The sequence below is a fragment of the Excalfactoria chinensis genome, chromosome 14 (genome assembly GCF_039878825.1).
Source record: "Excalfactoria chinensis isolate bCotChi1 chromosome 14, bCotChi1.hap2, whole genome shotgun sequence".
Classification (NCBI taxonomy): Eukaryota; Metazoa; Chordata; class Aves; order Galliformes; family Phasianidae; genus Excalfactoria; species Excalfactoria chinensis.
Window position 1 is genome coordinate 5,751,993 of NC_092838.1, and position 208,144 is coordinate 5,960,136.

The window sequence follows — 208,144 nt, forward strand, 5'->3', positions numbered from 1 at the left end:
CTTCCTTTCACAGAAAGATTAAAAATGTTTCTAGTGCCATTGGGTACATTCAGTGGTATCATAGACTCTGTATGAAATAAGAATTGAAACATTTCAGTGTGTTGCGTTATATTGCTGTCTGGCAAACCTCTAATTTACAGCCTTTTTTTTTTTTTTTTCCTGGGTGGTATTTGGTTTTCATTAATGTTACTTATTTGAAACAACTCAGTTCATACATAGACTGATCATAAATGGATCTATGTAATCCTGAGTTCACTGCAATGTACACTGACACTCATTGCTCTTTTGTTTGCATTGGTTTAGTCTGGAAATATGCTCATAACTCTCTTTCTCTTGAGCATGCTCCCAGGTTCAGACTGTAGACTTAAATGTATGTAGGAACTCAGGTATGTTCTTGCTGGTGCTGTGAGCTAAGAGTTTCTGTTCAAGAAAAAATGCAACAGAAAAGGAAGGAACAGACGTTTATATTAAAATTTGTGTAACCACAGAAGATCCTAAAAGAGTCAGATGTCGTAGTATGTAGCGACTGTATTCCATCCTTTTTCTTTTCTGAGGGTTTTCAGGCCATCCAGCCTCTTTCCATACTTCTGAGCCCATTATCTTGCAGGTTGATCTGTCTTGCAGCCTACTTAGAGCAGCTCAATCCTTGAAAATGCAATTTCTGTTTCCCACCTATTGCCTGCCTGGGTCAGCAGTGATGACCAGGTTAATCAAGTGCTCTGTTAATGATCTTTCTATGTTGATTTGTCACATATATGTCATTTGCTTTCCTGGTTTATGCTTTCTGGAATGCAATTTACTACATTCAAGAGGAGTTTTATAATTGACAAAGCTGTATACTTTCGTGCCATCTTGTTTGAAAGTCATGTATTTTCTGTGATTCGTTAAATATTCTGATTTATATGCAGTGAATTAAAGGCACACAGCTAAACCAGTTGCTACCTTGATGTACTCAACCCCCTATCAGAAGACTGCAGCAAGAATTGGTAATCTCTGTGTGAGTACAGATGTTCATATTAGTTTAGTATGGACTGGCAATTCAGGAACTCTTTGTGTTTCAGCCATACCTACCTCAGGGGAAAACAGACCTGAACATCCCCTGTGCAACTTAAGGCCATTACCTCTTATCATATCTGTCCTAATTGGGGGAAGAGGCTAACCCCACCTCACCACAGCCTCCTTTCAGGGAGCTATAGAGAATCTTGAGGTCTCTCCTCAGCCTCCTCTTTTCTAAACCAAACCATCCCAGTTTCCTCAGTCACTCCTCCTGCACTTTAGACTCTTCACAGCTCCCTTGCCCTTCTCTAGACACACTCCAGGGCTTCAGTGTCTTGTAGTAAAACTAAATACAGTACTTAAGGTGTGGCCTCACCTCCTACATCTGCTGGCTGAACTATTTCTGATACAAGCCAGGATGCCACTGTCTTTCTTGGCCACCTGGGCACACTGCTGGCTCATGTTCAGCCATCTGTTGACTAATAGCCTCAGATCTCTTTTCTCCCTGCAGCTTTCCAGCCACTCTGCCCCAAGCCTGTAGCCTGGGGTTGTTGTGACGCAAGTGCAGGACCCAGGACTTGATCTTGTTAAAGCTTATATAGTTGGCCTCAGATGAACTCTTCCTGCCAGCTTGGTGTCATTTGCAAACATACCAAGGGTGTACTCAGTCCCCTCATCCAGATCATCAATAAAGAAGTTAAGCAGGACCACCCCAATACTGACCCCTAGGGAATACCAATAGTGACTGGTTGCCACACAACTGTGAGGGATAAATTTGTTTTCAAGTATTAGCATTAAGATTTTCCTTCCAGTTTTTCATAAGAACCTTTTTCTCTGTACTCTTTGTAAACCCCAGGTGAGACATTTTAGTAATCCTAGTGCCATTTATCTACAGAACGATGTAACGATAGTATATTTGTGTTGTCTCATGTCTTAGCAATCCTTTTACAAGGTAAGAGTAAGATATTTAGAAGGATCTGATGTGGAGAACTTTTTTTTCCTGAAAAGGAATGTAAATTATGTACAAATTAAGCCCTGCCCTTTTTGGGCTCCCAGCCCAACCACCAACTACAAAGGAGCAGGAACAACAAAAGGACCTGAGCACACCTGAACATCTCTGTTTGCCTGAGCACCTTGTGATACTAATTGTTCAGCAAGACAAGTCTCGTCGTCTTACTTGGACAGGAAGCACGGGGAGAACGCTGACATCCAGGATTCTACCAAGGGTACTTACTATTTCTATAGCTATTTTTAAAAACCCAAAATGTTTGAGTCTTTTAGTGGCATATGTGACAAGCTTCACTCTTGCTGTCTTTACAGTGTACAGAAAAGTACATCTTTCAATGGACTGCGAAGTGAAGTAATTGTATATGGCTTAAAGCTACTGCAAAGCATGATTTAGAGATGTAAATTTTATTTTCCTTAACACAGGAAGCATATCTGTTTTACTTTAATAGTTCTTATTTAAATTGTGAGTTATTTTTCAAGTATCAGGATATTTCTCAAAATAAGGAGCTCAATTTTCCTGTTCATTTCAGTGAATTTAGTGAGCTGGTATTGGTGATGAAACAATACAGCAGTGTGGAGAATGCTACAAATTATTTCCCTGTGTCTGAAATCAGAAAAGCAGAGCAGGAAAAAAAAAAAAAAAAAAGAAAAGAAATAGAAAATTTAAAAAATGTAAAGAGGTGATGACAAAATAGGCTGTAACTGCAGGGTTGCAGACTGTGGGATGCACTTCCTGTGGTTTTTCTAGTATTTCTTTGTCACTCTGGAAGTGATGCAGCTGTCAGTAACCAGACATGGCCAGTTCTGTATAATCTGTGCTGAACTCTGATGTAAATGGCTCAAAGTAAAACCTATGCCCAACTGCTGTAATGTTTCTACGCATACTCTTGAGGAGTGTGTGGGGATGTTGCTTTCTGGACCCATTGCTGACTAGGGGAGAGCCGTAGTGATTTGCATGAACTGGGTCCATATTTTTAATCTAAAGTGGCAGGAACACAGCTTGCCTTCCACTTAACTGGTACTTAATTTGAATGTTTTTAGGTGCATGTACTCTGGATTTCTATCTGGGGACATGAAAACTTAGATCCAATTATGTTAATGCAAGGCCATGCAAGGAATCAAGACAATAGGGCTATTCTGATGCAGGAAAATTAACTTGTTAATTAACTCATTAAAATTAATTTCTTGTGCGTATACCATGATTCAGAATATTGGTAATTTTTATTGCTGAATATGAGCGCATATCTAAAGAGAAGCGATTCATGTAGAATAAACTCGCTTTTCATCCAGAAGAAAGTGTGCAGACTGATAACAATGGGATTGTACATCGTGGAATGACCATAAAATCATAGAATCATTATGGTTGGGAAAGATCATCTGGTCCAACCATCCACCACCACCAGTATTGTCCACCAAACCATATCTCTGAATACTACATCTGCCCTTTCCTTAAACACCTTTGGGGACGATGACTCCACTGATTTCCTGAGCAACCTGTTGCAATGCCTAACTTAGAAGAAATTCTTCCTAATATCCAACCTGAAACTCTATGATACACGAATCAGTCTTCCAAAGTACATAAAACAGCTGTATATGAATGACCTGATGGAAAGAAATCTCAACAGAAGTTGGTAAGAAGTTGGTACCTCTAAAATCCTATAATTTCTAATAGATAAGAGGAAAAGACTTCATTGGAATGTAAAAGTATCCAGATGCATTACAAATTTTACATAGAAATACTGTCACCAAAATTATGCATATACATAACTTAAGCACATTAAGATAATAAAATAGATATACATAAAAATAGTATAGTTACAAAAAGATCATTGTCACATGAAATCTACTGAAATTCTCTAAACTCCAGAGTACCATGCAAGAATTTTCAAGAGACTTTTTATCTTGCAGCCGTGATGCAAGAAGGATCTACAGAGGAGCTTCACGGGGACCTCCTATGTGAGAGCAAACTAACTGAGCACGCTGGACCACTGGTTAAAAGCAGAAGGACGGTGGTGACAGGAGGTGGAGGCTACCTGGGATACAATCTGGGATGTGCTCTTGTCAAGGCAGGAGTTGCTGTTGTTCTATTTGATGTACGAAAACCTAAATGGGAAATTCCAAATGGCGCAGACTTTTTCAAGGTATGTTGAAATTGTGTATTTAACAGCAGTGAAATAAAGTCATACTACTTCTGTGCACATCAGCAAGTTTTCCTCTTAGGAATTTTTTATAAAAGTTTTTCTGTAAATGGTTTTAAAGACAGTAAGAATGTCTTTGCATGCATAAGTAACTGATTAAAAGACAGCAAGCAGCAGGAGTCCAAGTGGTCAGTTCTCTCAGTGTCACCAGTGAAGTACTGAAGAGTTGTGTTTTGATATGTGCCATTCATACTTAACCTAGATGAAGGAGGGAGCAAGGAAGTGGTAAAGTTTATTTCTCAAGCTAGTTATTTGGAGTAGAAATGTGAGAGCAGGACAGGGAAATAATGATCACATATGTAGCATAACTTCAATACAAAGAATAATTAAAGAAACCAGGGCTTTCCAGACTGGGAAAGAGATGACTTCAGAGTGGAAGATCTTCAGAATGTGAGAGGCATGGAAAGGCATAGACACTGACTGTTCACAGTTCTTTCCAGTTCAAGAAAGAAGAGTCATTAAATAAAGTGAGCAGTCAGGTTAGTATAAACAAATAGTTTGTTTTCTCCTGCAGTGGGAAAAAAAAAATGCATATGTTAAACGCATATATTTATATGAAATCTATTCAGTTTGCCAAACAGGTAAGTTAAATTAAACTCAGGAAATCTTCTGAATAAAAATACATGGTGGTGGAATAGTGTTCTGGAGTATCACATTAGTGATCAGACAAGTGTCACGTAGGTTTGCCCTATACCTGCTCTTCCTAGAGTAACCATTTATGAGCCCTGATTATTTTTGATTCATAACAATTCAATGCATTTATTTATTTTGTCTTCAAAAGAGAGAGAGCAAGAAAGACCTAAAATATGTGATGGTCCACAACTACCTATGGAGAACAGCAAACCCCAGTACTTCCTGCTGTGAGGGGATGCTTACTCTTCACAGTTGCTTCACCCACTCAGATTTGGGAATCTGAATGTGCAGGCACGCACTAGAGCTTCATGCATGACTCCTTTCATCTTACGCAAGTCCTAGCTAGACAGGGTATCATCTAGCTGATCTGGACTGAGGGTTTAGCATCAGGTCTCTTAACACCATCACTAAAATTAGAATGTCGATGACAAAGCTGAAAGCAATCACAACATTCCTGTCTCAGTTCTGTTTCAGGGGCTATCAAGGTAGTGATGCAATTCTTCTAGCCATGTCAGCATGTGGGAAAGTGGCGAGGATGGCAGAGACATATGATGCTGCTCTGCGTGGTTGTGTAGTGGACAGAACAATGGGCCAGACAGACCCAGAATGGCTGTTCTTATGCTCAGTTTAATAAACAGCTTTTAAAAAACATGGAGCGGTGATGGATTATTGTCAACAATTTGAAAACCATAGGCTTGATTTGTTGATAATGTACATCTCCATAACTTGTTTGAAGTTGGTGCATTGATGCCAGTTTGCATCTTTTTGAAGAGGCTCAGGGGATCTGTCTGAAGCAATTTTCTGAGAAAAGTTTTAAAGAATTTAATTTAAAAAATAATTTTTCCCAAAGTATAGGTGAATTATGTACAAAATGGAACAGCAAGGTAAATAATGTATTAAGGCACAGAACTCTAAGGCAACTTGATCAACCTTGAACAAAACTGTAATTAAATTTGTGTTTCTGAGTACTTAAAATAAAGCTTAGATAGGCAAAGTGACTTTCATCCAGATGGCAAAAGCCAGATCTTAAGGTGTGATTGCTATCAGAAAATAAGTTCTCAAGTCTGGTGATTCCTGGGCAAACAGCTGAATTCTCCTTGCTGTGTTTTAGCATCATTTGGGCTTGATTCTCCTGCCCTCAAGCATATGCTGCTCCCATTCAAGTCAAACAAGTTTTGCCACCCTGCAGGACTAAGTGTGAAAATATGTGTTGTAATTGGGGCTATCAAGAGTCATGATTGTTTTGCAATACAATATTAAGAAAAGTCTTAGTCATATATTTTTCTCCATGTTTGTGATACTTAATGTTAGTTGATGACTGTGAAAATAGACCGGAATGACTTTAAATTTTTGTTGGTAGCCATATTGGATATCGATGTTATGAAGAATGCAATGAGCTCTATCAGTCAAAATCCATTTTTTTGTTTCATTTTACAGGGTGATGTGAGGGATTTTGAAGCAGTGCTCAAAGCATGTGAAGGGGCTGACTGTGTTTTTCATGTTGCTGCTTGTGGAATGTCAGGATTAGAACAAGCAAGTACAATTTTCCTAACATTTTCTCTCATTATTCTTGTAAAAGAAGAGATCTGTCTGCATACAGAAGGCAGAGAATATGGTTAAGTGGTATTTAGGTGAGAGAAGTTGATTATGAAGGTCAGGTGATCCATGCAGGGAACAACAGAGGCATTCCTTAAGGTAGTAAATGTCAAAGCATGAAAGTAATGTGCTTTCAAAGAAAAGCAAGGCAATTGAAAATGAGAACTGCTGGAAATATCTGTATGTCAGAAGGCCATTGTAGGTGTACAAAGAGCAAAGGCCATAGGTTTTCTAGATCTATCAATTGCAATGATTTTATTGTTAATGTGACTTGATAAATTAATCAGATTTTATGCAAAAATTTTTTATAGCTTCAAAAGAAAGAGCAGATTGAATCCATAAATGTTGGTGGCACTGAAGTCGTAATTGATGGTATGTACCTAGACTTACTGTCTTTGTATCTGACCCACACCAAGTGAATTTAAAATGCTTCTAATTGGATATTTTCTGTGTTGATATGGCATTTAAAAGAGGCTCTCCCTCTCTTAATCTCAGAGTATGATATAAAGCTAGGTGTGCAGAACAGGGCCCTAATATAAGATAATCTACAACAGACTTAAAATATTTCATCCTTCTAATGCAGAAAATTAACTTTTTAGATGGAATGAAACAGATTCCATTACAACAGGTGGGAGATTTGCCACTGGATTGGACTGAGGAAAGTTTTCAACCTGGACTTCACTCCATGGCAGACCAACTTAAACTCTCCACCATGTAATGGCTTATCTTTTTCCTTCACTATGTGATGAAGAATTTTATATATATATATATATATATACTCTCCATAGGAATATCATGAGAGAGATTAAACTTTGTTGTATCATAAACATTTAGGTGTCATAAATGTCCTAAGTGTACTTAGCTATTATGTTACCACTTTACTATATCAATCCTTGTTGACCCTATCTAATCTGACCCTTTTCTATTATATACTGACTTTTAACTGATATCTGCTAACGAATATCAGATTTCTTCCTGTATACTCAACTTCAGGAAAGAACATTTTGAAGTATATCATAAATTCCAAAGCTGCCTTCTCTTTGCTTTTCCATCAAAACCCAAACAACAACTACAACCATCAAAAAGCAAAATGGCAAAAAATCATTATAATATAGACCCATTTCCATTCTTCCTGGGGATTACTGTGGGTTATTACTGGAAAAAAAACAAACACCCAAAACAACAGGATAATTACAGTGAAGTGGCAGACAAGTAAAGGTCTAAATGAGCTGGAGGGAAAAGGTTGCAACATCTTACCTTCTTACCCCAACATCTGAACCCACAGAAATGTGTCCTGTCATATTCCTGTAGGCTCCAAAGAAGGCAAGAATCTGGGAGGAGTAAGAACCTTGTGGCTCCCTGTTAGTCTACATTTTAATAACACATTACTGTATTTTCTTCCAAACATTTACATCAAATAATTACTTTTATTATTTTCAGTATGAGCCAGAGAGCCAACTGGACTGACTGCTGTGTAGATTCTGAAAATTGTAACTTTGTTAATATTAATTCACTTAAACTTTAGAAGCATTGCTAAATCAAAAGGAAATGTGTGTTGCTGAAGTTTGCAATGACATATGCAGCAGAATTTAGACGTCTTACTCTCAGCTGGAATCCTTAAATAAGACTTTGTTTTGGAAGCGGTACCAATTTCATTTGTATTTAGTGTACAACTGGTTATATATTGACAGTGTATGTTTCTTGCTAACATTTGTTGGCTATTTGTCACTTATGGACAGACTGACACAGAGTTTTGTCGTACACACTGGAGAAAAAATTCCACCTGAATGAGAGATACCACTGTGTTAAAAAATTACTTTTTTCTGTAAGTGTAATTCTTGTTTTCAAAAAGTTTTCCAGCTCATTTGTTGTTTCTCACGCTTTATTTTTGTTATAAACAATGTATTTTTTATAACATTATAGTCTGCAAACAAAGAAATATCCCTAGGCTGATATATACCAGTACAGTGAACGTAGTATTTGGAGGGAATCCTATTGAAGAAGGAGATGAAGAAACTGTGCCGTATTTTCCACTGGAAAAGGTACTTTGTTCACATAATTGTATGACATTTGCTGTGCTCTGTAGATTATGTGAAGGTTGATCTAGAAGCATTGAATTAGATTAAGTTCCATGGAACTGTTTTTCATTAATAAAAATTGACCCATGCCTATGAAGAGATACTCAAATCATCATTACTTTTATAAACAGCCAGATTGAGGGTGTTAAAATACCCAATATGATTAAAGAAGATGGAATCTGACATTTCCTAGGAAGATTTTTATAAGAAGTGCTTTTGGGGTACCAGCTGCTCTCTAAATAGTGAATATCGTGGCCACTATGAGCCTTTGCACTGAAGAATATTGTTAAATATCAAATTCCCCATCTTGATGCACACTCGTTATTGCCTCTTTGAGATTTCCAAACCTTGCTTTCTTGATGCTTTCTTACATCACCTCATGGTTGCTCTGAAATAGTTGCCTTCTTTGCTACAACCTCTGAGGAATGTTTTCCAGCTGAAATCTGGAGCTCATTGCATTCTGGCCACTGTTATGCTTGTCATTTGTTCTTTCCTGCTCCCAGCACCCAGCCTGCAGCTAAAAGCTGTAATTTTAGACTGTGCATCCTGTGTTCCAAGAATCCTAAACAGCGCTGACTACTACTCTGTTGAAGCCTCCTGAAATAGTCAGTTGGAAATGTCAGTGCAAAGCCTGCACAGCACCTCAGACTTCTAATAAAGCATTTAAGGCATTTGCAATTAGTTGCATATTTCTGAGCCTTAATCATATGTTTTCTTTGATGATGACTTTGAAATAGCAAGCAGAAGAGGTAGATAGTGCAGGAAGGAAGGTGTGCAACTGTAGTGTAACTCTTAGCTATAATTTTCAGTATAAATTATAGCAATACAAAATCCAAGAGATGTATAAGACAACTTGTGTGGAAAAGTAACCACCAAACCAGCATGGGCTGCATCCAGAGTCCCAATTAATACACTTGGATGCACTTTACTAAATTAATAGCAAAAGACAAAATTGGGAGATAAGTGTTTATAGTTATATAAAATATATTTATTTAGAAATATATAAATAGTTTCAATAGGAAATGGAAACATTTTTGGAATATCTAGTATTTTTATTTCATATTTAACTTAATTATTTAAAGCTTTAGTTATATTAAAAGCAAAAACCTACAGACTGGCTAGATTTAGATGTTATCAGATATAAATATTGTCTGCCTTCACAGATACAATAATGTGATTAAAATGTTGATCATATTCTGCCTTTCTTTATAGCATTTTAATCATTACTCTAGAACGAAGGCAATTGCAGACCAAATGGTTCTTGCTGCTAATGGGACTTTGCTAAAAGGTATATCTAAAACATCTGGGTTTTTCCTACCATTAGTGGTGCTGTTCCTTTACCTGTTTACTGGCTTATCAATAAATAGTATACGTAGAATGAACTGAAATAAACCTGCCATCAGAGGATGACTAACTTTTGTATGTTCTACCAAGACAGTCAGGAAATTGTATACAAACAACAGATAGGAAAATCCAGCCTATGTTGCCTTGATTCTTCAAATAATATTAAAACATTGTAATAAAATGCTTTTATTGCCCGTTCTTTCTGTCACTTTGAACATCTCCGCACTGTCTGATAAATCATTCTCATAATCCCCAAGAGCTTGCTGTCGTCTTGCAAAAATAATTGCTGCTTCTTAAACAGATTGGCAATATCAGGGTCACATTGACTTCTAACATTCCACACACATGAAAAACTGACAGAAAATCTGTGTGTATACGGCAAGAGAGAAACTTACCCCTGCTTTTATGTTCATGCTGATCTACTCTTGCCAATTTCTTTAAACCTGCATTTAATAAATAAACATTAGATGTGGATGCAGTCTTAGAGTCTTTATCTACTGAGCAAATGCCTACCACCTGTTAAACCTTCCCACATAAAAGGTGGAATTGTGCCTGTTTCCCAACTACGTACTGATTCACGTGTAGAGCTTAAAGTATTAATTTTAGTTCAGAGTATCCTAACTAATTTGAAAGCCTCTGTTTAAGAGACCTCTTCCATTCCTTTGCGATGCCATTGAGCCTCAAGCAAGCAAAGTGTCTGAATATAGTGAATGGGATGTTTTTCTTCCTGCATTACGTGTGTCTGCAGTTATGGCATTTTAGAAACTTTTATCTGTAACAACAAAAAAGGAAAATTCATTCTAGCTGGAGACATAGCCATAGGGAAGTTCTGTGATGGGAGGGGTGTGTACCAGGCTGCTAAGGTAGGATGTTCCACTGCTATGGAATTCAGTTTTATACAGAGCTGAAAACAACCAGGAAGCAGAATCACGTAGAATGGTTAGACTGATCCTTTACTTTCAGAATGTATAATTCAAATACATGTGGTTTGCCTGTCATATGCTGATGTCCAAACTATCCGATAATCATATTTTGTTCTTTCCAAGGAGGTGCCCAGCTCCGTACTTGTGTGCTCCGTCCGCCAGGCATTTATGGGCCCGGAGAGCAGCGCCACCTGCCGCGGGTAGCTGTATGTGTCGCGTGGGCAGCCCTGCACGGCTCCGCAGGGAGCTGTAAGGGCTGAACGTTAGGGGGAAGGAAACGCCTTGACTGCGGGTCTCCCCCGTAAAAACCGTGGGGAAAGCTTGGTGACAATTCGCACGATGCATGATAACAAACAGCATGATATGAGCACTGGGAAATGGCACGGATCAAGCTGTATTTGTAGCTGGAAAAAAAAAAATAATGCACAGCAGAAACACTGTGGTAGAAGAGCTAGGTTTGCGTTCCTGATCATTTGATGAAAAAAGTGTATTTTTTAAAATACACTTTTCAGTTTCAGAAGAATACATTTGCATCCAAACACCATTATGCCACCCTATTTCACTGCTGCATATTGGGGCAGCAACCCTGAATCCACAAAACCCTACTTGTGGGCTTTTTTCCTTGTGGTGCAATCCTCGTACTGTAATTGCGCACACATACAGCAAGTTCTAAGCATTCAGGCTGAGGCAAAATGAAAATAATTACAGTGTGCAATAAACACTCTTCATGTAGTTATTTCTTCCTTTATTTTTTTTCCCTATAGCTAAATATCCAGCGGAGACTATTTAACTTCAAGTTTGGGAATCACAAAGTTCTGATGAACTGGGTTCACATAGGAAACCTGGTACAAGCTCACTTACTCGCTGCTGAGGCTCTCACCTCTGAGAAGGGTTATGTAGCTGTAAGTAAATGATATAAGCATCCCATCCCAGTAGCCTTAGCTCCCAAGTAAGTTTCACTTTTGATGCTTTGAGATCAAAGGATCTCCAAGCGTTGTGTGCTAAGTTCTCAGAACTCTCGTGTGGATCCACAAACCCACGGGCAGTGCAAATGCAAGTACAGTGAAGTCCAATTAAGGTAATTTGTTGAGCTGATGTGTGTCAGTTCATTGTATGTTTGCTGGTACGCTGTTCACCAAGTTAGCAAAGATAGGTGGGTATGTGAGGGAAAGCAAATTGTGTTTTTGTAACTGTTTTTCTCTGCTTCTTTAACAGAGTGGACAGGCATATTACATACATGATGGCGAAGACGTCGTATTTTCTGAATGGATAGTCCCATTAGTATGTATTACATACACATGTGCTCCAATGGGATGTGTGGGTCCTAATCATGTGATTAACTAAAAGATCGTACTTCTCAGTAAAGTTCAATGCACTTTGATTATTAAATTATTAAGATAAAACTTAAGTCTGTCATTTTCTCATAGCATATCTCAAAGTTGCACTGGCTTTAGAGGAGGTTTTGAATATGCATTGCTGTGGAGTTTGGCTCTTACTGTTTTATGAGAATTTAGCTACGTGCATGAAAACTATTAGTACCCAGGAGGCCTCTTAGAGCTGTTAGCTAATTCTCTGTTGTCAGCTGCAGCACAAAAAGGAAAGTTATTTAGAGTCCTATCATAAGAGTTAAAAAGAGGCAACATTATAACCAGAAGGCTGGGATGTTAGGAATATGCTAAAGTTTTGATCTCTCAATGCCTACACAGAAAAGACTGTCAGGGAAATGACTTTGGCTGAACTATGGGCCTCTTGTCTAAATACCACTTCTGGCTTGGTCACTTGCCATCCAGTTTAATTTGTAGAGTATAAGATGGACATTAAAGAGGGAGCAGTACTATGTTTTCATGTACTGATAGGAAGATCAACTGGAAAAAGTTTAGATATATTTTTTCAATATTCATTTTTCCATTTTCGTGCTTCGTTGCCATCCTGAGTTAATACAAACTCTGTTATTCTTTCCTTTTATGTCCCTTCTAGTTTGAAAAATTAGGATACAGTAAACCCTGGATACATATTCCTGCTCTCCTGGTTCATATAGCAGGTAAATATAATAAACTACAAGTTTGATTATTGTGCTGTTATTTTAATTTGTTTTGTTAATGTCTGTAAAGCTACATAATGTTTTTGTAAAATTCAGGGACTGAGCCATAGGAATTATCTAATTTTAATTAATTTAATCACTTATGTCATTTGATATTGATCATACCCAGAAATGGTTTAATGGCTGTTAATTAACTGAATTAATCTCATACTTAATACATTAAACACTGCCTTCCAGTATCTTACTGGAATCTTCCATTGTCAGTAGGAATTGTAGTATGTGCAGTGTCAATGTTATCTGTCTTATTAAGTAACTTTCTGTCTCACAGCCGCTGTGATGGAATATCTGCATCTGGCATTAAAGCCATTTTTTAGCTTCACACCTTTCTTGACAAGGAATGAGGTAAGTCTATGACATGAGAGAATATTTGTGTATTTCTGATCAGAATTCTCATGAAACGTGTGACATGCCCTCTGGATACTGATGGTGTTGGAGCTCTGGGTGCTCTAGATGTGCATTTCTGCAAAACTGGAAAGCCACACCACCACAATGCATACATACATACCATCCCATTATACATTTGTCGGTACACATGAGTCAGTTTGGGGAAAGCAGGCGGATTTGTTGTGTGGGATTTCCTTAGTTCTTACTTGGAGAGCTTAACAGTCACAAGTGAGAAATGAGTGTCGTGAGCTCCATTTCCACTCAGTCCACCAAAGATGTTGCTGCACAGCTTTGATTCTTTGTCAGCTATATGAACTCATTCTCTTAGCTCTGGACAGAATCAGAATCTGAAATATGTGTGGTTTTGAGCATCTATCTTTATTTATGTTTTTAATTCCACTGTAACATCACTGTTGACGTACATCTGTCAGTGTACTATGAAACCAGATGTTGAAGTCACTTCCGTAACTGTCCTTTTGGGTTTAGGTCTGGAACGTTACTGTAACTCACACTTTCCGAATAGACAAGGCACGAAACCAGCTTGGTTACAAACCAAAGAAATTCTCATTTGCAGATTCTGTGGATCATTATCTTCAAACAAGACCTGTTTGCCAGGAAGGTCTCACATTCCTTAAAGCGCTCTTTGTTTTTGGTCTTTTGTTAAGTTTGATCATTCTTTCCTTCTTCTAACATCAAAGAGCTGTCCACCTCTTTCCGAAAGACTAGCTTTGTTTCTGGGGATGAACGATCTGCTCATTCTACATCCCTCAGTCACTGTGAAGTTCATTGTTCTTATTCAGTATTCTGATCATTGAGAAGACTTCTCCCTGATCTTACCTCAAATAAAAAATAAGCAAAGTAAAAACACAAAGCACATCAGGAAATGTTCCCAAAGGGCAATGCAGAGCCGTAACATTGAAGGAAATGACCACCAATGGGTGCAGGAGGAGTTTCAGTGCATCCCCACTGCTGGATAACTTCATCCTGAGAATGATTTCAATGATGATCCAGAAGGGCGAGGATTTGGAAGAGGAGGAGCCATCACAGAACCGCAGTGCTGCAACGAGACCTGTGGCTCCAACGAAGAGAAGGTTGTCTCAGCAATTCCTCTGATGAAGCCACTGCTGCAACTACTGCATCACAGTGCCAGGAATTATGAAGACCTGGGAGATATTACAAAAATAAGTAAATATTTATGAATGACCAGAGCTGAGAGGACAAAAGCCATATTCATGTGAAATAGTTCTGTTGCTCAAAAGCTGTGTAAAAGGTGTAATAAAATGTATATATAAAATAATTCTTAGATGCAATAATAAATCTCAACTGAACCAAATACTGGTTTTAAGTAGTCTGTAGAAAGGGAGGGGTGGCACGTAACTGGAATTTAGCAAGGAGTTACTGCTGTCTCTCCTTGTGCATGCAGCCAGGTCATGCTGTCTGTAATGTCCTTGTGCTGGGATGCTGCTCACTCAGTGAACTGCCACCATGGTGTCAGCAGGCAGACCAAGAACTCAGCCCGGAGCCTGGGTCCAACCTCTGCCTTTTCTCAAGATTTACTGAGTTGCTTCCTGGATGGTTTGTGCTATATAAGGCCCAGGTGTTCTATGTGTATACAGTGTGTATCCCGGATGAATTTTCATGAGGTTACTCTGAATTAGGAGAGCTGCCCTTGCAGGGTGAGTCACAGAGGAGAGTGATGGAAAAGCTCTGCTGCTGGTTATCTGCACTCTGTATTTATCTTGCCTTTGCATTAGCATTTTGTAGGAGCTTTAAGACCGATAAGTTCATGGAAACTCTCTCATTGTATCTTTAAATCTGCAGGGTACGCAGGAGTGCTTACAGCATCCATACCATAAACTGTTCCTAACTTGAATAATATCCAGTGGCAGCAGAACATGAGCAACCACAAGTTACCACTGCAGTGCATGTAAGCAAAGATTTGTTTTGCTTTTTTCTGAAACAAATACACAAACAAATTGTTCTCTGTGCAGTGAAGGCAGAAAGTCTGACCTCTGAGCGACTGACATTGTACAAACAGAACGGTGGCAGAGGCACTCATCAGCCCTCTAAGGATATGGAAAGGAACTCAGTATATACGAGACCTTTAATCAAACATGATAAAGTGGATAAGTCCAGTTACGTATGAAGCGATGCAACTGGCTGACAGGTACTGCATAAACCTTGCTTCCTTTGAAATGCAGAGTAAAACCCACATGTATAAAGTTACTTCACAGCGAGAGCATTTTAACTACATGCAAACATATTTAATTTGCCTTTAAACTAGTTCTTTATGAATCTTGCATATATCACTTTTATTAGACTGATGGCTCAGGACTGCATCCCAGGTGACACTGGCACTTTGCAGAACAGAGCTCAGCCAGCTGGCTGAAGCCCAGTGAGAGGAGCATCCATGGGCTCCTGGTTTTGGGTGTTCCTCAGCAAGGAGTAACCACGGAACTCGCTGGCTGTGTGGCTGCAGTGCGTGGGGAGCCCCGCTGTTCTGCTCCTGGAATGCCAAACCTCTGAGCTGTTACTCCAGGTAAGATGCTTTTTATGTCTGTACTGTAATAGTGCTGATTATTGCTAACTGGTTTCATTTATTTCCTGTTATTACAAATCCAGTGTTTGAATCTTAAGACAGCTTTTTGTATCGCTATGGAACAGCTGTCACACTTCTGTCGGTCTTTACCGAGCCTGTTTATGCTGGCTGTTAGAGTTACTGGTGCCCTACCATAACTGCAGGTGTGTCTTAAAAGGATTAAAATTTAATACGAACATTCAGCCATGGCACAGCTGTGATGGAAAAGGTAAGAGTGCTCCAAGTTCAATTTTTTTTTGCCCGGAGTGGATAACTGTACCGTCCTGCAGCTCCCGACCCCCCGACACTCTGCCCACGGGGCCAGCGCGCACTGCTGGGCAGGGCAGGGACCCCGCAGCCCGCTTCTGGGCGACTGTTCCCTCTTTGGGGTTTGCCGCTGTTCCGCAGGTGCCTCCGATGCCGTGTGCCCCTCCGAGCCATGTCCCAGCAATGACTCTCCGGACAGTGACCGAGAGATGCCGTTTTGTTCCTGAGCAGCCCGTCCCGCAGGTAGCTCGGGGCGGACGGAGCCCGGCCACCGGCAGCGCCTTCCCCCAGCGGGTCGGAGATGTGCGCAGGTGAGAGCCACCGGCAGCTGCTGCCGCGGGGTCTCGGGGATGCTGCGGGGTTCAGGGAATACTGCTGGAGGCCACGGGACGAGGGCCGCGAGCTCCCAAAGCCGCTGCGAGACGAGCGTGACCTCGGGGCGCTGCGGGACCACCGGGGCCGCCGCAGCGAGTGTGTCCGCTGGGAGCCGGGCGTTACGCGCGGGGCCGTCCCGTGCCTCGAGGGGACGTTCCGCTGCGCAGCGGCCCCAGCGGGCGCCCCAGAGGTGGCCCCGGCCGCCGGGCCATGGCCGGGCTCCGGCTCCCGGCCCCGGAGGTCGCCCGGGGGAGCAGCAGTTTCCGTGGCGGCGATGCCGCGCTCCGCTGCCGGCGTGCGAATTTGCAAGTGAGATGCAGAGAATAGCGACGGCAGCTCGGGTGGCCTTTAATCTTTTATGGAGGCGCGGGGAGGGGATGCGGTAACGCTGCCGTCAGTAACTGCGGCCTCTGACACGATGTGTCCGGGCAGCGGCAACCCTTGGCTGTTGCTTTATGAATGGAAAAGGCTCTTCTTGTTTAAAAACCAACTGTTTCCCTCCTACTTTCTGCTTAACGCACCCGCTGTCCGGGTTTTTCCTTTTCTGTCACTTTGCGTTTGTTGTGCTTTAGTTCCGTTGAGAAGTGCGGGGTCAGACAGGCTGTGCTCTGATCCACCTTGTAGGGACATCAGATAAGTACCAAGCATTTCTTTCTGTCTGAAGTGCTCGGCTCAACCGCTGCCAATAATAAAAGCACATTCAGCTGATACTTAGAATGGCGTTGAAAACATCAGTGTGCTTTGCAATGAACAGAGACAGGTAAACAAAGCACTAAATTCATTTGCACCGGGGGCAGTTTTGTTCCACTGTTCCAGTGGGCCTTGATTGCTTGGTTTTAAAGTATAGAGACTTCAATGCAATGTGTTTTCCTGACAGTTCAGGATTTAGGTATGGCCCTGTATCATGTATGACCCCTAAAGGCTATCACCGATCTTTTATAACATGAGACAAGCAAATGTAGCTTGGTCTTCTAAAGAGCAATCTTTGGACATTTGGAACCAAGTGTTTTGCTTTGTCTTTAAGGCTGCACTGAAGTAAAACCTTGCTGCTGCAAGTAGAGCCGGTTACCATGAAGCTTGCCGGAATTGTCTGCATCGGGGAACACTATGGAGCAATTTTCAACATGGAGAAGAAACTGTTGTGTGCATCTGGTCACAGAGGACATTATTTCACCGACAGAAAACTTCCAGTGAGTGAGGCAGCAAATCCCTGGCACCAGCTCCCGAGTTCTGGAGTGAGGGGGAATGCTGGAGCACTGAAGGATAAAGCCATGAGAGCAGTGGTGACGGGAGGTGGAGGCTACTTCGGATACAAGCTTGGATGTGCTCTTGCCAGCTCAGGAGCTTCAGTTGTTCTGTATGACATACACAAGCCTATCTGGGAAATTCCTAATGGAGTAGTGTGCATCCAGGTATGACAAAATACATGCTCACAACAGCCAAAGTCAGTTTATTTGCCTTTTCCGTAACATTCGCACACTCCAAATACCCAACTGCAAATAATTGGAAATTTTAAGGATATTTTTAACTGTGTGAAAATCCCACACAGTTTTTTGTCAGGTAGAATTTAATATTCACATGAGATAAGAGCAATGAAAACTGTAATGTGCAGCACGGAGCTCAGGCCCATCACTCCCCACACCTGGGCCTTAGTGTATTCAGCCATGCAATGAGGAGTGCACTTCATAATTCATAGAGGTGTTAAGAAGTTCATGAACATTTTTGAAGTTCTTTGAGTTCTACAGAAGAAATGTGTGATTATCAGCAAGAATTGAAATTGATCTAACGTTCAGTCCCAGGATGTACAGTATGTGCAACTACATGGATATGTTCCCTCTGTGCTAAACCACTATATGACAAATGCTAACCTATCATTTTGATTTCAGGTCCAAATGTCTTTTCATATGTCTTGCAGGCAGATGTCAGGGATTATAATGCCATATTTGCAGCCTGCGAAGGAGCTGACTGTGTGTTTCATGTAGCTTCATATGGAATGTCAGGAAGAGAGCAAGTGAGTCCAAATTGTTTTGTATGTTACGCTGAGGATGGGAGGCCTGATTTTGTAACATTGCATGTTAGATTTCCCCATCATCAGAGGCAATAACTGCAGCCTGGGAGGGCTGTTGGGTCAGAAATGGTACTGAAACACTGCAAGAACAAAGGGACAGGGTTCACTCTAAAACCCCTTTCCCTAAACCTTTTAAATGGAACCCCTACATGTAAGGTCACTGGGAGCAGTGAAATCTGAACTAAATTGTAAGTGATTTTATGTAACTACAATCATACTGCTTTATTTCAAGCTTTAATTGTTTGCCAGTAGTAGGTAAAAAGCTGCGAGGATGTACTTGATGTGGGGTTCTGAACCACAGTTGTTATGATTGAAGTTAAAGACACACACACTCCTTACTTTGTTTAATAAAATGAACCTCAGTAATTACCTTAGCCTTATAAAAGAAGTTATTAAAAAATGCTTGCAGGTGGGCAGTGTGTACTTGAATGGTTCTGGGTAGAGCCAGCTGGTCAGCGAGTACTGCTGAAACATGGATAATTAAACACATTGCTTACAGTTTTATAATCATTGGAAATAGGAACAAACACACGATTCTCTTTGCTTCAAGCAAGCCAACGTGTAAAAAAAATATAAGAAAAATGGAGGTATAGCTTAAAAATAATAACTTGATGTCTGAAACAGCAGTCTACATATATATATGTGTGTGTATATATATATATCTATATAATTGTTTTAAATCAAAGCACTCATTGTTTTTATCTATGGACACTTACAATGTCCACCTGTGGAATTTGAACTGTATCATTACTCAAAAGGGCACCACTTCTTTACTTTTCCAGTTGCACAGAGAAGAGATTGAAACAGTAAACATCAACGGGACAAGATACATCATTGATGGTATGTATCTAACCTTGTTGGTAGGTGCTGGTATAACATCAAATTATCCTGCCATTTAGAAAAAAACCTAGTTGGTTGTCATACACTGTTGTTTTTTTTACCAAATACGTCACAGTTTTGGCAGAAGATGAGGAAACATGCCAATGGTCTTTTCATACCTGATACTACTATGGGGTGTGATATCAGAGTCGGCACTGTTCAACTACTTCAGCTTGTTATAATCATGTTTGCCATTATAGCAGAATATGCATGTGAGACGTTAACAACTTCCTTGTGGATGTTGCAGCTGTGAGCCTCACTGCTGTGTTACAGTATGTGCAAGGTAGTGGGCAGCCCTTGGAACAGGAAGTCTTCTAGCTACCCAGCAGGCTGGTAGCAGCCATCCCAAAGGCATACTGTTAGCTTACATTATCTGCATTCGGATATGTATTGTTATAAAGCACTTGGTTCTGAACTGATGTTTTCCATTTAACTGTTCTCTTCCATATACTTTGCATCTTAAATAAGCCAATAATAAAACAGAAGGGTTTGCTCTTCCAAGATTTGACAGAAAATCGAACAAGTTTCTCTGAAGAAGCGCATCTCCCATTCATACAGGTTTTTCCTCTATTTTGTTCAAGTTTCCACTAAATGACTTGACTTTATGTATTGCTGCAGCTTGCAAAAAAAGAAACATCACTAGACTGATATACACCAGTACAGTAAATGTGGTGTTTGGAGGGCTTCCTATTGAAGATGGTGATGAAGAAACTGTGCCATATTTTCCTATAGAACAGGTATTTGGGTTGTATTATTTTGTCACTTTTTGTTTACATTCTTCTTTCCCAAAAGAGCCTGGAATGTTGAATAGTGCAATATACTGAATACTGTTTTCTCTGAGGCAGTGCCACAAGAGAACAACCTCTAGAATTCAGACCAATCATGATGTCTTAAAAACTTGGCTCCTGACTTTTCCATTACCTGAAAAAGAAATCCAGATTACCAAGCAGTGATCAATTACATTCTTGGCAGCGTTCAAAGCATACATATATTTATTACTTCTCAAATGGGCTGAAATTAATTAACTGGGTTTGCGTAAACAAAAATGCTTGCCTGCCTTAGCAATATGCATATATTTTATCCTAAACCAGTAGTGCAAAACTTGTGTATTTTGAGGTGTTTGTTGCCATCTGCTATGTGAAAAGGGAGTAGAGAAGCAATGCCTCTCTGCTCTGCCATTTCAAGAACAGATACAAACCTGTTTGCTTTTTCTCTGTAGCACGTTGATCATTATTCCAGAACCAAATCAATTGCAGAACAAATGGTACTAGCAGCTAACGGAACTCCACTAGCAGGTACTTTTCTGTTGGCATGAATTCACAGTGAGATGTGCTCCTCTTCTTCCCGTGCCTCACTAACATCCTGCATCGGTCCCTCAGTAGACAAGACTGTCCAACAGTTATGAAATGAAGTTACCTCCCTTTCTCACAAACTGAAAGATTTTCTCTTAAAAATCGCTTTTAAATGTAGTTCTCACAGCGCCAACAAAAGGTCTTGGCATGGCAGCAGTGAGTTCAGTATCTTCATTGCAAAGATTAAGACAGCAATATACTAAACAGTATTAATATATTAAACAATAATAGTGTCATTGCAATATGCAGTACAAGTAGAACACAAACGCTGATGAAATCGTTCTCCCCTTCCTTCCCTTATAGTTGCATATTAAAATCTGAATAAGGCACCTGATACTACAGCCTGGAATTATTTATTAGTGCTTCCCAGAGTTTTCCATGTTGAGGAAGGCAGTTGTACACTTGAATACTTAAGCTCACCTGTGAGATACTGTAACTGCCAGCACAGAGTAAATTAATGTAAAGTGCAACACGACGCCATGCCAACAAGTGATACAGAGCTAAATTTAGCTGCAGACAACTTAGCAAAAGGGACTTTCTGCACCTGATACTTGCAGAGAGCTATAATGAGATATCAAGTCATTGACTGGCATTTCACACCAATAGAATTATTTTTGTCCAAAATGCTTTTTTTTTTTCCTTATTTTCTCTTTTCTCAGCAGCTCACCATATCAAAGGTGCTCTGATTTTGGGAGTGTTTCTGAATGAGATTAGAAGCTCACACTAATTTGCCCATGCAAAGGATCAAAGCGATTCAGTGGGGTTTCAGCCAGCCACTGATTAAAACATCCCAATTGGATCCTGTGCTATTGGCATGAATTAGTATTTAGCAGGTTTTCAAGTAATATTAAGAACAATTATCAAGAACAGCAGATGACAAACCAGCCAGCTGGTACATGTGGGAATGACTGCATTTCTACTTGCTTTCTCCACTGCGATTATCAAGAGGTTCCACAGCAGCTCCAGTGTGAGCTGGATGTGCTACTGCTGAGAGCCTTTCAGCTCTGCCTTGCACACAGTGAGGCACTGTTTCCCTGCAATAATTTGCTATGAGATCGGTTTGGTTTCATTCCACTTTCTTACTAATGACTTGCTCACTTCAGCAAATTCACCCCCACAGCTGGCACTCTCAGTGACTGCTTTGGCACAGAGATAAAGGACTGGTTAGTCAGAAATTTGGAAGTATCTAGTAATTTCTAGGCATTTAGCTATGCCAGTGCTTTGAGAACTCTTAGAATGGTTTGGGTTGGAAGGAACCTTTAAAGACCACCGAGTCCCCCCTGTCCACATGGAATATTGCTGGCAGGACTTTTCTGATCCCTGTCTTGCTCTTCTGCATACAGAATCACAGAATCACAGAATGACCCGGGTTGGAAGGGACCTCAAGGATCATGTAGTTCCAACCCCCCTGCCTAGCAGGGCCACCAAACATACGCCTTTACTAGATCAGGTTGCCCAGAGCCCCGTCCAACCTGGTCTTGAACACCTCCAAGGACGGGGCATCCACAACCTCCCTGGGCAGCCTGTTCCAGGACCTAACCACTCTCCTAGTAAAGAACTTCCCCCTAACATCCAACCTAAATCTTCCCTCTTTTAACTTAAAACCATTTCCCCTAGTCCTGCTGTTATCAGCCCTTTCGAAGAGTTTGCTCCCCTCCTGGGAGTAAGTTCCCTTCAGGTATTGAAAGGCTGCAATGAGGTCACCCCGCAACCTTCTCTTCTCCAGGCTGAACAAACCCAACTCCCTCAGCCTGTCCTCATAGGGGAGGTGCTCCAGCCCCCTGATCATCTTCGTGGCCCTTCTGCATGTTTTGATTTACCAACAATATTCATCTGCTAGTTCAGCACCTTCTGGTCTGTGGTGTTTTTAAGCCAGTGAAGCAAATTTATTTCAGAGTAAGTTATACTACAGCACTCTTTAACTCATGCAGTGATAATATAAATCATGTGAAAGTCAGGTGGTTTGAGCCCTTTTCTCAATTCTCCCAGGAGGTGGAGTGCTCTACACGTCTGTTCTTCGCCCACCAGGAATTTATGGACCAGAAGAGCAAAGACACCTGCCAAGGCTAGCAGTATGTGCTTCCATCTTTTAATCACCACAGTTTTCTGTGATGCCAAACAACATCACTTATCTGTATTACAAATTGGCTAGCCTTCTTATCAGTTTAACAGTTCAATTGTCTGCTGTATTGTAACTTTTTTGTCAGATAATGTATGGCATCTGTAAAGAATGCATAATACATTTTAAAAGCCTCCTTTTTTTTTTATACATGTAAATCCAGCTTTATAATGTAATGCTTACTATAACTATAAAATTCAGGCCATTCTATGATATTTCAAATGTCTGCTTGCATGCAACTTAAACCAAAATACTGATGTCAGGAGATAGAGCAAAATATCTTATTTCCACTCTTATTTCTTGCTTTGATTTCGTGTTTGTTTTATGTCTATAGAAGAATATTGAGAGAGGGATACTTAGCTTCAAGTTTGGGGATCCTTCTGCTAAAATGAACTGGGTGCATGTAGAGAATCTTGTGCAAGCTCAAATTCTGGCTGCTGAAGCTCTCACTCCTGAGAAGAACTACATAGCTGTAAGTAAACAATGAAAACACCACAGTTTTCACTTGGCTGTGGATCCTGCCACTGTATCCTGCACTGCAGTAACTACTGCAGTAATACTGTGCTCCTCTAGCTTGTGTTGTCTGCATTGTTTAATTGAAAATGTGCCACGAGCAGCGTGAGCTGTGGCAGCGTTGGCCGTGCAGTGTGTTGAACTGCAATATTCAGTTCTCTGAGAATAGCTGCATCTTTGTGTTGCTGTGATATTATATCTGCCAATTCTGGAAGATGAGAAAGGAATATTTGATGTCTGAAAATCAGATTAGGAAAGGAAAAGAAGATTAAGCTGCTTTTTCTAAAACTCTAGAAAAACTTTAAGAGATAATTTGCATCTTTGTTACGCAGATGGAACTGTTTGGGTTTCTGTGGGCCTTAACTAGACTGGGGCCAGAACACGTCCTACCATCTTCTAAATGTGTGTCAGCAGCAAAAGTTACCTACAGCACTACTTACAGTGCCTTTGGTAATGTCTGTTTGGTCTGTCCAGTCTTTCTGTATAGGTGAATCAGTAAGAAATAATTCATACCAAGGTATGTCAGTCATACAAACCGCTTGTCCATTTGACAGTGAATTTCATCACATAAGAAAAACTGATGGACATACGTGCAGTTTGTTGCCTTGTGTGTACCCCCATGTATATTATACATGTCTGTATAAACTTTAAGCTATTCATAAGGATAAAGAAGTCAACATATATGTTATTATAACAGTGTTATGTTATTATATTATATTATATTATATTATATTATATTATATATATATTAGTGTTAATATATGTTATTAAGTAACAGTGTTATTTTTACTAACCTTTCTCTTTTGTTTAACAGAGTGGTCAGGTGTATTTCATTCATGATGGTGAAAAATTCAACCTTTTTGAATGGTTAGCTCCACTTGTACGTACCCTATGTGCTTTATCTCTAAATATGTTAATTATTTTACTATACACAACTCTGGCTTTGCGTGCAAATGACACGTTTGGGTTCAGTGTGCATTTAATTCTTGCTTGATTAGTGCTGTAACAAAGCCTACCTAAAATATCACTTGAAACTGTTCTCACTGAGATAAAAAGGGCCTTCTGAAGCAGTCTCCTCCTTTGGATAGCCATCATCCTCACTTTGGGGCATTCACTTGTTAACAGTGGCTATCCAAGGTGGACAAAAAGTATAAATCCAAATGATGACCAAAACTCCAGAATAACCTCAGTATCCAGTATTTTCCAAAGTTCATTTTGCTGCTAATGATGTGCTCCACACCACAAGAATGTCAGCACATCAAATTTGGTATCAGCACACCTTGATGTTTAAGTCAATTATCAGAAACCCGCTTTCTAGATTTCTACAGACTGCCACTTGAAAATCCCGGTGTGACAGGCATCCCCTCAAAATGACAAACCAAGTCGCAGCAGCAGCAATGACATTTTCTGCTTTATCCACAAATATCTCCTGGACTGAAACTTTAAAACTTGTGTCAGGTTTCTGTTTTTTTACTGTTATTTTTTTTTTCTCTCTCTTCCAGTTTGAAAGATTAGGTTGCAGTAAGCCATGGATACCGATTCCTACATCCTTAGTTTATGCGTCAGGTAAAAATACTTCATCAGTGTTTCTCTGTCCTGCCTATCAACCCTTCTTACCATTGTAATGGTACAGCAACTGGCTGTTACCTCAAGTAGAAATCTTTTGTTCTGCAGCCACAGTAATGGAGCATCTTCATCTGATACTGAAACCACTGGTTGAGCTGTCACCTCTGCTGACCAGAAATGAGGTACGGGTTTGTTTGTAAGCTCCCACAGGAAGCGCACATACCATGTGAGTTCAGCTGGGACCTAACGTTTGGAGGCCCTTCAGGCACCCCAGGGATGGCTTTTACTGCATCCTTACAGAGATAAGAGCACAGAACCCTTTGTGGATGTTTTCAGGAGCAGATTGTGCTGTGCAGCCTTTACTGCTTCTTTGGACTCTCAGCACGCTCCTTTTGGGTGAACAAAAAGACTACATGACCGTAGGATTTTCATATGTGTATTTTTAAATATAACTTTACATTTTGTCTTAGTGGGCCTACACACAGCCTTTGTTCAGCTCTGCTATGCGCTCACACTTTGTATGTTGGCTCCTTTGCTGACAGGTGCAGAACATCTCCACTACGCACACCTTCCGCATTGACAAGGCCCGCAGGCAGCTGGGCTACAGCCCCGAGAAATTCACATTCGCCGATTCTGTGGAGCATTACATCAAAACCAGAGCAGAGGCCCGGAGCGAGCACGGCTTCCCCAGAGTGATGCTTTTGTTCCTTGCGATCTTCAGCCTGATTTTTCTTTCTTTAAGATTTGATGAGCTTTCGGTTTTGCACTTTTTTAAGGAAACCCAGCACTGACTCGCACAGACACGGCTGTGCCCTCTGCAGAACTGCTCCCACGGAACATCCCCAGCTCCGCAAGGCTGAGAGGCCCCAGTGCAATACACTTAGTTTAGATTAAACACAGAACAAACCTGAACACCACCAACATTGCAAACAATTACAGCCAAAGTCCGTCACCGAGACACGTTTAAGTCACGCATCTTTCCAAAGTAACCGCCCGAGTGCACGAGGAGCTGCAAAGGGAACACGGCACAGCCCGCAGTGCGTCACCGATGGAGGAAAGCAGGAGAGGGAGCAGGGCAGCAGCTCGGGGCCGGGGGAGCTGAGGGACGTGCAGAGGAAGCACGAGGACCGCTCAGGGCTGTGACTCACACCTGAGGGCTGCACAGAGTTCGGGCGGTGTGAATTTCCTTTGTGAATTGCCTGTGTCGCTGCGTATGAAGGAAAATAAAGGGAACGTGAAGCTCCGTGAGCGCGGTGCGGTGCCTCCCTGCAGCGGGGCCCGGCGCTGCCACCGCTCCCAGGCTGCGCTGCCCCCGCCGAAACATCCCCACCGCCCGGCAACCCCGGCTCGGGACGCGGGTGGGAGCAGCCGGGAGCGCGAGTGGGCGGGAGGGAGGCGGGAGCACGCAGATGGCGGTGAGGGCGGTGAGGGCGCGGGCAGGCGCGTGTCCGCCGCACTCCGCCTCCCCGCCCGCGTTCCGAAGCCAGAGGGCGGCGGTGAGTGCGAGCCGCCGTGCCGAGCGCTCCGCGGGGGGCTGCTGGGGGAGCGCCGCGCCCCGCCGGGCGGCTGCGGGCCGCGAAAAGGAGCCGCCGCGGCGGGACAAAACTTCTTGGCAGCGGTGGGATTCGAACCCACGCCATCGAAATGACTGGAGCCTAAATCCAGCGCCTTAGACCACTCGGCCACGCTACCGCCTGGTGGTTGTGCGGCCCGCGAGGCTCCTTTCAGCGGGCGGAGCCGCTCTGCTGCCTGCGGGACGCGGCTCGCACCGCCCTTCCGTGCTCGGCACCGCGCGGCTGCTCCGCTCCGCTCCGCGGGAAGCGCTGCAGGCGCGGCCTCCCCGCCCCCCGGCGCAGCTGCTTGGTGCTGCCGAGGGCGCCGCCGCGGCCCGGCCCCGCCTACCGGCAGGTGGCGCCAGCAGCCCGACCGGCCGTCAGCAGCACGAGGCGGCTGTGGTGCCGCCCGGCCCGACGCGCAGCTGGTGGGCGGGAAACCGAAGGATGTTGTGTGCGGGCCGGTACCTCAGCTTTAACCGGATACACGCTTTTCGTTAACCCAGAACGTAATTAATTCCCATCTAACCCATACAAAGAAAAGGAGTTTGGTTCAATATTTTCACAGCTCCTGCCTCGAGGAAGAGCCGAGATAAGAACGTACTTCAGGCAGGGAGCGCTGTGTGGAAGTGTTCGCATCGGAACCCCGGTACAAAATGCCGCTGTTCCTTACGGGACAGCCGCGCACTGCAGCGCCCTGTTACGCTGCGGGCCGGGCAGCCTCCGCCGCTTCCAACCCGCGCTCGGGGCTCATTTTGCTCACATACAAACAACCCGAGCGCAGCTCCTTCCCACAGCCCTCACAGCGCCGCGGGGCGGCTCAGCCAGCGCGGTGGGCGGGATCCGCGGGCAGCCCTGCCCCGCTCCGCCCCGCTCCTCTCACGGGCGGCTGCGAGCGCTGCCGGGATCGGTGCGGTGAGGCGTCGGGCTGTGCGGCTGCCGGTAGGTGCTTCGCGTCCGGCTGGGGTCGCGGCGGGGCCGTCAGGGCCGTCAGGGCGGGAGCTCTCGGAACGGCAGCGGATTCCGTGCGGAATCCTTGAACGCGGCGCGGGGCCGGAGCGGCACAGTTACTTCCTCGGTGTTGTTCAGCCCAGAACGTAGAGCCCAATGAAATAACAGTTGTTCGTGGCAGCGGAAGGGCGTTCGCGAGTCCGATGGCGAGCTCCTTTTCTGCCCGTCCCTGCGGGTGCCTTGGCTGGCGTTGCCGTGCCGCTCCCCGCAGCGCTGCCTCCTTGGGGCGGTCAGCTCGACTCGCCGAACCCGTTCTCTCGGTGTGAAGGAGGGAATGGCTGCAGGCTTCCCAGGGGCAGCTGGGCGCTGCGGAATGCAGCCTGTGCTGCGCTGCAGCCTTCACGGCGCTGGGGCTGTTCCGCGGAGCTCCGCTGCCCCGTGTCCGCGGTTGGAAATGGCGCACAGCGGCGACGCCTCGTACGGAGCGCGGCCTTTGGGGTCGCTTAGGTTCCATTTCAGAGCTCTAAGAGCCCGTTTCTGTGCCCTGCGCTGAAGGAGCACAGAGGACTGTGTCAGAGCTGGGACAGCCCTGGACACGGATCCGACCTGCTCCCTTCTGCTGTCAGGAGCCCTCAGGTCTCTTTGGGCTGTTAAAGCACGTTCATAGGCTGCTGGGGTCTCACTCAGGGACTCCTCTGTACCAGCTGTTTCATCACAACAGGTGCCCTGCAGGAGCAAGCAGTGTTTTGGCAGCGCTCTGATGTGAATTTTCCCCTCTGGTTTTGCACGTGCACCATGTTTGATCACATCCAGCGCTGTCCTTGCAGCTCACCTCCCGGTGCTGGTGGTGTGACTCTGGGTTATAATGGTGAGAGAAAGGGAAAAATAATTGAGACAATCATTGGAAAAGGCCTGAAATTAGTAGGAGTGTGATCAGATTTAATAACTGTTTGTACTTTGCGTTTTCTTCTTTAATTACGTAGCACAAGGCTGATTTTTAAAAGGAAAAGTGGGTCGGTGTGCTCTTCTTTGCTGCTTAGCCGGAAGAAAGCTCCTGCTGCGGACATCAGAGGCTGAGCAACAGGAGCACAGCAGCAGTAACAGCTGCTGCGTGGTTTGGATTTGTGCTGTAATGCAGCAGTGCAGAATGTAAGCCTCGAAATGGAGCTCAGGCTTTTTTGCAAGGCTTTCAGTCAAAATCCCTGTTAAGTTTAGAGCAGTGCTGCTGTGATTTAAGTCTGGTTAGTGAATTCTGTTTTGATGGGCACGTTACACATGGACGGAGTTTAGTGGCAATACTAAATCCAGGGGCTTTGATTATTCCTGCCCCATTTCTTCCAGCATGTAAAACATGTTACTCCTGTTAGCTGGGTGCAGGCAGGATGGCTGATATCTGCATGGTGCTGAGAACAGAGCAGGTGCCGTGTGCTGGAAGTGCAGGTTGCCATCATTTGCAGAGCTCTGGGACTTCAAGCTGCACAATGTGTGGCACAAATCAAGATGTGCTGCTTTGTGCGGTTTACTTTCACCCTCAAATTGACAGCAGACAGGCCTGAAAACCTGCAGCTCTTCCCTTCCAGCAGTGAGAGCAGGTTATTGTTCTGTGCAGGCTTCTTTGCCCTGTGCTTGGAAGCAGCTGGCATTAGTCTGGCTGTTCATGTTGTCCTCAATATCTCAATATATCCCTATGGATATGTGCTTGGTAGGATGAGTGGAAAAGAGCCGGAGTGAAGGCAAAAGGGCACTTGTACTGAGAAGGTCACCTAGAGCCTGGGGTGAAGAGAAGCAGTGCAGAGCCTGGGCATCGTACTCGCTGGGAAGCAGATTTCCTATACCAGCACATGAGCGTGGCTGCCTGCTTGGCAGCGTGTGCTGCAGGTGATGGATGGAAACGGGCCCTTCCACAGAAGGGGCTCTGCTGCAGGGCCTGCAGCCACCACATCTGTGTGCTGGAGGCTGCCTGTCTGAAGCTGTGCTGTGGGGTGGAAGGAAGATGTTACAGGTCTGCAAAGTGGCAAACTCCTCCCTCCACAGAATGGTACCCTGCAGGTTGTGGCGGCCGGCAGCTGTGAGCTGCAGGGCAGTGCTTGTGTTTGGTCCTGCTGAATCATCACCACCGCCTGGACAGGAGCTGCTGGGCACAGTGCTGTGCTGAGATGGCTGCGGTGGAACCTGGGCTCCAGGAAAAAACACACTTATGATTCACCTCGCCTTTTTTGCATGATGTTCCTGTTGCACCAGTGGAGCTGTAGATCCCAAGTGCTCTCACTGAGAGCAACGGCAGTAATTTAGAAGGGCTGTGTGGGAAGGTGCTGCAGGGCGGCTCCTCTGGTCCTGCTGTGGAACTGCCTGTGGTCTCTAACACTGCTTCATATGTCAGAAGGCCTTATCAGAATATACCAAGAATGTCACCTCCCGGACTTAGAAAAAGTAGAGCATGTTTTAGTGTGTTCTGCTGTTGTTGCAGATATGATTTAATTTTTATAGCTTTTAAATTTCCATTTTGCTTAGTTCACTTTGGCCCCAGGGTAACCAGACCTTCCCTGTTCTGTTCCCTTGCAGTCCAGGGAGCTACTAAAAAGCTGAGGTTACTGAGCTGTCTCTTTTTGTTAAGCACAAGAACTAATAATCCAGGACAGCGTTTTTTCATTTAAGCTCCATGTGATGGAAATAGCCCAGCTGTAATTCTAGCTGCTGCCTGACCTGCACAAGGCAGAGGATGAACTTTGGGACCATGGCACTGGCTGCTGCCCTGTGCCCAGCTCCAATGGCGACAGGCTCTACTCTCCCCACAGCGTTTTTAGAAGTGTGCTTCAAACCATCTTCTGCTCCACTGACTGCAGTTATCTGCGTTGTTAAAATAATGCAAATCAAACCATCTTCTGCTCCACTGACTGCAGTTATCTGCGTTGTTAAAGTAATGCAAATCATTAGAAGGGATTGACCCGAGTGGGCTATAGCCTCGTGGGGGGAGGGGTCTGATGTAGGGAGCTGTGGAAGTGTTGGGAGCACTGGGAGAGTGATTGCTTTGCTATGGCAAATTTAAATCAGTGGGAGGATGTTGTAAGCCTTCCAAATGTGTTACATTTTTTGCCATACGCCAATTGCTACTGATCATCATGTACAGATAAATCCAGCTGCTTACCTTTCAAATAAAAGGAAATGCACGGGGAAGCCTTTGCCTTCTGCAAACCCAGATCTAGCACTGAGGAGCTGGAAACCTCACGGAGGTACTCAGGGCTTGCTTCTATACAGCTGAATGCAGATCATACTTATTTATTGGCCAGTGAGCAGTTCCATGTAGGGTTTGTTCTTTGAATAATGGCTCATTCCATTTTTATTTCTTTTCCCTTCTCTCTCCCACCCAGCTTCTCCCCTCTGCCTGCATGGTGTGTTGGAACAGCAGCTGCTTCTCTCAGTGCAGGAATTAAAGTGCCCTCCCACAGACATGGCCGACGAGGACCTGATCTTCCGTCTGGAAGGGATTGATAATGCTAGATTGACTGACGTGACCTCTGGAAATTATCTGGATGCAGACAGTGATGATGAAGACAACTATTATATCTGCCCAATAACTGATGATCCAATTTCTAACAAGTCTGCCAGTAGTAAAGTTGACAATTATTATAGCAGCTTAGCCAAAACCGAGCAGTACAGCTCCAGCTCTTCTCCTAGGAACTCCTTTAACTACAAGGTAAGTACTGGCTGCAGCCTTCAGTAAGGTTTGGGTTTTGCATAGTTGGCATGAGAGAAATATTCTGTAACTGCTCTGTTTCTTTTAACTAATGCTTTTCAGTGAAATAAATAAGTCTGTTGTCTCCAGACCTGCAGTTAATTCCATGAAGCCAGTGTTCTGACACTGCCATTGAATTGCAGACTGTCCCTCTTAGGACAGGAGGGGAATCCCCAGGAAACAAAGCCTCAAAACCAGAAGTGATAAGCGCTGCATGGTTGGGTACCCATAGCGTGTGCTGCTTCTGCTCAGCTGGAGTGGCCCTCAGATTTTCTTTAGACTGAGGCTTAGAGTTTTATTAACGCATCCATTATTAAAATATGAACGTTGTTTATTTAATAGATACTCTGACATCTCACTTATGCCTAATGCATGCTTTATTTCTGCAGAGATACCAGAGGTTTTATGTAAGTTAGCTAATAAATAATCCTTCAAAAGTGAAACCACTTTGTTTGCAGTAAGATTTTTGCCAAAGCTAGTTAGTAGAAGTGTTAAAATGTACGTTTTCTAAAGAATATGAGGAGTAAAAAGCTTAGTATAGACAAGGGGACAGATCTTAATGTGTGCTGTGCTAGACAAGACTTGTGGGGAGCTTGGTCTGTCATTATTTTGGTAGTAAAAACCTGTCCCTGGGTTTGCATACGTGTGGGAGTTCTGAGTCATGCGGCCAGAGATGAAACTGATAAGGACTTAAACTGCAATAATTTCCTCTTTCCTAAGCTATCATGCTGCTTCTGTTGTAAGCTTATGTCCTGCAATAGGGACAGCAGAATGTGTGCTGTGCTTTGGGCTTTGCAAGGCCTGCTTTGGGATCTTGGCTCCTAGCACAGATAAAATGTGATCAGAAGTGGAGCAGGCAGCTCTCCAGACATTGCTGAAGCCACAGAAATGGTGGTTTCTGACACAGAGTGAAGCAGCCAGCCAGGGCTTGACAGCACCTTAACCCACCACCACCTTAGTCTGCCTGCAGACCTTAGAGCTGCTGGCAGCATAGGACATGCTAAAGAACTGCAGAGATGGAAGAGTTACTGCCAGTGCTGTGCCTTTAGACAGCGCTCAACAGTGATTAATTTGGTAGTCACTGAGCAAGACCCTTTTAACTCCCATTTGCCAATGAAAAAAATACCAACTTGAACAGGTTTGTTGACAGATGTTCTAAGAATGAACTGAAATGAGGGATTCAGTCTAAGAGTGGCTTTTAAGTGGAAAAAACTTCTTTAATTAACAGAGAGGAGACTATTTGTCAATCAGTTGACTTAACCACCTGTGTTTTCCTACTTTTATGTCTCTCATGCGTCCTATAGAATGACACACAGCATCGCTCTAAGCACGGCTCTGTGGTTGACCGTAGTCGGGTAGGTTCAAACAACACGAACACCATATCTAATAGATATATAATCCTTTTTTCCCCTTCTGTGGCTGTTTTTGTTCATGATTTATTTTTTTTCCTGAAAGAACTGCTTACCTCAGCCCATATGTGATCAGGGCAGCTGTTCAGGGAAACAATACTCACCTGCTGTTCTCCACCCTGAAATAGCACTTCCTTTAAAGCATGCCTCTGCATTTCCTACCGTGGGCAAGAAGTCTGCTTGGTCTGTGTGGCAGCCATATGCTGGAGGAAAATAGCACTGAGTACATTTACACCATGTCCAACTTTCTGTTCATCTGAAGGTTAGAACAGAGCTGTATGCAGAGCACCCTACAAGATCAAGTGCAAAACTCATTTATATAAATCATTTCTATGTATCATTGGCATGTCACCTTTCAGAGAGGCCCCCTACTTGAAAATGGTTTGGTGTAGGTAAAGGACCCCCTAATTCTCCTTGCTTCAGTCCCTGCCTATTCTTTGCATATACAGTTAAGTGTGCCCAGACCTGTGTGAAATGTGTATCATCACATGATCTGAGGCAACAGCATTTTTGTTACAAAACATGCAGAAAGAGAATGAGAAATTTTTTTTTCACATTGTATCTTTTAACCTTACTTTATTTACTGTAGTTTTGTGTTCATTTCATGGTTTTCTTGGTGGAAAAGGACATGTTTAAATTGTCAGAGTGTGCTGATTTGCTGCCAGAATATGAATAAATGCGGCCATTTAAAAACTTGGCTTCTTCGAAAACTTCTTGATGTCATTGCTGAACTAATTTTGTACTGCATCGTTTAATGTTTAGGCTGAGATTTCAATACCAAGTGGAAAAATAAAACTGCTAAAATTGTAATTGTTGCTGTTTCTGCATATTTCAGTTGGTCTCAGAGGCAGTAGCAGAGTCTTTGAGGCTGGTATTTCCTCACTCACAGAGCTGCTGTTTGACTGAGGGAGCAGCGCAGTCCTTTCTCCTGCTCACCTCATAGAAGGCATCACAGGATCGTGGCTCCAATTCTCTTGTAGTATTACAATATAAAAAGAGTGATAAAAGTGTTGAGAGAAATGCACCTGATAGAGTTTGCAGAGGAAGATGTTAAACTCCAGCAAACTCCTTTGAGCTTTTGCAGCTGACTTGTTGGGGACTGAAATAGTTACTAGTCTGGGATTGTTACAATAATCTATTTTATACAGTGTGCTAATTTCCACTTTCTAACGCTGAGTACAGTTTGCAAGCTTTGGTGATTATCAAAGTGTTTTTCCTCCTTCATATTGCTCTATTGCTAATGCTCTTTTCATGCTTATACTGCCAGCAAATTCTGTTAGTTACAGAAAGATAGAACAATAGAAGGGAATTCATGTCCTTTAGGTGTGACATTGCTGTTTGTATTGTATCCTAGGGATGTTTGCCAGTTACAGTTGTTACAAATTATATTTGGTGTGTCCTATACCAGATTCTGTTCTCAGTAACTTTCTGATGGTAGGAATTGAAATGAAACCTGATGCGTTATATTTCTGACCTACTATATTATAGTTGAAACTATAAAATATCAGGGTAATCTTCTGTACCAAATACAGAGAAAAGGAAATAAAATGATGGAGGAAGTCTGCCATGTCCTGCTCCTGCTGTCACCAGTGCTTTGGGGATGTGTGCAGCTGTACCTCCTTGTAACACTGAGATCCTAGTGTGCTCTAGAAAATACCCTTTTCATGGGCTGCTGCTGACTCTAAATAATTTACTGGTTTGCATCTCCTTCAGGAAACCTGGAAACATGCCATTGAAAAAGCTAAGCACATGCCTGATCCTTGGGCAGAATTTCATCTTGAGGACATCGAGACAGAACACGCCACTCGCTACAGGTCTGGGGGCTTTTTGCTCTTAATGCTGAAATGATACAGAATCTGATGTCTTATGCAAGGCCTGTGTTTGTGTGGTAATAGAGTGCATGTCCAAAATGAGTGCGTCTATACCAAACCTCCCAGAAGTACATAAATACTGCATACAGTCAGAAAATGAAACCTTTCAGCAAACCACTGTCTTGTTCTTTTCCCTCTACCACCTAAGCAGTTTCACTATACAGATAGGAAACAAGAATTTTCTGATTACCTTATTAATTATGAAAACTTAATCTAATAAGGAAATAAATTCCAAAAAAGAAGCAGAGTTTTTGCATAGTGTTTTATATTTATATTGCAAGTATTTAAATAGCTTAGGAAAAGGACTACACTCTGTGCCTTTCCCAAAATAACAGTTTCATTGTTGCTTATCCATGCAGTATTGCTGCATGTGGCTGGAATTTACATCCTTACAAAGCCCAGAATAGCTCAGCGTGGTGTACGTGCTGAAACCCAGTCTGGCCTGAGAGCTATTCTCAGTGCTTTTGGCCTTGCCAAAACATTTACCCTACTGACACAGGTTTCTAGGGGGAATGGGTAAGAGTTTGAGATCAGTTAATTACCCCTAAGCATCAGTGTTTGGGGAGGCCTCCCTTCCTATCACATGACACTGTCACTCTGCACTCTCCTTCCCCACAGACTGCATTGGGTTTTACTGTATTGGGAGTTATGGGGGTGAGGAGGAACTGGAGTCGTGGCTCGTATTACTGTGGGGTTGTGCAGAGACTTGCTCCCCTTGTGATGCAGTGTTGTGCCCCTCTGCTTGTCACAGCCGTAGCCTGTAGAGGTTGGTAGAGCTCTTCATGCCCCCAGTGAGCTGCCTAGGCATCACAGAGGAGATTTACTACCAAAGCAGATGAGGCCTGTTATGCATTGTTACAGTACTCAAGCTTTGGTAGCGGTCTGTTTACCGTCCATAGTATTTGCTGTCCATTTGAAGAGTGATATTTTTTTCTTTCTCACCTGGAGGACGAACCGCGTAAGGAGGGCAGGAGTGTGGTGGGAAGGCTGGAAGTTGTACCGAGTGGCAGCAGGACTTTGAAGCAATTAATTAGAGACGAGGAAGTATAGGTAGTGAAGGTGGGAGGATTTTGGTTTGTTCTGCATTATTTTTAAGCACAACTTCTGTTTTTGCAGGTACAATGCAGTTACTGGGGACTGGGTTGAAGATGAAGTTCTCATCAAGATGGCTTCACAAGTAAGATCATGCTGCCCCTCATGTTTATTAGCACTCAAATTTATCGTTTCATTGTTATTACTGACTAGCGGCAGCAGGATTTTTTTCTCACGTAAAAGCTTTGATTCTTCTTTTCTCCTTTCTTTTCTGTTCTGGCTCACCCATTATGTTTTGGTATCCTAGCACACTTTTCTTCCCACAAAAGAGTAGAACGTGGAGTCAGGCCTTCCCCATCAGCACTGTAAGAGCCATTTGATTCTTTTCCCATCTCAGATGCAAAGAGATCTCTCTCCCATCTCAGCCCTCCAGTTTCCTGCTGGCCTCATCTCTGCCTGGCAGTAGGCCTACCTATTTTCAGTATGTGGGGATAGAAGCTGCTGTCACTTGGCAGTTAAATCCTGCAATTAGCGATGAGCTGGAATCACCTTGCTCTGTGCTTCTTTTCCCTAAATTACTGTTTTTAGTGGCTGGTGGGTTTCCAGTTTTCCTTGAGGGTATAGATATGCTATAGACCCTATTTGAGAAGTACTCCAGAGTATAAGTGGGAAGGCACTGTTGTGTCTCTTACTGGTTAGAAATTAACTTTGTGGAAATGACAGTGATGCGTTTGTTTATTTCTTTTCCCCAGCCCTTTGGCCGTGGAGCAATGCGAGAATGTTTCAGAACGTAAGTGTTTGCTAGCTTTATCTTTATTGCAGTATTTTCCTCTGTGGTGACTGGAGTTTCTCACAGATGTGGCATCTATGTGACATGCAGCTCCCCATTGGCTCCCTGCTTTGTATTTCTAAAAGGCGTTACTGAGGGGTTTACTTCTGTTTATTCAACTCCAACCACAGCTCGGGGAGTGGGATTCAGAAAGCAGATCATTCTCTTAAGGAAGATGCAAGGAAGTGCGATGTAGGTGTCCAGTGAGCTTGCTTTAGAAACCCAGCCCACAGCCTCTACTGGAACCACAGCGGCATGGATAATGTGCAGTTGTGCCTGGCTCTAGCAAGTCTAATCATTCTATCAATTATCAGTTTGTAAATTCACGCTATTTTCACTGTCTCTTGGAGGCAAAATACTCATAAAAATACAGAAGCTGCAGCTTTGTTTCATTTTTATTGGGTTCTAAATGTGCCATAGTATCTTTAAATTTGGTGTGAGGCTGTGTGCACAGTCTGAAGCCCATCTTCAGGCCCATATTTGGGCACAGAAAAAAGGGGAAGAATAGTTGAGCTCATGCAATGTCAACTCAGATGGCCTTCCTTAGTAAAGAAGGCTGTCCTCACAGAGTTTCCTTTGGATCATGTGTACCAGACATCTTGTCCTGAGTAAGACAGAGCTTGAATGTTAGCAGTTATTCATTCCAGAACAGTGAAGTGTGAGGGAAGGCAAGAGGAACTATTTTGTTGCCTTCTGAATATTAGGAAATATGTCTATGGGCATCAGCATCCAGCTGTAAATGAGTCTGTGCTAGAAGAGTGCCCTGTTCTTTCAGGTTCTGGTTACGACTTTCCTGGAAAACGTACATGTGCACTTTTAGGTTTTGTCTCTTCTTTCCAGCTGCAGAATCTAAAGAGGCTGCATTTCATGTCTGGTTTCATTTCTAGGAAGAGAAGCTCCTGAATATCAAAAACAACTTGAGGAAAAAGGGGGCATAGTAACCCCTCAGTCATTCAGTTCTTCATTGTTTTGGAATGGATTCATGCTGGTGGCTCAGTGCCGTGTACATAAGAGCAGTAAAGAAGCCTAGGAAGTAACAAATCTTAATCTGCTGACACTGCTTTTAGTTTGTATTTCTGCATGACCAAGTTTCACATTAAGGGATATCTTGAGTAGTGACAGAAACAGATTTATCTTTGCAGCTTAACCTATTGTACAAAGAAAATGTAATTTATGTGTCATCTCCCTGGTCCTAAATCTTCTATAAATCTCAGTGGTGCACTGATAATTCCCATCTGGAGTTCTGTAGATTTATACAAGTCTTTCTTCATTACAGTGACAGCATTAGCTGTGCTTAGTTCAATAAACTTCAGTGAGTGTTGGCTTGAGAAGAGCACATGAAATGTTTTGTTTTATACAGTGGAGTTTGTTTCTTAAGAGACCTGGACAGATTTCAAATTCTGTCTAATTCTTAGCTCACTTGCTCCTTCCTTCCAAGCCCGGTGTCACAGTGACTGTGTAACCCTACAGGAGGGCTTTTTCTTCAATGCAGGGAACTGTGGATTAGAGATTTGCACATCAGCAGATGCTAAAATGAGAGCAAAAACTGTCATCTACAGTTTTCCTTCTTGGAGTACGAGGAATATTGAATAGTTGTCACCTTTGTGTGCTGAGAAAGCAGCACTTTGCTCTTCTCTTAGGAGAGGTTTGTCTCCTCTCGTTTCTTGCTTGAAAAGCCACTCCTTGTTCATTTCTACATAAATAATTGCTGGCTGTATAACTCCCTCCTACTCTGTTTTGTGGATTTATTTATTTATTTATGGGGGGGGAGGGGATGGTGACGGAAAAGTCAGGAAAGGTGTAAGTTCAGCCTGGAAATAAATAGCAGCAGACATGTGAAACAAGCACTTTGAAGGCTCCCAGCCATTCATAAGGATTGCTAGTTCTTCCTTTTTCCCCTGCCTGTGCTTTACCTTTCAGGTAATCTCTCTGGTACATGATGTAAGATCCACCCCAGACTGAGTATTCCTGTTCTCATGGCCTAACTTTGTTAGTGGAGACAAAGAAATGGGGAATATTAAATTAAAACGATTTATTTAAAATCCCAAAATGCTTTATTTTTCAGGAAAAAGCTATCCAACTTCTTACACACTCAGAACTGGAAAGCTGCCTATAACTATGTTGCCAAGCGGTACATAGAGAGTGTAGGCAGGGAGGTGTATTTTGAGGATGTCCGACTTCAGATGGAAGCAAAGCTGTGGGGAGAAGAGTACAACCGGCACAAACCACCCAAACAGGTACATTCAGGGGTCTTGCTATGCAATAATTCAGTCCTGCTCTTCTATTAGATAGTTTTCAACTGTATTTAAAGGGGATTAGTTGTTCATATTCTATTACATTTAATTGCTGAATGCTCTCTTGCCCTGCTCTGTCTTTTATTAAATGATGGTTGTGTTTTAATGAAATAATTGCAGAACTTGCCTTCCACTGTCCAAAATTAGGCACTTTGTGAATGTCAGACTGTTCGCAGGTGTTGACTGAACAGCAAAATCAAATGATGTTTGCTTTGCTCTTTTTGGTGTTTATCCAGCTGCTTTTCAGATAACCAGAGATGTCACAGTATTGATTTCCAGCAGCAGTTTCAGCAGGCACTTAACTGTTAGTGCTCCAGTAAGGTCGATGCTTAAGTCTTGTGCACCTACCTAGTTGGATACCTCTCTAGCATTGATAGCAGGAAGAAATGGGGTAACCTGGAGCTGTTCAAATACAAATCTCCCAGGACCCAAGGACTGGTCAGGAAATTTTCCAAATCATTTAGATGCTGTGACTGTTTCTCCTTTAGGTGTCCCAACAGTATGTAAAGGGCAAAGCATTAAGTTGAGTGCAGCTGCCAGGTAGATGGATCAAACCAGGCTCAGGATGTTGAGAGCAGCTTTTGTCCTCTTTGCAAGGGATGTGCACAAACACATAAGATTCAAAGCTGGTCTTTTGTTCCTGGACAAAAGCACCTCCAGCAGCAATCTGCTTTTTAAGAGGCAAGAATTACAATGCAAGGATGAAGGTCTGTGACTATCCTGCATTCCCAGGCAGTAGCTGCTGTTTGTTGGCTGTCTCTGCTATGCATCAATGTGCATAAACTGCTTTAATCTGCTGCTGGCAGCGAATGCCTGACTGTAACCATGGCTTCAATGATCGCAGTGAGAGTTCTGCTGGTTTCTCCTTTAGGAATGTGTCTGGTGCAGAGGGATGAGGTGGGGCAGATACATACAGAAATATCCGAATGGCATAAAGTCTTCAGTCCTTCTTGGAAGAAGCACTTCTACAAGTTGTGCAGCAGTTACTGTGTATCTTGCAGACTCTTTGCAGCACACTCCTAAAGTCTCCAAGGAAATAAAATAGCCAACATTTGCTAAGAATTTTTCAGTAGGATTTTTTTACAGAAACGAATGGTTTTGAAGTGACTGCTTTTAATTTATGAAATTCCCCCAATAGCCAAAGAAGCACATGACTTATCTTCCATCCCTCTGTTAAACAGACAGATCTTGGCAGTTATTTGGCTTCTTTTTCTGGCAGAGTGTTCACAGCTGGAGCATTCGCACGCACATTGATCTGAAGAAAGCATTCTGTTAGTCACTGTTTATTTTCCTTCCCTTTGTAGGTGGATATAGTACAGACCTGTATAATTGAAATGAAGAACAGACCCGGAAAGCCTCTCTTTCATCTGGAACATTACATCGAGGGCAAATACATCAAATACAACTCAAATTCTGGATTTGTGCGAGATGACAACATTCGTCTTACTCCGCAAGTGAGGCTTTGTGTAATGCTTTCCACAGAGCCTGTTGGGAGCAGTTTGTTGGCTCTGTTCAGAAGTGTTACTGCCAAGAAAGGAAACTGCAGGCGTTACACTACAATGCCAAATGAATTTCTCTTTCTGCAGTGTGTCCTCCCCTTACTTGGGGCCTGCTTTCTCAGAGCTGAGCAGTTCTTTTTTGCTTTTCACTGTCTGTTGATTTTTAGTGGAGTTGAACGTGGTTAAATGCTCTTTTGGGAACCACAAGCCTTTTGCCTCTAAGAAATTTGATGCCTGTAATTATTATTAAAGTCCCATTGAATTAAGGCAGGCTTAAATTTGTAATAAGTAGTCTGCTGTTGCCTCAGAGTAATACACAAAAGGAGGTGGAAGGTATCTAATTCATCCAAATAAGCATTGTCTGCATTTGTGCTTAAGAACATATTTTTATCAGCTGCAGTGTCTGAGTGGTGAATCTCAGACTGCTTATAAAAACACAGCTATGGATTTCAAGTGATTGGAGTTCTTGTTGTTCACAGAGTTTTTAAAATACTTTGCAAAGAATGCAAAGTGATCAGCACATCAAATAAGTGTTTTATGGGGAGTTGAGAGTTACGCGTTTTTCAGTTTTCCCTGTTTTTAAGGTATTTATGTGATGCTCAAGGTAAGCAGGAGTTTATGTTCTGTGCTGTGTTTTCACAGTTTGGGAACAAAGTGTTCTGTGTGATTTGCTGCAGTGAAAGTGTTTGTTTATCACTACCAGTCACCTCCCCCAGGCCTGGCAGTGCTTTTTTGGAGGCCTTCCCAGAAGATCCGAATGGCTCAGCTTTCTGCCAAAGGGCTTTTTATGCCTCATTCTTGGAACACAGCATTTAAAGCATACAATGTACATTTCACTGTCTGATATGTGAATGCAGAGCCAGATCAGCTGTTCTGGAGGGCCTCCCAGTGGGCATAGTAGGGGAAGAAGAATTCCTGGAGGCGCTGGTTCATGTTTTCCTTTTGCATAATGTGGTGGGGTTTTTCCTGGTGGCAGAAGCATTGTCTGAGAGCTGCAGAGCTTGGAGATCCACCAGCACTGCCAGAGTGTTTATGCAGAGGTGATTCTGCACTGGCTCTGCTGGCTGCTGGTTATTCCCTCTGCATAGCAGCTCTGAAGGAGAAGGCTGTATGGGAAACAGAATTTCCTGTACTCGAAGGAGGAATACAGCGTGTTCTCAAGGTGCTCTTCACCCCTACCCCTGTTAGCTTGTCTCTGAGTCAGGCCAGGCTGAAGGAGCAGTGTGAGAGAGGCAACAGACACTTCTTTGCATTCAGCAGATGTCTGAAATTTTCATCCACATTTGGACCCTGGGAAGCAATTACTTCTTCCCCAACAAATAATGCTGAATGTATTTAGCCACTGCATAGGATATTGGGTATTTTGATGCAGCCCAAGTGCCGATAATTAATAAAACAGTTTATGAGGAACTACTTCTGTATAATTGTTTCTGTTATGCCCTCCAGGTTAAGATCAGGGCAAAACACTGCTTGATTGACTTGCATGATTTCACATGAGTCAGTCAGCCAGAATTTATGCCCAAGTGTAATCTGTGCAACTCCAGGCTTATGCAGGGACAAAACTCTAATATCGTTTTATCTTCTTACTGCTTTCATCATGATGTTCCTACCAGATCTGTTTCACTAGTACAGGTATCTGTTCTCATTGGCAATTACTGAGCGATCACAGGAAGTGATGCTGGTTTTGGTAGTTCACGGGTGAGTTTTCTCAGACATCTGTGTTCTTTGCAGGCCTTCAGCCACTTCACATTTGAGCGCTCAGGACATCAACTCATCATTGTCGATATCCAGGGAGTTGGAGATCTTTACACAGACCCTCAAATCCATACAGAGAGTGGTACAGATTTTGGAGATGGCAACCTAGGTAAAACCAGTATCTTGTTTCTTGAGCTAGTGGATATGTATTTTTTTTCCTCTTGCAGTCTGCTGAGCAGCAGCTATATGGCTGAGCAAGCAGGCACTTCTCTGTGGGCCTCGGAAACAGCTGGGGAACCTCTGTTGTAAACAGTCCTTGTGCAGGACAGCTGTTGCTATCATAGGCAGATTTAAAACAGGAGCTGATTGTGGCTTATGTCTGCTGGCCTACTCTTAGGCCAAACGAGTCATGAAATGGAGTAGTTTCCTACAGCGTGAAAGCAATAATTATGGCCTTTAATTTCCTTGCCACATTGCATAAATGGGCATTGATGAATGTAGAGAGGTAAGTCTTGCATGTTGCTAAAGCTCAATACGTGAAGTTGTTCATAAAACACAGCAAGTCTTGTAAGCTGGATCAAGTTTAGATGTTGTTTTCTCTCCAGTTTTGTTTGTTTATTTATTGTATTCTGTGCATATAGTTGTTGAAGATTTTGCAGACTACTTTTACTTGTTTGTTTCTTTTCTGTCTTTTGGATTCTTAGAAAACTCTTTAGAGCTTCAAGCTTTTAATAAGTAATCCATCATGTAAACTTTGAGTAAACACGTCTTTTTTCAATGCCACAGGTGTTCGAGGTATGGCCTTGTTCTTTCATTCTCATTCTTGTAACAAGATCTGCAAAAGCATGGGCCTTGCACCGTTTGACCTTTCATCCAAAGAAAAAGATGCCTTGGACCATAGTAACAAATTGCTGGTAAGTGCTGATGGGGGGGGGGGGGGAAATGTTAATAAAACTCAAATATATAATTTATGTGGCATATAAAACCATGTTAATTACTGATGTCGCAGTTTAAAATAGAGCAGTTTAAAATTTGCTGTGTTTGGCTCTGAATTCATGCATTAACTTTAATTAGTAGAGAACATTGCAATGCAACATTTAGGGCCAAATCTTTGAATGCTAAAATTGTTAGTAGGGTGGGTTTTTTAGGTCACAAAACTAATTAGCACTGCTCACCTTTAACTGATCTCAGCTTCAGTTGATGTTTGCAAGACTGGAACTTGGGGCTACATTTTGAATGAAATTCATCCCTAACCCAAATTTCCCTGGCTGCAATAATGCCAGGACTTGATATTTTGTTGAGATCTGGAACTTTGCAAAGGGATTTATGTGTACATGCTTACTTTTCCCTCTACTTCTGTGGAGGGACCCTGTGGAGAAGCAGCCATGTTGACTTCTGTATCATATTCAGAATACAGTGAAGCATTATTCATGGGATGCTCTTGTTAATTTCCCAAGGAATCAGCTCAGACAATTCTGCGTGGCACAGAGGAGAAGTGTGGCAGCAGCCGAGTGAGAACCATGTCTGGTAGTCGGCCTCCCCTGCTGTCCCGCCTGTCTGAAAACTCTGGAGATGAAAGCATGAGCGATGTGGCATTTGACTCTCTGCCCTGCTCTCCTTCTTCTGCAACGCCCCACAGCCAAAAGATGGATGTGCTTCGTGAGTGCTCTTCACACTTAACCTCCTTGAGGGTTCTTAAATATTTGGCAGTGACTTGTGTTATTTGTTTGGTTTTAAATACACAGTAAGTTATATTTAGTCGAAGTACTTCTGTGTAGACAATTGATGTTTTCATTTCTTAAGGATGTTTTTATGAAAAAACTAATTGAAGTAAGATAACGTCTAGAATTTTCTCCTTAGGCATGTTATCCTTAGAATAAGATGCACTTTTTCTTTTGTCCTAGATTGGCCTGTGTTCAATGAAGTAGATAATTTGGTTCACAAAGACTGTGACCACCTTGATAACCAAAGGGTGAGTGTCTTTCCAATGGAAAATGAGATTGCAGTTCCTTAATGAATATCTCTTCAAAAAGAAGGCTTTGCTCAGTAAGAGCACGTGAAGGCTCTCAGCCCACTCTCAGTGCTGCAGGTCACATTACCTGCATGAATTTATTGTTTCTTATAAAGGAATAATGTTTTATTTTGAAATAGTATCTTTTTCTTCTTCAGAAATTTATTTACATGTGGCATATTTTAACAGATAATTAAAGTATGTGTTCGTTCCCCTGCCTGCATGTTGCGTGTGCCTCTGGCACTTTTGCTAGCAGCTGTGGTATGACATCTAAACAGAATCCCCATTGATTAGGTCTCTGCAAATATCCATACTGTGGGATATTAGAGAATCTTAGCTGAGGAGACTGCAGTAAGCTTCTGAAAGGAATTTTCCTACACCAGGGATGTCATACCAGGGCTGTCCATTAATTGTTTTATCTTTTAACTGCCTAAGTCTCAAAACTACATTAAATGGACTCATGGCTTGATTGAATACGCGTCCTTGATTTTTATTTATTTACTTATAATGTATCTTAGAGGAAACATGGACTCAAACTGTACCTTCTGAGTCACTAAGTCTTGCTCTGTCTGTCAGAGGTAGCAGGTAGAAGTTTTCCTCTGTGGAAGTGTGAAGCTGAGATCCTTACAAAGTGTAGTGCTAATTCTTCTCATCTTCTGTAGGACTTTGAAAATGGTGGAGACAGTGGATATCCCAGTGAGAAGAGAAGTGAGCTAGAAGATCTGGATCATAGAGACAAGGTAAGAACCTGACTGTGGGCTTAGCAGAATTAAGCCTTTTGTTCATACTTGAAGTGATTCTATACAAGAATCTCATTTTCATCCTTCCTGATCTAGACTTTGTAAACAGAGGAAACAGCTAGAAAGAAACTTGCTCATGTTGCAAAATTACTTACTCAACTTGGGAATATTCATGACACTTTTACGCTTATTTGTAACAAGGATTTTAATTTCAAACATCACAGTTGATTGTATGTTGTTGGTTTGCGGGTTGTTGTTTTTGTTTGCTGTTGTTTTGTTTTTTTTTCAAGCATAGTGTATTGCACTTGGTGAACATTCCTGAATAGCAAGTCATATTGAATCTGTGAATGTGGCCTGCTCTCAGACTTTACTTTCTCTACTTTCTATTACTTGTTCTGGCTTGAGGTATCACAGTATTTAATATTGTTCTCAGTTAATAATATGCAACAGTAGAATTCCTATGGGACAGGTGGTTACTCCCTTAAAATAAAAACTTACAAAGAAATGCTTTTTGACCTGAGCATCTTAACTAGATCATTAATTTGTAGATAGAGAATATTGCTTCAAAGGGTAGCATTCTTTTTGTTACCTTTGCAGTGGCAGGGTATTTGTCATAGAATATCCACGTACAGGATTAAAGCTTGGTGATGCTGTATTCCTTACCATTTCAGCACGTTCCTTTTTATCTTACGCTGCAGTATCACTGAGTGAATAGAATCAATTGGAAACTATTTTGAATGTTGTCCCTGTTTTCCAGGATAGGAGAAATATAAAGGAGTAACTTGCACTCATTGGTTGCTTTAATTTAAATGTTGCAAATCTTTACATTAACATAGGGCCATTCAAACAACAACCGAAGACATGAATCTGATGAAGACAGTTTGGGAAGCTCTGCAAGGGTAAACAAAGCAGAAATGTTCATAGACAATGAGTTTACCGCTCTGCCTGTCTCTCCTTGTTCCGCTCATCTACCATTTAGCTTTACACCACTAAATCAGATATCAGTTTTACTTCCTTTTCAGCTACAGAATGTCTGCTAATAATAACTTACCCCTCTGTGTTCTTTTCTTTTTGTTTTTGTCTTTATTTTTCACTTAAAGAAATACCATCATAAATTGACACTTCTGTAACTGATAGCTGGTGTAAATTAGTGATTCTGCCTGGGTTTCCAACTCAAACAGAAATCATAGTTCTGTGGATTTTTTTTCTGCCTAACCTGATATTTCATTTCTGCACTTCAATTTCAAATTGTGTCATATACATGGCTAGGTAAGATTTTTAAAGCCTGTGGTATTTTAAGTGACTGCACCACTTTGTACGTAACTGAACTAGGGGAAAACAGGCCTGTTTTTATAAAATACAGCCTGTTGTAACTAGTTTTTTAGAATAATAAGTTACTAATCAGTGGTGCTATCAATAGAGGCTCTGCTTTCTGAATGGCAATCAAAATGAATAGTATAAAAGGTTTAATTTGGTATTATATTCCATATTTCAGATAAGTGTGGAGAAGTGGAATCTCTACAATTCTTCTAGAGTCCACATCCACAGACCATCTTGTGTTGCTCAAGAAATTCAGAGGCTCAATGCACTAGAACTTGAGAAGAAAATTGGAAAGTCGATCCTTGGGAAGGTAGGATGGATTTGGTAATTCTGTTCTTTCCATGTGGAAAAAGTGATCTTGTATTTTTATTTATGTATGGGCGCCTCTCTGCGTGAGTTAATTGTGCAGGTGAAAATAAGTGGCAAGAGTGTAATGCTTTCTGTCACCTAATCATACCTCATAAGGGATGTTTAAGTTCAGGAACCCGTGTATGCCATCTGCCTTTGGACTTGCAATAGTTGGGCTCCTTTGGGAAGGATTCTGCTGTTGATTCTGCAGGAACGTACACAACTTTAAACAGTCACCTCAGTGAGGTGACTCAGTGACTCACCTCAGAAGTGCCTCAGTGAAGTATGGGCACATGGCTTCTGAAGAATCAGTTCTGTACTTATACTTGTGTATCTTTCCTGTGTTACCGTGCTCTAGGTTCATCTGGCCATGGTTCGTTACCATGAGGCTGGGCGTTTCTGTGAGAAGGACAAGGAGTGGGATCGTGAGTCAGCTCTGTTCCACCTGGAGCATGCTGCAGACTGTGGGGAGCTGGAAGCCATTGTTGGGTTAGGACTCATGTGCTCTCAGCTGCCACATCACATTCTTTCTGAGGTCACCTTAGAGGTAAGCAAGGAAAAGAAAAGGAAATTTCAAAACCCAAAGTTGTGTTCACTTGGAAAAATAATAGGAGGAAATGAAGACATAGTGATGATGTTCTGTAGTCTCTTCAGAGAAAATTCATGACTTTGTAGTTAAGGACTTGGACAAAGCACCAAACCCACTGCCTGTTGATGATATCACCAGAAATCGCTGTGTATCTTTAGGAAGTTTTTTTGAAGTAATTTTATTATTCATCTCCTCAGCAATTTGGAGCCTGTTTTTCAGACATGTTCAACACTTGCAGCCATTGGTAACCCGCAGAACAGGCGTTTAGTGTTAGAGAAAGGAAGGGGTGGTTTTACTTAAAAACATTCATCTTAGAGGTTTTCTTTATTTTACTAGGACACAAAGGAGAACAGAAAGAAAGGATTTGATTACTTGCTGAGAGCAGCAGAAGCTGGAGACCGACCTTCCATGATTCTGGTAGCAAGAGCGTACGATACAGGTGTCAATCTAGGTTCAGACAGGTACTGTGCATGACTGAGTAATCTAACTTCTAGTTAGTGTATTTGTGTATTATAATTGCTGCACATCTTCTGTTCACATGAAGAGCTATTAAGCCATAAGACCAAAAATGTATAACTGGTAATGAAAGCTCACTGAGAAGCTCATCGAGATAACCTGATAACTTCTCCATAAAGTGACCCCAGCCTCAGACTATACCAGCTGGTATAGTCACCTGGTGCTACAATGCAGAGTTAGTGAGTATCTGTGAAAACGTTTGTTTTTTTTGAAGACCATCAAGGCTCTGAAAGTCTAGTGCAAAATTGAATTCTGAATCTACAGTGCAAGGAATATTTGTTTTCTAAGGTAACAACCTTCTCAATGTTTTTTAACATCAGAGCACAGGACTGGAAGGAGGCTCTGTACTGGTACAACGCTGCCCTGAACATGACTGACTATGATGAGGGAGGTGAATATGATGGCACTCAGGATGAGCCCCGGTATCTGCTCCTGGCCAGGGAAGCAGAGATGCTAATGTTAGGAGGGTTCCATCTGGACAAGGACCCACAGAGATCAGGTGAGTCCATGTTTTTTTATATATACATTGTTCAGCTGCTATAAGGCATTCAGAGGCTCAGTAATCTTAAGTTGTAACGATAGTGAGTGATGTAAGGCTGAAAATCCTGGGGGGGAGGGAAGAGGAAATTTCCCTGCTGACAGGGATAGCGGGTGGTGCCTGCTCCTGTCTTGTGGCACACCAAGAAGCTAGCCTCCTTCACTCCCTGTGGGGCCACTGAACTGCAGGTTGCTGTTTGTATTTTAAGTTACACCCATAATTTCCAGGCGCTATGCTGCACTGTATTAGTTATTATGTAATCTGTATGTCAGGCATATAAGTCTATACAGACTTGTTGGAGGCTCCCGTGGGCTACTCCTTTTTATGGTCATTGTAAATACATTGAAGAGCCATCAGCAGCCAGACGTGAACTGAAGAGTGAAAGCCAGATTCCCAGCTGCTGTAACTCTGCTAATGGTAGTGAAATACCCAGTTGCACCCATAGATCTGGCCCTGTATTTTGAACCCAGCTTCTCTTTTTGTCCTTTATGATAAACAGAGATGCCTTTACCTTGTCAGTGTGACTGATACTGTTTCCTGCCTTAGGTGATCTCTACACAGAAGCAGCAGAAGCAGCAATGGAAGCAATGAAGGGCAGACTGGCAAATCAGTACTACCAGAAAGCAGAAGAGGCCTGGGCGATGATGGAAGAATGACATTGCAATTAAGCAGTTCTTGTATATAAACTTTTTTTAAAGACTTACTATGTTTGCAGCTAAAAAGATATATTTTTGTGGCGTTAGCGGTTTTTTGTACTTCAGTTTTCTAACTTCTTTTGAAGGTGAAAATACAACTGCAGCTAGGATGTAGGTTACTATAGCGTGTTTCTGTCAAGTGTTTTCGAGCTGTAGTACAGACACTCTTGACCTTTTATATAGATACCTATTTTAACTGTTAGAACAGATGAGGCTGATTTTCTTTTATGTTTATTTTTTACTTTTTTTGGATGAGCCCAAAGACTGCTTGGGTTTCACATGTTCTGCTTTACATGCAGAAGCTGATCAGTGTGTTTACATTTTTCTTCTCCCCCCACATACAGTTGTAATAAACTTCCCTACATTCACAGCATTTCTTCTGTTGGCGTATCTCGCCAAACGTGCATGTGAATGTAAATGTGCAATATAAGCATGTGAAGCATGCAGCTCCTCTTAATAACCAGTCCCATTCTTTCAGTGGGCACTGGTTTATTTTCAGATTAATTCTAGGTAGAATCCTTAGAGTTTGGAGAGGGGGAAGAAAAAAGGTTCAGAATGACAGTGAGGTTATTCAGAGCGGAATGTTATTGCCACCATTGCATATTTTACTATCAGAAGAACACCAGTGATCCTAAGGAGGTGAGGCATCCAGCTACTGCTCTCATTTTCACACTTTGTACAATATAACCACCTCATTGTGTAGGATTCTGCTGATCTCATGTAGTAGTATTTGCCCAGTGATTTCCAGTCTGTACTGTATGGGTAATACAGAGTTAATTTTACAGAGACATCTCAGTTCTTAGCAAAGCAAGAACATCTTGCTGAAAATGAGAATACACTCTCCAGCATTTCCAGAGGGATATTTGTAAAACTTAGGCGATGCTGATTTACCTATGGCTATGTATAGAAAATAATTTATCTGGTTTAAATGGCTTTGTGTGTTTCATCTGCTCTCTTATGGTTCACATAGTAACTTCACATGATGCTTTGATAGATTTGAGCTGACGGATGAAGGATACATGCAAATATATATGTAAATTTCCAATTTATGTTGGGTAATTTATTAAATACTACCATACGGTACAGAGCTTATTTTCATGTATTTTCCTGGTATTAGCACCAGGGAGTTTACATCTGACTTTAGCATCATCTCCTGTAGTTTACAATTGAGCTTTCTAAAAGGTTCTTCAGAAGAGACTGAGAATGGTTTAATGGTTTTAAGTGTCAGTTACAGAAAATTGCTGATTATAAGGAGGAAACATTATAATCCCCAAACACTTGAATTCCTGTATCTTGTCTGCATAGTCTTAAGCCGTACATGGTGGTGGTTGTGTTATCACGGCATGGAGATTTTTTCCTTTCCCAGATCCAGTATTTTATTCTAAAAACTGCAGTGCTGTCCAGAGAGCATTGCAGCTCTTGTGTTTCTTCATCCTCATTCTGCAGGAGATTAACACCAAAGCTTTATGTCTTGTTGGTCCTGCAGTCTCCTCAGGACATTGACTGGGATGGAGCAGGGACAGCCCTTAGGAAGTGCTGAGTGTCTGCAGTGCAAAGCCAGCCTCACTTTAGCAAAGCTGTTGAGCTTTTCTGAGTAGAGCTGAACAGGCTGCGTGTTGATGCAGCTGATTTCAGTGGAGCTCCTTGCATGAATATACAAGGATTATTTCTTGTAAAATGTAGGAACTGTTCAGGAAAGAGAAACTCATTCTTCCTTTATGAGTCTGCCTGTCACTGGGCCCCAAAGTTGTGCTCCCCGTTTACTCTTTTTGGCAAGTGTATCTTAAATTGTTGTAAAACAGTTTTGAAGCTTGATGCTAATAATAACTGCCATCGTCAGTGGATGCTTTAAGTGCCCATCCAAGTTGTGCTTTGAGTGCCTAAAGTCTCTTGGATGTGACCTTTTTGCTCTCCATATTGATGAAAGGCAAATATACCATTCACCTCTGAAGTGGTTGAACAGTGAGTGTTTTGTGCAAAACTTACAGTGTAGGCATTCTAATGAATGGAGATAAAAGGTTTTGTTTTCCCTGTAAGGTGTTGGTGCCAAGAGTTTGAGGTTTGCCTTGAGAAGGAAGCATACGTGCAACAACAACCCCACCAGCCATGTAGGAGGAGAGGAGACTGAATGTGACCCTCCCATATGTGTAAGTAAAGGACTAGAGTATAATTACTGACACTTTTTGATGTAGATTAATTTGCTACATTCTGACATAAATTGCTGACAGTTCTCCATAGATCTGTCAGTGAAAGAATACCGTGATCAGTAATTTGTTTGCCAATACTTCTTAATGCTGTAGATTACCTTCAGTTAGTTACCTGTACAGGGAGGAGGGCTGACAGCAGTTTGAAAATGGTTTACAGAAATATGCACAGTTTATTCTGCAACGTTGTTTGGAATATAAAGTGCGTTGCCGGGCTTTTGGAATGGTGCTGCTCTGTGCTGTATTTTTAATCTATTCACAATGAATAAAGAAAAATCTGTATTTTTAACAAATGTGACAATAAGTCTTGAGGCTTCGCCTGGTGACGTTTATCTGGGTGCATTGCTCCTGAATGTCAGCGGGAGCACAGCTGGGGGGAGGACAACACGATGGAATCCCTTCTTAGAACACCAGACATGTGAACACCCATTCCTGCATCACTCCCTGCCCCTTCCCATCATCTGCTTGGTAATGGTGCTGGGTAACTGGAACAGCTGGTGGAAGGTACAACAGTTAGAGCTCGTTAGAGTTCATGGAGGCAGCCAGCACACTGCAAGAATAGTCTGCTACCCTGCTGTGCTCTGTGGGACTGACATGGACCTCGCACTTCGTGCAGACCTGCATTCCCTTCTGGGAGCAGCACAATAGTCAAGACACACGCAGTGTAGGTGAGCTGAAATGGGACTTGTGTTGTAAAAGGGAGGATTTGGCTCCAGCCCTGGCTGGATTGCAGCAGTGAGTCGGGCTGCTTGCAGGGTAAGCACAGAGGTCCATCCTCGGGGACCAGCACACCGTGCGGGCAGGCCTTTAATGAATAACCTTGCCCAACTCCTGCCTCAGTATAATGCAAAGTAACGATGCAGGTAGCTCGAGTTTTCACTTTAATTTGGAAAAAGGCCCATCGCCATCACCTCACGGGGTGCCAAAGATCTCACACACACCTCCACGCCCGTGTTCTGCGCTGGGACGGACCTCGGGGCCGTGCTGAGCGACTTTCAGTCCCCACACACTGCCGCAGGGAAGCGGGCAGAAGAGCCCAGTTCTCGTGCAGTGCTTCCCGGCTCTTCAACTTAGCGGAGCTCTAGTTTTGCAACACAGAACTGAAACGCGCCTCTCGCGTTGCCTCACGCTGAGCCCCATCCCCGTCGGGCGCACACGTGGCAGCGGTCGGTTCGGTTGTAGCTGTCGGTTCGGTGCCGACGCGTAGTGAAAGAGAGCGCCGGAGAAAGGGCCGACACAACGGTAGCGTGGCCGAGCGGTCTAAGGCGCTGGATTAAGGCTCCAGTCTCTTCGGGGGCGTGGGTTCGAATCCCACCGCTGCCAGTGGTTCATTTTTTCTCTCTCTGTTACCGCAGCTCCCCCTGGCGGCCGCGCCGCGCTGCTCTGGGAGAGCATTGTGGGTAGGAGGAGGGCCGGGGCCCCACGTGCCGGCCGCGGTGACACCAACATGGCCGCCGCCTGAGAGCCGCCCGCCGCGCCGCGCACCGCCACCGGGGACCGGCGGCCCCGCCGTCCGCGCGGTCCCTCCGCCAGGTGAGCGGCCGCGGGGCTCCTCGTGCTGTGTTCGGGGCTGCTCGGGAGCGGGGCGCGGCAAGGGGCGGAGGGGGTGCGGCCTGGGCTGCGGGGCTCCGCTCGCAGCGTGGGGCGGTGGGCGCGGGGCGCTGACAGGAACCGCCGGGCGGGCCCTGAGGGAACGGACGGGAGTCCGGCCTAGGCCCGGCACCTCGGCTCCTCTCGGCGCCGGGCCGGGGCTGTCCGGAGCGGCTTTCCCGGCACGGGAGCCCCCCCACCCCGGTGCTCCCGCCGGGCGGAGTTCTCGTACAGCGCGGGGCGGCCCGGCCTGTGCCCGGCGTGATGTGACGGACCGAGCGGGGCGGCCGCGTCTGGCGCCTCAGTCCCGGCGGGAGCTCCGGCGGCGTCGCCTCACGGTGCGCGGGGACCTCCGGATGACTGTGCAAAGCTCCAGCGGGGCACGGCGCGGGGAAAGCGGTGCGGAATCGGGCCGGCAGCGCCGTCATCGTGGGCGTTTGGAAGGTGCCTGGGCTCATTTTGCAGCTCCGTGTTACGGAATGCTGCCGGGACGGCCCGGGGAGGGGTCGGGCCGGAGGGCGCTGAGGTGGGCAGCGGGCACTGCTGGTCTCCGTGCAGCGCCGCGTGCGCTTCGCCTGTGCACAGCTGTGATCCGCGAGCTGTAGCCGTGCCCAAACGCCATTCTGGGCTGAACCGGAGAGGAAGAAGGTTCGGTTACCCCATGGCAGCGTTATACGGTTATACTCTCCTGGCCAGAGCGTTTTCTCTAGCGTTTGGTTCTGCGGGCAGTGGGAGGGTGGTTATGGCAGCCCAGCCTTGGTCACGCTGAGATCTCGATCTCCTGCCCTCCTGTGCTCAGAGGCTTAGTGACTCACACTAATAACTTGCACTGGTGCTGAGATGCACAGGAAAGTCCCTCTGTAAAGGGAGCAATCTTGCCAAGAGAAAACATGAACCAAATGCTCTGGTGGCTGTGCTTGATATCTCCTTGAGCTTAACTCCACTCTGTTATTCCTGTGGGGTTCATTTCTGTATCTGCCATGCGTGCGTGCAAACTGCAGATGCAGAACTGTGTCTGCGTGTCTTCAGTGGAAGCTTCACTCTGATCAGAGGATTCTGCACATGAATGTTGTACGTTGTTCTGGGACACGCTGCTTCCTATCGCAGGTCTGTTCTGGTACTCCAGTGAAAGCACCTGCAGTCATTCTTTACCCTTAAGTGGTAAAGAAAAGCTGTAAATGTGATCTGACATTTTCTGTAAGTACTGAGCCGGATTCCCAAGGAGAAACCAGGTCCTTCAGGTTGTGTTTCTCTTTCTCATCTTGGCCCAGGAAATCTGAATTTCTGTTTGGAAAAGTGATATAATATTCTCAGGAGGGAAGGAGCAGCTGAGCACACGCCTGGCCCACGGGCTGTCAGGCAGGAGCAGGTTCCCCATCCCCACGCAGGGCCAGGACAGAGGGCTCAGACCTGCAGCTCCCACCTCCAGGGGCTGCCATGTGCACTGGGTGTGCTCCCGGTGCCGGCTCTGTTCTGAATGAAGGCTCCATTTTGTGCTGAGCACCTGGGACGTGCAGTGGGGAGCACTGAGCTGGAGCTGTCACATCTCACTGCTTGAATAGAACACGGCCATGGGTGTGCTTCTGGGAGCTGCTGAGTGCCCAGTGCCTATTGAGCATCAGTGACACATTTCTTGGATAACTGTGTATGCTAGCGTGATGGTTTGAGAAAACCGTGTGTGTGTTGAAATATACTGGGATGGGTAAGTGGTGAATTGTGTACTTGGAAAAAAATCAGCACAGTTAGGGATGTAGCATGGATGCTTCTGTCTCACGGACCTCTGAGCACAGGGCTGACACGGGCTTCTTGCTTCTCACAGCTCTTAAGCCAGAAGCTTTCACCATTTCTACTTTCAAGGAAGTTTCTCTGGGAGGGGAGGGAGGCTGGTGAGCAGTACGGCACCATCCGTAGTGACGGTGACAAGTGCTGTGGCTATTTCAGAGCTTGGGCATGCTGGCTGCAAAACCAGCTGCTGCCAGGGTGCAGTAGTCACACAGGATATAAAGGGTATGCTGCACACAAGTACTGAAGGCCTGTCCTTCCCTCTGCAGAGCTCTGGTTTAGTGCTCTCTTTTATGCAGGCTTTCATCAAAGTTTCAGGAGCTTAATTACTTTCAAGACTCTTGTTTGTTTTTGGAGTTGGTGGCAGTTGGTAGAGGTGGTGGTAGAGGTGGTGAGGTGCGAGGGGCCGTGTTGTGCCAACATGTACACTCCTTCACAACACACACAGCACATTAGCGCTGAAAAGAAAGTGGTGTGCTTGAACAAACAGTCTAGGCTCCGTGTGGTACGTGGCACAGATGTAGTGACTCATATGACATATCTGTTTTCTTTCAGATTGTGCCAAGGAATAAGCCAAGGAAAAGCTTTTTGTATCCTAGCATGGCAAATGAAGAAGATGATCCAATTATACAAGAGGTAAACATGCTTTGTGGCTGCAGTGGTTCTGTGTGTGGCTTTTTTTGTGTTATTCAACTTCTGTTCTATTGTTCTAGTTAGTTTTGATGAATTCATATCTGTTATAAATGAAGCTGAAACAGTTTTATACCTCCTGCTAAAAACAAGCAGTTGTAGTGCAATTGTGGGCTTCCTTAAGGACCTTTTCCACCCCAAACAGTACCCGATGTCCCATTCACTTTCTCTATGAACTCATGCACCAGAGATATGAGCAAGGGCAAACTTGTGACAAGTGGGGTTTGACAGAAGTGTCTCAAAAGGGACCTAAAATGGAAACGTCTGTGTGTGATCTTCATGACACATCTGTGGATTTTAGGTGTTGGTGGCAAAGTGCTTGTATTAAAATGAGATTTGGCATGTGGGTTTGTTTTGTCTAGCTTAGAAAGTTATCATGGCAAAATAGTTGTGTTGTTTTTTCTTCCCTAAGAATCCAGCTGCTGTATTACAAGTCAAGCAGAGATGAGACCTTTGTCAAGAGTCATGAGTGAGCTTTATATACAGCTCATAATTAGAAGCAGTAATTCACGGTATTTGAGCTCTAGGGATTGTACTTATGCCTGAGGCTCCATCCATCATAGCTGTTATCTGATGCAGGTTGTTTGTGTTGCCTTTCAGATTGATGTGTTCCTGGCCAGAAGTCTGCTGGAGAAGTTGTATTTATTTCAGGTATTTCATATAGTGTTTATTAGTGAAAATTTGTTTAAAATAAATTAATTGAAAGACCAATAGCTTTATTTCTTTATTTACCTCTTACAGGGAACAGGCAAAGCTGTATGGGTCTCAGTTGAAACATTTAGTATTCAATTGTTTGTAAGAGAAGAGTGATTGTTTATGGCATTGGCTTGTCATTAAATCATTGCCTATAACCACCCTGAGGGAATTATTTTAATAGATGGAGTTTATTTAGTAGTGGAGTTAGCAGGTTTTCATGGCTTTACATCCTTCTGCTGTTGGATTAATGTGTTGCACCATTTTCTTGTCTTATAGCACACAGTGATGTGTTGGAGGCAGGAAATGGAAAAGGGTGAAGTGACAGCAGCAGAGGGTGGAGGGGAAAGCTTTCTAGACAGTACTCTGAGATCTGGTGACTCACAAGATTAGAAAAGTAATTTATTGAGATCTTGTAACCATCAGGAAAGTGCCTTTACATGTCAAGGGTCAGTCAAGGTTTAATTAATTTCTGTGAAATTCTTTTGCCTTTAAATTAAGAATTTTTATGAAATTGATGTGTTTTGCAGTACCCAATTCGTCCAGCTTCCATGACATATGACGATGTTACACATTTATCAGCGAAGATAAAGCCAAAGCAGCAAAAGGTTGGTCATCATTTGAGTCCAGTCTGTGAAAGTTGTGTTATACTGTCTGGAATGTGCTTCAGGTCATTTCACTGTGCTTCTAAGATGTTGTAAGTGCAGCTTGTGGGACCAGATCTCTGTGCTTGGGGGAACGGGGTGTCTGTCACTGTAAGACTGCAGCAGAGCTTAAAAGAAGAATGGTTTATTAAGAGAGGAATTAATGTCACAATGGAAAAAATAATATAAAAACAGAATCATTCAGGAAACTCTGGCTACTGTTATTCAGTCTGTACAAGATTGATTTTAAAGGCTTTCACAATATTTAGAAGAGGGTTGAGGTTTGAAGGCATGCTTTGTCTTTTATTGTCATTGTGTGTCTTGATTCTTCTCTTGCCTGGCTATGAACCATCAGCTGTCCCGTTTGGGAATCAGTGGGGTGGTGAAAGTATAACCAAAGCCAGAACGATTTCACTTGCCTACAGAAGAATTCCAAACCTGTAGCTGTGATTTTAAAATGTCTCGTGTTAAAAAAAATGAAAAAGAACACACACAGGTGTGTGATAGCAGGAGTTTCTTCTGGGAAATAGTTGAGGAGAGTGCTTATGGGAATTTTGGAGTCAGAGTGTATGTTAAAGGATTTTTTTAATTAGAATGAGCAGATATTTACGTTTTTAGGCCCCATGCAGATGTATAAATCTACCATCACAACCAGGGACTGGTCACTACTTCAGTCTGCAAGTAACATGATGGGAAATAAAAGCGAGGTGGTGGCTGTAATGTATAAGTTTAATTGATTATACATTTGGAGTTCTGCCATCATAATTATTTGCCTTTTCTTTCACATTTTTTAGGTTGAACTGGAAATGGCCATTGATACTTTGAATCCGAACTACTGTCGCAGCAAAGGAGAACAGATTGCTCTCAATGTAGATGGCACTTGTACAGATGAAACGAGCACCTATTCCTCGTAGGTGTCCTGTTTGCTTTCATTTGTTTCTGTGGTGTGCAGATATGTGTATGTCCATTAGGTCCATGTCCATCCACACATCTCTTAAATACCTCCAGGAATGAGGGCTCCACCTCTGCAGCTTCTCTATGAAAAAGTTCTTCCCGATATCCAATCTAAACCTCCCCGGCACAACTTGAGGCTGTTTCGTTGTGTTCTGTAGCTTGTCACCTGAGAAAAGGGACCAACACCTCACTGCAGCTTCCTTTCAGGCAGTTATAGAGAACGATGAGGTCTCTCCTTAGCCTTCCTTTCTCCAGACTAAACAACTCCAGTTCCCTCAGTCATTCCTCCTAATCTTATTTTGTAGTCCCCAGCTTTATTGCTCTTCTCTGCACATGCTCAGTCAAGTCAATATCCTTCCTGTAATGAGGGCCCAACATTGAATGTCGTGCTCAAGGTGTGGCCTTAACCGGCACTGCATGCAAAGGATCAATCACTTTCCAGTCCTGCTGGTCACAATATTTCTGATGCAGACTATGGTGCCATTGGCCTTCTTGGCCACATGGGTACACTGCTGGCTCACATTAGCTGGCTGCTGACCAGCGTGGCATGCTCAGGTCTTACTCCTTTCCAGCCACTCTGCCCCAAGGCTGTACTGCTGGATGGGGTTATTCATGACCCAGCACTTACTCTTAGTTCATGTCATGTAACTGGGCTTGGCCATCAATCTTATCTAGGTCCCTCTGCAGAGCCTTCCTGACCTCAAGCAGATCAACAGTCTTGCCTTAGTGAGAGGGCACTCAATGCCCTCATGCAGATTGTCAATTAAAATGTTATACAAAATTAGCCACAGTATTTAAAGCATTTGCTGGTGAACCATTTTGAGAATTGGTGATTTCAGGCCTTTTAACACCTGTATGTCACGTTGCCTGTAGCATATAATCTTACAGCATTCATCTGTTTGCAGGAAGCTGATGGACAAACAAACTTTCTGCTCTTCGCAAGCTGCAAGTAATGTTTCCCGCTATGCAGCTGCTGTTTATAGAAAAGGTGACTTTGTTTTGTTACCCCTCACATCAGTGAAATATTTGAATTTCTGGGTTAAGTAAGAGCTGTTTGTTCTGTGTTTTTAATAGCGTAGGCTCATATTTAATTGATGCTTTTCTAAATAAAATGAAAGCTTTCCTTATGAGCATACCTGGGGTCCTTGAGGAGCTCCAGCAGAGTTTTAAATAGTATAGCTGGGTACTGTAGGTGCCTCCAGGATCTTAACAGTCCATGATGGCCTGAAACATACATTTGCAGTAAAAAATTATTTGTCTTATTTAGATTGTATTATTATCTCCATCTCGGCATGGCTGTTTTATTTGCCTGTTCAGCACTTCCTGCCCTTCTCTTGTTTCCTACTGCCACCACAGAGTTTTGATGTGAGGATCACTGTAGATTGCCTACAGTGATGTTTCTTTCACTAGCAGTCTCCTGACAGATCAGATCTGAGCCAAAACGGGGCTCTCTGTAAAATCTGGCTCCAACATTAAAAAAGAAGGTAGCGGGAGTAGGTCTTGATTTTTTCATACTCCTTTGAAGTTCTGTGCACTGGATGAATCACTTAATCCCTTTTTGCTGTATTAAATATTTGTGTTCTCTGGAAGCTGTGCTGTTGCAGAGGTAGCAAGGTGATGAAAGTACTGTCTCTGTGCACTAGAAAACAATGCCTTTAACCAATATCCATTCTCTTTTTCAGGTGAACTTCACCTGACTCCACTGCACGGAATTCTTCAGCTGAGGCCAAGTTTCACCTACTTGGATAAAGCTGATGCAAAACACCGCGAAAGAGAAGCTGCTAATGAAGGTAAATGCTATGTGAGTTGTGTTTCCTTCTGAGAGGAAGTTGATGCAAGAACAATGCAAGTTCTCTCTATAATTTTATTCAAAGGTGTTTAATATAACAATGAACTGATTATATAACCATTTCTCAGCCAGATGTTTTCCCTGATCATATTTTTAGTGTAGTTGCATCAAGATTTTTGTGGAAAGGTGTGGGGGACTGGCAAAGAGAAAGGAGACAGCAGGTGGTGTCAAAGGGCATCAGTAGGAAGTGCCACCACAGCCAGTGAAAAGCATCGGTGCCAAATTCATGGGAGCAGTTTCTCCTGTTACATGAGCAGTGTGGTACTGTCATATGCTGCATAGTTTAGCAAGTGATAGTTCCTGTTTCTGCCTTCTTCCAGAGTAGGCCTCCAAACAGTTGCAGATTGGCTCTGGTTGTTTTATTGTGGTGATGGTTTTATCCTGTTGTGTTTTTTTTTTTTGGCAGGTGGTGATTCATCCCAGGATGAAGCTGAAGATGACATTAAGCAAATTACTGTATGTCCACATTTACTTTATGTGATAGTTCAGGCAACATTTCACAAGAAAGCATGACAGTTTGCACCCAAATAGTTGGACAGGAAAGTTTGTCTGTTTCTGGTGACCCTGGGCTTGGGAGGAGAAGCAAGGAGGGATTTGGCAATTGTTGCACAACTGGCACTGGCAACAAGGATTGTTTAAATTGAGCTAGGACCCCTAGCTTCTGTCCTCATTGTGCCAAATAGGTAATGGAGATGTTTTGTTTCAAGTGTTTTGGAGCTGTATTTAATGATGCCCAAATCTTCTAGGTACGGTTTTCCCGCCCCGAGACTGAGCAAGCTCGTCAAAGACGTGTTCAGTCCTATGAATTCTTGCAGAAGAGACAAGCAGAAGAGCACTGGGTTCATCTCCATTATTATGGCTTGAAGGTAAGTGTGGGGTCTGATGGCTCAGCCAAATTAAATCTGTGTGTGTGGGAATCAGGGAATCATCAGAAGATAGTGAAGAAAAGTTGGTCTGTAGGCTTGAAGTGACCCCACAGTGCTGTGTGCCTCTGCCACCAGATAGTGCCTTGGGGTCTCCACACAAGAAAAGCTTTAAAATTGAGAGCTGGGCAAATCTAAGGCAGGGAGAGTTTAAGTCCAAGAATCAGTCAGATCTTAGCTTTGTAAAACAGTAAGGGGGAAGCCAGTCAGTTAAGTGTTTGTCACAGTGTGCATGTTAGGAGATTTTTGAGGTCACATCAGATGAAATGTTTCCACATCATATCTGCATCACTCAAGAAGGCTGATAGTTGAGCATCAGTGAGATGAAATGCTTGAGTAACGCAGGAAGGACGGAGCAGTCACAGTTCAGAATAAGGAGTCTGTCTGAAATTGTGCGTTCAGAATGTGTCAGTGATTTGTGCTTTTCTCCATATCTACAGGATAGTCGTTCAGAACACGAGCGCCAGTATTTATTCAGCCAAGGTCATGGCCTTGCTGAGAATACAGAACTCATAAAATCTCCCAGGTAAAGGTTTGATGGTTTTCTTGGCATTGTTTTTAGAGTAATAAGTGAGTATATATTTGCTAAAATCTTACCTTTGATACTGATACCCATGGTAGAAGTTGAATTGTTTGAAAAATAGAGGCAAGCTTCAACTTCAGTTGCTTTCTGTGTTTCCTTGTGCTCTGAGGTTAAAACCAGTTGCTTCCAGTTGAATTTGTAGCCTTGTGTGTGCTATCGCAACCCAGCATTATTGAGACTGCAGATATCGTAAGGGAGAAGAAAAACAAACTCCTTCTGATTAAAATAAATGAAAACTCTAAAGCCAATGACTTCCATTGTTAGAAACTCTTAGAAAACTTTATTTTGGTGATTTTTAAGAGACATGTGATGCTACTTGAAACACGTTTGGTTTTGGTTCTTGCTGACTGCAGCTGTGTATAGGAATCTTCTGTGGTGCAGACAGTGATAATGCTCCGCTGTAAATTGATAGAACCATTGCCCAAGCAATAGGAAGGTGTTGGACTGCCTCTCTCCTTAATGGTGTAGGTGTGTTTCTGTAACATTTAACACCTCAGAGGAGCAGTGCCAGATGTGATGAGAAGTTTTCTGGAGTTGATTTTTTCCTTGCAGATGCTGGCAGTCATGTTGACAGCGCTGACCTTTTGCTTATTGCAGGTCTCTCTGCAGGACTTCATGTGGCTCCACTTACTGCTGTGTCAAAGCACTGTATTTAATGCTTTCGTTCTTGCAGTTCCTCTTTTTTGATACAGGAGAGTACAGAAGAGTGAGGATTCTGACTCTCATCTATTTCATGCTTTTTCTTTGAATGGGTGAATGTCAGTAGCTTTTACTAGCACTGAATTTGTGGAGGAAAATGAGAAAGGAAAGGTGGAGGGCTCTCTTTTTGGGCTGGTGTTTGTTTTGTAGATTCTAATAAGCAGTATTGCTTTAAGCAAAAAAATAACTGTACTTAAACTTGGGAGATCTCAAGACAAACATTGTAAGGATGTGTTTTCTTTTCTTGTAGTGAATATTTAATGATGCTGATGCCTCCAAGTGTAGAGGAAGAGAAGTAAGTGTGCAGAATGTTTAACTCTGATATTGTCTGGATGCTTTCTCATGAGCTGTGACTCACAAAGCTGTTGTTTATTTGCAGTAACAAACCAGTGGCTCCAAGCAACGTGCTTTCTATGGCCCAGCTGAGAACTTTACCCCTTGCTGATCAGATTAAGATCTTGATGAAGAATGGTTTGTAATCCATTTGCACTTTACCTGTGACTTCTAATTGTCTTAGATAAAAAACTTTTCCTAATAGTACCAGTTCTGTCCCTCTTCCAGACAGTGTCTGGATCTCAGATTCTGTGAAGCAGTCAGAAGCTGAGCATTTGCTTGAGAAGGCTGAGTGCTCTTTGGGAAAGAGAAGAGCAGTAGGTGGAACTGACAGCTGTTCTATATGTTTGCAGTGCTCTCACTCTTACAGTATTTTCTGATCTGATGATAACTTTGAGTGCATTTATTTCTGCAGTTATCTCCTGGAGTGTGAAGTCTGAGTGTGACTTAAAAGTGGAAAGTTAATGCAACAGGCTGCACTTTGGCATTTTCTTCCCTTGAAAGTTTTCATTAATGTGCTTCTTGAGTGTTACAGAAGTTTTATTCTATCTCTTCAGTTACTGTCTAATGAGAGCAAATCCTGAGAACCTCAGGAGCTTCCTGTCAAGGAACAGGTGTCTCTCTTTCCAAATATTGCCAAAGGAGTAGATTTCTTTTTTTTAAACCACGTATTGATTTAGGGCCATTTAAGCTAATTAACTTTGTTGCAACATGAATGTGTGTTTTTTCAACAACTACTCACTATGGATACTAAAATTTAGGTTTTGACTTCTTTTTTTCCCCCCAGATATAACTGTGACCTGGAATTTCAACATAAGCATAAATCACCATATCCTAGAATTGAAACTCCGTTTGTATTTTGCATACTGAGAAAGCTCTTTGTCTCATGTTTCTTTTGCCTTTCAGTGAAGGTGATGCCATTTGCCAATCTGATGAGTTTGCTAGGCTCTGGGACTGACTCTACAGCAGTTCTCCGCTGCATACAGCAGGTGGCGATGCTGGTCCAGGGAAACTGGGTGGTGAAGAGGTATGCCTTGTCTTTGTTGCTGAGATGTGGTTTTTTGCTGTAAGGAGGGAATTAGAACAATGGATTTTATGTAGTCATCTTCACTGTGTATCTGTGTTCTCAATTCACAGTACTGTGATACTCATTCAACATTCTGTGCCTTGTTCTGCAATAGGATAATGAAAATTCAAACAGATGATAGCAGATGCCAGCACAGCTGTACTCAGCCCAGCTAGAATTGTGGTGGAGCTGTGATGTAATCTGTATTTGCATTTGAGCTGTCAGATATTTGTTGTCTTTAATCGTATTCTTTTGTGTGGGGACATACCTGAATCCTTTCAGAGATTAATGTCGAATATAAATAGATACGATGAAACAATCCCAACCGATAGTATTTCTTAGCTGAATTCAGTCAGAGAAAGGTCTTTGTGCAGTTGCTTTGCCGTTCGTCAGTGGATGCTGCTCTTGTCAGCTGAAAGCATTAACTGCCTTCTAGAGGTTAGCTTTACCTGTTGTAAAATGGCACTACCTGTGGGGTACGGAGTGTAGCACATGAAATGGATGCTGTCTGGTTTTCCTGTTTATTAGAACAAGGCATCTCATTGGGAGTTATGTCTGAAGAGCAGTGTGATTTTTTATTTTTTTTTCACCTGGGTGGAGCATTGCATGCAAAGAATTACAGTGTGTGGAGGAATTTTCTGCACTAAGATGTGTGGCACCAGTTACCAGCTCGTCTGTTAACAGGATGCTTCAGCTGTTGTGATACAGGCCTGTGCTGGCTGTGTGGGCCGCTTCAGTCCTTGCTGTCCCTCTAGTCATTCCAAACGGCAGCTGGGTGCAAATTGTGTTTTATCACTCAGGGTGTTTTTATGTTATATGTGTTTATTTGCTATTTGTCTGAGGAGTCTGTGTGCATCTGTAGATATAGCCTGTTTGGGATGGTTGTGCACAGAGCAGTGCCTGCACACATCAGAGCTTTAACTACATCAGGCTAAGTAGGATCAGGATCTTGAGCCTGGTTTGCCTCAAGGCTTTGGATTCTGTAGAAATGAATGTCATCTAGTTGGTCTTGCAAGCAGACCAGGACACCAGGGTGGTGTTAGTCGTGGGTCTGATTGGTTTGAGCATGAAAGCTCATAGCGTTGTTCTCTTTAATCTTTGATTGCTGAGGAGGAATTAAAAAGAAGCACAACACCAAAAACTCATTTCTAGAGATCAGCATTTGGGCTAAGTGCTACCTTCAAGGCTTACGTTAGTCTCAGCATTTCTTAGGATTGCGTTGGTCCTGTTTACACTCATGCAAGGGAGGAAAGGCTTTGCAAGAACAAAGCAGAGCATGTACCTGTGTTGCACACATCTACCAGCCACAAGGCTGGGCTTTGCTGGTATAAGCACTTCTTGTATTTGTGTAATTGAAGCGGAGTAATTACACTAATATTAGTTCCTTTAATGAAAGCGATGCTTTGGATAAAGGTGTAATTTAACTGCAGAAGAGGGAGCGCGTTTGTTATGTTAATTTTCAGCCATGCTGTATTTTGGGGAACCAAGTAGCTGACCCATCTTCCTTTTTAATTAACAGCGATGTGCTCTACCCAAAAGACTCTTCCAGTCCGCATAGTGGAGTCCCTGCAGAAGTGCTTTGTAGAGGGAGAGACTTTGTTGTAAGTACAAAAGAGTTTGTTATTTCTAAAGGAAAATATTGTTGAAGCCTGCCTGAGAGTCACAGCATTGCCAAACTTGGTTTGACATCCACTACTGCTGCAATAAGATGTTTGCTCCAGAGAAATTATTTGTGCCATAACTCTGATGGTGGTTTTAAAAATCTGGCATGGGAATGTTTGTGTGGACTGACATTGTGGCTGTCTGTTAAGTTCAGGTTGCTGGTCATTAACAGTAGGTGGTATTCATCTCTTTGTAATAGAACTTGTAGAGCTGCTATCACATAGCCTGCACAATGTGGGGCTGACAGTGAAGCCAGGGCTGGATAATGAAGTGCTTGTTTGTCCAGATACATTTCCGTGGGCTTAGAACTGCGAGGTCTCAGGAGGGCAGTGTGGCTAAGCCTTGTGCTCCCGGAGCATGCACTGTTGATCTTTAAAAAGGATTTTATTCCCCTGAGCTGCTAATCAGTGAAAGGACTTTGTTCCTAAGTACCTTCTGTGAGTGGTAGCTGCATATGCAATCTTGTACATACAGGTCTTGTATGCGTGCACCTAACCACAGTGAGGAGGAACAACTTCGTTTTGTGTTTATTTTTGCTAACCATGGAAAGAATTAAGCACCCAGACTGGGTGCTTCCTAAGTTTATATCCAGTTTATGGCTTCCACCCCATTAAAAAGAAATTAACGAGTGCAGTGCTTTCATGTTTTTCAGTTAGACCTAACTGTTCCCTTGTTTGCAAAGTCTGTTTATGAGATTTAGCTCTGAGTAGGAGCATACTGTGCAAGAGACCTTAAGGATATGGCAGCACTAGCGTAAGGTAAAACTGATGGTGATTGAAGCTGACATTTTACTGTGTCTTGATGTCTGCCCAAGTCACTGCTGTATGGAGATCTGCAATCAGGTGTGACCTGCTGACATTAGTCCTTAAGACACAGCAGATTGTGTGACACATTGTGTGTGAAGTTCTGGGAACCAGAAATTATTATGCTTGGTTAAGTAAGTGCTAATGCTTAGCAATTAAAATGTAAAGATAAAGCGTTTAGTAATGGAAGGTATTTTACCCTTATTGTAAATATTGTAAAAGACCAATGGTGGCTTTAATGTGCAGTTGTTCTATGCTGTACTTTGAGGTAAGTAATTCTTGTTTTCTGCTGTTTTTTCCCAAATTCTTACATAATAATTTCAGAGTTCTAGTTGAGAATAAAGTGCTTAATAAGAAATGACTGCCTCAGAGTTGTATGCAAGGAGAGGTGACAGATCTGTTTCCTTTAGGCAGCAGCTTCTTGTCCTTTAAAGCAGAAATGCCTTGTGCTGTGAGTGCAGTGATCTTGTGAGATTGTAGGGAGGAAGGAGCTGAGTCAGAGAGAAAGATGTATAAATGATGATGAAGCACAAGAAGAAATTGACAACAACCAGATTTTTTAATTATTTGCAACACTACTAATAAACACATATTAAGGGAGATTGTAATTGATTTAAATGGAGATGGGAAGAAATCAAAGGTCATTTTCAGACAGTGGTAGTTCTACCCAAGTCCTCATGTGCCCATTAGCCTACTCTCAGCAGCTGCCTCGCAGTATGTTAGGCCTTGGGAGCTGCTCAGCAGAGCACCTGGATTTTCCATTAACCAGAGACGAATACATGAGTGAATGGCCATCACTGCATGACTGTAAGTGACTGTGGTGATGTGCATTGAAAAAGGCAGCAGACACTTTCTAGGAGGCTGTGAGCTGCAGAAATGGAGCAGTCAGCAGCTTCTACTGGCACTGCACCCAAAGAAGTGAAAGAAGAGTTTCTTTAGGTTGGTGAACAAGTGTGCTAACACTGAGCATGAGGTGTGACTGCTGCAGCTTCAGCATCACCACAGTAGAAAGTTTTTTTTGGAAGCTAAATTTGGTTTGAGAGATTCTTCAGAGCTTTTGTAGTCAGAGGTTCACCCGGGGAAACCTTGGACTCTCAAAGCTTCTGATACTGTGTGTGGCCATTTGAGCAAGGAATAGGCCAGAAAGTGCTTTCCTGCTATTTGTGTGAGCATCACGTGTTTCCACGTTCTTGAAAGGAGCTGAGTTTCCATTTTTCTGATAACATCATTGCAAAGTGTTGTCTCTGTGACTTCAGTAAGGAAACTCCTCAATAGTTAACAAGGTTTTTTCTTTTTCTTCCTAGATGTGGAAGTTCACACAGGACCGCTGGGTTGTACGAAAGGAAGTAGCAGCAGTTACAAAAGTGAGTGACTTCTAACACAGAGGTTGGTGCTAACTGTGGGCATTGTCTGCAGGTCGGTAACAGCTGCTGCTGCAAGCCTTTTCTTTCAGGTTCACAGTGTCTGCATTACTGCTGACTTGCAGTGTTGCTTACCAAGGCATATCTTCACTTTGGAACAGGTATAGACACTCTTTACAGAACGATTTCAAGCAGCTCCCACAGTTACAGTTTCACAGGACGTGACTGTCCTTGCAGCTGAGCCACTGAAATGCATCTTTGTCCCCTCTTCTGTTTTGGTGGAAAGCTGAACATCCTTTGAATTAAGCTTGCAAAGCACCAAAGCAGATGAGAACTCGTGCAGTCCACACTGATGCTCCGCTTTTGCAGAGTGTGTTACAGAAGTACAACACTTCCAATGGCACTTGTCAAAGCTGCCAGTATTGAATAAAAGCTTTAAAACAACTGTCAGAAGGGGGAAAAAAAATAATTTGTTTAAAACAAAATAAAATGATAGAACACAAATAAGTTGATGTACGGATTGGCTACTTTTGGAATTTAAGGCCCAGTGCTGTTTAAAAGCTGTGCATGTGTAGGTGCAGCGTGTCTGATTCGGAGCTCTAAACCAAGATGAAAGTTGTAGGACATGCTTCTCTGCACAATAGTCTTTTCATCTCAGTAAACTCCCTTTTCTTTACAAAACATGTCATGAGCTATTTGACTCTCAGCTGATTAATCACTGCTCTCTGAAGTGCTCTGCCTTTAACACTGTGTGAAAGCGCTGGTGTTGCAAAGGATAAATATCTCTGACTGACTTAGGCATGTGTTTGTGGGAGTGCCCCATGTACAACAAATCAGTCCTGCTCATCCTGCCACGTGGAACTGTGCTCGTTGTTTCATGGCTGTAGGTGCCCTATGTGAATTGACATCCATATCTGTTTTCCTTTTTCTTTTAGCTTTGCCCTGAAGATGTGAAAGACTTCCTTGAGCACATGTCTGTGGCAAGAATAAACAAAGGTTGGGAGTTCATGCTCCCTTATGATGAAGACTTTGTTAAGAAGCATCCAGATATAGTTCAGAGGCAACGTATGCTGTGGATGGGCATTCAGGCCAAGTAAATGAATTGCTTTATTTTGGGGAGTCAGATAAAAATGAGGAATGATCTAGGGTGAAGTTTCTGTGGATATTGATGGATATATATTTGATCCATGTTACCTGTAAGGCTTACTCCTCTCAGGGGGTGTGGTTGGATGGGGATTGTGTTGATGCATCTTTCAAGTCACTCTTTTTCTTCGGCTTCCAGAGGACAGCTTTCTAGAAATTAAATGTTTTGGTTAAAAGTTAAAGCTGGTGTGGCTGCAGGCAACCGTAATAACAGAAACAGTACTGGTATGATTTGCTTTGTATTTCAGATTAGAAAAAGTCTATAATCTTGTAAAGGAACACTTGACACCAAAGAAACAAGAGGCACAATCAGGTAAATGGAATTATTTGGATCTCCTTGAAGCTCTGTATTTCTGGGTGATATTTTGTTGTTTCTCTCTGTTTTTGAGTGTGGCGGGGATTGATCTTGTGTCTGATGTTACCCCTTATTTGTAATTTCTTTGGCGTTATTTGAGACAGCGTGGTCTTCACTAGCATCACTGATAATGGTCGTGACACAGGCTTACTGTAGCTGAGCATGGGAGGACTCCTTGACACTGTCGACACTATTTGATAGTGTAAAATGAGCTGGATATACTAACCACTTCCTCATTTAAGACAGCTTATGTGGCATAGTGGTGTAAGCAGCTCCTGACTTGAGGACAGGGCCAGAGCATGAGTGATTCTTACCTCTTGCTTCTCAGGCTGACATGCATGAGGTTGAGTCATTCCATTTTCAGTTCCAAATAAAACAGGGTGGGATTTTTTATTTCCCCTGATTTGCTGTGGGCTCTGTGATGTGGTTGAGGGCTAAACAGTTAATGAGGAATGTATTTGCTGGAGTCTGCAAGGGGGTGTAAAGTTGTCTCTTTGCCATCCCTCTCCACCACGGATGTCAGGGAGAATATTAAAGTAGCTGTTCTATAATCCTAAAAGGTTGTGAAAACCTGAGTTTCCAGAGAGTTTTAACTGGGCATTTGGCTCACTGACAGATACTGGAGCCAACAAGGAGTATAAGCAGAACTGACAAATGTGCATATAAATCCATTTCAATACCACGTGTTTGATCTGCTTGGAAGGATTAGGTGTTGGGTTATTCAGAGAGAACTAGTGGACCTAATAGTAGAGGAGGTATCAGCATCAGTGCTCTGCTGGCTTTTGCCGTAAATGCAGCATTCCTTCCTATGGGGGATAGAGACTGAATTTCTCATTTGCCAGCATACACTTCCCTTTTGCCTTTGGGTTGAGGTGCCGGACTGCGAGGGAAAGGATTCCTTTCTGCCCCTTTCTCCCCAGCACTGTGTAATATTACTTAGAAGAGTCTCAGATTTCCATGCTGTGCACCTCATGCACAGTCCTGGCTGTTGGAGAAATGCACTGTTTTTGCTTCAGGTTCCTTGACTGGGAGACCTTTCCAGAAGCATCTGGCTTACGGTTATCAATGTGCTTATCTTCATTTTTTTTTCTTTTCTTTTTTTTTTTTTTTTAAGTTATAGTTGTGGGGAGGAAAGTAAAATCTAATCAGTAAAGCAGGCTTATGCCTTAGCTTCCACAAGTAATCTTGTTTCCTGGCTTTATTTCAATGAGCCATTCAAGCAACATTCTGCAAAACTGGAGTCTTGTTTATGGTGGGATTTTATGCTACATTTCATTTCTTATCAGGCCATCCATTGCTGGTTTCTGGGGAGCAAAGAGTCAACATGGCAAAAGCAAAAGTCAAGCAGAACTATGGGCAGCTGGACAAGGAGTTCCAGAAGCAAAAGGCAGAACTGAAATCAAATGACGCTTCGTCTAAGATAGATGTTTCCAATATCCGCATTAAAGAGGAGCCTGTGAGTGATGAGGAGCCCATGGACACCTCTGTGTATGAGGGCCTGAACAACGGCATCATCAACGGCCTTCACACGGAGGAAGACTCCACGGACACCTTAAATGGCCACTTGCCTGGAGGCTGCAGCGATCGGGTAGCCCAAGAACTGAAGGCATTTGTGTCCTCAACATTTAAGAAACAATTTGTGCTCACCTTGAGTGAGCTTAAACGGTTGTTTAACCTTCATTTAGCCAGTCTGCCTCCAGGACATATACTGTTCAGTGGCATTTCAGACAAAATGTTACAGGACATGGTGTTAGACACTGGCTGCAAACAGATTTTGGTGCCTGTAAGTATTTTTTTTTCTTTTCAGCACACTCTGGGGAGGAGTTTGGGGGACAGTTAAACACTGGAGCTGTGAAATGTTTGCACCTTGGGCTGGACTGAAGGAACAGTTGTGCTCTGAGTGCTGGGGCTGTTGGACCTGCTGAAGGCTTGTTTGCCTTCCTGCGTCTGCCTGGCTCTGTGCTCTGCTTTCTGCCCTTGTGGTGTGTTCGCAGTGGTCCTTGGGGCTCCTCTTCCACCTCTGAGCTGTTGGGCTGCAGGGACTCATTGTGCCCACTTGCCCCTGTTTCAGTGACTTGACCTGGGGCAGTCCCATCAGCTTGCTTTGTGGTGCACAGCTCCTTATAGGAATGCTGCTGGGATAAAGGTGATGGCTGCTGCCTGAAACTGGTGGAACACACCCAGCAGAGCTCTCTGGGAAGCAGCAAACGATATCTGCAGAGTTCTGTTTGTCACTCCTTTTCCTCCTGGGCTGTTCAGAGGTGCTTTCGTTTGTCTTCATGGAAATTACGTGTGTGATTGCGTGAGTCAGAGCCAGCAAATTCCTTAGGAAAGGAAAGGGAATTTGGCATCATGGAAAATAGCCCAAAAGGAAAATAATTGCACAAGACATCTGGTAGTGCTGATTGGTTTGCATCCAGCAGGAACTTGGAGTCAGGTGCTGTTAGTGAGAGACGCAGAGACATGTGAGCTGCTTGGGAGAGCCTGGAGCGCAGGAGGTAGTGACCGTTACGCCTTATTTGGGCTTCAAGGAAGCAGAAGGAACTCATTTAGTGGTGTGCAGATCGTGTCCTGTGGCACCTGGAACCAAGTGACAGATGTGAGATGCCACACAGGAGGCCACTGCTTTTGGTGCTTTCTGCTTTCTCTCCTGACAGATTCCAGGTCCCTGGGCAATGCTTGCCTAGAGCTGCTGATTAGTGCTGGAGAGACTCTCCTTGTACAAGGTATAGGAAATGCACTTGTCGTGCTGGTGGTAAACAGCTGAAGTCATCGCTGCTGTATTAATTGAGTCTGGGGTTTGTTTGCTGGAGACTGCTGTACGTTTGAGTTCTGCTGATCTAGAACTTACTGCAGAACTTGACATCTTCTGCAGTGGCCTGCATAAGCCTGTACTGCTGTCAGAAATGTAAGTCAGCCCCCAGGTTTCTGCCTCGTGCTGTGGGCTGGCTGTGCCTTTTGCATGAGTTCATACACTTTGCTCTCTCTGGTTGTTTCTCCTGGACAGTTTTGTTTGAGCCCAGTGAGGCTGCCTGAGCTCCTTGCGAGCCCAGGGGGATGTTTTGCCTGAGATTTCGTAGTTACTCATTAGTTTTCTGTAATTGAAACTGCTTTGGTGGTAAAAATCAATGATCTGAGGTAATTAAAGTGATGTTCTATGGAGGGTGAAGACACTTTTGGCTTCCATGTTGCCCTGTTACAGAAAATGTGTTGCTGAAAACAACAGTGGAAACCTTGCTGGTGGGGTGTAGGATTTATTTATAAAGCTGAACAGCTGCATCTGGGGTACCAGATAAATGGTGCTTGTGGGGCCTCAGAAGGCACTCCAGCTGCAAACAGGGGCTGCCTGCAGGGTGCTGTGATTTGCTTGTGCTTTGTAGCAGTGACAGCAGTGAGAGGGTGCTGAGCAGTTTGCAGAGTGAAGTGAACGCAGGGAGGCTCTGTGTGCTCTCCCAAATAACACCATGTCAGTTCAGAAGCAGTTCCCTCTCCGAGAGCCAGCAGTGCAGCTTCTAGCTGTGCTCAGCATCTGACTGAGGCAGCAGGTAGTGCTCAGGTCTGCCCCAAGCAACCTCGCTGGGGCTCTGCTCCTGCAGCCCTGCATTGCCTGTCCTGCAGCTTGTCAGGAGGGAGGCTGATGCCCAGGTGTTATCTGTGCTGAATGAAAGCACAGGAGAGTGTTCCTTTGTGTGCGCCGTGTCCTTATGAGAAGAGGAGCGTACTGGGTGTCGCCAGCCCAACAAACCTGAATCCCGGCTCTAAAGCAGATGCACAGCCCTGCTATTTACCAGCAGTTTGCACTAAGGTGGAGGCAGAGCTGCTGATCCCAGCAGGCAGCTCCTGCTGGACACAGCGCTTCCCTTTGCCAGGAGATCAGAGGCAGCCCCTGAAAGGAAGGGCTGAGCTCTCCCTTTGCAGTGCAGTCCTTCAGTGTAGTGCGGAAAGCTGGGAAGAAAGGTGGGGGGTGTACTGCAGTGAGGAGCTGCAGCAGTCAGACAGGCCTGTTGGCTTTGTGTGGAGGATTGATTGAGGTTGGCAGGGCGGTGGTTAGCATGGAATGAATGGTCGGTGACAGACAGGAAAGCACACATCAGGAGGGGGAAGTATCCAGCATTACTTGTTAGTCATTGCTCCAGGGGAAAGCATTAAGGCAAATGGACGTGATTGTATTTTTGTAGGAATTTGAACAGTTATATCCCTTCCTGCATGCAGAGACACAAGGCCTCTGCCTCAGAAAATACAAGTGGTGTTCCTCTAGCGTGGATCCCGGCAGGGACAAAAACCAGTTCAGTTTGGGAGCCTGAAATGCACTCATGTGTGGTTCACTCTCTGTCAGTGTTCAGTCTCCAGGAGTCCCATGGAGATTGCACAGCAGAAGCACAGTGCTGGTTGGCCATGCTGCCTTGGGTCTAGCAGAGCAAATTCTGAATATCTAAAACTTGCCACTGGAGACTTCAAAACCTCCAGAAAACCCTGCAGTGCACTACGTGCTTAATTGAATTCTGCTTTGGGAAGTCTGGAGACACAAGCTGCTGGCAGGAACAATCCCTGCGTTGTGCCATGAGATACTGTTCGCAGTCCACACCCTGAGATTATCGTAGCACTTGGTGGTTGTCCTCCCTTCCTCCAAGTTCCCGTACCATGTCACAGGATCCCCTCGTACAGCTCTGATGTGGCCATCACTGCACTGTGACCAGAAGCATCGCTGAAATGCCGTTGGGCATGCTGTGTGTGCATCAGGCTGCTGGAGCACTGGCCACGTTCCCCAGGCAGTCTTTAACCCTCACTTGGGGTCTGTGTGCTTCAGCATCACCCAGAAGAGCAGGTTTGGTGGGCTTTGTGTTTCTATTGCAGGCACAGCCGCTGCCACAGCGCAGTCACCGCCCTGAGCCTGGGGTGGGAGAGAAGCACTTCTCATTAAGTGGCCACAACATTTTGATTCAGTAATAGGTGTCAGGGGATACTGTATGATAGAATCATTAAGTAGAACTCATTAAATAGATAGTTATTTTTAACAGCTTCTTGTTCTCAGTTTCCTCCACAGACTGCTGCTTCACCAGATGAGCTAAAGGTTTATGCACTTTGGGAAGCCGGTGACATTTATGATCAGGTAAAGACAGGAATAAGTGATGGTCCCAACTACGTTGTTACCGAGGGTTTGGCATTGCTCACTTTGCATTTCTGGAAGCAGTACAGCATTTTTTCCACCATTGTCTAAGGAAGACTCCAGGTTTCAGTGCCAGCCAGCTTCAGGCTGAGAGAAAGCTCTCAAGCTGGTTATCACCATATCAGGACCAGGTGGTGGGAACAGGAACTGAGACATTGGTAACTAACTCAGTGGTGTGTAAATACTGTTAATTGTATGAAGGGAGAGGATTCTGCGATGCAGGTCTTAGTCTGGGGCTCAGTCAAATTATTTTTCTATTTTTGCTAATGGTAGTGCAGTGTTAACCAGGGGTTATATGATGATGGGACATGGTGTATCTGCTTATATTTAGAACAGGAAATGATTACAGCATATGCGAACATCTCCTGAGTTTTATTTCTATCACAGTAAGTGAAGTGGAAGGAAGGGCAGCCTAACAGAATGTGGACAGCAATGTAACTGCTGTGCCTGTGACCTAAATAAATGTTTATAGGAAAGTCTCAAGCATTGTTCTAGAGAATAAGCAGCATCCGACCTCCTGGCTGGAGCAGACCACGTGAGCTGCCTGGGAAGCGCGTGAGAGGAATATGTCATAGTCCCTTCTTTAGTATGGGTTTGTACCTGTGAGGTGCCTGGGGTCACAGGATGGGGCAGATCTGCTCACGAGGCATGGAGGGATCCCTGCAGAGCTGCAAAGTAATGGGAGGACACCTAATGAGAACGGGCTGAAATGGGACAGTTTCAGGGTCACAAAACAAAAATACTCTAATGCAGCTCAGTGAATGTTTTGTACAGTCTAATGCACAGATGGTTTGTTTTATAGGAAGTTAAAAGTAATTGTGTGTTAATAATTCTTTGTCTAAAGCATCGCCAAGTTTTGCTTGAAATTTTTTCGAAAAATTATCGAGTGCGCAGAAATGTCATTCAGAACCAGCTGAGTCAAGACCTGAACAAGCAGGAGGTGGATAGAGTGCTAAAGGTAAGTTCTGCTCACTTGGGGTTTTGATTCAGTTAACGCATGAATTTTTAACGCTTTGGTTTAACTGAAGGATCATGTATTGCCTTGAGTTGACAAGTGATCGTAGAACAGTCGCTGTGGGAATGCAGGCAGGGCTTGTTTTTCAGCCTGTTTTCTTTAAAGTAACACTCATCTCATTCTTCCTTGTTTCTCTCCAAAGAGCAGTGATTTTGACTCCCCTGTTATTTGGTGTTATTGCAGCAAATCTTTGTTCTTCCCTTTGGACCAGAAGGGAATAGAGCACAGTAAATGTCATACTTCAGAGTTATTTTTAAGTAATATGAAGTTAAGCATTAAGACAGTGGGAGTGTTCTGAGTTCACTGAGCTGCCTGCTGTTGTTTCATGCTGAAGAACACAGGTGCCAGATGTTCAGAAGGAAATGCATTATATTCTATAGTAGGACTTAAAGCAGTGTAGCGAGAAAAACCCCAACCAAAACAAGTATAGAGTCCTGCTTAGCACATCTCATAGTGCATATTTGAATCCTTTCATCTCTGCCTTTGAAGGTGAACCATTTACTTTCTAAACAAGTTTAAGGTATGAGGTATGGACCTCGCAGGCTGTGCTTGACAAAGGAGAAAGCTGACAGCTCATGTAGTACTTCAACCACTGTTGTTGGGCCTTTGCTCACCATCACCCACTTCAGTGAGACAAGTGCTTAAGTACTTTATTACTCTGGGATCTGTAAGCAGAATAATAACCTACTTGAAAAATTACACATCTCTCGCTGTGATAGTAAGCAAACTGGTCTTGCTTGAATGAACCTGGTCTTAGTATTAAAATAAGCTGAGACGTTTCTGCCTGCTATGCAGTGTTTGGTTTGGCTTGCATGTGCTGGGAGGTTCGTCAGGCTCAAATAACAGCTCTCTGGGGATGTCTCAATAATGCACTGGCATTTGTTTGCACGTTGGTGGTGGTGTTTAACAAATAAATTATTTCTGGGAAAACAGAAAAGAAGAACAGTTGTCTTTAACAAATATGAACAAACCAGGTCCTGCTTTTGTAAAATCTAAGTCTTTGCACAGTCAGCCTTGTGTTGTGTCAGTCTTTGTCTTGAATATATTTGTTACAGAAGCATGTGAAACTTTCATTGTTTCTGAAGGAAATGTTGAAAGTATGATTTAATGAAGTAGAGGGATTATCTGGCTGGGAGATTTGATTCCACTTTGAATGAAATAGCATTTGTTGACTCTTATTTCCCCATCTGCATGTGCTCCTGTCCTATACGGGAAAGAGCAGACTGACAGATCCAGAGTGAAAAATCCCTTTTGAGCCTCTGCACTTAATTTCTTTGTAGAGCATTTGGCTGCAAGTCCCAAGAATTAAGAACTGATAGTTATTGATGCTTTTTTTCACTTATAAGTTCCTCAGCATCAGTTCTGTAGCAGTACTTAAGCTCCTGCTGAATTATCTAAGTGGGAAGGATGGAGCAAAAGGAGGTATTAGCTTAGAATTCATGAGACTTGGCATTCATTTAATAGAAATAAGAAAAGGAACCAGAAGAAACCTGACTTACTGAACTCCTTTGCTGTGGAACTTGCAGTTGTGGATGTAACAGACACGGTCAGAATACCTGAGTACAGTTCTGAGGTTTGACCCTTCCTTGCCACACAACGTTGCTGAAAAGGCTCCATCTTGGGCAGCCTGCGTGCTTCCTCTGCTCCCTTCTGTCTGTTCACACCTTCAGGCTGCAGTTACCCTGCAGTTCCTCTGGCTCTCACCTCTCCTGTCCTAAGCTGCTGCACCATCCTTCCCACCTCCTCCTTCCAAAAACCTTGCTTTCCTGCTGCCATCCCATTGTGTATCCTCTCCCTGTGCTCTCAGCCTTTCCCCTCTGTTTGCTGTCTTTAGCTTCAGGGCAGAGCTAACCTGCAGCTGTGGCTCTCATTTGTGCACTGGAGGGATGTACTGATCACATTTAAGGTTGTAAATACCAGTTATGGTTCCCAGTGGGGCACACCTCGTAGTGTGTAGTCCCAGCGGTTTGGAAATGCAAGGCGGTGCTGCAGGCACTGATGGGCTCTCCCTTTCTCCCCAGGACTGCTGTGTGAGCTATGGTGGAATGTGGTATCTTAAAGGGACTGTGCAGTCTTGACGGCAGCTGTGGCAGTTTCTGTGCTTCAGATGCTCTCCAGGATGAAAGAGGAAACCTGCGGTGGGCGGCACAGACAGTAATGCTGTGGCCTCAGGAGTGTGGGGCAGGAGCTGACCTGCTTTGGGGCATGTGGCATTGCAGACAGTCACTGACATCACAGCACACTCACACATAAGTTTGCATGGCTGCCCGGGTGCAGAGAGCAACTAGGAAGACAACACGGGACCCTGTCTGCAGTTTGATTAATCTGGGATTTCTAATGTATTTTGTTTCTCCTTCTCTTTCCTTATAATAAAATAAAACCATATACTGACACGGACATGATGGAAAATCATGGTCTAATATTTTATTTTGTAAGTAAGTGATGCCAATAAATTAAATTTGTTTACAAACATCCCAGGTTTTGCTCGATACCTACATGCTCATGCATTAGTCTGAGCATTACAACAGCCCTTGCTGCCTTCCTTTCAACAAGGGTAGTGATGTTCGTGGGCACATCAGGGCAGGGAGGGGGGGATACAAAATCACTGTCTTTAAACATTGTATGACATAGCAACTGTTCTCACCTGGTGTCTGTAAAATGAACTGTCTGAAAAAGTACTTACACTTGAAATAGATGTGGAACAACTACTGGATGTCTTATTGATGTGGGTTTTGGTTGATGGAGTTTTTGCCTTACTGTGTGCAAAGGTAAGTGCACGGTGTGCAAGGCATCCAGCCGCAGTTATCGCACTTGGCAACAATGTAAAACCTCTATTTTGTGTAACTTTTTTTAAAATAAAATTTTATCTTGAAGGTCAGCCGTGGCATCCTGCTGTACTGTGCCTTGTGTTTGCCCAGGAAGAAACGGAAATGATCTTTGCCCCTTTTAGAGCCCAGAGGCTTACAGAGGAAGGAAAGGTAAAGGATATTTGCAGGAGATGTTTGAGGTAGATGGCACATTGCCTCTTGACTTGCTGTACTTTTCTACTTGCATCACGTTTTTTAGGATGGCTGTCAGGATGCAGCTTGTTGCTCAAGAAATGATAACTGAGCTGCTTCTGCTCTGGGTTTGTCATTTAGGCTTCACAGCAGTAAGGTAAGGAACACCCCACTGGTGGCTTTAGAGCAGTGACTTTACTGTTCATGGGCTTTGTTTTCTGTAATTTCCATCACATGAGAAGCTCAAGTAGATTCTATTAATTTCATCTACTTATGCTTAGAATGGGCTGTCTTTTACTAAAATAAGCAGATTAAGTTTGGCCTAGGAGCAGTGTATCATACTTAAAGCATTTTGAACTTCTGGAGAAAGTACTTATTTCTAAACTGCTCGAACCCTATCTTAACTCATACACTAAGTTTATTAATGACTGTAATCAGGCAGCGTTCAAGTTCAGGCAGCTTTTACAGCCTTTGTGCTGGGTGTCCCCATGGTTGTTGCTTACCTAGCATGACCTCGTTGCTGTAGCATTGCCTACAGCTGTGTCCATAAAGCTTATCCCTGAGAAAGCCATAGCCTGAGAGGTTATAAAACAGCAGAGCCTTGGAGGTTTTTATTACAGGTTATGTACAGTTAAGTGTTAAAGTACACTACAGTACAGCCAGAGCTTAGCAATGGCACAGGTGGTCAAAGGCAGGTTATGCTACAAAAGGAGCATATTTCTGTGGATATCTGAGAACAGTCTGGATATTTTAAAGGGTAAAAAATACATAGCAAGTACCCTGGTAACCAACAGTATTAAACCACTGAAGAGCACATAATTCAATCAGAAATTCTAAAGTTGTTGCTGTACAACTTCCGGTCCATCAAGTATGGACCCACCACTCCCCACAGTGAATTGCGTTTGTAATAGATTGCTTGTGACAACCAGAACTCTTACCTAAAGTTACTGCTTTGCAGTAGAAAGCCTTTAGATAATGACAATCCTAGTGCTAGGGAAGCAGTGACATCAGAACTAACCCTAGTGGCTGAACAGCAGCTCTCCTGCCTTCCACCCCTCCAACACCCTTTTTGGAACAACACTGACAAACACCACGAGAGAAACGAGAAACTACTTCATTACCTCTGGCTTTCTAGCACAGACAGGCCTATCCTTTTCTACTTAGTGTAACTTTTTTAGAATAAAAATTTAATGGGAACTCCATCTGAGCTATGTAGGATAGACCAGATAAAGCAGCTGCCATCTGCACAGAGTTTACTGTTTCAAGATAAGCACAGATAGCCATAATTACTAGTGACACTTGGAGCTTGACTGGCTTATTTATTTGCTTAGAAAAATATTTACAACATTTGGATTCCCATTTTTAAATAGTTCTTAATGCATTACACATTTCTGAGAAATTCCCACAATACGGAGCCTTAATACTGCAAATGAAGGACAATTATACACAAGCTTAACAGGGTAAATAAGGCAGACAGCTGTAATAGCAGCAGTTGAACTAAAGCTGAAAACTGTCAACACTCTTCCAGCTGTTTGGTATATTGCAGCAACTCAGACAGGCAATAAGGAAGTTCCCAAGAAGAGCTAACCAAATTAAGCTATGAGACCCTGTGTAAGAAGGATGTCACCTTTCCTGGTGCCTTTTTTCTCCTTAATTGCTTAGCCTTTGTTTTCCATTCTTCACACTTCAAAGCAGTTCTAAAGAATGTACCTCGGCTTGTTTTGTTTTTCAGAATTTGAATGCCTACGAGCTACTATTAGGGAGTGGAGGAGGAAGGTGTCAACAAGAACATGGCCCCACATTTTCAATAGGATGTGTTCCAGCAGTGTTGCATCCAGCCTCCCACCACCCCATAGGCAGCATGGAACACATTCGCTGAAGCTGATAGTGGAAGCAATAGGCAAACCTGTAAGATAAGGCTTTACCTGACCCATCTCCTTCAAGTACTCAGAGTTTGTGGAATGTGAGCTTAAAAGCTATCTATCTCACTGTATCCATTCTACTGCTAAAGTAAAATGACTAAATTCGTCTTGCCAAATACACACTAGCAGGTACTTTGCTGGCCTCCCACCAAAAAAAACCAGAACAGTCCCAAATAACATGGTCAATTCACAGTACTGCCTTAAAGCAAAGTCCCCTAAATAAGAAACCATACCTAAACAGCCACACAAACTTCATGTCAAATCCCTTCTCAGTACAAAGACATCTATACTTATCTGTAGAAAAGCCTAGTTCATGTGAAAACATGGCAGTAACTTCACCAAGCACGTTGCAAGCTGCTGTTCTAGCTCTCCACCTCCCTGCCAAAGCAAATTCAGCTAGATTCACTAACTTCATTCTCAAGACTCGAGGAGAGGCTGCCTGTGATACTGATCTGGGGCTTTTTGTTGTTGTTTGTTTTTACAGTTACAGGGCTAGAGGATCACATGCAAGTTAAAGAAAAGCTTTTGCTTGGTTCTTTGTGAGAAGTACTGTACAGATTTCTTAGCTCTGTTAATTTGAAGTGGTGTTAGAACTATTGTCAGTTTCTACCAGAAATCAAGTGTAGTATTAAGTAGCACTACAGTATTAAGTTGCAATGTTTTTGTTTCCTTTACAACCACTAGTTTGTGTGACAGTGCTAAACAACATTACATCTATTGCTACATAGGTACAGGGACACTGGTAGTCTAACTAGCTTTTTAACTACGTGTCTATGAGCCAATTGAAAACAGAAACATCTGTGCAAGGGGCCTTCGACATTTGTGTAAAATTCTTCCCCCCTTCTAGACAACAAATGAGTTGCCAACAACAAATCGGTCATCAGAATGTCTAAAGTCACGGCTGAGAAGAAAGGGACTTGTACTTAGATCTGTGCTCATCTATTTCTTCCTTTGTTTTTTTGATACAGCTAAAGATTTCCTTGAAGAGTGCTTTATATTCAGGAAGAGTATTTGTGGAGCTAAGTGACTCTCCTGCATTCGTAAATTCTTGGTTGTTAGCTGAAAACTCATACTGGGTATTTCCCACACTGTCCTTAGAATACTGCTTCAGTGTTTGTACAGCCTTGTGTTTCAAAGAATCTTCATCTATTTGACACTTCTTCAAAAGTTCCTCATATTTCACTTTCAGAGCATTATACTGAGCATCAACTTCATTGAGTACAGAGATTCCCCGCTGCTTCACAGCTTCAGCTCTCCTGATACACGTTTCTTCGTGGCCCCTCAGAATGTCTCCCCCTGCAGCACTGCTCAGGAAATTCTCACTGCTGCTCCGCTTCAGCGCCTTCTTGTCAAGTTCAGGGACAGACAGAAGCCCATCATCAGCTGGGCTCTGACCAAGCTCCCTTTCTAAAGATTCCTTAAATGAAATGAAAAAGGATTCTGGCACCAATTTCTCTGCATTGTGGAGTGTGTTTTCAGATTGAAGCATCTGTCTCATTTCAGCTACTTCCACTTCTAACTCCTCTGCACGAGCCCGATACAAGTCAATATCAACAAGCCTCTGTTCAAGGTCGCAGTTTTCTTTCACCACAAGACTATATTCCTCTTCCATTGTTACCCTCTTCTCTTTTTCTAGGTTGAGCTGGGCTTGCAGAACCGTAACTGCCTTCTTCAAGTTCTCATTTTCTTCTTCCAGAGGACTTAGCTGACTATCCATTGAAGTAATCTTTTCTGCAAACACGTGATCATAAACAAAATACCTGAGGAGACAGAAGCAAGGATTACTAATAGGAAATACAGCTGATCGCACCTAAAGTTTTCCTGTCATTGGTAACTAACGACAGTTTATGTTAACAAATCTGAAAGAATACATAGCAGTCATTTTGCCAACCTAACAGTTCAGTGGATAATCATGATTGGAGCCTGTAGGTACTTACGTGCCATCAAGCCTCTCAGCTCAAGCAGGATGGCAGCTCTTTAACAATCTCAAATTACAGATAAGTTTACTGAATAATGAGATCTATAAGTTTTAAAGAACTCTGCCTTCACATATTATGTGATACTCCCTGACTTCCAGATATTTACCACGTCTCTTACAACTTGTGTCACCACTGATTGTGGAAGCAAGCTTCAGAATGAACAGAGCAGTTCTGTAGAGTGGCAATTCCACAAACCTTTCACAGTTTGAAATAATCCATTTATCTTTTGAGTTATCAAGTAATTCCTTGCTTGCATAGGCTGTTAATTGCTCAGTCTTACTTGCAGTCTGCTTGAAGCCCAAATGCAAATCCTGTTCTCCCTGTCTGCAGAAGTACTTCTTCCTCTATTAGCTTCTAGCAGTGAAGACAGACTGGGACCATACCCCAGGTGACTCCTGATGGGCATACAATGCAGTTCAGCTGGGTAGAACTGCTCTAAATTAGAAAGCAGCCTAAAGCTTCAGGCACCATTTTACCAGCTTAAGCATCATTTTATCCAGCTTAAATTCAGCAAAGCTACTGCAGCAAGCTCACCTTGAGAAGTTGCCTACAGATGTCCAAGGAAAAAGTAAGTAACAGAAAATATTGCTTAGGATAATTTACTTGGTAGCTATCTGTGTTTGTGCTTTATCTAACTGAACAGAGGGAGGTTCACATTCTTGAAGGCTTTCTAGGACAGTTTCATACAGCTGGAGACTTTGGGGGAGAGCCTGTCAAGGTAGAAAGTAGAACATACTGTTCCCCTCCCACAAAGATCAATACAGTCTGCAGCCAGAGCACACCAGAAGCAATGACAACAGCTGTGCAGGTATTTTTCTAGTTGCAAACTTAAAATGCTGTTCTGCCCTGTTAAACACTTGTGCTTGTATCTAGTTTTTGAAACTTTGCTCAAAATAATTTCGATATTCTGTTTGCTATGCAAGGTAAGAGTCTTACTGGCGAAGGTCATACAGCTCCTTCAAACATGAGAAGCTGTGCATTGATCTTGGCTGGTCAGATCTCTCATGGTTCATCCGGCCTCGTCCAGACTTTTTCAGTTCTTCTACTTGCCTCTGCAGGTCATCTATGTGTGTCTGCAGATTTTCAATAGTCTCTGTCAAGCTAAAAGTGAAGGACTGATGTTAAAACACTTGACCGTTTAATCCAGGACAGATTAGTTCCCATCCCTCCCCATTCCATCTTTCTGAAGATTTGCTCTTTGGCCACAAACCACCTTTAAATTAAACTTTCAGTTTAAGAGTGTTGTAGAACAACGCTAGACAAACAACCACACCAAAAAGCTGCATGTATGCACCTGGATTACTGTTTTCTGTATTATCTGTTGAGTGGAGGGGAGAAAAGAGGATCTAGTTTAGGTTTGTTACCTTAGTATCTTTTGTTGTGACGCTCTGCTCTCTGCAACTAGTTTTTGATTAGTGTCTTCTAGTTCTCTTGCTGTCACATCCAGCTGTTCATAAACTTTTGCATGTTGATCATTCATTTGACGCAAGAGCTCCACTTGCTTTGTGAGATACTGCAAGACAGCATTGCTGTTACAAGTCTGTACTAGAAACACAGGATAGGATTACTATTCTGCAGTTTTGTTCACATTAAATACCTGCTACAATTTAGGAATGTACATGTTCCAGTGGTTGCTTTGGTTACTGCCCAGTTGAAAAGGTGCAATCAGTAGCTTAGCTACTTTTCTTGCCTTTGTCACTGAGGTCAGCAAAGGCTGATCAACCAGTCCTTTACCCACATGAGCTGGGTTGGTTTGTGCAAACTGTGTTTATCTGTTTAGCTATCCTTGCTGCAGTTAAACTATTGCCAGTTCTACCACAAACCCATCCGGACTGGGTTTGTCTGTGCTGCAGTCATCACCAACTCAGCCACAAACCTGGATTTCAACACAGTTCTTCACAGAGTCCTTCTAAAAGTTGCACTGAACTCCATCATAAATTCTGTAATAACGTTGACCCAACAATTTTCTTAGCATTTAAACTGAAGTATTGGGTAGCACTACCTTGGTTTTTTTTCTGCTTGTCTATGTTTGAATCAGCAAAACACGTTTTAGGATGTGGTCACACCTGAGATTCTGCAGACTCCTATGTGTCAGGAAGTAGAACCAAGCTATTGCATTCAGTCTTTAATTACCTACAGGGAACTATTCCAGTCATTGTAATACTGAAAAAAAATCTCCTGCACTTTTGTTTTGTTTTTTAAATACAATTCAAAGTGACCTCATTTTAATTCCCTTTACTTTCATGGTTAACAAAATAACCTGTTAAGTGTCTAGAATTATTTCAGATAGCCTGGAATTCTCCATGCACAAAGTTAACCATCACCTGAGACTCTCAGCCTTATATTGTCCCGATTAGGGCAGCACTGAGCCAGCTTCAAAAAAAGAACAAAAATTTGTACTAAACAGACTTGAGGACAAAACCCCCAACCCCTTAACTATTAAATACTTACTTGTTATGTAGAATTAATGCCATAAAATAAATTGTGTTACTACATACTAAACATATGAGCATCTATTGGACTTCCGAGCAGAACTACATCTCCGTACAGTTAGATACTGAAAACCTGTAATATTCTGCTTAACCTTTTACCTCCTTAAAAGATCGATGTGTTTATATTTTAGGCAATTTAAGAACAGATTATAAGTTAATCTGAGACTAGTAACTGCTGCATAGACTTCCTGAAGATCAGCATGATGGCAGTTGCCAGATCCTTTTGCAGCCTGTGTGCACGTGGCAGGATTTGCACAAAAATAGTACGTGGATTAGCTGCAGAATCTCAGTGTGACCCACTCCAGATTAACTTTTCCTGTTGGTCACTCTCCGAAAGAGCTAGAGAGATCTTCAGATTTTCTTCAGCAATATAAGAGTGGCTGAACACAGAAACCAAGGTTTTGGTGGCAGAATTTGATGTCACCATTTCTCCTAATGGGCTTTTGTGAATGGAAGATGTGAAATGCTATTTCCTTCATCTTAAGTCTTCAGCATCTTCTGTGCTGGTAGCAAGTTGGCCTGCTGTGACCAGAACATCAAAACAATGTATGGCTCTGGTAAGACCTTAGGAGTTTGCATCTGTTCATCCTGCACAACAGTTGAGTGCCTATCATGGAGCAGCAGTTGAGACTTCAGGCACTCTCCCACACAATGAGAGGAGAGCTCCGGTTCTCTGCACTCCAACTTGAGAAATACTAAGATGCAGACAGAGATAAAGCTGCCCTTTCAATCCAGCACTTATTACACCTGGAACAATTAGTTTGTTGAACACGTGTCAGCACAGAGGTCAGATATAATGATCCAAGGCAGTAAAACACTTAATATGTTAACTTTTAACTTATCAACTGTAATCTTAAGCATCCCAAAGCCTTTGACCCTAACTATTTTAGTGCAGACAAAGTAGTACCGTATTACAAAAGGATTCCTTAATCATTCTAAATATGGGAGTTTGCTACCTGTAAGATATGAATTTGTAGGGGAAAAAAATCATTGCTTTTTTGTACAGAAAAGGGTAGTCTAAAGTCTGGCAAAGTAGCTCCAAAAGCATTGAAAGAACGGCTATATTGCAGAGACTTTAACATTAGGAACATCAAGTGTAAATAGCCTTGCACATTTTATCCTGTGCAGCAGGGAATTCCTGGTCCCCATTGGCTAAGCCAAGCAAGTTAAGAGAATAAATAAGTCAGTCTGAACATATAAGGACATGACCCTGCTACACATCAACTACTCATCACTGCTAGAAGGATGCTTCTCACCACTTCCTTGTGCTAAAGCTCTCCCATGTAGAGAGCTTAAAAACAAGCCAAAATGAAACAAGAAGATCTTAGTCAAATAAACTGGCTAAAACCAAATGAGATACCACATCCTTAATAGCACAAGGCTATTTCTGTAACTAAATGCAACTGAGCAATCGTGTCTTTTTCCATACTTCAAGATGGCATTATAATACAGCCACTGATTAAGAAGCTCTGCTCAAGGAGCCAGGTTAGCCAACTAAACAAAAAGCTGCTTATTTATCTCAATGTGACTATTTTAGAAGACACCTATATACTTCTAAGGCTCAAGTTTAGGCTTTTTAAGTTGCCTATTGCTACAACAATGATAAAGGTTTAAGCCCTGAGCTGCTGCTGTACAAAAATACTCGGACTGTAACCACGTAAGTAAAGCTTGCACGAGTGAATTCTGATTTTGTAAGAATTTAGCATACACCAGGCACAGCCTATTCCCTGTGATTCATACTAGAGCCAAATTGAAAAACTGGACTTCATTTCCATTACACTGTCAGAGTAATGGAGAAGTACTGAATATTTAATACATTTAATTATCAGAGGCCGCACATTGCCCTCAAATAGCTTTAAAAAAATATCATTATATCAGCACATGTTAGGTCTGCAAGAATATAAGCACCATTCAAGACACTGCCAAGAATGGCTGGGCTTTCCATGGAGTAACAAAGATGTGTGTTTCCAAAAGGGCAGCTCCGATTCTCCCCCCGAAAAGGCCTAAGAAGGTATTCACATATCCTGTATTTTGGTATTGTTCTGTGGTTGTTCTTGTTGGCGTTTAGTTTTTAACTGAACTGTAGTTTCCTTTACCCCAGTAGAAGAGCACAGCCTCCAACTTTCCTTAAATCTTTATCATGCTTTTTTGTCAAGCATTTAAAGTTCGGTGCAGTAATCATTAATAATTAAAATAATATGAAGTTGTTCATTTATTCATCATATAATTTCATATCATTCTTACCAGACAAGACCAGCAAAATTTAGCTATAACATTCCTAAAATAGCTTGTCTGTAGAAAAAAATATCAGTCACGTGTCGTTATACGAGCCGAATCTAACAGGAATTTTGTGGCACAAAGACTCCATTAATGAGACAAATGGGTCTAACAATGATCAAAGCCTGTGGAGGTTCTTGAGGTAGCAGGAGCAGTTAAAGGCTGACGCTTTCAAGAGAAACACTGAGCAATCAGATGTTAAGAAATCAGATCTCTCAGCTGACGAGCTATTCTGTTGCGCATCTACATGGCTTACACCTGGATTCCTGTGATATTTACCTCTATCTCCTGCAGTTGCTCTTGATTTGTTGCATACATTTGCTGTAAAGATTCTTCTAGTTCGGTGTTGCGGTCCAGTAGCGTCTTCCCAAGCTCAGCAGCAAGGTGAAGATCTAAACACAGAAGTCACGTGCACATAAGGTACAGGCCCAAAAGCATGATCTGTTTTTCAAGTATTTTATCCAAATACTGAGTAGAATTATTATTTTTTTTAAATGACTGTGGTACCCAAAACTGAAGTTGCATGTAGATGCATTGGCCATTCAGGTACTGTCTGTAATGCAAAGACTTAAGTGTGTCCTGAAACCTAGAAGGTACTCCTACTTCATGGCCCTTCCTGGGGTGCTCCCTGGGTGCTGCAGTCTCAGGGCAGACACAGGCAGACGCCTTCTCTTTGCTCCCCTCCACCTGCCCTGTACTGCACGCACCTCTAATCACAGCATCTGTTAACTATTTCGCTGTGGTTACAACAGTCATGTTTTAGAAGAACAAGCATTAAACACCCCTTAAGTGCTCATTAGGTTCGGCTGAGGCCAAAGCTGACTGCATCCTCAGGGGGCTCAGGTCGCACAGGATCAAGAGCAAAATGAAAGTTCGAGGCACTTGATGGTGAACTAGTAATATCAAAGACACAAAGCTTAGAGAAATGCAGCTATTCTGCATTTCAGGCTCATAAACCTGGGAGACAGCAATTGTTTTATGTGCTCCAAAACACCATTTTAAGTGGAATTTGTTTGCAGGCACTTAATCTCTATTTCACTTCACCTCCAGGGTACAGTGACTGTAGTTGTTTCATATTAAGAAATAAGTCATCTGAACACCCAGGTCCTTTCTGAAGGGAAGCAGCGTGAGTATTGCTAGATGTTTCACATTATTATGTTTAAAGATGCATGCAATTGGAAATCTAACGTAACATGATGAAATCAATCCAGTGTTATTGCTAAAATAGTAATTGCACTGTGCAGGTATTACATGTTCAACAGATTTCTAACTTTACTTTTCACCTCCTTCCCATCACCTGGGTCTGACCAGGTTTCTCCTGCATGCAGGCAGCCTTGTTAGTTCTCATATGGGTAGGAACAGCATCACTAATGGGAAAGAAGCAGGAGGTGGTTCAAGAAAAACCCAGATTCTCTTTAAGACGCCTGAAATGAATACATGAGACATACTGCATCAGCCGCAGTTCTAGTTAGACAAGAAAACGTTTTCATGTGATTAAGATGCCCTTGTTTTAAGGTGTTTCTCATCTCCTTCCTGCCCTTCCCCAGTCCCCTTATCAGCTGGTTGCTGTAGCAGACAGAAGGCTGTTCCCAGTCTGCTTTGTGCTAACCTTCACTTTGGCAGCCTGTCTGAAGTGAGTACTTGGTCCAGATGCATAAACCAAAGACTGAATGCAGACCAAACAGACAAATGTTTCCGTTCACTTGTCTGTGTAAGCTGTAGATGTCCAGCTCAGGACAAACAACAGCTGTGGTAGCCATTACACGTTCTTTAAGGTAGGAAACAACGGGCTGTAGCTGTCAGATGCTTTGAACAATGTTTCTGGAATTTATTTACAACAAATCACCCTGCATACAAGTTCTTGCTAGAGCTGGGAGCCTCATGGCATCTTAACAAGTCAGTTTAGTAAACTTGCTCAGTCTCACTCTGCCATGTAACAGCTCCTTCAGAAAACCAAATAGGATTTTGGTGAGGGATCTTCCATGGTGTTAAGTCCTCACTTACAAGCAGTTCTCTGCAGCCTTTCAGCACTGTTTCTATAGTTGAGCCAAAGACAGAACATGGTACTAAACTCTTTTTTTATGCTTTCATAGCCCACCTAGCGAAGCAATTCAGATGATTTTTTTCCTAAGTCTATTCTTTTCAATAGCAGAATGCCTACTTAGTATAGGATGTCTAAGCTGAAGTGTAACTGTATAAATTAAACCCTTTGTTTTTCACTGAGCTACGTATCTCATACTCCATGTTCAGATTATTCTGCTTTGTTAAAGCAGGCAGCAGCAAGATGCAAAGAGCAGTCCTGTACAGCAGTTCTTTTCCATGCATCAGCGTGCTGCTGCAAAAGATGGACCATGCAGAAGGGAAAGCTGTTCCCACCTTACATGAATTCCACAAGCACTGTTTTCACTGACAGGTGGCCAGAGAAGTCCACCTCTTGCCAAGGCAAACCCTTTCTTTGCATACAGAGGCAGTGGGAGTTTGGCCAGCTGCTGCCCTCCCTGAGCTCCTGGGCAGGCTGTGAAGGGCTGCAGGTTCGTGGTACCGCACTGCTTGGGTGTTCAGTAATGTGTTCTCACAAACCACTCCCTGATCTCTAAGTGTGCTCTTGGTTGGGTTGTGACAAGTTTCACTAGTGCCCAGCCTTGCTGCTCCATTTACATGCACTTGTATTGCTTGGTTTTAGAATGATGAGTATTTTCCAGACTGTAAAGGTCCAATATAGCAGGATGTTTTACAGATGTTCCCTTAAGGAACTTATCTGCATTTCAGCTTGCCCATCAGTTCATTTTCCTCCTTTCCCTTCTGGCAGGCTGTCAGTGCCTTCCATTTGGGCTCGTGAGAAGCTCATCCTTAGGAAGAGACGGTCCTGGTGCAGGGAGAGCAGTCAGCGACCCCTGGAACGGAGCGCTGCCCGCCAGCTCCGGCAGGGAGCCGAGGGCGAGTGTTCACCCACGGCAGCAAAGAGCGAAGTTGAAGCAGTACGGCAGGTCTGGCAGCAGGCAGCACGATCCACCACGCAGATCTTCTACCCCACCGACACCGACGCGGTAAAAATACCAAACCCTGACTTCAAATTTCCAGCTCATCCCTTTGACAGCAAACAATGGCTTCAGGATCTCGTTTAAACGGATCTCTTTATAACCTGTGGCCGCACAGCATCCCTGCGCACTGCGGGACGCCGCACACATCACGCCGCGGAGCAGCGCCGCCGCCTCGGGACGGTTCCCGCCGCTCCGGAGCGCCGTGCGGGACTCAGCGCTGCCCTGAACGGCGGATTCCGACTTAGCGCCCGAACGAAGCGGCCGCCCGTCCCGCACGGCAGCGAGCTCCGGAGGAAACGGCACGTCCTTTCCATCGCCGCGTCCGCAGATGACTTTAACGCGGTTCCATCGCCGTACGCCCGCGGCTCCGCCGGTAACGTTTCACCCTCCCGCGGGGCCCCGCCGCCCCAGCCCGGCCGTGCCCCGTCGGGTGCAGCCCCCGGAGCCGCCCCGCTGCCGGCAGGGGCCGGGCACGGCCGCAGGACGCCGTTCCGTCAGACAAAGACGGCCGCGCCGCGCCGGTACCGGCGGTCCCACCTCCCGCCCCGCCGCCGCCTCGCGCCCCTCCGTTGTCCCCGGCTCCTCCGCCCGACCCTCCGATCCGCCCCGCCGCGGCTCCCGCCGCCCCCCGCTCCGCTCCGCCGCCCCCCGTCCCCGCCGCGCACCTTGCTGCAGGTCCTGCTGGTCGTACCACGGCTCATCCTCGCGGATCTCGAACTCCTCCACCAGGCTGTCTGCCAGCATCGCGCTCTCCCCTCGCGCTCGGGGCGCCGCGCTCACCTCGCGCCGGGCGGCGGCGGGGCAGGGCGAGCCGGCAGCCGCTCCTCGCCTTAAAAGCCGCCTCCGGCCATTGCCGAGCGTTTCCGGACTTTGCCGAACCTCTCCCCCTTCTGGTCGGGCTGCGCGGAGCCGCCGGCGACAACGTGGCACGCTACGGCCGCCCGCCCACCGTCGGCCCGCGATTCAAACACTACGGCCTCGCCTCCTCCGCCGGGAACCAATGGGCAGCCGCCCGCCGGGCGGATCGAAAGGAGCGCCGGCCAACCGGGAAGCGAGCCCGCGGCAGGCGGCCAATGAGAGAGAAGGAGGGGGCGGTCCTGGCCAGCCGGCCCCCCCCCAGCGGTCCGCTGCGCAGCCTCCGGGCGGAGGAGGTCGGTCGGTGCCCGCGTTGGGGCGGCGGTGTCGGGGCCGGGCGCGCTGGTGGTGGGAGCGGCGGCCGCGGGGCTGTTTCGGGGCGGCAGAGGCGGCACGGGCGCGGAGAAGGGCGTGGCACCCGATGGGCCGCGCTGTCCGTCCCCGCGCTGCGCCGTGAGGTGCTGCCCGGCCCCGCGCGGTCTGTCCTCACGCGGAGCCCATCGCCCTCCCGCCGCTGCCCGGTGAGGGCTCCGCGCCGGCGGAGCGGGGGGTTCCGTCCCCGCGGGTCCGTCGGCCGCTCGCTGTGCTCCCACTCGCAAGGCGGGGAGCCGCGCCCCGCAGCGCCGGGCGGCTCGAGCGGGAGGCGGAGCGGCGTGTCCGGGGCTCGCGGCCGGCACCTCAGAGCTCGGGACGGCCGCGGGTTCGGTAGCCCCGGACTGGGCAGCCGCGGCCTCCCGAGGGCGCTGCCCTCCCGCCCGGCAGCTCCGCGTTCATCTCCCCTCCTTAGGGCTCCCTTTCAGCGATGCTTCTCCTCACGGCTCTCCCCGAGGACTCTGAAGCGCCGGTTCCTCGCTGTGTCCCAGCGCCGCGCTGCAGCGAGGAGCTGCCTCCAGAGGTGGAGCAGCCGGTGCGCCCTGTGACTCACAGCCGGCAGCGCCGCGCTCGGTGCTCTGCGGGGAGACTCACGCGTGTTTCGTTGTTGTACGATTAAAGAGCTCGTCTTTGGGGAAGGGAAGTGCGGAACCTCGGCTTCTCCGCGAGCCGATTCATAAGCGAGGCGCGGGAGCCGTGTCAGATCCCGGGTGCTGCTGTGAGTCATGGCGCTGGAGGCGCGTCGGCGCATTGTTAGGAGCCTATTGTAAAAGAAACGATGCTTGTAAGTTTTCTGGAGCGACGGCAGCAATTTCTATTTTGTGCGTAGGAAGGAACTGAGTCAAATACGGCTCGAGAATGTTAATGCCGAGCGTTTGTCTCAGCGCTCCTGGAATCCGAGGGAGATGCCCGCAGATCTCCACTGGAATCCTGCTGGGTTACAGCCCCAGAGCCCTGAGGTCTCACACGGGCATCGTTCAGTGTGTTTGTGGAGATGTGGATGCACCGTTCTAACAAGAGCACGATGTTATCGGTAGTGAATCACGTTATCAGTAGTGAATCACGTTATCAGCAGTGAATCACCCTTCACGTTTCTTTTATATCCCTCTTTTTAAGCATGAACGCTTCACGTGGGCATCTTCTCGATGTTGTTCTTTGTAGGTTTCTCAGTGCAGTTAATGAAGCCGAACTCGTTAGCATGGTGCAAAGTGTAATCACCTGGAAATTCCCTGACAGATGAATTTGATGACATGCATGACGGTCCCGCTCAGTTATCTGCAAATTGAGTCATGTTCTTACCGATAAATGACCTTTGGATGGCTGTTGGAGAATTGCATGTTGGATGAAATTGTTAACGTGGTGCGGAGGAGGACGGGGTGCACTGCTGGCAGCAGGTTGTGTAGCCGCACTTAGCTTAGTGTTAAGGCTGAAATGTGAACCTGAAGTGCGACCAAAGGAGTGGCAAATAACTCCACTCAAAGAGCTGTTAAGGTGGATAAAGCCTCAGTTAAAAAGAGCGACCTGAGGGAAGTATTTTTGTTGTTGGGATTCTAGAATCAAATCTGGTCAAGAGCTGTAAAGGGAATCTTTGCTGTAGCAGGTGGGGGTTCCCTGGAGCTGGCTGTCTCTGTCTTACAGCACTCAGACCAGTTCCTCACTAGAGACATGCGGAAGAAGTCAGCAACTCAGAAAGTTGTTGGCTGAAGCTCTGTGTGATGTATCAGAGAGCTCCGTGTTAAAGAACCTGTTATTTGGACGTACTTCAGTGCTGTGCTGCTCTGCATGAGTCACTTTCTGGATGTTATTTACACGCTGTCTCCTCTGCTATGAAAATGTTTAGACTGGGAAGAAGTGTTTGGCTAGCTCTGTGGTTTCTGCTCATGTCTGATTTGTTTGTTAGGTGTGAGTATTTCTTCCCTGTTTGTTAACTATTAGCATTTAAAAATACAAACCCCAAACTTTGCTTTGAATTAATTCTCATCCAGGAGTTTGCTGCATTTGACATTCACAGCGATGGAACGTGGAGGGCTGTGGGCTGACTCACTTCATTCCTGCACGGAGCTCCGTAGCTTTACAACTACGTAGCTGGCAAGATGTGAAATGTGGGCCATTCCTTTGACCTCTGCGCCAGAATTAGTGTTTGCGATAGCTAATTTTTATGTGCACAGTGCAGAAATTATTCACTTAAAATGTTGCCCACCTGTTCTATTGGCTTTTCACTGATGAGGTTTAGAAGTGTTACTGAGTTGATACTTTGCACCTGTTAAGTGTCTTATAACGAGGATGTGAAAATTTCCCCGCTAGAATCCATTTCTGCACCTCTGACATGACCCACATCGTTTGACTTTGGAAAATTATTTACCCAACTGTTATCGTTCTTTCTTGTACCTCGAGGAAGAAGAGGCTCACGCAGTTGGGAAGATGAAGTTGGCTTTGGAGATCCACCCCAATGCTCTGGCGTACTCCATGACCACGTTAGGTGCCGGAATGATGAACAGTATCTTTAATTTTTACTATGTCAAGCTTTTCCTAAACCAATACAGAATTTCAGAAGTAGCGTTTCATCAAGCACAGGTATTGTACGCTGCGGTATGTTGGTTAGGGTTTGGTTTCGTTTGCAGTCTGTGGACAAAAATCTCCAACTAGTTTAGCTTGAAGTTTAGCTTGAAGTAATTGCTTAAACTAATCTTGCTTCTCAGTTCCAGAGATATGTTTGACTTCAGTGCTTTCCTATGGATTGTTCAAGTAGTTAAATACTGCCCCAGTTCTGCAAGTCCGTAGCTGGGTGTGCAGCTCTTGCTGTAAATTCCAGAAGGCAATGAGCTGGCTTGTCTGCATCACTTGCAGTGAGTGTGCAAGGTGCAGTCCGGTGTGGAGCTCTCAGAGGTGTGAGGCTGTAGCCGTGGGGTTCAGCTGGCATTGGGCACTGCCTACTTACACTTCCTTTCTAAAATTTATTTAATAATTTCTGCAGACCTCAAAATACTTCTGATAATTTGGTCCCAAGTCTGTTTTTGCTCTTTCATCTCTTATTCTTTAAGTAGAAAATCGGTATATTAAATATTAAATAAAAATAAATACGGTGTTTCTTACTTCTTGTTTGTATAACCTCTGCAGAAAAATCACACCAATGACCAGCTGTGTTGTGTTTGTCCCAGGTTGTGTTTATGATATGGAACGCCGTTAATGATCCACTTTTTGGCTATATCCAAGATAACTCCAAATTGCCGTGCTGCTCCAGACGCCAGTTTTCAATTCTCTACGGAGCTCCGTTATACGCATTAGCCTTTTTGCTTCCTTGGTTTCCTTGGAGACATTATGAAGAAGGTGACTGGCTGAGTGGTCTCCACCTCATAGTTGCTTTATGTGCCTTTGATGGTTTGCTGACTTTTGTGCTGCTCGCGCAGTGTGCGCTCTTTGCAGAAATCTCAACAAGGCATGAAAGCAGGCTGCAGCTTATAAAATACAACCAAGTAGCAACACTGATCGGATCGACGAGCGTTCTCTTTTGTGGCCTGATATCAGATAATATGGAAAATTTTGCTTATTTTCAGGCTTTTGCTGTTTTGATTGCAGCGTTAGCGACAGCTTGTATGTATTACACAGGCAAATACAGTACCAGTCAGTATGAGCAGAGAGGATTTCCTGCTGGGGATGCTGATCAAGGAAATAGTGACAGAGCTCTCTCCTGGTCCTCAGTAATTTCATTGACCAAACAGATTATGACAGAGAAAAACTTCTTATTTTTTGTTACTATGAACTTCTTCCAAGTTTTCCACTTGGCGTTCTGCAACAATTTCATGATGATCTTTGCGGATAACCTCATTCCTCAGGATGTCCTTTCTTCTTCTATAAGAAGCACCATGTATGGAGCAGGCTTCATTTGTCCTCAGGTAGGCAGGATCACTTCTTGAGTTTCAGAATTCAAGAATGTGGTGTTTTGTCTGTCCTTGTTACGTTAAGGTATCTTATCATTACGTTAAGGTATCTGTTTACACTGCTTGTGGGAAAAAATCCTACATGAATGATAGTCCATACTGAGGAACAAATCCAGCTCACCAGACTCTAATTAGAGTGCCCATAGGTACGGCCTACCCAGGAGGAAGGCTGACTTATGAGAAGGGGCAAGCAGGCGGGCCAGTAGCAAATTATTCTATAAGAAGGTAAAAAGTGAGCATGCGGGGAGTCCTACAGGATTCCTGGTACCTGAGTGCAAACAAAGAAAAACACGGCCAAGATAAAAAGTTTCTAAAAGCAAAATCTATAGAATTTGGAGCACTTTGCTCTCTGATCTTGATTTGCAATACATGACGAAAGAGCTATCGCTTCTTTGTTAAGTTTGTGAAACAAACTGCACAAAACACTGGAAAAGTTATTAGGCATTAACAGCACTTGAAATATGTACCTCAGTCATAGGAACAAAACAAAACTCGCTGCTTTTGGAGAATAATACATCCCCATTTATTTTGTTGTTTGCTGACTTTGTCAGCTGTGTACACTGCGTGTGGGGAAGGATGACTTAATGACTCCAGCAGGGATGGGAGTTGGAGTGAAATGTAAGAGAAAGGAGAACGCAAACCAGTAGTAATGTGTGAGCAAAAGAAAGGCAGGCACAAAACGTGTCCCACAGAGTGCAAACACTCCTGTCTGCGGTGAATAAAAGCAAACTCCTATTTCTTCCCTTCTACCATCTTGCACTGGATTTTTAAATCTTTCCTTGTGTTTACTTGCTGAGAACTGAGGAAGTCGACTTCCAACACAGGTACGGATGGTGCGGGAGCTTCTCAAAATTGATGTCCTTTGAGTGGTAATGCTTTTCTGTAGGAGGAGCTTAGAAGGAGCAATTGGAATTCACAGTTCTATTTCAGTTACTTTTTTAGCTTTTGCATGTATAGCACAGAATAACTGACGTTTTTCTCCCCAAAATCTGAAGCATGCATTTTTTCGTTCCATAAATTAAATACCATCCCAGCTGTAATCTTTGCCACAGGTTTTAGTGTGGTTTTTTTCTATAGTCCAAACAAGGACGGACTTTGGAAGTAAATCAGAAACTTCAGAAGTAGGGAAAGTTGAAAGATGCTCAACAAATAGCAGTCACCGGTGTTGGTGAAATCAGGGTGACAGTGTGAAGCAAACAGCCTTTCAGAAGATGCGCTTCTCTCTGCTCCCCAGAGACGCTTTGTCTCGAAGGTCACTGAACCATGTGTGTGCTGTGACCTCACTTCTCTCAGGTGTTGTCCCTCTGAGTTTAAGATATAATAAGAGAAGTCTCTGGTGGCGATGTCCTGTGCTTCACGTACTGGAAAAGCATCCAAACGTTGAAAATAAAGCCCCTTCTTTCAGATAGTGCTCCAGAGGTCTGTGCTGAGATCGGCTACAGCTTCTGTCATAGGTTCCTTGCAGAAGCTGGTGCAAAGAGCAAAGCTGACTTCCAGGGAGAGCTGTTGCTGAAACAAAGGGAAACAAATTTAAATGTGAAGAATTACTTAAGTTACTGATTTTCTTTGAAACATGCTGGTTTAGAAATATGCAAGTAATAAGGGAATTCTGAAGGGTGCCTCCTGAGACAGGGCTGTTTCTCAGTTACAGAGATTGTGGTTCGTGCAATAACAGACATAACATCTTAGAATGCAAAGTATAAGCACAATTCTGCAAAAACCAGAGAACAGCCTTGGGGGAGAGTATGTTTAATTTCTTACAGTCAGATCTTACTATCCCAACTGCCCGGATTTGTTTTTACCTCTCTGGTAACATGGGCATTAAATAATAGTTAGGCAATGTGGGGAGCAGTACTTTCCTGGGGATGTGCTAGTTCTTACCTAGCTAGAGTGACAGGACCATTCATAGCTGGTAAGGCTAACAGAGAATCATCCAGTAGGTAGTTCCCTTTGTTCAATTATTACGTTTTTATTTGGTCTGTACTTTTTAGGGAGTTTTTTCCTTCTCCTTTGATGTGTAGTAGTGATTTATTTGTGTCTGTTCTGTCCTTGAAAGGTCTCCTAATGCTAAAATACTGTACTGTGTCTTTGTCTCATATATTTATCTTTCTGTTCAGTGCCTTGTTCTTCTCAGCCATGCGTCGTTGAAGAAGTTTGGTTATTACAGGATCATCCTGTTTTCCTTTTACTTTGAAGGAGCAGCTGCTGCTATCATGTTTATTGTAGGACCAGGACATTATTATCTCTTGGCATTTTATCTCACAACAAACATGTAAGTAAGTACCCTTCTTTTTTCACCCTTCATTTTTCATGCATACCAGTTAAATCATTTCAACAGAGTGGACACCTGTTTCTGTAGCATGATGATTTTAACAAGTTTGGGTTTTTTTTTTCTTTCTGTTCTGTTTCATCTGTCAGAAAAATGAAACTTCTCTCAGCTTTCACTTCAGCTTTTAATTTCTTCTTAAAATCAAACCAATCAAAAGAAAAAACAAAGCAAAACAAAAAACCCAAACCCATGAAAAGTGCAGAGTAAACTGAGGTTTGCAACCAAATCCCTCCAGCCGTATCTCTGTTTTAACATGGGACAAGTTCAGATTCAGGAGAAGCAGAACCTCTTTTCAACCACAGAGACAGAGATCTCAGTAGAGAAACTCTTCAGACAGTGTTTGCTTGAGAGCCTCGGACCTCATTTGGTACTGAATGAACACTTGTGGGTTGCACTGCAGAACAAGTACCAATAAGTCAATATCCATTAGATAACCAATACAAACTCATGTTTTCAGTGGCAATGGGGAAGTATGATGCCAAAAATAGAGCTTGCCTTGAGGAAGTATCTTATTAATATATAAAAACTTAATTAAAAATGAGGACATGCTTGTATTCAGCAGTTCATTTTTCTCTCTGTTTCCCGTTTCACTGCTGCATTTCTGCATGTACTTTCCATGTACTTTCCTACCTTTTTTTTTTTTTTTTTTCCTGTCTTCATTCTCATTTTCAGTATTTCATGGGCTTCTGTAACACTGAGCTGTGTGGCCAGTGAACTGCATTTCATTACCTGCGTACTTTAAATGATGAAGATATATTTGGATTTCCCCAGGAAAATCTTATAAGGTACCTAAAGGCTGTTTAAAGTGCGAATAGTTCATAGCCTCTTGTAAGTAAAAGCTAATCACAGCCAAAATATAATGAAATGAAGAAATTCTATTATTTGAATTTATAGTTTCAGTTCAGCAGTTTACTAAGATCAGATCTGTGTATGTATGGACGTGCACGCATATAGATGTACGCAAAATGTGAACGTGCATAGGAATGCATAGAAGTTTTTTTCACTGTCCTCATTCTACTTTGCAGTTTGTCTTACATGTGGTCTTTCCAGTCCCCTCCAGTTGTTCTCAGACAAGGAAATCTGCAGTTTTTCCTTCTTCTTTAGCATTTCTTTTCCTCATATCATTTTAAATAACATTTGGTGATAACATCAAGCAAGTATTTATGTCTTCTTTCATCAGTGTCCAGGAAAAAAATTTGGGGGGGCAGGGAAACCTTTTAGGTTTGCCTATTGATTTCTAATTCACAATTAAGAACAGATCTAACGGTGCTTTCAGAGCTTGTTTCGAGACACTGCCATGTTTTAGTGTCAGCTTTGTGTGTTTGCAGGGCTGTTGGGTGTGTGTGCCTGCATGTCAGATTAGGCATCAATTACCATCTTTTATTAAGAAAATGTGTTTTTAAAAAAATCTTAAATGTTTTGTCTTCCTGCAGGGTAATTGTACAAGCTTCGTTTAGTTTGTTCAATTTGCCTTTGGCAGATATTGTTGATGCGGATTTAATCAAGCACAAGAGAAGGTATGTCAGTCTTAACTGTTTTTCTTGAAATACGCTGTCTATTTGCCATGCTGCTGTTCCATAAGTTAGATTATGGCAAAGTAAAGGCAGTGAGTGATCTGGGTGCTTGTCACAGAAGTACTTTCTGTGAGAACAGCTTAGCACAAATAAAGAACTTGAATGAAGTTTCCTGCAGTTATTTCAGCAGAATTTGAACAATTGATTACTTCATTTCTAGTTTTAATTGCACTGTACACTCCACGTTCTTTGTGTTTTTTGTGTGTGTGTTTATTCCTGTCAGCCTAAACTGAATTACTTTGTAATCCAATGCGTCCACTGTCACCTTTCTGACACAGAGAGAGTTTAGAAAGTTTAACCTGTGCTACTCACGGTGCAAATTTCAAAGTCTAAGTGGCTGCTGTTATCGCTCTGAAAAGAAATCAAAGATAAAACCTGCAGAGACCTTGCGTATGGCAACTCATAGATCTCTGGGATTGATATCAAAGTGCAAATAGCTTCCTGCTGGTTCCATCAGTGATTGTATTAGTGCTCATTCAGTCTCGGTGGAAGGGTATTAGAGGACTTCACCCTCAAAGGTGAGAACTGGTGCAACACTTCCTTTTTTGGCCTCACAAGTGTATTCTTAAACTAACTAATTTTCCATGCACTGCTCAGGTTAGTTTAGTTTCAGAGCTAACAGTTGAACCTGAGTGCAAGTCGTTTCAGAATTGGGGCCAGGCTGTTTGGACCCCGGAGGTTTTTTACCTTTTATTTCCACAGAAAATGAAATTTTGTCATGATAGCTGGTCAATGTGGGAAGGAAAGTGTATGAAATACAGCAGCAGCGTAAGACAAAGCTAGCTATCATGATAGATAGTGTTTGCATATTAACAGGATTTAAAGTATCACAAGTGTGATTGGTTCTATATACTCATAATACAGTGCTGTGTATTTATTTTTATTTTCTGAAATATTTAGATCACCACTTTCCTCTATGGTTTTTGGTACCAATGCTTTATTTACCAAGCCTGCCCAGTCTTTGGCTCCAATGCTTGTGGTTACAATACTGAATCAATTTGGTTATGAGAACTTGAATAATGAAGTTGCTCAGCCAGATCCAAGGTGAGTTCAAAAGGGATACTTTAAATCAGAGAAACTGAAGTGAAATAATCCTGTCATATGAAAAACGCATTAATCTGCTGTTAGTTTTCATCACCTGCACTTTAGAAACATGAGTGCTTCAAAAACAGCTTTCTGTGTGGTACTTTTTGTTGTTAAGTAGGAATAGGAATGTTTTCTAGTTTGTTGTTTTTGTTTGTTTGTTTTTAAGAATAAGCCTTCTATCAAGCAATACGCTTAAGGATACCTACCTAATTTTGTGGGGTTCCAAAAGGATACATTGCAATATTTAACCGTTTTCGGTTCTATGTGAAAAAGAAATGCTTGAGGTTACCAAATGCTTCTTATTAAGATAGGTGCAGTCCTGGCTGCTGTGTTTTGTTATCTCGTAAGTCTATTTCCTTACATGCATAATCTTAATAGGGTTGCAGCTAAGATTTTTTTTTTTTTTAATTTGAGAGAAAGCAGTTTAATCACTGCAGGGAGGGAACTTCCATCAAGGAGTACCATTTTGACTTCAGTACTACTTACCATTCTAATGCTAATGATTTCATTGCTTTCCCTAGAGACCTTAATGCGGAGCATAAAGCTGTGGTTGCTGGTTAACACATTATAAATGCATGGGCTTTTATAAAAACAAATTATCAGGGTTTACACTAAAAAGGTCATAGATTTTTATGACCAAGAAGAAGAAGTGACAGCATAAACAATAACTGAAGTCAGGACTAAGAGGCAAAAATCAGTCTGATTGGGATTTGCTTGGAAGAACGACATAGATATCCTAGGAGGTGTATAGCTGCTCTAAATTCCATGTAGAAAGTTTAAAAGATGCATAGAAGACAACTGTATACATAGATTTTGTGGAGGTTGGTCTTCAAGGAGAAAAGGCTGATTTTGTGTCCTTTAATGAAGAAAAGTACAGCATAAAAGGACAACAGGTGGTCTTCTGGAAAGCATCCTGACATCAAGAAGGCTTAAGACTGTGCGTGAGAAAGGTTCCTTTGATTTTAATGCATTCCGTAGATATCCAGCCAGAGAGAGGATGTGAAGAGGACATGAACCTCATTATAATGTCAAATAGGATCACTGATTTTTGCAGAAGAGCGATGTGATTGAGTGGATGTTGGATTGTGAGAGGGCTGAATATATTAATCTGGGAGGTTTAGATTTGAAGCATGAAAACTGCAGATCTGGTCCACCTTAATTAGAGGAATGACCCCTTTGTGGATAGATTCAAAATCACAGTGTTCTAATTTTTTGCCCGGTAAGTAGAGTCTGGCCTACAGGAACAATAAATGTGTTGAATACAGAGTTGAAATACTTTGAATGCTCACTCTCTGAAATCTGTATTTCCCATTGAGTGATGTTGAAATTTGATTCATTGATTGAAGTGCTAGGAGCAGGTACAAAGCTGGGATTCAGAGAACACCACAGATACACTGTCTGACTGTCCTCATACCCACCCATCCCCTCAAAAATAATTCTTAGGTATGAAGCAGTCTGCACACATTCTCTGTATATATTAATGTGTGTGTGCACATCAGCCCTCAACTCCAAACTTAACCATCCAAGTCTGATCTTACTAATTGGACGTTTCTGGCAGTGAGTTCACAAATCTCTGGGGAAGAATCAATGAAAATGATACATCAAAATGTGATTTTTCTGGGCTGGTTGTTGTATGCTTACTTATCCTCGTCCATTCTAGTCTTCCTCCATGCTGAAACCTTTCACCTGACCATCAGCATCACCTCCTTTTTGCTCACCAGTACCAGTATTCAGTCATGCCTCGATTACAGTATCTTTATCAGTAATGGCTTAGGAGAAATCCAGTCCTGTGGTTCTGAATACATTACACATTAATATATACATTATACCGCATTCTAAGGGGATGCTGTAGCTCCACATAAGTATTTTGTAGTGGAAGTTGGCTTTACAAGTATTTTTGCTGTTGTTTTTTAATGCAATATCCTTATAATTTGAGGAATAGCTTGTAGACAGAATGATTGTAGTTGCTTGTTTGTTTTTCTCTTTTACTCCATCGCTGTAACATCAAGTATTACCTGTCCCATAAGGCTTGATTTTTTACCTATTAGCGTTTTATTTTACAATTAAGTAGATACGCAGCTTACAAACGCCCTCTTCTGGAGAGCTGCCGCAACAGCAGTTAACTTCCACAAACGTGCTTTTCAGTTCGTCCTTCAGTGAAGGGCTCTTCTTTAAGGTGCTTTGAACTGTTGATGCGTTTGTGTTGAATTGCTGGACTACATCGCTTTCTGTTCAGACCGAGGGAAGCCTAGGGAAAATCTGTGTGTTTTATTCCTGCATGAGCAAAGAATGCCTGAAGATGGGAAACTTGGGATGTCACTGCTACAGTTCATTACTGTGATGAAACGTGAGCTCTGAGGTTTTAACACAACAATTGATATTATTTTCATAAACTGGTATTGTTCCACTGAAACCAATTAGGATTGCAGTAGTGAAGGTCAGTAATTTGGCCGATGTTCTTTCTCTTTTGTCCCTTGTTTTGTATAAACATGGAAGAATTTAGTGTTCAAAACTGCAGTTCTCTTTAGTGTGTAGAAGAGGCAAAGTACAAACCCCACCATGCTGTTCACTTGTCTGAGTTCTGTCTTCAGCTTCAGATGGGGAAGAAATTTGTCCAAGGCATCCCTGCTAGCGCTGCTGATACAGAAACCATTGGCAGTTGTGATGGTGGTGTGCATGATGTGGCCCTTGTTTACTTGTGCTGAAAATGCAATTGAGTACAGGCCAGGAAACAACTTCCAAGTGGTAAATTGTTGCCACTGCCAATAAACATTGGCTGTGGACCAGTGATATGCTGGTTAACAGTTTGTATTTCTTAAATGTGATTGCCCGAGTGATTAATTCATGTGAGAGCCTGTGGGCTTTTGTTTCCTTATGGAGCATCAACATGTACGTGATTTGAGATAGACTGTGAGTGGTGTGGGTGTGTGTAGCTATGTACTAAGGAATAAATGTAGGTTATGTTGGAGATTGCGAGCATTTTTCTGTTACAGTGAGACATGAGTTCATTCTTTTATGATTGAGATAAACTCTTAGATTTCATTCAAAACCCTGCTCAGTTTTGCAGGACTTTTGTCCACAGATTTCAAGGCTTTTTGCATCGTGTCCACAGCTGTTCTGAGTCTCCAGTCCTCATCCCTGAATGCTAAGAAAAGAAGTAAATAATAAAACCTGATTTTCTGAAAGATAATTTAGGTCCTGTTTCTCAGCTTGATTTGACATCCCTGATAATTAAATAACTAAAATCCAATAATGAACAGAATGTCAGTAGATGATTCTAGTTACTAGATGAATGCCAGAGTGTGCTTTGAGTGTCAGAAACCACACTGGGTATCAGAAGAAGAGTTATCCGTCTCTCATATTCTCCTTTTTGATTCATAGTTGTGGATGCTTCTATTCCTAACAAGAAGGAATTAAGAGGATTTAGATCAAGAAATACCATTCATCCAGGAGAACAGATGAAAATCTGTGTATTGTGTTAGTGGTTTCTATTATCTTGTAAACATTTGTTTCAAAACAGTGAGATGAAATTAGTCTGCCTATTTCAAGCAGCCAATTTATTGCACCACACCTGAGTTTTGTGCATTAATCATTAACTCCCACCTTCAATTCAGCAACTCTAGTAACATGCTATGTGGATAGCTGGTAGTTCAGATGTGAAATAATTTCCTATTTAACTGCCTGCTCCTACTGTTTTTCTCTCTCTTCTAAAACATGCAGCACCACTAAACCTTTTCTGATGCTCTGTTCTATAATTGAATCACATTGCTTTAAATTATTTTCTGTATTAAATAATACAGATGTGTAGTAATGTAGTTATCTCATTTCCTCCCAGCTATTATGAGAGAAGCAAACACTATGAAATATATATCTGTATGTGGAATCACAAAATATAAGGGAAGCATATTTGATATCTGAGATATTTCCTTTATTTAGAATTGATTGTTCACAGTAATGTGGATGTGAATATTTAAGATGAATACTTTAAAATAATTTGTTATGAAACGACCATAGAAATCAATTCTCCTTCAACTTAAAAGCTTTGTTTTCATGTTTTTCACCAGCCTGTTTTTAGGTCTCCAAGATGCCATGTTCTATTTGATCTGTCTGGTTCCACTTGGCGTTGCAGTCGTACAGATCCTGACGTGGACTCCCTTTTCAATCCAGAATAGTCATATGGCAGCTGCACACTGAATCTTTGACTGTTGGTAATTAAATCATCTGATGAACCATACCACAAAAGACATAGCATGTTTTAAGTGTAAAAAAGCAAGATGGCCTTAAGCAGACTGTTAGACCAAATACAGTTTGAGCCATTTCAGTAATATTGCACCCATCTCTGTAATGGAATACAACAGTTCACATTCAGCCTTAATGATGAGCCTATATAGAGAGGGTTTTGAGTTGAGTTATTTAAAAGTGTCGTGCTTTATCCATAATTACTACCAAAGTCGTTTTTGGTGTATACCGGTCAACGTTACCTGCTTTGAAGAATGGATATGGCAGATCAGGTGAGGGAATCCCAACTCAGCACTTGGAATTTGAGGGATGTATGTTCTTAACTTTACTGAAAGGAGGTGGATGAATTCGGTCATACCCGATGAAATGTCAGCTCTTTGGGGCTAGGCCATAAAAGCCCAGAAGGACGTCCCTGGGATGGCAGAGAGATGAAGAAAAAGATGTAGCTGGTGTCCAGCTGGCCAGTATCAACTCAAAACTGCCAGCTGCTACAGGAAGAACCCTGTAAAAAAATCTCTGTAAAACTAAATAAGAAAAAGATGAAAATGTTATTCAATTAAGTGTAATGGAAAAGGCTCCATACTTCCTCCTCGGCTTTCAGAATGTCTGCACTTGGTGGCAGGTAGATGTAGTTCCTGGCTTTTTGAATGGGAAAATTGTTTTGAGGCACAGTGTTGTTAGTTTATACCAAATGTCATTGTGGTAAGAAAAACGTGAGCATATGGAGATAGCAGTGGTCAGTTCGTTGGGGCAAATCTTAGTGCACACATTAAGTCCAATTCTACCTGCTTAGTAGTTTGAGATTAGCAAATCTGTTTGATGTGCTCACCATTGAATTTAATTAACTCATGATTCATCCAGTTGATGTTAATTTCTGATTTAGCCTCACCAGAATCGTTTCAGGCAAGTTTTTAAATGGATCCTGTGATTTTTCTTGAATAAAGATTTTTATACTATTTCAGAAATGTTGAATCCTATCTCTATGTTGCACACGCTGCTCTAATTCTCTTGCTATGAGGGCAGGAGAAAGCAAGCGTATTTAATCACACCCATAATCAATCTAAAAGAGAAGTGAAAAACTGGCTTCAATTGAGGTGATAGTGTGACTACAAGAGATAGTGGTAGGAAGCTGACAGTATTTCATGATTGACACAATTTGTTCTCCATTTCTCTGTCATTCATTAAACTTTGTTATCCTTTGCTAAACCAACACGATTGTTCTTGGCCACGAATCAAGTAAAGGATGATCAAATGCAAAAGTTCAATGTCTTCTAACAGCTGGTTTGCCTGCTTTCTCTGCCTATTAGCTCACAGTATCTGAGTTTGGAGTCGTACTGCTGGAAAAGTGCCACAGTTTGTTCTTGATGATTTAACAGCGTTTAAAAATAGCTTCATAGTGATAGTGGGAATGTAAGTATGTATAATATAGAAGGGGAAGTGTTTTGATAACATCAGAGAATGGGAAGTGTGATGCTTCGTCTCGTTACTTCATAGAGTTTCTTTATAAGTTCTGCAAATTTTGATCTTAATACACAACATGACACAACAGTACACAATGTTACAGTAATACATTGATAAGGCATCTATCAAATTTATAGCGATGTCGTTTAATAGCAAGAAATGTTGCTACGTGATTAGTTATGACCTGAAAGAAGAGTAAATGGCATCAAAGAGTGCTGAAGTAGGAACAGAACAGATTCATTTCTTGTGTAGCCCACAGCTGGCTCTTCTTGTTCTGTACGAAGTGGCCTTTTGAATGTCCTGCTGTGACTTTGGAATCAGTGATTCCTGAGTACGATATGGCCAGTGGGATGTTTACATTGGAGTGTGCTTGTGTATCTTAATTGGAGCTGTTGGGAAAGACAAGGAGGGAAAGGAACAGTTCAGAGAAGCCACATCTCCATGAGTAAATATGAGCTCTATCCCGTCAGCTCAGGAAGGAGGTTTTGTAAAGGAGCAGACAGCCGAGACTCAGTTGTGTCCAGTCTAAAAGGAGCCGGATGGGCCCACAGCCACCAGCAGGCGTTTGTGAACGAAGTGGATTTCCGAGGCTCCCTCACTGAACATCCTTTCTCCCAAAGGAATCGGTTTTGATCTCTTACAGCCCTCTCTCTGGTAGCCGCGTTGTGACAGTAATAGCAGACGGAGCTGTTGTATTTCTGTGCTTAGCCGGGAGAACTGCACGTACATCCCGCGTTCCTGGCTCAGCTCCCGCGCGCGCGGTTCGCTCCGCACGCAGTCCGCGCACTCGCAGGTCAGCATCTCGCTGCACGCGTGGCGGTGCGATGCCCGCAGCAAACAGCGGCTGGTAGAGCCGTGCGTTCCGCGCCTCGCGCTCCGGCAGCTGTGCGCACGCGGCTGTCATGGCGGGGCGGGGCCACGCACGTGCGCGCCCGAGGGGGCGGCGCGAGCGGCGGGGACGGAGCGGCAGCTGAGCGGGAGCGGCGCGGAGCGGACGCCGCCATTCGCCGCCGCGCTGTGAGAGCGGCGCCCCGCGATTGGCGAGAGGAAGGCGCGGAGCGGGCGCGCGCCAGGCCCCGGCGTGTCGCAGCCGAGCGGTCCGGCCGGGCCCCGCCGCCGCGCCGCCTCGTTCCGCCCCGAGCTCTGCGTGCGGGCCCTGGCGGGGCGCCGAGCTCGGCGGGCTGCGCGCCGCCGCTGCCATGGAGAGGGGAGACGGCGGCCGCGGGAGGGGGTGACTCCTTGCCCCGTCCCCCGATGAGACTGTGGCTGTGCTGGCTGGGCTGCTACACCCTGCTCCTGTGGGCGCTGAGGAGGAGGATGTGGGCCGGTCCCGCCAGGTACCTGCGGAGCCCTTTATCCAGGTCCCTCTACGCGAATATGATGGGCAGCCACGGCCCGCCCGCGCCGAGCGCCGGGGAGACCCACCAGGTACGGCCGAGTGGCCTCCGCTCGCCCTGCCCTGCCCTGCCCTGCCCTGCCCTGCCCGCCCCTCCGCTCCCCCTCCTCGCGTCCGCCGGGCCTGGGGGGGAGCGAGGCGGCGGGCGGGGGCCGGGTGGCCCGAGGTACCGGGGCGGGGGGGGCGGCCCTGTGCCGGCTGAGGGGCCCCGGGCCGGGCAGCGCCCGCCTGAGCGAGACAAAGAGCGGCGGCGGCCGCGTCCTCCCGGCGAGAAAGTTGACGTGCGCGCCCCGGGTGAGAGGCGGCGGGCGGGAGGGGAAGGGCGGCTGGGGGGAGCCGCGGCGGCGTCCCGGGGCTGTAGCGGCGCGGCGAGGAGCGTTTGGGCCGGGTGAGCCGCCGTGCTGCGCGTCCCGACGGGGAAACGCCGCCTGAGCGAAGTCTGCGCGCCGGGGATGCGGTGGGTTCGCGGTCTGACGGGCGCCGTGTCGGTGCCGGTGCGTGTGGAAGAACGTACCTGAGGCTGCGAACCGCTCGCAACAAAGCGCGCAGAGGCCTTCGAGGGGCGGCGGGTGCCAAAGCGGAGCCGAGTTTGCAGGGCGATAGAGCTGCGGTGAAAGGTCAGCGCCGTGTTTGGGCAGCGCGGGCACGGGGAGCCTGCGGGGCAGTCGGAGCCGCGCCGTGGCCGTTCGCTGGCTCCGGGGTCGGATCGACTTTCAGACGCGTTCAGGTCTGTGGGACAGTTCACTGAAAATCCGTCAGGAGTTGAGGAGGGCGGCGACTCGTGCGGAGGTGAAGGGAGGTGTTGTTTTATCTGAGTCAAATAGGTTTAGCCGAGCTAATGGAGAAGATACGATATAAGTACTTGAGGATTGCTGTACAAAGGAAGAGCGCGTACATCGTGGTTCTTCGGGCTGAGCTGTTACTGGAGGGTTTTTGTGCTCTGAGTGGGCAGCGACACCCAGAGCCCTGCTGCCAAGTGAGCCTGATACTGGGAAGGAGCTCAGCCTGCGCTTGGGTGGTTCGGTGGATGGGTTGGATGACAGAAACTGAGGCTGGGCTTACAGGAGGAACCTTCCTTCTGCTGAACAAAGAACACTTGCAAGTTCTTCCTGTTAAAAACCGTACTAGAAAGATGAGTAGATCAAGAAAACATGCTGTGAAGGCAGTGGTGTCATTCACAGGTAGGTTGTCAGCAGCTCCCTCTTCACTGGGTTTGGGTGTCAATGCAACTTAAAACTCCTCTTTGGATTTCTCTGATAGGCCGTAGTTCTTCTACAGTTGTGCTATACCAGATCGATGCGCTTACTGCTATGAAACTAGTGGTGTGAAAAGGGCTGTTTGGGAATTGGACATGGAGGAATACAAAAGCAAGTTCTGTTTTGAGGAGTTATTCCAGAATGAAGCTGTTTTTCACCACTTATTTTATTTGAATTTTGGGTGGATTTTGTCAATTTTTTCCCTATAGTCTGGTATCACTTCTAATACTCGCTAACGTTATTATAGGGTGTATGAGCTCAAGTACTGCATATGGGTGTTCATACCTCTTAGGAATCAAAGTGTGTGCTTCCCACAGCTCTGGTACTGGGATATATTTCCTTCTCCATTGAAACTGGCAATGTGAGGAGCCGCCCTGCACCTGCCTGGTGTGGCTGGGCAGCAGCCTCACAGTAACTGCTGGAGCTGACACACATCCCAGCCTGCTCCTCTATGGGACTGTCCACTCCTGCCATCAGCAGATGGATGCTGGCTGCTCTGCTTTGAGTGCTTTCTCACTATCTGCTAAGGATTCCTTCTGGGAATCACTGCTCTGTGCTGGTTCATTCAAGTACCGCTGTGCTGCAGTGAGGAAGGACCCAAGCTGGCAGTTAGCAGTCCTGAGGATCCTTGTGCCAGGCTCTGCATTACGGTGTGGGGTTTCATAAACTGTGGGTTTGAGAGGAAAAGATCACGTGTGCTTGGAAGTACTGCTGAGGGCTCGGTTTGCCAGAAGATGAGAGTCCTGTACTCTTATCGTTTCTATTACAGAAGTGACTGGAAGTTCCACTGTGCTGCTCAACACTGTAAACATGCGGTAACCGACCTCTGCCATACAACAAACATGAAGGGACCAGGTTGTGTTTCCCATAGTATGGCTGCAGACGCTGCTGTAGGTGCAGATCGCTGTGCAGTTCCCCAGCTGGCCGTGTGCTGTCCTTAGCACTGCACTTTTAGAAGGTTCTGAGGAAAACCTACACACCTTTTTAGTGTACTTGTGATTTTTTTATCTGCACCATGAACAGGCAGCCAGATTAGGGAACAGTATTGTGAGGTTTAAGGGGGAGATAAGTTTGTACAGGGCTGGCTGTTACCAGGTAACACAGGTTGAAAGTAATCTTGAACCTGCTTTTACTCAGGCTTTGTGTTCTGCAAATAAGAAGGTACAGAACTGTCTTTCAGCTGATAGTGATGATGTCTTAGATGTGAGAACCCGATTGTTTTATTAGTAGAGATAATGGTGGTGAGGTTTATTGACAAAATGGTTCTGAAAGGCTTGTGGATGTTCTTGTTTCACTGCTAAGTGAAGTGTGGGCCAGTAGTGAGAAGTGACCGATGAGCAGTTCTTTAAAGTATGGGTTGGATTCTGTCTCTAGCTGAAAGAAATATTGCAGATGTGTTTCCTGTATCTCTTCAGGGACACACAGTGACAAGCTGAGAGCAGAGTCCGAAAGCAGCATAGTCCCCCTTCATGCTGTTTGACACGTGCTGCTGTCCCATGCACTGCGATAGCTTTCTGCAACAGTTGTTGTACAAAATTCTTTAAAGTACAAAGTAGTGACTAAGATAAAATTTTAAGTGTTATTTATAGTGAGTCGTCTGTCCGCACCTGATTACAGCTCGTATCTGAGTTAATTAATCCTGAAGCCTGTTTAAAAGCCTCGAGGGAAAGCTACATTTTTGTATTTACAGAAACTGATAATAGCTCCTTGTGTTCGATTGCTTTTTAACGATTCTATTTTTATATTGCTGAACTTTTTAACGATCCTTTGTCTCTTTCTCTAGTGGTATGTCTGCAACACAGAACAGTTGTCTGAATCCCTTCAGCCTATTTTTGTCCAGAGTTACCTTGACCAAGGAACGCAGATCTTCTTAAACAACAGCATTGAAAAATCAGGCTGGCTGTTTATCCAGCTCTATCACTCTTTTGTGTCCTCAATTTTTAGCCTTTTTATGTCTAGAACATCTATCAATGGGTAAGTGAAAAGTCAATCTTAGGTAAACTACATACGTTTTGGATGTAGGTTTTTCAGGTGTTCAGCCCTGCTTCTTGACCTGTCGGCTTTTCTTCAGGTTCTACGCTTTCCCCTTTGGCAGACTAACTTCTGCAAAGCCCTACTGTGCTCTTCCCCTAAACCCTCTTAATTAAACAACACCAGTTCCAGTATAAGCAAGGCAGAGGGAATGTTAGCAATTAGTCAGGAGAGAGGCATAGGGCTCTAATTGTATTTTGTAATCATTACTTAATTTCCTCCTGATTATCCTCCTAAATAAGAGAGTATTTTCTTTGTACTAGATAATGTACTCCTCTCTGGTTTGTTTTTTTTTCTTCCTCCTTGCCCTTTATCTGCTGCCATTTCTGTAGCGTTTCCCATTGTGATTGTTCTCATTGGAGGTGGCTGTGTCCAGTTAGTTCTGCATTGCATCGAAGGCTTATGGACAAAGCTGATGCAAAATGAGGCAGATTTCGGAACGATGCAGAAGTTGCTGAGTGAAGTCTTGTAACACTTCCATGGAATGGTCCTTCCTCTTATCCATTAAAACTCAATTTCATCATGGTTTGTATATTAGCTATACCTGAACAGGTAGCTTCTGGTCTGGCACATTGGACTGATGAACCAGTGAGGTGGGAATAGAGGATTTTATAAACCATTGCTCTCCTGCTCACATCGCATCGGTCTCTCCTGTGGTTGGCTGTGGGAGAAGTTTGCTGTTCGTGGCTGCTTTCGTGTGTCACCCCAGAAAGTCAGAGTTCCTTCTCTTTTGCTCTGACGTCTGTAACAACTCGGCACTTTTGACTCTATCAAGAATGTGTTTTGTTGCATTTCCCCATTTCTCCACCATCCCCACATCTGTACATATTTCAGTACAGTCTGATTTGAGGACAGCAGCTACTAAGGCTAGGAAAATAATCTTTCTCTATTTTCTAACCAGATGTCTCTGAGCTTCCCTGTGGTGTTTTTAGTGCTTGTAGGCTTACATAAAGGTTCCTTTGGTCTCCTCATATTCCTTTCTCTTTCTTTTTTTCTTTCTTTTTTTTTTTTTCAAAGGCTCTCCAGTGCTTTGAGTACCTCCTCATAGTGCTGTTATGCTTAATAGCCAGGAGCCAGTTAGACAGTGTAGACTGACATGAGTGTGCTGCAAAGGGGCTCTACATAAATTGGTTGTATTCCATTTGTTTTTAAAATATATTTAATATCCTCCTGTAGTTTCTTCTACATACCTGTATGGCCTATCCTTATGCTGGTGGTGTTTGCTTTTAATAGTGTATCTAGAACTCTTATTTTTCAGATTTTTTATTCTTTCATCCTTTTTGCTCGTTTACCTTTTTTCCTCTTGTTCATAGGATTTCTGCTCATTTTCTTTCTGAAGTTTAACCTGCTATCCAACATGAGTTTAAATACTACATATTTTTTACTGCCTTTAGTCTGTCGTTGACCCATTCTTTCTTCCTCTGCTTGTTCTCCAAACTCTTTCATCTTCTGAATTCTGCAGTGGCAGCAGCAATCTGTCACTATGTAGCCTTCAGTCAGTTATAGGTGTGTGTGCCATTGATGTGATCCGTAAAGAATCCAAATGTCACCTCTACCCAATACCTTAATGACTTACCTATTTTCTGTTTGACAGCTCTTCGTGTTAAATGCAGGGTCTGCAGATAGCAGCAAAAGCCACTGTATCACACAATTAAGAAGTCTTTTCTTTTGCCGCTCCAGCAGTGCTATCCCCATGCTTTCTTTAAATCTCTTCCCTGCCGTCCCTCCTAGTTCCAAATCCTGTTCCTTATTCTCTGTGCGTACTTCTGTCTGCAGCCGTTCTGCTGTTTCCTTTGCTCTGTCTTCTTTCTCCTTTTTAGGTAGGTGGGAGAGATTCAAATCTGCAAACGTGACAAATAAGGCTTAGTCTTTATCTTCCCCCCCCTGCTTTTTTGTGTGTGATCATTTTCTTGCTTTGCAGCCCGCAAGCTCTTCCTTTCCTGATCAAATCCCTCCTGAAGTCTTAGCCACTAAAACTGCATGTAGCCATCCATGTGTTTGTGTGGTCTCTGACAAGCAGAAGGCAAGTTGGAGTGGATTTGTAAATTTATCTGAGTAGTGACCTTATCTATATTGTGTGACTGATTGCTGCCAAAGCACATTTGAAATTACTTTGTTGTCCTTCCTGTTCAAGCTTGTTTGAAATTGAATGTTTCTCATCTTCACCTTTCAGGCTGCTGGGAAGGGGCTCAATGTTTGTGTTTTCCCCAGAACAATTTCAAAGACTGCTTAAAATAAATCCAGAATGGAAATCCCACAGACTCCTCGATTTAGGAGCTGGAGATGGAGAGGTTACTAAAGTCATGAGTCCTCACTTTGAAGAAATCTATGCCACTGAGTTGTCTGAAACTATGATATGGCAGCTTCAGAAGAAAAAATACAGGTATTGTTCTGAATGCTCCCTACATTGTTTATATCAGATATTACAGCAAAACAATCTTTGTAATGTTTTATAAATGTCCAGTATTTTCAGTTTATTTTTCTGTTGTTTGATCTTTATGGAAAGGATTGAACTGTACAAAAACAATAAAGCAAACACATCTGATGTTCCTTGTTACCAGGGCTTTTGTTATGCAAATGTTCCCTGTTACCAGTTAAGACAAAATTGGCAACAACTGTTTTGAAGTCTGTTTTTTGTAGTTTGTGTAAATTGCTTTAAAGAAGGCAATTAGAGAGACAAAATTTGGGTGCTGATGAACGAACAGTCCAAAATTGCAAGAGGGGCTGATGGGGCTGCAGAGCAAGCAAATTGAGTCTTGGTTATAGACACAGATTATTCAGGTATCTCCACCTAATCACTCAGAAAGTTATGATTGTAGACTGCTTTGTAAAGAATCTTTTATTATGCTTAGTTCTCACTATTAAGATTAACAGTACTTTGAACAAAAACTTAATCACTTTCAGAACTTTGTTGTGCTCTAATCACAACAGCTGGAAGTTCTTGTAGGCAGCAGCTCTTGTTGAATATTGCTTAGTGTCTAGGGATACAGTACCCCAGACTTCAACACAAAGAATGAAGGAAATGTGGATTTCTTTCCTTTACCTGTCCATAAGAGGAAAATTAATAGCAACTGGGTTTGCACACTGGTAAGTCCGGGTGGTTTAAATGCTGCAAACTATTAATCATATTGCAGCTTTGTTGTTACTTTTGAGAAGTATGTTCAGTTTTAATTTAGGGCATCAGACTTTAATAATACCCTGGTGTTTATATGGCAGTATGAAGGTGTGGCTGAATATATAGCCATGCCTATTCTTGAGTAGTTTTCTTTTCCATAGGACTAGAAAGACAGTGTCTGCCTTTCCTCATTGCCTGGTTGGCTGATCTTTCTGTGCTATCAGCACATCAATTGGGAATTTTTATCCTCAGTGATTCCCTCTGAACTTGGCTCTTTATCTCTTTCTCTCTCTGTAGGGTGCTTGGTATAAATGAATGGCAGAACACAGGATTTCAGTATGATGTTATCAGCTGTTTGAATTTGCTGGATCGTTGTGATCAGCCACTGACTGTATTAAAAGATATTAGAAGTGTACTGGAGCCAACTAGAGGCAGAGTCATTCTAGCATTAGTTCTGCCATTTCACCCATACGTGGAAAATGGTAAGTACATGGATCAGTAGCTATTAAAAACTAAAAACTTTGGCAACTAAAAACTTCGTAGATGGCCTTATTCTGGATTAAACGTTTTTAAAATAATTGATATGTTCTTATTTGACTTAGTTATAACTAATTTGTAGTGTGCTTGTTGAGAAGTATGCAATGATAGGTAAATAGGACACATGAGGTAAGAGCCGTTTTCTTAATTCCCCAGCATACATTGTTGGCACCAACAAAAAGCTCAGATATTGATGTCACACATCCTGTTCTGCTGGTTGCCACATTTGAGCTGTGTGGAGCAACATGGGAAAACTGATCTCTGATTAGGGCTCCCTGCTTCTGTCACATAGGTAACCCCAGTTGTCTCTAGCAACCGTTGAAGAAATCCTTCAGACCTGTCTGTAGTATTGAGTAGAGCAGCTTAGCTCAAAGTGCTTCAAGTGTTCCAGATAAACTACACCTAAAAATTCCTAAGGAGATAATGTTTGCTGTCCAATATGAGCTCTCAAAACAAAATATAGACCATGTACTAATATGAAATACCAACCATTATTAGTAGTGTACTGATAGCTGGAATAAAAAGTAAAATTTGTGACTGATGTTCCATTATTTCCCGTAATTGCATTTTAAAGAAATGCATGAGAGTCATTTCAAATGAATCTTTCTCTGTGACTGTGCATCAGAAGAGGCTAGAAGCTTCTTTCAGGTGCCTGTGATTGTGAGGGTTCAACTTGAGGCACGCTGAAGGACGTTTCAGTTCTAGAAGGCTGGTGTTCATCAGTCATTCTTTGGATATTGGCTGTCCTTGACTAGTAAGAGTTGTCAGTAGAAGTATATGTGTTCCCAGAATGTACGGAGCTAATAATGTTAACGTTTTGGAAATCATAAATGCAGTCAAAGTGAATCTGTTTTTCTATATGCCATTATACATTGGGGAATGAGGGAGATTGAGACAGGCAAAAGGAAAAAAAAAGTCTAAAAAGAACATAATTTGAAGAGCTGCTTCAAGCATAGTATTTGAGCATGTAGTTCTAAACAGTAATGTGTCTTAAATGAGTTTGACTTATGCATCTGCATGGTATTTTCAAGCATGTTTGGTTGCAGCTGTGTTCCTCTAATGTAGGACTGTTTCACTTCCTCTCTTTAGAATCATAGAATCATAGAATTGCTCAGGTTGGAAAAGACCTTAAAGATCATCGAGTCCAACCACAGCCTAACCATACTACCCTAACAACCCTCTGCTAAATCATATCCCTGAGCAATTTAAAAGTATTTTATATTCCAAATAACAGCATTGTCTCACTAGACTTCCATGAGAATGTTAGAAGCAGAAATTGAGGAGTGATTTGTATGTTTGTGTTATTTGTGTGCCTTCAAAATGTCATTGTGTTTTGCAATCGCTGCTGCGCCCAGGGCTTACTCTTCTACATGTTGTTGGGTAACCATGCTAGACCACATGTAACTTCCTCACTCACCAGGAGGCTGGTAAATTAAAGAAGAAAAGAATATTTCAAGTGCATTTATAATCCATCATTAATTGCCTGCAGTGTACTGGGAATAGAATAGGATATTGAATTTGGAAATCCTGAAGAAGTAGAAACCTGTTCTCTGGTTGCTGATCTTAGAATGGATTTCAACAAGTAAGAACAGCTAAGACAGCCTGTAAACCGAAGTCAAACTTTGGTTTATTCTGGCAACGTGTAAATGATTTGTCTTAAGTCTGAGCCAGTGCAGTGATGATGTTTTGAGGCTGTCTGACCTGCAGTGTGTGACAGATTAACTTTAGTATGCCTTTATCAGTTCTGGCAGTTCCAGTTGGTAAATATCTACTGAAACTTCAAAATGCATTTACTGTTTACCATTGTTGTGAATATGGGCCTATATAAACTTTTCTGGACAATGCAAGTTACGAAATGCTGTTGGCATTCCACCAAAGCTTTCCCACTTAGGATTTATTCAGCTATTGTCTAAAGAAACAGTGAAGTCCCATTCTGTGTTCATCACCTATGAGAGATTTTAAATTTCACTGTTTTCATTCAGTTGTTCTACAAGATGAAGCCTTAAATGTCACACGTGCACACAGGCTTTATGATAAGAAGAAAAACTGTATGGAGCTGGGATTGCTCCTTCTATCAGCTAATTTAGAAGTTTGAACTTGCTTGGGGAGATTTCTAAAGTGGGGAACAAATGGAGCCGGGATGAGTCAGGTAGGGATCAGGTTTCAGAGTAGGAGATATGAAACATCTGGATTACTACACTTGTTTGACAGCAGTTGCAGTAAGTGTCAGTGTGAAGCTTGTTCAGAGAACAAAGCGAGGTGGAGTGGGAGGTAACATTTCTGTTTCTGGAATTACAGTGACACCTAGAGTCCAAAGTTGCTTAATCATAAATTAAGCTTTTCCCAGAAGCTTTATTTTCAACACGTAGAACCAGTAATGCACTTCCTGCTCATAAATTAATTTGTCGAGTAAGCTGTATGAATCATATGGCATCATAATAAAACATGCTCTTGTGTGACTGGTTTAACAGGGTAATTTTTCATCTATGTATCCATTATAACTATCACACTAATATGACTGAAAACTGAATGTCACTGCGTAACGAGTTTATCTTGTTGCAGTTGATTAACATACATCTTACAAAAATGCACAGTTCACATAAAAGAAATGCATTGAAATTCAGGTTAAAATACATATAATTGCATATAAGTTGAAAGGGGAAGTTTTAATGAAGCATTAGCTGTTCACTTCTAAAAGATGAAGTCTTCTTCCACTGTTCTTGTGGAATGGGCAGTAATGCGTAACAGACGTAATTGTTCCTTGAAGAACACTGCCCTGTTCAGTTTTCTTCTTGGTTTTTAAAGGAAAATAAGTCTGTGAAAAAGCTTAAATTCTTCATCAGCCCCTTCGGTTGCATCAAACATATTGAACAAACTGGAGATGCAGCACATCCTCATCTGTTCTGATAAACAGTGTCATCCTCCAAATGATCCTATGGAAAAATGTAGAAGTGTTTATTTGCTGCTACAGATATTTTTGGCTTTTTTAAAATGCAGAACTTCCTTTTCGAGGTAAATTCCACCCCTTTACTGTTCCAGCAAACTTCTTCCCTCCCCATTTATCAGTTTACCTATCTGGCTGTATGTATAGATATGTATAGAATGTACAAAGGTTTATCTGTATGCATGTGTTTATCTGCATGGGAAAGACAGACACTTACGGGCTGGTGGCAGTGCTCAGCATGCTGCTGCCTTTGAAGTTCTTGGGCTATCGCTCGAAAAATTTTTCGTCCGCTGCTGATTTTCTGTAAATGATTTCAGACATGTTAGGGTGGTGCTACAGGTCAGGTTGGAAGAAGCATCTTTTGCTACGTTTTTATAGTTGTAGTTGGTTTCTCCGTGTGTGTCTTTGGGGAAGTTATTAAATAATGCTCCAGGAACTTGTAATTTGGCAGCTCAAAGTGTTTAAATGAGATGAATACTACATCTCTTAACGTATGTACCTTGTTTAATGGATATTTAAATAGCTAGTATGGCTTTTTGTTACTCTCTAAAGTATAGATAAAGCAGACGGTGATGACGTACACAGTTCTCTGTTCTCTGCCCTTCATTCCCACTTCTATTTAGCAGCTTTGGTTTTAACTGGAAGGAGAGGGAAGAAAAAGATGATTAAAACAAGGGATGATTTAGCAACAAAGTAGCAGAATAAACTGAGTAGATTTGCTTATGTACCACTGAAAAAATGAAGGGTTTTCAAACATACACGGCCCTTTTTGTTTTCTGGTATTAAATGATGTAAACATTTTTACTCTGAGTGCAATAGAACATGCCCAAAGCACAGCCTGGCTGTCAAAAGTAAGATAGCAGGTTTTCTCTTGGTTAAGAAGGCACGAGTGATTTTTTTTCCCCCTATAGTATTCAGGTAAAGAAAATAAAACAACAACAAGCTTGCTGTCCTTGTTGAGACAAGGAGCTGTGCTGCACCACTTGCAGCTGTAAAGTCCATATTTGCATGTCCTGCTGTTATATGCACCAGTTTTACTAATGTCTGTGTTCATACAGTGGATGAACACAATTTCTTTATGCAAGTAAAGTCAGTTTAGTAAGCTTTCAGCTCACAAATATTTTGGCATTGAATTTAAATTATTTTACTTCTAACGGAAGCCAATTCAGAGAGTTAATGACTTGCTGTGGTAATTTCTAACTCTACTTTTTGAGTGTGCATTAATACAGTCTTCAACTTGCTGATTAATACACTCAGTATAATTTTAGCCTTATATTTAGAAAAAAGGAAATGTGATTGCTGTTGCAGACAGATGTGTGCAACATATGAACTTCATTCAACCAACCGCATTGCTAGAACTTAACTATAGATGTTATGGAAGCTGGGAATTCATTCTACTTATGGAGGTGGTCAGACTGCTTAAAGTTAAATAACAATCAGTTTGAGCCTACCTTGTGGCCTATAAGGATTGTGAATATGGTAATGCTGTATAGAAGCAGTAATGTTGAGACGACGATCATGGAGTTGAATTCTTCAGTGTCGTGCCTCTCTGCTTAGTTAGAAGTGAGTGTTAGAGTAACAAGCAGCTTTTATGAGCCATGTAATTTCCTTAAAACTCTGCATATCAGCCCCTTTCCTCTGCAGAATTAAAAAACTTAATACACATCAATGTAGTATTTTTAAAGTTCATCTCCAATCTCAATTTCTTAGTGAGATCACCTGCAAGGGGAATGGAGCCTTGTTATTCCTGATTATAAACACTTCCTTAGGGGATAGATTGAGAATAAAACCCAGTATTCTGCTGTGATTGAAGACATTGTAATCAAAGCATTTAGGCCTTCGTTTAGAAATAAAACTAGGCTGGAGAAGGAAGGATAGAAGGGGAAATAAAAATCCTGCTCGTTTTCTTCTATTCTAGCCATGTAAAATTGAGGTGTAATTAATGAAGTCCCATCATCTTTTAACTAGATGGCAAACACTGCAGAGGTATAGGACTGAAACTTTTGGCTGTTCTCTGTTGGATGTAATTCCAGTAAATGTCAGTTTCTCTGCTTCTCACTTGCTACATCCTTTCTAGTAGCCACCCAAGTTTTGGAGTAAGAGAACCGTGCCTCATTAGGAATGAATAATGAACTGACCTCTTTTCGTCAGTAATGTTCCATCTCCTGTTTGCTTGGAATAGGGTGAGCCTGAATTTGCAAATGCTATCCCACAGAAATAAAGAGCGTTGTCGTTTACAGTCAGATTGTTGATTTGAAGGGAATGGTTATTTTCTGATGATGCACGCACTTGGAACTTCTGCTGATTGGCGCATTCAGGAGTACACAGATCCTCGTGTCTGTCAGTAAAAAAACGAAACCATAGGACTTGAGGGTTAGCTGGGGAGCATCCGTGGGCTGAGAAAGCACACGTTAGGAGCGCAGTGTGAGCAGAGTGTTCAGCTTCCTGGAACCTGGGCTGTGTTACAGTGACATGGCAGATATCTGTAGCACCTGTTGAGAATAAACAGCGATGTGAGGGACAGTTGGAAAGCAGTGAGACTGCCTGATGGAGGCAGCAGAAATGTCAGAAACTGAGACATTTAAAACTTAGCAATTTTGTAACATTAGGAAGAATTCTTAATAATTCCTTGGCATTCTTCCACTTTGTTGCATATATTGACTCTGGGTTTCTAAGGATAACAATTTTGCTTGTTAGTTCTGACATTTAAGAATATGTGTGGAGAAAACAGGAAGATTAATCGGGGAGAATTCTAATTAAGGAAATGAAATGTTAGGCTGAATATGACTGGTCTGGCAGATTTACTTTTGTTTTAAAGTTCAATAAACACTTGAAACATTATTTAAATACTTTTGGTTTATCTCATTTTATTCTCATTGCTTAATTATTAAACAAATGGAATTGAGCTTAGGCAGTGAAAATGAAAATAGTAGTTTGCTCATCACAGATTTTTAGAAGCATTTCAGACTTTTGGAAGAAAAAACATTTCTAAAGAGTCCCTTGTTTTGTAAGCTGCATGAAGACAGAAGAACTCTACTCTTAGCAAAGCCTTTTAGTATGGTTCCAGCTATGTTGCAGATCATAACCACCAGATTTTTAACCCTGCATCTTCTGTTACGTGAGGAAGTAGAAGAAGCTTATAAAAAAGAAGTCTTACCAACACTGTACAGAATCCAGTCAAGTGCCAGCACAAGCGCTTTATGGGATTTGTTGACAGATGCCATTTCTTGTATCTTTCTGGAAAGTGTTCTGCTCAAAGGAAGAGGAACTTAGGAAATATTTGGAGTTGCAGAACTCTCTGAATCACGAGATTTAGAACTTCCTGTTTAGAGGAGGTTTTACTGCTGCTTTTAGCAAACATGTTAAACGTACATTGCACACCAGAAAATGTTTCATGTTACTTTGAAAGCAAGAGAGCTCTTCTTAACTTTGAAGTGAGAGTTGTGCCTGTAGAAGTTCAGATTTATTCATTTTATATATCAAATAACATATTTTCCAGTGTAATACATGTATTCAGTTTCTTAATTTTATGTGACCCTAAATTATCTTCGTTACATCAGCTTGTAAGTGTCCATTGCCATAATAGGTTCTGTCTCCATCCCTTATCTAACTAGTAAGATAGTCTGCCATTGAAAACTTGTCAGCAAATCATGATTTTTCAACTTGTTATCTCTGTGTGTAATTACCTGATGGTAATTTTTTGGCTAAACTGTAGGCATAAAGGGAAAAATACAGCGCTGGATAAAATCTTTGTTAAAGTGTCTGCCTGTCCATGTCTGCTGAACAGCGTCTCAGTGATGGAGGGTCCTTTTCAACTTGTTTTGGAGCTGCTTGTTAAGAATGTAGCAGAAGGTCACCTTAAAAAGGAGCTTCTTCTGGAAAAGCCTTGAATTGATCTATCAGCAGCTCTACAAATGGCTTGTAAACCTTGTATTTGAGTGGAATGGAGTACAGTCTGTGTAGTGTCATTTCTGAAAGAAAATACAGCACACAATTGAGTTTGCTTCATAATTGAAACAAAACTTGTTTTCTTTTCCCAGTAGGTGGCAAGTGGGAAAAGCCCTCAGAAGTTTTGGAAATCAAAGGGCATACTTGGGAAGAACAGGTTAATAGCCTGCCAGAAGTGTTCGGTAAAGCTGGTTTTGCCATAGAGGCTTTCACCAGACTGCCATACCTATGTGAAGGTGATATGTATAATGACTACTATGTACTAGATGATGCTGTCTTTGTCCTGAAGCCGGTGTAAGCGTACATGAAGTAAATCTCCAGAATCAAAGCCAAGAAGCAGCCTCTGAAAGAGAGATTTGATTTGCGGTTACGTGAAGGGAGGGAATTTGTGGGATTGCCATGCTAAATAAATACCGTGTAAGAATTTTAATGGCCAAAATACTAATGTATTTCTTTGTAGTGTGATTAGGAAAGTTTTGTTTTTAATTTTAAATGGACTCTTCGGATGAGAATTTCTTTTTCTATCAGCTCCTAAACCAACAATGCATTCTGCGGTCCAGCAGTAACAGGGGATATTTTTTTAATTCTTACCTGCAACAGGGATCAGACCCAAACAGAAGCAATAGTCCTAGTGAGGAATCTGATACAACGCAAATTGCTGTACAAGAAATCACTTGAAATTTTGCAATAGTTATCCATTTATTTCAAACCTTGCTGATTATAAACTGTTTAAACGGATATTCTTCCATGCTAAGTTGCTTTTTCTCTTACTGTCATTCTTCACGTTTTTATTCATTCTAATAAACTTTTTTGAGATGACTTTTTGCATTAACTTCTGCGTTCATTTTTGTAACCATAGTCATGCTTGTTCACAGCAACAGCTCTTCACGTTGAGAATTGCGCTCTCAGTGGCAACACAAGCTTGAGTATTAGAACAGTATTTTAAGTATTGCTTCGAGGGATAACAGTCCACAAAAATGTATCGCTTTCAGTTGGGTTTCTTTCATGTTCTTCTCAATGCCTCATAAGTTCTCATTGCTTTTGCATATGCCATTTTCCAGCTAAAGAGGTTATGGTACAGCTTGCCAAAACTGCTTTAATCTGATGGATTTGATAATAAACTTTCAGAGTGAATTGTTCCCATAAGCTTAAAGAATTTGCAGGCAGTTTTTTGCAGTCGTTTTCTAAGTCAAACTGCCTCTGAGCCTTCGGCCTCAGGGGACCTGATTGCAAAGGTTTAAATAGCTTGGAACTCTTCTTTTTTTTTTTCCCTCCAGGAACAGAGTATTTGTTCTAACATGTCTTATTTTAAAAGTCCTGTTAAAGTTGCTAGTTTCTGGCAGTTGGGATAAAACCTTCCTTTAAAACTACAAGCGGCATCACCAGGAAGCAGTATAGAACTGGCAGTCCTATGTCTTGTCTTGCTTGGGATGTAAGTGCTGTGAGACAGCAGAGAAACCTCAGCTTGTAGATCAGCTGGTAAGTGAAGCAAGAACTGACTTATCTTTTGCTTTTCAAGTATAAACAAGATATTTATTTAAGAGTTGGTGATCTCATGTCAGGTATGTTTCAGCTTGTCTTTTTAGATTTATCTTTGACTTCCTTTTCCTGATATCTAGTGATTTCTCTTGCAAAGTTAATAGCCTTTTATTCTCAATCTTTGTGAAAGATTAAGTGTCCTGTAGTAAGGGGTGAGAGGTTTCATTGGTAGTTTTTTTTTCCAGCAGTAATTCAGGCTCAGTGTTATCCCGATTTCAGCATCTGTTACTGAATTTCAGCACAGCGTGCAGTGAAACTTCTCTGTTGGAAAAATGAACTCTGTTTGCTTTAGAATGAACCCATTCTTTTCTTTTGCTTTATCTGGGCCATTTAGTAATGGGAAAATACGGTTCTCATATAATGAATTTGGCTTCATTTAGCAAATACGTAAATGGCACTTGAAAGTTTTGCTCTTGCAGGTTATAATCACATAAGAGATTGGAAGCAGAGGAAGCTATGTGACATCTTCCTTGCTTACTAACTGTCAGGGTATCTTGGGACACTTATCACACACACACTTGTATGGTCGTGTTATCTGCTATTAAAACAATGCATGAGATAGTGAAAGTAAATTAAAGCACCACAAATACATTGAGTGTAATCAAAACCCTGCAGTCCTGTTCTTAATGTTCTCTGATAGTTTTGCCTTGTTTTCCTTTCCATAATGTAGCTGTTAAGTACACAGTCCCCCTGCCTTCCCTGTCCTGCTGTGGGGATGGGGGTTTGTAAGTCAATTCTTAGTGGTACAATGAGCAGTACTTTGCCTTGGAGAATAACTGAACTATCTGTTCTGTCAGGGTGGCACTGGATGCGTTGTATTGCAGGAGAACAGACACAGTGCAAAAGCATGATGTAGGCAGGAGCTTTCAGCAGAAACTTGGCAGAGATTCATCTCAAGAAGCCACAGCCCCCTTGGCTGGGTGGTCCCAGGTACAGTCAGTTCCAACCCTGCTGCCAGGAGCTCAGTGTGGGGAGCTGGGAGGTACCAGGCCGTACCAGTCTGGCCCAGTTTGTTGCCCCTGTACATCCTGTTGAAAACTTTTTGTCTCAGTATGAGAAGGCAAGTCCTCTGCTGCCTGCTGTCGGAGTCTCTTGTCCTCTGAGTTCCCATAGCAGGACCTTTCCCCTCCGCTCTGACTGAAGGCTGAGTGGGCATCTGAAGCTGTAGGGCATTCCCTGCCCTGCTCTCAGGGGTCCTGGCTGCAGCTGCCAGCTCCTTGCACTGTGGAGCGTGGGAACGGTGACACACGTGGCAGAAGCAGGTAAAGCGCTTGGCTGTCCCCACTGATGCCACAAGAACTCAGCAGCTCTCTTCTCTGCCTTCCCCTTTCTTCTCTCCCTCCCTCTGCAGTCTGAACTCCCTGAGTGTTCCCACGCTGCTGCACGTTAGGGCTTTTTTGTGGAGATGCTGAGAGCCTGGCTGCAAGGGGGAGAAAAGGCACACAGCGCGTGAGGCTATCAGCAAGACTTCTGATTATGAGGTTAGTTTTCTGATTATCAGGCTTCAGATAAGGTACTGGCTGCATCGAAGAGGTGGGTGATAAAGTGTCTAGGATTTCTTGACATGTAAGAGCGTGTGTTTTGGGAGCAAGAGGAGGGGCAGTCTGCAAGCTCCTCATAACCTGAGAGTCCAGCAAGAGATGTCTCGGAGATCTGCTCATGGCATGTGCTGCCATGGTGCAAGGAAGACTCTGCAGGGAGATGCTGGGTGGAAGCTGCAGAGCTGCAGGCTGATTTAGGGCTGCCTAAAAGCTCCAGGGAACTTCTGCAGATGGACTGGTTTCAGCGACAAAGGAAATACTTAATCTCACAGATTCTTATCAAGCAGGGCTATTTCACTGCACATCCTTTATGCACCTGCTAGTTGTCCACTGCAGTTAGTCAGGACAGAAGAGAACTTCTCTTAGCATTTAATCTCCTTATATATTAATTTGTTACGCCTTAATTAAAATACTCCCTGTGATCAAAGTGAATGAGTTGGAATAAAAAAGTCAGGATTAACATTGATAGCATGATTTAAACCATGCAGAGGAATCAAACCTTACTGCAAAATTAATAGGGCAGAAGCAGAAACAAACACAAGAAAGTTCATTGTCCGGGAAACCAGATATGTCTGAATGAGAGAGCCGCAGTGCAGCACTCCCAGAGGAGTAGCTGAAAAGGACTTCAGTGTGTGCAAGGAAAGGACGGGGACCGGCTTCCTAAAGCCCAGTGTTTCAGTGTGTTGTCATCCATCAGTTTGAGTCGCTCCTGTTACAAGGCTGGAGTTATGTATTTGCATTAGGCTGAGGTATTGCTGGAGGCTGTTAACAGGTGTTCTCGTAAAAGGGTACCTTGCAAGATAGCTGAGATTAAACAGTCTGAAAAAGGTGTTTCTAATTATCAAATGTTCAAATCTGTAATTCGATCCATGGCAAAGTACAACAACAAGGGGAGGGGGGGGAGGAAAGCACAGATCCAAATTCAGCAACAAAAAGAAATGGGGAAAGTAAGCATGGTGCAGTTAAGCCCTTGAAATGAAGGGAGCGCTCCTCCCCCCTGCCTGGGGCACCCAGCACTGATGCTGAAGGCCAGGCCCAGCGCAGGGCAGGGCAGAGCTGCAGTGGTGGTACGAGCAACTCCATGAGCTAAGGGAGGCTTAAGGACTGGTTGGAGTTTCTTTTTTCAATATCTCTGTTTCTTTTCTAATTTATCTGAGTTTAAAATTTCGGTTTTTTGTTTGTCTGTGATTGCTAAATGGCGTTTAAGTCATATTTTGTTGGAATGTGGCTTAGTTAGTAAAGTGCTGCTAGAAAGGAAAAAGAGCCCCCCCATTTACTGAAAAGGGGGGAAAGCAATCCCTGGCTGCACACCTGCTCCTGGTGGACTTGTATTTGCATAAAGTGCGTCTCCAACCTGGAAAAAGATCTAAACTGAGAGCTTGGGAGCAAGCACATGCAGGTCATTCTGATCTCAGTCTGCACTCGGTAGCTTAGACTGGCTCTGGCTTACAGCAATGGAAGTTTGGGGCAAATGCTGCCTTTTGACTGCTCTTTTTATTTTCTTTTTCAACCCAAATATCTTCTGAATCTAATAAAAACTAGAAGAAATGCTCAGACTTCTGAAGATATGTTTCTTATTGATATTAATGAATCCTGCTGATGTTACTCACAGTCAGGACTCTGAAGGTAAGACTACAAATCCTGTGTTGGGAATGTATTCTGTGTGATGGACAAAGCTGTGTTTAGTAAGTAGACTCAAAGTAGATTCTGTAGTAGTACTGTTTAGTAAATAGCAGGCTGTTCTCTGCTCTCTTGGCCTCATGGGCTATACCAGCAGAGTATTTAAACAAAATTACTTATTATTTAACAGCTTTTTGTTTTCAGTGTTTTTCTGTAAATAAATTGAATCAAAGCTGTAGTAACTGTGTGACTGTAAGTTATAGGTGTGTATATAGTTGAGGTGGCTGCATGAGAAGCATTTTTGTCCAACAGTTGAATGGTAAAATGTCAAATCAACTTTGAGTAACGTGATGCTCTTTTACAGATTTGCCTCCGTTGTTACGCAAAGCCGTGGTTAGTATTTTTACTTGATCTCTCTAATAACACTAATAATATAATCCAAAAATAACTGATTGCACATATTTATCTTCTTTTTTTTTCTTAAGGAGGAACTAATGGCTGGGAAATACCTAAATGGTAATGTGCAAAATTGTTCCCGTTTATATTGCTAAATTAAAACTCAGTATCTTGCTGTAACTCTTTCTGTTCCATTTTTCACATGTAGCTCTCCTCGATGTACTTCATTTTCAGAGGTAATGTATTATTTTCACCATCTTGACTTTTGGTATCGTCGTGCACTTCACTTCTGATGTGTTTCATTTCCACAGAAGCTGAAACATTATGAAATTGGCTCATGATTACTTTGATCTTGATCTCCTGTGAGGAATGTTTTGTCCTAATGAGGAAAAAGCTGTTTTTCTCATGATAAAGCAAAAAGCAAGCATAGCATGAGGCTGAGAATCTGAATGCATTCTACGGCTTTAAAAAACTTTGATAATTAACTTAGTTCATGTATTTCAGAACAGCTTCTTACAGAAGGTAGCTGCAGGTCCAGTGTGCAGTCAGTTTCCAGTCCTGCTTTGCCCTCCATCCATCCCTCTGCCTCCGGCTCTTGGTGACTTTGTAATTATTGCCAGTTTTGCCTAAATGTGGCAGAGAGTAAAAACCTTAATTCCACCCTGATGTATTTTGAGAACATCTGGCTGGGTTAGGAAGAAACACTGACATTAATAACTCTGCTGGCGAAAAGGCAGTAAAAATTTGTGTCCGTACTTACTTAGGATAAGCGGATCAGAAGAGGTGTAATGGGGAACCACCACACAGCTCATCTCATGACTGGCAACATGTCAGAAAATTGATACTGTTAGGGAGGGGAAATGGATTTAGACCAAAAAAACCCCAACCAAAAGTAACTAATAGATTTCTAACTATTGATTGCATTCGATGTGTTGGCTGTTAATCTGGTTAGGCCAAAAATCAGAATGCTTGTGTCATTCAGTTGTTACTGATAGTGTTTGCTTCTCTGTCTTGACTAAATCAGCTAGTTTTATATGCAGTATTATTTTGCTGGCACTTTTGGTCCTGTTTTCTCTTGCAGTTCTAATGCATGGACAGCAGATATGGTTACAAAAGTCATGGCGTATTTCCATGCCCGAGAGGTTAAGTTTACTCTTCACAGCCTGCAGGTTTGTGTCCTTTAAAATGCATCAACATTTTTGTTTAAAAAGGAATTAAAATAAGCTACTCAGTCTGTAGTCAAAGTTAGGATGTTAGTAATAGAAGTAATTAATAGCTCTGCAGTGTAGCAGAGATGTAGGAAATAGGAATACCGTTTTGTTTTGGTTTTGTTCTTTCCCTTAAAGATTGTGACATTATGCGTGGATTAAATAATGAGGTGCTTTTGTATCTCTTCTAATGGCAAGCAAAAATTTGGAGTTTTCTGTTTGTTTCTGAATTGAGAATATGCATGTGCTTTTGCACCGTTAAATGGCAGATTTCTCCCAGATTTGGACTGTGGCTGTAGTTTGTGTTACTTCTGATGGAATGAGAGGCTCCAGAGCATCCTAAAATGCTAAAAAATCCATAGATGAGTTTTATTAACATTTTAAGGCTGTAATCAGCCCTGAACTCCCTGGACAACAAAGACCTGACTGTGTTAATAGGCGGTGGAGGCAATGCAAAGACAACAAAGCACAGTGTCAACTCAAATTCCTAACCAGTTCTGAAATAATTCTGGTGGGAATTAGATGGGATTTTCTCCAGTCGAGTGCTAACGAACCTGATCGTGTTTTCTGTTCCTATGCTAGAATTCCCATCGGAGTTTTAAAACAGGCATGAGGTTGTTAGCTGCTAATGCAGCTTGATATGAGAAAGGGTAGTTTTGCTTTATGACCTGGTGCAGACTTTGCCTCCTGTCTAATTGCACATTTCCTTCCTTTTTTAAGTAATAATTGTTTGCCCACAGTATCTGATGTTTGGAGCTCTTTAAAGAGTTTATTTGTGCAGCTCTGCCATGAAGCAGAAAAATGTTATTATATTTGTTTTTATGATGGGAAAACGGGTATTTTTGTTACATGTCTCACTGAAGAGAACTTGCTCGTGACACCAGGAATAGGCTTCAAAAGCTATTGTCTTCCAGCACTGCATTTAGATTATTTGTTTCCATTTTGTGTTGATTGCAGTTATTCTGATCATTGACAACATGGGCAGTGTGGAAAACTAAGCACTTATCACTCCTTATGTGGAGATTTTCAGGGAGTAAAAGATGCATCTAGTGGGATACTGTGAATTTTATGTTTATAATGCATATATTTATTATGCTTCAGACGTCCATACAGAATTACTTGAAGAACCTTTTATACCAGCCCAGGCAGCTGCTGTCTGCATTTCAACAACTTGATCAACAGCAGTTCCAGACTGCAGTGAAGTATCTCTTCAACAGCAGAAAGGAATATCTCGTAAGTCTCTGCATGAGAAATAGAGCTGTTCTCAAAGGCTTAGATAAAGGGAAAAGGACAAGACTTGGGCTCTCACTGTGCATGTTATGCTGTTACTTGGCTGGCTTGGAGCAGATTGCAGGAGCCCCTTTCTGTAGGTCAGTGTCTAAAGGTTGGGTGTCAGCCCCAAGTCTGGATTTTCTGTCTACTCACCAGAGAAAGATGCATCTCCAGAGAACAGTTTACCTTCCTGCACAGATTTTGTGGGGTGGGAAGGACCACATGTTCTCTGTGAGTTTTAATTTCTTTACATTGGTTAAAAAGAGGCAAGATGACTGAAGAATGTGAAATTAATTATCCTGCTAAAGCACCGTGCAAGCAGATAATGAGGCAATTTGGAGGGGAAGCAGCATGATGTTTTTCTTGCCTTTGTGTTGGGTTATATGGGTGACCCACCTTACCTGTCTCACTCAAATCCAGTAAGCACCACTCAGTGGGGATGGCCTCCACATGTTTGGGATGGTATCCTGCTGCATGACAGCACTTGGCATCCTCCCTGCAGGCCTCCAGCATGGGCATCACTGCAGGGGTGCAGAGTAACCTGGAACAAAAGCAGAGCATTTCCACAGCCATGTGAGGTTGCTGCTCAGAACAAACTCTGGATAACGCACTTCTCGAGGAACAGCGGTGCTTCTGCTGCTGAAGCATACCAGGGAGGAGGAGCATAGAGCATAAGCCCTGTCAATAAGCTGTGAATTTTGTATTCTCAGATGGTGCACCTAGTTCTTCTGAGATGGGTAATAATTACAGTAACAAATAACCAGGCCTGGGACTTTCAGCTCTGACCTTGCTGTCCTGGACACATTGCCATGTGAGAAGGAACAACCCAATAATCTGTCCCTGCCAGACTGACTTTTACCTGCGCTTGTTTCTTTGATGTTGCCTGGTGTCCTGAAGGGGTTGTTTGTAATAACAGCTGATGAAATACTGCATGGGAACAGATCTGTTCTAGAGTTGCCTACATACTAAATTACATATGAAATAATACTCATTCTATTCCAGTGTCTGTTCATTATTCCAAGTAACTAACTCCTTCATGAGGGTACGTGCTGTAACTTGAGCCATTTGGCTTTTTCTGTTTTTCATTTTGATTTTGTAAAGAGATTCAAGCTGGTCTGTGGCCAACACCAAACAGGAGTTGTCTGAAGGACCACAACTGGGCAGTGCTTTGCAGCTATTTTTCATGAGAATAGCACCATATTGTTTGTAGGGTACTTCCAGTGAGGCTTCAAAATGAACAGTTTATGGAATTAATCAGAAATACATTATTTTAACCCTGTGTTGTTTGCAGGAAATGGGAAATGTTGTTCTTGATTGGGAAAAGACTCGGGAGAGAATTTTCCAAGTCCCAGGAGTGAACAGAACCTTGTTTCTTATAACACTGGAGAAATGCTTTCTGGCTCTGAGGGCAATGGACTGTGTAGATATCCTAAGCCAGATTTTGCGAACATCAGCAGTGAATTATCTCCAACCTGATGTCGTTGGGAGTCTCCCGAATGATCTGCAGGAGGATGCTTTCAGAAACTTGTGAGCCGTTTATTTTCCAGATATTACAGTTAGTACTCTGTAGCACTTCTTCTGGATATGTACACTTAAAATGGTTACTATATAGTCTCACTATTTTATCAGCTTCAGCTTTCCACCTTTATCTTGCTGTTTCTAAAAACATTTGTCCATGTGTCATTTGGGTGTTTTTTTCTTTGCTTACTTATTAGTGAATTAATATGCTACTGTATCACTCAGATCATCAGTATTTAAGGACCTCTATGACAAAACCTCAGCAAATACACAGAAAGCTCTGTATGGCTGGATGAAGGAGATCCTACAAAAGCCCTATAACAGAAGTGGTATGTTGTGCACAACCTGTTCTTCTTGCTTATAATAAGAGAAAAACAGTCAACAAAAGACTTGTCTATTGTACTGAGTTGTTTCTCATGTTTAACACAGAGCTGTTAGGAGTAGCTCTCTGCAATGCCTTTGCTGTGGACTGCAATAAGCGTAGAAGATTTGTTAATCACAACAAATAGCTCTCCAAAGATGCTTACTGTTCACCTCTCTGCACAGAGATGTACTCAAAGCCTCTGTTTTCAGATTCCTTCTCTAAGATTTAAATAGGATATGTGCTGTTTACTTCTGAACTCCTACTGAGACTAGAATAGATCTGTCTGAGAGCCTATTATTTAAAGAAAAAAAAAGAAATCAATCCAACTGTATGCATTTTCTATGTCTGTTTGCCTGACTAATGAATATTAAATACCACAGCTGGGACAGTGTAGGGGATGCTCCACAAGAGGGCTGTAATGCCAACATATCAAAGCCAGCATCTGCATCTCACTGAACATGCCAGTGTATGTTCTTCCTCTTCCTCTGGAAATGAAAGGCAAAATGCCCCCTTGTTTCAGTGTAGCAAAATCTGGCTCCTGGGACTACAACTACTTCAAAATATCTGCATAATGTATAAAGTCATAGAGGGAAAGATCACCACTCTGCTGTGATGCATTCTATTGTGTGCAGGACTCACCACATGGTGCTCAGCAATCCTTTGGAGGTCCCGCAGCATCACGCCTGGAACATTAGTGAGCTCTCGGTTAATGAAAGATCATCCAGCTCAGGAGGGACTGAGAATTGCTGTGCCTCTCTTATGTCCTGGTTGCTCTTTCACAAGCAAAGCAGTGCAGGTGTGGGGAAGATACGGTGCCATGCTGAGTAGTCAGGTTAGGACACTTTGGGAAAACACTGTCTTTCAAGCTCATGTTACCCAGCTGGTCTGTGAATACTTAGAGATCAATTGTCTTCATATGAGAAAATTGGAGACATTTGCAATACTATTTCAGTTTCTTTAAAAAGCAAATGAGTTCATAAAAATGTGGTTCTAAGAGCTTGCTGATGGGGGGAGCCTGAGTGTCTGCAAAGGATTTGTCTGATTTGCAGCTCTTTTTTGATCGTTTACCAACAATAACGTAGTGGGCGTGATATTTCTGATAAACAACAACTTTCCAAACGTTGTAGCAACTGACTATTTGTTTTGAAAACAGATTTCAACGAATCAGCTTCATGGGTCAGTGCAGAAAACTTATGGATTTTGGGAAGATACGTGGTCCATCTGCCCTTGGAAGAGATTCTGAAAATCAGTCTCAGTGAAGTAAGTAAAGGAGTGTTGTTGGATGTATCGCTGTCAAATGATGTCATCTGCAAAAGGTGTAAACAAAATGCAAACTGAAACGTGGAAGAGGAGCTTTTGTATTTTAATTTCTTAAATGTGATGAGAATTTAAATCCATTGTCAACCAATTATTCCTCTCTTACGTCATTCAATGGGACTTATCAGTGATATGTAGATATTTGTCTGTATCAGGCTTCTGTGATTTGTACTGAGGACCAATGATAGAAAGCCCTCAAATTATTTGACAGTTTGACATCGTTACCTTCAAAAATACTGTATTATCCAAATCTTCTTTCTTTCTGTAGAGCATACCTTGAGTCAATTAATTTATAGTGTCAGAAGTGTTTTATTAGATGCAGTCATTCCCTAATCCTGATGAATGACTTTGTTTGCACTGATCAGATAAGACTATTCATTAGCTACGACAATGCAACAAAGCAGTTGGACACGGTGTATGATATCACACCAGAGCTTGCACAAGCCTTTCTGGAGAGAATAAACTCATCGGGATTTGACGTGAGAAACACTTCAACTGTCTACAGGCAAGACTGATGTTTGATTGGTTTTATTTTGCTGTGTATGGGGAGAATGAATAAAAATGAGAACTGAGGAGAGTCTAATCTTGGTGAGACTGTTGATGTGGCATAGCTTTTTTCTTCCAGCAGAAAAATACAGGCTGAAATCCAGCCCTGGTTAGCAACAGTGAAGAACTGCTACTTTATCAGTTTTGGAGGTGTGCCTAATTAGCTGCTTCATCTCTAGTTCTGCAGTAAGGAGTTGTCAGCAGTAAGAGGACCACAGCAGTGTGTGTGGGACCCAGCCGAAGCTCTATTGAGCTGTATAGTGCAGCAGCTGAACAAACTGGGAGAGCAGCACACAAGCCCCATTAGCTGTTTGAATTGCAGAAAAGGGAAGTGTTTCATGAAAATCACAATGCAGTTAGGACTTAAGGAGGAAATTTTAGTTCATGTCAATCAGGGCTGCAAGAGGTGTCCAACTGATAACGTCACCAGCGTGGTCATGGAGAGGTCTAAAGCCCACTCTGCTGTTTTCTCTACAGGTAGTCCTGCTCAGCAGAGATGAGTTACGGTTAGGAGCTTGTGACTTTATGTGTGCAAGCAGAAAACTGGGCTTTCAAACCAGCACTGAACTGACCTTAGCAATTAAAAAAATATACATATGCAGTGTGCCTTTATTCATAAATATGCAGTGAGCAAGAGCTACCTGCAGGAAGTACTGTGCTCTACATTTTACACTGTCGTGTAAGTGGATGTATTTAGGCCTAAGACACCACTGTCTGGAGTTACTTCTAGTTTCTTCAGGGAATACTTCAGAGTTTTAAACTAATGGAGAATGTGGCCTTGGAGCTTCTGTCATTATTGCAATGTAACTGATTGATTTCTGTGTAGTATTGTTGATTGTTGGGGATGTTAGTGACAGAATTATGCCCACACTCTAGATCTCAATGTTAAAAAATCTTAAAAATGATTTTACCACTCATGAGAGGTGCCAGATTCTTGCTAGTGAGAGAAACACCGTGCTCCATAGTCCTTAATGTATTCCATTTTCACAACATGCTCATTTTATATTGCTCATTTTAACCACACTGACTGTTTAAATGCATTTTTACTTTTAAAAAGTAGCATTATTCATTGCTGCTAATCCCAGAGGAGATGAAGAGCTCTTGGTGGTTATGGAATAATGCATCAGGAGGTAATTATTTAGTATAAAAGTGCAGTTATAGTTGTTTCTTTGATTGGTGAGTTGCTTTGATGACGTCCCAAGGATTTAGATGGGCTGTTGAAGCAGTAGGTTGTAATATCATTAAGCTAGTTGTTGCTGAGGGACTAAAGGAACTGAAAGCAGAGTTGATGTACACAGCAGATTTTTACCATCTTTGTGATAGTGCTGCATGCCACAGCCTGGCTGTGCTGGCACAGCTGGGATGGTGAACCACGATACAGTTTCTCCTAACCAGCACTGAATTCAGCCAAGGTCCCATTGTATGGATAAAGAACTGTGTTTGATGGGAAATGCAGCAGGCTTTGTTTAAGCCTGAAACTACAGATAGGCTATGTAATGCTCTTGCTGCTGCTCCACCATATTAATTGTACAAGTGAAATCCAAGCAGGGTTTGAAATAGAGTACAAAATATTTGCTAAACCTGGTTAAGAACTCAGCAAGACACTTCGCCTTCTTAATAGCCCTCTGTCCTTTTCCAGGCAGAGATAAATGCCAGTTCTGCCCAACGCAGTGGAATCTGCTGGCTGGAACATCCAGGCGTGGACAAATGGAACTGTGAAGCTTAAAATTCTTTACATTTACAGTCAATCTGGGTGGAGTTTAGATGAATGCAGAGAATAGTGTTATGTCCCTCACATCCAAATTTAAGGCCATGTGGAGTTTTAGAATTGCTGCTTTAAAGCATCAGTGACAAACAAATCACTCAAGTTTTGAACTCAACAGGGTATACCATACCATACTTCACTTTCCCGGGAGTGACAGCTGCTATCTCAGAAGCCAGCTAATGTATTTCTTCCATATAGGTTAGGTTTGTTGGTTTGCTTTTATGATGACATGGAACAGATGGATGCCGCTGTGGCCCGGGCTTTACTTCATCAAATGATTAAATGCAATCAATTAAAAGGTTTCCAGGCCAAGGTTCAGAAGGTGGGTACTGTGCTCATACTTGCTCTTACTTTCTTGTCAGGATTATGAAAGGACTTTCTTCTTGAATTCAGAAAGATAAGAGTGAAAGATTACTGGATCTAAGAAATGATGAAATAGTTCTTGAGTATACAATGCAAAATATAAAAGCTTTTTTTTTCCTCACCATACTCATTCTTTTCTTGTCCTGTTTCTTCCATATTTCTTTGACAACTGTCATCCTACTTCGGGATTGTAACTAAGTGTGTGGTCCCTAAATGCTTGCCAGTGTCTGTTCCAAAAACTCCACTTGAAGTTTTGAGTGATAATTGGAAGTTGGTTCTTGGAAGATTTGTTTCCCATCTGTTTATTTTTTGTTTGTTTGCTTTAGCTTAAATCTCAGCTCCTGAATATTGCCATGCAGAACCAGACTTTGAATGATACCCTTGGATCACTGTCAGATGCTGTGGTTGGGCTGACTTCAGGCCAGCTGGAATCTTTATCACCTGAAGCAGTGCATAACGCTATTGCAACACTAAACCAAGTCTCTGGGTGGGCAAAAAGCCAAGTTATGATTTTATCCAGTAAATACCTCTCTTACAAAAAGGTACCTCTGATATGGCCTTCTTATCTTCTGTTTTTGAAAGCGGAGTGGCTTTTTCCTCCTAGTAACTGTAAGTTTTGAAAAGCTTAGGGCTGGCGTGAGACTTGTAGAGCTGTTAGTGGTCTGAAAAATTTATGTATATCAAAGAAAAGTATTCCTGAAGTAATGTGATACTCTGCTAATTGGGAGGATACGTATTTGTAATTGGCAGTTGTATACGTTGTTTTGACTGTATCACTGCCCCACACAGCAGAATTTGCAAGATCCCAAAGTCAATGTTCTAATGTGCTGTAATGGGGTCAGGGTCCTCTCTAACGTTTCCAAGGAAAGGAACCTCAGGGAATAAATGGGAGAGTTTCCCCAGAGCAGTCTTGTCTGAATCAAAAGATGTCTGAGCAAGTGCATCCCTGGGCAAGAAAAAGTATTAAGTACTAAAAAAAAAAAAATCATTTTGGTTTAGTGATGTTTGATTTTAAACAAGTATTTTATGCACAAGCCAGAAGACTTTGTTTGCTCTGTTATCTCTGCAGGTTTTATCATTTTATAATGTTAGCCAAATGGGCGCACTGGTGACTGGTATTAGCACTGAGTCATTCTACAGAATGAACCCGAAAGAGCTTTCTCAGGTCATTCGAGGCACAACATCCCAGTACTCATCGGACTTATCTCCTGCACAGCAGCAGGGGATCCTCAGGAAGGTAATTACACACTGCAGTGCGTAGCAGATCCTCTCTGCACAAAAGCACAATAGCCAGATATGTGGAGTGTGACTTAAAACGTTACTGAGACTTGGAATAAGCTCAGTGGTTAATATTTCTAGTTGGGTGGTTTTTTTTAGTACTAAGCATGTTTGGGGGGTTCCCTCTAGCTTACCTCCAAGGCTTTTTTGATCCTGACATGTTTTTCTTTTAAGCTCTTCAGAGAAATATTACACAGAATAGAAAGACAAATCCTGTAAATCGAAGCATCGGTTCTGAAATGTCATCTGTTTGTCTCTCTCACTTTTTAGATAGCTTCATCCACAGATTTTTCTTCACTGGTCACAGATATACAAGGAGCTTTCTTTAGAGAAATCTCTCTCTCTGATTTATGGAAGGAGAATGGATATAATTCTTCAATGATGAAAGAAAAAGAGCTAAGAAGCAGCCAGGTAAACATCAAAAAATAATAACTGTATATTAAATGCTTGCATACCCAGCCAGTCTTCTGGCTCTGTCCAGAGATGGAAGGTTAGACCACGTGATCTCCAGGGCTCTCTTCAAACCTTATTATTCCATGGCCATGAGCCAGGAATGTGTTTAACATCATTCCCCTGTGCCGGTCACTGATGTGAAGAGTAGGTTCACCACTGGGTACCAAACCTTGTGGTTGACCATTTTAGACTCCAGAAAGGTCTTTAGAGTCCCTGATAGAATTAAACATGCAGAAACCTTGCAGTGCTTGTTGTATCTTTCGGCTGTATTACTGAAGTTTTACTTTTAATGTGGTGGCTTTTATTTCAGGCCTTGTATCTCTATGAGTTACTATCTAAGAAAAGTTCTTCTGTTGACCTCCTAAGGTATGGAAGATAATCTAGTTCTGTTACCAGAGCAACTTCAAGGTAAACTTCATGTGGCTATTTTGTACTAATTTATGTTAGTTTGTTTGTTTATTTACAAGTTTTGATCGCCTTTAGATTACAAGAAAGAAAAGAGATGTGGTCATAGAAATTAAACCTTTGGTTGTGGGGAGTGAGGACTGGATTCTGCTAAAAACACTGAAAAGACTGAACTTTGCTTTCCATATCAGTACAGGACAGCTTCTGAAAGGAGTGACTTGTCAGCTGATTGAAAGTATGAGCACAGACTCTTTTTTAAATCATTTCAAAGTCTTCGAAAATAATCTTCATCTGCTTTCCCCATATCAGGTAAAACTCGAAATAGACTTTGTGTGCATAAATGTATTCAATACCCAAACTGCGAGTAAACTGGAATTTGATCTTTTGTCAGATTTTTTTTCCAGAGCTTGTACACGTGAGCTTGTCTGTTAACATACTTCATTTCAATCATGTATGCATTAATTTGTTCTGTATCATACTTCATTTTGCCAATTTCATTTGGTACTTAAGAATTGCAAGAAGTTTTTACAGCCATTCCAACTTGCTAATCCATAAGTAATCTTTTCAGAAATATATATATAGCTTTTGGAAAAATACTAGCACTCTCATGCACCCAAACATAGAATGTTTTGTCTCTGATTTCTGCAGAAAGCATGCTCTAAACTTCTGAAGATGACGTGCACAGTTTCCAATATGCTGATTTACAAGCTGTATTTCCATTCTTCCTCAAAAATAACAAATGCTTAAGATCTTAATTTTTGTTGCTTTTAGATTAATTGTTTGGCTTGGAAGTTTTGGGAAGTCTCCAATGCATCCATTCCTCCCTTCTTCTTCTTGGTGCTTCCGTAAGTTGCATCTCGCCGTATCTGAAGTTAGCACACCTGTAGCAGTGAGTTTTGAGTTGTTCTTCTGAGCACTTTCTTTTTATAAGCTGCAGTTTATTATTTTTGAAGTTCAGACTCATCTCTGAGGTTTTCTGTCCCCACAGATGTTATGGGTGTAGATATTGGCATCTGATGGTCAGGTTTGCATTCTGAGAACATTCTAATTCTTTTGCAGGATTGAGTACCTGGAGTACATTCCAGGCCCTCTGTGTGTCCCTTTCATTGAAAGCCTTGGGAAGACTGAGATGGACCTCTTGAGTCCAAGCTTTCACAAAAAAGAAACTGTGCTGCAGAAAGTGCAGGAATGCTTGGTAGGTACAGTTAGGTGGGTCAGTGGTGGAGGGGGAGCTGCACACAACACAAACTCAGTGAGAGTAGCTGATCAGCTTTCTCTTTGTTTATTGTCATATGGTGCATCACAAAGTCATACTGCCTGCTCGTAGTCTCCAGGGTGCACAAAGATACTTGCGGTCTCCTGTAGATACACATCAGCTGGAGACACTGGCTCTCCTGCCCTGTATTGGTGCAGTGAAACTGTAGCTGATGGGCCTGGCAAACCAAAAGGCAGTACCACAGCATGGCAATTTCTTCATCATCACAAGCAGCAGCAATTTAAGACTGTAGCATCACTTAAAGAAATGCTGAAAATTTTCATGTTTCAACAGATGCTTTTCTTGCTTAGGATGAACTGTGCTTACTCCTTTGTACAGGGTTCCAAATTAGGTTTGCTGCCTAGAAATACTGGAAAAAAATACACATTTAATTTAAATATTTTAAAGAAAAATACAAAAATAGCTTGTTGGAAATACCAGTAGAGCTGAATCCTAGGACTCTGTTATTGTCTTTGTTTAAAGTACAGCAAACAAGGTGTGGTTTTCTGGATTGTACTTGTCTATAGGCAGGGATATGCAGTTTTACCAACTCCTAATTTATTCCTAACAGAAGCCTGGTGTCTGTAAGAGTTCAAAGATCCCTGTTATGCCAGAGTTACCCAGAGTTGCGTTTGAAACAGCTCTGCAGTGAGGATTTGTTATAGATCAACACAGAGAGTTCATGTATTTTTCATGTAGATCAAAATAATGCCTCTGTTTGTAATTTGTTTTCCTGGAGAAGAGAAGGCTCAGGTGGGATCTTACCAGTATAAGATCACAAGGGCACAAGAGATACAGGAAATCCTCAGTAAATATAAGGAAAAGGCTTTTGTTACTGAAGGGTGTTTGAACACTGGGACAAGTTGCTCAGGGGTTCCAAACCCAACCCAGTGAGACTCCAAGCAACTGGCTGTAGCTGACCTGCTTTGAGCCCAGGGGTTGGACCAGGCAATCTTTAGATTCATCCAAAATGAACCATCCTGTGGTTCTGCTTGCACTCATTGCTGCATTGCATTTCATACAGTGATGTCAGTAACCATTTGCATAAGTTTTCTGTCTCACCTGTTTGTATTCTTGTATTTTCTTCATGCACTGTTTTGATTTTGCCATCATCTGCCTAAGCAAACATTTTTCAAAGGAAAATGCCTCTGTGTGCATTACAAAGTATTCTCAGGGAATATCTCTGACTACAGTGAGGTGGTTGGGACAGCCTGACCCTGCCAACCCATTTGCAGCTCTAACTATTGCCACTCCTTCAGAGCTGCTTGTGGCACAGACAACTGTACCAGGAAGATTTTGTGATTTCTGTTCATCTTTTTAAGGAAAGCTAGTTTTGCTGCAGCTTTGAATATTCATGTCCTTGTGCACATGAACCAGCCCCTGCAATCCTTGTCTTTTGGCTAGAGAAACTCTGCAGAGTGGAGTTTTGTGGTAACAGGAGCTTGTGGCCCCATTGCTGCACAGGGCCATGGGAGGACTCTCCTGGCAGACAGAACTGCACCGATTCTGCACTTGCTGAGTGGTCACCTGGAGTCTGTGGCAGGCATTTTACATTATTTTTTATGCGTGGTTCAATATGAAATAAACAAAGAATGCACTAGAGCTCAACAAATGCTTATTAAATATCGCCAGTTGTGGTAAGAGCAAGAGGTATAATGTGGCTTCAAGAGAAACTGTAGATTAAGTTGCTGGTGCAAACTGTAGTGTCTTTGTTCCTTAAAGGGTCACAGAGCTTAAATGTGTTGTGATGCAGTTGAGTGATACAGGAAAAGAGCCAAGATGAGCTCAGTCAACAAAGTAAATGCTTCTTGTTTCAGAATGGCTCCATTGCTGATGAATATGATGTTGACCTACTTGGAAATCTAATCTGCCACTTACCTCCAGCTTTTCTACGTGGCAGAATGTCTCTGAAGGCAATGGCAACAGCCCTTCATCAATTCAAACTCTGCCGACAGCTCAGCCATGAGCAGAAAGCTGAAATTAAATACAAACTCCTTGAGTTATATGGGTAAGGTATTAGGTGTAGTACCTTGCTTCTGCTGACTGTTAAGGCATGCAGGGTATTAAGGCAGCGCTCTCTGTTCACAAGAATGACATTTCTGTTCGAGTGTGTAATGTGATAACTGTGGAACAAACTACCCCCCAAGGGACGTCCTGAATATGTTCAGTCCCAGAGGAAAAAAGAGAGATAGCAAAATGGTTGAGAAGGGGCAGGCAGTAAAAATCTCGGGTATGGCAAGAGCTGGGGGTTAATGGTGGAGTATGGCACGGGGAGCTGAAGGGTTCTCGCACTTGTTCATTGGTTTGAGAAGAAAACTGCAGGCACCTGTGGCAACTGGAGAGAGCCAGAGGAGGAAGCAGGGGGATGTATTCAACCAATTGAAACAACAGAGGAGAGAGTGTTAGATATCATTAGGAGAACCATGCTGCTGTACCAGCAATGCCAAAAACAAAGCTGCCCTCTGGCAAGAATGTAACATTTCGCACTTGCATGCTAAAAGATATCTGGCCTCTGAGGGCTGAGATTGAACACTTAGTTTCCAAGCATCCCTTTAGTCCCAAAGTCCGTCGCTGGGTGCTCCCGGTTATTTGAGTTGCTCATTCAGCTTCCTCCTAGTTGTCAGGATTTTTCTGGTAACGAGTTTTTCAGTGTCATTACCTTTGTTTCTTGTTTCTGTCCCTTCGGTTCTGAGTTACTTTCCTGAGTTGCTTAGTGAATTTGATCTCTGTAGAATGAGGGAAACTGTCCACTTTTCCTAGCTGTTCACAGGCCTGTTTTTCAGAGATGCTGAATACCCACAGCTCCATTTTCATCAGGAAAAAAGCTACAGTTGCCCAGCAGCAATGAAAAAAGTGCATGTAAATGTGCAAATGGTTCAATATTACAATATATTTTTTGTTTGCTGTTTTGATTTGGTTTAGTTTTAACTTAGAGGAGCAAGTACAAGCAAGTGTTGCCTGCCTGACTATTAGCCAAGGTGGTCTTTAGGATAAGGTATTTGGAAAAAGGATGGTTTCAGTTTTGGTTATGATGGCTCTTATTTAGGTTCCATTTAGCAAAGTACTATTGCAGTATGAATCTGATAGAAAATGGGAAATTCTAATTGCTCTGAAAAGAACTGTTTCACCTTGCTTGGGCACTGTAATGCTAAGAATGTTATGAGCATTGAGGGAGAGAGAGGGCAGAGCAATGTTTGGAGCCTTTCTCTGTATGTCCTGAGAATTCCCCTAATGCTCCATATGTCTGAGAGAGATGAGAAAATGCAGTTTGATGTCACAGAATCATAGAATGGTTTAGGTTTGAAGGGTCCTTTAAGATCATCCAGTTCCAACCTCCCTGCTATAGGCAGGGATACCTCTCACTAGACCAGGTTGCTCAGTATGCATGAATCATCACACCGGTGTAGGATCATCTGTCTTTCCTATATGATACAGTATAAGAAAAGCTCTGAAGTTTCAGCATAATTTTGATTGCAAGCATTCTTCATTAATAAAATGTTCTAAAATATTTTTTCAGCTCTCCAAAGAACTGGACAGCTGAAACAACATTAGATGTTGGACCATTCATAGCTCAGCTGTCAAAAGGAGAACTAAATGTCCTTGCTGAAAAGGTATGTTCTTATTCTAACATTTAAATTTATTAAACATTATGTTTGGATTTCTGTTTATGAAGGCTATAACGGCCTAGATTAGGTAACCTGAATGTTAAACGAGGCAGCTAATTATTTTGGCCAGTAATCATGCTTTTATCTGCTGTACATTACGAACAGAGGAGTTTGTTTCTACACAGTGAGCAATCGGGCAGTGCCCAGATGTTGCCAGAATCCGAGAGGGTATGGCAGGGGGAGAATCTCTCAGAATTTACTTTGTTTTTAGTACTTTTTTCCCTAAGCATCTGCTCCTAACCTTGCAGAAGCTTGCTAAACATCTGCAAGCAGAGGAAGGAGGCTGAGCTGTTACCAACCTCCGTTTTGCTGAGGTCTGCACAAATCTCTCTCCGAAATGATTTCTTGTAAAAGAAAAGTTTCTTTTTGTTCCTTTTGAAGTTTCCAGATATCATTTTGCGAATAGCAAAGACAGTTGGACCACTTTCTTCAGCTGAAGAGCTTTTATCAACTGTATTTGAATCTGTCTTCAATGCCACTGCCAGCACGGAACCAGATCTCACCACACCAGGTGAGCGTTTTACTTGGGGTCTGTGCATTGTCAAAGTGGCACATTTTCAGTTCAGACTGAGTTTTTGTTTTGCCTTGATTATCATACTCATTCCAAGGACAATGTAAATGAAAGCACTCAGTAACTTAATGGCCTACTCACATAAATGGTGAGTCTTTGCTCTGCTACCCGTAGTCATTTGATGCACTGATCAATTGCTGAAACACTTGATTTCAGTACCGCATTGGAAGGTTAAGTATCTCCTGGAATGCTTGTAAGATTATTTGAATTGGGGTTTTTGTTGATTTTTACCTTTTTTTGTTCTTTGTTTCTCTGCAATCTAAATGAAGCTCCTTGAATTAAAAAGCTGTGGAGGTGACAAGTTGCTGTTGTGCCAAAAGATAACGCATAGTTAATCCTTTGCCAGACATGAGCATATGTTGACTCATCTGTTCTGAAATCTGCCATTGGTTGTGGCACTGTGTTTTGCTATAATCTAACATTTATTATCGATCTACTAGAATCTCTGGTGACAAGTGGATCATTTTCTTTGTAGAAGGTGCACACTTTGACTATATTCTATTACAACAATTCTTTCCCATATCCTATATTCACCCAGGCAGAATTTTTAGGCCATTTAATCTTGTGCTGTGGAGAAAAACCTTGCTGTGGGGGAAGTTTCTGCAAGTACTGGTTAGCATTGAGCACCCAGCAGTTTCAGGGAGGCTGGTACTGGCTACCTTTGAAAACCTACCCATCAGTTCTGCCTAACGGCACAAGTCCAAGCTCTCACCAGGCCCCTGTGCCTGTGTGGAAATCCTCCCACTCATATAGAAGCAACTCTGGATAACGGCTGTGGCATTACTTACAGTGCTGTATTCAGGAGACAGCATTCCACAGAGCTGTATATTTGCATTGGCTGAACAAAACCGTGACCTCTATTGAGCAGAGGAGTCATTACAAATTATCATGCTCTAAAAAAGCAGGGTCAAGCTGATAGAGTAGCAGAGTCCGGGTATATGGATCAAATTCACTCTTCTCTGAGGTAGAAAACCATCAAACCGTTAATTATTAAAACATTTATGTCCTTACGGATGTTTGTTTAGAACTTGATCACACAACCACCAATCCCAAATACTCTAATCAAGCTGGTGTCCAGTACAGAGCTGTTGCAGAGCTGTCTCATCTGCATTGCAAGGCCAATATAAACCTGCCAGTGAAGCTAATGGTCTTTGTCAGAAGATAACAGGGTTCCAAAGCTGCTCACTCTGTGCTCAGGGTGTGATGGTACAGCTGGGAGCGGGCCCGGAAGATGGAAAATGTAGGAATTGTTTGTGCTGGTCCAACAAGAAATGTTTCTGCTCTTTAAGCATGGTGTTGAAGTTGGGTTGCCAAGCATAATCTCCACACAGTTCACTTTGTAGTTTCAGTAAGGAATGAAGTTTTATGGCTGGTTTCTAAATTACTAAAAAATGCAGTATTAGAAGAATGGCTCTAGGATAACATGGATGCTCTGCATGATGCCAACCTGCTACTTAACATCTACAGGTTGTGAGCAAATAGTAATAGCAGTAATAATTGCTAGTGATGGTTCATACATCTGTGCTTATACCAAGGGAAAAACAGAGGTGATGCTTATGGCAAATTGGAGCATATGAGGCAAAATTCAGGAACTGTGTCTGAGATGCTACCAGAAAGCAGCAGCAGTAGTGGAAAAAGAATTCAGGTTGTTTAACTGCCAGCACTGAGATGTTATAACATGTTATCTATGTAATATGTTCTTCATCAAACTAAATATAATTATTTAGCAAAAGGAAGAATGAAAAAGCATCAGATAAAGGAAGTGAAGCCAGGACTCTAATTAGTATTTCCCTCTGTAACTGTGCCAATGTATCTGGTGCGTTGCAAATAACAAAATCAGTGTTTTCCTTTTCCAAGAACAAAAAATCAGGTTTTCATGACTTGGGGAAAGCAACTGCACTGGGCAGTATTTACATAAGAAAAGCTGACCTTTTGCAGGAGGGGAAAGTGAAACCATGCAGCTTCACAGGAGGGCACCTACAGGGAGAGCAGAATGTCAGCTGGCGCAGTGCAAACTGAACAGCATTTTTGTTTGCTCAACAGATTCTGTCTTTTCAATGTTCTACCCACTACTGCAGCTTCCTTTGATGCAAATAAATCCCTCCTCTGCCTGCTTTCATAGTACAAATCTACTTTATACATCCTCACTTCAGTTTATTTATCTGGGGAGCTTAGCTCTGACACGGCGTCTGTGGAATTCTTGCATTTTACTGGTAATGGCCATATAATCTCTACACATCTTCAGGTTTGGTTTAGATCATCATTTAATAAGGTTTTCCTAAATAAGTGCCAGGAGAGAGAGAGCAGTAAACAAGCATGTTAGGACTCTAATTGCTGTTTTCCATCAAAATGAGAGGTAGATTACACCAACAAAGACCAGGATTTGTTAAAACACACAGTGGAAAATCTCTCATTTGATCATGCACAGGGCCGGAAGCTGCCCATAAATCAGATTTTTAAACACAGGTCATCTGTGCTAACAGTTCTGCTGCGAGACACTCTCATTCCTGACATTTTAACAACTTGCTTGACATGGAGGACAAGCACCGTGCTTCTGTGACACATCCAGTTGCTGTCTCCACCTTGTTTAAATGTCAGGCAAGTTTTACAAGCTGTCTATCTCTGTCAGGGTACTTCAGCATGAAGGGATTTCTTGTGTCCGATACTTTCCTGTTGAGCTGGATTTGGAAACAAACTGGTTGAAGGTAGAGGAGTTTGTTCAGCTGCAATATATAAATACGTTTCAATTTTGATTTTTGTGAGCAGCATTAGAGCTGGATGGAGTCTTCCACTGGGGCCATCTCAGAGACCTGGGTTTGATCCCTTAGGCAACTGGTCTTGAAAAAAACTTGGAAGATCTCAGTTGCTCTCAGCATTGTGTGCCTTCAGATTTTAGTTTTATTGTAGCATCCCGTATTGTAACAGTTCTGAAATACACGATACTCCTATTTTCTTTTCCATTGTGCAGTGCCTTTGAAGGACAGTGAATGTAGTTGAATCTCACAAATTAGACAAATTATAGTTTTATATCCAAGATATCAAAGATGCAGATATTTAAGGTAATTATTTCATTGCGAGATAATTAATATTACATTGGTTGTGGTTAATTCATAGTCCATAAGCATCCTAACTCTTAAATCTTCCTATTGAATTTCTTTATTTTGGTCTCTTTGAAAAATACTCCAACTATTTGACTTCTTCTTTTTCCTCAGGTTGCCTGGGAACCAGAGCCCCTTCTTCAGATGAAATTATTAAGTTAGCAGAAGCCAATGTCTACTGGTCAGCTCAGGAACTGAGGTGCATGGATGCAGGGACTTTTGACAAAAATGTAGAACTTCTTGGGACTGTCTCCGGTTTTAACAACTCCCAGCTTATGGCCTTGAAGGAAAAAGCCAAGCAGGTAACTGTCCTTTATGTAAGAGAAAATCTAATCCATAATTTATCTTTCTGCTATTGAGCTGTATTCCAAAGTAGCTGTGCTATGGTGATGTTCCTACTGCTTCAGGAATATCTGTTGCTTATTAGAAAAATAACATGAGAAGATTATTGTTTTGTTTTAGAGTTAAGAGACAAGTTACTCTTGAGCTGCTGGCTGTCATTTTGCTTTTCAATGGCTTTTCAGTTGCTTGCTTCCCACTTTTCTTTCATAAATGAAAATAACAGCAATCTGTACTGTAGGTTGTTGGTTAGCCTGCTGAGGATTCAGCTGAGAGCGTTCAGTTGCCTACATTGAGAGCCAGAGATGAAGAGGTTAGCATGCCCAGGCTGTCTTCAGCTTCAAGTCACCGGTATCTGGTGGAGGTTGTCTCCCCTCTGCCTCCATCTTCCCCTGGCTAGCGTTTCCTGAATCCCATTGTGTCAAAATGATGCAGTGTTTTAGAAGTCATTTTTAGGTTCCACTGTATTGTTATGACAGAACAAGGTTAGGAAGTGTCTACAAGTGCAGTTAGCTGCAAGTAGGACAAGTGCAGATGCTTGGAGATCTGAAGACTGTGCCAGAGTGAGCCTGGACAGCATCTTTGTACAGCGACAGTTGCAGCCAAAGCAGTGGAGCTTTGGGTAGAGAATCCAGAAGTGCAGTTTTAGTAGTGCAGTACATCTTCTAAAACTCCCAAATTACAGGTGCCTGAAGAGAAGGGGCACTAACCAGGTGTCTGACTGTGACTCTGCAGCTGTGTCTCTGCTGTGACAGGACAGCAGCCCACTGCATCAAAGACTTTTGTCTGTCTGCCTCCCTCTGTCAACACAAAGGCATGTGGGTGGGAAAAGGAAAAATAAAAACAATTCTAGAGGATGATAAAACTATGATGCTCGTCTGAGATGGTGGAAACTTAAGTATTTTACAGAGTGCTGCATAATAGCGTGATTACAGTGTTAGCTGCTCTAGAGAAATTGTCAACAAGTTGATATGCTCCTGTATTCAACTCAAAGATGCACAGATCTGTAGTGCTCTGAATTTTGTCTATTTTGTCCATGTGACTACTGGTGAGACAGACTGCTGCTAGACAAGGACAGACTATATATTAATCTGTCAGATGCAGCATGCTATTATACTCGACACCATGCATGAGAAATCAGTACTGGCGAAGGAACTACAGCTCTTTGAAATTATTTGCTGAAGATGCTGTTATATTATTAACTAAAGGGCATCTATGATTAAAGGTTTGATTAAGCCAGATTTAATTTCTCCTAAATTGATTTTTTTCCTCTAAAATAAACTGCATACTACTCGTGGCCACAAACTAATTCAAAAAAGTCTGGTTATCAGATTGTGTCTTAATGAATGTAAGCAGCTTAACTCACTTGGAAGTGGAAGGTCTCCAGGCTCTGTGATAGTAACAGATGTATGGTTTTGTAGTCTCTAGGTGAATGAGGACAAAGGAGAGGTTCAGTTTGCATACACTGTGTTATTTATACCAGTATGTCTGAGATTTCTTCAGCACGGATAATGCTATTTATGAAGCCGCTCAGATTCTGTATTTTATGACCTAGATCAGGAAACAGGCACACAAAATTTTTAACTCTATGTGTTTCGTGTATCTCTTAAGCTAGAGAATTAGTAGCATTAAAATTGAGGTAATGCTTTTTACTGCATCTTTTCTTTGGAGAAGACTGAAGTTTCCCAGACTGGGGCTATTTTCTGTTTCTTTATGACACTGTAAAACTGCCATAAAAGATCTAGTGGATACTCAGTCAGATGGTCAGGGTCTGGCAAAGGCTCCCTAAAACAAATCCTTACCCTGAGAGTCACAGTTGAGACAGAACACCTCAGCAGTCCTGGGGCATCGCCAGGGTGCACAATCAGCACACAGCCCCCAACTCTGGAGGAGAGCATCTTATTCCAGAGGTCTGTCCCTTTGTGTTCTGTGAGTTGTTCAGCAAACACCAGCTCTCTAAAAATGGAAAAAATATTGGCATGGAGTGGTCAGCTTATCCCAGGACTGTGCTTTTACATTCATTTCTCTATATGGAGTTGTTTGCACAGTCACACATGAGAAAGCTCCCCTGTACTGACTGACATGCAGAGCTGCTCAAGTATCTGAGACCTTTAGCTCTTGACGGCCATTCATTATTCCAGGCTGATCTTTTCCTGAGATTACAACTTTCCTGGGGCTGGTCTGTGACAGCTTTTGAACCTGTACTGTAACTGTACCACAAATAAAGCTAGAAGAGGAACTCATCACTATAAGTACCTGTTTTTTGATATTTTAGATAAACGAACCGTTATTACTTCAGTACCTACCTACACAATATCCCATCTCTGCCTTTTGTGTGTGAAGAAACATATATCAGGTAATGGGAATTTTAAAAGGAAGTGTTTGAGGAATGGTGTACATAGAGAATGATTCACAATGATCCAACAGATGTTACAAATTAATGACTCTGTTCTAAAGGTTTGGGGGTCGCTGCTAGGCTGGAAGAGCTACCATATTGTTTCTCTGGGGCACATTGCACTGGCACTCACTGAAAATGAAATTGAAGAGCTAGATTTACATTCAATTGACACCATTTCTGTCCTCAGTCAACAAGCAGAATGGACTGTTGCCCAGGTAAGCATGTTACTGAATTTACCACTGAATGTATATCCTTTGGGATTAAAGTCCTGGGATTGCCTAGGAAACTGATACGGCACCCCCTACCACTGCCTGCTGGTTGACTTCAGCTGAGGTCACCACAAATGAGAGCTGGTAGGCCAGCACTGATGTCTGCCTGGCTGTAGGCTTCCCCACCGAGATGGCCAAGAGGATGTCAGTCAGTATTAATTGTGGTGGTGGCCAGTATTCCTTAGAGCTTGCCCACCAAGTAATAAAAGAGGTCAGCAGCTTCTCTCACACTGCTCCCTGAAAAGATGCTGCTGGTGGAAGATTCAGGCCTTTTCTCACTAAGAGTAATCACTGAAGAGGTAGTGTACGCCCCAACCCTAGCATTCACTGCCCTGGAAACGTAAGTTGATAGCAAGTATGCCACTTGGATGCTATGTTCCTTCCATCTTCCTTTCTTTGAATAACTTCTGATTACATCCATAGATTTTCATATTAAGTTGAGAGAAAGTGTCAGTTAAATAAGGCAAGACAACCTGATATTAGAAAACCTAAATAATTCATATTAATCCTGTTTATTAACTTGCACTTCTTTCTAGCAATTTAACTGAATTTGGCAGCTCTGTTAGGCACTTCAGTGCCTGTTTCCTGCAGGGAGGTAGTCACTTGTGACCAAGAGAAGACATACTGAATTCTTCTAACTTGCATTTGGGAAGTGGCTGTGAAAATGCTCTCCTAAGTGCCTCAAAAAGGTGGTGCCAGTGCTCCTCCTGAACTCCTATTAATTACACTGGAGAGGCTCAGGATTACTTATGGTCCCTTAGTAACACTCCATAACTTCCAGTATGAGTTTGGGCTGCTGGTAGCAAAATCTTCAGTTAAATCTACTCCATTTGCACGTAATATCTTCTTATTTCTGCAGGCAAGATCTATTTTGCATAGTTTTCTAGAAGATTCTGGGCAAACAATGAGCACACTAAAGAGCTTTGATTTAGTTGGATTGGGAGCTATTCTCTGTGCTCTGAACTCCACGGAAATCATGTCCATAAGGACTGCTGAATTCAGGTACTGCATTTGAAACATAACGGAATTGTTCATATCTCTATTGATGAAATGCAAACTTGTTTTCCTTTAAGATTTACAGAGCCTGAAGGGCTCTTTTTGTTTGCATTCTAAACACTTTAGGAAAGGCCGCTACAGAATGCATACAGTGGCTGTTTAAAATACAGTCATTTTACATTTCCTCTGCCATTTGTATCCCACCATTCAAGTAATGCACTACGAGACCTTGCAACCTACTGTAGGGAACCTGCTTTAGCAGAGGGCTGGACTAGGTGAGCTCCAGAGCTCTCTTCCAGACTCTATGATTCTGTGAAACCTGGGTTTTTGCTCCATTCATTAAACATTTGCTTGCAACGTTTATACATATATTTTAACTCAGAAGTGGGTTTACGTTCTTGCTACTGCGGAATATATTCCAGGCACTTTTAGTATTGCATGTGATGGCAGCTTGTCACATTAACCTTGTCTTTTGCAGTGCGGCTGTTGCAAGAATTGGCCTCCTGCTGTGTAGCACCCCTGTTCTGAGGCAGTTTAAGAAGATAACAGAGTCTGTGTTTGGAACTGCGACCAGCTGGAATGGCTCTGTGTTACAGGAAATTGGTACTATAGCAGGTAACAAATTTCAGGCTGCAGATGGTGATAGTTGTGAGGCAATGTTATTAAGTGTTGAGTGACAGCTTCGTGTCGCGGTGTGTTTTTCTAGACTGGCAAAATGAATTTCTTCCAGAGCGGAGTCACCTGCAGGGACGGACATTCAGCAATTTCTTTGCACTTGGGAAAAGCTGTGGTAGTCTCCACGAGGTGCCTCCCGCTGCACTTTCTTTAAAGCCTTCCAGTGATTTCACTTAATGCTCCCTAGATCTTCCTGTTTTAGAAGAGGCTGTGAAGAAGCATTCTCTAAGGACGGCTGCTTCTGGCTTACGTAGATTGTTACCATATCTCCCCTCAGCTGTTTCTTTTACAAGCACAGAAGTTATTTATTGGTCCTTTGGATAGAATACGCTCCATACCAATGGCTGAGGACTTGTAATGTTTGAACACAATGTAAGAAACAACAAAATTAAGAACCAGGATTCCTCAATGAAACATATGGAAGAAATACATTTAGATATTTTGTGCAAGTGTTACCCTAAAAGTCGATCTAATAAGAAACCCATATTACCTTTGCAGGTGGTTTGAATGAGGATGAACTGAAAGCTTTTGATAAAGACCTGATGCCATATTTCCAGCCCATAGCAATAAGAAGTATACCTGCTGAAATTTTCCAAGTAAGAGCTTTGTTAGTGAAGGAGTAATTGAATTTTTATTGTTTTAACTCTGGTCTAAATAAACTGCAGCTCTGGTTTGGGGTTTCAGTAAGAATTTTTCAGTGGTTTGATAGACAGGGATCTAAAACGTTAACTTTAAACTGTTTGTCTGCACTTGTGATGAGCATAATATAGATTAAGCAAGCTTTGTGTTTTCCTCAGAATGCATTATCAGAGAAAAAGCAAAGACCTGGGGTCAGAAAGCATGGAAGGGCCTCTTTTTCTTTACACACTGTATTCAGATCTGAGTTTTCTTCTCTGTTTATTAACATTTGCAGAGATGCTATCACAACTACAGGTTTCTGTGCTGACTTAGGTAAGAGCCTTTTTATTATCCTAAAATCTGGCAACACTTCCCTGAGTTAGCTCTGAGGAACAGATTGTACAAGCAGATACAGATCAGAAAGGAATTACATCTAATTACAATCACTCTGAATGTGGACCAGAAATTAGAACGTGGATCTTGAGGTCATTGGCCCAGACTTTATTTGACTCTGTGACAAGATTAATATTCTGCCTAGTCTGGTCTCTTTCAGATGCTCAGGCAAGTGATGTATTTATGGCCAGATGAGCTAAACAGATAGTTAACTGTGTCAGGTTCCATAAATGAGAATAACTCCTTGAACAATTACTGTTTTGCACAGCACCACTGACAGTTTAGATAAGCTGGAGATGTTCTTAGCCAAACTATTTGTCTGAAAACAGGCGAAGGTGAAGGTCTATGGCATCTTACAGAATTTCTTGCAAAGAGCATACTTTTTTGTTAGTAAGAGTGGTAATAATAATACCAAAGGTGCCTAAAAAACAACAGGGAATCTTCCTGGAACATTTTGCCGTATTTGGAAGACTCAAAGCAGAATTTGTTTACATAGATTTAATGCTATTTTAGAGCTACATACATTATTCAGATTTTGATTTTTGAAAAACTGCACTGTATAATGGACCTTAATTTAGTTTAAAAGTGCCTCATTTCAACATTTCTGGATGACAGGCGTTTATGTGACTTTATGAGGTTTAAAAGAGCATATTGTTTGCTAGACAATGAAAAACTGGGAAGGGTTTGTTCCGAGGTCTGACCTACCTGGAAGGGGAAAATATAATCCCTTGTAAAGTAGAACCTGGATGCAGAACTGTTGCTACAGAGATGGCATGTTGTGCAGGAAGGCTGCAATTCTTGGGACTGCAGATTGTTAGCTGGAATCGAAGGCATCCAGCATGGCCAATACATGGCAGGTTAATTTCTGTGTAACAGATTTACTATAAGATTATAATTTCCATTAAACACAAACTTCAGTACGACCAGACTTGGAGGATTTGCAGTATAAAAGAGGAAACAATAATGAGATTAAAGGAAATTATTTTTTAACTCACTGTTTTCTCTACTGATACCTGCAATCAAGGGTTAAACATAGATTCAGGAGAGGCTGCATGGGAGCACGATAGACGAAAGCACAAGAAGATGCACAGTGTCACTGGTCTTTGTACAAGTCAGGAAAGTTACTGGAAAATGAAACTCCTTTTACATATGAAGCAGTGTCCAATATAGTGTTAGCACATAAAGCTTCTCAAACTGTTACAGCCAAGCAGCAAGTGGCCAGTGAAGTAAATTAACAAAGAGCTTTTTCTAAGCTCTATTGAGTTTTCTTACAGAAATACAGTGTTGAAGGCTATTTCTTCTCATTCCCCACCTGTGGGTGATCAGCAGCCTAAATGATTTTTTCTGGCTTTTTCACTCCCAGGCATTGTCACCAGAACAAATAGCAAACCTGGGCCCTGAAAATGCTGCTATGGTTACAGGATCACAGCGTGAGCGTCTGAGTGCATCACAGCTCCAGAGCCTTCAGCTGGCACTGGATGGAGCCAGGACCAGAACCCCAGAGGCACCCACCACAGCTTGTATACCGCTGTCAAGGCGACCCCCAGCTCCTGGTGGTGAGTACGCTTCCCACTTCTGCTTAGAGGGGAGGGTGCTGGTGCACCAGTGCATCTCAGTGCATCTCAGCACCCACAGGATCGATCACTCCTGTATTGGGAAGGTTGGCTACAGTGAATTTTGTAATCAGCTTTAACTCCCCATCCTAGGGTGGATTAGCACCTTTATCCAAACAGGACCTATGGCCCTACTTTTCCCTGCTGTCCCCATCCTGTTTGGAAAGAAAGACGAGGATTCAGTGGTTCAACTTATTACTTCTTTGTATTGCAATTTATATTGGGCAAGTTATGCTGGAAAGTATATATGCACATTTTACAGATTGTAATAGTTGACATGCAGTCAAGCCAGCACTGAGAAATTATCACTATCAGACAGCAAATATTGTTCCTTCCACTGCTACAAGCAAAAGATAAGATGCTGAAGAAAAGAGAGGAATGGTGAGGTGCTAAAAGAGGATTAAGGGGGACTAAATTGCTACCGTGCCGTTACTGAAATTAAAGCAGATCTTACTGGAAGCAACTGACCTGTGCTGTCAGTCCACGTCTCTCATGCACGTGGCACATTCTCCTTCTAGATATGCCACAGGGAGGAGTTTCCTGGGCAAAGATCACCTGAGTTCTTGAGTCTCTCATTCATTGTTCCTGTTATACGATTATTCCATACTACCCCTATGAAATGCTTCTCTGTGGAGCTGTGCATGGAAGTTGACCATTCCAAATGTTGTCATCTTTTGAGCTGCTAAATGTAAATAGGAGGACTGAAATGCTGTAATTTGCTACACCTCTTTGGGCTGGCGTAGGTAGGATAGCACTAAACTGAAGCATGTTATGACATTAAGGCAAGCATTCTGCTTTTCAGGTGCTCCCTGTCTGAGCGGCTTTGGCATCTGGTTGTGTGCTTTGTTTGCACTTGCATGTGCCTTTCTGAATCCATGACTGTTAAGCTTATGGTAAGTTATGTTTTCAGTTGGAAGGATCTTTGTAACAGAGACTTATATCACATGTAACAGTGATGGCTTAGCGGTATATTGGGAGAATGAAGGACTGAGGCCCCCTTTCTGCTTTGAAAATGGAATAACAATTTCTGAATAACTTATTTGTATTGCAGAGGTGTCTGGTAACTCTGTTAGCTTATCTCAGACTCTAATCAAGAGTAAAGCACTTTATCTTATCTTTACTTAAGGCCAGCCTTAACAAAAGTATATTTAAAATTCCATGTAAAACCAATCAGTTTGTGCACTTCTTTAGAGCGTGTTGTTGGTATTAATCTGTATTTTGCTTGTTCCAGTCCATTGATGATATTTTATTCCACAAGTGCTGTGATAACCTCCAGCTAAATGAATGTTGTCATTAACTTTTACTGAATTTTATAATTTTAATAAGATTTAACAAGAGCACTGATGGGCTTACATTAAAAATGCAAGTTAAGCAAACTAAATGCTGTAGTGTTCCACTCAGTGCTCAGGGCTGCAAATCAAGGTATGGAAAAAAAAAAAAGATATTTCTCTTTGCTTTTTGCTTCTCAGTGTTCTGGAGATCATGAAAAGGAGGTGCCGAGGATCTGCAGCTTAGCACAAGTAGCAGAATGAAGAGCTGCTCAGATGCCTGAGTGCAACCTGGTTAATTTCTTAAAAGCAACAGCTTCACCTGGGATCACGATGTGAAATATCTGCTTTCCTTTCCTTTACCATTAACAAGTAAGATGGGATCCCTCCAAATACTTCAGAACAAATTTCAAAATTGCAAATGCCTTATGTGTATCATGAGAAAGTCACTGAAAGATACGCTTATATGTTAGAGGGGAGCCTGAAGGACACAGAGTACGGGGATGTATTTTATCTCAGCCCTTTTTATTCTGGTTTATTTCATCATGCTATTTTAATCCATCTGTTGCATTTTCTTATTATAGTTTATAGCCTGAGGGCAGAGGCTCTTTCTATGTGACATATTAGAAGCCACACTAAAAGTTACTGCTGTTGCAATAAAATAATTTCATCTCTGGGACAGTAGTTTAAATCCTGCTCAGCTAAGAAGCAGTCGTGTGATCTTATGTAAGCATTCTTAATAAATATATTCCCCATGGCTGCCTGTATACAACACGGAATTGTTATCACAGAGGACAGTGCAGTACTGTTGTATTTGATGTGACAAAATGCGCCATGGAAAGCTTATTGTTTTCATCACAAGATGATCCTCCACTTTGCTCAGAGTCGAAGGATACAGCTGGAAACTGTAGGAGAAAGCTCACTGGGACTGTGTGCTACTAGGACTGTCAATCCGGCACTTTCCACAAGGTCTATAATAATTTATCGTAACTATAACCTACAAATAGTTTGTGTGTCTAATGCTTTTCATGTCAGATCTAAGTATTTTTAATTATGGAAAAAGAGATACATTAAAAATTCTCTGCATGTAAATATACACTTTTGTGTTCATCAGCATGGTTTTATGCCAGGAATTCGTGGTACCGTTTTCCATTTTGCCACTACAAAAGTCCTTATCCTGGAGTTAAAAGAAGGCACTGAATGGTCTTAAAAGTTCAACTTCTCTGTTTAGGGCATTGCTGTAGTAAATGTCTGTCAGACTTTTATCTGTATTTCTTTATGGCAAACATCAGATCTAGCTTCTTTGCACTGAAAGCAGATTTGGAAAGTCACTACAGTTGGGGAAGGGACAGGAATGGGGCTGGAAAGAAGCAGCTGTAGCATCTTGCTGGGTGAACTTTTGCTTTCTGCTGGGCCGTACCCACCACAGTCCCAGACAGTCTGTAAGTCCTGCAGCAGCAGGAGCCAGCCTGATTTTCAGGACTCTCTTATTGGCAAAGGAAGCAGTGAGAGCACGGCCATTTTTCACCCCCTCCTTTGCCCTTCAGCAATCCGCTGCTTTGGGAACTGCCTTTGCCTGTCTCTAACCCTAGAAAATGTGACACGGTGTTACAAACAATACTACATACTTCGCATTTTATAAGCATAGAACTGCTGCAAGTTGCCTTGAAACTTTTTCTCTAGTGCTAATGGTAGAATATTTGCTTTTTCCCTACTGCGTTTCCTTTTCTGCATGTAAACAGTGGATTGTGGCATTTCTTTAAATAGAAATAAATCCCAGCAAATACACGCGAGCACCCACTGAAGCAAAAAATGCTTTGATGGATCAAACACATTATACTTGTCTGTTTTCTCATCTTAAAAAGTCCTGCCTCATTGAGATGTGAAAGCAGTAAAAGGTTGTTTGGTTTCCATGAATTACTTCACTTGAATTTTGTGTACACTTCTGTGAAGATGCAGGAGAAATACTGTCATAGTCAAGAAGAGAGACAGCATTTCCAGTTCAGCTGTGAAAGTCAGACACGTGACTTAGCTATACCAAGTGCTTCAAAAGCCCATATGAGCCGAAAATAATCCTCTGTCAATGTACCTGGGAGTGATTCTGTCTGCAGTTATGTGAGTCAAGAGTTCAGCTTCTAATTGGAGCAGGAATGAGCTCTTTGTTTTGTGCCATCTGTGCTGTAATTTCTTTCAAGCACAAGTGCTTTTAAATAGCTGAAGTCCTTGATTATTTATTAATTTTATTAATAATTATGTTAATATCTTCACTGCATTTAAATTTGGTCAGAGAGTTATCTGTTTCTTATAAGAGCAGTGTAGGAAATGTAAATGCAGATCCCACTGGATGTCGAATTTGCTTCATGGTGAGAAGAGTCCTCTTTGCTTTGCGTGACCATGTGAGAGCATCTCGGATGATGAGTATTGTGGAAATGTAATTTTACTGTTGCCAACGTATGAAGGTCAAAGATGAAAAGTTTCATTCTACCAAAACTGTGCATGATGCGACTGTCTAAATTCTTGAAAGACACGGGTCTAATATCTCAAGAGAGCTGAGAACCTTCTTTTACTCCCTTGTAGTCCTTGATTAGTAAGATACTCTCTCCTGTGTCGTATGATGTAACACAACCACATGGACTGCTTTAATCCACTGCTGCTGAGGTCAGGGCTCTGTCTTCCCTCCCCAGTACAACAGGAAGGAGACTGGGGAGAAAAGATAAGTCTGCAAAGAATATACACGAACTCTTAATGAACATTAAATTTCTCTTACCCCCAGAAATCGGAAACCATTCCTTGGAAAGAATATTTTGTGTATTGTTATACAGCGTGTTTTCTAAAGTGCAGATAAAGGCCAAACTGCTGAAACAAATGAATGTACCATTCAGGTTCCTCTTTTCATATATTTTGGTAAAGTGGTCCATAATGAGACTTATCTGCTCAGTTCCTAAACAGAGGAATTAGGAGACTAGTTCAAATACTCTGCCAGTCATTGTCTCTACTGGGACCTGTAGCAGTTCTTTACCAGACAATATTTTTGTCAAAATTAACATCTTGTTTATTCTACCCAGAATATACAGTCTGGAAATGCATTATAGTTTTTTCTGCCCAGAGTACTGATCAGCCAGTGCCCATCTGTCTGTTCCTGCCCTTTGCTGTTCAGAATCGTTCTGCTTTTCTGGCCCGGATTAATAAGGATTTTCTTGCCCTCATGATACAAGAACACATGGCATGCTCAGAATTTGCAATCCAAGTGCCTATACATTGCAGTATTAATTGGAGAAATTATGATCAGTGGATTTCTTGCTTTGCTGGCAACTATGTAACATTCATTTTCTAAAATGTAGATGGTACTAATTAATAGATACTTAATAACTCTTCTAAAAGAAGAGACACCAGAGATCCTGGAGAGAAATATGACAATTACAGCATGCTGGTTTTTTCTGGTAATCTTTTCTCCAGGAAGTGTTAACCACGTATAAACACAATCTGTACAAAGAATAGGCACTGCTGTAGTCAAAATCATGCATCGGTTTAATGCAGAAGGTAAAGCTGCCCTTGGTCATCTCTAACCAGAGCCTGACGTGATTTGATATTTAATCAGATGTCAGAAAACAGTTCGGACCACAAACAAGCTCTAAATACATCCTGTATGAACTGAGAAGATAACTATTCTCATCGTGATATCACTGATGCCGCTGCTTTTGAAAGAGGTGAATCATTTATGTAATTGTTTCCATAACTTGCGTTAATCGGAGGTTTTTCTGCGCAGTAAGTACATTCCACTTGTTCAGGAGAGGCACCCTCTCTTCAACCTCTCTAAAATGATCATTAAGATGAAGCAGTTTATTTCTGTGCTGGACCCTTTTCAAGATGAGAAGGTCATTGTTTTAGAAATCTGAGTTATATTCAGGAAGGGATCCATGGAAGAATGTATCATATATTTAAGCTACAGGAGAATATACAGCAGAATGTGATGTCTGTCAATATCTGAGGCAATGTCCATTGAAAGCCATGGACAGCTTCACCAGGATTCCATTCTTGAGACCATGGAGAAAAGGCACTGACGAAGCCTTTCAGCTGGCTACGAAAAGCGCAGTCCGTCCACTCATTGCACCTGCCCAAGACAGCGTATTTATCCCAGGTAATATTTCATGCTGTACAGCCTCTCGTGAGACATTGATTTCAGGCAGTAGGAACTTCAGTACCTTGCTGTATCCTATGACAATCTTTATCCACTTCTGCAGTGTCCTTTGCATCACCTGAGTACCCTGAGCTCTGACACCAGCGTGCCTTTGAGAAGCACAGGTTTTCCAGTAGAGTATCAGATGTGCTTCTCACCTTCTGCTTCTTTCATTGACAAGGCAAGTGAAATGTCAGAAGCCTGCAGCTTCAGTGGAGGGCTGAGGGAAGGTGAGAATTGTTCCAAGAGCCGGGGAAAGCTAAGATTGCCTGGGGGTGACAAGCCTGTTCTGAGGCTGTCAGCTGCAGGGAGATACCCAGGGAGGGCACGACTTCCTTTTGCAGCTCCTCACTGAGGAGGTGCTGGAACAAGAAAGTGAAGAGGTATGCCAGGTCTGCACACACTGGGACAACAAGCCCCTTGTTTGAGGGTAGTTTCCGACCCAGAGCTGAGGCTGAAATGTGTAGGGCCTTCTCTTCACGGGGAGTAGAAAAGACCCATTAACTTTTACTTTTTCATTTCAAATGCTTGTAGCTTTGCCTTCGATTGCTCTAAAAGGAATGATATGCTCCCTTGTATGCCCTGAGCACCTGAAGAGCTTGTCAAAGGAAAGAAGGTAAAGCAAGTTAGCTTATTACTGATTGACGTTTATCATTACCCATTTGGTAATGCTGTCAGGAGAGGTTTGTAGACTTTCCAATGAAATAGAGAAAACAGACCTTTAAGAGGGGAGTGAAAACAAACTAGGAAATGAAAAATGATATCTAAGAAGGTCAAGTAGAGAAAGAAACCCCGGCAAAGACATTCGGAGAAGGATTAAAACTAAGCAAGTATTTCTCGTAATTCTTTCATGGGTCTTCCTCATGCCTGCCCTTTTCTCAGCTGACTGCAATCTCTGGTACAATGGGGCTGTCATGTTAGCCCTGCGGGCACAGCTTGTGGCCAGACCGGTCCTGCCTGCAGCCTGCCTCGCAGTGCTAACACAGGGAGCTGTGTCCTCAGCTCTGTGCTGCACAGCTGCTGCCAGCTCTGCTGGGAAGCTGCGGCCCTGGAAGTTTTGTGCAGCCTTTATACAGTGTGGTTCTGTACAAACATCTCAAGCAGGGTCTGTAGCAATGGCCCCAGCTTTCTTTGTTATTCTGATTTTAATGCAGACCGCTGTGGAGTTATCAGAGGTCTTTGGGCTGGATGCTTGATGGCAGTATCCTCCTTCAGCAGGCTGAATGTGAGCTAGCAGTGTGCCCACATGGCCATGAAGGCCAGCGGCATCCTGACTTGTGTCAGAAATAATGCAACCAGCAGCAGCAGCAGGTGATCGTCCCTCTGTACTCAGCGATGGTGAGGCTGCACCTCAAGTGCTCTGTACAGCTTTAGGTCCATCACTACAGGAAAGACACTGAGGCCATGGAGTGTGTCCAGGGAAGGACAATGGAGCTGGGAAGCATCTGGAAAACAAATCTTACAGGGAGGGAATTGGGATGGTTTGTTCTGGAGGAGGCTCAGGGGAGACCTTACGGCTCCCTACAGCTCTAAAGGGAGGCTGCGGTGAGGTGGGGGCCAACATCTGCTCCCAGGTAACAGCGATAGGACGAGAGGGAACAGCCTGAAGTTGCACCAGGGGAGGTTGAGGTTGGATATTAGGAAAAACTGCTTCTCAGAGCAGTCGGGCGCCAGCACAGGCTGTACAGGGAGCGTGTGGTGGCTGAGCCTGGCGGTGTTCAAGGAGCACGGAGCTGTGGCACTGAGGACATGGTCAGTGGTGTGGTGGGTTGGTGGTGATCTTGGAGGTCTTTTGCTACTTGAATGATGCAGGTCTGTAAAGGTGCAGTGTTGGCTTGTGCTGCAAGGAACAATTGTTTTGTTGTTTTTTCTTCTTTCTGGAGGATTTGTAAGCACTCCTGGGCTGTGCAGCATGAACCAGGCCCATCGCTGCTTCCACATAATATAACAATCGCTATCAAATACCAGCCGCAGCGTCCGAGTGCCGCATTACGTGGCCACTTCCTTCTCCCACTCGTGCTGCTGGGCCCATTCCCCGGTTAAGGAAGAATCTCGAATCTGCTCGTCTGAACGGTTCCTGCGGAGCCTGCAGCCAAACCGAGGCCCGCATCCCGCCCTGCCCCATGTGCAGGTCGCCCACCAGACCCGCTCCTTCCCCCGCCCCGGGCTCGGCGGGCGCCGCCTCAGCGCTAACGGCCGCGGGGCGGGGCCGGCGGGGCCGCTCCCTCCACTTCCCAGCGTGCACCGGGCGCGGCGGCTGTCTGGCCACGTCCCCGGGCCACGTCGCTCGGTGCCCGCTGAGCTTGCGCCATTTTCGCTCCCCGGCTCCGGGCTGCTCCGCCGCCTCCGTCGCCATGAACATCTTCCGCCTCACCGGGGACTTGTCCCACCTGGCGGCCATCATCATCCTGCTGCTCAAGATATGGAAGAGCCGCTCCTGCGCTGGTGCGTGCGGAAGGCCGCCGGGCGGGCGGGGGGAGCGCGGCGGGGCCGGGTCGGGCCGAGGGCCGCGCCTGCCTCCGCGCTGCGGGCTGGGGCCGGGAGCGGCCGGGGCTCGGCTGTGCTGCTCTGCGGGGCTGCTTCTGCCACGGGGAGGGGGCGGAGGGGCCGGGGGCGGCGCGGGGCCTGGGAGGCGGCGGGGTGCGATGGCGCCCATCTCCTGCGGCTCCAGAAGCCGCCGGGCCGCCCGCTGGCTGGGCCGAGGGAGCCGCGTTGTCCCCCCGGCAGCGGGAGCAGCCCGCCGGAGCTGCGGCTTCCTGCGTGCCCGGCGTCGGCGGCTCCAAGTGCCCGAATCCCTGAGCAGCGCTGCCTCGGCCGCCCCCCCAACCCCGCGGGGCGTCCCTTCTTTATGTCAGGGCCCGGTCGGCGCCGAATGAATGGGGAGCCGGGCAGGGGCGGCTGCTGCCGGGCCCGGGCTGCGCTCAGCAGGAGCTGGAGGCGTTGCGTCCCGTTCCCGAGGCGCGCGGCCGTGCCGGACTGTGCGCCGAGCTGAGCGGCGCTCCGCTGCCTGCGGGCTGCGAGGAGCTGACTTGCACTTCGCACATCCTGAGTTGCTCTGTTCCGTGCTCGTGCAGGGCGGGCCGGCGCGCTCCCCTTTGATTTTCTGCAGTAAGAGTGCCGAGGCTGAGTACGGGCTGAGGAGCGACGGCGTGTCCGTACGAGCGGCTGCGGCAGAGCTGGGAGGGAGAGCCCGGGCGCTGCAGCACGCCGTGCTGCCGGCCTGCTGTGACGTGGCAGCGGGAAGGAGCGGCGGGCAGCCCGCTGGGCCCGGCGCTGGCAGGGCTGCGATTGCTCCGCAGTCGGTGGGTGTTTGTGTGAGGGATCGGTTTGGGCTGCAGCCCGAGAGAGCCGAGAGTGGAGAAATGGAATCTCCTCTGGTTTGCAGGTAAGAGGGAGAGCACGGATTCTCTATTTCCAAATCGGGTCACTTATTGCTAACCACATGATGGTGTGAAAGAACAGTCATGCTAAATGAACAGCTTTGGTTTATAGTAGTGTTTTCTTTGTGTGATTTCTAACATTGTAACATACACGAAGTAAATGACTCTACCAGTTAAATAGGGTGCTGTCAGCAGGATGTCTTTTTTGACACCGAGGAGCCCAAGAGCTCTTTCCTGATGACCCTTCCTGGCCCAAGCTCAGGGCACTGGGAACACTGCCCGGATCTGACAGGAGAGGATCTAACTCCAGCTCTAACGTGGGGTTCTGTGTTCTGCCACACACGAGGAACGTTGTCAGAGTTACAACCAAACAAGGGTTAATGAGCTGAGAAGTAACGTTTTACAGTCTGAAGAAGGGAAATGAAGAGTTCTGGTGCAAGGCTACAATTTGAGTAGTACTTTAGCTGGGAGACATGGAAGTGACCTTTGGACATGAGGTAATTTTTGTAGTGTAGTACAGCATAACCCAGTCTCTTTCTCCTGTTCAGAAGGTGCTCTGACATTGTTTTTCTTGGGCCAGTTATGACTGAGGATCACTGCTGGTAGAGGTTTGTTACTAAGGAAGAGGAATCATGCTTGTCACTGGTTTTGGTACCACTTTCTCCAGCACAGAGAAGCAGATGTGCAAATACTATGTGTGGCCCTCAGCTCTCCCATCTCTGTGTCAGCCGGCATCTTCTAACACAGCCGCATGCCTGCAGTCATTCAGCTGAAGCAGTGATTCATTCACCTTCCTCAGCTGAGCACTGAAATGTGTATTTATTTGTGTGGGATTGTCGCTTGGTGTGTTTTAGTTCTGCCTGAATCCTTAGGAGTAATCCAGATCCATTTCTCATCTGTGGGATTAGCGTTGGAGGGCTGGAAGGAGAGCAGTGCCTCGGGGGAGCCTGGGTTCTGCTCTGGGGGCTGCTACCTGTGGCAGCTTCTGGTTGTCAGCTGTCGTTTCTGTGAATAAAAGCTGTGTCAATATATTTACCCAGAACATGTTTGTGAAGTCTGTGACAACAACCCCTAAAGGTTACCAGTTGATGTTCGGTACCTGCTGGGTGCCATTGCGGGGGGGCTTTATGGAATTCCGTTGTGTGGTCAGCTGAGCAATTTATAAATTAAATAAAATTACACCTCGTGGGTATTGGGGACTGAGGAGACTGAGCAGGCCGGCAGGTGCTTTAACAGTGCGCCTCCCTGGCAGTAGGAGCTTAGAAAATAAATGGAGGTTTCTAGGTGATTGTCAAAGCGGAGGCTGTGATCCATGAAGAGCTACGAGCCGCATGGTGCCTGCTCTGCATCTGTGTGAGCCCGCAGCCTTTGTTAGGCAGAGCTGGAGGCCTGTGGGAGCAGCTGGAGCCAGGCGGCCCTCACAGCACACTGCTTTCTGGGGGAGACACGGCTCCTGCTTCTTGGAGCAAGGCTGTGCCACGAAGCTCTGCATTGTCAGCGTTAGTCAAAATTCATCTCTTTATTTTTCCTAATTCGGTCAATATGCTGAACAGATAACGAGACAAAAGCAAATCAAGTTGTGATTTCACAGTTGGCAGGGCGACAGTTTTTTGCATGACTGCTTGTTTGAGCTTTTGCATTGAGGAGTGGGGGAAACGCTCACTGCTCCGAACAGCAGCTCGGAGATCATTACTGGGAGCAGTGGAGAATGCTGCAGCTAACGTGTTAGTGACTCTGGTGTTGTAATTAGGACATCCGTGAGACTTGAAGAATACTCTGCTTTCACACGTTGTCATGGTCAGACTGTATTTTCTGATCCAAGTCAAATTAGATTGTTTGTGCTGTGAATTACTGCCTGGGAACCGATTTGCTTCTCTCGGTGTTATTTGTCAAGTGTTAAAGGTGACCTGCAGCAAATTATGTGCTGAATCGTCTGGAAAAAAAAGTAGTGTAGGTAATGAATGTGTAATGCTTTTGTTGGGCGATGGGGCGGTCTCATAATTTCAGGTATCTGCTATGCACAGCACCATACGTTAAGCTGAAGGTTTTATGCAGTACTTTGCCACAGGCTGTTGCCAATTTGTGTTTTCTCAGAACATGCTGCTTTAGGTAGGTCTGGAATTTCATTTATCTTTTTGAAGGAAATTTTGCCTCTTGGTCAATAAAATTTGAGTTTAGAGTTAGGTTGGTTAGTATTTCTTGAGCAGACGCAGAGGAGTTGTGGTTCTGTGGCTGATGCAGACTTCGTGCTAAACTAACTGGCTTTTGTTCTTTAAAAAGGCTGTGAGGGCTCTGCAGCAAAAAGGTGGCCTTCCTTAGAAAAGCTTCAGTTTTCGCTTTCATGGCCATGATGTGCAGTAGCCCAGTGCCCTGCAGTGCCTCCATTGCTGCCAGCCCCACAAGAGCAAGCTGCAGTGGATGCTGCTGTGCTTTGGCCTGGCAGCTGGGGAGTCTCCAGCTGTTGCTTTTAGCCAAGCTTGGAAGCAGGAGTCAAAGAAGTTTTTTAGTGTGTGAAGATAAAACAATAAGGAAAGGTGGAAATTTGAGCCCAGAGCTTTGTGAAAAGAGGGAATGGTAATGCATGTAGTTATCTCCAGAGCGAGGTAATGTTTATGGGAATGAAAAGAGTGGGAGGAGGAGAATGACAGTGTGGTCTGTGTGCGACAACTGTGAGCCATGGGCCCAGCCAGCACTGTGCTGCTGTAGTGATACAGCCCTGTCATCAGACCCATCAGTGCCATGTTCACCGTGTCCCTCCTGCGGCTCTGCTCGTGGTGTGGATCTCAGCTCTGCTCGTGGCACAGAGCTCAGCTCCCATCCAGCCCTCCTGCACCCTGTGAGCCTTTGTTCTGAACTCTGGACCTTGCCTGCTCTGCCCTACTTACCTTGGAAATCCCTTCAGCCTTGGTTTTGTGGTGTGTTTCCAGAACTGCAGGCTATCCTCAGGATTCAGAAGTCAGTAACACTGAAAGCATTAAGAAAAACAGCAGCTTCTTGATTCTAGGGGCAGGTGAGGTTGCACTTCTTGGGAGGAATTTGTTGAATATATTTTGTTATTACATTTGTATTTAGATGACAGTACACCTTAATCCAGACATACAGCAGTGGCCAATAATAAATGTATTTAATACTCTCTGCATTGTTGTGTGTGGTTAGTAACTAAAACACCGCGTGAAATACCCTAATGTTGCACATGGTGATACAACACAGGCTGGAGGCTGTGCACACCAGGGCTGTGGGCCAGGCCTGTCCTGTCTGGAGGGCTGCTGTGAGCCGTGCTGCGGGCTGCTCTTCTGTTGGGGTTCAGAAATGTCAGATAAACTGCTGTCTTCGCTTTGGAGAAGTTTGGTGGCTGTTTTTGGCTGTTGTTCTTTTTAACCAGGGCTTTTGTGTGGTTGCTTTGCAGTCCACATGATGAGGTTTTGGGGTCTCGCTGTTTGCTGTACATTGACCTACTACAGACTTACTGCAGGTCTGTAGTATCTATAGTACTTACACCATTCCAGATAGAGAGAACTCTTGGTAACACTCTGAGGTTTGAACTGTGGTGCAGCTTTGCTGCATGGCGCCCAAGGTTAGGCAGCTCACAGGTGATGCTTCTGGAGATAACAGAAGATACTGTAAGTGACTTCTGAGTAGGGCTAGCAACTTTTCCAGTACAGTAACATGTAGGTAAGTTGCCGCTGAGCTGTTGAGAGAGGTGAATATATGGTTCTGGTTATACAGCTTTGCTCTGGAAACCCAGATTTGGTCTTAGTTTTGTGATAAACTTGCATAGAAATAAGGGATATATCCTTCCTCAGTTTTGGCTTCAAGTGTTTTAAAGAACATTGTTGCTTTTAAAATAATTAATTATTTCCTTTATTGCTTTAGGTATTTCTGGGAAAAGCCAGCTTCTGTTTGCACTGGTCTTCACTACCCGCTATCTGGACCTCTTCACTTCATTCATTTCATTGTATAACACATCTATGAAGGTAGAGTATACTGGAGATCAGAAAAGCTGGTATTGCTGCATGCAGAGTGCTTAATTTTGTGAACGGAGGCATCTTTAAATGCCCACGGTGTAGTTGGGTCGAGAGTGTGGAAAATGGACTCAAAACTCTCCTCTCTTCTATGCTCTACATGCAGTATTTTATAACTTTGTGTGGGGACTGTGACATTTACAACAAATGCCTCTTTGGTTATTGAAAATAAAAGCCCTTGGCAAAAGTAGTTTAAATTGTGTTTCTCATTTGAGGTGTTAGAAACGACTGAAGAAAAATCTCTTTCTACAAGGGAAACTTGTATCCAGAATGCATAGTCAGAATTGTCACTAACATCTTGTCAGAGGCTGATCACAAGTTTTCAGGAGTATGCTTCAAGAATGTGGCTTGCATCTGATTTATACCCCTGTGCTTGTCAACTGGATGCAAGTCAGCTCAGATTTGGTTTTGTTGGCTCCATTTGTGCAAATGCTGATGCCCAGTACAAGGAAATAAAGCAGCAGACTGGAAGAGTACAGCCTGTTTGGCACTGGTGGCACCAGAGCAGACACCTTAATCCAGTTCCTTTATTCTAGGGGTTTTTGTGATGCTTTTCAGTTTTAGATCAGAGGATAATGTAACTTTGCCAGGAGGAAAGACTGGATAGTTAATAATGTGGATAATACTGAAGAATTATGGGAACTTCCTTCAGAATTTCCTTCAGGTTTGCTTTTGTGTTTCTGTTTGCTTGCTGTTTTGTTTTGCTTTTTAAAGCAATATTAATTGAACCAGAGGTGCCAGCTTGAAATGTATTTATCTGGAAGTGGTCATCGGATATATAAAAAAATACATGTTTCTTCTGTGCTCTGGGAACATAAGCAAGTTGGTACCAACTGCCTTTCTTACCGATTTGCAGACTTTAGTTCCTGTGGTTTGTAGCTTTCTGTATCACACACTTGTTTTCTCGTAGTCCCTCTGGGTATAGGCTGCATTTCTTTTATTTTGATGTCTCTGGAAACCTTTTGAGCGCCCCAGAACATACTATTCTCGTTGAGTAACTTTCAGGGAGGAGCTGGGGTTCACTGATACTTTTTAGCACTTTCTCTGACCACACATATTACCTTTAGCCTACAGTGTGGTTGGGGTTCCTTAAATGTGATACCTTGCCATAGAATTACAGAACATCCTAAGTTGGATGGGACCCACAAGAATTATTACATCCAGATCCTCACTCCACTCAGGACCACCTAAAACCAAATCCTATGTCTGAAGTGTTGTCCAAGCACTCTTTGAACTCCAGCATCCTGAGGCTGTGATCACTGCCCTGGAGAGGCTGTGCCACCTGCAAGCAATGGTTTTACTGTTGCTTTCTGTTTGCTTGTTTAAATCCATTTCTTTTTCATTGTGAAGAACCTATGCCAACTATAATTAGTTGTTTGGAACATTTTTCTTTATGGTGAAACTGAGGCAAATGCTAAACTGCCTAATGTACTGTGTTAGAGTGTCTTCAGGACAGTGCGAGTGCAGTCCTGGTGATGGCAGAGTGCCCTTCAGTAAGTGATGTATTCTCTGTGATTCTGGTTACTAACTGTAAAATAAGGCTACTTACCCGTCCCATGGGGAATAAGTACAAAGTCTACTGTGCTATAACAATTAAAAATGGTAAGGCTCAACATCAACTGAAATTGAAACTGAGTTCCTCTTCAGTGCTCCTGGCAGTCTTTTAGCTCTTGCTTTCATGGCCTGTTGGTTTCAGAGAACACTGGCTCTGCAGATGTATGAGATGTTTAAAGCTGTAAGTCAAACAAGCTGGTTTGTTATGTGTTAAATATCTGGGTCTAGGTGGGGTTTGATTCAGTACCTTTTTAATTGCCACATGAGCCACCACAGCCATGAACTTTTTGAATGGAAAAAAAGAGACCTCTCCCTATTGTGTGTATGCACACATACATTTTTAGCTTAAGTGTTTAGCTTAACTGCTCCCTTTGCAGCAGCAGAAGCAATCTTCCAGTCAGTGCTGCAGCTGTTTCTACTCAAGGAAGGGTCTCTGACATGAAAGGAACTTCTGACAGTCACTTCATCCAGAGGCAAGGTGACACTTTAAAACATCATTGGCTCATTGGTTTCGAATTATTCCCTGCTGAGAAAAGCTGAATACTGCCACATAGCATGAAATTGAAATTGCAGAAGCATGTAAGCAAAAAATACAAACTGAAAAGACAGCTTATTCTTCTTAGTACCTAGGAATAGCTTTGTTCAGTGAGTTTAATGTAATCCTGCACCCTCTGTGGCTATTTCTTTTTCTTTCCTCACTTTTCAGCTTATCTACATTGCTTGCTCGTATGCCACCGTGTACCTGATCTACATGAAATTTAAGGCCACCTATGATGGAAACCATGATACGTTCAGGGTGGAGTTTCTGATAGTTCCTGTTGGTGGTCTCTCGTTTCTTGTCAATCATGACTTCTCTCCTCTGGAGGTGAGTTGGTTATGGGCAGGAGCTTGCAATTACTTTCTAAAACATGCAGTACATGAGGTGTGTGTGTGTGTGTGTGTTAGCAGAATGGGGAGTGTTCTGAAAGTTGTCTGTGTTCAGTAGGTTCAGGTCAATTCTGTAACGCATCTTTACAGCGTAGTCATCGCTGAGAATTTAAAGCACTTCAGGATTCTGATGTTAATTAACATTGAGCATTTTATTAAGCAGGAAGCTGTCTTCTCACAGTAATTCAAAAGAATCCCCCCTTTTGTTATGTATGTTAACAAAATAACCCAGAACGCGAGTCCTTGGTGCCACCTGGTGAAATCAGTAGAAGCTGTAATGCTTGTTAAGTTCTGTAGGAACAGGAGTGCCATAGAGTATTAGAAGGGACTGTTACATTAGGGATGCGTCTGTATGTTCTGTCAGTAAAAGAATATGTACTCAGAGCAGCAGCACTGGGAGCGGTTTTTAATGGTGTTGTATATCCTGAACTGATAGATGGGTAAACTTGTATCAGCAAGCTCCCCAGATATTGGGAGAGTGGTGTCTGAAGACTCGCTACCTTGTACTGTTCCAGGGTTGATTATGAAGCTTTTGTTTTTTACTGTATCAAGGATAGTTTGCCAAAACACTGTGCTTGTTCCCCGTAGAGTGGTTTTCATTGATAGAAACGAAAGGGCAGCTCAGGTACCTCCTGTGCTTCTGTTAACAGTATGGCAGTTTCATAATCTGTGCTGGTTTTCTCATTCCAGATATTGTGGACTTTCTCAATCTACCTTGAATCTGTCGCCATTCTCCCCCAGCTTTTTATGATCAGCAAAACTGGGGAAGCGGAGACCATCACTACTCACTATCTTTTCTTCCTGGGTCTGTACCGTGCCTTGTACTTAGTCAACTGGATTTGGCGCTACTATTTTGAGGGATTTTTTGACCTCATAGCGGTTGTTGCTGGTGTGGTCCAGACTGTTCTTTACTGTGACTTCTTCTATTTGTATGTTACAAAAGGTGAGTAGTGTGATGACTTGCAGCTTCAGGTAGTGAAATGTAGCACTTTGCAGATGTGAATCCACTTCACAGACATTACTAAGTTGAGAATTCTGTATGCAAGTTATTACTATAATCTCCTTTTTTAGATTTATCAGGGACGCGTTCTACCAGTTCAGGGTATTTGTGAGGCCTGTTTTTAATACAGATAAATGTATCAACAGTTTGAACTTTATTGACAAATTTGGAAATAAGTCTGAATACAGGTTGGAATTTTCTCTGTCAACAAGCACGACCCTCGTGCTTCTATTGACAAAGCACTTTTTGTGCAGGTGTTACACTTACAGACAACTTCCTCCAACACTTTAAATACTGTTGGAGTCCAGAGGTGGCTGCACGTGTCTGCAGATGCTAAGCATGGAAACAGTTGTTTCAGTTGGACCTATTACCAATTCTGCTGTCATTGGTATTCCAGCATCCATCATATAACCACAAAACTACGTGAATGGGGCTGTTAGTCATTACTCTAAAAACCTGCAGTCACAGGATAGTGTGTCCAGTGGTGCTGGAAAGGGAGTGCCAGGGTGTCATGAGAGGGCAGGGTTGGAATCCTGACTTCATTGTAGTTTGCTGATCTACATTGAGTAGAGAGACAAGTTTGGAAGAACTAAGGGCAGTGTACCTTTTCTACCCAAGTGACCAATAGGTTTTGATCCCTTTGAAGTTCTAGCAGTTGTGTTTCTTGGTCACATCTTTGTTTTGCTAACTTTTTAATTTCTCCTTTCCTACAGTACTCAAGGGAAAGAAGCTCAGTTTGCCAGCGTAAGTGCCAAAAACCATCACCAGCATCTGTCCTTTTGGATGCTTGGACAGAACAATCCTTATCACAAGCAAAGGTGAAGATGCTTGAGACAGAAAGTCAGAAACAGCTCTTTATAGTGCAGGTAGTCATCAGCGGCTCTGTAAGAACGGAGGAAAAACAACCAGCAGATTTCTGTTTGACGCATCTTGCCTTTATCTTTTTTATTACTATGTATAAAGATTTTTTACATAAAGAAACTTATACTGTATTAATAAATTCAGTGTATGGTTTCAATTGGAATAATTCCAAAAGTGAGATTTTTGTGAGATTGTTTATGACCAGGAAAAAGTGCAAACTTTTTGTTTTTTAATTTTCAAGAATTTCTTTGAAATTACTGATTTTTTTTTCTTTTTTTTTTTTTTTTTTTCAGTGCACAAACATGTGCATCCTTGATGGATGGTACTCATCTGTTCTTTCCCTTTGATTCAATTTTCATTCCACTATATTTATTTTTTTTTTTTCCAAAAGGTGAATATTTGTCAGCTTGAATCTAAAACCACCCATGTTTGATGTGATGTGCTGGTGCCCGATCCTTGTGCCATCTGCTGACGTGGAGTTCCTTGTTTAAAACATACGTTGGTGCCAGAAGGGGAACGCTCACATTCTGTAGTTGTCCTCCTTCTAAAACAGGCTGATGGCAAGAGGGCAATAAGGAAACCTTGCGGCCACGAGAAATTGGCCTTTCCTGTTTTGCCACGTTGTTTGGGAAGGTAATCCCAACAGTGATAGCACTTGGCTGTGCAGGTTGTGAAGAGTGAGAGGTCTGGTTATGGTGCTTAGTGGCAAATGCTTGTAACTGTATTCTTCATTCCGGAAAAGAAGGTTAAATATCTCGGATGTGCAGCCCTGCGACACCACTGCAGCTATAGAAATGGGAGACCTGTAAGTTGTTGATTCCAGTAAATCTGTAGGTGATCATTTTTAAACAGTATCTACCTTTTCTTTTCAATGAGTGCTGTATAAGCAACATCCATGTTCAGCTTCAAGTGGTTTTTGATGTCACTTTTGGACAACTAATATTTTTTTAATAGACTTTCCAAAATCAGCAGCACCAGTTTCCATTCTTTATCCTTCAGATGATTCCCTTTTTTTACTGAGCTGTTGCATGATTTATCCTGTGTTACCATCCTCAATAAACACTTTATGAAATGGTGAAGATGTTATTTTTATTATTCTCGGATTCATTTTTTTTCAGTGAAGCTGGAAGTTGTGGTAGAGATGAGCTGTTCGGTGTAGTTTGACTCGTTGGATGCTGCTGTGAACGGACTCCCCTGGATCTGTTCGCGCACCTCCCAGAGCCGCAGCATTAAGAGCGGTGCCATGCGGAGCAGAGCCATGCAGAGCAGCGCCGTGCAGAGCAGTGCCATGCAGAGCAGCGCAGTGCCGGGCAGAGCAGAGCAGTGCAGGACAGCGCCGTGCAGAGCAGCGCAGTGCTGGGCGGAGCAGCGCCGTGCAAAGCGCTTCCCCCCCTGCAGGCCGCGGGCCGCGCTGTGCGCACGCGCCTGAACCTTGGAGAGGGCGAGGCGGGATCCCAACGTCACGTGACCATCGCGCACGCGCACGGCTAGGACGCACAGCCCCGGCCGCGCGCGGAGCGGCGGGAAGGTCGGCGCCTCGCAGTGCGCGTGCGCGGCTGTGCGCTGTGAGGGAGGGCGGGATCTGAGCGGCGGGGCGGGCCCGGCCGGTGCTCGGAGCCGGCGGTGGAGCGTCCGTGTCCGCGTTCGGGGGATGCCGGGGCTGGTGGTGTTCGGGAGGCGCTGGGCCATCGGCAGCGACGACTTCGTCCTCCCGGGGGCCTTCGAGCTGTTCCTCAGGTTGCTGTGGTAAGAGCCGGGTCCCGCGGCGCCGCGCGCTCGGCCGCTTTCCTCACAGCGCTGCGGTCAATGGCCGCGGTTTATGTAAGCGGCAGCCGAGCGCTCCGGGCCGCCGCCGTGTGCTTCGCTTCTCTGATGTCTCGGAGCGGTGCGGTTTGGTTTGGTTTGGTTTAGGTTGGGTTGGGTTGAGTTGGGTTGGGTTGGGTTGGTTTGGTTTGGTTTGGTTTGGTTTCTGCACGGGTTGTTGCCGCGGTTCCTGCGTGTCCAGGCGCTTCCCCCTCCCACGTTCGTCGTCCCGCTCCCTTGCAGGTGGGTCGGCATCCTGGTGCTCTACGCCGTGCACAAGGGGCAGTTCAGCTGCCCGGGGGGAGCGCTCCTGCACAGCTACCTGCTGGTGCTGCTGGCCCTGCTGGCTGCTATCATCTGCACGCTGTCCGCCCTCGTGTACGTCAGCATGCAAGGTACGTGGTTCGGAGTGACTGCGCGCGGTGCGTCTCGTGCAGTTGGATCTGGTTATGCGTTCTGCTGTTCTGCAGTTGCCACGTGTAGAAATGCTTCGTTTTGCGCTTCAAAAATGCCAGGAAAGCGTTTATTTTTTTCCCTGTGAAGCGCCTCATAGTGACAGCAGTCTCAGATCTGCACGTGGTCTCCAGGATAACAGGAGGCTGCAGTTTCGAGTCTGTTGGTTCTCACAACACGCGGTAATTAGAACAGTATTTAAATTATTTAGGTGGAAAGAAGCATGGAGAGAAACTGACAGGGTGAGGTGTGAACGATATAGTGCTCAACTTGAATTGCTCAACTTGAATCGCACTGCTGATTCTCCTACCCTTTCCAGAGCAGTGGGAGGAAGTATTAACCCCTTTATGCTGGTTTTCAGTATCAAAGTTCAGGAGGTGCAAGAGATAAGTGTTGATAGCACAGAGAAAAGAGCCTTATTCGGTCTGAAAGTGAAATTATAGCAGTATTATGAAGCAGAGTAATCCTGAGGCTGAATTTCCAGTGAAATTAGTAGTGAAATGTTCTGGATTGTGGTTATAACACGTGGGGTTTGGTAGCAGTGGGTCTTGCACCAGCACTTGGAAGTCATTTCCAGACACTACAGTTTCTATCTCATTGTGCCCATGTAAGTGACTGTGTTGGTGTGGGACAGTGTACAAAATGGGAGTGGGAATAACCAGCTGTTGGGTCTGGGGCTCTTCTGACAGCTTTGTTACTGGAGGTGAACTGCAGCTTTGCAGCTGGAGAATAGTTTCAGAAGTCGTTTTCATTCTGCAGGGTTTTAAACTTTACAATGTAAACCTTTACATGTGCCTACACATGAATACGCACACACGCTGTGTGTGTTATCTTGCCGTCAGCAAATTGGTTTAAGGAGCTGAGCTGGCCAAAAATTAATTCTTTTCTTATTGCCTAAGGGTGCTACAAGGAAAAGGCTATTGTTAGCTAACAATACCAAATACAGCCTAAGAAATATTTGGTCTAGGAGCGGTCCTATATTTACATTCTTATTAGTGAGTGTATTTATTTTTTTGGTGGCTGAAATGAGGGAGCAGAGCCTCATTGCATGCGGCTCACCAAAGGAGCATCTCAGACTTCAGTATTCAGCCAAAAAAAAGCCTGGCACTTACGTGGTAATGTCCACGAGCCAGCACTGCTGCCTCACATTCACTGCAGAATGGTCTCTGACCAGAGGGTGATTTTTAATATTAGTGGAGTAGATGGTAAGAATCCTTGAAACCAACTCTTGTTTTTATTTTCTCAGCTTCAGTGATAGCTTTCTGGTACTTTGAAATCATTTATATTTTCAGTTGAGCTTCTTATTTTGTGTAGAGCTTATTTTGTGTAGAGCTTAGAAAGTTCATATATTTGTATGTGTAGGATTTTATGTACCTGAGATACGTTCATAAACCATTTTCATTTTAAATTCTCATTACTTCAGGAACAATTTCTAATCCAGGCCCAAGAAAATCACTTCCCAAGCTACTTTATACCCGCCTGCTTCTCTACTTGCCTGAATTTATCTGGGCTGTTGTAGGAGCTGTGTGGGTGTCAGACAGCAGCGTGCGCTGCGAGAGCACTGTGATAAATGTCATCCTTGGGACAGTTATTGCAAGGTAAGGTGCCCCACCCTCTGCCATACACACATATCTAAGCTTGATAGTGCACGTGAGACAAAACGTAATGCTTACCTTCCCTCTGCATGTGTTCCAGCTTTGATATTGCTTATAAATTATTTGGGGTTTTTTTGGAAGGGTTTTGTGTTGGCTTGATAACAAAATGTGCACCATTATGACTGTAACAGATGATGTTTTATGGTGTTTCATGCCTTACTTTGCTTTCTGTTTCTCAAGACCTGCAGTAGTGTTCTCTCACGTGTCAGAAACACCTGCTTTCAGCCTGCTTCCTTCTGTTTTGCAGCTGGGTTATCATTGTCTTTACCATCATTGGAGTCCTGATTGTCTTTGATCCACTCGGGGGGAAAAAGACATTTTACCTCACTGATGGTTTAGATCGGAACTTGGAAAGCAGCCAGTCCGGGCAGCTGCTGTACAACGTGAAGAACACTGCTACCAGAGTCTGGGAGAAAAGAATCAGGTTGATGTGCTGTTGTATTGTGCAGGACGACGACCATCGAGTGGCCTTTACAAGCATCGCAGAGCTTTTCCGCGCCTACTTTTCAGTAAGATGAAAAGCTTTTTTTGTTTTTTCCTTGACTGGCTGAGTTTCCAGATGTTGCAAAATGTGTAACTGTGTTCTGCTGGAGGTCCCTGCTTGAAACCAGGTTCTCAATATGCTAACTTGAAACTTAAAAGATGAGTCTTGTAACAAAACATTCAGCGCGTACAAGAAGTGGGGAGAAGAAGGTGGTTAGGTGCTGGTGTAGCCATCTCTGATCCCCATCGTCTCTGAGATAAATGCAATTAGATAAAATGAAAAGAATACATCACCATGTGTGTGTTCTTATGAGATAGCTCTGATGTGGAGAGTTGTGGGATAGCTTTAAGAGCTCCCTTATTTCTTTGTACAGGACACGGATCTGGTGCCAAGTGACATAGCAGCTGGTTTGATTCTGCTCCATCAAGAGCAAGATAAAATGGAAAGCTGCCCAAAAGAGCCGGAAGAAGTCCTGTGTCACTCTCCATCATCTCTTGTGGTAAGACAGGGCTGTGTTAGCATCTGGTGCAGCTACTCTAGGAGTTGGTGACAGAGCAAATTGAAATGCAGTTCTTTGTGCAGATATTTGGGTTGTGTTTGTTTTTACAGAATTAAACACTCAACACGTATTCACTGATACCAGGAGTGCTTCTGTTCCATGAAACTTATCAGTGAGGGGCATTAAGCACAAAAAGGAATAATTTTATACAGTTGGTCATTTTTGCAGAGATGTGAGAGAAAGTGAACAGGGAGAAGAATCTATTTAGTACTGTTTGTGAAGGACTGAAAAGCTGGTCTTCTAGCACTGTCTGTCTAAACTGTGTTTGGTACGTATATCCAGACAAAATAAGATGAAAAACAGTCAATTGGAGATGAGGGGTTACAGTTTGCTAATTGATTTTTGCTGTCCTAGAACACCTTTGTAAATTGTTCTTTCTTCTTTTGGCCTGTGTTACACAAAAGTGTGCAAGTCTACTTCAAATCATTTCTATCCAATTCCTTTGGAATCTGGGCAATGTGGAGCCATTCTTAAAATAGCCCTGTCAGGGATATCTGCTACAGGCTCCTTAGCCATTCCTTCAAGCTTATCAGTATGTAAGTATTGGAAGGATATAGTTTAATAAGAGATTTTCAAGATTCTTGAGCTCTGTAGCTACAGAAACACTGTTTTCCTGGAGTATGAGTTGCTGCCTTTATTTTCTTTTAGATCCTGACATTTTCTGTTTCGATAGTGCCTTAATTTTCAGTAGTTTGTGTTTGGACTTTATTCTGGGGTTGCCTAACACACTTTTCTTCCTCTCCCTCCCTCCTCTTCTTTCCCCATGTCCTTGCAGGCTGATGATTTGGATATTGAACTGGAGAATGCTGCTCACTATATGCTGTTTGCTGCAGCTGCCTATGGCTGGCCCTACTACATATACACCAACCCATTCACAGCGCTCTGTAAGCTCAATGGTGACTGGTAGGTTGAATTAAGAACTTAAAAACACACAGCTTCTTCTTAATTAACTCTTGTCTGCAGAAATGAACAGTCTTTAGTAGCACTAGTTTTGTTTCATGAAATTATATTACTCACAGTCATAGGCAAGCTTAACTTCCTTAAGTTCAGTGGAAGCAAAATGATAGCACGTCTTCACCCTCAGAAACAGGTCAGCCTTTGTTTCTTAAGCACAGTTGGTGATTGAGATTGTTGAAGGGTGCATAATGCTGTGTGCCATTACCGTGTATTTAAGTGACTTCAGAGATTTGCAGCTCTACCTACATTTTCTTAATAATTAAGGTTAAATCATTTAACCTTCTGAAATATGAATGGCTTGGAAATCCACATCATACAATGCATAAAACATTAGATAAGCCTGCTGTAGGGAATTTGTTTTAAATTTACTTTTTGCTTGTTTCTAAACTGGAGTTTGGTCTTAATTCTTTTCTTACTGACTTGTTTGCAGTGGATGATGGTTCTGTAGTCTTGCCAGTCCTGTAACTGGAAATGTGGCATTCTGCTCAGGCAAAAGCAGCTCTGTGGGCAGGGATAGCATTTTGTACAGACTAACAGTAGTACTGGAGTGAATTAGATGAGCTTTGGGTTCCCAGCAGAAATCATTTTGCAAACGTAGTCAAGTTTGATTCCTGAAAGGAAACCTACAGAATTTAAACTTGAAAGCTTTTCTGTTCTGTTTGTTAGCTGCAGAAGTAGACCAGAAGACTCTGATATAACTGGAAGTGATCGTCGTAACTTTCACTTTGGATCCATCCTAAGAATAACAGGACTGCAGTACAGAGACTTCATTCATATCAGCTTTCACAACAAGGTAAGCAGTCTGGACAGGCATTAAGCAAGAAAGCCTTCGTGATGATAGGGGAACTGTTAGGTCACAGCTTGCACTGTGATTGAGCACCTGGGGAAGGGCTGTGGCTGCCCCAGGAGCACAGGGGATTGTTTGCAGCTGTGCTCCCCAGGTGACCAGAAGGGGAGGACCCAGGGTGGACCCTTCCCTCCCTCCTCCTCTCTGTGTCAGATAAAGGCTGGTCACTGAAGGGAAGGGCATTTCTTGGACTTAGGCTGCCTCCTGGAAGGAGTGCTGCATAGCCAGAGATCTCCTTCAGGAGCTGGGTGAGTTCAGCTCCTCTTTTTTATATGGCTACCGGCCTACCTGCACGTGCTTTACCTGGTGTCACCAAGAACGTGCCAGAAGCAGTTCTGTTGCTTTGTGAGCAGAATTGTGATGGAGTCAGTGAAAGCAGAGGGTGAAGTTTGTGGTTTGTCTTCAACATTTAGAAAATGGAAAATATAAAAACAAGTGAAAACATTTTCCAGTTCTGATGATGATGATGATGATTATGATGATGATGATTATTATTATTATTATTATTATTTTTCATTCTTAAAGAACAGCCATAAAGCCATTGACAAAAATCTCAGCACTGCTATAAGGGCACTTATGAGAACTTAATAGTTCAGCTTCTGTCCACAGTACAAGAAATTCAGTAGGAGGGCTTTCAGAAGGTGAGAACAAATGCTTACGTTTCTGAGAAGCTGATGTCTTTACTGAATATATTTTTTCCTCTGCAGATCTATGAGATTCCTTTTTTTGTTGCTTTGGATCACAAAAAAGAAGCTATTGTGGTTGCAGTGAGAGGAACGTTGTCTTTTGAGGTATTGTCCATCTAATGTGTGTAATTGGCTTTATATGTATGGGTGAACTCCCAGTATCTAGAGGAAATGATGTTACACAGGTGCATTTAAAAATAACTTACTCGTGGGTATGAGTCCCTTCAAGCTCATAAGCTGTAAGCCCTCCTGTCTTTGGATGGGCATTATTCCCTTTGCTTCTGGAATAGAGGGTGGAGGGAAGATAGTGGTGATTCACAGTGATACTGTGACTGAACGTGTATTTGTAACATGTGTTTGCAGCTTGGAGATAGTTGCTGAAATTGTGATTACTATATGTGTTTGTTTAGGTGATGTCTTATGGTTGGCTGTATTTGGCTACTTACAGACTTGGTGATTGTCCCTGTGAGAATGTGAATTGTAGAATAAATAAGGTTGGAAGAGACCTCTAAGATCATTTAGTCCAACTGTCCACCTACACCAATATTGCCCACTAAGCCATGTCCCTGCGTACCACATCCACCCTTAAACACCTCCAGGGACTGAGTCCACCACTTCTCTGGACAGACTGTGCCCATGTCTGACCGCTCTTTCTGAGAATTCTTCCTTATATCCAGTATCTGATAAGTAGAGCATGAGCCTTGCAACCCCACAGAGGTCTGATTAAAGCTGTCCTGTTTGCAGGATATTCTCACTGATCTGTCAGCAGACTGTGAAGACCTGACTCTGGAAGATGTTCTAGAGAATGGCTTTGTGCATAAGGTGTGTGCAGTCTGTGGTTGTTCAGAATTCATCTCATGCAATTAGAAGACTAACTTAATTCTTGGGATCCTTTAGTTAAACTGGATGAGTATTCTGATGGTATAGATTGCACAAACTATCTCAGAGGTTTGGTTGTTGCGTCTCATGCAGCCTGGCAGTTTGTACACCTGTTGTCTGACCTCATGTCCTTACTAAATACTAGGAAAGCTTTTTAACCATTATGTACGAGACCACTTGGTTGTGGTATGCTCTCTGTCAGCATGCTAAAAGGGGAGGTTGGTTTTCAAGGAAAGGGTTGTTCTGTGTTGGTGTTGATTTTAAGTGCACGTCTGTTGCTCTTCAGATTATACAATACCTTTGTTTTCTAAATTAAATTGTTGTCTTGCAGGGAATTACTCAGGCTGCAAATTATATCTATCAAAAGCTAATAAATGATGGAATCTTAAACCAGGCTTTCACAATTGCTCCAGTAAGTCACCTTCCAAATGATTTGGTTTGTCAGAAAAGTTGTACATCCTTTTCTGTGTCTCAGTCTTCACTTTCTGTCTGTAGGAGTACAAACTTGTAATAGTTGGTCACAGTTTGGGTGGTGGAACAGCTTCTGTATTGGCGATCATGCTCAGGAACTCCTTCCCAACATTAAAATGTTATGCATTTTCTCCTCCAGGAGGACTTCTAAGGTAAGTAAGAGACTTCTGTTATTTGATTCTTTAAGTGTGGATTTTTATGAGTGCAGCGTGCAGGCTGTTGTTTGTCACTGGTGAAAAAGCACAGCTAATGGTGGTTGAACGTGTTGTAAAATCTCATTCAGTATCTGCAAGTTTGCTTTCTCAAATAGTGTTACGTGTTCTTTGTGTTTGCTGTAGTTTCCATGGAAGTAAATAGGGGATGTAGCTTTTAGAACACCCTACATGTGCTAAATAATTTTGCTTGGCCGTATTAAGTTTGCTTATACATTCTCTGGTAGAATTGGATTTGCTACACCTTGAATTACAGTTGGATTCCTTAGGGAATGTGTAAATGTTTCAGAAATGAATGGCTCACCTGAGCAGGCTGCCTGAGCTACACGCAGTGAAAAACAGTGTGGCTCTGTCCCCTGGAGGCCTTCTGCAGAACTGACTGCAAGAGCTGCAGTTGTTCCCGCTGCATACCTGTATTATTACTGAGTGGTAATGATCACAGTAAAACTGAATCGTGTGTCTAAAGTTTGTCTTTTCTTTAAGCAAAACACTTGCGGATTACTCCAAACACTTCATTATTTCGATCATTCTTGGAAAGGACCTTGTTGCAAGGTGAGATGGAAATGTTTTTAGATGGTTTTTTTTTTATTTATAAGCTAGATTTCATAAAATAAGAGGCTTTTCTGAGTTCTGTATGTGTTTGAACAGGTTAAGCATGCCCAACATGGAGGACTTAAAGAGAAGAATAGTGAGAATTGTGGCAAACTGCAACAGACCCAAGGTAACTAAGTACAGTTCGTGGTTAGAAGTCAGTGGAGTTGTTAGCTCAGTTAAGCCCTGGCTTTAAAGCATTGACATGTGGGGTATGGTTTGGCTTTGGCTACCAGTGATGGTAGTTGCATGGATTTTTGGAACATGGTGGTTTTAAAGGCATCTGTGGTAGCCTCTTTCCCTAGGAAGTTGTCTTGTTGGAAGTCAAGATACAGCAAGGCCTGGTAGAAAGTAGTGCACAATGTTGAAGACATGAACTGCTTTGTTTGCTAGCATTCCTGTTAAAGGAAACTGTTTAAATTAAAAAAAGAAAAAGAAAAGAAAATCAATAGATTTACTTTCACTAGTAACTGTTTAGTATCAAGAAGTAAATTAGTGGCTTTAATTTTTTCCCTTCAGATTTAACTTGGAAAGTAAATATTTGACCTTTACAGTGCTCGTTGCTTACCTCTTCTCCTTACTGTTGGTTATAAATGCAACTTTGAGGAGTGGTTTAAAGATTGTAAGCGGCCATCTCTTCTCACCTGCCAATAAATCTGTGGGCCCCCAAGATTTCATTGTAGTCCCTGGAATTGGAGTCATGCAGAGAGTCTGGATGGCATTGTGGATGGCAGACGACAGTTAGAAGTTGTGAGTGCAAGAAAGTTAAATCTGCACAGTATAATCCACAGGATTATTCACCTGGGTAAATTCTTAATGTTCTCCTTAGCGTTCGTATTGGATTGGGTTCAGTACTGGTGAAATAATGTTGGGGAAATTCAGTAAGGAAATATTGTCAAACAGAACTTTTGACAAGTGTGTGCATAAGGCTTTTTTAATCTCTTATTTGTAGTTTCATGTGAAGTGTGTGCAAAGCACACAACTAGAGCAAGCCACTTGAAAAGATGCTGTGCCTCAGTTTAGCTGTTTTTCTGTCTGAATTCAGTACCAGATTTTGTTACGTGGTTGTTGGTATGAAGTATTTGGAGGAGACCCAGATAACTTCCCAACTGAACTGGATGGTAGGAACGACGATGCCCTGACACAGCCCCTTCTAGCTGAGGAAAGCTTAATGGTTCATCGGTCACCTTCATACAACGCCCTTGATGGAGAATCGCACTTGAATTCACCACCGCAGTACCCTCATCTGTATCTTCCTGGAAGGATTATCCATATTGTAGAAGAATCCAGCTCTAGGAGGTAAGTAGAATAATGAATACCACTATCCCTAAAATCTACTTCAAGCTGCTTCTCACTTTCTAGTATGTTTCTAGTTCTGCTTCTCATCTCCATATCCAATGTAGTGATTGCTACAAATTGTCCAGTTTTTGTGGTGTCCTTGTTTTTTTCCTTTCCTTCTTCTGCCCCTGTCCTTTCTGCTTGTCTCTGTGTGTGCCCATGTTGGTGTGAAGATGCTGGTTTAGCTCTGGCATACTGTAGTTCCCACACAGCACTGCAGATGCTGCTGTCTTGCTTCCTGGTAGTGGTGAAGCTGACAGCACAGCCATATAGGTGCTGCTTGTAGTACTTGCCCAGCCGAGCTGGAGATGTCCATTTGCAGCAGAGACCTGCTGCTGTTCAGCCTCTAGATCCCGGCCCTTTGCTTGCTACAAGCTTGAAGTGCTGGAGGGGTGTTTTGTTGAGGGGAAGGGTGATGTGTTGGTGTTTCGTTTTGTGGGGTTTTTGGTGTTTGTTTTTTAATGCAAGGCTACCTTAACACCCCTCAGGGTAGACAAATCCATTATACCATCCCTTGTTTCATTCAGAAATAGAAATAAGAGCATCTGTAATGCACAAGATACCTACAGAGAGGAGAAGAGATCTCTGCTTTACCACAGGTGGTGAAAGATGGAAAGAGTTGGAGAGAATTCTTTTTCCTCCCATTCAATAGATCAATAAGTATTTTATTTTAGCTTATTTTATTTTATTTTCATGTACTGTTCTGTAAAATAAAAATCCTACATGTGGTACACGCAGCTTTAAATAGAGTGTTCAGCCTCTTCCTGCTGGCACTGTGATGTTACTCTTTGTCTGCTCAATGTTCTCTGCTTTGTGAGCAGGATTATGGTGCCTTTGTAGTGAAAGAAACTGTGTAATTTGGCATAGATCTGCCTTGGTGGGCTTTGAGTGGCAGCATTTCCATCTGCTTACTAAGGGGCAGCAGGATAGCTCCTTGAAGCCGCCGTCTCCCACTTCCACGACTACAGTGGCTCCATGTTGTACGGGGTCTTTGTGTTTGTGTTTTGTAGGTTGTGCTCTTCAGACATTAAATACTCTGCAAACTGGTCAAATGAAACAGTCTTCAGCAGCATTTTAATAAGTCCCAAGATGATAACAGACCACATGCCTGATGTTGTGCTCAACGCTCTCAACAGTTTGTCTCAAGAACACAGATCTTGTATTTCTTGTCGAACAAAATAATTGAACAGAATGTGGTATGTAGCTCAGAAGAGAGAAGCGCTTTAAACAAGAATGAACAATGCAGCTTTGAGGTATTCAGGATACATTCCACTTCCATAGAGTGGATTTCAGTACTTTTCTCATCTTGTGTGTAATGAACAAGAGGTTTTGGTGCCCTTGTCTCTGCAGTGATCTCAACATTATGATGGGTGAAGCGCATATTCTGCATTGATGCTGAAGCTTGAGCTTTTCCAAAAGTGGAACAGTATACAAGTGCTAGCCAAGCTGCTGCAAGCTGTAACCAGAGCTGAGCCTTCAGCTGAACAATTGACTGAGGTGAGGGTGTGAGGCCAGCTTGTCAGCGCAGAGCCCTGTCAGGCAGGTTTAAAAAAAATCCAGTTCTGCTTCCAAGTCGCTTCGTTCCACTCGGGTGTCCTGCACCCTGTTGAAGGTGCTGTAATGAAAGCGGTGCCACAGTGCACGAGTTGGATGCAGCTGAGCGGCAGGAGGAGGTGAGTGAGGGACTGCCTGCAGTCAGGGCCAGACTGCAACGTGGGTGTGTGAAGGCAGGCCCTACCATTGTGGTGGTTTTCTGTTTTGTTTTTAATCAGGCAGTTCTGGTTGCACTGTTTTATCTTAAGGGTGTGTAGCATCCCTGGTGGAGGTGGTGGGAGTCGTGTTAAGTGCTGCTTGGGTTTACATGTGCAATATTCTTAATCTACCTGGCTTTTGTATTTGTTGACCCATGGGGCTACTTTTTATTAATTTTAAACTGGACTAATATTTTATTTAATGAGGAAAAACAAGTGTTCATGCTTCACCTTCACCGTGGTAGTCACTAGCTCTAATGAAAACAGTAATTTGTAATTCTGCAGAAAACATATATATTTGTACAGTGAAACTGGTTTTAAAAGAGTGTGGCTTGTTTCTAGTGTGTGAGTACTTGAACAACTCTTTGTTTAAGTCAAGAGCATTTCTTTCTTATTAAAAGAAATTGCTAGAAATAAGTAACCGTATGACATGGTTGAGAACAGCCGTGCAATGTTCTTGCTGTGATACTTAATGTGGAAGCAAAAATAAAACATGCTCTAAAGAACTTGTTTCCTTATCTTCAAGTCTTCTGGGCACGAGACAAAAAGTAATGGTTGCTAGCTGGTAGTGCAGCCAGCTGAGTTGCCCTCCTGGGGCAGGGCTGCTGCTTCCTTCCTTGCTGAGCTGGAGCACCCACAGGCACGAAGGTAGGTGAGCACAGGTAAATGTAAATGGCTGAACTCAGAGCATTAACTACTCACTAGAGTGGAGCCACCTGTCTACGTTCTTTCAAAAACACCCCAAGCTTTAGAGGAAAAAAAAAACTCAACTTTGCATATAGCAAGCTGAATAACTTCTGTGCATTTTTTTCCCCTGGTTCTCACCATCTTTAAATGATCATGCAGGGCTGCTGAAGAAGTGGGGGTAAGTGCTGCATTTAGTTCTGGTTTGTAATGTCAGAGCATCTCTGAAAGTGCCTGTGGTTACTCAGCACAAATAGCCTGAGCACCCACATAGCCCAAGTTGCTGCTTGTGCATAGAGCTACAAGCAGGAGAAAGCTTGCTCAAAGACTCAACACTACCACATGTGATTCAAGGATTTATTAAGTCATACATGCAAAACATACTGCTAATTGCATTAGCAAAAGATCAATGTAAAAACTTCACAATTTTGCGCAACTTTTAAGTTTTGCTTTAGTGGTCGAAAGGGTGTAATTCAACACTGTATTCCTGCCAGCTGAGGACGTACAGAACATTAGCACTAGTTTACAGAACCTCACAGACCCGAGTTACCATTACTCAATCTATGCTGCACATGGACATGGAGGTGACAAAGAACACTTGTCTGCATTAGTAATGTTATAGTGTTGGGGATATCTGGCAAATAGTGACATCTGAGAAGGTTCATAGATTATAGAGGTCTAAAATATAAAAATTACTAAGATGTGTAAAGCTGCTTCACATGATTTGTACACCTAGTTAATAGACTAAAAGCTCCTCAGAAAGCATAACTTACTGGGTTAGAAATAACAGGAACAGAAGGCGGCTATGCTTGATCATTCTACTTTACTAAAAAAAAAAAAAGAATTCTATCATCAGAAAGGTTTTAAAATACAAGCTCTATTGCTCAGTAAGAAGAGATTCTACAAGAAAAGCATTTACTACACAACGTGTGGGAATGACTGTTCAAAACTAGCTAAATGAATGCCCTACATGAACGTCAAAGGAACTTACCTATGAACACCAACCTCTCTTCCACTACTGCACGCCTGGGGAAGCAGTCACCAATTTTAACCTTAAGTAGAGTTGACTCAATTTCAACTACTCTGGCAGTGTAGTGTAAATTGATCTGTATACAGTGTCAAAATACTGTCTGGCACTATCAGTTGATCCAAGCCAATGTTTCATCACAACACAATGCTGTCAAAAGGACTAAACACACTTCAATAAGAACAGTTTTTGTTTTTCAAATCACAGCAGCAAGAACTAGATTGCAACCAAGCCCTTACCAATGATAAAGCGCTTTACACTGTGACTCGAGGTTGTCAGTCATTGTCAGTGACTTGGGTTCAATATACAATGCTATGCAATGACCCTGGGTTGAGAAAACATTTAATAATAAAATGCTGGACTGCAGTGTTTTGCTAATTACACGGTACTGTTACTGTGAAAAACTAGAAAGTGTTTTTGCATTTCTTAACAGAAATTAGAGTCATCTTCAAGAAGAATCTTTAAAAAACAGTTTAGTGCTTCGTGTTTGTTCCTAGCACAACAATGCAACTTAGTTCAGCAGATAGTTTGGCAACACTTAAGTAATTGAGCAAGAATAAGATTTTAAAAATAAGGCTTTATATAGGTTTGTCTTTTAGGATTTTGCTTTTAGTAGAATGAAAAGGAACTTTCGTACTTCAAATAAATGAAACCATGGAATTGTTGATTGATTCAAAAATTTATGGAAGAGAACTAATTTATAATAGACAAACTTGGCATTGAATGTGAATGCTCCATTGTTCTGAGCAAAGCACAGGGTTTGGAGGGGTGGGGGAGGGTGACTTTACAGCAGCAGACATTTTCTCTTCCTCTTCTTTACAGGCGGGGGGCACAGAACTGCTCGGATAGCTTCGTCAAACACTGTCTTGAGGCCTCGCTGTGTAAGTGCTGAGCATTCTAGGTATTTCACTGCACCTGTGGGAAGCAGGGGGGCAATTACAAAGCAGTTCTCTGCAGTTACAGAAAGTACTGCTTCTGTAGTTAACTCCACAACAGAAGCCTGGCATTTTTGTTAATTACGCTGCAGAATCTTCCATGAACAGAAGTTAGACCCAAGCCCGCAGCAGCCCCATTGCAGCCATACCTATCTCTTTTGCCATGGCGAGGCCCTGTGGGTAGGTGATAGGAGTCAGCTTCTTCTCCTTCAGTTTTTCAATAGTGTCTTTATCATCTCTGAGATCGAGTTTGGTACCCACTAAAATGATGGGAGTGTTGGGGCAATGGTGCCGCACCTCAGGATACCACTGCAAAGAGAGCGGTAAGTGTCACTGTGTGGGTTCTCCAGCTGTACAACTGTAAAGCTCAGGGCTTTTCATGACACTTTCAGGTGTCAAAACAACAAAACTGCAAAACAATTCTTTATTCATGCCAAAAGGTATTTCCATATACTTAGAAATCATCCTATTAGGGCTGTATCTTTTCTCTGTGCTGCACTTTCCCCACCTATGGCAACCACCTCTCCTTTGTGACCATGCTGCCATAGGCTCAGGTGTCCAAAGGGCATGAAGAGCTGTAACAGCAGCAGAGCAAGTACCTGAATGGTGACTGACAGAACAGTGCTGGCAGCCTGTTACATGCATTTGTTTTCCCTTTAAGCCACTGTAAAATTAACGTGTTTAACTGAAGTGATGCCAACTTATGTTTACCTTAGCACGGACATTTTCAAAGGAAGCAGGACTCACAAGGGAGAAGCAGATTAAGAAGACATCCTAAAAAAACAAGGTGGACAAAAGTTAGCCTGGCAGATGAACCTCTGGAAAAACTGCATCACTGTGAAGAGATGAGCACCCCCACCATCTGTACCACAACTTGCAAGGCGAGGATGGACACAGCTGGATGCTACAATCAGAGGCGGCTTTCCCCGTGGGAAATCCATTCCCAGACTGCTACAAGCAGAGAGGTACGTGGGGAGGGAAACAAGTAGATTGTAATCAAGTGTATAATCAGCTATTGCAGTAGCTAACAACCAAACTAACACCACTGTACTGCAGGTTTATTGCCCTGAACATTCCTTTTCTCTTACTGACATAGAAATGTTTAGAAACACTGAGCTCCCTGACAAACATAGCAGTGAGGAGGCAAGAGACTGGCTTCTAAGCTGGGGATGGGTGCTTTTACTGATCTCTAAGCAATTTAGCCCTTAAAAGACACCTAGCTCCTCAGCACAGGTTGTTACAAAGTATTAGCAGCAGCACCAGTTTCTGAAAACTAATAATAATTCTATTAATGTACTCCAGACTAATCTTATACTGCAAAGGCAGTGTATTGCTGTAAGAAAAACAAAATCACACCTCCAGCTTCCACAACCGTTACTTCCATGCCAAAGGCAGAAGAATCTGTTACTACTGTTAATTCTGCTGAGTGTCACTATAAAAAAAAACTTACAAACTTCTCTGTAACAAAACTGGGATTGAGAAGGGTATTAAAAATCTCACATCACACTGCTTCTATTCTTCCATTTGCAAACTAAGAGGAAGCACAGACAGAAAAGTGGGTTCCTTTAGGGAACTTACACATCTTGCTTGTCACTTGAAAGCAAAGATTATAAATAAGATTATGTGAAATTATCACACAGCAAATGTTTTAAGAAAGGACAAAAAGCAGCAAGGTCCATTTCAGCCATCTACAAGCACTCCAACTAAATCCACAGGTTCACTCTATGCAACTAGATGAGGTCAGTTCTGCTGTATGACCCCTAATTCAAGAAACACTTCTCAAACAGGCCCAACTTTCCCCAGCCTTCCTCTGCACCCAATACTTACTTACTTACTCCAGCATCAGATGTGTTAAAGAATTAGACATTTCAGAATGTTAGTTGATTGTGCTGCATTTCAAGGCATTTTATGTTAGGTCAGCATCTGACATCTGCATTGCTAAGCACTTGCAACCCAGTTGTTCATGCATCACCCCAACAAGTTTCCAGAGCAGCAACCCAGAAAAAGAAAGAAACAACATCAAATAATGTGATACTATGGCCACTACTTCTGTTTGCCAATTCTGCAGGTTTGTGGTGATTGAAGCTCTGCACACTATGCAGACTCTCCCCTTTACTGTCTCCAGAGATCAAACATGGGTGTGACCCTGAGAACTTATTTCAAGAGTTCAGGTGTCTGGCACACTACGATCTCAATAAACAGGAACAAGTGCCTTTTATTTGTGAGAGATACTTTAGTCTTAGCAAGTTGTAAAGAGATGAAGTAATGGAGATTAGGGTTAGGAACAAATTAGTTCCAAGAGAAGTAGTTTGTTTAAAAAAAAAAATAGGGGCCAATTTATCACTGTCATAAGCAAGACAAGATGACAGAACTTGGAACTGAAGTTTACTTATGGAATTACATACGGCAATAGGTTGATCTGTCAGACTGGAAGATACATTCTTACCATTGGTTCCTCCCACCTAATAACAGTATGAGACAATGTTACTCCTAAAATGGATGTCAGGGAAACTTCTCTTCACCAGCGATTGGTGCTCACAAGTATTTACAACGTGCCTTTCTGTCTCTGCCCTGCAACTCAGCACAACCAGCAACCTGCACCCACACCTGGCTGCCAGGCTTCCCATGCACCGGTGTCGGTCTGCACTGTCAAATGTGACTTGGAAGAACAAGCACCAGACAAAAAAATTCTCTTAATTGCCTTCTGGTTTCTTCTCTTGAGAAGAAGCAAGGTTAGCCAGCTCTGTCGCTTGTTTGTTTTAAATGAGTGTCGGGTGGGTTTTGGCCTTGAAGAGCACACTATTAAGTGTGAAAAACTTATTTCAAGACCTTTTTTTTTTTTTTTTTTTAACCCTGCATTACCTTTTTATTGTAGATTTTAAGCAAACCTGAAGTTCTCAGAGTCCAAAAGATATTGAAGTTTTAGCAAAAATTTCCAGTTATTCTCTGCTGAGGAAAGGCAGCCAGTTCTGATATTTCAGTCAGCAGTGCCTACAGCTGGCAGGTTCACATCCATCTTGGGGTCAAAGGAAAGCCTAATTTATGAGTTAGTGAGCAGTGAATTACGGAAAACTGTGAATTGATACAAGCTTGCTAAAAAAAAGAATTAGAGAGTTTATTTAGTAAGGTCCTCATTATTCAGGAGAGCAGTTATGCTGCAGAATAATTAGAACAAATCTGCACTTAATATTATTAACCCTGAATTATTAACTGTCTACAGCAGTAATCAATGCTGATAGCACCTGCAAGTCACTGCCTTTCTTTACTGAAAGGATGCCAGCACCAGCTGAACATAACTGCTCTAAGCCAACCTCTGCAAAGACCAAGTGCAGCTGAAGTCCCACTGGAAAGAGCAGATTACTTCAGCATTTTCTTTGTAAAAGGAAGAACAGTGTGCAGCCAGGACTTAACCAGTTGCAAGCACTGCAAACAGAAACATGTTTGTATGGATGTTATAGCAGGAACTGCAGTAAGTAAGAAAGCAGCCATGGGGTTAAGTAGATTTGAAAACCACAACCCAGCCTCTGTCAATACCACTAAGATCTTCATTCAGGATTGCCTTCTTCACATTTAGTACATCTGCACAGAGGCTAAACAACATCAAGTGCTTAGCAGTGACAGTGTCAGGCTACGGCCAAGCATCGTGCCTGAAAACAAAACAAACCCCACTTTTGGCAGCCATGCTAACTTTAGTATCAATGGGCTCACTGATGGCACTACTCTACTCAGGTTTTTTTGTTCCCTCCTCCCCCCCTTTTCTTTTTTTTCCCCTCTTTTAATCATTAATTCTGGTTAATTCTGATACTGCAACTACATAAAGCCAACACGCATCAATGCACGCAAACACCCGAGGGTGTAAATTTTAACATCTATATAGCTGTATGCAAAGATTCTTGCTACAGCAAGCTACCATCAGCCTACATGCAACAAGTACCTTAATATAGTAAGAAATACAGCTCCAGATGTAATGTCTCCAGGACAGCGTAAAAGCTGTCTACCTGCTTCAGTTTCACACCAGTACTTACTGTTTGGGGGTAGGAGAGCGGGCGTAGTCTGTCATAGTCCTCTTGACCAGCTGTATCCCACAGGCCCAGATTGACCGGTTTGCCATCAACCATTACATTAGCAGAGTAGTTGTCAAAGCTAAAAAATAAAAGCTAGCTGCATTTGATCGCAGTAAAATTGGGCACCCGAGTATTGGAGAATCAGCCCTATGAGGAGAGGCTAAGGAAGCTGGGGCTGTTTAGTCTGAGGAAGAGGAGGCTGAGGGGAGACCTTATTGCCGTCTGCCAGTACCTGAAAGGTTCTTACAGTGAGAGTGGGGCAGGTCTCTTCTCACTAGTGACGTGACAGGACGAGGGGAAATGGCCTCAAGTTGTGCCAGGGCAAGTTCAGGTTGGATATTAGAAAGAACTTCTTTACAGAAGGGGTGGTTAGGTGGGAATGGGCTCCCCAGGGAGGTGGTTGAATCACCATCCCTGGATGTGTTTAAGAGCCGTTTGGATGTGGTACTCAGGGATATGATTTAGCAGAGGTTTGTTGTTGTGGTGTTTTGTTGTTTTTGTTGTTTTTTTTAAAGAGATCGGCTACTGGTCAGGCTGCAGTTGGACCTGATGATCTTCAAGGTCTTTTCCAACCTGAGTAATTCTATGATTCTATGATTCTGTTTCTTCCTGCAGAGTCATAACTAGGAAAGCTCTAACACTGCACTTCCCGTGCAGCACACACAGATGCTTGGCCAGATGTTATGATGGCACTGAGTGGTGTGTGCCCACAATTCAGGAGACTCAGTGAGGAAGCTGGACCAGGAAACATCAGTGGGTTGACAGGAACGTTTTTAGAATGCTGTAAGTACTTACACTGTGGGTATGTATTCCCCAGGAAACGCATTGGTTGTGTAACTGATGAGTAGGCATGTTTTACCTACAGCACTGCAAAAAAGAGAAAGTTTACATGTAAAGAACATTCATCTCAAACAGCAAGCAATAATATTCCTCTTAGGGAAGAAAACTAATTACACCCAGTCACCTGAGGAACAATTGAGAGTGCCAGTAGAAACTATTGCACACAAAAACAAGTAAGAGGCTGTAGCCTTAAGGTTACTGCTGGTGGAAACACAGCTAATAGAAACATCCATTCTGTTACCCTTAGTTTTATTTTACATAAGTTTGAAGAAAGCTTGAAACCACATCATTTCTCAGTATATCATTATTTTTGCCTAAACGAGAACAATACAAATGGCAGTGCTCACCATGTTTATTGCTACTGCAAAGTGACTCCCGGCATGCATTCACCAACCACTTCACTGGCTGCCTTACAGATAAACTGCGTTCCAACACTGCAGAAGGAGCTCCCAACACCAACCCCAGTCCACAGACACGGCCCCAAACCAGCAGGGCAATGGCTCCGTTCCTGTCCCAGCCTTCTGCCACAACACTGGCAGCAAGCACTTCGCTTTCCCCCCCATCCTCACATGTCATCTATACTCAGACATCAATGGAGGGCTATAACTGAACTTTTGTTTCAGATACAATTGAAGGATGAGAATGCTTGAAATTGGATTATTTGTATTTATTTTTTTAATGGGCTGCAGCTTGGTTCCTATGCTGGCTCCTCATTTCATGCTCAGTCCTTTGGTGGTGTGAGGGACTGCAGAGGTCACTGCGCCCACAGCTCCTCACAGAAGACAGCACCCAGCTGTAATCCTTTGCTTTTGCAGAAGACAAAGACAACTCAGAAATGAGCATTAGTCACAGGCTCATAGCTCTCCTGCTGCAAACAACTGAGGTGTTCCTATCTGAATTTTAGCAACTATTTTACATTTGAATCATAGAATTTTTTTTCTTTCTGCAGAACCGTGGATTGCTACTTCATACACCTAAGATCAGCTTTGAAACGCTATTTAAAATCATTTAACACTCAATGTTAACCCATCAGCCTTTCCTAGTGACTCACAGTTTGAGACATTAAGTACCTCTGCCATAGCTGAACCTGTACAGAGTGTTACAGGAGCAGCTCAGTGCCACTTAACCCAGGAAGGCCATGGCAACGCCTGACAACAGCACCACACACATTCAAGCCATGACAGAGGAGCTGCTTCACTGTGCACAGTAATGCCACAGATTTTTATCCTCCATGCCTATTTCTTAATTACGCTTTTGTTCCTGAGCAGAACGTCCCACTAATCACATCGCACAGTGGCAGTTTCCTGCCCTGCTTTTCACACATGCTCTAAGGAAACCATCTGATTTTCTTCTTTTTCTTCCAGCATACACCTTCCTGAACCGAGCTGGCAGAACTGAACACCACAATTTCCTCTGCTCGAGCAAAGTACGACCTGCGGACGTTTTCCTGTCGCAACACGCTTGACACACTCAGAGCAGCAGAGATTTACCAAGCAAAAACTTCTGTGAGAGAAATCTGGGAGCTGCGTGCCATGCAGCTAAGCTGGCTTAACAGCTGCCAGCAGAGGAGATCCCGTGCTGTCCCCATTGCAGGGACGCTGGGCTGACTGCTAACAAGCCGCTACGCGGAGGGAAAGCTCCACACTCCCCCCAAGGACAACCTGCTGCTCACATCCTTGGGATGCTTCATCAGCCACAGCGTGCTGCTGACTGCTGTCAGCAAGCTATAAAGCAGGCTCTGCCAGTCCTACCGACCAAGGGCAAATGTGAAAACCCTCAAACACTGAAAGCAGCAAGGAGCGCATTGCTCAGGAAACTTCCTAAGGCTCAGAGCGCCGTGCTCATGTGCTTCCAGAACCGGGCTGGTCTGATGCTTCACTTTCCAGTGGGTTCATTACAGACAACGAAAGCTTATAACAAATTCATATGGATCTCCACATTTTCAGCAGAAGCCCAGGAACTTGTCTCAGTGCTCAAGTTTCTTCGCTCACCCTGCTCTGAAACCGGTGAGTCTGCTCTGGCTAATAGAACAGCACAGGGAGATGGTGACAGGTTTCATTCCATGCTCAGAAGCGCCTGCCTGCAGCGTGTATCTGCAGCACAATCAGGCAGCCACTTGAACAAGAAAAAACACGTTCAACAACCCTGCTTCAGGCCTGCTCCATTCCAGGCTTCCTGCTTCCCTTGCCTTCTGGCTCACTGCCCCACGAATCGGGTATTACAGTCACCAATCCTCAAAATGAACTTCAATACCTATCTTTGCAAAGAAGCACAGCCTCTGAGTACTTACCGCTTTTCTCTAAGCTGACCAACTTCTGTGATAAGGACCTTAGAAAGAACTGCACTTGTTTGGCAAAGTAAAAATCCTTGCACATAATGACAAAGACACTGAGATACTTCCAAACCAAACTTAGTCATAACAGGATTTCGAGCAACTACTTAATCACAGCTCTGTCCACCCACGATTGCATCAAATGAAACTGGTAACATTTGACTGCAATTAAAAACATGGCCAACAGAAATTCAGCATTTTAATGAGTTGCAGTGAATTGCTTTCTGACACCTTCCAGGAACCAGTCTTTGTAAAGCCATGTATGTTGTTCTGGAAACAAGGCACGCCATCCCTTTCTTACACCAAGCGGTTCTGCAGAGCTCCCCATGTTACTGCTGCTGGCAGACACGTATGTGACTCGCTCTGAACGCCATCAGAGATGTGTGCCAGCATTTCCTCCATCCTGCAGGCACCAAAGCTGCACAGATGCTGCACTCTCCTCTTCCATGACTAAAACCCAACTGTGCGAATTTAGTTGCTGTTTGCAGCCGCAGGAATGGAGGCGGAGGCCAGCTGAAGTAATTGCTGTTTTAATTCCAGAAATGTTGATATCTGCAAACAGGTGGCAGCCTTCTGAAAGCCTCTGACAACATCCTTCCTCTCTCATCTGCGTGAACAAGCTCCACCCCAGGCATGCTGCGTAGCCCAGGTCTCCATTCACATCAAGCAGTGGGAGGGACGTCACCAGCACTGTCCTTGGACAGAAGTGCCACCTTTTTGCTACAGCAGAGGTTTAGATATACGCCACTTTTCCAGGTGAGCTGCTTTACTCGCTGTGACGCCCATCTCCCCAATATGCCACTCAGCATTTCCAGTACTACCCAGTTTGTAGAAGTGCAATAGCAGAAGTTCCTACACTTGGAGTCGCTGCACTCTCCACAGGTGGCACTGGAGAGCAGAGGTGCTGGGAAGCTCACCCTGCACTCAGTAAGGAGCCCATCACCCCCCTTCCTTCCTCTTGACAAGTTATCAGATCAAGCGGCACAGCTTTAGCCAGCAAGGCCTCAAGGCGAGCAGAATTCCAAACACAGACTCTTAATTTTCTCACAATATTCTTACAATGAAAACCAGCTCCAGAAGAGCACAGAGCTGATCGTTTGTGTCACCCAATAATCATCCCTCCAAAGCGCAGAACTTCCCCTAGCGCTAAACGACATCACTTGAGATTTCATTCCACTTAACAGCTGCTTTTTCAGAGTGAAAACAAAAGCTGCTAAAAATAACTTCTAGCAGTGCTTTCCACAAGTGTCAGTCAGCAGCAGCTCCTGCTGTTGTTATCCCAGCACACGTTCCTACAGCTCTGCATCTTCCACAAGCAACAGTTGCTATTTATTTTCCCTCTAACAATCCTCACAACAAAGAGGAAAACAAGGGCAAAACAAGATTGCACAACCAGCATACATACATGCTGCGTTTTTCAGTCAAATTGGAGCTCTAAAAAGGTATCAGTCAGGGCCCTAAGAACAAACAGGGCTTACATATCAGAAACTGCCTGCTTGCTTACAGCTGTTAGGGCTGCACAGGTACATCCACGGCTCAGTTTTGTTCCCAGTGGATCTCCACGGGGTACATCAATCAGCACCTAAGTTTTATGTCATACAAGCAAATCTTTAACCTGCTGAAGTACTGAAGCTTTAGCCTTATCTAAGCCAAACATTCCGCATTTACCAGAACGCCTGTAATGTCTTCACTCCTGAAGCAACAGCAGAGAAGCACCATAAAATATTTAAAAATCCCGGCAGAAGTCAATTAACAGATAACAAAACTGAGCAGCGGCATCTAGACGGGATCCTATGAGGTGTGTGCTTCTAACTACAGAGGAAGGAAAGCCCACTAAATGCTGTGTTTTGTTCACACGTACGTGTAAGACTTGGGTAGGATTACACACTTTCATTTCAGCAGGAAATGCATTTAGAAAAGTAGTTTACAAAGCAAGAGACAAAGAAGAACTCTTTGCTGAGCGAGTCATTGAGTAACACACGGTCCATACTGAGCTCTCCAACCCAGCAGAGGAAACAGGCAGAACTTTCTCCCCACCCGAACTCGATGCACCACGTTGATTTCCAGCACTGCCACAGACTTTAAAAAACGATAATTAAAAAAAAGAGATTTTAGTCACCTTTAAAGTCAACGCAAAAGGTTTGCCTGCAGCCATGCTGCCCACTGTCCATCAGTTACAGTGCTACGACAAGTCTGTCAGATGACCAAGCACTCAGTACAGTCGTGTCCACGCTGCTCAAAACCCTGCACAGTAAGAGCAGGCAGGACAGATCTGCCACGTGAGCTAAGTTTATCTAACAGCTGTCTGCTCAGGGACTGCAAGCCTTGCTGAAAAATACAAACCCACACACAAGAAACTTGAAGGTTAATCCACCACATTCAATGACAGAGACAGCAGCAAGGCCACCAGCCACACTTACAGCCCTCTGTCATCGCAGAGGTTTGCTGTGACACCAATTATGCTCGGCCTACACTGGGATTTTTGTTTCTACCAAGGGGGAAGAAAGCCCCGTGGAAGTGCACAAGCCACGCCTTGTTCAGCTGCCCTGCACTGAGAGAAAGGACGCCTCTGGGTCAATGGCAGCACATGGTGGTGAGTACTGAGAAGCAGCAGACAGCTCCTTCCCCATCACAACCGCAGTGCTTATACTGAACTCCAACAGGTAAGCTCAGTGCTAACCTGATCCTAAGAAGCTGTTTCTAACTAACGTGTAAGGAACATCACATTCAGAGTGCTGTAGGCATAGCAGTGATTTACAGTGATGAGTATGATGTTAATTAGTTGGGTTTCGATTGCTTTCTCAGCCTCTTGCAGGCAGGAACTTCACCAGACGGGAGCCGTGCGAGCTCTGCTCACACGTTTATGGTTTGATTGCAGTGTAACAATTTCCCTTCGTTGTGCGGCAAAAAGCGGACCAGGCGCTCTAAGTTCGCTACTTCGTGGTTCCACACGGTACGATCCGCCTCCCGCCGTTCAGCCCATTCCCCCCCGTGACGCGCTGCCTCCTCCCCGGCGCGGCGCGGCCCCGCACAGCGCACAGCCCCGCAGGGCCCCGCCCGGCCGCGCGCACCCCCGCCCCGCGCAGCCGCCTCGGTCGGCACCACCCGGCGCCACGGCGCGGAGCGGGCCGGGCTCGGGCTGGTTTCGGGCTCGGGCTGGTTTCGGGCCGGGGCCGCGTTCTGCCGCGCTCCGCCCGCCCCTCCCGGAGCCACCATTTGCCGGCAGCGGCCGCCGCCCGGCCCGCGCTCGCTCCCCTCCCCCGCCCGCAGGCGGCCGAACCCCCCCCCGCTCGTCCCCGCGCCGCCCCGCCATCGCCCCCGCGATCCGGCGGAGCTCGGGCCCGACCGAAGGGGTCCGCGCCGCCGCACTCACCCGTCGCCCACCACCACGCATTTGATGGCCTGCATCGCGGCTGCTGAGCGGGGCGGGGCGTGGAGCGCGGCGCGAGAAGGCAGCCGGCGGCGGAGCGCTCCGCAGCGTGTCGCGGCCGCCTCCGCGCTGTGCCTGCGAGCGGGGACGAGGCAGCGGCCACCACCCAAGGCGGGGAGAGAGAACTGCGGGAAACAGGAAGCGGCCGCTCCGCTCACATCCGGCCGGGCTCCGTGCGGCCGCCGCCCCGCCTCCGGGCCCGCTCGGGGCGCCCCGCCCTCCCGGGAGCCGCTGCGGCGCCGCCGCTCGGGTTCCTCGGGTCCCTCCGCCCGTCGGAGGTCGGGCTGCCCGCGGCGGCTGCTCCCTTCTGTTTGTGCCGCCGTTGTATCGCGCGGAGCCGTACGGAAACGCGCTGTACCGCAGCGGTACTGCCGGGCCGGGCGGTGGGCACGATGTGCCCGCTCAGCAGGGAGGCCGTGCCGCGGCTCCTGCCTGCTCCCCGTGCGCGTGAGTCCGCGGGGCAGAATCCCTCCATCCCGCCCTGCGCGGCTCGCTGGTGTGACGGCCTGGAACCCGCAGTGCCGCCCCGCCACAAAGCTCGCAGCACACGCTCCTTCTGGACACCATTTTGGAATCCCTGCTTTCCGCGCTCCTCAGACCTGCCTGCCACAAGGCTGCTGTGCACAAACTGTTCGTAGCATCGTACAGAACGTGTCGGTGTGGAATTAGGTTCGCTGTACGGATTTACCGTGCAGATGCAACTCGAGTTAAGGACAACCTGTGGCATTCGCTGTGTGCCTGCACGGACAGATGCCCGTTTCCCCTCGGGCCGGTCCCTCTCGCTCCATGTGCCAGCACGGAGCACAGCCAGAACCTTCCTTCCATCGGCAGATCCTCCTGCTGCCCTCCCTCCTCCTGCCGTGCTGTGACATTCATTAAATCTGCTGGCAGGTTTTAGCCCAGATCGGTACGCAGCCAGCTTCCCCAGGTGGGGCAGTCTGGACCGCGCGTGCTGGGGCTGCCAGGCTGCACAGAGCCCTGGGTTTCTTTTTGACCCTAAGGAAACCATTTATTTCCCGTAACTGATGAAGTAAAAGTCAAGCAGATCAGGCCCGATGGCCCCCGGAGCCTTTTCCTTCCCACAGTTGCTGTTATTCTCCTTGGCAGAGGCTGCCGGTTGGACTGATGCACACATCCACCCTTCTCCTTGTGTTGCCATCCATCAAAGGAAGCATGAGGAACAGGCCCGAGCAGTCACTGCTTGTGCCCAGTGACCATTCACTGCAATCAACAGAGGTGCCACCCCAGGGGTCTGTCCAGTGATTTACCTCCTATTCATTTCAGAACATGTCTGAATTATTTGGATACCATCAAATAAAACCTCGTCGGTGGACAGAGCATCCCACGATATTTATTCTCTTCCATTTTCCTTTGGAGGGCAACGATAGTTCTCAGATATCCCATGTCAGTAGCTATTGCTGAAAAGAGAAAGGCCGTTTTAATAAAACCTGTATGTCCACGTTCCCCCGTACAGATGGAAGCTGAAACGATTCGTCATTCAAGCTGAATATCCTTAAAGCCCAGACTGCTCTGCCAGTGACTTGGCAGCGCCAGGAGCTGCAGAAGGGAGCTGTAGGCAGTGGCATGGCGTTCTGCTGCTCTTGGCTGCTGCAGCCGCTTCGGGGGCCTTTCAGATACCGCACAGAAATAGAGCAGACGTGAACGCTGTCTGATTCATGTCAGGGTCCTGAGGAGATCAGAGCATGGAAAGATTCATGTGACATGTAGAAGTACTTCTCATCTCCCCACCTCCTATTTCCTCCGCCATTTCTTTCTTACCAACATGGATGACTGGAATTTGTTTCATGAAAAAGAATCACAATGAAATCATCATTTCAAAACAGCACAGAAAGACAAAGATGAAAGCCATTGTGCAGGAAACACTGACATGAGCACAAATGGCATCGGTGATCCTGTCGTGAAACAAGCTATATATTTTAATGCATTTCCTTTTCAGTGCTCCTCTGATTCTTCTGAGATCACTTATTTTAAGCACTGCCAAGAATGACTTACTTTAAAACACAGCATGCTTCCAGTACATTCTAATTGGCAATCTAACTGGATGCAGAAATGCTGATAATAGAAAATATCTAGGTAACTGTTTACTGACAGTCTTTACAAACAATACCAGGTTGGATAACGCTGATAGTAACAGTCAGTCGCTGTTTTTCCCACATCCCTGCGTATTTCTTCACTCCAAAACCGTTCTATATTTTGAATTTGAAATCCTAATGCATATCTCCCTCCAGGTAATTGTTCAGTATGTGTCCTGGAGGACAAACTGCTACTTGTGTGTGTGCTCCTTACAGCCCACAGTGCACTATTATTCTATTGCTAGACTTCAGTACCTTTCATCTAGGCTTCAGTTTGTTCTTAGGTCATTTTTACATCACTAGTAAGAAGCATATTGGTATTTTAAAAGAAAAATGCTCACCTACGTGGTGCATAATGTTTAACGCTTTGCAGATCTGTTATTTGTTTCCCCTGAGACTGCAAGGAGAAGCGGACACAGAAACAGTTTGACAAAGTACAAGAAATGTAGAATTAGAGAACAGGGTGGAAGGCAGAGCAGGTGGGTAAGAAGTTACTAACAAACGTCCTAATGCAAAAATTATCAGCTTAGTAAGTATGATTGCTCTGCTGCATTGTATATAGGATGGTTACAGATGGAGTTCACAGAGGAGCATGCAAAAAGCAAAGAATGAATAGCAGTAGCTATAACTAATTATAAATAACTAATTATAACTCTTTCCGTAATTCTGATAAGGTCATGGACCATAACTCTGAGGCTTAGGTCAGTCCTAATATTGTTCACCTTATCGTCCGTCACCCATTGCAATTGTTTCAAGTGTTTTTCTTAGACACTGAGAGGAAACCATCGTTTAAACTGTTTGGGAGCCTGTGTGAATGTGTGCACTGTGCGTGTGCTGGCACCGAAGGAAGATTATTATCCTTCGTGGATGGGGAGTGGCAGGGTAATCACGCTGATGCAATACTGGAAAGTTTTACTCATCGTTACAGCATTACAGAGACAATCATATTCTGTGCTCTTCTAGCATCTTACAAAATATTGCCGTGCTCTTTATTGCATTAGTTTATTAATAAAGCCACAAATAAATAAGCAGAGAAGCAGCGAGGTACCGGTACACACTGTACACACTGTACACACAAGGAAACATGTCAGGGAAAAAACCAGAACACCCGAGAGTGATTCATCGATGCATTCTCCTACTCCTGGATGGCACTTCCTGCTGACAGCAGGTCTGCTCGATTGCCTTCAGGAAATAGCATGTTAAAATATCCGCGTCAAAAGTAAAAGTGTGCCCTTATGGAGAGTGTTACAGCTCCTGTAGGGGCAAAAAGCTCTAATTGTAGCTCACAGACACTTGAAATTAGAGATTGGACTGAAGAAACACAGGAACCAATTTTACATGCAGCAAAGGTGAATCCTCATTGGACTTGGTGGTAAAAGTCAGGCCATTAATGATGCAGTATTAGGGATACAGTAACTGGTAGAAGGAATCTCGATTCACAGGACCAGGCACCTGAAATCCCTGCTGGGCTCTCATTCCATCCATCTGCCTCGGTGTCCTGCCTCTCCCTCACTGGGCTCCTTTGCTTACCCACTTTTAAATCAGCACAGGGTTTATTCAAGCTGTTATGTCAGCAGTTAGCACCTCAGATTCACGCCCAATACAAGGCTTTTGCTTCACGATCTTTACATTCTTTAGTTATGTACCTTTGCCATGCCAACAGTACAGTTTTCATAAACAAGACCATGGTTGCAGAGATCATTGCAGCCGGACAGATATAATGGCATAAAATTCATGTTAGAAAAGAATATAATCTGCAAATAATAATGCACCATTTTGTACTTGTTCCAGGCAGACATTTTTGGCATGATTAGTTTCCTGAGCCTTGAAAAAAAGCCTGTAATAGCATGTGATGTGTACACTGTTCAGATTTAGTACGCAGTCTGCTCTAGAGGAACCAACGCCAGCAATAAAAAAGGAACCACAGCTTTAAATGTCAGCATTTGCTGCAGCAGAGAGACGAGATTAAAGGAATACGAAAATAAAATGCTAATGTAAATCTCTTAATTAATAATGAAGCATTGTGAAATAAATGCATCACATTAATGTGATGTTAGTGTAGATGACGTAGCTGGTACACACATACAATTGAAAGCAGCCCTGTGCTTTCCTCAGGTAGCTTCTAACAAACACCTCTTCTGTGAAGAATTTCAGTTACAGAAACCACATAAGGCTTTGCATTCACTTCTGCCTACCCTGGTGTTTAGCAAGCGGTAACAGACAGTGATTACTGCAGGGAGAAGTGTTGTTGAAGGCAGTAATCCCTGCACATGGCTGTAAGTTTTGTGGAATAGAGACACCATTATACAGTAATTAACAAGATCTGAGAATTCTCTGTGCTCCTTCAGTTTTCTTATTGCTTGTAAATACCTCAGCATGAGTGACATAAAAGGAATTGAATGCTAGGTAGCCTTGCAGTTTAAGGTGAATTGGTGTTATGAATGTCCAGGCGCTCTTACCCAAGGCAATAGAAATTTAGGGTACTGGTTAGGCTGCGCTTGGACTTGATGATCTTCAAGGTCTTTTCCAACCTGGGTAATTCTATGATTCTATGAATAAGGGAACAAGGCTTTCTGCCATCCGAGGGCAAATCACGCCGTTAGGTGAGTGAGCCATTGCTGAAGTACACAGATGTGTAAGCTGGAGATTCCCTACAACTTCTTCCTATCTTGGCATCAAGCAGTTCACATAAACGAACTTGTAGACACTGAGGAAGAGGATAAAGGTTCAGTGTTTCTAGTTTCAGGGACCAGGCCTTCTGTGGTCAGTTTCCCTGCGGACAGGCGGAGTGTTGAGGCCCACTTCTCTCTTGAAAGCTGTTTTTTCTGAAAAGCTTCCCTTTTTCCAAGGGCTGCACGCTGCTACGCTGCGAGGTAACGCTTCCCGGGAAGAGGAACATGGCCCCAGATAAAGCGCTCGATTCAGTGCCTAAATATAACAACTAGAAAACTGTCCCTTCTGCGGAGCAATCCAGGCTGATGGTGGCACAGATCAACCACAGCTGTGTTATCCTCACTCACATCTGTCACTTGACAGATATAAAAAAACCAGCAGAAAGAAACGAAGCATAAATACTCTAAGCTCTCCTTCAAATATTGAGCTCACAGTGTGGAGAGCTGACCAAGGGCACCAGGGTTGTTCTGTGCACACACCTGGTCACAAAACCAGAAGGAAGACAGTTAAACTGGAAGATGCTGGTAGATAATAGTGGTCTATTGCAGCAGGCGCATCTGGGGCCTCGTTTTTCCTCTTGTTTTGGAAATACGGTAACTCAAGAGTCTTGAGGGAGAACAGGGAAATCCTTGCACAGAGCCTATGAGGAACTATTCCTCATCGTAGCAGGTGTACGCTGAGAAAGCTTCGGAGTGTCTTTAGAAAGAAATGACAAGTCAGAAACATTAACAATATCTTCTTTCTTTGAACAGAGGGATTCATGTTTGAATTCCTAAGGAGAAATTTTAGGCAGAATGAAAGAAAACTTGAAAGGACGTAAACAATAAGGGTGCATTCATCTGATGCATGAGGAGGGCGAGGCAGGTTAGGGAGCGAGATGGAAAGATGGGAAACGACTTCTGCTCCCCTGCAGCTGAGGTGACGCTCCGGCCTCCAACGGCCGCGCCCGCTCCAACGGTCAGCGCGCCCCGCCCTTCCCTCGGCCCCGCCCTTCCCTCGGCCCCGCCCTTCCCTCGGCCATGCGCGTCGTTGAGGGGCGGGGCGTCGCGTCTTGTGCCGCGCTGACGTCACACTCAGGGCGCCGGCGGCCGCGGGTTCCTCCCCGCTGGCGACACCCAGCGCCGGGTGCGGGGAGGGGGCGGCGGACGGTCCGGACGGTCCGGGCGTTGCGGCGGGGCCGCGGCGGGGGTATATGGCGGTGACTCTGTCCGCCCTGGCTGCCAGGCTCTCGCAGTCGGCCGCGGCCAGGTCGTACGGCGTGTTCTGCAAGGGGCTGACCAGAACCCTCCTCATCTTCTTCGACCTGGCCTGGAAGCTCCGCATCAACTTCCCGTACCTCTACATCGTCGCCTCCATGATGCTCAACGTGCGGCTGCAGGTGGGCGGCGGGGCCGGGCCGGGCCGGGTTGGGTGGCGGGAGCCGCGTGGGGGCCCTGCGGCCGGTCCGAGGCTTCGCTGGGCTTCGGTGTGCGTGCCGTATAGAGAGACCGCACCGCAGAGCTACGCGGTTTGCGAGGGACCCGCAAGGATCACCGGTCCGGCCGCCGAGCCCCGTGTCTGACTGCGGCTCCCAGCGCTCCTCAGCTCCCATCCCGCCGCCCTCCGGGGCAGCAGCTCCCCCTGCACCCCGCCTGACTTTGCTCAGCCGTTCCCGGTTCCTCAGTCATTGTTGGTATAACTGCATCACCGGCACGCGCAGCTTGACGTGTGAGAGAACAAAGTCCTGCTTCAGGTTCTCAAAACCGAGAGCAATTGGAACAGGGGGAACACAGGGACTTTTAGATATAATGTCACTGTGTACAAGCGACAGCTCAGATCTAACTTGTGTCTCTTCTGTGTCTCTCCCACATGGGACTCCTTGAACAAGCTTTGACCTGAAGACGTTAGTTAATAGCTCTAGCACTGTGTAGAAATGCTGTTGGTTTTGCACTGAAATGAAAACATTGCTTCTTACTGGCAACTAAAGCAAGCTGTGGGCTTTCCCAACTGGCATCTGCTGCAGCCAAAGGCTGATGCTTTCTGCTGGTAAATGCAGCTGCAGTGCAAGTTTTGACATCTGGCTGGTTTGTGAGTGCTGAGAGATCGGTCTGGCAGCCTGTGACTTGTGGAAGCTGAGCTGAAAAGGGAGGACGGAACGCAGCGTCTCTTATTTTATTTCTGGGACTCATTTGTCCTACAGTGCTGAAGCTTGATCCTGGGCCACACTGCCAAGAATTACACACGTAGCACAGTAATAACCTTGGTGGCTAAAAATGCCTTGCCTTTGCTTCTTATCTGTGCTGGTATGGAATAGCTCTCTTGTAACAACATCAGCTCCCCATTTGGATGCAGTGCAAGCAGGCGGGCGCTCTGACCTGCTCCTTTGGAAGCTCTTCACACCACATCCCTGATGCCAGCATGTGCTTCTGTTTACAGGAAGATAACTTTAGTGTTTGCCTTTAATGTTAAGCCTCTAATCAGCCACAGACTGCATTCAGTTAGTGGATAACCGTGCTGTGACACAACGAATCTTTCTTGCTGCTCGTTTGCTGACTCATTTTGATGCTTTCTACAAACTCACTTTTGGTCAGAGGTTAAAGTGAATCTGCAGAAAGCAGCCTTGTATTGGGGGTACCTGCTGCCCCTTTGGACGTGTTCAGAGCAGGCTGTGAGCAGAGCTGTCTCTTTGGAATACTTCACATTCTGCAGAATTCCTGTTTTCTATATCCTGGGCACTGAGACGTGGGGATATAGAGAAAGGATGAGGCATCTTGCAAGACGAGCTTGGGAGGAAAAAGAAAACGGGGTGGGGATTTCACATAGTAACTTCCTGTATTCTTTCTCTTTAGGTTCATATTGAGATCCACTGATTTGTCACTCGTGCTTCTTGCCCTATTTGGAGTCAATCGTGTTCTTCTTCAAGCTCGTTCTGCTGTGAAACAGCAAAGCTATGCTCATCTTCTATAGGAATATGAAGAAAGAATATTTAAACCTGGAAAGAGTATGTGATGGTGGCGGAGATCAGCACAAGGCAGCAGCTCACATGGCACACATACATTCCATACTGAACAACTCTCAAAATCATAGCAGCAGTTTACAAAAGGAATTATTTTATTGCACCATCAGGAATTGTTCTCTCTTTAGCGATATACCTCCGCCTTACCTTGGCTCAGAAACGCCTTTCAGTTCGAGTGAATCAGCAGGGAGAAACTCAAATGTAGCAGCTGTGTGGAAAGATTCATTGTGTCTTTGTTTTTCTTCCGGGAAAGACGGGCTTGCTGGGGTTTCTCGCTGCGTTAATAGCATGTCAGTAATGGGATGGCTGGAGAAAGCTTGTAGTTTTGCTGGAGACTTCAGCTCGTGCTGCCCAGGAGACAACGCTGCATATTTTGCACACGTGTGGCTGGGGAAGTTGCGGTGTAATCAAGAACTGCAGTTCCTGGAATTAGAAGTGAGCAGCATCATAGGGAATGAATTGCAGCTTGCACTTCCTGGAGAGCCGGAGATGGGTGGACTTCCTGATCCCTGTTCTGTTCCTGTTGCATCACTGAATGGTTTTACAATGGGACTCTTAAACAACTGTGTTTTTCCTTATTACTTAAACCTTGTTACTTCAGAGCAAACGCTTGGATATAAGAAAATGCTTTCAGATGTACTGTATGTGACTGACAGTTTTCACATCATACAGCTAGGAATGTCTGTGCTAGCTTTTGCACTAGCAGGTCTCTGGTATGAAGCAGTGAAGGTAAAAGTGTACTAAAGTTTTAATAATGTTGATTTTAAACATTAATAGGAACTTAATTGAGAGACAGAGGCAAGGTTACGGTTCAGGTTTTAGTGATAAGTAGGTAGCTAACGTAAAAATTGCATTTGTGTAACTGCTAGTAAAACTGGCTGTTGGGAATGATGGGGCTTTTTTTTTAGTACAGAATATCTGTCTTTGAGTGGAAAGAACTTCTTAATCTCAGAACTTTTAACACCAGAGCAGAACTGGGTTTGACTGTTTAACACAGATCTTCTGTTTTCTTAAGGTTTTGTATTTGCTGAGTACTCCGGCTACTGTTTACAACCATTTCCAATGAAGCTACTGCTTATAGAACTGAATTCCCAGCACGAAACCGACTCTGAAGTATCAGTCCTTAAAACACTTTGAATAGGAAAGCCATTGGGATGATGGTTTTCAGTAGGGCGCAGCTCTCTGCAGTGGTCCTTTTCAAGGGTGTCACTGCTCCAACTTGTACAGGAATCTGTTAGCCCCATTGGGCTACAATAGGCACTATAATTTCTAATAGAAATTCCTTGAAACAGCAATTGTTATCACTGAAGCATAAGTAATCATTTCTGGGCCTGTTGACTTTGGCACAGACTTCTGATAACAGGATTTAGCAAAGAATGGAGAAAGCATGTTGGAATCAATACAGCTGCTTCTGAATAAGAAATGGTAACATGTGTTCCCATGGGCACGTCAGTGGAGAAACTCATTGTGCAGGAGGTCAGAGATTGAACTTTGTGCCCAGTGCTTTCAGTGAAGGGAGTTTTGTTAGAGGTAGGCTCAGTGTGCTCTGTGGACTTGCCTGAAAAGGGAGGTGCTGATGTGGTGGGTTAGCGTGTGTCCTCTGCTAACTCCTCACTAAGTCACAAGTAGGGATTTAATGGGGGCAAAACTCATGCCAGTGGCTGGCAGGCTAAGTGTCACTTTTGCTATCTAACTTACTTCACTTCAGATGTGGTATTTGGTTTGAACTGTATTCATCTGAAAAGCCAGGGGTGTTTCTAATGATTGTTTTTAAACATACCAGCACAGAAAAGTCCTTGACAATGAAGGTGAGATGGTGGGTAGCAGTGTGACAGGGAGACGTGCTGGACTAACTTTACTGAAAGTCAGGTATACTAATTGCTGTGTCAGATGGTGTGCTGTGTTTTTACTATCCCAACTGGCTGATTGTTTCTTCTGGATGTCAGAAGAACTAAGAAGCCATTTGCTTGGATTTATATCCAAATAACCTTTTCCCTCGTGGATACTTTTAACTGTTCAACTTCTGGACTTTTGGCTATGACTCCCAGTCTCAAAATTACCAGAAGCTTTAAGGTAACAGTGGATCATGTACTGTAAGTAAATGTCTTGGCAACAATAGTTTCCTTCTAGTCGAACAGCTCATGCTATTCACTCCCATCTCCACTACTGCAGTTTTTCACCCTTGCAGTGGTAGCTCTACAAGTGTTTATGAATCAAGTATGCTTAAGTAAATGTGGATCTGAAACCCCAAAACATAAGGCACAAAGACACTTTCCCCCAAGAGCCTGTAGCTTATTTAAGTGACGGTGTTAACAGTTATCTGTATGCAAATTAACCCTAAAAACAGCTGGAAGAGCTGTGGGTAACGGGATGAAGATGGGGAGTGGAGCTGGAGCCTGTTAAAGCTGCCTTGGCTGCTTAACAAAATAAGGACTGTGTAACTGCAACTTGATTGCTCTCAGCAGCTGTGCGGGTACAGGAACACCCTCTGCCGGCGTGGTGGGCTTTCCTGATTGCTTTTGTAAAGCTGTACCCAAACACAGTCCACAGCTGATTGCCTGAACTTCTATTTAGAGAATCTGCAGCCTGGAAGATTCCCTTCCCTGCTGTGCATCATTTGGGAGCTACGTATTTTTGGGAACCAGAGTTACATAATGCAGAAGTTTCTTAGTATTGTAATGTTAATAGGCAAGAGGAATAGCTAAAAGCATAACATTATGAACCCAGTTTCTAACTTGTCTGCTATTAATGATGGTTTAAAAAAGGAAAAAGGAAAAAATAAAATAGGAAAAATGAGGGAAGCCACTGGTAAAGTTACATGTGTGCACAGCGGAGTGCCAAGGGCTGTCTCATCACTGATAAGCCTATGCAGGAGGGAATACTGATCCTATGTACCACAGTCCAGGCAATATAGTCCTGTTTTAAGCAGAACTTGTACTGAGTGGCCTTTAATTCCTTGTTACCGGATCACTTTAAATACAGATACAATGCAGTTAAGTGATATGATGGGCTTTTGTGTATTATATGTATATTGAACATAAAATTTAAAGAATGCCTTGTGGATTTCATTCAGTTTTAAGATAGGTTGTAGTACATAGTCTTGGTTTTTATTGCTTAAGGCCTAAAAGGTAGCTTTCTAACTCAAAACATTCCTTCTGAAATTGAAATAAAGGATACTTGTCAAGCTGAAATCTCACATACTATACTGCACTTTAAGCTTGGGAAGGCCATAAAGGGAAAGCACTATTCTTGCACTAATAGGACTGTTCCACTGGTGGAGACGATGCTCAAATAGGTATCTTTTCTCTTTTTCCTCCTCTAGGGAAGAATAGTAAGCCAAAATGACATCTGTCCTTTGCGACTGTATTTAAATAAAACACAGCGTGTGGTTTAGGCCACTGTTCTCCCCACGGATGTTTTGATATTAACTCATCTCAGAAGGTGGAAAAAGTCTCAGCTAAGAATCAGGTTTGCATGGAGTTTTGTGGCCTCAAAAAGTCATGCGTGGAACTGCTTTTCTGAGTGCATGTGGTGGTTGTTTTGGGATGATCACAGTAGAGAAAAATAAGTTTTAAAAGGGGCGGGGGGATCTTTAAACTGAACCAGGAGATGCCTTTTGACTTCCAGTTCTCACGCCTTGCTGTTCTGTTGCTGCTGAAAAGGAGCATTTCTGCTGAACAACTCTGGTTGTTTAGAAGTTCACTGATCAGTGTCCAGATCCCTCCTGCACTACATAGCAAAGAGCTCCTTCTGCCATTAGAAGACAAGGAAATATTGTGTATGTAGATAATTTCCCAATACTTTCCCACAAACGTATGCTTAATGGAAGTTGGCAATATGGTGTACTGCTTAAAAACAGAGAATACACTTTAAAATGTGTGTGCACAGAACTCTGCATGTGGGTAAAAACCCGTATAATCACAGTATGGTGTTGGAATGCTTATGTAAACTATTATTTACTTTTCTGGCATTACAATGCAAAATGAAGTAGAGGTGGTGTTGTAATTCTCAGTGTGGTAACAGTGCAATCTTAGGAATCATTTGTGTGCATCATCTTGCACCATGAGACAGTTTTAACTGTAGGCAGCTTTCAGCCTTTTGCTTTTTCAGTGTTATCGTTTGGTGTTGGTTTTTTAAGATGTAAAGACTGCACTTTCTTAAGCTTTGCCAAAGTTTGCCTTTTTTCTCCCCCAACCCCCCCCCTTATGTGTGTATGTGTACACATACGCTAAAAGTAGACGTTCTTTCAGTTTTTGAAGGAAGTCTGTCCCTACTTGCCCAACGTGTCAGCTTATTGCCACGTTTCTTGTTTGCTTTTTTAATTATGGCCTGGTCCTACCTGTAGCTGCCTTCTCCTCCCTTCCCATAAACTCTACCATAAGCGTATGCTGAAATTCTCTTCCTTTTCAGAAACACCGCCCTGTAATTAATTATGAATAACAAACTGACAGAAACCATGTAGAGATTTAAGTGTCCACAGGGTGACTTGGCTGTGACCAGTGGTGTGTCTGGCAGAGCAGCAGGGAGTCTTTTTCCCTTCAAAGCAAGATATATTACCTGTTGCACAAAAACTGCAGCTGCAGCGTAGGGCTCATCAAATGCAGTGTGGCTCATGTTTAAGAAAGCAGTGATGCCAGCTGCAAGGTTGATTTTTGATTTCTGATCAACTCGGATACTGAATACGAGGACACAGGTAAACCATCTGCTAACACTTGTGGGGAGAATAAATAACCCGGCAGTGTTAGAATGATGCTGTCCTCCTTTAGTACCCTTGTAAAGTGAAATTAATTCTCTTCTGCATTTCAAAATCTCAGTGGTCTCGGTCTCTTCGGGATTGGTCACACAAGAGTCAGATCAAGTAAGCAGTTACTTCTTTGTTAATGGCGAAATCAAATTGAAAACTACAACGTTAAATAAGAATAATGGCCTAAGGGATTTCTGTGAAGAACATTTGCCTTGATGTGACTCTGGATCCTTCTGTGATCTCAGTCTGCTTTGAACATCTTCCTGCTCTATGGAAGATCCACAGAGTTGGAATGTGATGCCCCAAAATGGTTAAAAATCAGTCATCTACCAGTAGCAGCGTTCTTTGGTCTTCTGGCTGTAGTCAGTTTCACCCATCAAATGCACAGATAGCTGAGTGTAGTCAGTTTTCGTTTCCAAAAGTTGGTATATCATTGTGCAGTGCCTGATTCATTGGTGGATGAGTGTTCTGGGAACCTTCTTGGGAATGGGTTGTGCTCCCGCTGCTGCCTGACACCGTAACTGCTGACCCCGTCATACGTCCTGCAAACTGTGATGCTACCCGTGCATAACAATTTCAGTCTATCGTTTTTGGCCTCATGTTTTCAGTGTGGGAGATAGAGAAGGTTGGTGCAAACCATTTTTATGTGTGTTCCAGAGAAAAAAAACGTTTACAACTTTGTATCTGTTTCAGAAATCTAACACTTCATAACTTCTGAGTTTCCACAGTAAGCTTGAAATTTGTTGTCCTACTGCAATGAGTGCAGGCATTTGGTTATTAGCGTGCTGTCTAAGCTTCCAGAAGCTGGTTGTGATGCTGCTGACTTACACCACAGGAGGGAGTTGAACATCTTTCCAATATTTGCAGCTATGGCATTTGTTTTGATCTCAGTACAGTGCATTTCAGTTTATAAATACGCTGAATGTGACTGGTCTTATGGATTGTCACCGCAAGTAGTTGGATGTACAAAATTAATACACGGCGGTATTATGGTATAATACACTGTAAATGTTTACATTTTATCTCTGAGTACCGATTGTGGGTTTTATCGAGCTATTTAAAAACAGAA

General features: G+C 43.4%; 13 protein-coding genes and 2 non-coding genes across 25 annotated transcripts; 11 read left to right on the top strand and 4 right to left on the bottom strand.

The window, feature by feature from the left end:
* Positions 1-3,917: 3,917 nt before the first annotated feature.
* On the top strand, positions 3,918-13,951 carry LOC140258781 (putative short-chain dehydrogenase/reductase family 42E member 2). The gene is made up of 11 exons (XM_072349437.1): positions 3,918-4,145; positions 6,273-6,368; positions 6,743-6,803; positions 8,355-8,473; positions 9,722-9,797; positions 10,900-10,982; positions 11,541-11,678; positions 11,992-12,057; positions 12,754-12,817; positions 13,146-13,219; positions 13,748-13,951. Exons 1-11 carry the CDS (start codon positions 3,918-3,920, stop codon positions 13,949-13,951), a joined length of 1,209 nt encoding a protein of 402 aa, XP_072205538.1.
* A 2,344-nt stretch (positions 13,952-16,295) lies between these two features.
* On the top strand, positions 16,296-26,308 carry LOC140258786 (putative short-chain dehydrogenase/reductase family 42E member 2). Its single transcript, XM_072349446.1, has 12 exons — positions 16,296-16,417; positions 17,506-17,893; positions 18,397-18,492; positions 19,332-19,389; positions 20,047-20,165; positions 20,648-20,723; positions 22,770-22,852; positions 23,234-23,371; positions 24,227-24,292; positions 24,915-24,978; positions 25,087-25,160; positions 25,521-26,308. The coding sequence occupies exons 2-12, from the start codon at positions 17,552-17,554 to the stop codon at positions 25,767-25,769; spliced, it is 1,365 nt and encodes a 454-aa protein (XP_072205547.1). The 5' UTR covers positions 16,296-16,417; positions 17,506-17,551; the 3' UTR covers positions 25,770-26,308.
* Positions 26,309-26,588: 280 nt separating this feature from the next.
* Positions 26,589-26,670, bottom strand: TRNAL-UAG (transfer RNA leucine (anticodon UAG)). The gene has a single exon. It is a non-coding gene; the product is annotated as a tRNA-Leu (tRNA).
* Positions 26,671-27,351: 681 nt separating this feature from the next.
* On the top strand, positions 27,352-51,104 carry EEF2K (eukaryotic elongation factor 2 kinase). 3 transcript variants are annotated; one of them, XM_072349420.1, is made up of 20 exons: positions 27,352-27,473; positions 30,851-31,176; positions 32,520-32,570; positions 34,338-34,438; positions 35,612-35,672; positions 36,280-36,317; positions 38,422-38,593; positions 39,955-40,104; positions 41,881-42,013; positions 42,631-42,758; positions 43,302-43,503; positions 43,749-43,816; positions 44,518-44,595; positions 45,432-45,494; positions 46,091-46,225; positions 46,622-46,810; positions 47,189-47,313; positions 47,689-47,867; positions 48,453-48,583; positions 50,639-50,758. In XM_072349420.1, exons 2-19 carry the CDS (start codon positions 30,931-30,933, stop codon positions 48,560-48,562), a joined length of 2,229 nt encoding a protein of 742 aa, XP_072205521.1. In that variant the 5' UTR covers positions 27,352-27,473; positions 30,851-30,930; the 3' UTR covers positions 48,563-48,583; positions 50,639-50,758. The 3 variants fall into 3 exon arrangements, with proteins under 3 accessions (XP_072205521.1, XP_072205520.1, XP_072205522.1); XM_072349419.1 differs by having other exon boundaries at positions 48,453-51,104; XM_072349421.1 differs by lacking the exon at positions 32,520-32,570 and having other exon boundaries at positions 48,453-51,104.
* A 942-nt stretch (positions 51,105-52,046) lies between these two features.
* Positions 52,047-52,128, top strand: TRNAL-AAG (transfer RNA leucine (anticodon AAG)). The gene has a single exon. It is a non-coding gene; the product is annotated as a tRNA-Leu (tRNA).
* A 90-nt stretch (positions 52,129-52,218) lies between these two features.
* On the top strand, positions 52,219-76,995 carry POLR3E (RNA polymerase III subunit E). 3 transcript variants are annotated; one of them, XR_011905259.1, is made up of 21 exons: positions 52,219-52,338; positions 54,733-54,813; positions 55,468-55,518; positions 56,091-56,168; positions 56,999-57,114; positions 58,064-58,146; positions 58,841-58,948; positions 59,414-59,463; positions 59,754-59,873; positions 60,371-60,456; positions 61,463-61,507; positions 61,592-61,683; positions 62,452-62,572; positions 64,131-64,212; positions 66,381-66,440; positions 67,373-67,530; positions 67,829-67,893; positions 69,222-69,718; positions 72,954-73,045; positions 73,947-74,060; positions 76,139-76,995. XR_011905259.1 is itself a non-coding variant. In XM_072348753.1 (21 exons), exons 2-21 carry the CDS (start codon positions 54,778-54,780, stop codon positions 76,193-76,195), a joined length of 2,097 nt encoding a protein of 698 aa, XP_072204854.1. In that variant the 5' UTR covers positions 52,219-52,338; positions 54,733-54,777; the 3' UTR covers positions 76,196-76,995. The 3 variants fall into 3 exon arrangements, 2 of the variants coding, with proteins under 2 accessions (XP_072204854.1, XP_072204855.1); XM_072348753.1 differs by having other exon boundaries at positions 72,968-73,045; XM_072348754.1 differs by lacking the exon at positions 72,954-73,045.
* Positions 76,996-77,117: 122 nt separating this feature from the next.
* Positions 77,118-89,757, bottom strand: CDR2 (cerebellar degeneration related protein 2). The gene is made up of 5 exons (XM_072348761.1): positions 89,493-89,757; positions 86,066-86,178; positions 82,382-82,530; positions 81,954-82,118; positions 77,118-80,798 (listed from the first exon to the last, which is right to left on the bottom strand). Exons 1-5 carry the CDS (start codon positions 89,569-89,571, stop codon positions 79,934-79,936), a joined length of 1,371 nt encoding a protein of 456 aa, XP_072204862.1. The 5' UTR covers positions 89,572-89,757; the 3' UTR covers positions 77,118-79,933.
* Positions 89,758-89,858: 101 nt separating this feature from the next.
* LOC140258467 (transmembrane protein 180-like) lies at positions 89,859-104,499 on the top strand. Of its 5 annotated transcripts, none has more exons than XM_072348756.1 (7): positions 89,859-89,978; positions 92,449-92,628; positions 93,213-93,947; positions 96,110-96,264; positions 97,755-97,838; positions 98,796-98,939; positions 103,046-104,499. In XM_072348756.1, exons 1-7 carry the CDS (start codon positions 89,901-89,903, stop codon positions 103,173-103,175), a joined length of 1,506 nt encoding a protein of 501 aa, XP_072204857.1. In that variant the 5' UTR covers positions 89,859-89,900; the 3' UTR covers positions 103,176-104,499. The 5 variants fall into 5 exon arrangements, with proteins under 5 accessions (XP_072204857.1, XP_072204861.1, XP_072204859.1 ...); XM_072348760.1 differs by lacking the exon at positions 89,859-89,978 and adding an exon at positions 89,989-90,203; XM_072348758.1 differs by lacking the exon at positions 89,859-89,978 and adding an exon at positions 90,069-90,140.
* Positions 104,500-105,193: 694 nt separating this feature from the next.
* On the top strand, positions 105,194-121,110 carry METTL9 (methyltransferase 9, His-X-His N1(pi)-histidine). Of its 2 annotated transcripts, none has more exons than XM_072348763.1 (5): positions 105,194-106,109; positions 109,117-109,307; positions 111,538-111,747; positions 112,777-112,961; positions 120,004-121,110. In XM_072348763.1, the coding sequence occupies exons 1-5, from the start codon at positions 105,936-105,938 to the stop codon at positions 120,204-120,206; spliced, it is 963 nt and encodes a 320-aa protein (XP_072204864.1). In that variant the 5' UTR covers positions 105,194-105,935; the 3' UTR covers positions 120,207-121,110. The 2 variants fall into 2 exon arrangements, with proteins under 2 accessions (XP_072204864.1, XP_072204863.1); XM_072348762.1 differs by having other exon boundaries at positions 105,563-106,109; positions 120,001-121,105.
* IGSF6 (immunoglobulin superfamily member 6) lies at positions 115,336-119,217 on the bottom strand. Its single transcript, XM_072348765.1, has 6 exons — positions 119,118-119,217; positions 118,099-118,452; positions 117,412-117,509; positions 116,542-116,598; positions 116,178-116,261; positions 115,336-115,949 (listed from the first exon to the last, which is right to left on the bottom strand). Exons 1-6 carry the CDS (start codon positions 119,182-119,184, stop codon positions 115,911-115,913), a joined length of 699 nt encoding a protein of 232 aa, XP_072204866.1. The 5' UTR covers positions 119,185-119,217; the 3' UTR covers positions 115,336-115,910.
* A 1,041-nt stretch (positions 121,111-122,151) lies between the features above and the next one.
* On the top strand, positions 122,152-155,171 carry OTOA (otoancorin). Of its 2 annotated transcripts, XM_072349577.1 has the most exons (30): positions 122,152-122,928; positions 124,534-124,614; positions 124,973-125,001; positions 125,094-125,124; positions 125,213-125,240; positions 126,086-126,173; positions 127,314-127,445; positions 128,776-129,011; positions 129,228-129,331; positions 130,520-130,626; positions 131,049-131,188; positions 133,193-133,316; positions 133,684-133,899; positions 134,427-134,594; positions 134,906-135,046; positions 135,399-135,454; positions 135,685-135,802; positions 136,265-136,338; positions 136,553-136,688; positions 138,566-138,756; positions 140,266-140,359; positions 140,795-140,924; positions 144,197-144,384; positions 146,879-147,034; positions 147,948-148,090; positions 148,563-148,699; positions 149,258-149,355; positions 151,134-151,326; positions 152,186-152,276; positions 152,853-155,171. In XM_072349577.1, the coding sequence occupies exons 2-29, from the start codon at positions 124,536-124,538 to the stop codon at positions 152,260-152,262; spliced, it is 3,414 nt and encodes a 1,137-aa protein (XP_072205678.1). In that variant the 5' UTR covers positions 122,152-122,928; positions 124,534-124,535; the 3' UTR covers positions 152,263-152,276; positions 152,853-155,171. The 2 variants fall into 2 exon arrangements, with proteins under 2 accessions (XP_072205678.1, XP_072205679.1); XM_072349578.1 differs by lacking the exons at positions 122,152-122,928; positions 124,534-124,614; positions 124,973-125,001; ... (2 more) ...; positions 126,086-126,173; positions 127,314-127,445 and having other exon boundaries at positions 128,838-129,039.
* Positions 155,172-159,047: 3,876 nt separating this feature from the next.
* On the top strand, positions 159,048-169,651 carry KDELR2 (KDEL endoplasmic reticulum protein retention receptor 2). The gene is made up of 5 exons (XM_072349534.1): positions 159,048-159,273; positions 164,082-164,182; positions 166,491-166,649; positions 167,402-167,654; positions 168,425-169,651. Exons 1-5 carry the CDS (start codon positions 159,183-159,185, stop codon positions 168,457-168,459), a joined length of 639 nt encoding a protein of 212 aa, XP_072205635.1. The 5' UTR covers positions 159,048-159,182; the 3' UTR covers positions 168,460-169,651.
* Positions 169,652-170,143: 492 nt separating this feature from the next.
* On the top strand, positions 170,144-182,302 carry DAGLB (diacylglycerol lipase beta). The gene is made up of 15 exons (XM_072348816.1): positions 170,144-170,318; positions 170,619-170,770; positions 172,252-172,426; positions 172,731-172,992; positions 173,341-173,466; positions 174,302-174,429; positions 175,150-175,276; positions 176,038-176,121; positions 176,761-176,838; positions 177,227-177,307; positions 177,391-177,518; positions 178,062-178,130; positions 178,227-178,299; positions 179,215-179,468; positions 180,518-182,302. Exons 1-15 carry the CDS (start codon positions 170,224-170,226, stop codon positions 180,687-180,689), a joined length of 2,004 nt encoding a protein of 667 aa, XP_072204917.1. The 5' UTR covers positions 170,144-170,223; the 3' UTR covers positions 180,690-182,302.
* RAC1 (Rac family small GTPase 1) lies at positions 182,286-194,740 on the bottom strand. The gene is made up of 6 exons (XM_072348817.1): positions 194,514-194,740; positions 188,764-188,835; positions 187,930-188,047; positions 184,616-184,678; positions 184,054-184,213; positions 182,286-183,884 (listed from the first exon to the last, which is right to left on the bottom strand). The coding sequence occupies exons 1-6, from the start codon at positions 194,546-194,548 to the stop codon at positions 183,754-183,756; spliced, it is 579 nt and encodes a 192-aa protein (XP_072204918.1). The 5' UTR covers positions 194,549-194,740; the 3' UTR covers positions 182,286-183,753.
* Positions 194,741-200,382: 5,642 nt separating this feature from the next.
* SMIM10L3 (small integral membrane protein 10 like 3) lies at positions 200,383-205,089 on the top strand. Its single transcript, XM_072349429.1, has 2 exons — positions 200,383-200,714; positions 202,165-205,089. Exons 1-2 carry the CDS (start codon positions 200,529-200,531, stop codon positions 202,183-202,185), a joined length of 207 nt encoding a protein of 68 aa, XP_072205530.1. The 5' UTR covers positions 200,383-200,528; the 3' UTR covers positions 202,186-205,089.
* Positions 205,090-208,144: the final 3,055 nt, after the last annotated feature.

What these genes read in the sequence shown, in the direction of transcription:
- OTOA (XM_072349577.1), top strand. Translation starts at nt 124,536, where the DNA reads ATGCTCAGACTTCTGAAGATATGTTTCTTATTGATATTAATGAATCCT. An exon ending in TCTTCTGTTGACCTCCTAAG is followed by an intron (nt 135,455 to 135,684) that starts GTATGGAAGATA and finishes TTTCCATATCAG; the next exon opens with TACAGGACAGCTTCTGAAAG. An exon ending in TAAATGTCCTTGCTGAAAAG is followed by an intron (nt 140,360 to 140,794) that starts GTATGTTCTTAT and finishes TTCCTTTTGAAG; the next exon opens with TTTCCAGATATCATTTTGCG.
- LOC140258781 (XM_072349437.1), top strand. Translation starts at nt 3,918, where the DNA reads ATGCAAGAAGGATCTACAGAGGAGCTTCACGGGGACCTCCTATGTGAG. An exon ending in CGTATTTTCCACTGGAAAAG is followed by an intron (nt 8,474 to 9,721) that starts GTACTTTGTTCA and finishes CTTTCTTTATAG; the next exon opens with CATTTTAATCATTACTCTAG. An exon ending in TAATGGGACTTTGCTAAAAG is followed by an intron (nt 9,798 to 10,899) that starts GTATATCTAAAA and finishes GTTCTTTCCAAG; the next exon opens with GAGGTGCCCAGCTCCGTACT.
- CDR2 (XM_072348761.1), bottom strand. Translation starts at nt 89,571, where the DNA reads ATGCTGGCAGACAGCCTGGTGGAGGAGTTCGAGATCCGCGAGGATGAG. An exon ending in CCAGCAGGACCTGCAGCAAG is followed by an intron (nt 86,179 to 89,492) that starts GTGCGCGGCGGG and finishes TTCTGTGTTTAG; the next exon opens with ATCTTCACCTTGCTGCTGAG. An exon ending in AGCAACTGCAGGAGATAGAG is followed by an intron (nt 82,531 to 86,065) that starts GTAAATATCACA and finishes GCTGTCTTGCAG; the next exon opens with TATCTCACAAAGCAAGTGGA.
- RAC1 (XM_072348817.1), bottom strand. Translation starts at nt 194,548, where the DNA reads ATGCAGGCCATCAAATGCGTGGTGGTGGGCGACGG. An exon ending in TGCGTGGTGGTGGGCGACGG is followed by an intron (nt 188,836 to 194,513) that starts GTGAGTGCGGCG and finishes TCTTTTTTGCAG; the next exon opens with TGCTGTAGGTAAAACATGCC. An exon ending in CGCTCTCCTACCCCCAAACA is followed by an intron (nt 184,679 to 187,929) that starts GTAAGTACTGGT and finishes TTGTTTTTTTAG; the next exon opens with GATGTCTTCTTAATCTGCTT.
- IGSF6 (XM_072348765.1), bottom strand. Translation starts at nt 119,184, where the DNA reads ATGGCATCTGTCAACAAATCCCATAAAGCGCTTGTGCTGGCACTTGAC. An exon ending in CTGGATTCTGTACAGTGTTG is followed by an intron (nt 118,453 to 119,117) that starts GTAAGACTTCTT and finishes TATTCTCAACAG; the next exon opens with GTGCTACAGATATCTGCCAT. An exon ending in GGCAGAGAACAGAGAACTGT is followed by an intron (nt 116,262 to 116,541) that starts GTACGTCATCAC and finishes AATCATTTACAG; the next exon opens with AAAATCAGCAGCGGACGAAA.
- SMIM10L3 (XM_072349429.1), top strand. Translation starts at nt 200,529, where the DNA reads ATGGCGGTGACTCTGTCCGCCCTGGCTGCCAGGCTCTCGCAGTCGGCC. An exon ending in TGCTCAACGTGCGGCTGCAG is followed by an intron (nt 200,715 to 202,164) that starts GTGGGCGGCGGG and finishes CTTTCTCTTTAG; the next exon opens with GTTCATATTGAGATCCACTG.
- KDELR2 (XM_072349534.1), top strand. Translation starts at nt 159,183, where the DNA reads ATGAACATCTTCCGCCTCACCGGGGACTTGTCCCACCTGGCGGCCATC. An exon ending in GAAGAGCCGCTCCTGCGCTG is followed by an intron (nt 159,274 to 164,081) that starts GTGCGTGCGGAA and finishes TTATTGCTTTAG; the next exon opens with GTATTTCTGGGAAAAGCCAG. An exon ending in ATGACTTCTCTCCTCTGGAG is followed by an intron (nt 166,650 to 167,401) that starts GTGAGTTGGTTA and finishes TTCTCATTCCAG; the next exon opens with ATATTGTGGACTTTCTCAAT.
- LOC140258786 (XM_072349446.1), top strand. Translation starts at nt 17,552, where the DNA reads ATGAAGCTTGCCGGAATTGTCTGCATCGGGGAACACTATGGAGCAATT. An exon ending in CATATTTTCCTATAGAACAG is followed by an intron (nt 20,166 to 20,647) that starts GTATTTGGGTTG and finishes TTTTCTCTGTAG; the next exon opens with CACGTTGATCATTATTCCAG. An exon ending in TAACGGAACTCCACTAGCAG is followed by an intron (nt 20,724 to 22,769) that starts GTACTTTTCTGT and finishes CAATTCTCCCAG; the next exon opens with GAGGTGGAGTGCTCTACACG.
- POLR3E (XM_072348753.1), top strand. Translation starts at nt 54,778, where the DNA reads ATGGCAAATGAAGAAGATGATCCAATTATACAAGAG. An exon ending in ATGATCCAATTATACAAGAG is followed by an intron (nt 54,814 to 55,467) that starts GTAAACATGCTT and finishes GTTGCCTTTCAG; the next exon opens with ATTGATGTGTTCCTGGCCAG. An exon ending in TAAAGCCAAAGCAGCAAAAG is followed by an intron (nt 56,169 to 56,998) that starts GTTGGTCATCAT and finishes CACATTTTTTAG; the next exon opens with GTTGAACTGGAAATGGCCAT.
- METTL9 (XM_072348762.1), top strand. Translation starts at nt 105,936, where the DNA reads ATGAGACTGTGGCTGTGCTGGCTGGGCTGCTACACCCTGCTCCTGTGG. An exon ending in GCGCCGGGGAGACCCACCAG is followed by an intron (nt 106,110 to 109,116) that starts GTACGGCCGAGT and finishes CTCTTTCTCTAG; the next exon opens with TGGTATGTCTGCAACACAGA. An exon ending in TCACCCATACGTGGAAAATG is followed by an intron (nt 112,962 to 120,000) that starts GTAAGTACATGG and finishes TTCTTTTCCCAG; the next exon opens with TAGGTGGCAAGTGGGAAAAG.
- DAGLB (XM_072348816.1), top strand. Translation starts at nt 170,224, where the DNA reads ATGCCGGGGCTGGTGGTGTTCGGGAGGCGCTGGGCCATCGGCAGCGAC. An exon ending in ACTCTCCATCATCTCTTGTG is followed by an intron (nt 173,467 to 174,301) that starts GTAAGACAGGGC and finishes ATGTCCTTGCAG; the next exon opens with GCTGATGATTTGGATATTGA. An exon ending in GGAAAGGACCTTGTTGCAAG is followed by an intron (nt 178,131 to 178,226) that starts GTGAGATGGAAA and finishes GTGTTTGAACAG; the next exon opens with GTTAAGCATGCCCAACATGG.
- EEF2K (XM_072349419.1), top strand. Translation starts at nt 30,931, where the DNA reads ATGGCCGACGAGGACCTGATCTTCCGTCTGGAAGGGATTGATAATGCT. An exon ending in CTGTGGTTGACCGTAGTCGG is followed by an intron (nt 32,571 to 34,337) that starts GTAGGTTCAAAC and finishes CATCTCCTTCAG; the next exon opens with GAAACCTGGAAACATGCCAT. An exon ending in TTTTGGAGATGGCAACCTAG is followed by an intron (nt 42,014 to 42,630) that starts GTAAAACCAGTA and finishes TCAATGCCACAG; the next exon opens with GTGTTCGAGGTATGGCCTTG.
- LOC140258467 (XM_072348756.1), top strand. Translation starts at nt 89,901, where the DNA reads ATGAGAGAGAAGGAGGGGGCGGTCCTGGCCAGCCGGCCCCCCCCCAGC. An exon ending in CAGGCTTCATTTGTCCTCAG is followed by an intron (nt 93,948 to 96,109) that starts GTAGGCAGGATC and finishes CTTTCTGTTCAG; the next exon opens with TGCCTTGTTCTTCTCAGCCA. An exon ending in GTTGCTCAGCCAGATCCAAG is followed by an intron (nt 98,940 to 103,045) that starts GTGAGTTCAAAA and finishes GTTTTTCACCAG; the next exon opens with CCTGTTTTTAGGTCTCCAAG.